The 287,585-nt window shown below is 34.8% G+C and overlaps 10 protein-coding genes across 12 annotated transcripts; 7 read left to right on the forward strand and 3 right to left on the reverse strand.

The window, feature by feature from the left end:
• The first annotated feature begins 1,335 nt into the window (after nt 1-1,335).
• LOC142974892 (uncharacterized) lies at nt 1,336-139,564 on the forward strand. The gene is made up of 6 exons (XM_076117461.1): nt 1,336-1,590; nt 42,754-43,467; nt 133,114-133,310; nt 135,336-135,567; nt 137,434-137,511; nt 137,756-139,564. The coding sequence occupies exons 2-6, from the start codon at nt 42,815-42,817 to the stop codon at nt 138,063-138,065; spliced, it is 1,470 nt and encodes a 489-aa protein (XP_075973576.1). The 5' UTR covers nt 1,336-1,590; nt 42,754-42,814; the 3' UTR covers nt 138,066-139,564.
• Nucleotides 139,565-152,448: 12,884 nt separating this feature from the next.
• Nucleotides 152,449-156,645, reverse strand: LOC142974894 (28 kDa heat- and acid-stable phosphoprotein-like). The gene is made up of 6 exons (XM_076117464.1): nt 156,468-156,645; nt 156,131-156,221; nt 155,165-155,264; nt 154,269-154,396; nt 153,742-153,927; nt 152,449-153,470 (listed from the first exon to the last, which is right to left on the reverse strand). Exons 1-6 carry the CDS (start codon nt 156,475-156,477, stop codon nt 153,467-153,469), a joined length of 519 nt encoding a protein of 172 aa, XP_075973579.1. The 5' UTR covers nt 156,478-156,645; the 3' UTR covers nt 152,449-153,466.
• A 7,634-nt stretch (nt 156,646-164,279) lies between these two features.
• On the forward strand, nt 164,280-193,588 carry LOC142974895 (uncharacterized). The gene is made up of 5 exons (XM_076117465.1): nt 164,280-164,476; nt 186,191-186,326; nt 186,527-186,702; nt 186,878-192,481; nt 192,837-193,588. The coding sequence occupies exons 2-5, from the start codon at nt 186,245-186,247 to the stop codon at nt 193,113-193,115; spliced, it is 6,141 nt and encodes a 2,046-aa protein (XP_075973580.1). The 5' UTR covers nt 164,280-164,476; nt 186,191-186,244; the 3' UTR covers nt 193,116-193,588.
• A 9-nt stretch (nt 193,589-193,597) lies between these two features.
• On the reverse strand, nt 193,598-196,131 carry LOC142974896 (uncharacterized). Of its 3 annotated transcripts, none has more exons than XM_076117467.1 (3): nt 195,993-196,131; nt 195,264-195,441; nt 193,598-195,178 (listed from the first exon to the last, which is right to left on the reverse strand). In XM_076117467.1, exons 2-3 carry the CDS (start codon nt 195,421-195,423, stop codon nt 193,698-193,700), a joined length of 1,641 nt encoding a protein of 546 aa, XP_075973582.1. In that variant the 5' UTR covers nt 195,424-195,441; nt 195,993-196,131; the 3' UTR covers nt 193,598-193,697. The 3 variants fall into 3 exon arrangements, with proteins under 3 accessions (XP_075973582.1, XP_075973581.1, XP_075973583.1); XM_076117466.1 differs by having other exon boundaries at nt 195,264-195,438; nt 195,993-196,129; XM_076117468.1 differs by lacking the exon at nt 195,993-196,131 and adding an exon at nt 195,524-195,562.
• Nucleotides 196,132-196,493: 362 nt separating this feature from the next.
• LOC142974628 (uncharacterized) lies at nt 196,494-198,914 on the forward strand. The gene is made up of 3 exons (XM_076117072.1): nt 196,494-196,632; nt 196,914-197,091; nt 197,395-198,914. The coding sequence occupies exons 2-3, from the start codon at nt 196,923-196,925 to the stop codon at nt 198,798-198,800; spliced, it is 1,575 nt and encodes a 524-aa protein (XP_075973187.1). The 5' UTR covers nt 196,494-196,632; nt 196,914-196,922; the 3' UTR covers nt 198,801-198,914.
• A 372-nt stretch (nt 198,915-199,286) lies between these two features.
• Nucleotides 199,287-200,759, forward strand: LOC142975169 (uncharacterized). Its single transcript, XM_076117903.1, has 3 exons — nt 199,287-199,551; nt 200,123-200,281; nt 200,539-200,759. The coding sequence occupies exons 1-3, from the start codon at nt 199,339-199,341 to the stop codon at nt 200,746-200,748; spliced, it is 582 nt and encodes a 193-aa protein (XP_075974018.1). The 5' UTR covers nt 199,287-199,338; the 3' UTR covers nt 200,749-200,759.
• A 465-nt stretch (nt 200,760-201,224) lies between these two features.
• Nucleotides 201,225-203,160, forward strand: LOC142974943 (uncharacterized). Its single transcript, XM_076117521.1, has 5 exons — nt 201,225-201,446; nt 201,688-201,860; nt 202,121-202,223; nt 202,427-202,614; nt 203,009-203,160. Exons 1-5 carry the CDS (start codon nt 201,381-201,383, stop codon nt 203,100-203,102), a joined length of 624 nt encoding a protein of 207 aa, XP_075973636.1. The 5' UTR covers nt 201,225-201,380; the 3' UTR covers nt 203,103-203,160.
• Nucleotides 203,161-203,536: 376 nt separating this feature from the next.
• LOC142974899 (uncharacterized) lies at nt 203,537-215,047 on the reverse strand. Its single transcript, XM_076117471.1, has 11 exons — nt 214,870-215,047; nt 213,865-214,038; nt 212,770-212,948; nt 212,045-212,236; nt 211,547-211,683; nt 210,262-210,516; nt 209,344-209,475; nt 208,699-208,800; nt 208,237-208,409; nt 207,165-207,995; nt 203,537-205,519 (listed from the first exon to the last, which is right to left on the reverse strand). Exons 2-11 carry the CDS (start codon nt 214,023-214,025, stop codon nt 205,429-205,431), a joined length of 2,253 nt encoding a protein of 750 aa, XP_075973586.1. The 5' UTR covers nt 214,026-214,038; nt 214,870-215,047; the 3' UTR covers nt 203,537-205,428.
• Nucleotides 215,048-217,237: 2,190 nt separating this feature from the next.
• LOC142974574 (alpha-(1,3)-fucosyltransferase 7-like) lies at nt 217,238-228,451 on the forward strand. Its single transcript, XM_076116990.1, has 5 exons — nt 217,238-217,952; nt 224,409-224,560; nt 226,183-226,428; nt 227,451-227,702; nt 227,905-228,451. The coding sequence occupies exons 1-5, from the start codon at nt 217,761-217,763 to the stop codon at nt 228,374-228,376; spliced, it is 1,314 nt and encodes a 437-aa protein (XP_075973105.1). The 5' UTR covers nt 217,238-217,760; the 3' UTR covers nt 228,377-228,451.
• A 42,667-nt stretch (nt 228,452-271,118) lies between these two features.
• On the forward strand, nt 271,119-281,138 carry LOC142974626 (uncharacterized). Its single transcript, XM_076117069.1, has 4 exons — nt 271,119-271,284; nt 279,097-279,171; nt 279,462-279,539; nt 280,188-281,138. Exons 2-4 carry the CDS (start codon nt 279,102-279,104, stop codon nt 280,718-280,720), a joined length of 681 nt encoding a protein of 226 aa, XP_075973184.1. The 5' UTR covers nt 271,119-271,284; nt 279,097-279,101; the 3' UTR covers nt 280,721-281,138.
• Nucleotides 281,139-287,585: the final 6,447 nt, after the last annotated feature.

Genomic DNA, 287,585 nt, shown 5'->3' on the forward strand with positions numbered 1-287,585 from the left:
CAAAATACGTCCGGGTAAGCTAAGGCTAAGTACAATACGAAATTATGTAAACAAAGACTAACGTTTGAAGTTTTCCACAGTTCGTTTACAAATTGTGAAGCTAAAATCTTACTGTACCGAGATGCAAATGTAAGAAGACACACTAACGTAACAAAACTAACTTGCGAAGTTTGGAGGATGTGTTATAAATAACTGAATCTTCCTTGTTAGTTTTGCACCTCAAACTTCTGCGTCAAATGTTACAGTGACTCACGTGTCTGGGGGTGAACCGTTTGGGGTTGTTAGCGCACGATTTTTTCATATACATTCTTACTATGGCTATTAAAAAATGATATCAAATAAATTAATTAATAAGTAGAATTCATGTTGTCCGCAATGATTTTTTAATTGTAAAATTAAAATTATAATTTTAATAATTAAAATTTTACAATTATAATTTTAATAATTAAAATTTTACAATTATAAAATCATTACGGACCACGTGTTTAGTTCAGCATGAGCTATTTAAATACGAAAAGTTTTAGTAAAAATTTAAGCGCTGGAAAAGTTTTATCTCTCCATAATACTATTATCGTTAGCGAACGACACGAGTAAAATTATATTTTCTTAGTAATAACTATATTCAATACGTGACGTGCAATGCAGATTTATTTTTGGTTTCACCCCTTCATGGTTGAAAATATATAGCGTGTGTATATTCTACCAGTAACTACTTAGGGTGGCGGCAAGCGATCCACACCCGTTATAACGATATGCGTCAAGAATTAAGTTTATAGACAAATATCTAGTTCACAGAGGACTTTCATAATAGTCTTGTTAATCTGTGGATTAACTTGTAAACACTTTAAACAAATATTATGTCGCAAATGTAGGGTCGATCCCCAATTACAAATTCCAGCAAGTGTTTAGTTTGTACACAGTTCTGTTTAGAGTTCAAATATGTGTACGTTAATAAATTCACTCTAAAAACTTTCATGCGTCAAGTGTTATTAAAAGCTCTCACATTTTTCCGACTGAATTTTACATTCGGTATCTTTCTGTGGCCGTTTTGCAAAATTTAAACATTTTAAACCCGGGCACCGTCGAAATTATTCCTGATTCGGCACAAAACAATGAAATTTGAAGGGTTGAAATCATTTAATAACGCAAATATTTTACTTAAGTCAGCCGATGCTGCGTCGGGGCGGAGTTATGCTAACGAACTGCTATTATGTTTCACCCTCGTGTCACTGTGTGAAGGTTTTGCACTCTCGACCGAGTTACGCCTGGGGTTGTTTCAGAAAATCATGTGTTGCTTTGGGGAAAAGCTGGCAGTGCGAATACGCGCGGCGGCGAGGACAGACGTGCGGACACCTCGCCCTTTGACACGCCGACTACGAACGATATTCCGATACCATTGCGCCAATGTCATACCCGTTTATCCAGCTCGCTGAACAATAACACGGGTGTGAGAAATTACAAAACAAAAATATACGTTACGTGAATCAATTGTACCTTTTATAAAACCTGTGATCAGTTCAAGTTTATGGACAATTTCTGAAGCGTTAATGGATAGTTATGATTTTCTGATATTTGGAATGACTAAAATAAGTAAGTATTCGAACATAATTATGATTCCATTTCGAGATATTTGAAAGTTCCTTTGATTTCGGTAAAAGGAAAAAAGTTTCGTGATGAGATTTGTTTGCGAATTTCTTAATTAAAGTTGTTTTGCCTAATTTGTTTCTTTTGCAAGTGTATTAAGAATAGGACTTTGTAAAAGTTCAGCTTTCATCTGTAGAAAATGAGTTTTTTGGAATAACATTTTAATTATTATAGAGGTAGGTAGTGTTTGAAATTATAATATTTATGTTTTTAACTTTGCGTAAAACATGTAACGTAAAACGTAATTTTAATTTAAAGAACATTTTTTTAATGGATTATTTACTAATCAAATTGATTATTCACGGTCATTTTAATATGAACCAGGATATTTACTATGAGTACTTACCTACTACCACCACTTTTACCTTTTAAGCAAAACATGTTATTTTGATACTGTACAGCTTTTCCAGTACAGTTTGAACGAGCGGTAAATAATACTGAAAAGGTGAAAGCTTTTTTGTGCTTTGGGGATTATCCCTAAAGAGACTTATCCTATTGATATATCATGTCGGTGGTCAAAGCGTAATGTTTATGTACCAAACAATTGAAACACGAAACAATTTTTTTAACTTCAAAGTTAAATAGAATAATGTTTTCTTAATGATATACATTTCTGCATAATAACTTTTATTTCTGATTAAAACAATATGTAATTGATAAACATGACGTGTCTTTTATATTGATTACATTTTAATGATGAAAACAATGTGGGTTAAATAAAACCAAGGTTGCCTTACTAAGTTAACAGAGTGCAACTATTTAATGCGACTCTGAAAAATCTTTATTAGAAAAATATTAAAATCAAATAATTTGTTCAATTTGAATTGTTATAAACGTAATTAACAGCAAATCAAGTAAAATAGTTCAAAATTTTATTGACAGTGATGTCATCAATTGCGTAATTATTTATCTAAAGCTCGACTAAATACTATCTCTGAAACGTAATTCGTTAAAACATTAAAATAATTCAACGAGAAAGTAAATAAAACAGCAATCCCGATATGATTTTCCAACGTTAACAAACAATGTCCAGAGATTTGGAATAATTAAACAGATTTAGTGCTCGGATTGCTTCGTTGGCCGCAGTTGACAAGGAATTTTAACTTGGAAACTGTATCACGCTGTTCACTGTTACAAATTGCTGCGACTATATTTTTAATTGTCCCCAATTAACAATCTAGGCTTCACAAGACCTTTCGAGTGAATAGTAGCAAAGTATACATTTATTATTAATTCACATTACTACCAAGTATTGACATTTATATCGTCAAAGATATCATTAATCATTTTCTGTCGCCATGGAAAGAAAAGTTAAAGGGAAAAGCTGGCAAGAACACAAGGCTAGGCAAAAACAGCTTTTTAAATATTCGGTTTCATTGTAAGCCTTTCCCCTTTCATCCATACATGCCCATGAATAAACGAGTTGATGCTCGATGAAATATTTTTTCAAGCATGGAATTTCATTTGTGGATGGTCCATTCATTATGGAATGCATGTTCGGAAAAAACAAAAGACTACGACACCTCGTGTAAAAATCAATTGAATATTTAAACGTGTTCGCTTCGACACGCCCATGAAATACCCGAAATCGTCGAGCAGTAAATAATACATGTGTGTATTGTGTGTATCGGCAGCGTCGGCGACATAGTGAGGCAGTGCGAGGTGTAACGTACGAATCCATAAACCTCAACAGGACAAGTTTGACAACGGACGGACTCGCTTCGCAATTAGAGAGGGCGAGCCCGCCCAACATTTACATTTTAATTTAAATTTCGAACCTGACGAGATTCAAGATAAATTGGGCTGCGTATTTAGCGCAATAATTCGGAACTGGGAACCGGCGCCGCCTCGCGGTCTCCAAATTAAGGAGTCGGATAATTGTTTGCGTTATAATTAATAATTGACATTAATATTGTGAACGCGCTACGGGTTAGCGTGTAAACGTCGGAATTATGTAGTACTAGCTGACCCGTGCGGCTCCGCTCGCGTGAATTTCGTACTGTTGCTTATTCGTTTGAGCAAGCGAATTGCGAAGCGCTCGATACACCTACACATAAAAATGCTAACAACTCTTTTGTCATCTAATGGTTATTTACGAAAGGGACCCGAAGGGCACACAATGTGACACAGGCTAAGGTAGGCCTGATTTCCTGTGGTTACCTACCTTCTTTTCCGCTCTCGTCTGTATCCGTACCAGTTTACAGTGTAAAATATAATACCTTATTATAGACTGACCATTGCTTACCCGTCTGGATTCAGAATATTATTATAGCTACAGACAGACCTATCTGCGCCGGAGCTCTTCACACGCGTAATAATGTATACTTGCGATGATACGTCCGAAACCGCGTAACCCGTAATTATTTTTTATATATCATCCGTTGTTTATTTTTTAAAACTTACCACATAGTCTGTTTCATAGCTATCCCATTTATTTCCAAAATGCAACCAATTAATTTGGTTATGTGTTTCGAACAACAACGCCATCTGTTAGTTGCGACGAACAACGACAACAAACGAAATTACTCGGTTTGCCATCTAGGATATCCCGACCGCACCGGACCCACGTAAGGGTCAGCGCAGACCAAGAGGAGCGCAGCGGAGAGGATTTTTTGTAACGCACTTGAAAATCAACTTTAAATTAATTAAAATAAAGTGCATAATTGCTTGAACCTGACAAAAAATGCTCGCGCGTCCTCGAGGATGCGCGGGTATCCTCGCGCATACTCGAGGACGCGCGAGCATCGTACGAAAAATTTCAATGTTGTTACTGAGTTTAAAGAGAGAGAACGTCATTTTTATTCTTCTTCAGTCAAAAGAGCAATTATAATCATGGCCCAGTCTACCATCGTTGACGAATTTTCACGAAAACTGGCCTGTTTAACGGAGAATGGTAACCTAGAAAGTTTTCCTCGCGCAGGCTCGAGCAGTCGCGAGCATGCTCGAGCATCCGCGAGCCGTAAAGAAAATGCTCGAGACCGCGCGAGGATTATTCCGGTCTGTCTGCGCTGGGCCTAAACCAACATTTTTGTGTAATATATCATACAACATTTATGTTTTAAAATCTTATAAATGTATAGCATGTTTCAAAGGTATTTTTTTTACAATAAAGCCATTAAAATAAATTAATTAAAAAAAACATGCTTTGTTGCGGACTATAACGCCATCTATTGGTTGGTGCGAACAACAGGTATCGATACGGCGGGCGCCGCGATAACTTTATGCGAATGTTGTGAAATGGATTGTAAAACCATCTATGGTCTCTATAGGGAAACGCAGGTTCAAACGATTTTTACGTATTTTTTTCAATTTTCTAAAAATCTTTGAAATTTTATGCTATAAAAAGTATCCTAGAAATTGCTCCACTACTTATTCTATGCATATACCAAATTTCAGTGCATTCTATTCGGTAGTTTTTACGTGATAGCGACACATACAGACGGAGGACAGACAGACAGACAGACAGAAAAGAAAATTATAAATTGCAGATTCGGTATCAGTATCCGTTACTAAACATCCCCCATTGGTTTTTTTTTAAATATATTCAATGTACAGAATTGACCTCTCTACAGATTTATTATAAGTATAGATTATATAGGCAAGCTGTGCTGCTGTTAAACTTATTTACGTCGGTAATTGAATAAAGCGTGCAGCGCAGATATTGTTTGTACAATTTATGTGGAAAGTATTTTGCTGTATGACGGTGAAACATTTGCACGTGAGTACACATTAAAAAACAAATACGTGGATATGAGTACAAATAATGTTGTTGCAGCTGCACTTATTAAAGGTACCTACTGGATACAACATTAGTGGTTTAATTTATGAGTATGAAAGGATAGACCGCAGCATACATAGCAAACCTAACATCATTAAGGTTGCTATTATCATTATGATAGGTAACAACGTGGTACTAGGGTGGCTTGTAATAATCATAGGGGTAGTCAATAGTGCAAATACCTATTGATTGTTAAATAAACAACACATAGTTTGTAGGACATATGCCTTGTTAAAAATAGATATTACTTATTTATATCAAAATCACTAATATTTATTTAACAATTTCATACGATACTAGCTGACCCGCGCAACTTCGCTTGCGTCACATAAGAGACAATGGGTTATAAGTCACCGTTATTGTAACATTTTTTACTGCTACTCTGCTATAATTATTTAAATCGGACCCGTAGATTCTGAGAATAGCGCATTCAAACAAACAAACTCTTCAGCTTTATAATATTAGTATACATTTTTTTAAATGAGTTTAAACGGTATTGAATAGATAAACTCCCGCTATATGTACCTCAGAAACCGGGGGTAAATTAATCTTATGAAACAAGTCTTAGAAATTGGTAGTGTCGTTTATTAACAAAATATAATAACTGGAATTGATACACAGATAACCGTAGTACTTATTGACAGTTCGCATTAATTTTCAATATCTTAAGTGCACCTTTTAATAAATTAATAAAATACATATTTTGACATCAACTTCAAAGCCTGAATTCGTAAATTAATTAAGAAATTGGAGTCTAGTATATAAATAAATTATTTATTTTGACTTTGTCGTGCCTTTGCTGTTGCGTATTGATGTTGTTATTATGATATTATGAGTAGACTTTAGCAAGTATTGCTCAAACTTAGACCCTTATAGCCGCTGTTTAAAGTTCTAAGCTATGACAGCTACTTGTAAACTTCCAAAGTCAGGATTCTTCAAGTCAGATTTATTTTCAATTATTAAGAAATCGTTTGGAAAATTATAAATAAAATGTATTAGAAAATTTGTCATCACTGTGGAAATTGGCACTGCTTTTAAAATGACGTTTTAATTTGAATGGTTTAAAATCTTAGTTCGTGCTAATTTTTAGGCATCTGACTCCTTTTTTTACATCGGAGATGTGTTAGGTTGCAAAGTAGAACGAGAGGAATAATTTCACAAATTAGGATAAAATGCCTTGTATTTATTTATACTAGAAAGGCTTATACTTAATTCTTTTGATTGTGATAGCTAATATGTAAGTATATGATATATCGAACTAGCTGACCCGCGCAACTTCGCTTGCGTCACATAAGATAGAATGGGTCAAAATTTTTCCCGTTTTTGTAACATTCTTTATTGCTACTCTGCTCCTTTTGTAGCGTGATGATATACAACTGGTCAGATTTGAAAAATTGAGGAAGGCTATATAGGCTATAGCCTTCCTCAATAAATGGACTATCTAACACTGAAAGAATTTTTCAAATCTGACCAGTAGTTCCTGAGATTAGCGCGTTCAAACAAACAAACAAACAAACTCTTCAGCTTTATAATATTAGTATAGATTATTTGACGTAGGATGCAAACTTAGCCAATATAAGCATAGTAAAAATGAACTAGTAGTGTATAAGAGTAAATAACCTTTAAGAAGTCATTTAAATGCAAAAACGTATAAGCATTGATGGGACTTTAGCATGCATGTTTAGCCGTACAGAAAATTTATTCATACGATCGTTTAACTAACTCAATTATCTATATACATATTTGTAGTGAATCAATGCCTTAAAACAACAACTGACTTAAACCCTTTAATCGTAGAATGATTGTGATTTTTTGAAAAAGAGAGAGAATTTTTATATTTAAGTCTTAACTTAGCGTGCTTTATGTTACTTTGTTGTATCAAAAAGTTTAAAAATGTGCTTGGAAAACTCAAAACGATGTATGTTTTTGTGAACCAAACACTCAATGCATCAAATTTACCCCTCTCAAACCAAATCACAATCAACTGTAAGTATAGCACCCTCTAAGGAAACTCAAGTATCTTGTATTTGGCACAAGAACCGTTTCCAAAGTAGTAGAGAAGTGCATTATTTTGTTGTTCTTTCTTCTGTCCGTCGGTATCTTGAAGGCGTCAGGGGATTTATATCTCCCAGTCACAAACAAACTAACTCTACAAATAGTATAACATTGCACTTTGAAACAATTGTTAGTAATACTGAAGAATTATTTAATTTACTTATATTAACTATGCTGCAATTACAGTGATAATACTTTTATACCGATCCGTTCAAAACATTGTGAGTAATGTGAATATCGTAGAAAATAGGTACTCAAATTAACTCATTATTTTTTATGTCTGGCATTTATGAAAGGGATCAAAGCCCGCGCTACCATCACATTAAGGCAATGAAAAGACCCACTCGATCCGTCTACGGCCCAAATAAAAGTATCACAAAATCACGAACAATCTCCGAGTGCACATCAACATCGACATTGATATACGAATGAAACATTCGATTCGTTAGTTGAAAAAGGAAAATAATGCAAAATGCCGAGGATCGGAACAGAGAATAGTTCTCATAGGCGGATAACAAAAGGAATGCAATGGGGATATCGTTTGATGGTCGTAGCGAGTTGTAGCCGCGTAGCAACGCTCCGATCACGCTCCAACTATTGTGTTTTGATTGCTTGCCAGCGGCCTTTTATTGATTAGGTCGTAGACCTCAACTACTTAAACATGAGCTACGATATTTGTACACAAAGTCATTTATTATTGACGTAGGTGGTTGCCATACTGCTATTTAATCTCAGCGCTTCTACGAATCTTGAAAACTTGTTTGTTATTACACAGGTTTGTGAAAATACCGTCAATATCTTCCAGACTTTATGTACTTCGATACCTCGTAAGTCGTAGCACATACGTAAATGGATACTTTATGTTTGTTTATTAAGAGTGGGCTGACAGCCACCACACGCCACAGAAATACTTCAGAGCCCCATTATTTTAATTAACATAATATAACTCCGAAAGATTTGAACGCTCGTATGACTTTGAAAAGTTACGAGTTGCGTCTTGGATTCGAACCCGAATTGTGAAGTTTACACACGAAATTAACGTACCGTGTTCTCCTCAACGAAGGTACAGATTTCATGAATTTAATTTCACTTACCTCTGTGAAAATATTTAAATGTTAATTGCGAATGTACCCTTTCATCTCGTTTATCCAAAGTTTGTAAGGGGATTTGTTTACAATGTCCCTAATGATGCTCAGTGCCGCGATAAAAGCGTTGTAATGACCGTTTAATTTATAATTTCCATTATCTATTATGGTATACTCATTTTAGGTTATGATAAAATTGAAGTTTTTAATTTATTTATTTGCTTATCTCTTTTCTTATGAGAAGTCTTCAACCACGCTATCATAAAATCACAGTTTCGCATTTATATTAATATTATTTATGCAAAATTGTATATGAGCATGGTTTGATTTCACGCTATAACGCCTGAAGCAATTGAATTGAACTTAATTTGAGCTACTTTAATCGATTCCACGTGGATGAAGCCGCGGGAAAAAACCAAGTTAATAATTAGGTAAATCAGTTTGGGTTAATGTAACATATCTAGAACTTTTTGGTTTATATATTTTGATTCAGCGAAATACCTATAACGACTATTTCTTATTAAGTCCTTGTTTGTTTCTATGTGGCACGAGTAGGTACATACGAAGTGTTAAGCATAAATCTAACAACAATGCTACAACGTTGGTGTTTAAATGTAACTTGTACAGTTTGTGGTACACTACTTAAATAATAATCAACCGATGGCAGCAATGTTGAATCAAGGCTTTTTTTCATCCATTTAGTTTGTTACTATCAGAATAAATATACGGAGAGGCGCAGTAGTACAGGTGGCTGCCACGCTTTTACTAGCGCTTCGGAAAGTCTTATGTTTGATTACCACGGGGAATATTTATTTGTGTGATTCATAAATAGTTCATTCGGGGCTCGACAAAGTGCCATTCTAAGTGCAGGAGTTGTGTTTTAAAAATATAATTTACTTACAAAAGTAAATCAATGCCACTTGTTCTCATGAGTGTAAGCAAAGACTAAAGAACGCCAACTTATTCAATTTTTGCATACTTTTTAACCTCTGAGTTCATTATACAGAAGTTAGAGACGAAATAAAGTAAGGTTGTAGAATTCAATATAACTTTATTAGACTTTTCTTAACGTCTAAACATTTTTTTGTAAAGCTAATAAAGTTTTACTACGCAATAAACGAAATGTACTGAATACTTTTAAACAATATAGACACTAGACAGTAAAGAATATTATTATAGTATATTACTTACGAGTACTTACGTAAAGACGATGTTGCGAAGAGACGTCAAATACAACAACGTTGGAAGTAAATAAGTTCTGTGCATATTAATACTTATTTGCTATTCCAAAACAAAAAGCCGAAAAAAGAATATTGATCGAAATTCAAAGTACCTATCACAAATCACAAAAGTTTCCCAATTTAGCTGTTATCCCTGCATTTGTTATATATTAAAACTTCGCCAAAAATGGCATTAATATACAATTATCGGTAGAAACAGAACCCTGTTCCCGCGCCCGCATAGATTCCGCCTCACTGTGATCCCTCGCTGAATATTAAGTTTGCCCATTACGCCACTCGGTAATTCGAAAGCGTTTAGACCGCTCCCCACAACGAATTTATTACTTAATATCACTTTGACCTGACGCGCCTACCACTGATTATGAATCAAATTCGAGTAAATATGTACAACATTTTATTTTTTGCTGAGTAGTTACTTTGAAGAGTGTTACTAAGCTACATCATTAACCACACCAGTAGGTAGGTGCAGATATTAGCTAGATACTGAAAATAAAACGTTAAATACGGCTTATTTTTATTTGCCGCTTGCTAAACATTCACCCAACGTTCCATGACATCAATCCCAATCCTGTAAACACAAACAAATATGGTAATGTGAATTCGATTACAAATTCAAACGCCATACCTACAGGAGCATAAAGCGAGAATATTGTATCCAAAGCTTATTGAATCCTTAGTAAATCAAAATCAAAAATCAAAATCAAATCATTTATTCATTTAGGTCAAATATTGACACTTATGATAGTCGTCACAATTACTGAATCTACCACTAGCTCGGAAAGGGGGTAGAGCCTTATGAGAAGAGCTAGCGAGAAACTCACGGCCACTCTTTTCAATCGCCAAAAGTTTTACAATGTGGTTGATACAATAATTGATCATGCGAGGAGCTGCCAACAATCAGCGATATAGACTAATAGTCAATTATTAAGGAAAATGAATATAGCAAGGTTATTAATTAGTCTCTGATCATACCGTATGTTGGGAGCACCTACTAGCATGTGATAATAAGAATATGGGCAGCAAGTGAGCACATTGGTTGTAACATTATAGAAGAAAAAAGTGACAGTTTTATGATTAAAATCAAGTTGTACGTAACATCACCTATTTGCATCATTAATTGCCCATATTTTACAATATTTAGACCTACTTCTACTGAGTTTATACAATTTATAGCAAAGTTCCCTAATTTCAAAGAATCCTAATCAAGCGAGCGACTAATCCCAAGAGCTATTGTCGTTTAGAAACTCATCAATTCTGTAATAAGCTTTCCTAACGAGATGTTCCTTAACTGCAACTTTGAATTTAGGCAGGGGTAAATCAATGATGTGCTTGGGAAGCTTGTTGAAGAAACGAATGCCGAGACCTACAAACGAATTGTGCACCTTGTGTAAACGATGATGGGGACCTACTAATTTGTGTCTGTTTCTAGTGTTATAATTGTGTCTATCGCTATTTGTTGTGAAAGTCCCTAAATTTTGTTTTATATACAACAAGTTTGCAAGGACATACTGTGATGACACCGTCAATATCCCTATCTGCCCAAAAAGCTCTCTCAAGGAGTCTCGCGCTCCTAAACTATATATTGCACGAATAGCTCTTTTTTGAAGGACAAAAATAACATCTATATCAGCAGCCTTACCCCACAGTAATATACCGTAAGACATGACGCTGTGAAAATAACTAAAGTAAACCAGTCTTGCCGCATCCACACCAGCAAACTGTCTTACTTTTCTGATTGCGTACGCGGCGGAGCTGAGTCTCCCCGAGAGATGCGCTATCTGAGTGCCCCATTGGAGCTTGCTATCCAGACTGAAACCTAAAAAAGTTGCCGAATCTACCAAATCGATAGTTTGCCTATTTACGACTATGTTAGTACCTAAATTCCTCGCGTTGGGCATAGTGAACCTAATGCACTTAGTTTTGTTAGAATTCAATAACAGATTATTACAAGTGAACCAGTTGTGGACCTGTTCTAGAATACTATTGATATCGACAAAACAGGACTTCGAACGATCTACTTTAAAAATGAGAGAAGTGTCATCTGCGAATAATATAATATCACATAAATCCTGCACCTGAAAGGGGAGATCGTTTATATATACGAGAAAAAGAAACGGACCGAGTATCGAACCCTGAGGCACGCCGAGAGAAACAGCTGAACCTGAAGACCTAACACCATTGATATCTACTCGTTGAATCCTATTACTCAAATATGACGCAAGTAAATTGAGCGCTGTATCCCTAATTCCATAGTGGTGGAGCTTCCTAAGGAGCGTATTATGTTGGACACAGTCAAATGCTTTGGAGAGATCGCAGAACACCCCAATGGCGTCCTGGGATGTCTCCCAAGCATCATAGATATGCTTGACGAGCGAAATACCTGCATCGATAGTTGACCTACCCTTTGTGAAACCATACTGTTTACCATGAAATAGCTGATTCGAGTTAAAGTGACTTTCGAGCTGCTCTAAGATGACCTTTTCGAAGATTTTGCTAACCGCAGGCAAGATGGAAATGGGCCTGAAATTGCTGGGCTCACTCTTAGATCCCTTCTTAAAGAGTGGTACTACTTTACTGTGTTTCATTAAGTCCGGAAACACACCAGCATCTACGCACCTATTAAATATTAAAGCCAAATGGGGGGCTATTTCCAAGATTATACTTTCTACTAATTTAACAGAGATGCCCCAGAGGTCAGGTGTTTTTTTGGAGTTGAGCGACCTAAAAGCCTTAACTACATCATTAGAGTTGATATGTTTGAAGAAAAAAACACTACCACACTCTTTTACGCTATTTCGAAGTAAACATTCTGCCTTGGCAGGACAGGAGTTCAAGGAGCTAGTTGTAGCTGTGGGAATATCAGCGAAGAAAGTATTGAACGTCTGAGCAACCTCTAAGTTGTTGGTGATAATCGTGTCATTAACTTTCAGTTCAAAATCATTTTCGCGCTGGATAGCACGACCTGTTTCGTTGTTAATGATATTCCATGTGGTTTTGATCGTATTGTCTGAGCTTTTAATTTTGTTGCTTAAGTGTAAGGATTTAGCAGCAACACAAGTTCTCTTAAAAACTTTTGAATAGTTCCTAACGTATTGAAGAAATTTAGGATTAAAATTGAACTGTTTCATGGAATAAAGCTCATACAGCCTAGCTCTACTTTTATAAATACCTACTGTCGCCCAATCGCAAAATTTGAGTTTCCTATTCCTATTGTTATCTAGTATGGTTTTCTCTTTGAAGATAGTTTTGAACTTGGATTCAATAATGTTGAACAACGATGTGTAAAGGTTATCCGGGTGTTCTTCGGTGTCGTCTAACTTCGTCATAGCACTAGCTATCTCACTATTAAATAATACTAAACGATCCCTAGTAATAGGCCTACAAGTAATTTTCTTTAACCTATTATCTATCCTAACAGGAAATATAACCTTCTGTCCACAATGGTCCGATGTTAATTCACTTAACATTTCCCTACCTAAGCATTCGCAGTTGCAGAATATATTGTCCAAGCATGTAGCAGAATGTGCAGTGATTCTAGTGGGCTCATTAAATAAAAAAACTAAATTAAATGATTTAAATAATGACTTAAGTCTCGTACTAGTCGAAGATTGCTCAAGTAAATTTACATTAAAATCACCACACACTACTACATACTTGTTGCTTATAGTTAAACGTTTCAATATATCCTCCATTATCGACTCAAATAAAGTAAACTCACTATTTGGTGGTCTATATATACAAACTACTATGTGTCGCTCTAGCTCGACACAGGAAACCTCAGCAGTGCGTTCTATTGACAAATTGACTATGTCCCTACGTTCTTTACATTTAATACTGTTAGCTACCATAATCAGTGAACCACCATGTCTAGCTTTGTTCCTAATATACGCACTAATAATTGTATAAAACTCATTGTTTATTATTTGTTTAGTAATACTTTCAATATTTCCACGAGCATAACGCAAGCACATATAAGTATGTAAGTGCGCATATAAACTAGTTTCTTTTTGTGTTACTGGGAAAAGTTTTTCTCTCACTTTTTTGCTCTCATTGGTGGAATTTGATGAAGTCTTTACGAGGATAAAGGAATGGAAGTAGGATAGTTTCTTTATTGCTTCCTCACATTGTTGGAAACCGAACAGATGTGCGCCTTCAAATATTTTAACGCATCGAATTTCGAGGTACAAGAAAGAAAGTATGATTTAATTATTCAGAGGCGGTTCAACACACGAGTGACATTTAGGAACACCTGTCTATTCCCTCGAGTCTGAATATACATGACGTTATTATTTAATGATGTTTCAAATGGAATGTATTCTTGAATCCATTCCGAAAGTAAACCCGACGTGTGCGGTTGAGATTTTATATGTAGCGTTTATTTTTCATGTTTTAACATTTATATTTTATTAAAAATATACTTTAATCTGTTACCTCGTTAGCGTGGCACGTGTTGGGACGCGAATCATAAAATTTCTGGCTTTCCTAGAGCTTAGTTAAACGACGAACAGGATATTCTGCGTTGTTAGTACAAAGTTCCTGAAAAGATATACATAATATTCCAAAATAGGTACAGATTTCTGTTTTTATAAATAACAAATGTTAAAAACTGTCTGTTGTATTTAAAAAGATAATTAAGCACTTAGAAAATAATAATGAAAATTAAAAAGAAAAATGTCGTTTTGTTAATATTGCGTAACTGGCAATTAGTGATTGAAGATGCTAAGAAAAGTAGGTAATTACGCTCGCATTTATTGTTTCAAAAGATTTCAACAAAAGAATTTGGAGAAACGCCACCTAACAAGCTTACTAATGATCAAGGGATACCCTTCCGAGCTGGCGAAAACTCAAAAGACAAACGAATCAGGTCGAACAAAGAAATCGCTTTTACTTCATTTTCCTTAAATATTTCCGTACATTGTGTAGAACATTACCTGTGTAAAACCGTACAAATTGTGTTAACGGTTGAAATATGAATAAAGCGTGTGATTTTACTTTTGACGCCAACAAACGCTTATTTTTCAGGGATTGAAATTGAACTGCATCGCTCGTTAGTACGACACATTTTATAGAATGATTTATTCAAACAATTTATTATTGCAGTTTTACATACCCACTACTGTTAGAATATTGTCATATAACCCAGACATTTTTCAAAAGTTAGTTCCACTGCAAATACCATTCAGCAAAATTAAAATTGCTACATTAAATCCCTATACATTCAGACGACATTAATAAATCTGTTACCTGTCTATTGACACGTAACAGAATGAATCCTCTCGTAGATCGAAATGAGTAAATATTTAATTAACCTTTGTGGTTCGCCGCTAGCCCTCACGTATGTACTAATTAACTTTGTTGTCGCAGATTGCTCGGCGAGCACTTAAGGGATTTTCTCACAATGTTCATTGTAACTTTAACAATTTGTTGACAGCATGCTTGCACATACTCGTGTTTATTGTTTACTTAGTTAGTTTACCTAAGAAAGTTGTGCGATAAAAGTGTATTGCAGTAAGTTAGAGTGTTCACACCGCACTGATCGCGGCCTCGTAATCCGCAAACGACGCCCGCGGGACTTAGAACTCCGAAAATAAATTATGTCGGATTTAATTGCAATTATGTTCAGTGACCGCAACGATGATCTGATGAAATCACAGCCTATAAAAGACTCGACGGCAACTTTTAACAAGTTCTGTTTTAATATCGTCGCAGAAAGCTTTCTTGTAATTGTTTTTTCTGCCTTGCGTCTCGTGAATTCGTGCAGAAACTGAATCGACAATTCGAATTCCAGCTTAGTGTGACACTGTAGCAGCGAGTACCGAGACACACATAAATACCGAAAGTGTTTAATTGATCGCTCCTGAAGAATAATGCTTTCAAGTACGATTAATTTGGTTGTTTAATTTTCTTAATAGTGATTTTTAAAGGGCTATCACGGACAGTGAACTTTAGCTCGTGTATTTGATAAACTGAAGATTTATTAATGAAACAGAGAGCACGTTAATCTCTGTCCAGAGCACGGATCTGCTAAATGGGCCTTGAAATTTTAGCTTCACGTTTTTTGTACGTGGAAAGAACCTGTAGAAACGGAGATAATATTTTTTTACTCGTGTAATAATACAGATTTATGGGGACTTAAAGTTTAATTTCTTTAAAAGGTCGTAAAATGTAAAAATATTTTTTTATATTAAATATCGCCCCGTTATTATTCTTGTATCATCATAATGTTTACAGGTTGTTAAAATTTGTTAGGTAAATAAATATTAAATAAGTGGTTAAAACTTCTGTAATACTGCTAGATGCAAATGAGGTTTCGTAGACAGTAACCTTGTAACACGGAGAATAATATAAGTCATATTATGTAAACTTTTGAATGCCACACTAAAGTTTGTAGGAAGCTTGCAAACTGTGTATAGTTTATACGTTTCATTTTACCATATCTGAGTGGTTCTTTGTGGTGTACACTAAGAATGTTCCACGGTGCCCATGGGGATAGCTAGGGTGGTCACACACACGTGCCTGGTGAGAGGCGACTAATGGATTATTTCAGGTAGGTACTTGTAGGGTAGCTGCCCCCTACAATCGTGGTAATCAAAGCGTTACTGCCTCTTGTGGGGGCAGTAACATTTTGATTGGCAATCATTCATTCGGGCAGTTTTAGGTTCCTGTTCTTAATGTAATCAAAAAGGACAAACAGTGTTGATTGAATTTATCTTGAGCGTGTGATTAACACAGTAATGATTGATTTTATCTTAAAGGTTTATCTGATTGGGACGAGCAAAGCTCTTCCTAAACATTGTTTCCTCCCTTTGCATCCAGCCCTATTTTCCTTGTTTTTATCATTCTAAGTATTTATTTTTAGAATTGACCTATTCTTACTTCCTTAAGTGAAAATAGCTTTGCTCATCGTATTTTCATGGCTAAAGCTGAACCGACTTAGATAAAGCTTTGTCAGAGAGAGACTTGTTTTAGGAAAAGAAATTTTTATTTTATTATTTTTTCTCTTTTCATGCGATAGATACTGAGTGATCAAAAGCCAATAAAAACAGGTACAATTTAACACACACAAATAGTGTATTCACTTTCTGCTCAAATCGAAAGCGGTAGAAGGAACCTATAGACTTTATAAAAGCTTGTACATTCTTAATATAAGGCTTACTTAAAACTCTGTAAGTAATGGTATTTTAATCGGAAGTGAACATGGTGGGCATTTGGTTCGTTTATCGCGGAACACTTGTAGGCGTGCTCGACGTCGCGCTGACGTTTCAATTATCGGCAGATGTTTCAGCTGTCTGTCATGTAACACGCTGAGCCTGTGACACTATCATAATTATTACCAAGACTACGCTTTTCCGATACAGAAGATACTGTATTGAAATTGAAAAGAATTGATGTTAAAAAGTTTTGGGTATAACATTTTTGTCCTAGTTTTGTGAGAACTGAAACGGTATAGAAATGTTTCAAATGTAGATTTCACACTGCTTACTTAAAGCTGTTTACATAAAAATCTGTATTTTTGAATCCTGAGATATGATTGTTTTTTTTCTCACAAATCGTAACAAAGTAAAACTTGTTTGATATTTAGCGTACTCTAAAGTTAAACTTTTATTATTTATTTCTAATGAGAATACGTAATAAAATTCACTCGCAGGCGTCCACATCCACCTCAGACCGTTCCTACAATTTAAGGGATACACAACAAAACCTGAATCAGATACCCAAACATGTAACGAAAGGGTCAATCCTACCTGTTTAATTCACAAACATAGTTTGCTAACAGTATCTGCGAACGTCGGTATCTGTTACGTGCGTAAATTTCGATAATGCTAAAGGGGATTACCTACTGACAAACACATAGAGCCTCTTCGGCCAAATCAACTGAGCACAATTGGTTACAATTTCCTCTACAACATAACACTGTTGTGTTATTGTCAGCAATTTAATAGATATTACTGTAAAATGTTAAACGTTCAAAGAAAGCTTATATCCAAAACACGATATTTACTATTAATTTATGTTTTGCGTAACCCATGATAGCCGATACTAAAAGTAGCATAATATCTGCGGTGTCTCTTTTGGTGAAAAATACAAAATGATGATATCCCCGAGAAATACGATACTATTTTATCAAAAGAATTATATTTCACCTGGGCAGAGAACAAATTTCAACATACATATTTACAGAACACGGTCTTAGCATTACAAAACAAGTAAACCTTGCGTACATACTCGTCAATGGATCACTACCTTTTCCTATTCCGCGTCAGCTCTAATTAATAATGGAACGTTGTACAGAGTGTAAAAGCGTGTTTAATCAAATTTGTCTGCGTCGTATGTTTGAAAGGCGAACGATTAACATCTTGAAAGCTGCGGTGACGTCGAAGACGGCTCGCATCAACATAATCTAAGTTCGCTTTGGGCGCCGTGCTATGCTTTAGTCCTTTAGTAACTAGATAGTACAAAGTACACTCACCTCTACTACACAATCTACACATACTGTGGAACGTGCTCTAAGCCAGTTTGAGCGATGAGCATGCATTTGAGAATGTTATTAAAGTCTTCTTCCATTCCGTTCGAAGGGAAAAATGTGAATGTTATTTTTGAAAAGAGCTAAACTTAACTTCTTTATTTCTTGTATGTGTGGTAAAGTATTGTGGACTTCGGTGAAAAATATCTTCAGTTCAGTTATGTATATCGATAACCTTCTCATTCATAAAGTACCTACCGATTTTAAACTAACTAAACAAACAACGAAACATTCCAATAATAGAACAACGGCTATACTTGACAAGTTATGTAATAAAACGTTCCAAAGATCCGACAACAAGACAAACAATTAATATTCCAACGCAATATCTCTTCCACAAAGGTTTAGATGTGAAAACAACAAGAGCATTTGATAAATTCGTGGCAGTCGGGCTCGCATCAGTCAAATACAAAGCCTCACCGCGATACTATCACTACAATCCCTTAGTATGTGCCGACAGTTCCATACGTTAACGTAATTTGTCTTAAGGCCCGACTGGAGGAGACTACCGCTGAGTTTTTACTACTAATTGGATTTAGAGCACACTGACCACTATTATTGGAGCGGGTTTCAATGTTGCTTGAAGTTTTAAAACGACACAGTGACAAAATGTTAATTTCGCTTTCAAAAAAAGTATTCAACAGAATATATCTGTTAGCTGGCCACGCACGTTCCGCCGAAATTACAGAGTTAAATCATGCTTATATATAAGCATATGATATAAGAGTTAAAAATACGCATATTGTCGGTCTGGACCCTACAGATTTACAAATATGTCAGTGAGAGATTTCATCATATTATCTCTATAGAAAATCTTTTGCATTTGATGTTGATTTAATAAAATTAACAGCTACTGAAAATGTGTAGTCACGATGATGGCTAAACCCTAATCTAAATCTAACGATTTGTAAAATTATAATTAGTAACGACGGGAATGACTATCAAATTGTATCATGGAAGTACTTAGGCACTTATGCTATTAAATCTTACTTCAATCAAGTTTTGGGAGACTTTAACAAAGCCAATTTTAATGGTCTATGTACAATACTACTCTACATATTATGTACAAACGCTAAAAGAAACGCTTTGTTTTAAATTACACGTTTTTGTTTAGTGTTACTCAGTCACAAGATCAAGGGCATTTTGTGTGAGTAAATAATGCGCTAACTCTAAGCAGCCACGCCGTATATCACGTTAACTACGTCATATACTTTTCTTATATCCACATGTATAGTGAGAATCAATATAGATAGAAATATCAGTTAACGCTGTATCAGTATTAACTCAACATTTATGAAACATTTAATACAATTACCTAGATAGTTTGTAATTGTTTGAGAGGTATTAAATATGTATGCAGACTAGCCTCTACGTTAACTCGCTCTTTAGCATCGTGCCTATGTACAACTGTTTAGTTAAACAGAATTAGGTCCAAACTAAATCCGTTTGACATGCAGATTTGAGCACAGACCTAAAACCGCCAAATAAACCTAATTTTGGAGGCGGGTTTAACTAAATAAGCTGCAGTGGGTCAGCCTAACCTCAGCGGTGATAATTAGCACCCCATTTCGCTTGGAACGGCGTCAAAATATTAAATTAATGTTGCTTTTCATCAGTGAGTAACCTATTTGAAGAACAGAGCATGCACTTCATTTGCAGGGGCGCGGGCGGCAGGCTTTAGTGAGTGTCTTGGGGCCGCAGTTTATTTTTCTCAGTGAATGCGCGTCGAGAGCCAGCGTTTTGTTTTCCTCGGCGTCCTTCGCTCGATTAGTCGTTTCCCTTTTATTCAGAGACACGTACGAAAACCAGATGCTATCGATGTACTTCCACTGTTTATTTACAGTTTCTATTGCTTTTGTCTCTGTTTGAATTTGTATTTGTAGTGTTTGTACTCTCGTAAAAGCTCTCAAGCACGTTCGGAGAAATGTTAGGCGTACTTTTTCTTTTTGAAATAACGTTTAATTAGTTGGGATGTGGGGATTTGTTTCTGTTACCTTAATACCTATTAAATAACCTGTATTTTCGTTTAATTAAAGCTTATTTTAGGTCGTAGGTAAATTAAAGATAAACAGAAATTATTTAAAGTAGAAATGTTGCAGTATGAATGAACGAGGGAGTCACTTAGTAGCGGAGAAGTTGGTGAAAAACATTAAGCTCATTAAGTGGTAGAGAGACGCGGGCAGTTTGCACTACGCACGAGGAGAGGGTTAACCGCGTCAAACACCAGTTGTCCGCAACTTTTATTACACAAGTTTCAGAGGATGCCGCGTTAAATACACAAAGTAATACTTTAATTAATTATATTTTGTTTCGCTTTTCCAACCGCTTCAAGTACTTTATTTGAAAGTTGAAATAAAACGCATAAAAACAGTTTAGCAACTCAATTAGTTGGTAGTATTTAAAATTATTATGTTCGGGCTATGTAGTTTGATCTTGATTTTTATTCATAATTTTTTATGTTTTGTAGCCATAACTGGTCACTGACTTTCCTAAAATTAAGATGTGGTAAATGGAAAAGGGCGCTTAATGACGCTTTTTGAAAAAGTACACAGGTGAACGCTTCAAGGATAATCTCTTGTAAGACACCCCAAGGGAAAATACCGAAAACCACAAGAAAAACAGCTACACCGAAAATTATATTTTACTTAAAAAAAAAAGTTTTGGAAAAATTTCCATGAACTTAATTTATAAAATTGCTTTATCTTCCTGAGCGTACGAAACGTTTTGTCAATAATCGTTTACGTCATTAGTGACTGTGTTTTATATTCAAAACGGTCTCCCCCGTCAAAGAAAATGGCCTGTGAAATACTGGCCGGGGGAGATCGATCGTTACACTGAATATTTTTGATATAACATTATGGACAGGACATTTATTGATGTCTTCTGAATAGGACTTTTGATGAAAAGCTACAAAAAATTTTGGATGCTTCCACGTATTATTAGTAGTATATTCGCATATTCCGAAAGCGTAATTTCAAAATTTTAGAAAACAATTAAGAAACAGTATTTCAACTCGAAATCGTACCGTTGTAATAGATTACATAAGCCGCATTATCCACTCTACTTAATTACTAACATTTTCAATGAAAACAGAATGAATGATGTGCTTAGTACCGGTACGTCTCAGTCTCTGTAGACTTACATGACAAACGATCTCGTGTTTGTCAGTCGCGGCATGTTGCAACTTTCTACTTATTATAACCGTTTTTCTACCAACAGGTTTACTGAGTCAGCGTTACTTATTATATAATTACGGTGAGTTATGCACAAAGTATACGCACTGTCTGCTCAATAGAGAACAATTAGGAATCCCTACCCTGGCCGCCCAGTTCCGCGCACCCCACACGTCGAGCGGAAAAGGGACTTTTTCTTTTTATTGTCCGTTAATTGCTCTGATTGGTGCGACGGAACGAAATAAAGCCGCATTTGAAGGGATTTGTAGGCTCGCTCGCGTTCAAACGTACCAGCCTCTAATTTAGACTTGATTGTAAAACGGCTACGAGCACTCCTGCTGTTTATATTCTCCCTTTTTATGTGGTTTTTATCTTTATTGAAATTACTGTAATCTCGATCGCAGATGTAGATAAAAGACTGCTCCGCCAAAGTTACTTCGATTTAATCGAATCCAAAATTAGGTGTTCCCTCCATTTGGGGTAAAATGTAAAGCAGGGGAACGCGGAAGGGATAAAAGCGATCCATATGTATTGCACTCGGTTTTTCTCTAATTTATCAAACGGATCATTCATCAAGTGACCGCACGGACACCGAACTAATTAACGGTATTGCGCTGCGATAGAATGAATCTTCTCACTCCGTTCAGAATTAATCGTTCAAGGAGGGGCCTGGCACGACGGTTGAGTCAAGAACAACTGCAAGAACTAATCTATTGTACGAGTAGTTAGAACTCAACACTAAGTAAGGAACAAAGCGCTGTGACAGTACTTGGGGGTTATTTCGATCTAAGGTTGTTAGTTCATTGCACTGGCTAATGGCTCAGGTGAGTGCCTGAACATACCTACACATAATTCAGTTTCCTGCTGACGTAATATTCATGTATGTACGATACGTGGGTTCTCCGGCGATGAATTTATTACTACGCTCGATACCGACCGAGTGTATCGTCTAAGAGTTATTACTTTAAGAGTTGAGTGAGCAATAAACATGATACTACCTACAAATATCTCTAGAACGAAAGCAATCGTTACGCATTAAAAGATTTATATCCATCGTGAGTCTTATCGGAAAAAATAGAATATTAGAAAGGGTGAGATATGTTACGAAGTCTGACTTTTAATAAAAAATGTCGAGAGGCAAGTAAAATATTCAACATGTAGCTATCTAAAAAAATGAAAATGTTCGCGGTTTCTTCTTATTTTTTCCACTTGTAATGAGTGACTGTCATGTTATTACATATAATTATAACAGAATACTTTTTTCCGTCGCCTGAAAGAATTTTTCTTCGTCGTTTGAAAAATGTTATTAAATATAACATTACCAAGTACTGTTCTTACACGTGTCTGATATAATTAATGTTGTTTGTTTACCTGTTTGTTTTGCGGCTGTTTCAGATAAACTTTAAACTTTGACGTTTGTAGGTAGACTGATGACTAACTTACAATAAGGTGTTCTCAAAATATAAGACGTCAATCGCGAATAATACTTTAGGTCCCACTTAGTTGAAGTAGTATGTTGATCAGTGAAATCTGAAACCTTAACTTTACAATAGATTTCGCAAAGTTTATAAGACAAATGGCCAGTTATACAGTTTATTTGTAGTGTCAGATAGTCCATCTGCCAAATAAAAAGGAAAGCAAATTTAAAAAAAAAACTGTCAAAATGTCATCTTGTAACCTATTTAGAAGTGGTCGAAACGCGCCTTAAATAAATTGTATAGTGGCCAGTATCATTGTATATTTAGTAAGTAGCACAATGTAGTTCGCGCCTCGAGCAAACACCTAGCAAGGTCTCAATGTTTGAGGGTGGAAAGCTATAAAATCGCGACACCGCACTGAATGTCTGTCACTTGGGAGACGGCAAGAATAACGACAGAACATTCTTCGTGTTTGTACTGAAACGTACAGCCGGCTCTAATGATGTCAGATGAATAAGCTTTTGTAAAACATGTGATGGTGCAAGTATTAATGTTTGGAATGTAACATAGTATGCGAATTATTGATAGTGACTTATCTTACAAATTGAAAAATCTAAAAGTATACAGTAGGTACATTTTATGAAATTTTGTGAGCAGAGTCATTGATATTATAATAGATTTTAAGATTATATTGTTGAATTTTTCTGTAGTCTAACTGTAGTCTGTCAGTATCATTATAAAGAAACAATAAGCTTCGTTAATAACGTTACTCAGTTTATTGAAAGGAATATATTTCAAGCTGGCGCTAATGGATGAATACTTAGTGACGCCTTGAGATGTAGATATCGGAAGAAACTCGATATCTTGATGCAGAGCTCGTGCCAGCGAACAATATTGTGCTGTTTATATAAAACTTTTGTAATGAAAATATTTGGATACTTTTATCTAAAATGACTTTTGTTTCAAGTTGGTTTCGGTAATTAAAAGCAGTTTAACTATTGAATTCATATTATTGTCATATAGTTTTATAGTTGGACTTTTTGTGTATAATCATTCAGATTTTCTTATAAGTGGCGCACCCTGTAGACTACATTATCTGTGGTGTGCGGTCCGACAAGGGAGTCGGATTTACGGTCGGATGCAATGAGCCGACCGACCATTCAGAGTAGCGTGGCCTCGCCTTTTTGCATGATATTAAACTGGAAAAAATAAAATAAAAAAGTTGATATAAAGGGAAACTTGGGCGTGGAATTATCATGAAAAGCGGAGGTGCTGCCTCGATGCCTAGGTAACTTCGAACGATGTTTTTTACTTGTAGTGCTTTGTGTAATTTTCGGTACATATTTTATAGAGCCGTTTAAACGCAACACTTTCATTTGGTAAGATTCCCATATCGCCAATCTATATACTAATCTATATTAATATTATAAAGCTAAAGAGTTTGTTTGTATGTTTGAACGTGCTAATCGCAGGAACTTCTGGTCCGATTTGAAAAATCCTTTCAGTGTCAGATAGCCCATTTATCGAGGAAGGCTACAGGCTATAATATATTCACACGCTACGACCAATAGGAGCAGAGTATCAGTAAAAAATGTTACAAAAACGGGGAAAAAATTCACCCATTCTCTCTTATGTGACGCAAGCAAAGTTGCGCGGGTCAGCTAGTTCACCATATAAACCTCTACCTACACCTTCACGTATAACAGGCGTGATCGCTAAAAAAATCTTAGTCGATTTTTTTGTAACTTGGCGAAAGTTTTACTTTAGAGGGACTAAAAACTTAGTTCCTCTATAAAACAAAAAGGTCGTATTTTTAAATACTTACTCTTTTTATAACTTCGTGATAAATGAATAAATTTCTTAGGAAGTCAACAACTTGTTAAAGAACTAACTCGAGTTATTAAGTTGTCACTACTCGCGGTGGAAAAAGAAAGCCTTTATACCGGCCACAAGAAATGGTTTCTATTTTGTATAATGATTACAAATAAGAAAAAAGAACTACAATGATATTAAGTTGTTAGTGACAGCTTTATGGCTGTCACTTTAAAGAGTAGGGTAGTTGTCATTTACTTAAACAGCGGGAAAAGACAAGGAAAAGCGCGGCAAGAAAACTCAGTTCTCTTACTTAATAGGAAGGTCCGTATAATGAGGCTAAAATCACATTTTATAAACATTGAACGACACAAAATTATATTTTGTTACATTACGATGATAAATGGAGATCTTCGCCTTCGAGAATTTAAAACGCATAATTATACTTAGCCTGTATAAACATTCAAATATTTTTACAGCATTTCATTACATATAATGTACAAAGAGGAGTAGGTACAGCAGTCCGTTCGTGTTCTAGAATTAATCAGTGACCGGGACGCTTCGCTATCTTTCACTCCGTCGTTGCTTCCATTATAGATTTTTTTTATACTAAAAGCTTATCGCCTCATTGGTCTCGCCTCTTTCGAACACTGCGGAGCCTCTGGCTTCGATCTTTTATGCTAAAAATGGAACTTGAATATTCTTTTTTCAAACTTTCATGACGTTACTCAGATACTCAGTTATTGAATCGTGTTTGCATTTTTTATTACTGATATAAAACAAAGCGTGTGTTAATTGTGAATAACAAGCCATAACAACGAATAAAACAACTGCGGTTACTGCAGTAGCATAAAATAAAATAGGTCATAAAATAAACAAAGGTACAGATTTTTCCATTTTTCTGTGTGGCTTTTCAATACGAGCTTAACGAGTAGAAAGTCGAAATAACGCAGGTTGTATTGAGTTTGAAATTGGTATGAAATCAAATAAAATCAATTGCGAAGTTTGAGAATTGTTATAATTTTCAGAGTATAATTTTAATGACCAATTACTGAATAAAATACGAGTAGACAGTTAAATAAATTTGCAATCAGTGTAGTTCGCTTCACTTCTCTAATTCGACGATAGTAATCGCGTCTGAGATACGAGTTGAGCCGAGTGATTTACTACAGTTGTCTCCTTAGTTAACGAGGGAAACTTTTTGCGCCTCCAACACGAGAATAAATTAGCTAAATTGTACCGTCAACTGATCCGGCTGTTAATACCCGTCTTTTAAAAGGTTTCATTTACTCACTTCATAATGGTGTGCGAAGTTATACGAGGAAGTAAAATAACATGTAATTACAGTGAAAAGTGTAACAAGATCAGATACTTGGAGCTTAATTTAACTCTCTGTATAAGTAACAAAGACCGAACTAACACTAAAGTGTCGAACGACCCCAGTAAGAAAACAGATCGCTGTGGTAATCTGATTTACCTTTCAAAAACGTTTAGGTCTTTTGTTTCCGCACTTAGTTGGATAAATCTTGTTCACATTCGACTAAAACTGAAGCAGCAGGTCAAAAGCGTAATAAAAACTTTACTATTCCGTATTGGCAATGTACGTTTGAAGTTGGTACACGGTTCAGAGAATCACAGACACGTATAATCGTTCAACTATCAAAAGCTTGTCCAGGTCAGTAACTCCAAGAATTGAAGATCTCGCCGTTCGAACTGAAATTGAGGGTAAAAGCCCCACTAGACGTCAAGATACTCGAGAACTGGTTGACCTAATGCAGAATAGATGAGACAGGGGATGCGACGTAAGAATACGTTTACCGTATACCTACGTGCTCGTATAAAACGGATCGTTTTGTGACGTTTTTTTCCTTTTTACTGTCTTTACGTGATGAATACCGAATAAACCATTGACGCTAATTGCGTTAGCGACATATGAAGAGATATTAAACAGAATATAAAGTAACATTTTGCCGAAATAAACGAATTGTATATGGGTTTTATTTGACGCATGTAGTTCATAATTAATACGCGTTGCGGATGTGTAAGCCGAAATATATTTTGTTTTTATAATATGTACGATTTGCGATGTGATTGAGTGTTGAATCAAAATGAAAGAGTATAATCAGTGTATGGAGAGACAACTATAACGAGTGGTAAACGGACGCTGAAACTTTTCTCAATAAAGACACTACAAGACAGAGTTGTGAAAGACAATCGGATCTTTACTCGATACACAAACTTGAAATACTTGACTTAACACAACAAACTTTAAACAACATTTATGTTAGTTAAAAATACTTTTAGTTGTATACGTAGCAGGCACGTTTACTTTGTATACCTCTACCAATCATTACGGATATTCAGAGGGAAGAAAAAAGCAAAATTAGTGTAGCCCAGGTAATCAGTACCCTCACTAATTGCGTTGCAAAGGTCAGACGGCAGTCCCGTGTAAATACTGGTAAACCGATTAGTCTCCAAGCCGCCTCCGAGATATGCCAAGATACCCGTGAAAGGCTACGGTAAATATACTAAATATACTGCGAGATATCGTTGCTGATATTTCCATCTTCAGTTAAATAGATAAACATACATATACAGAGTGTTTTCTTAGAAGATTTAGCTGAAATGCGTGTAATTGTTTGTTGTGTTAATTTACCTCTTGTCAATAAACAACTAAATGTTCTAAAACTAAGATAGTTTAGGTACTAGTACTAAAAGTTGTTTGTCTAAATAAGGGGTAGTAATATCACGAGTTAATTTCATAATTCTTCGTCAAAACGAAACAATTTTTTTTTCTCCAAAAACTATGTGACGAAAGTGTCATCTGTGTCATGAACGTTTTAATTCGCGTCTAGCAAATTAAATGCCATTAATCTCATAAAAGTATTCCATGAAATCTAAGTAATATGAAATATTTTCCGTATTATATTGTCCTTCAAAGATGTAACTACAATGTGTTTTATCCTTCAAAAGTGTGTCAGGCTGTCCACACTATTCTATTCGGCATAAGTTATTTCAGTAGGCAAAGACGGTCAAAGAATACTTTTACGGGTAGATAATAATTAATTCAAGAGTGAACTGCGCTAAACTTGGCACAAGTGAAGCTTGCCAATACAATTTGTAAGTCGTGTCAGGTGCTAAAAACTCCCGAGTACCGGACCGGAACGAACAAGACAGTAAATCTGGATAAATTCAATCTGACCAAGTTTTCCTTGCAAGTCTCACTAGTGCAAGAACCCGAAATTCAGTGCTTTTACTTGTATTTTCTAATTAAAATTGTAGCTAGTAGTAACTACACTAACTAGGTGTACTCGACAACTTACTAATTGGTTTATTTAGTAAGACGTTCCATCTTTATTTTAAGAATAAGAATGTACTAATTGGCAACTCGATACTTGCGTTAACAAAAGTTCGGTATCAAGTAATATTTTTAATTAGATCTTCTAGTTTCTTTTAAAATATCTAATGAAATTTTTCGTGAGATGTAATGCAAATATTATGAAATTAAAATAATAAGCTTGGTCTCATAATGCTGACTCTATTTTAAAGGTATACCAACGTCGAGCAATTTTGGTAGACACGGATTTTCTCAATTAGATTTTATAAATTAGGATTTTTTAAACCTTAAGTTTTAGTAAAAATGTATTTAATAAATGCTAACCCTGTTATATAAATTATTCGACAATTGTCATAGAAAATCTTTGCAGATCCATTTCACACAAGTAATCCCGATAACGTCTGAATATGTGTGGCCTGTTCAAAACATAAATCATACTCTGATATCATTTAAATTTTGTGACTCTCAAAATTATTTATGTCATAAAGATATCACATTTCAGATTTAATATTAAATAAATTGCTTGATTCCAAATAAACGTTGTTCTGAGCGAAAATTAAGATATAAAAGAATGAAATAATTACAGTATTTGAGTTCAATTTTACAAAACATCACCAGTATTTGTTCGTTGTTACGAGAAATGTTTAATGAAATGTAAATTAAACGTAATGCCGTGTTTTATATATTTTTACGATTCTTCCTTTCGGTCATTTTACGTCTAACGTTTTTTCTAGCTCGCGCACTTTATTGGGCGCCTTAAATTTAGCTGATAGCAATATTTTTGCTTTTATTAAACGGCAGGCGCTTTTGGTGTTCACGAGGTCACGAGAAGATTTCTTGGTTAGTATAGGTCTGTTATATTGGTACCTTATAAGAAGGAAATATGAAATTTACGTTTGTGTAGAATATTATGTAACCTAACTTTATAATTTTATGGAAATTATGCATTATATGAATATTAATAGTCAGTTATTCTACCTAAAAATAAATAAATAGAGCATCGTAGAGTATCTATGTTGATATACTTTTGCAGAATAGTGATGTTCGGTAGGATAGAAATTCGTATGTCTTTATATATAAGGGCAAACGGGGATTTTTCGTTGAAAAGGGTAATGTAAACAATCCGAGCTTACCCGGATCTTATCATTGTCCACTTTTTGTTTTCGTAAATGTCACATGATATTTTTGTAATGTAAACATTGGATTGTTTTTGTAACGTATGTACTCGTATTAGAATACATTGTTTTATTTGTTACCAGCCAGAATTAAATAAATTGTACCATTTAACTTTCACTCTTACAATAAAAGTAATTCGAATCCATAATTGTCGTCTGACTCTACACGGGCCTGTTGCGTAGGCCATAGCAATGAATGAACAATCTTTGGAAAATACTCAGTATAATACATGTATAGACATAGACAATCATTGTTTTAACGAAATCTTTATATAGTATTGCAACTTTCGACATTATGTCATTTATATTGAGAGGTTTACATTTGGATTTATTTGATAATTACTTTTTTAAGCATACTCAAGAGACGCTGATCAATTTTCAATGGATAAAGTGGCCATCAGCGGTGCTATATTACAATAAAGGTGCAAGTGGTCTCGATTCGCCCCTCTAATCGAAGCTCCCTGATAAAATAATAATTTAAAATTGAGAATTTGAAATGAAAATCTCAGATTTATTTTACATTCTTGAATAGCGTCGCCGAACGATAGCCAAAGCTTCATTCGTCACTCATTTCTTTGAAAGTCTGATAGCTACCACAAAGGCAAAGATAAAAATCGGCAGCCAGTTATCGGTTCCACGGCTTGCGATCTTTTGTACCCTCGAAAAGGATTTGTGGAGCCATCGGAGCGTATTGCACCTACAGACGGTCCTTTTAAGTTATTCGATCGGCTTATTGCTTCAGATTGCTAAGGTGTTTTGTGGCCGTTAGCTAGTATGCCTTTGTGCAATAATATATTGGGCTCGTTTGTACTCTCGGAGATTTATGAACGTAATTCGAAATGTTTCGTTAGCCAACTGAGGTGACCGAAGTCGGTAATGGACAATTTAAAGTAAAATAGTGTCATAACATACAGTAAACAAATTAAATAAAGTTTTTGTTTCTAGGTATTGGCCTTATAGAATAAATAAAGTTGGTAAAACCAAACAAGCAGCGATAAAGTTAGTAAAAGTTGTTTATTTTCGCAACCTTTTTCAATATTTAATGACTTTGTACAACGTAGGTTTAGAGAGAGGTAACAAACTAACAACAGGTAAACAGGTACTAATTTGGCAAATGTTCTGAATAATATAATGGCTTAATGAATTAAACCATTTTATTTAGTAGCAATCCGAGTAAATATCGCGCAAAGAGTACGAAGAATAACAAACAGCTAATCCGGTTAAGTTAATAAAGAAAGAAAAAATATATAAGTTTGCCATTCTACCGTTTTACTTACAGCATGAACTATTTGTTCATACGATAAACACGAGGAAAGTGCTCAGTCGATTTTACTATATTTTCAGCGGATTCCCAGTTGTTTTTGCTGCAAAAGAAAAGGTAGAGAATTAGGAGCAAAGGGGTGTGGGATGTTGGTTGTAAATCCCGAAGGGTCTACTTTAGTGAGCGTCTTTAGCTATACCTACTACTACTTACCTCATAGATGAATTTAGACGTCGATTTTGTTCGGCAGAACCGGGAATTTATTCTTCTGTAGGTATGTAAAGTATTTTTGGAACGCCTTTATTTTTTAACAAACAGTATTGTGACCGGGGTAAAGGTATTCGAATACTTATTTGTTATTTCTTGGAATTCGTTTATAAAACATTGGTTCCCAACGTGATTGCAAGAGAAAAAAAGAATGACTCATTTTATTAACCTTCATAGCGCCAAATTAGGTACATATTGCCGAATTGTGAGTATAAAGGAAAAAACTTACTTGAAGAAATGATTAATTTGTAAAAATAATCCTATTATACAATTCTTTGAAAGATTTTCTGTCTATTGAAGTATAAAGAGTTGTATCTTAGTAGTAGACTTTGTAATGCGAATTAAACTCCTTTCGCAAATAGTTTACAATATTTATTTAACACAATTATTTCCCCTTTGTTTCAACTTGTCTACGTGTTAATGATTTTATTGTGCTGTTACTATTATACAAAAGTTATTGTTCGTTAGTTATTACATTGAATTTAAGCGTAACTTTCGTGTTTGAACAATACGACGGAGTTATGTCTGAGGCTCCGCGGTAATAACAAAGTAATTTCTTGTCATGTTGTTTTCGCATACTTAGAGAACTTGAAGGAAATTATTTGTGTACATAATTACCCTTGCGTATTGTTGTCTCATCTGAGAAATGGGAACGGCGGCCGGTTTACAAAGTGAAATGAATCGTACTGAATTTTAGAAGAGGTACGATACAGTTACAAGTGTCATTGGTGAGCTACAGATTGTTCTTTGCCGACGGCTTATGATTTTATAAATAAAGTAGCTACTACTTTCAAAACCTCAAGTAGAGCTTTTGTTATTCTTTTAGAACCTGTAGCTGTTCGCCGTAATAAGAAAAACGAGTATGTCTCTGTCTAATTCTATGAATCCTTAATTAAACATATTTTCTGTGGTATCTGCTATGTCTGTCTCAAACATCACGTTTTAATTTATATTTATTTATCCCTACTACAAACAACTCTCCTTCGGGCGACAAATTTTTGCTCAAGCTTTTTCGGCGGCTGACTTTTTGAACTGTATCGGTAAAATATACTTACGTTTCCACAATTTGTTGGCACACAACGAGCTGGCAAATGAAACATAGTTTTTTCTTTGGCACAAGAGCAATCCTACTATCACTCGTAAAGTGTTGCTTCAAACATATTCTGCTGCGTCTGTTTACTCAACTCTCGACTGTAAAACTAGTTTCTACAAAACAAACAAGCTAATGTTATCTTACTAAAATATTTAATTCCTAGTTGATGTGCTTTTACGTCCGTACGGCAAATATAAAACTTATACGGCCAGAGTCAGTTGCTATGTCCTTTGGGTCTTTAGTATGTTGCTAGAGTAAGAGTTTAGTTTGTCCTTTATTTTGCAAAAGGATGTTGTAGTTTTTATGATCGTACCATTTCTATTGCCTTTCAAGGGGCTCGTTGCCAGTTAAATTCACAGGCCAATAAGCGGAGAATATTTTAAACAGCCCTTGCCACTACTAGTGCAAGCTTTAATCAGTAACCGTAAGTTGTCATTTGGCCGTGTCTGTGACGTAACTTCAAACATTGTAATTTGTCTCTTTTCACTTACAAAGTACGTCTTCCAACCGACTTCCGTGACCTTCCTAAGCAAAATCCCAGTGGGTTTGTACCAGCCACAGTAAACGTTGGACGTCAGTACCGTGGCTTACAAAGTACTAAGCAGAAACGTGCGAATTATTTACAAACGTAATATAAGTACAGCGGTGTAGCCTGCTACAAGTTGCTCTGAGTTTCGTAAGAACTAAGCGAGCGTGCGGTGTTAATAACGTACGGGGTACTTACCTACGTGTAACATGTAATTTGGCCTGTTTCATATAGATTTTCTACTACGTATTAGGTTTCCGAAGTTAAGCGGTGAAAACGGAACCCTTGAGTGGTAATTTACTTCTAATCACCGATACAACCTTTGGTATGGGTGCCAATTTAGATGTTAGGCAACTAAACTTATTATCGTTATCCATTGTAAGCTTGTGTCTTCGTTAGAAAAGGTGCAATAAAAAAAAATGTACAGTTGTTTTCTTTAGATTTTGTTGCAGCTTTACAATTTCTAATCCGCATTGTACCTGCATTCACTTTATCGTTGCTTACATCCGAGTTGAATGTTACCTGAAACGTCTTACCTAACCTTAAAGGTATTAAACCGGGTCCGATTCCGTTGTCGGCGCGTTGCGCCGGGCACACTGTGAGACCATTCAATGCGGTTCGATGTAGTATCGCCGAGCGGCTTCTGTTGCGGCGGCTGCTGTTTGTCTTTATAAATGTTGCATGATATTGTTTGCATTTGTATCGGGCGCGCGGTCGTCGACCCTGATATCCGTTTAATATGATAATCCGCATGCAAACAAGCGGCGGATTGCCCGGCTAAATTATTTATGCACCCCGGCCTGCGGCTGATGGCTTCACTTGTTGGCGACGACTCGGATTTTATTGAACCCCCGAGTTTCGGGTGGACAGGTGAGACCGTCCGTGACAAACTTTTTTCACAAGTAATCCTGGACATAAATTATTTACGAGTTCACCGAACAAACGAAAGCTTGTGTGCGAAACGCGGACACGAGTACACAGACACCGCGCCGCTACTGTCCCATGCGCTTGAATAAATTACGAATGAAAAAATGTGATTGTGTTATTTTTTGGTGTAGATTTTACCTGGCATCGCATGGGTGCTTCGAAACGACGATATTTCATCTAAGTTATTGCTGTCACTGAACTGACCCGGCTCATTCCAATTTGACAGCATTGATTACATTTTTATGTAGAGATCCGTTATTGAAGGAACTTCATTACGGATCAATCGCGGGTTGAGCGAGGTTAACTTCCTATTTAGCAATCTGAATCAAATCCTCGCTTTGTAATAGGAGGCTGTGGTACAAGGGACGCGTGGGAAGATGGTAGCCCGGCTTAGACAGATGGTAATCAATTTCGAAGTAATTGAATCTGGTCAGGCGTGCATGCATCATCCGAGATCTAGACGAGCCGAGGAGCGACCGCCCTAATGAAATAATGCTTGCTGTAATTCTATTGTATCTACGTACTTGTAGTATTTCATTTAGATACGGACGTGTACGTAATGAATTTATTGGTACTCTGGCGAGTAATCGCTACAGATTAATGTGGGGAACTGTTCAAATTGGGTCCCAACATAGTTGTTAGGTTGCTTTAGTCTTGCTTATTTGTTCTTGGCTTTCGGAAACATTTACGATAGGGTGCTATAGTAACATTTGATTTGATTACATTAATAACACAATTTAATCGTTTTATACCTAACTGTAGTCCAACTTTTTGGATGTTTGCTAGCTTATCATGTATCTCAGTCAACGTACGTTGAAATACGTAAAGCACATTTTAATTTTCAATGCAACAGCCACCAAATGATGCCATAACCTAAATAGATATTCTACAGCCACATTTCATTGACGGCCTATACAAAATTGGCACTATTAAGAAACGATTTCGTCGACAAATCGCTAGTCATCTCGCGATTACGCGTCCACTTTAGGAAGAAGTGCGTGAACGTTACGTATTAGTACGTGTCCGGTATAGTGAAGGGCACAAAGCAATAACTCATAATGAACGGAATAACAGCGAATCTAGTAATCTGCGGCTCTCTGCGGTCGCTGATAATGCCATTACTAGTGGTCTGTTACGTGTTGCGGTTGCTGTGCGTTATGTTGCTAAATGTAGCTAATTTGCGTTCAATCACGAGTTTTGATAAATTTTGATGGATGTTCCCGTTACTTTATTTGTTTGGTGGGTGGGCTTGACCTAAAATCAATAATGCATAAGGTCGATATTATACGTTCAGTAAAGACTTCGGTATATGAAACCTAGAAAAAAATGTTAACTGTTTGTTCCGTACAAAGAAATATGCCAAAATAAAGGCGCGATTTGGATTTTTTTGACTCTGACTCTGACTTTTAGTTATGTACATTTGATCAGTAGCAATTCTCTGCAGAGGGAACAGTCGAGTATTGAGAGTTTGAAATTTAAAATGTACTGCCAAAATAGTTCTTACGGAGCCCGGTAGAGGCGCTAAACAGATTTTCGTGTAAAATTTTTCGAGCTCAGATAGCCGGTTGTCGGTAGTCGATAGCAGTATCGAGCTACAGCACTCCTAGCGGTAATCAAGAAGGTTTATCGGGGAATTAATCTCATAAGATCATAAATATAAAGCAACTGTTAATCTGTGGAGACTCATGTGTCATCCTGATTACTTAGTCATTGGCATTTAATGATAACTTCAGATGTCAAGGCGTCTTCGCAATTACGAATACGAGACATTTCCATGTATTGGATTAGCCTACGGTCTTCAAACACTGTGACGTGTTTATACGGAAACAGATTGATTAACTTGTAATAAACTAAGCAAGCATTCTTCCCTCTGCTGTGTTTGTGTTTAATTTAATAAAGGTAAGCTCTTTAGCCTACGGATCTATTTGAGTAGATATATTTTTATGTGTCTCTATGAGATGTAATCTATTAAAATACTGCATAATTACTACTTTGTTTCAGTCATTTAGCCGTGATATTATAATGACAACAATCACCGACCGGTTTAAAATTCGTATATTATTATATTCTTTATATTATTATTTTATAAACAGTAAAGTGCATGCATAAATGCAACACAACAAGTCCTTTATCAAAAAAGACGATGAAAATTCATCGTAAAACATCGATATTCATAAAGTACCAAAGTATTAACCTGCACGTTAGGTCAGACAGAAAGTTCGTAGAGATTTATTGGCAGATATGTATGTTAAAACATTTCATCGGCTTGTATCAGCAAAACTTTTAACTTACTTTACGATTTCTCTCTGAAGCACTTTTCCATTTGATTTTTACTTTGGGGCTCTTTTTTATTTTATTTAGTGTTTGATAACTGTTGAATGAAGAATTTCTGAGCATTTTAACTATTTGTATGGTATTTTTAGAATTATATAATTGGTGATGATAAATTCATAAATCGAATCAATTACCATTTTGTTGCTCTTTAGTCTGTCCAGTAATTAATCGTAATAATTCACTAAAAAACGGATTCCTTTCGTTCGAAGAGTATTGGTTTTAAGAACCGAATGCTTTAAGCGCGGATTTCGGAAATATGTTGCCTTTATTGTCCATTATGTGGACCGCCCGTAGCTAACACTGCAATCGGAACTTTTCAGCTTCCATTCAGTAATAGACTCGCTTGTTTTCATTTGATTGATGACAGAGCAGAGTTGAAACAAAACAACCATCGAAATCAGAGACGTATTCGTGCACCAAAGCAAACTGCCGCAGGTAGTGCCGAAAAAATATAGGCTTGGCAAAAAATAACTTTGCTCTCTCGTTTTTCAACTGCACTGTTTTTTCAAACTAAATAATATTCAAATTTTGACCACCTATTGGTAGTACTATTTTAGAATATTCGATTTACAATCGCCTTTATGTTGAAGAGCTTATCTCTCAACCTGACGAAATCTTAGTATGAAGTTTAGCTCAAATCTTCTTATCCTTGAATATTATTAAATGTACAAGTTGCCTTGACTATTAATAAAGAAGTTTTCTTGTTCTCGCATAAAAAATATTATTCATAAACAGTGTCAGTAATAGACCGGTTGACCGATTGACCGAATCTTTGGCAAAGAAAGTCAACTCATTTGTTTTTACGATCAACAACGGGTAACATGTTCCCCTAGATACCGATGCAGTATAATTTAATCAACACCTTTCGGCTACTGAATTAATTAATATTAAGTCGGTAGAGTGTTGATAGGTACAGTAAAAAGTAATACTGTTTTGATTGAAAACCTGTAAATGACAAGAAATGATGTCATTTTGCACTGATTACTTGCTTTCCAAGTCAGTGAATTTAAATAATTCCCAAGTCTATAGAAAATTTATTAAGTTAATTTATTCAAAGAAAACTTTTAATACATTTTCGGGAACAAAGAGACGAGGTGATTGTTTCACAACCTGTCAGCGCCAATTACTTGATGTCTCGAAAAGTAGGCAATTTCGTTTGTTACATATTTCCAAGCTGAAAGCGGTGTTTCGTAAATTGTGTTAAGAGTTTAGCGTAAAGCCGTACGCGAGTCGGACAGTACGGCCCAACGTATGCTAATGAGGACGCAACGAAATGAAACAAGATTGTCAGGTTTATAAAAATAACAGGCGAATCCACTTTCATTTTTATTCCGAGTTCCGGCGCCATGCTATTGTTGTTCGCGCCACTACAAAGGGAACGCATTCTATTTTATTTCTCAAGTGCGTTTTGGAGAAAGCATTACATAAAGTCAAGTTGTTCAAGTTCCTTGGCCTCTGTCTTTATAATACTTGGATTTTCTCATAAACCTCTAAAGCCTTACGTAATTTGATGTTATAAAAATATCGAAAACAATGTAAACTCGACTGTTTTCACAGTTGCCTCTTCCTATTATTCACGAACAAGCAAAAAGGTAAAATAAATAGAATGTACTAATTTCTAAAGTTTCACGTTATATTCCAACTCTGTTGTTTCTAAGTTATTTAGTTGAGTTAATTATGATTTTGTTGTTAATTACTGTTTAATTTTCAGTTCTGTTTAAGCGTTTTATTATGCAATTTATTGCAAAACAAGTAATTTAGTCTAAGCTATTTTAGATATGTTAAATACTGATAACTCTAAATGCACAACTCATAGCTGCATTTCACAGAATAAGACTATAATAGAACAACAGGTACTACCTACCAGGGCTACTTACTAGTATTTTTAAACCACACTTACAAACTCAATAAAAGAACTTGATTGCCTTTTGTGGAGTTTAAAATTACTCGTCTTCCGACTTAGAGTGTGGTTTAACAGATGATCTATAGAGCACCGACTTTACACGTTTTTCAACGAAGATCAACAAAAATGATTAGCATCTCTTGGAAATTTTGCAAAGTAAGAGTTTGTGAAAAATTGATGGGGATTAAGTTACCGGTCCGTGGACGCTTCTGCAGTCGCCGGTTCGCTTATGAGGATGGATTACGACGCGGACGTCCGCGGGGCTCCTGATAAATTACTTCATAACGCGTTAAAGCCAACTCTTGCGTACGTCGCATCGACGCCCGCAAAATGAAAATTAATTTATCGGAAACCGTTGTATCAACATTATTTCTTCATTAATATTTAAATTAAGCAACATTTTCGATTAATGCATTGAAACATGAGTGCATAATAAATAATTATGGTCACGTACTGCTAAAGTAAGATTATTTAGCGATGAAACTAAAGTGTGAATATTTTTTGCGTCAAGCGTGACGTATAATATTGGCACAGACATAACTTTGTATAATGTCTTATTCATAGCGACGGCGACGGCGACGTCTCGAGGTATTTGTGGATTAATGTCGTCTCCAATTATAAGTGAGAGAAACTTCAAAGGCATGGGCCAAGACACCGTGGGCAATCAAGTTTGCTTACCGTCAAATGACCTTCAGAGAAAGCGTAACATTTGACCGATCACTACTTCTAAGTCGATTATTAAAATGAGACAATATCAAAGCGTTTCTATTTTGTAATACGATCTTGTACAAAATAGATCTGGGGGCACGGAAGTGCCCCCGCAAGTCGAGCAAAAAAAAAGCGGCACGGTCGTAACATCCTTTTCTCGAAGCAATTCGGGCTATTTTTGACACCCCTATAATTTCGTTGTGGATAAATCAAGAAGCCTGGATTTTCAGCAACTAATTAGTCATTGTATAAACACGGCATATTTAAAATTTCAGTCAATTTGAACCAGTGGTTTAAGAATGACAACTTGTTAAAATTTTGAATTTTGTCACTCACTGATTCACTGATTCACTGACTCACTGACTCACCGATCATCAAAAGTCTAAGGTACTTCTAGCAGACTTAGAAGCTTAAAAATTAGAATACAAATAGGGTTTAGTGTCTTAATCATGGGAAAAATTTAATATTTTCTAATTTCGGTCCAGTTTTCTAAATACACCAACTGCAACAATAACTTTGTAATCTCATATAAATGTATAAGATTACAAGGTTACATTTGCAGTTAATGAATCATTATTACTGTAGAAAATAAAATAAATAGGTGTAAATAGGTACCTACTATATGAGGCATAACGGGAGGGGGTATAGGGTTGGTAAGGGTGTTTAGCCCATGAAACTGAACAACATTCCCATAGGAAAATATGTTGAGTTATGAAAAAAAAACGTCTTTCCATACAAATTAGACTTATGTTCGCTCTACAAAAAGAAGTGAGATGCCATCAAAAACATTCTGTAAAAACCTCAAGTCTCGCCGTAAAAAGTTGTGAGATCTATATAATACCAAGTCGATTAATCTATTTAGTCTCTACTTAAAGGACCTTCTGTCTTAAGTTATTACGTATGTTATTATCATGCCAATTTAAAAAAAAACCTTTAAAACAAATAGATCGACTTGGTCATAGCAAGAAAACACAAATTCGCCATTAATATTTCAGGAGCATTAACTTCTCGTCGTGCTGTGTAGTGTGATACATACTAATAATTAAATCATGCGATGGCCAGGTCGGTCCATTTGTTTTAAAGGTATTTTTTTTAATTGGCATGATAATAACATACGTAATAACTTAAGACAGAAGGTCCTTTAAGTAGAGACTAAATAGATTAATCGACTTGGTATTATATAGATCTCACAACTTTTTACGGCGAGACTTGAGGTTTTTACAGAATGTTTTTGATGGCATAATAATTACAATTTCCGGTGAAACATCAATTTCATAACTAGATATTGGCACTCTTCAATCCGAGTTTTATAATATCGAAAGCAAAAGCTGAATTTCCAATACATATGTACAGTACGTGTAATAAACTCGATTCCAATACGAGTAAGCGCGGTATATTACATGCAATATAAGATGCGATCATGCGATTCCACACATTTTTTATTCAAATATTGGAACGGAAATACGTATTTAGCACACGATTAATCTTATGCAACCTCAATTGGAATTATGGCACTATACCTACCGTCGCACGTAACAATTATAATTACTGAGTCTAATTACTACACGTACGGCAATATGGAGCAGACAGACGTTTTAAATCTCCGTTTAATTAGTTTCATAACAATCAGATAAAGGTAAGAGCAAACGGAAGACGTTTGTAAAGTGTCAACGTTAAACCAAAGATATGATTATTGCAGTATTATAATATTATATGACATAATCATGTAAGAGTATTCGCGTGTTTTGTATTCCACAAGCTTTGTCCGTGGCGATGCTTTCTGAACAAAGTGTCGATGCCTTCAGTCTACCTATTGTTCTTAAGAAATTGTATTGTTCTTGTGATATCAAAGACACGAGCACTTTTAAGAGATTTCATTCAAATAATGTACAATCTCTCCTTTTTGGTAACATTTTTATAGCACCGATAATGATCTTTACGCGGCGTGATTTGATGAGTCTGAACGACCATAAAGAGTAGCAATGCCTTTGAACGGCTGAGTAGTTTCCGGCAGTATTTGGACAGATAAACAGACGTATTGGGAACATTATGTACCTAGTTATGAGAGTGGTGGGAGGCGCCGGCGCCGCGCGGCCTTGGAGAAAGTGTATGAGTGCGGTTTCACCTCGGATCTCGGATCTCAGCACTGAGCCCAGCTGATCTCCCTGCGATATTGCCTCACGTAACCGACGATATCTCCTTTTGAAGTTCAACCGTCGATAATTTGATGGTTAATGACGAACATCGGGTGAATTACTTTTAGATTATAGTGGAGCTACCGAAGATACCGTATTGATCGACATATATAACTTGGCAAAATTTTGCGCAGCTTTTACCTGCGACGTTCTATTGCAACACGACTACAGTTTGTGTAACTAGGTTCATCACTTACTAGAATCATAATACGATTTTGAAATAGATTCTAGAAAGAAAGCATCTAAAGAAATTGATAGCTTCATGGCTGTTAATTACCCGGTTACTTTTACAATTCAATCGATACTCATAATAGCTTATAAGGTATAGTTTTTTCTTAATCTTACAACAAATGCATCCATGTAAACTTCGGCGCTGATAAATAAATAGAAAAACAAAAAGTTGTAACTCAACAAGTTTTCTATAAGTAGTTTGATAAGCTGAATTTTCTCAGCGTACAAGCGATGGAGTATGCACTGGGCCGAGGAATGTTATATTGTCAGAATTATTGAGTTAGAGGCACGACTTTTTCCAGCTCGGATATTAAAATTTCATAAAGTTTCCCCGCTGTCTAGGGCTTATTCTTACATAAGAGCTTTGCTGCATAATATTAAGCTCGGTCGTACTAAATCTCTATTCTTCTGAAGAGTTTGTACCAAAGGATTAAAAAACAGACGTAAGCGGGAATTACTTATGTAAATGTTCTGTCCCTGCAAGATATTTTCGCATACAAAGGAGATGGACAAAGTTATGAGCAACTACGTTTTTAAATTAGGGATATATTTTCCCAACAGTGCTGTGGTATTTATAGTGTCTATATTTTTCAGTTTCTGCAAGGTGTAGTAATAGTGTTATTAGTTCTCTAGGCACTATTAACATTAACGTATATTGTTACTTTATGTACATGACACTAGCAAAGTGTTTATCAGAGTCGCAACTCAGAGCTAGTCTCTTATATCATTACCGTAAACTTTTTTGTACGAAAATATTCTGTTAAAAAATTTCTCCTGACGACATCAAAGCACAACAATAATGATGCAAGTAAGGATAAAAGTTTTGGAAAGAAATGGTAAAAGTAACAAGAAGATAAGAAGCCATGAGCATTGTAAGTGGAGCGAACAAGTTACGTAAAAGCAACGGACCGAACCAAACTTCGAACATACGTTCATACATACTTTTTACAGATTCCGAGATGAGATGGATAGCTTGCACGTAATATGTACTACAAATTAAATATACATAGAGTACGCGTTATGTATTATTATGTATGAACTAGTTAGTAGGAAGTTATTACGCCGTTTTGCATTGCGACTTCCTCTATTTACATTACTTAGTTCCATGTGCTAATATTGTAATTACTAATTTCAGGAAATTTGTAACTGCGCCAAGTGTTTTTCTTGATTTATGTGGCGCGTTCGACGCATTCTTTTGACATTAAATTATTATAATTGCCATAGGAGATAAAATGGCTAGATATCCTACTAGTTTTAGTAAATTGGTTGGAAAATTTAAGCTTTCCCTGATAATTGCGGGAGATAAGAGAAACTAGGTAGGTACGCTTTGAAAAAGAGACTAATAATTCAATAACAGCTCCAATAATATCTTTGGAATGATGACTTGTGCTACAGACCTTTTGTTTGAAGTTCCGTACAGTAGAATTAGAGAGCATGATAATACTTTCATGTATTTGCGCTGTAACGTCATGAACGACAATGTCAATCTTCAATTAGGTACTTATTGTGAGTACACAGATTCATGTATTTCGCGTTTCTCTGTACAACGTAACATCAGTAACAATGATGTCGGTGACATCACATTGTAATGGAAAATTGTTACTTATTGTAGTCCAAACCAAAATGATCATCGCACATTACTCGTGTCTGTTGACTACTGAGCCAAGTATTGTGTTGTTGAACAATAAAGCCATATTTCGACTATTGTGGTTTGCGAAAGCTAACACGCAGGTATTACTTCTATATGCGGTTTCGAAGAGACCGCTTAGACTCTGATTGAAGTCGTTATCTCCCACCAGTCGATTAGATTTGTTTGAAAATATCTTAACTCTCTATTCCTTACCTAGTTCTAGAGAGTGATCTTATATTTCAATGTCAATATATTTTTAGTTTGACTGCTTTTTGTATGAAATTTTTGAGAAATATGACGAAATTTAATTTAGGTATGAATGTTTTCTATAGTCCCTGGCTTAGCCTCTAATAGATTTCAAAGTTTTACTGAAGTAAAGGATATATAACGATTTGGCACCTAGAAAGATTTTAATGAAGTATTGTGTTGTGTCCAGATGCAAGCGGTGGCGGGTGGCGGGTGACGGCGGTGTCGCGAGAGCGGAGCGCGGTCGCGAGATGAGCGCGCTGAACGCGCTGGTGCCTCCGCTGTCCGCCGCCGAAGCGCTCTCCTCGCTGCTGTGGCAGCCGTACGAATGTCGCTCGCCGCCCCTCGCGCGCTCGCGCACGGATGGCGCGCTGGCGAGCGCGCGCGGCGAGGGGGGCGCGACGTGTGCGCCCCAGTCGCCGAACGGCGGTCGTCATGCGCGCGCGTCGTACCGCGCGATCACACCCCGCCACGAGATGCGGCTGCCCGTGCCGGCGCCCGGCCCGCTGCGCAAGTCGGACTCGGTCTCGGTGCGCGTTCCGGGCGAGCCGAGCCGACAAAACGTGTCCAGTGTGAACGTGAACATAGTGCAAGTGCAGGATGCACCGCCTGCTATTGTGCCTGGTGGTAATGTGAACAGTGCGGTGCAGACGGAGAGGGAGCGGAGTGTGGCGACTGCGGAGTGCCAGACCGAGGAGCCTGCGAGGCGGCGGCGAGTGCGCCGCGCGCGTGCGCCCCGGGTTCCAGAGCTGCTGGAGAACGTGCCGCCGCCGCCCTACAGCACGCTACCCCCGGCGCCTCCACCGCTGCCGCACCCGGTGCCGGTGCACCCTCCTCCAGCGGCGATCATACCGCCGCCGCACCCGCCAACGCACCGTTTCCCCTTCCAGCCAATCCCTCTCAGGTAAACATCTGGTACAAATCTATGTAATGAACGTTGACAATGGTCCGCTCAGAGTTGGTAAAAGTTTCAATGCTAGATGCACTAAAAGTGCTTCTGAGCAAGTGTGTACTTGTATTAGTAGCGAGCTGTACTATAAAACACAAGAATCAGATTAAGGCAAACTAAATACATAATTGACAAAATCTTGTAGTCGTTCGAGCGTATTCTTCGCGTGCGTTTCAAAGAGTCGCGCGCGTGCGTTGAAGTCTTTTGTTAAAGCTGTGACTTTTTTATGTAACTCAACTAATTACACAAGAAGTAAATGTGAATGAGTTGTAATAATGGTGAATGTCTCTCACATGGTCCGAAACTAAAGTATATGATTGTAAACTATTATTACGTAAACGTTTTGATAACTTTGTTCACGTCGTTAAAACAAATGGCTTTTTAAAAAGCATGAGCTGCATATCTTCGTTTTCGCGTTTCTATTTTTATAATCTAGACTTTATTTGGATTAAGTCGCGAACAGAAAGTTGTGATCAAAAGTGGAGCGTCGACGATGGCCTTGGAAATGAAAGCTGAGAACACTTTTCTATTCAATATGTCACGAACGATAAATTAAGGATATTGACAATTTAAGTAACATTTTGCACCACTTTTAGATACATTTACATAACTAGTTACTGCTACCGGACTTTCGTGAAAACGCACGGACAACCTTCCTTGTGTTCGAAAATAATCGAATTCTAAAGCTACGTACCTACTTATGTAAATCTTCAACATCGACATAATCAAAACATTATTCACTAGCGCCAAGGGATCTTTAATCATTGGAAATCATGACGACCTCAAATCGCATTTTATTTTCTCCAATCTCTCTCATAATCGTGGCACTTACACCCACCATCGGCTCACTTTATATTGGATAACTGCAAGATAATAAGGATGCTGCAATAGATGCCGAACGAGCTACAAGTATAATATCGTTCCCAATAACATTTAGCGTAGGCGATATCCTGAGGATACGAGTGGAAGTTACTTAATCAATCGTCTTCTTGAGCTATTGAAGTCTATTACATAAATACTTATAACAGAATATAAAAGGGGTAACTTTCTTCGCTTGTTACCTGCCTGGATCGCCTGTTTATTAAGGTTTACAATTTTTTACTTAAGTTTCTCAAAAGTTTATGGCTGATTGTGTATTGCCTAATAAATTCTACAGTCATATTTCTACTTTTCTGTCCTTTTTTTGTTTAGTGCGGTCTTCTGTTTCCAATTTTGTCAGACAATGCATTAATTACTATATCCAAAGAGGAGATTTGTTCAAGATCTCTCAAAATGTGTCTCAATTGCTACTTGTAGCAGTCCTTATCTTTATATCAAATACATAGCATAGTTCTCTATTAGTCGAGATTACTCTGTGTGATCTGCAGTGCATCTCGTAATCCCTCTTCTGGGAATTACGGTACTGAGTGGAAATCTATGGATGCAGTGATTTGATTGTTCTAATTACTCTCATCAATGGAAGCGTACTCGATTAGAGAGTAAATACGTCCTGAATACCTTACAGTAGTATAATGTATTATATATAGTAATATAAAAAAAAAACTTTAGTTTTTGGTGCAACTTTCTAAGTTCTAATAAATCAATGGCGATTTTTTTTTTATTTTCCCTATGGCAAAGGCATAGCAGATAGTCAAGGTGTTATAACGTCAATCTATCGATTCATAAGAATAGAAATTGACGTCAATCGACATAGTTGCTATAACATCTATTGTGATACATTGTTGATCTAAGTCAATCAGTGGGATCAATCGCCGACCAATTAGTGTGGTAACACTTGAAAATCTGCTAAATCTAAAAAAATGTGACTCATCTCTAATTTATTGTAGTAGCATTTTTAGTAGTTGCATATATTAATTTGTTTAAAATGTAAGCTAATCTAATTAATTATACGACACAAATACATAAATGAACATGTATACAGATAAATTGTATACATATGTATTTGTTACACATTAGAGGTGCGCAGTTGTTTTTTGTAATTGAAATTGTTTTGGTCATGCAACATTCTGTAATGGCCGCTAACTGGGGTGGCCTCGTTATGTAACAATATTTACACATACACAAGGTTACTTGAAACTGTTTTAAGGATTCTTCAACACTAAGTTTGAGGGTCTTTTATTAATATTGTTAATAGTGCAAACACTTATCATAAGTATGTATAGTTTTAAACTTTCTGATGACACGAAATGTAGTCGGCGCGTTAATAATATTAAACATTATTGCAACGAAACCATTTTACTACTGTTAGTTACGTCGTTTTTATAGCTACCTATATTTTAATTTGTTGTTGCAAAGAAAGGTAAATAAGGAGAAAAATATCTTTTATGATATAACCCTACCTACTATTTATATACCTCTATTTATATAGACATTAATTATTTAAAATGTAATTTTGACTTTGCTTTTTCCTGTACTTATCTTGTTCTCAGAATTGTAGTCCCACACTTGCACTTTAAGCACTGGTATTTCTTAGAATAATATTAATATTTAATATTATTTAAATAAACAACATTAAAATAACAATCACTCGTATACCAAAGTCCATGAACAATTCCTTTTACGTTCTAATTATAATTATTAAACAATACAATAATACAAACATATTTTTTAAGTAAGTTTTTAAAGAGGAAATGAGGTCGGATATTAAACAGATTCATTAGCATTAGGTAGACAAAATAAAGAAAAAAGAAGTCGTAGTTTGAACGCGAGTTTATTAAGTTAGAAGTGAGATAGTGTAGTGGCCGACTGAAACAGGTTTTAAGGCTGGCCACATGGTGGAAAGTGGCATAGAGGTTGAGCTCGCTGTCTTGTACCGTGTTAAACAACTATACAGCGCTGCGGATAAGTCATGTTTTTAAGCTTAAACAGCTCTGTTTCAAAATTTCTTTGGTATGACCCTGAAAATGCACATCAAAATATAAAGTTGAAGTAATTAGTAATGACTACGAAGAAAATAATGAAGTACCTAATATATTTTCAAAAAGTATTTTTTAGATAACAACATATATTCTGTGAATCCTTAAATAATTTCCGTATTTTTTTTAAACCTGTTTGTTATACTTACCTTATTTGTTGTACCTAGGTAAAAGTTCTAAAACTATACAATTCTAAAATCTAAATATAACTCAATAGTCTGTAATTTTCAGACAACGTTTTACGACTAAAGTAGGTATCACAAATTGATATTTGATGTCAGCTTACATCTAGACAGGCAACGATATATTATTTACCTGAAGATATTACATCAGACCCGGTTTATTTTTATGTTTGATCCTTTTTGTTATTGAAATGTCTTATACAGGTCTGGGATCTGAATTTCAAATCCCAGGTCGGGAGATGTAGATTAGGGATTTTCTTCAACAAAAAATGTCTTCGTAAACGACTGCTGCGAAGGCACCATTTACTTAAAAACCGTCATCAGTAAACTACTCTCTAGGGTGAAATTACGTAGATTTCTGGTCGTTACTGTAATTAAGATTGAAAATTCTTATTTTATTTTCACAAATTGCTACATTTATTTTTTATGAACTTATCTGGCGTTCGTTTGTGGTTTTCTCTGCCTATTATTTTATTTGATTTTATAAAAACATGCCCAGTAAATCATTATATGTTTGAGAAAACGTAGCGTATTGCCAAACATCTTTCTTCCACGAGTGAAACCGCAGTCGTGAAATAAAAAGTTGTGGTTAATAGAAACATTTATTACATAAATGGCAACAAGTAACATTTAGAATAACACTTAAACACTCGTTACAATCGATTAGAGAACGTCGATAAACTAATACATAGTATCGATTGCTTTCGATCAACGTTTTATCGATTGCACACTCCACCCGGCCCAGTTACGAGATACGAGTGTTCGAATAAACCGCTTAATTGTATCAAATGTATTTGGAACTCGAAACATTTGTTCGTTCGTGATAAGGAGTTAAGTAAGCGCTTTTTTACTAGAATGTTTGTACAGTTATACGTATTCGTGTAATTTGATTGAGGTTTTCGTAATCTGTTTGATACATACATACGAACACGATACATGTTATGTTACTTAGAAAAAGCTGGTTAAAGAGCCAATTAAAAATCGCCAAGCAAGAGCAATCCTGGCCACCAAGAGCATTAAAACTTTGACTCTCAGACATGACATACAGCCTGGTTCGATACTGCAGATGAATCTAGATGTTTTTTTACTTTTTATTTTCGATCCCACTTGCCATACAGCGGCAGTTTTTCAAATTTCGCGCTTCAAAGAACTCTTCTCTCCGTAAGTCGTAAATCTGGAGTGGTCGGTGTGGTGTTATTCACTATCGCTGTGTATACTTTATTGGAACCATAAATTCTGAGTATCTATTTTCAATTGATTTACGGCCTGTTATCAGAATCGTTAATGACCAAATAACAGGATTGGCCAGACTTGTAAATAGAACGATTATTTAGATTACTAGGTTCCTATGAAATCTGTTTAGGCCGATGTTTCTCAACGTTCGACGTGAAATGAGTGATCTTATTGTAAACAATTGAATATTTATCTTGCGGTGTCGAGGAAATCCTATTTTGAGACTGGCAGTCTGGCATTATTAATGTAGGTGATCAACAATCGAATATAAATGAGTTGTAATGCCTCAGTTTCTTGTGTGTACAGTTTGTGTGTGTGCGTAATTGTGTCCCACATAGTAACAAGGTCCGTGTAGGTCGGTGGCGCACACGCTTCGATGTGGGCCGATGCATCTCTTGTACTGCGTTATACTTATACATACGTACGGAGGCAGGTACTCGTATCTTCACTTACGACTTACGGTATTTATCATTGTTCTCTGTCAATCAGTTAATTATGCGACTGGTTCTTTTAAAAATAAAAGTATGTTTTCTTAACGATGTATTTACAGTTACTTTAGTTTTAATGACGTTAATGATTTGGGCTAGTTTTTTGGATCATTTGTGAAACAGGACGATTTCCGTTTCTAGATCACATAAAGTATCTCGATTGCTGCTTGCGGATTCGTGGTTTTCAAGTTATTCGATTTCCTGTTGGGTTTTCTTGACAATATTCTGTCTTACTTTAATAATACCTAGTAACCTTGACAAATAATCTGACCACTTGTTACAAACAGACCTTGGTACTAGCTTAATTTAGTTTTTCAGTCAATTTTTTAGTTATTATAATATCATTTTCTGAGACATATCTTGTTTTTTTCAAGTCACTATTCAAACCAAATATCAGTACGTTAAAAACACGACACGTTTTTATCTGATTACAGTAATTCATAGAATTATATCTCACAAGATGCACCGTTGTCAATTGTGAACATCTGTTGTTAATGAGCTGTATAACAGGAATCGTACGACGAAGTGCATTCTAATATATTTTACAGATGGTCGCTTCGATCAGGTTTATGCAGGAATTTCTGGTTTTTAATTGCATTGTAAAACGTGTAGTTGTTGAACTTTAATGTATTTTATTGCTTGGCGCTTTCGTGTGGTGTTATTGATTGTTATGAAGATCTAAAATTATTTTCGCTTTGTGGCAAAGCGACTTTAGTAAAGAAATTTTATTAAATGTTATCTTTAGCAATTTACGACAGTCAACTGTTGTTTACATCTCATTATTTTCAAGATCAATATAACAGTTACGTTCCAAGAATTCCGTAGTAAATTCTAGGAGAGTCAAATCGTCAGAATGAATGAAATTCACTTGGACGTCGACCAACGGTTCGTATTATCGGTTCAAGTACTATGTCGCAAGCGAAATTTGCTTGCATTGAGGTAGATAGTAAACAGTACTGTCCTCCAAACGTGGTTTGTCGGTCAATATCGCTAGCTTACGAAATACCGACGCGTTTACGCATTGCGAGAAATGTACCTTCGTGTGCATCCGTGATACTTCGAATATGCTTCTGACATTGAGTTTCAACGTATACCTAACTGTTCGTTACTTATAACCTTGTTGCCTATTATTAATAATTATGATAGACAGTTCATATTACTTGCCAAATACCTCTTCATCCCAGATTATTAAAATTATGGGAAACGTTGCCAAAACGTTGATTAATTACTTCGATAAAGAAACCAAGTATTTCTGGCGAGTCGTCACTCCACGTGGCTGCTATTCCTAGATTCCTCACTTCCTTGAATGTTGAGCTTACAAATAAATAGTTGCACCTCGAGCGTTTCTGGCGTTGTGCCAACATCCTAATGGCTCGGGCCTCGCGCCAAAGCCGCCAGAAAATCATCGGTATTGGAAACTAAACTTGCGCCTCCAAGTGGATTTACTTAATGTTCACATCGACCGACTAACAATAACGTTTAGAAGGTTAGCTCTTTTTGTTGTTAATGTGTAAAGCCTTTCAACTTGTTCGTTTTTCGAATTGTATTTCAATTTCTTTGATTGTATCACAATAGCGGGTGTGTTTGGTGCTCGCCGCGCGGTGTGTTTATGGCTGGAGTGAGCTCGAGATTGTGTGGCCGCTTCGTGACCGGCCCGACTCGAACGGCCAATTACGAGCCGACTTCGGACGATGCTCGGCCCAGAGGCAATCCAATTTCCGAGTGCATTGTCCGTCTGTCTACACAAATCTTATGCCATCTTTAATGTTTAGTTGCAAACTCTATAACTCACATTTCGATTTATAGGTACATCGTTTCTAAATTATAAAATAGGAAGTTTGTTTTTTGTCTCATTGACCTACAAACGTTTATTTAAAATCACTAACATTTTATACAACCGCTATATCCTTTTTAAAGAGTAGTTTTGGTCCGTTACTATGACTGGGCGCTTTAAATAAATCTTAAAGCTACATTAAATAGTGGTAATAATAGATTTCTTAGTAAACGTACCTTGGCTAAAGCAGTAATTAACATAAAATTACAACGTAAACCTCATTTGAGATACATTGATGTTTATTATGTTTCCTAGTGGTTCAATAAAACGTTATTATACCTACCCAAGGTCTATGCCGTATCATCATAAATACACATACTTTACTATTTCTCTACATTTCTTATCAAGATTAAGAACAATAAGAAAATCCGACTATGTAGGTTATAGTCACGAGCAAGGTGACTGACTGAAAAGTTACTTGACACTGGGAAATAATAACATGCTTGTATTGTAATTTTTAGATTCGTGTACATTTTGATTGATAAGCAAAGCCTTGTTCAATTTTGGGACGTCCCGAATCTATATTTTAAATGTTTACTACGTTTTTTAAAACGTTTACTTTTCGACATAGGTGAGGTCGTGATATCAATGAACGACCCACATGTCGATTAAACAAATTATTATAGCATTAATTTGTTTAATCCCTTATGAATCATTATTTAACGGTCAACCAATACGCTTAGATCTCCACTCCATATATATATAAGAGAAAACTTCGTATGAAGAGAGTAAATATATTTACAATCCACTACCAGTCGATGCAAATAATATTTCAAAAGGAATTACTACTAAAACTAGAGCACTAGGTTATTATATGTTTTACTATTATACATATAAGTATAGTATATGTACTAACATGCAGTTTGCAACAGTCGTTAGTGGAACAATCTTGCGCAACTGAATACGAGTATTGTATTGAACAAGACTGATCTGAACGTGATTGAAGTCTCATGTTTCATAGCTAGTGATATGGTATAATTATACTATCTACATACACTAGCTAATTATTATTTACTATCATATAATGTCTCTCGAGGCGTTTGTATCAACACGAAAGGAAAAAAACGAATTTTCATTTAGTTTTCATCAATAAATAGATTGTAATGATAAAGGTTCATGTGACTAAGAAGCTACGAAGATTGTTCAAGTGGTTTTCAAAAATAGCTGCTAGTTAGTTTGTGCTAGGATTATTTTAAAAGTTAAAAAGATATTTTGTTGTTTGTTTTAACGGGCTGATCTCAAGATCTTCTTTTCCAATTTGGATAAATCGATTTTTTATCTCTAATAGCTAGGATTATCCCACAAAGCCGTAGAAAATAGTTAATTACAATTACTTGTAAGCGATGTCTAAAGCTATTTGTCTTATGATAAGCTTACAGCTTCACTTTCTTTAAAATATCGATGAGAAAACTTTTACGATTATGATTTTATTTAGTCGTTCGAAGTACAGTTATGTCGGATATCCTTGGTGATTATTGAGGTTACTTTATCATTGATACTGGTAATTATAATTAATAATTAAACTTAACAAGTTTGTTCCTTTACCTCGTTATTATAACTGGTTTCTTGATGTTTGAACCAAATCCGCTATCTAATCCTGATGTTTTCAATTTATGAAAATGACAAAATATGTTGCCATAAATATCTAACTCGCAATTTCAGAATGGTCTAGTGACTTTCAAACACGCTTATTTTTAATGGTGTATAACTTAAACAGTAAAAATACTAAAAGTAATTAACATCGCATAATTAAATACTATTTAATAATGCATTGAAATAACTTGCTTTACATTTGTTTTTTTTTTATATTTGCAATACATACCTATTGTTTACAACATTTTTCAAAGTATGCTAAAACTCCTATACTTACAAATAATTTTATTTTCGTTAAAGAAAACTAACTAAACGAATTTAATATCTCCTGTAAGTAGCTCAAGCAAACCGTTTCTTAATTCAATTTCGCCAAGTGGGTGGCAGTTTAGAATCCTGTCACTCTAACGACAGATAATCTGTAATCCTATTAGGTACTCGTAAATGCGGACAGGAATCACAACGTTTGAAATTATGCTTATCTTGTTATTGAGTATATTTGTGTCATAATACTGTATTACATGCTTAAAACAAAGAACTTGTAAAGATTTTTTTAAACAATATTAATATATTATATTTTAAAGACTCTATGACAATTTCGTTGAAAATAGACAAAAAATAAACACAAGTTTAACTTTTAATTGTCGGAAAACATACATATGTATGTAGGTTCTAAGGCTGAATATCATTGTTAGTTCCCTTAAAAGTTTTTGACATTCTTCAGCAGAATTCTGCCCAAATTATTCGTGACTATTTTGCGATGTGACTCTATCAGTGTAACTTAGTCAACGCTAATTGCAAAATACGCATTACAAATACCTGTGATATACGAACTTTGCGTAATTAATAGTTGCAGATTATACGGGTCTATTGAAACAATGCTGTCACATTGAACTATGCTATAAATTTTATTACCAGCTATGTTCATCCTTGACTTAGTTCCTCGACAATCTATGATTACAAATCACTGTAGTACTGCTCTACGTATGTGGTCTAAGCGGAGACGTACTACTGATCATGATAACTCAGATTCCTGAGTCCAAAATAGTATTATTGTGATTAGGCTTTTCTAAGTTCGGTTGGAATATCCTTAGCTAAATATACTTAATATACTTTCCAGTGGTCTAGTTGCGAGCTAAGTAATTGGTTTGCCCTTAATAATCAATCAATGGGTCAATATAACAATGCTAAAATATTGTATTTCGGTATACCTCTATCTCCGTTATACGGAGATGGCGGGATGACCTGGATGCGTTCTTGGATGGATGGCCAGACGCAACAATCGACCGAGGGGACTGAAAACTCAGGGGAGAGGCCTTTGCTCAGCAGTGGGACATAGAAACAGGCTAAATAAAAAAAAATACCTCTATCTACACTGGATAATTTATCTCTCTTTCTCTCTCTCTTTCTCTCTGTCTTTCTCTCTCTTTCTCTCTCTCTGTAATATTTGGTCTCTAATGCATGTCGAATTGAGAGATGTGTCGATGAAACATCCAACACTAGATACGGACTTGATATTGTATCAAAGCGTACAACTCAATACTCGTTACTATAAGTCTACGTCATAGAGCAAGGTGAAAGTGTCAGAGTCAAATGTCTTACGACGATACCTCTAGTACCAGTCAGAGCGAGTTGAAGCTTTGTCAACTGTAATTGAATTCACAGATGGAATTTGATTTGTACTGAATGCTACGAATCTGCATACATGCTTGTGCAATTAATGTTCTGTGATAGGTGATGAGGTTTTAAGTGCAACGAATCTCGTTATTAACGTTTCATCTACAATTAACATAAAGAACAAACAATTTGGCAGTCTGTCTACTTGGTACTTCTTCAGGGCTGTATTTCTTGATAGATTTAATATTTTTTTCTGATGAAAATTAAAAAGTTAATTATTATATTAAAATTCCGTTGCCTCCTTGACGGGGATATGGATGGGAACAATAGTGTTATAGTGTATAAAAAATTGTCCCTTGTAAGAAAGGAGATATAAAATGAAACCCTGTAATAGTCATCAGTCAGTACTAATCTAGAGACATGATAAATCTTGTTATTGATATATTTCTAGTAAAAGTATTTCCAAGCAAGCCGTGGGTGGTTAGTACATTTAGTATAAAGATAGATTATATCGAAGCGTACGTCCGTTTCCTTTCATACAAAATCTAGTAAGAGGCTTAAGATCATTATCGAATCCACCACCATTCACTGGCTAGATAATTTAGCAATATTTGAGTCTAATTATGTAGGTGCCTTATAATTAACTTCTAGTATTTACTAGTTACTTACAAAGTTAGAGCGAAAATATCTACTTTGGGATAAAATACTTATGAAACATAACATAAGTACAGACTAGGGACGAATAAAAACTTTAGTATCTAACAACTATTAATTTAGATAAACGCGGCAATGGTGTAAACAAAAAGGTCCTTTGGAGCTGGCTGATTTGCAAGGAAAACCATGCTAAATGCCATAATATCGTTGTTTCAAACATTTCACGTATCAACTGACCATACAATTTAGTCATCTAATATTCAGGTCCTGACATTATCACGTAACCGGGCGCTGTTACAAATTGCCGAAGTAGGGACCAGTCCCATGTGTAAAGTGTTTATTAGTTTTGTGAATTACGTGGATGTGTTTATGGCAATGTCGTCAGCTCTGTATTGCCTGAAGCACGCACAGTACGTTTCATTGCACGACTGATACTAATTGGAACTGTTGTGTCGTTGGACTGCGCACGCGATCCCAACATTTACATGAAAATGATCGTAACACGGAACGTCGCTAATGTTTTGTAATTTAATCAGTTGTCACTACTCACTGTCTTTGTTTTAGTACCATAATATTAACAGCTTTCGGTGAAATGAAATGTTTTATTTCGTTACCATCAATCCTTATCACTGTCAATTCTGGACACAGTTTCGAATCCTCTTAATTGATTTATATAATACGACTCTCGGATTAACACGATCATGCATTATTTACCTTCATTATTTTACATTATCATTTAATTTTACACGAACGAAGAGTGATATGGTCGCAAAATCAACAAGTAAATAATATATTTAACGCTTTATTGCGTTGATTGCGATGTTGTAATTTATTTTGATCTTACAATACATTGATTAAAATATATAATTGTAGGTATCGAGCCATGTCAATTAATAACAATACAGGTTCCATTAATCCATACTAATATTATAAATGCGAAAGTAACTCTGTCTGTCTGTCTGTCTGTCTGTCTGCTACTCAATCACGTCTAAACTACTGAACCAATTTGCATGAAATTTGGTATGGAGATATTTTGATACCCGAGAAAGGACATAGGCTACTTTTAATCCCGGGAAAATGACGCATTTCCCGGGAAAATTCAGAAAAATTCAACGAAGTCGCGAAAAATCAATATTATAATGACATTGAATTAACAAAATTCCGTTGCCATGGCAACTGTTTTAATGGCGGATATGTCTTAGCGCGACTTCGTTATACTAAGAGATATAAATAATTTTGAGAATATTTTTCATGAAAAAAAAAAGCATATTTTTTATCATCACGCTACGACCAATAGGAGCAGAGTAGGTAACAGTAAAAAGTGTTACAAAAACATGGAAAATTCTGACCCATTCTCTCTTATGTGACGCAAGCGAAGTTGCGCGGGTCAGCTAGTTTCAAAATAACAGTCTACATGTTTTAATTGTAATTTGGAATTGAATCTTTCATCTGCCAAAACTGCGGTCGCGGCTGTCACTCCCGTATAGGTCTTTTAAGCCACGAACGAAGATGTTACTTTGTAACAAACATTCCTCTATCTGACGCCACCTGAATCATCTGCAATAGATGGACACAGGCCAATGATGATGGAATTGTATAATTGTTCAACCTTCTACAATTTAATCCCTTTGTTTGACATTCAACTTTCTTTCAAGATGTAACTATTAGAATTTGTCGAAAAAACTTGCTGTAGTTTTTTGTAATAAAAATACAATTCGTCAAAACAGCTTTCTACATTTTTTCACAGTCTCCGATACAGAAATACTATTTTGCTGACACGTCGAAATTATTATTAGGTAAATAGCTTTGTTCCACTTTAGAGTACATAATGACGAACAAAGCAATCGTATTGGTTACGCAACGCTTCGTCAACTGAATAGAGATAGGTAGAGCACACGTAACTTTTTTCGGTATTATTCACTCCTACAAATAGGTGTTGCACAATAATACATTTAAACACTTTCGTGTGTTATCTAAGTGCGGTGACGGACATTCATGGCGTGACACACATTTTTAAGTACATTTTTCTGTAGTAATTAGTATTATTGACCGTAAAATCACGTGTGAGTAGTTACACCTTATGATTTGTAATGTATTTACTTAATATTTTAAAAACAAGGCAGCGATTACGAACAATAGATATACTCGTACAATCTATCAATGTCCTGTCGCTGAATGACAAAAACTCGCTGTGAATCCAGTAAAATATCGAATGATGTACTAATAAAATACATACAATTCCTATATAAGAAAGCTAAACGCATTCTGTTATATAATTTTTAAAGTACACTTATTATAAGAAAACAATGATAGAGTGGCAGTCAATTAGTTTTTATGAATTTCACTTCACATTTATAACACGGGTAATTCAAATTTGACAAACAAGCAATTATATTTACTTTTTTTGTAGCACGATAACCGTTTAAAATTGCTCAAATGGTGGCATGTTACAATATCGTTACGACAGCCAATAAATATCTGTCGAGCAATTGAATTGTAATTGAGATATACGTATAATATGTATGTTGTTCTATAATTCTTTTGTTGATGTTACACGATGTAAGTTCGAGGACAGAGGTTCTTCAAATTGTTTGTGCTGTGGCTTTGCACAAAAAGTACATGATAATGCCTTGCCTTTTTTTTTTTTTTTTTTTTTTTTTTTTCGTCAGGGAAACCAATCGGGGTCGCTGTAAGTCGACCCACCGGCTAGGTCCCCGTCGCACTGGGACTGCGCAAACGGGGTATGTGGTCCGCCGTAGAGCCCACTAAAAACCTGACGAGTGTCCAACCGCTTCCGCAAAGACGTGCGCCGGGATAACCGCAATAAGCTAGTACCGCAAGACGCACGCCATGCGCGGCTCGCCCCCTGTAGGGGGGCCCTACCTTGGGTGATGCCGCCTGGGTGGATAGTGACGGCATCAAACACCATAGACGATGGACGTGACACCACCCGCCCATCACCTATCTTGGGAACCTCACCTCTCCTGTGGGCAACGGAAGTCCCAATTCCGTTACCCGGAGGTTCCACTTAAGGAGGAAGGCGGCGCAGATGCGCCACCCGCCTGCGCCCGACGCGGCGTCGGCGGTTTGGGTCCGCGAGGGGATCGAGCTCCCTGACCCGCTCCGCTTCCTCCTTGCGCTTGATCACCTCCTCACAGAAGGTGACCATGGCGCTCCACGCCTCGCCACTGTCGACCATGGCCTGGCACACGGTCGAGAGTGACAGATCGGCTCCGATGGCGTCAACAAGCGCTGCGCGCGGCACCGACCACGCCGAGCACACGGCAAGCGTGTGTTCCGCCGTGTCCTCGGCACAGCCGCAGTGATGGCACGCCATCGTCGACTCCCTGCCGATCCGGCACAGGTATCTCCCGAAGCAACCGTGCCCGGAGAGGACCTGCGCTAGCCGGAAGGTCATCGACCCGTGTCGCCTGTTGACCCACCGATCCAGGACCGGTCGGATAGCGCCGATGGTCAGAACACCGGCGCTTGGCTCTACCAACCGCTCGGACCACTGCCGGAGGATTTCGTCGCGGCACTCACGCCGTGCGAGTGCCCCCGATAGCAGTGATCCGGTCCCCGTGTCCCTCTCTGCTCTCGCCTGACGGTAACGTTCCGCCAAGGCACGAGCCTCGAGGTCCCATGGGGGAGTCCCGGCGAGGACACATGCCGCTTCAAAGCTGACGGTCACGTATCCCCGTATGGCCCTGTTCGCCATCACTCGTTGCGGTCTCTGAAGGACCGCAGTGTTCCGGCGATTCAGGGCATCCACCCAGATGGGCGCCCCGTAAAGAGCCATCGAGCGCACAACGCCGGTGTAAAGCCGGCGGCATGCACCCGAGGGCCCCCTCAGGTTCGGAAGCAATCTTCCCAGTGCCCCAGCAGCTCCAACAAGTTTGGGTGCAAGGCGAAGGAAGTGCTCCCGAAAGTTCCACCTGCTGTCGAGGACGATGCCTAAGTACCGCATCGACCTACCAACGCTGATGGGAACTCCGCCCACCACTAGCTGCGCTCCGACCGGCGGCGCCTGATAATGCCTTGCCTAGCATGTTTTCAACAACATCAATAGTCACCTGAAACTGAAGAAACGTAAACTGTCTTGCCTGACGGGAATAACAGTACGTTTATTTAAGACTCTACTCGTTACTAACTTAAGGGAGCCGTCGACTGGTCAAACAGCACATAATGACTTTAAATTCACTTGGAAAATAAGCAGTTGCTTTGTCGTACATTCTCATTTCGTTCTATTACGGTGAACGTCTGTTAATGCAAACGCGACAAAAGTTTCTTGTACGAGATATCTTTCACCGTCATTCTGTGAGGCCATTATGTAAATTATCATCGCTCGTAATGACGGTCAGTCCGCATCAGCCTCTAATGATTGTGAACTTTGAACTTTCAAGTTTTTGATGGCAAATGAGCGCGTTGTTGCATTTCACTGTATTGATTGATCGGCGTTATTGTGTTCCCGGAGTAAACACATTCGTGATGGATGATTCGGGATTTTTGTTCGGTTGTTTCGAGAGTTGAATGGTAGATGCGGCTGTCACAATTTGTATGATTATGATGAACTGTGTACATATTTCATAGCATGAAAAATGCGATTGTATTTTATTAAGCTATATATTTTATTGATAAATGTCATCATTTACTACAATACGATTTTCCTTAGCGGCACGCAATTTCTATTATACAAACTGCATGTTCAGTTTTACTTGCTACTCTTCCCCACTTTTACAAATAATAAATCTAAACTTGGAAATATATTTAGAGATTACAAAGGTGAGTAGAAAAGTTTTAAATTCAAGAGGTTAAACTGAGGAGCTTTATAGACATACAAACTCTCTACATATTAACAAGATGACTAGAACTTTACTGTGCACTGTATACTTATCCAAGAAGATTTAGCTGAACATATAAGTCCTTCCAACTTTACTCCTATATGTTATCGCTTTGAATAACTATTCTTCATAAATGTACCGAACTCGATGTTCGTAAGCCGTGATTCATAACTATGTATTACAAAACGTGTTTTAAAAACGGTCGATAATTTAGTTTCCTAATTAGGTGTTGGGTTAATCGCTTTGTGTAAACAATACCAAAAATGATAAATGACTACGTTTATAGATTCCTTTTTGAAGATATTAGTGACTCAGTAGCGACAACAGTCGACAAATTTGTTTTTTATTGTTATTGAAAATAAGTTACTTCTAAAGATGTACATAATATGTTATGAGGGCAAAGACCTTAGCCGTCTTTCAGGAATTCAGGATACATGTTAATTAGACACTGTCTCTTCTATTTGCTTTTCTATAAATATGAAATCAATTAATACTTGAATAAGGAAAATCTCTATCGACTTCTACGCGTTGCATGTATTTCAATATTAAAGCTTGTTTTACCACGTATGGCTAATTTCAGATAAACTATCTGTCAGATAAAAAAACAGCCCGAAACGTATGAAAAAGATGTTAAAACTCTATTTAATCAAAAAAAATGACTGAAATATTATATAAAAGGAGTGTGTGTGAAACCAAAGCTTAAGTTGTTTAAATTAAAGTTCTGTAAAATTATGACACGGTTGTAGTAGACCGCATTTTTGCCAAACAGATAAAATATATATGAAGATGTCTATTTTAGTTAGTGGTAGGTAGGTATGTTCAATAATTTGTTTGATCAGTTCAGTCAAACTCAGCGACAATGACACGGATCCTGACTAGCTGACATTTGGTATAACGACCTCGGTACAACTGACCCACACGCTTGCACTTTACGTTCTAACTCTCATTCATCAATCATAACATCTATGGACTAGATCATAAAGTCTATAATCCTTTGAAACTATGCCGGTGATAGACCGCACCTTGTACGGCGCACTTATCGTGTGCAATTTGTTTGTGTGACGAAATAAGCCTGTTGTTTCTGTCGTAGATGTAATGATTCCTAATGATATAGAACATAGGTCTACAGGTAATTCTAGGAACTTCTGTCCTGTAATGTTACGGCATTTGAACAAGAGCCTTTCAACGTAAACTGTATTATTATGCCATATTTATGCGGTTGATTTATTTTTCTTTTCTTTCGTTTCATTTGCTAAAATAAGTTAAATTTAATATGCGTAAGTACATACGCTTGACATATAATATAAAAAAGCGAAAATTTTCTGAAATTATTGGAATGATAACGTTGATTGATTGGAAACTTTTATTTATAACGACCGACTTATTAACTTCAGATATTAACTCCCTAACTCACAGTGTAAGTCTTCAACATAGAAGTGTAATAAAAGAAAGACACTATTACTGCTCCAAACAAAACAGCTTACACTCAATATCCATACGGGAAAATAAAAAAAACAAATGTATTACAAACAGCATAAATATCCTGGAAACAGTTCAAAGCCTGTATAAAATGAAAAGAATATCTAGGTAAACTCCGCTATACAGAGCAAATAAATCGTAAACGGGAAAATAGTGGAGAACCGTGAGCTTCATAAAGCGAGATGTATCAAAAGACATTATTCAGTATCGAATCACATCGGTTCGAGAAACGGAACGGTTTTAAAAACAGAATAAAACATGACAACTCGTCCGGGCTAGTGTTGTGACTTTGTTACGGTTATGATGTTGGCTATTTGCAGTTCCGATTTTTTTTAAAGTGAAGTTTCGTAATGGACTTGATTTATGAATGGACAATGGGAGCAGAGTAGGATATCGCTTTTAGCTACATAGTAATGGGACTATTTTTCGGTCCAAACAAAAATTGGGTGGATTCACATTTTCGCAAACTTTGTTATTTAATACTGACTCGTTACTTGAAGTACCGAGCTTAGAAAACCGCGCCACATATTCCTTCTAGCATGTGTATTCCTTTATCTACAATATGGGCTAGTAAGTACCTAGTTTTAGCCGTAATCTTTGTGATATTCTATACTTGTTGTGAGTTGTCAGAGTTAATACTCGAGAGTACTGGCTCCCTATCGATTGTTATAGGTGTTGACGGCAGGGGTCGGTTTTATGTTCTCTCCAAGACATGAAAGGGGTTTGATGTTTTGTAAATGATCACCCACCTAGAACTTGCCTTTACGCCGAGGTATCGATTCACTTTGCTGTTGAATACAAAAAAAAAATCTCTTTCTCCATTAAAAACTTGCTTTTATTAAAATAACATAAAAGTTTTAATATGAAAAAAAAGGTAACGAATTTTCCTTAATTCTCTTGAAAATCAAGGTTTCCTTGAATTTTATTCAGTCTTGTGTATTTCCTTGCTTTGCTTTTTACGGTAAAATACAAAATGACGCTCTAAATTAATATCAAAAGCCTCTTATTCAATACGCAGTAATACTGCTGGTCCTCTGGTATTATCTTTCACGCACAAGTCGTGAGATAACTTTTATAATTCGGTTGTATTGAAACCAGTTTGATGACACGTCTTTATCATTTTTTCAACAAACAATGAACAAGTGGGAGCCTCGAAGTATGATTACACATGGTACAAATCAATTAAGTCCAGGTTCCGTACCCCGTCGTTTCTATTGTTCGTTGTACGTCGAGTCTGTCATTCCAAAACGTGGGAATGTGTGTGCTATGATTACTGGCCATTGACAGCCCGTCGAGAGTCGTATGCAGCTGGTGTTACCAGATATATGTGGAATTTGTGGACATGAGACAGTTAAATATCTTTGAAACACTAAAATAGCAGTACCATTTCCATACCTCTCCTATGACTTTTATATTTTACATTTATACAATTCAATCCCAAAAAGGTTTTCAGAAATTGTAAGAAGTGATGATATCAGTTTATCACATGATATCATCACTTCTTACAATTTACAAAATACAAGAAAAAAGACAAAAAAGACACAAGCTACAAAGTTACATTGATACGTAGAATGCAAAAGTTTAAATAATCTATGACATGCCTGGTTACCCATAAACGTTACATCCAAAGCCAGAAAAAACTGTTAAGAACGAACAAATTTTCAGAGTTTAAAGGTTTCCCATCAAGTTTTAAAAAACCAAGTTGTCTCATAAAAGTATTAGCACCAGTGTCCCGTATTCGTACAATTTAAAATGGCAACACTACTCGCAGTTCCATAGCTATTCTTGTTTTGAACCCTCCGAAATATGAAATGAGCTTTGCGGTGCCCGTCATCGTTGCGATGCATTCGCAATTAATGTCCATTGTTCAATTTAATGGCGGTTTTAATTAAGCCAGTTGCGAGTTGGGAAGATTTGAATATGATTCGTATTTATTGGTAATATAATATGTAGTGAAATTGGTTATATACGAGGGAGGTGGGTGTGATCGTGGGAGATTCCCACAGATGATGTTATTGCTTGTCCAACGTATGTTTTGCTGTGTGTTTTCTCATTGATTCACACTCACGCACGGCAAGAACATCTTGTTAGACTAAATAGTGTAATTAAAAGTAGAGTTGAATGAGGCATTAAAGATTTACTGCTATACTAATAATAAACATCCTAGGAGCTTTTTTGAAAAAGATTTGATACCTTCCTAAAGTCGAAAATTACTCAATGCTGAGTGTATGATCAATATCACTATATACTTTGTCATAATACATAGATACATTTCGCTGAATTGAAATGGAAAGAACTACCAGTAGTATTTCAAAACTGTGCTGTTAGTGGTATAATTAACTCAATAACAAAGTCTCAATTGGTCCGTGTTCGTCTCTTTCAGCAGCCATGTTTACTGACCAACTAATGAAAATAATTGTCCAATTAAATATCGCTCTAAACGGCCTTGTTCGTAATTATTAATTTAATATTATTATTTTGTTTTTAAATAACACTTAATATTCCTTTTGGTTTAATTTACCTCAATCAAACTTGGACTAACGTTTGTACAATTTGGGACAATACTGTGCAATATAGGAACCTCTCTTATTGAGTTTCAAGTCGCTATGAAAATATTTCTTCATCGATAGCGCAGCAATAATATCGTTTTCTAAGAATAACATAGCTTAATTAAAACTATATTGTTTTTGTGCCGTTTTCAGAGCGCTCCGGTTTTCCTTGAGCGATTGTAATATAGTTACTAGCCTTTGCACGGGGAAGGAAAAATATTCCTTACTGTTATTTAACTTGTTTAACCGCAGATTATTTTAATTAGTTAGGTCGCCGTTATCAATATAACCTCAAAAATAAGTGTAATCCAATCATTATTTACACTTATACAAAAAAAAATACTTAATGGAGTATTTTTTTTTCTTTCAAAATAATCTAAACTATCAAATAATAAGGACTTGTATTGAGCCAAATATACCATTTATTATATTATTAAATAAATATTTTTCCTTGTACACTAATGGTTTCGTATCGTGCTGTGAACCAAAATATAATGTTTCCCCATAGATACAATAATGTGTCGTCCGTCTATAAATTATGACCGTATTTAATTGTAGGGGACCAAAATTATGGGCGATGCCCCGTTTGGATTACTCTTATTGTTTCCTAATCATTATTTTAACAATAACGGCTATTGATAAAGGGCGATAAGTTCACACCACAACGTAATAGTTATTAATTATTATTTGGAATTGAAAACAATAATAGCACCCTAGAGCGCAATTGTGTTGCCTTGATGGCAGGAAAAAGTGTGACCTGATAATAATGAGAGTTTACAGACCTTGGATTTAGCTTTACCATGGGGTATACTGGAACATACTATAAAGAACATGTATTTACTTATGCCCAATTAATGCTAGCTTAGTGTTTCCATCGTCATATATTTACGGAATGTTTAAAGAAAATATATTATCTAATACAAAAGCTAAAACTCATTTCGAAAATATATAACTTTAAATACATACTTCTGTAGTTCTACGTAAAACATAATATGTAAGTAAGACACTCCTTCATGAATTGCAAGAACTATTAAACGTAAAAATCCTTAAGTCAACACCTTTTACACGACACCGACAGGAAGTGATATAGGGTGGTCTATTCGGCCACATGGGGTCCACATTCGTGTTATGTGTGCGTGAGTTTATTTACATACTTTACTCGTTTTCTCGCTAAATGTGACAGAAAAAATGGCCGCGTTATGACGTAAGGCTGCTGTGTCATCTGTCTGGGACGTCCCTGAAGGATTACGCGAAGGGATGAATAAGGGTATACCATTCTACTTCACTATCGTAGTAGCTTATCGCTGTATATCTTACTTTCTTAGACTTGAAGTGACTTTGTCCTATAGAAACTATATCCTTGATTTCAAATTCTATATCTTACTTTTTTAGATTTGAAGTGATTTTGTCCTATAGAATCTGTAGCCTTGATTTCGAATTCGAATCATGCTTTTAAATTGAAAACGGTCGCTCAAGTTTGAAGCCCGCTTAAACGTTTGACCTAAAAATACAAATTAAAATGTATACCGATTCACGACTACTTAGAAGTCATCGATTCTTTTGTCGTATCCTAGTTCAGTTTTTATGGATGTTGGTCCCGAACGCTTGAAATTAATTAAGTTTGCGCTCAAAATTGTGGATTTTCGATGAGTTTGATTAATATTTTTTGTTGGTTTATTGCGGTTGTGCCTCCCTATTGATATTATATTGTCTTTATTGCTTAGTAAACTATAAAACTTCTTAAATTACGCGCAAACAAAAATGTATAATGGTATGCCTTTGCGACTCTAGTATTACAATATTGAAGTAAACATAATTTGGGTAATGAAAATAAATATATTTGAAATGCAACAAAACAAATTAATTATTATTAAAATCGTGTACAATGTTATCTAACAGGATGGTGAACTAATAAACCAACTGTACAAACATATTAGTAATATTACCTAAAATAATAAATTCACCCAATATTATGGGGGCAGAAAATACCGAACATTTAGTAAATCTTCGCTAAAATATGTTGAGGAAAATTCAGAAATCTGTTTTACATGTTGCAGTAGGGTTATTGTTGGTGACACGACTTTGGTCTTAATAAATAATGTCGTTGTGCCTCCCCGTCGAGGCTGAGAGCGGACAACTATATTTCAGAGGCTCTATGTTGTACTATTTGTAGCTTGTAGATGTTCAGAAACTGGTTTCTTTTTAGTACAAATATATTTCCTTACAAACTTATTTTCTCAAAATATAACGACTAATAGCCACTGTTTAATATTAGGGTGTAACAGAGCTTGAAAGAAAAAAAATAGCAATAAAATTCTTAAGAAGACCACCCTAAAAACATTTTGCAGAGGCCATAAAAACGAATAGAAAAAAGAACATACGGTTTAAAACGTATTAAAGAAATCGCTTACAGTTGTCCAAACGCAACGATGGGTCGTAAATTTTGTGTGTATCGCAAACATCCCCTATGTTCGCGTTCTATCAATGGGCTCTAATGGCACGGACTCGTCTCTTTGTTACCCGACCCCTCGACTATTTCTACTCAATGTACGAATTAAGAACATCGACAGAATTCACACCTCTATTTGATCAAAGCTATTCGTGTACGGAGCACGCAGTTTCAAAGCCTGGTTTATTAGCTAGTTTTTTTGGAAATTTCGATGTTCGATCGCAGGTTTTACGGTGCATCTACAGTGCAGTTATCTTTTATGAAGAATCGTTTCTAGGTGCGCAACATTTGATAGCAAAGAGTTATTTGTTGTTAGTGTATGTACGAGAATGTTGCGGCTTGTTGTCATACTTATTGCAAAAATAATAATGACGTTTTAGGAGCCGTTTGATTAATTTTAAAACTGAATGCAAAATAGGATATTATCCTAATAAATTATTCATTAAAAAAATAATATCACCATTATACTAAATGACATAATCCTATGTCGCATATTGAATCAGTTCTGTTGCATTAAACATTCGCGTTTTATTGTTCTTTGAAGGTTACGCTCCACTGTATTGGTTTTGCAATGAATAATTCCAATAATTAAAGATCAAGGCGAGGATGTCACGACAACATTAACATATTGATCGGGGATTAACTGTAATACAATGCTCAGAATAATTAAATTTCAGGTCTGAGGTCTAGAGTTTCCAAATAATTAATGTCTGAAATGCCAGTTGAAAGCTAATGGATTCTTGATAGCATTATCTTAATAACGTCTATAATTTTAAAATATCATACCCAAAACCATTTATAACTGGCTCAAAATACCAATTTAATAAAAATGTTACTTTATCTTTATACAACCGAAAGCATGTAATAAATATATATAGAATGAAATAAATCCGTACACAATACGAAATAGTTACAAAACATTGACACACATAGCGAATAGTTTCAAAATAAAACCAATGGAACCCAAAAAGAAAAGGCATTGTTAACGCTCGAAAAGTGTAGGAAGAAGGTCTAATGTATCAAAAAGGGACAACTTTGAGTCGCGTGCCTTTTCTTCAAATAAGGTCCAATAGGGCACTGCTATTATTCCACGTTGGGTGTGCTCAAATCTTGTTACGAGCTGAATCCGAGGGTTATCCGGAACAGGAAATAAGTTATAGTTTATTTACCCATCGAACGTAGCTCTAATCTTTGTGTAAAACAAGATTCGCTTTGTTAGAAAATACTGTATTTGTCTTCTTGACAAAAGAGCAGGGTTATAATACTAAATTAACAAATAAACGACACACTGTTGCAATATTATAGACATCCTGTCTAATTACATACATTCATTTCGAGTCCCAAAATGTTTGTGTCGTAATGCACTGAACGACCTCGCTGATAACGAAATAACTTTCGAATGCAACGTTACAATGGTAGTTACCAACTACATATAGATATCAAGAATATTTCACGGCGTTGAACATAATGAGAATTGCAACGCGATATTATATTTTTTCGCTGGATAAACAGTGTTCGGTAAACATCGCAGCCACGTGGGTCTCTCGTCGAGCGACCGGTAGAAAGTAGCTTACCTCCTGTGCCACTCTTCATTCAGCCACATTGAACAGGTTACAACTCGTTAAACACACACAAGCGCAACACCTGCAGCTTCTAAAGCAATCACACATAATGCTTTCACTCACACAACAACAATCCCGTATACGTATGCAGTTGCGGGAGCGCAGGTCAGCTTGGCATAATATCTTTTTTTCCTAACTGGTTTCTGGAGCGATAAAAGGATGACTCATGTGTATCAGGTAGACATATCCATATTAAATTAGCTTATACATATGTAACTGTGCTACTCATTAATACAGAATTCGGTTTGGCAGCAATTTTAATGGTTCTAAAGTGGAACATGATTAATGGAATAACATTTAACGCAAAACTACCCGGGGAATATTGAGCAAGCAAATGAATATGAACAAATTTAAAATTTCAATGATAACCATAATTTGACGTCCGATTCTAGGTCTAGTGGGATTCATTTTGAAATCAAATATTCGTTTATTTTTTAAACGATCCGATCAGCAAAACGCTGCTGGAGATTAAAATAGAAAGTGCATTTTATGTATTTGCGGTGTTTTGCAACCGAGATAGGCATTCAAGTATCTTTGAAGCTTTTTAACGTTTTCTAATTCATCTGTGTATAATAATAGTCTGTCTAAGGCATGACATTGTGAGCGAGCAGTGATTTATTGTATGTGCGCACGTGTGGCTTGTAGCAACATTCATCTGACAAGGGATGCTTTACCTGCTATAGAAACGGCCCCCAGCTATGAATGTTAAATGTATTGATAACCTTTATTCAACAGTACATCTATTCATGTGCCATTGGACCTTCCTATGCTTGGTTGGATCGTTCAGAAAATGAACTCTAGATTACGTCATTTGAGAAAACCATTCAAGCAGAACTCAATGAATATGGTAACTATTATTATTGAAGTAAAAGGTATCAACGTGTTAATGGAGTTTCTCTTATAATTTGTATCAAGTTCCACATTTTATTACCAACTAGATTACGCAAAGTTATTGGTTTTGAGAGAAATTGAAAATATAAATTTTACTTTATTATATTCGATTTCGTGTAACAAGTTTTATTCGATTGAACTGTAATTGAAGATAAAGCACCCTCGAACTTTGTTAAACTGTTTAAATCTCTGATTACGCCAAAGTTTAGGGTAATGTCAATAGCAGTTGGAGTTAACAAAACACTTTGAGCAACAGATTTGTATCAGTTTTGTCGATTCGCGTTGTGTCATCCTCAGTCTCAAGCAATTTATCTTATAATGGCCATCTACCTGCTATGGCCGATTTGTTGTAACAATGCATAAGCACTCTCTGATTCATAATGGACGCTTTCGGTCCCATAGTTTATTGTGTCGCTTGCTACTCACTAGACAAGTTTCAAAGATCTTTCAAGGTTAGCTCCAACAAAACATAATTCAGTTTGGATACAGATAACTACGTCTATGGAGCCTATTGATTGTAAAATTTCTATTTCACGCCACAGCGCTCGTTTATTGATCATTGAAAAGACTTTTTTCTGAGATTTCATTGGTTCGCTTCGTGCAGGTGAGCTTGTAGAGAGGTTAGACGATATCCTTGACCCTAATTTTTCAAGTTATCAGAAACCTGTTCCTCCAGGACGCTTTTCTTTCTGGTTGCAACATGTCGATACGATGGTCTCCTGTCTCCCTCGCACACGTACTTAACTTGGTCCTGAAACGAGACGAAATAATATGAGCCTACGCACGCAAGTATCGTGGGAAACCGATGGAAGCAAGGTGTCTTGTCCTTCCTTTCATTTTATGGCTTATATGATTGGCCTTTGTTCTCAAAGCGACGCTTATTTGTACGTATTTCCGAAATAATTTTACCGTGAAAATATCCCATATTTCCGTCTAAACCTTTTGATAATATGTTTTCATATCATGATATAACATGAATCACGTTATGTAAATAGTTTTTCTCGACTGATTTCGTAACAACAGCGTCGGCGAATAACTGGGAACAAGTCTATGGAACGATCACGCGCCGCTAACCATGGATACCATTCAACACCAAATGATGAATACCTATGGCCTTTGTTCGGTTATTCATCTTTTTGATAGCTAGAAAAAACTTGTTTAGAATCTGCTTTACGTTAGGCAATATTTTACTTTAAACGAAGAGTATGAACTTAGAAAACTTTACATATTTAGAATTAATATAATTATCTAAGTCTAAGGTTGAAATTGATACACAATTTTGTAACTTGTGCATCGTTAATCGAATAAATTTCTTATGGGGTCAGTTGTAAGCACACAGTATAATAAGTCCAAGGGACTGAAACGTATTAAAAAAAACAATGCTCTGTTACCAAAAACGTTTGAATGTTGAATGAAATAGTGGATAACTAGATAAATCAACTGAACAGTAACGTATCTATTAGAGTAAGATCCCAGAGCTGCCAGACCTACGTCATTTTAGCAAAGCTGAAACTTTGAGGATTGTTAGTATAAAGGGTCTGTTAAGAGGTATGCACATCCACTACCTTGAAAGCGGGGCCGTTTCTGAGGTAGCGCGGAGTGAAGGTGCGTAAAAAACGACCCAACCCACGTTATAGTAGCAAAGTTGGTTTTCAGATATGTTATTAATGATATTATGTAGAATTAAAATTGACTATTGCCAGACCGTTTCCCGGGGCCATTACTTCTGCCAGACGCCTTAAATGTTATAAAAAAATGAGGTCAACTACGTCATAGTAGCAAGGCTAAATTTTATATATGTTATTAAAGGTACAATTTTAAGACCCCCTGTATGCGGACAGACCATTCCGCAGGGCCCTTCGTCCCCTAGACGCCATTAAACTTTCCCTATGAGTGCGAGAGTAAGAGCATTATTCATACGCATAAATGAAAAACAATGAATTAAAAAAATAAAAATTGAAAAATTATTGAATACTAACTGACCCGCGCATCTTTGCTTGCGTCACTTAAGAGAAATAGGTCAAAATGTTACATAAACGGGTTATGTAACATTTTTCACTGGTACTCTGCTCCTATTGGTCGTAGCGTGATGATATATAGCTTATAGCTTTTCTCAATAAATAGGCTATCCAACAGTAAAATATTTTTTTATTCGCACCAGTAGTTCCTGAGATTAGCGCGTTCACACAAACAAACAAACTTCTCAGCTTTATAAAATTAGTATAGATTAAAAGTACTTGGAATGTTTAGGAAGATAAGTAACATTATTTTGGGAATTATTTTAAAAATAGATATGGTTTACATTATTCACAAAAATTATGAAAAAAAAATTGTAGTCATTCATCATCATCATCATTATCTGAGCTCTTACTTCCCTCATCAAATTGAATATTTAAATCATCTCCACCATCGTCTTCATTGTTACTTGAATTCTCTGTAAAAAAAAATGTAGGTAATGATGTTGAAAACAGTTACAAGTAGGTATATTGAAATAATTTATAGTTAAAATAAAATACCTAATTCGTTTTCAAGTGATTCGCTTACGGAACTTGGCAATTAGTCACCATCAAACCACTTAAAATGATAATGGTTATCCTTTAGAACCCACCCTTTATTTGCTGGGCTTAAAATGCTAGGACGCTTTATATGAGCATTACTCCAGACACCCGCAATATAATTTGCTCGTCGAAATTGTTGAAGCAATTCAGATTTACAAGGAGGTAAATTACTTGCGTCGAATTTTTTAACATTTTGCCGGTGGAATTTCTCATTCACCTCGCCGACTGTATACGTGTTAATGAAAAGTTGTAGCCGTGCAGCATCTACATCAATTCAGCTCAGACCATTTAAAATTTTAAAGAAATCGCCAGAATATCAAGAAGCTTTTGTTCAATTCGGAGAAGTTGAATTATCTATTGATAAAGCGAAGGAACAAAATATATTTGATGTAATTCAAAAATTTATCTGCGAGTTATATAATGTTCCCGGATTAATTGATGTAGATGCTGCACGGCTACAACTTTTCATTAACACGTATACAGTCGGCGAGGTGAATGAGAAATTCCACCGGCAAAATGTTAAAAAATTCGACGCAAGTAATTTACCTCCTTGTAAATCTGAATTGCTTCAACAATTTCGACGAGCAAATTATATTGCGGGTGTCTGGAGTAATGCTCATATAAAGCGTCCTAGCATTTTAAGCCCAGCAAATAAAGGGTGGGTTCTAAAGGATAACCATTATCATTTTAAGTGGTTTGATGGTGACTAATTGCCAAGTTCCGTAAGCGAATCACTTGAAAACGAATTAGGTATTTTATTTTAACTATAAATTATTTCAATATACCTACTTGTAACTGTTTTCAACATCATTACCTACATTTTTTTTTACAGAGAATTCAAGTAACAATGAAGACGATGGTGGAGATGATTTAAATATTCAATTTGATGAGGGAAGTAAGAGCTCAGATAATGATGATGATGATGAATGACTACAATTTTTTTTTCATAATTTTTGTGAATAATGTAAACCATATCTATTTTTAAAATAATTCCCAAAATAATGTTACTTATCTTCCTAAACATTCCAAGTACTTTTAATCTATACTAATTTTATAAAGCTGAGAAGTTTGTTTGTTTGTGTGAACGCGCTAATCTCAGGAACTACTGGTGCGAATAAAAAAATATTTTACTGTTGGATAGCCTATTTATTGAGAAAAGCTATAAGCTATATATCATCACGCTACGACCAATAGGAGCAGAGTACCAGTGAAAAATGTTACATAACCCGTTTATGTAACATTTTGACCTATTTCTCTTAAGTGACGCAAGCAAAGATGCGCGGGTCAGTTAGTATTCAATAATTTTTCAATTTTTATTTTTTTAATTCATTGTTTTTCATTTATGCGTATGAATAATGCTCTTACTCTCGCACTCATAGGGAAAGTTTAATGGCGTCTAGGGGACGAAGGGCCCTGCGGAATGGTCTGTCCGCATACAGGGGGTCTTAAAATTGTACCTTTAATAACATATATAAAATTTAGCCTTGCTACTATGACGTAGTTGACCTCATTTTTTTATAACATTTAAGGCGTCTGGCAGAAGTAATGGCCCCGGGAAACGGTCTGGCAATAGTCAATTTTAATTCTACATAATATCATTAATAACATATCTGAAAACCAACTTTGCTACTATAACGTGGGTTGGGTCGTTTTTTACGCACCTTCACTCCGCGCTACCTCAGAAACGGCCCCGCTTTCAAGGTAGTGGATGTGCATACCTCTTAACAGACCCTTTATACTAACAATCCTCAAAATTTCAGCTTTGCTAAAATGACGTAGGTCTGGCAGCTCTGGGATCTTGGTCCATATAGTCGTAGTAAATGCCACGCTCACGTAAACAATTGAATCAGAGCGTGCATACATTGAGGAGTAAGATGCTAAGTGCGCCGGCGCAGACTGCACCGCTCGTCTTAACTAAACCGGTACGGAGAGGTCGATGCTCGGCCGCCAGATGGCGTACCTTTGGACCACACCGATGCACACGCTGGATACCTGACTCACAATGTACTGTTAATTGGAGTTTCCTTATCAGCACTAATTGCACGAATTATATCACTTTACTTACATTTTTGTTTAATAGGCGATTATAGTAACGGAGATCTTATTTAGTTCCTTAAGAGAGCTTGTATCTAGTTAAGCCTCGTTTGAAGATCCGCTTGTAGAATATCAAGACCCATAATAGTGAGAACGATTTTCATGGCATATCGATAAGTGACGGACAGTCTAACCAATAGATAAAGTGACAGCGAATGAACGAAAACAACTGTTAATCTAATATCTATTCTACATGATAAGCTAATGGATACTTATTCTGAAGTAAAACCGAGGCTTAAACTAGTCAGTTATACAATTCTAGCTACAGAGCTAAGAAAAACGGTTTCTTCGAACGACTGTTCGCTTTCGTCGATCTATCAACTGATTAATAGTCGGTGACCACCAAACAGTCCGCGGCTTGCATCGTACAGTCAATGATCTCCTTGTTTTTCCCCACTGCACTAACCTACTTCTACATAAAACTACTCAGTTTGTATTGAGAAACATTTTATTTGCCTAATAAATCTTTCATCGCGTGACGACGGACCCGTGCTCATATTTTCTCGAAATAAATTTCATTGTTAGGGTTTTCAAAGTTTTCTATCGCGTTTAGATGCAGTGCAAATAGCGGCAAAACGTACCGAGATGCTCCCGTTCTATCGTGAGAAATATTAAAAGAATGTCAAGACTTCAGCCGAGCGAAAAGCGAGAGCATTCAATGTCTAGAAAATAAAAAACAGATGAACGAACCCCCAAATTTTCATAATTTGTCTGCTCGTTATAAGTTCGTGAAACGAACTACTGTTTTTTTGCAGTACCCCAGATATTTTAAACTGGTACTTAAAGAGGTCGGTAGGAAGGTGAACGTGATTTGAATAAATCTAGAAAACCTTGTTTAATTATAAGCCTTATTTATTTTTCTTCATAAAACAGATTTCGCAATTTTACTAGATATACGAAACTTCGATCTACATTATTCGTTAAGTAAAGCGATGGTTGTAAAAACCATTATCTATTGGGTATGTGCAGATGCACTCATAAATATCAAGTTAAAACAGAACAGCGCGCAATTTAAAAATGTATCTGCAACTCGCGTGAGAATTTGTAGGTTATTTCAACACTCGGTGTAGTAGTATTAATGGCTTGTAGAACAAATTTTTGTATGCCGACTATGTTTATAGCTGTTTATTTATTTGTTTCAGGTAAAAATACAACCAACAATCAGCTATATACCTACGCAGTTATAACACCAGGTGGTGAGGCTAAAACATCACAAAAGAATTTACCTTATACTCTGCCAAGTTATCTGAACCACGCGTATGTATTACAAATATGTCACACGCCAGTAATTACTGTTCACAGGTGCTATTAATTCTGATAATGCAGTCTTTGAAGTGAATTAATTACGAGTATATGATTATCAATCAGTTGTAGTACGCAGCTGGTGCGTGTGTTGCAAGAGTTTATTTTCATTTTCTACCCGAGTACGGGCAAGGCTAAAGTGTGATAACGGCTGGCGGGCTAGGGCAAAAGGTACATTGTCGAGCAATATTTTTAATTTACTGCATAAAACGACAGTCACATTATACATTATTCCTGAAGTAAAGACAGGCTGAATACATTTTTTGCCAAAAGGCCGACTTCCATACCGCAATTAATTAAAAAATGCAAAATTTTCGCATAACGGCATTATTATTTAACGTTTTTATCGGTGAGTTCATAACAATGGTTGTTGTCGTTAGCATAGATTTTCTCCGGCGGCGTGTCGAAGGCCGGTAAAAGGTCGTAATGTGGCGCACTGACTTAGTTTACTCCACAAAGGCCTTCGGCTTTGCTTTCGCGAGCTTTTATAGAATCGAACGGTCAATCATTTATTCACTCTCGAATAAATTTACTACAAGCTATTTTGTGACGAAATACTATTATCATGACTTTACGAAGCCAATTTAACGAGCCGTATGATATTTGTGAAACACATTGAGATCAAAGTATTACTTTACCGTTTTGATCATTGTACTATTAAAATATCAGTTCAGTTATTTTACAGTTCTGAAAACGAGTTTTTTATTTTTTATATTCTGTGTAAGTTCCTAAGTTATCATGAAAAATATATTCAACAAAAACTAGATTGTATAAAAGTGAAAAATATTCTGTAAAACGTTAGTGTCAGATAGAACTTGGAGTTCATGGAAAAAAGTAAGGCAACCGAGAAACCTTTTTTACGTAAAACAACAGAGTTGAGCTGAAAAGTTGAAAATTCGTTGTTCTTTGGAAAAGTATTTCTCTTCGGATTTTACTGCGCTCCTAACTGTTATTTTCGTTCTTTAAAACAACCGATGCGATGTCTGTCTTGTCCTGTTTCCTAATTTTAGAAATGTACTTTTATTTCGTTTTCTTCAGTAGTCTTTGGATATGCGACTAAATAAACGTTGTCAGTTGAAATCTCAATTTTCTGTAAAGTTAGCTAGTGAACTTTAAAAAATAGCAATTGGGCAGACGGAATGTCGCAGAATTTGGCCTTCGTTTACTAATCGAACAATCGTCTATCACGATTGATTAAATGTTCAGTTGTCTATTTGCAAACTAAATCAGTTTATTATGTACAAGGAAGACGGTAAAGACTTTTTTCGTAACAAAACTGTTACAGTAGATTACTATTGTTGCGTGTTCAACTGTCGTTTATCAATTACTGTGATTTGCTTAAACTGTGATGCAATATTACCTGAATGAGGGAGTCATTATATTATTGTCGTACAGTTTGTACGTTACTTGCGTTGAGCAATGTTATTCATGCGCTTGACATCTGACCTTTGCCTTTCGAAAAACCTACAACTGTCACTCGCTGTTCTAAAATGGAATGACGATCAAAACAGCTGAATGCTGCTTCAGAGCGCGGAAAACATTAAATGACGGTCACCTTCCAAAACGAAAATACTCCATTATTTTTAGTACCACATAAAGCTTCTCTGTGTACTTCTGCAATACTCTTAATATTTTCCCCAACAACAGCGACAGTTGTAAGGTATTAAATATTCGCAGCAGCGTCACCTTTTGTTCATACGTAGAGGATATTACCTTTCGAGGTAGAACGCAGTATTGCAGAGTACATTGTTTTTCATTTTGCAAAACAAAGGTAGATTGGTGCGCATTCTTACGTAAGACGAAACGCTGCGTTTGCAATGGCAGCGATTACAACAAGAAGAAAGCATAAAGCGGTTGAGATGTGCCAGACAAGCGCAGTCACGTACTGGCTGACGGTTTATTCCACTTTCCAGTCTTCACCGAATGAATAATAAACGACAAAATATATTTCTCGTCAGCGAATGCTACGTTTTGCTGACTGTTACTTCACGAAGCGCAAATCGCTCGGAAATGCAAGCACATTTGTGTTCGCATCTGCAACCATCGACACACTTTTGCGTTATTATCAGACTGCGACTGGGATTTTATCTAACTTCAGATCTTGTTATCGTTTGTGCGCAACTATGTGGAAATCGAAAACCAATCAACGGAAGTAGTTAATCACAATATTGCCGCGTTGTATCCTATTGATTATGAGTAAAATGGACCATTGTTAAAGTTGATCGCATACTCTGTAAAGTGAGGAATATCATTAACTTTTACACAACATTTACAAATATTATGTTCGTTAAGAACACTTTCATATTATCTATCCCTTAGCCATTCTAGAAAAGTCAAATCCGATACTAAACGCTTATTGCTATCATTTCCATTTACCTTTAAAAATTAGTCTGGACTGATAAACCATTTATATTGGCTGAATAACACGATATCCGCTCAAGAACCATCCACGAACCACAATTCAAATCGCTACTTAATTTGTCAATTTAAGACAGTTAAACTTTTTTTCCTGTTTATAAGCGATCGGTTCCTTAGAACGGCACAAAAAGCTTCCAACATGTTCGTCATTAAAGCAATACAGACCCACGTTAAGGATTTGAAATGGGTGCCCTGCGGGAGGCGGGCCCAATTACTATCTACCTGCGAGCCCCTACATATATGTACATCCTCCGAATAAGATACTATTAGTGACGTACAATAGTGAACAGATTTAATATTATTTGTTATCATTAGCTCAATATTACCGAGACGATATTTCGTTACCAAGCCGGTTTTTCTATTACTTCCGAAAATATACGGATGTTTCGCTATACGATTGCTAATAGAAAAGAAATTGTTTGGTATGTGACATTTACGTAGATTGTGTATTGTTAGACGTACTGTATTTACTCAGGTATATTTATATCAACTGGAGAAATGAAATCGCTCAAGGCTGCTGATAATAAAGCTATAATAACGATGTAGGATGTAACGGTATGATTGTGCCCCTACATCCGACTTTAGCTCATAGATTTGAAAGCAACGTAAATGTAGAATGTACAATTAGAGTCTTTGTCTTCTATACCCTTGTCTTTGCCGTAGCATAATCATATTCCTTCAGGGTAATCCCTAGTCTGTAGCACTGCACAATATTACGGTATAATTGTCTGAGTACGTGTACTTCATAATACTATTTAATACTATAATCTGTGTTCCCCAACTCCGTGTAAAATGCTAAATATTCTTATCTATACAAGGAGCGTCTTATAAATAACATCGACAAAGACTTTGAATATTTCACGCGCCAACGTGAACGTTGAAGGCACACGAAGCGTTTGCGTGAAGGCGTCAGTAAATCCCGGGGGATCCAATTTACCCCGTCGACTTGTAAACGCTACGCCTACCGCGCTAAGCTTGCACGCCACACGTTTATACCCCTAAAATTTCACTCAACTTTGTGTTCGATAAAGAAAAAGTTAAGAAAGATTTAATGCGAAACAGCAAGTATTTCTCCTATCACAGCAATATGTTGATCCGATTTCGACTTTTATTTTGTTAAATCTTCTACACGTGATACAATTTCCCCATCTCTAGATCCATGTTTTGATGTTTATTTTTCTTCGATTGTCTGATATTGTGTACGAACCATTCTTTGAATAGTTGAACTTATGTAAACGTGGAAACATGGGTACAAAATTGCCAGCTGTTTAAATAACATCGGAAGCGACCTTCATTGTTGCCAGTGCATCAAATTACCCTGTGTGATTGAAATCTGAGCGTATACGTTTCTGTTGAGTAACCGACAATTTTTTTGAACGATCGTTGTATAGATATCTATTTATTGTGCTTGTATAAACGCGCTATTGCCTATAAAAATTACGGCCGGGTTTTTTCGCCGGCATCTGGCGAAGTTTGAGGCTCGTAGAATTAATCTGTCTCCTTGATCTATAAACGTACGTTCTCGTACGTAGTGCGCACAAAGGCGAAACGTCGATCGCTGTATTTGATCTGGGTCATCACGGATTTGCTATAAAGCTTTTCGGTTGCCTTCATTAAACCAATTATGTTCAAAAATCTTTGAAATAATGAATAGTAAATTAGATTCATATAAAGCAACGTTTCATATCGAACTACTTATGTCAACAAAGTAGTGAAACAAGCTTTCTACTATTTACAATCCATTACGGTCATATTACCAAAGTTATGTTTTAATGTGCCAGTTAAAATATATCGTCATCGGTCTTCCGATACTAAAATAATATTGACAATTCTATTCAATCAGAAGCCATAATGTTTCCGGTGTTGTTTAATGTCTAGTCTATTACAATACAAACAGTAATGGCGATGTTATTATGGTTATTTTACTATTAAATTACCGACTACTTTTATTAGTAATACATACAAAAGCTGTACTATAGCGTGATTCAGTGATTCTCTACCACTATCGATTATCAACAACCGGCTAACTATAGACGATTTTTTTATGAAAATCTGAACATCGCCTCTAGCGGCTGCCGTAGGAACAAATTTTTCAGAACATGTAATATTAAATGTCCAATTCTTGATATTCGACGGTACCGTCTATAGAGAAACATTCTACTGAAAGCACTGCAGGAATAATTTGATTAGCCATAAAACATGTAAGTAAAAAACCTTTTAGTGTTGACATGGTTTTTACGGCGTTTTAATTACTTCGATGGCCCAAAAAGAAGAAATAAAGTTGTCTTCATAAACGGCAGCCATAAATATAATTTACGTCCTACATTAATATATTTCATGTTTTGTAGTTTTAAGTTTATTTTGAATGTGAAAGTTATTCTGATTTTGCGAATCTATTGGCAGATGATGTATGACAATTTTCGGTTTCGGCCAAAATATTTTTTTTTCGTCCCTGCTTTCAGAAAAGTTGGGGTAATAAAAGACGTTAAAAATTATAGCCTCACTGAAAGTGTTATCCTTATAACAGTCATTGAACATAATTAAGATTAACGAGATGTCAGATTATTCGTCTTGAATAGAGTTAAAGAATTATCCAATTTAACGACATTTTCTGCGAAATTTGACGCTCTTTTTTTTCTTTAATTATATTGTTATTTTAGAGGTAACATTTATTTTTAAATTTATAGTATAATCTTTTATTTACATGTGTACCATAAACTTTTCTCTACAACTTTTAAGCCATTACTTATATTGTCTATTAAAATTACCCTCATACACAGGTATGAGGATATACATAGTATATTGCAGAATATCTATACGCGGTTCATAGTACAAGAATCGAGAATGTTGTGTAAATGAAATTTTCGTGAATCGTTTTGTTATTATTTGTGTGTTTCAATCATATAATGGTTTACAACGTGCTAACTCTAATATTTCAGCACTGTTGCTTTATCGTCGGAAGCCACGCGAGTATTGTTAGCTTGCACTCGGATTAAATAACACTATACTGGTGTATATAGGATGGTGTTAACTGTTGACTTTACGCGTTATACAGAGTGATTGTTTAACTAATCTATTTATAATACTGCACTAAAACGGGAGCTATGTTTATCATCGTTTCGGCTTATCCAAACACGCTTCTAGTAATTGTGCGAAGATAAACTAATTTAGTACAGCTAATAATGTGGGTGTGAAATATTAGTGTGTTACTGTTAGTGCCTGCTGTTTAGTCTCAGATACGAATAGTTCGTACATGATGTAAGCGATTTATCAAAGGCATTTGAATTAGTAGCGGGCATCCTTGTACACTGTAGCGACTATAACCACAGCGACCGATTCGTGTTTTGGGAGACCTTATTGAACCATACTCCTCTAGGTCTTGTATACAATTTACGCAATAATCAAACTTCTCTTAAACCTAGAGCTGTTTCCAAGTAGGACCTCAAGGACCTGTATTCGTATTACGTATCTCAGTTGACAACTAGTGTACGTCAAATTGATAGTCCCCATTCAGTACATTGCTGCTTTGATGTATAGCGATAATCACTATAATTTAGTGGAGAAAACAATGTACAGCATAGTGGCTTTCACATAGTTGTCAACTGAGATACGTGATAGCCCCCCCTTCTGGCGCCACACACGAGTCTATTCATCTGAATTTAACAGAAGTGCTAGCCGGAATAACTGCTTTTGATGCTAATAGCAATAAATGATACCGAGAATATAAACGTTCAAATTCTCATTTACTGTATACGTATGTTGAACATAAGCTTTGATTCCTGTAAAACGGAATCTATACTAATATTATAAAGCTGAAGAGTTTGTTTGATTGTTTGTTTGAACGCGCTAATCTCGGGAACTACTTGTCCGATTTGAAAAAATGTTTTAGTGTTACATAGACCATTTATCGAGGAAGGCTATAGGCTATATATCATCACGCTATGACTTATATGAGTAGATTACCAGTAAAAAATGTTACAAAAACGGGGAAAATTTTGACCCGTTCTCTCCGTGACGCAACCGAAGTTGCGCGAGTCAGCTAGTCCTTTATAAAATACAAGTTTTCAAGTGTTAACTCTGCAGTCTAAAGATAATTGTAGAATTAAATTGCTATCATATAAGTTTGATGGTCATGTAAAACTATTCGTTGTCTCATAAATCATGCGTTTATTTCTTAATAAAAGTAGCAAATTAGTATATTAACTTCTTCAGTTTATGGCTTCATTTGAAAAACTGAGATCGCAAATAATTATTATAACACAGTAAATTTATTATATTTGATAGCACTTTTTACAGCCCCTAAAAAGTGATATAATGACAAGTCTTAATAAATATTACTGACAAAGAACACGAATAACTTCTTGGAACAGTCGAAGGAAGATGGATAAATTTACTATAGCTTGATATTATTTTAGACGTAGCTAAGACCGAATTAACGGCACATCTGATCTCAGTCCACGGTTCATATAACAAATTAACGTAACTTACCCATTTCGGGCAACTAACAGTACATCAATTTCGTTAATCGAACGATCCTCGCACAACGCCCAGGTTCCTACGTATTAAACTTCATAATGTCTATACCTAAATCCGTATAACAATAAAATAGCGGAGTGAAAGGCAAACCACTACCCACGAAGTGAGCGACTCGGATCACGACTTATGCTAAAAGAATTTGAACTTTATCATCTTAAATATAAAGTGCTATTTGACAGGAGAGTAGTTTTTTGTGTTCTGGAAAATGGCATTGCTGTGTTCACAATGCTATATACTCGGTCGGTTAGTCTTTTGTTTAACAGTAGGATCCTGCTTGGTATTATTTATTGCAATGCGTTGCTACGTATAACTTAACGTATTATGAAATGAGGTCACAAATACGCTGAACATGTAATTGTACTAACAGTCCATTTATGAGGCTTCCCCGCTGAGGCTTTGGTTTTTAACGTAATTAATAAATGTAAGCGTCATACAAGTTTAATTAACTGAGGTTCTAATTTACAACTACGCTAAGAGCTTTTCGCTTTGATGTGTAACGGAACTTATTTAATTATTCACTTACTATTTGAGTAAAACGTTCCTACTTATTTGATAAAGACAGGTTACTTTTGTATCAGAAACAATCACAGATAAATGACAAAATAAAACCAACTTTTACAACCTTTATCGGTAAAACTTAGGTACTTGAACAGTCTAGATAAATTATACAATTTAAATGTAAATCATTTAATACCAAAAGTGAGGGCTGGATGTAAATTAAGTGTTGCACAATCTTGAAATAGAACCTAGGTTATACCTAGTGTGCTGCTCATAATACGGCAGAAAAAACTATTTATCAACGTGAAAACATTTAGTACTTAGTCAATTCTGACTGATCTTCGGACTATTAATAGGCAAACATAAAAACGGTTCACGGGATAAAACAAATATTTCATGCGTGTTATGGGTAATTTTAGTTCCAGTATAAATCTTCACCATCATTATGCATGTTCGCAAAGCACGCATGGTGAGAGTGGTGAAATTCGACATCAATGTTAGAATGTCACCAGATGCACATCGTTAGGCAACGAATGATTACCAGCAAACAGTAAATGATGTTTTTGCATATTCGAAAAACCCACTGACCTAGCTCCCACTTTTGTCTATGAAATACATTCAAAGAAACGTAACATAGTTTACTATTACGGAGGTTCACAGAGGTCATTAAATACAGTCAAGAATGCGGCAGAGCTGACAAATATTTTTATGAATACAAAACTCACAAAGCTCTTTAGCTTTGAACTTTGAATATTAATAGGAATGCAGCATTCGAACGCGTTGAAGGATATTCTTTGATTTTAAATTGGAACTAATTTCCTTAACAAGTCCAATAATTTTTAATTTAATTATAGTAGAACGATAAATGTTTTTAGTGAAGCTACTTAATTTTAGTACGCTGATTTAAAAGCGATAAAAGTTTTAACGACCTTGCACTGCTCAATTAAAAATATAGAACAATAACTACAGAACATCAAATATTGCTGCTACACCATTAAAATTGTAATAGAAACGTATTTCAAAAAAATATTATTTGTACTTGATAGTTTAAAAGCGTTAACGTTTCCAGTTCATCTCGTTGGTAAATAAATCAGTTATGCCTCGGTAGACGAGTCAAAAATTAGACAGTTGGATGAACACCATACACAAGATTTGATATTACTTTGCCTTAAAAATTGAATCGAATTTAAAAATAACACACAGTCGGTCTCTACGTTAATAAATTCACATTTGGAAATGCCAACAGTAGTATCTTTTATAGTACAAAAATACTTACTTTTATGGTAAAAGGTACGAAGACTACGTAAAAAGTTTCTATCAACGTGACTACGTTGTTTATTGTAGCAAAACAACTTTCTATTTAATTAAACAAATCTCGGACTGCTGAACTGTATCTAATAAAATAATAATATAATCCATGTTTTGGTGATGTAATCCCAATTTGTTCAATCCAAAATGCTATTATTGAATTTTGTTATTGGAAAGCACGTGGCATGTGAGGTACGCACCTGATTGTTGTTTACGGCAAAAAGCGTGAAATCGAACCTTATTAAAAGGGTGAATTAAAACACGAATAAAACGTGAGCCCGAATAACTGTCTCAATATAACGTCGTGACTGAATGAACTCGAATGTGGGTGTTACTTTTTTGTTGAACGAGAGAACCGCGGAAGTTACAATTTCAAATTGCAAAACTTCCACGCGAAAACGATCTACATACGCGTTTATCTGTGTAAATAAAATATTGTTTAAATTTTACAACATTGTTCGGCTTCCGGCATTGTAAATTTAAGTTTGTGCAATATGAATACTCACTGTCCGGGAAATGTTAACACTTCACACGTAGCGAATTTTTCCCGCAGCCTACACGCTCTAGTAACTTTCACACTGACCGCCCCAAATTCTTGGTTGGAGCGTTTGAAATGATTTGTTAGCTCCAGGCCGATCCACACAATACGCCATTCTTTTATAACTCGGTCCGTAAGTCACAAAAGTATTTCTCAACGAGCATTGCAGTGGGGGAAGTTTTAGCTGAAAATACGAGCCAAGTTTTCTCCTTTACCTTCAATGGCAAAAAATCCGTGCCTGTCCCGGCGGCCGCGCACCCAGACACGATAAAATTTACATGTTTCGCTTTCAGCCTTTATTTTATTTTAAAGGGTGAAATAAGACGGCATTACGCAAAGAGAATATTCAATTAGAGACTGCTTTAAGATTTATGCAATAGGAAGGCGAAGCCATTCGAACTTATTTTCTCACTGCTTTTTTGGTATTTCGTTTTCTCTTTTTTATCTAGATTTTATTTATGGGTCACTTTCCAAGGCGCTGACTTATTTAAGAAAAGTGTACTTACATTTTAATAATGTTTTTGCATTTGCATTAAAACCTGTCCTGTGCCACCTTGGCACTTTCTATATTACTCCTTGTAGGTGGTGCCAACCATATTACTTACAATTTAATTTATTAGCGCTTGTACGTTATGAGAGGTATAATTTATGGTTAGAACTGGCCATTCGTGTTTGAAGTGTGCTCTGGTGAAGCTATTAAATATTTTACCGACAGTTAGACAACGCGGGTGGCTCGAGAGCCTCTTCAATATTTTATAAGCGGTAATGATCCTAAATTGATTTCAGTTTTTATTGCATCGCCTTTGAACACTCTAATATATTGATAGAAAACCTAACAAGAAGTGAAGACTCGAGTGTGCTTAATAGCTACGTACTTGCATGATTACAGATGGAGGACGTGATTGAAAGACAGATTGGATAAATAAGTGAATATTTCAATAAGATATTCGTTACATAAACTTATGGACGCAAAAATATTAAAGCTTGATGAAACGAGGTCAGAGCGATCGCGTTCTCACGTTTTAATATTCAGAATAATATTATTGAGAAAATATAATGAGATGTGCCTTCAGTGCCGTCAATTGTAAACATAGGTAATCGAATTTCCATCAATTTAATAAGAACTCCCAGCGACCTGAATATAAAATGATAGATGACGAGAAATGATGTTTATTTCGGTATATTTTATTAGAAGCAGATGTGTCTGCCTCAGCAACTGTTCAAATAAGTGAGTTTTATTGAGATCCTTTGATGTCTCGTGAAAGCAATTTTCTCGTGTTTATGTTCTAAATAAAGACGCGTTTTTGTGTAGCTTTAAGATAGATTAGATGATCATGTAAGTTATTATGTCTCTTGCGTTATATTATTAACACATGCACGTCAGGGGAAAAGCTAAACATTTTTGTTGGAAGAATGTTGATTGAGGTATACTTTCCAACTCACCTAAGAATAAACCACTCTATCACTTCCTGCCCAAGGGAGGAGAGGAATGTATCAATAAACTCTTATACACACAGTATTTCCATGACTTATTTAGTGGTTGGTTACAAATCTGCAAAGATAACACTGTCGAGATTGTTGACGATCGGAGGATCCAAAAAGGAATGAGTCATAAATAAAATCCACGTTAAAAACTTAATTATTCAGTAAATATTTAAAGCATTGTAACAGCCTTGTTGATGGAGCTTTTATTCCAGCATAATATTGTACAAAATATTTTAAAGGATTACGCGGATTCGAGTGATTTTTCATCTCTGAGTGTATTAAAGGCACATTTATACGACAGTTAGAAGAGATCTATCTTTATGACATCTAAAGAGCTAGACAGTATTCGTGTAAATCGTCGACTTGATCCCGTAGTATAAATATTATGTGACGTCTTATAAACAAGACGAAGCTCGGCACACCGCCGCGCAAACAAATTATCACCGTCATCGCTTCCCAAACTTCCAAACGATTATTTGTCTAAGCACCAAGTTTGTTTTCGAATTATTGAAATTAGACTGACAGCTATGACAGCGGCACATTTCATACGCGAATCCCGAGTTTTGTTTTATCATTTGAAAATTTTCGCGTTTTTGTGAATTTGATTGGCGTGTGCGGCCGCGTTATGTAAATTTGATTAAGTACGTACTCGTATGTAAGTGCGGGTATATTTGATATCTACTGCTATTTAAAAGTACCGAAGCAGTAATTTCCGCAACAATAAAATTCCATTGTTTAATATTCATAAAAATATTAACTTCCATATTATTATGTAACGGAAATTTAAATTTTTGATAAAACGAAAACATAATAGTTTGGAGTAAAAAGCTGTAAAATATAATATCTGTTTTAAAATTCAGCGTATCGCTATATAAGAAAATAGATATAATAAGAATATGTGAATTCACAGTACCTATCTTTAAAATATTGTGTTTCCGTATTCTCAATACATAATGAATGGGGAAATTTATATTGCTTGACACAATTGGGTCGCTAACGGAATTCATTAAGATGTAATGAAAAATTACATTCTGCCCGCTTAATGAAATAAGCAGCCGATCGTCATTTTTAATCAAGATGGCTGAAATTTTTGTAACTCAATATTATTTTCTATAGAAATATATTTATTTTTTATTCAAGCGTTTTAGGTTTGACGTCATATTTATTTACTGTTGACACTTGTTAATGTTATTTTTAAGATAAAAAACGTTAATTAATGAACTTTTACCTTTTGCCGGCGTAATTGAAATATAGTGTCGTTATCTACAGCTAGTGTTGAAAGCGGTACTCTATTAATGCACTTTTTATTATCATGAAATATCGTCATAAAACATAGAGCTGTTAATGCAAGCTATCATAAAACAATACCGAGAACTGTCTGTTCGGAGTGCGCTAAAACGTCTCAACTAAGAACAATATTGGGAAACGTTGGCTTCGAGACACGAGGTGACGCCTCGCACATGTGGTTTTAATGGGGTGCACTCTAATGCAGAGATGCTCTATTTCTCCTCTATACGACACCATTGCCTTAAGTATCTTGGGAATCTCGGAACGTTCAACGTCTTATAATACTAAAGAATTATGAATGGCGCAGATGATATTTAAATTGTCATAATTATGCGGTACCGTCTCACTGAATTTGATAAAATATTCTCATCCGACTTGTGACACTCTTGAATGAAATATTTCTGTTTAAACCACCTGACGTCGTTTGAAAAACATTGTGACATCGATTAGTACGTAACGTAAAGCGGAAAAATAAAGAGTCCCGAAACTAATCTAGTCCCACGACCTGCCCCGAGTGGTGGCTACGTATTTTAATCAGACATTCCTAAATGGATTTTTTCATTAAGTGCCGGCGCTGGGGAAATTGTACCTTTTAATTTTTTTACAGCGAGCCGAGATTCATCGAAACAACTGTATACCTGTTTAAGAATGCGCGGAATGTTTTACCTTGTAGGTATTGTAACTGGTGATGCATTTAAACAAGGGTACTGCGATATTGCTACGTTTGTAATTAGAAGCGTTTTCTTTATTACGTCTGCGGTCTGCACGACGGCTTTAACGATGCGACGTTTGTTAAACTAAGATGTCTGTTTGTGTTATCGTTTTGCAGATTAGGTTTACTACTTGATCTTATTTATTTTGACCATTGACTGTGTTTACATATCATAAGATGAATATTGTATAACATCATCACTTGGGGATCACATAAATACAAACGTTACTATATATCGAATACACAAGCAAGCGTCAGGTGAAAACGAACTCGGCGAATTCAAACTAATCCAAGATATTGAGAAGTTTTCCCCAAATAAGGTACTGAACCGGGTAGTCACCGGCTTATCTGTGCTCACGCTCCATTGCGTTTATTGCACAGCAGCGCTAAACGTTTATAATAGGAACAAGCTCAACAATTCAAATACTGTTCGCTATTGTTTCTATCGGAGCCAGTTTCGATAATTCGCAGCTTGTAATAACTGTATTGATTGTTCGACAACGTTATATAGGATTAGTTCTACGTCATTTTGTTCTATTTCTGTTCCGCTTTGTTAAAGTCCGATTATGTCATGTCCGTTTTCTTCCCACGTCGAGTGTTACGTAATTATTTGCTGTAGAGAATTTATTATTTAAGCCGATGACGGAAACAGTTTAAATGGATTTTAAATTGTCAGCCATTTTCAGTACTTCGAGCGTTTTCAATCGTACGGCTTTCGCTTGAAAGTTAATCATGCGAAATGTGAGTGTTTCATTTATCAGGTGTATTACTGAATATGTTCGTGTATTAATAAAAGTTTCTGGGAACATATTTTTAATAGGTTTTATTCAAAAAGCAAAACTATAGATCAAAATACTTCAATAAATAAAGTTAAATGAGTTTTTAAATTAATCCGTCACCAATCTAATAATCACAAAATAACTCGATTTTGTGTACATTTACACTTAGCTTTAAACTTTCATCTAAACACGTAAATAAACCGAGCGTACTAGAAAATTGGATTAGATTAGAGCAGAAGTGTAAATGGGATTTAATTTGTTGGCGCCTTAAAGGAAGTCTCTCTAAGTAGGGTTGCCACTGTTAACTAATTTTAATTCTGGAATGAGTCGACTAACGTCCGGATATTTTTAGTAGACGCCGTTTGGACGCGTCTAAAAAAAATAAACTCTAAGGTACTCTTCTCTTAATTTATGAACACCCAGCTTTATCGGCCACTAAATTATGTTGCTCTTAGATTAATTCGTATTTTTCTATTCCTGTGCGGCTTACACATTTGATTTGTCATGTCGTTAATGTAAAGTTGAAACTATGGGGCGTTCCTTATTGTTTTGGATAGACATTTTTGTTCTATTTATAAGTATTTTATTTGGATTTCGTTGAAAGTATTTCCTGCCTTGTTAGAATGAACGGTTTCACTTACGATGAATTCCTTGATGTTGCGTTGTTCGTTAGTTTTTTTCACCGAGTCTAATGTTTATGCAAAAGCATTCTGTATGAGATCTTTATCACTATCCATTGTTTACTAAGTACCTAACTACGTTTATATTTACACTGTAACTATCAAATAGCGGTTCTGTTGCATTGTTCTAGTGCTTTTTATTTAAATTCATATGTTGTCTGATACTCTTAAATGGCAGGTCAATTGTATACTGAATGTAACAATAGATTTACCTAATTAGTTAAATTAATTACAAGTGATTTTGATATGGCTGTTGAGAAATTGACATACAAATTTCCATATTTGACACAATTTGTATTTAAGTGATCTATATATTAATGATTTAAGTTATATCTAAATAAATGCAAGTAAAACTGCGGGACACAACTATCGTAATGAAAACATCATAATGACTTTTCCGTGTCAATATTTCAAAATCAAAATCAAATCATTTATTCATTTAGGTCAAATATTGACACTATGATAGTCGTTACAATTACTGAATCTACCACTAGCTCGGAAAGGGGGTAGAGCCTTATGAGAAGAGCTAGCGAGAAACTCACGGCCACTCTTTTCAATTGCCAAAAAGTTTTACAATGTGGTTGATACAATAATTGATCATGCGAGGAGCTGCCAACAATCAGCGATATAGACTAAACGTCAATTAAGTTAAATGAACATAGCTAGGTTATTTATTAGTCTCTGATCATACCGTATGTTGGGAGCACCTACTAGCATGTGATAATAAGAATATGGGCAGCAAGTGAGCACACTGGTTGTGAACATTATAAAAGAAAAAAGTGACAGTTTTATGAATAACATCAAATTGTACGTAACATCACCTATTTGCATCATTAATTGCCCATATTTTACAATATTTAGACCTACTGCTACTGAGTTTATACAATTTATAGCAAAGTTCCCTAATTTCAAAGAATCCTAATCAAGCGAGCGACTAATCCCAAGAGCTATTGTCGTTTAGATACTCATCAATTCTGTAATAAGCTTTCCTAACGAGATGTTCCTTAACAGCAACTTTGAATTTTGGCAGGGGTAAATCCATGATGTGCTTTGGAAGCTTGTTGAAGAATACGATATAATAATATAATTATATAATATAATTTCAATACGCTTACAACATATTACCATACACAAACAACTTCCCATTTTAAAACAATATCACACAATTAGCATGAAACATAACGTTTATGTAAACAGCGCATAGAATATGAAACAAATTATTTCAAACACTTGAATATTCAATGAAATGAGCAGAACGCTTGTGTAGACCTGTCATTTAGCTGTTCAATTAAGCCAACTTTAAGAGCAGTTGGAACTTTATTGTTCGTTCACTTGCCATTTATCACACACTCGTCAAGCGAAAGTTTTTCTACCAATGGGAATAAAAACATTTAGATGACAGTTTTTTAACTGTTTTTGTTCGAGACTCGAGGATTATTACGCGGCTGAATAGACATTTGTTCCGGACGCGGTAACGGCCTTTTTTGTTCGTGAAATAGAGTAATAAAATTATGGAAAAAATATGATTTAAAGATACATTTGGCCTGAAAACGTTAATGAGTTCTCGTATTAATGCTGCTTCATTTTAACAAGGTTTATTATGAATGTGGATGCGTGTGAGGTGAAATAGATAAGATGCCTGCCTCGCCACTGTGAATGTGCTCTTGTACCTTATTGTACCTACATTTTTATAAAATAAAATTAATCAGTACTATAGTTGCGCTCTCGGCGTAAAAGAATATGTGGGTGATTATTGAACGTGCCTAAACTTATGTAAATACTAAAGATAATTCGTATAACAAGAATTGACTATGATATTGCTGTCGTCGGTAGACACAAGTAAATTGCCTCGACAAGGATCGAAACAACTTCAATATTAGTTACGTAGTATTTATTATTCCTAAGTCGAGCACTGAAGCTTGAACAAACTTTTCATACTGTTAAATTGCTTTCGCCGCGGTCCAACTAAAGCTATTAAGTTATTAAGTAAGCAGATATATAAATGCGTGCAATTTACGTACAAGTCTCAACTAACGTATACGTACATTTATCAAGCTTTATTAGTTTTGTAAAGTTATTTGGGAGTTAATTAAATTGTGAAGTTTTGCGAATGTGGCTGTAATTTAAATGTGTAGTTTGTATAGGCTTGTTCTACGCAACATTGGGGTAGATTATACAATACGAAGACAAGATGCTGAAGATTTATTTTTTTAATCTCGTATCGGCTGCGAAACACTTAAACTCTCGTTGATTATTGAAAACGATAAGACTGCGTTATCCACCTAAGAGTAAGTGAGAGATCCACGTTCGATAGTAAAATTATTTCCAAAAATATTACATTTATTTTCGTACCACTAAAATTATCTTATTATTCAGCTGTCTCTACCATCATACCCCTTTAAGAGATTACAGAACACATTCATTTATATTAGTCCTCTTAGTATACGTAGAAATATCTCGTCGGGACAAAATATAGTATGTGGAACATAAATTTTCCTACGAGAATATATTCTGACATCTGTTGCTCCATTGACGCGATGAGTAGCAATATACCTCCGTGGAATAACAAATGGCGACTTTTTCATTTACATATAAGTGATGAGTAAGCTCTGTATACCAGCTACGGCTTATCACGACGTATGAACGATATTTACTGTTAATTCATCACACTTGTGGGTGTACCCAGACTTGCAAAATAGCATTGGAATGTGAAAATGTCTTCGAAGTATGATATACCACGGAATTCCGATATTGACTAAGTACAATTCACTTATCTATCTTGATGTTAAGATATTTTAGTTATAATCATATTAGTTACTAATAATACACGATTTTTGCTTGACATTTCGGCACAATTTTGCAGTCTTAAACTAGCTTATAAAAGTTAACTTGTCCACGTACAAAATGAGTTAACAAGCTTGTTTTAAAAGATGTACTCATAAAACTTTAACAATCTGTTCAATTTTCTTAATAAATCAATATACAAAGTAATCTCTGCAGAAAAATGATAAAGTAGGTACTTTAGCGATGTATTCAGATTGTACTGTTCTATTTCTGTCTAATTAGAACAAATAAAACCCATGAACATGATACCGGTAATTACGAAACATCCTTGGTATCTTGTTTCCTTGCTAGGTATAATCAATAACAATAATAAGAGGTTACACGTGTCTTCGTTTGATCTCAATGAAACGACGGAATTCAAGCAGTTGACTTCACTCAGTGTAAAAAACATCCCTGAATGCAATTTAGTTGTTGATGGAACGACATTGTACGACCTTCAACGTTTATACGCTGTTTTTACTTGTTCACTAAAAAAGCAACATCAAACTAATTTCCTGTGGTGTAAACGGACGTTTAAAAAAGCTGTTACTAGTTGTCGAATATCTTTTTTCTTTCTGAACGTTTGAGATGACATCACATCAGTAATTCCTTGAAGAAAGTTATTCTAAAGATGGTCAGTTGACTTATTCTGTAAGTCTTAAGATCTTAAAAAAACACTAACAAATAAATATCTCTCTACATACAAAAAACGTTAAAACTCCTTAATAAAAATGTAGCTAAAACGTACAACGTGAGAGTTCACCGATAAGTACTCTAGTTTTAAAAATCTTACTTGCAATTACAACGTTATGCTTCACAACATTAAGTTCAAATTCATCTTGACTTTATCTATGAGGTCAACGTGTTGTATAAAATCGCGCCTGGATAACTCACGTATCACAAAGAAAACCGATGTCCATATTTTGCATAGGCATTGAGCCAACACTTTCTCTCGCACCTGTCATGTACCTGACTCGAAATTTTACATACAGTATCGAGATACAGACATTTTCATTTTAACTCAGGGTTCACCTCCACAAGATTGGACGACGATGTATCGCACCAATATCATAAATTCTTGTGAAATAAATTGGATCGTATACATGAATTTTATATATTCCATGATCGTCTCACGATAAATATGAAATTCCAGACTGACTTTGTAGAGATTGATCACCATCATATTTATTTACGTAATACTGACCGCTTCTAAACAAACTGCTTCTATACAAGCGCCAGAAGGTGCTTTTACGCAAATAACATAGTAAAGTAAAAGTACGTAAAATCCTCTTAATTTTGTAAACCAGTCGGAGTAAAATTAAGTAGAGCATTAAAATTAATAAATTCTCAACATGTTTCAGTAATAACTCGTACATCGTTTAAAAACCGTAAATAAAAAAAGTAGCGAAGCGGAAAATTATTAGTCAATTTATTAAACGAGCCTCTGAGACTTGCATACATACTGGCAGTTAGCACTTCGTTAAGGATACAAAGTAATTAACTGTGAAGTCGTGTTCTTACATAAGTCCGGAGTCCGCAGTTGCTCAGGGAACTTGAGAGAAATTTATAGCACTTATTCTTTTACGGCTACAGTAAAAAAAAACTATTTAATTATGGAGAAACAATTTTCTTAGCGGGTTAACTGAAAGTCGCGAGAGTATTTTAGGAGTTTCGACTTAACGGGGTCAGTTTATATTGTAATTCGGCGCTGTTTCATTAATTATTAATTCCAGTTCAATGAACTTCAGTACTACGACCCGAGAAAGTACGTCAGTTTTCGTTAGAAATTAGGATTATACGGTACAACAACAAACAGAAGATCTAGAATATTCTAGAAGGTACAGGTTGGGTTCTGTTATGAAAATTGTTAGGTAATCAAAACGGAGATCCGGTGTCCACTGGCTAGCTCTCTAGCCGTCCAAAGTTGGCTCCAAGCCTAACACGCCGTGGCTGACTTATTAATATTTACACCGCAATTGCAACCTCACCTCTCCCAACCTCTAAACTTGTTAAACTGCCATTGCAATTTCAATTTCAGCCCAAACTGGGATCTTGCTGTTAATTTAACGTAATATTTTTCCCTTGGGATTTTCGTCCTGAAATTCTGTGTTCGTAGGATTTTTTGGTAGCCATAAGATGTATAAAAAATAAATGAGAGAAGAAATCTTTGGCCTTGTGATTTTATGTAAAAGGCACCTGAATCGTCATGCATGAATAATGAAAGTTACGAGTGACCATCGCGTAATATTAGAAAAGTTTTGTAGGTATTTTTTCTGTGATTCCTCTCAATACGTATATTTAAAGAAATATTTACTTTGTAAAATGACTTTTATATTTTTGATTCGATCTCTTTATGAATTTATCTTTATCATCTCAATAAATTAATAGCTACCTAATCGGAAAGAGTGGAATTGATTGCGGAAAATCTTTCCAAACCTTATCCTGTGATTTGCCTATTTCTAATATTCGAAGCTGAAACAATTTATTGTCTTAAATAGCCAGTTGTTAAATCAAGGCGACTTACGGTTTCACATAAAGCCGTTCCATATGAGCGAAGGATCTATTTCTCACTAGAAGTAGCCAAACGTAACGCACAACGCAACAAAGCAATAATAGGGTCACTTGTCCATACAAAGTATAGTGTTTGTCTTTAAAAGGTAACAGTAATGAGTGAACAAGATTCGTGATCGGCTGCTCAGTGAGTCCGTAGTAGGTATATGTGTCAGGGCAACGCGGAGGCTATCGGCTAGTCAGGCACTTCTGGTATCAATATGTATTTGTTTAAATCGGAATAAAGTTTAAAAGCAAAAATGATAAAAACTGTGCTCTATAACTAAGGAATAAATTGAAAACTATCGCGTTTGTACTCAGTCTTTTCTTTGGGTGAGAGGTATTGGAAAATTAGCTGTTTAGCTGTACACCTCGTTATGAATACTGGACCGAATCAATCAATTTATTTAATATTAGCTATAATTGCGACAATAAAACACTATCTAAAGAGATTTATTTCGACATAATGTGTTCTTCTTGTTTGCAAATATGAACAAATTCCTATTTATAAAATAAATTTGTAAGGCCCGTATAGGGGTTCTAAAATGTAAAGTTTGGTTATCAACGTAATTCATTAAACTACGATACACGATATAGCTGTAATATCGGTATTACACGTAAACCCTTTGAGGAAATTATTGTATGGTGTTATGGCGTGTTATTTATTATGACAAGGGGATTAATACACAGTCATTAACCCGTACGTCGTAGGTAGGGTAGTCTAAACATAATCAGATCATGTGCATCCGACTGGTATAATCCTTTACTCACATCTTTCGACACGTACGTGTGGGACCGTCGAGGCTCATTTGTCATACTCATAAAAATATCAATAAATACGAATAATTAAAAGAGTAATTTAATAAACGTATGGGAAGTCTATATTGATGAAATGGTATGATCAATCTACTAAGCTACCAGTGAGAAAAAGATGGTGACCATTTCAGAGTTGACTTGACGATTTGAGTTGTTTTTTTTTATATTTTTCTATAGACACTGCCAGGCTTCTTAACATCGAGTTACATATAATAAGTATACCTAATTTCCTTGTCTATTAAGTACATCGTTACTTTTTAAGTCAATAAAGTTCAAAAGTAATTTTATGTTGAAGTTAACTTTGGAGTAGGTAGACAGAATTTTACAAAAGATAATCTAACACGAGTAGAATAATCAATAATAAAATTAGCCAATTAAATATTACTTCTATCAATAGCAATTAAGTATAAACGGTTACGCACACTTGGTACCTTTTTACCTTGAGTTCTTGGTTGCAATCGATACTATTTCTATAAATAAAATCCATCAATGACAAGAGGGCGCGCCTTATTCGCTCGAAAGCACAGCCCGTAAACAGTAAAACACACATACATACATATTTTATGTATATAGTTTTCAGGCTTTTATTGGACATTTTAGTAGTCAGTAGTTACATTTTTAATATTACTGCAACGATTTTTTATGCGAATGATCATAACTTTAAAACTTTTGGTCCATTGCAACCAGCGGCTTAGCCACGACAATTTCCTATTTTACACTTTTTAGAAAATTAAAATGGTTTTGACATTAACTCGAATCCAACTTGATTGAATTAGAATACTGCTGACGGGATTAAGCCAGCTGGCCGAAGCGAAAAATATGCATTGAGCACAGAAGCGCGATTCTGTACGAGTGTATCTAGTATGTCGAGTACCGATAACCAGCTAGCTATCGAAAAAAAATGTATGAAAATCTGATCAGCGCCTCAAGCGTGAGTCTTAGGAACTAATCTGTCAGTACAACTTAACTGTCAAACTCTCGTAACTCGATGGTACCAAATGTAGAGAAGCTCGCTACTACTGTACTGTTAATCGTCGCTTAACATAAAATAATGCGCCATTTAATTTTATCAAAAACAGCATACACAGTTGGAACTGTTTCATTTTCGCATAAGTTCGTTAGCATGATTCATCTTTAGCATTTAGTTTCCCACGCCACATGCACCCGACTAAAACCGAGTGAAAAACTAGTTTACACCGTAATTGCATCGCAAGTATCATACTTACCTGCGTCCCTTTTACTCAACTGAGTGCGAAAAGGGGGTTAATGTTTTTCTAAATGATGTATTTGAAATGTATCTGAGTGTAATTTTACGTGTATATTTCACTCACGCTCGTAAAATATTTGTTGACGTATTCTTTTTTTTAAATGTAATTTTTCTTTTATGCGGCTGCAAAACGTTTTAAAGTTACTTGCCAGTGTTTGATTATTTTTATAATTTTCTCTATCCTCAATACTACCTTAACAAATAGAAACTAAAATGGCATAATGTCACTACATGAGTCGATTGATTATAAAGAAAATATTTTTAGGTTTTTCATACGAACAATATTTGTGTGATTTCTACAGAAATAGAATAGAAACCACTCTGAACTTGGACTCTGACCACCACGATGTTCAATTACGCTTACCTAATCATTCCAGTTTTATTCTCCATCGATTAGAAAACATTTGATAACCGTTTCAAGCGAAACCAAGTCGACACGACACCGTACAAATTGTGCACCTGCAGCTCTATTCGTTTGCCAATATTTACTCAAGTAGTTTTCAAAACTACTTTCTGCCGCTGATTTGAAGTTGTAGGCGTAAATAATTGTACATCGCGTGTGTTGGTAACAAAGTCAAGGTGAGGAGCGGTACTGTTCGCCATCGCCTTCCTCATGCGACGACCAGTTCGACTGGTTGGGAACTCATTGTTTCAATAATTGCTAGCTCTCACACCATTGTTCTACAACTAAATTATAGCTTAGAATGCACATGTTGGACATATTTCGTAATAATAACTTTATAGAAAGCTAAAGATTTTATTGATTCGATCGGGATGTTGGATAATCGTTTCAATATCCGATAAGCTTTATTTGCGCAGTAATGACTTATGAAACTGACGCCTTTTACAGTTACCTCTACGGTTTTGTATTTCATTAGTATTCAAACCAATGGACTAATAAATATCCCAAGAAAATTCTAACGGCAAGTACCTAAAATGTTTCCGAGAACTACAATCGTAAACTTGATAATTTATTTGTAAGAACAAATTAATTTAACATTAAACGGAGAAATTATAATGAAACCCTGTCTTTTTAAGATACAGATTAATATTAAACATCAAAAGTGTTTGTTTCTGATACAAATGAAGAATTTAATCAATTAGTAGGCCAAGAGGTCAAAATATAAATATTTTAAAGCTAACCTCGTAATAAAAGCTTTATTTTCATCAAAATTTAATTATTTCTATATTTTTACGACTTCATTTTGAAAACTGGTTTATTTATACGGCTCCTATTTATTAAAAAATAACTGCTATTCTCCTTAATACTCTATTCTTTCACGGTTTTCAAGATATTATCCTTTTTGCATCAAAAATATCTCGGGGAAAAAATAAAAAAAATCACTTGGTGATTGTCAAAGAAAATTAATATAAAAAGAATATATATGTATATATGACGTTTCCTCTCGTTTTACTGGAAATAAATCTTTAAAACATAACGACAGTGAAAAAAATACTTCTTTTCATCTATCGCCATTTTATTCGTTTATTTGGAGTATTGTTAAAACTTTCCTTTCCGGTGTATCTCTAAATATACAAGTTTTGACTAAGAGTTATTAAACAGGATATGTGTGAATGTATGTGTGTGAGAGAGAGATGGAGAGAGTGTGTGTTTTGGCCTCGAGCCAATCACTTCCACTATCCAGGATGCACAAGTTTAGAAATGGATATTTTGTTACTAAATCATGTTAATGTCCCGAAGAATGAATTGTGAGTTTTTATTTCGTGTCGCTGTTATTATAATAAGTTATTAGGGTTTCGTTTATGGTAACAGATAAATAATTCTAAAAAAGTTTTACATGTAATCGGAGCCGTCAGTCAAAAGATCTTTATGTCGTCTGACAGTAGAGAAATGTTCTCGAAATCTCGGGATAGTTTTGAGATTGGCTTGGATTTATACTAATCTGTAAGGTACACCCTCACCCACACACATAAATAGACTTAGGTCACAAGTTTAATGAACTTCAAGACTACACCGCTACTGCTCTTAAAGCCTATTTTTTCGTCATCATTAATCAAAGCCTTATCATCATTAAAATCTTAATTTTCTAAATAACAAAGCTTTTAAATTATTACTCAAATGACAAAGTTCTGTGTAGCGAAAAATCGGCTCTTAGAAAAAATAAGAAAATAGTTCAAGCAAAAATTTTTGGGACTGGTGAATTAATATTTGATCCAAAGCCTTGAATTTGATAAAAAAGCAAAAGTTGAAAGTAGATAGAAAAGTAGTAGCATTGATGACCTAGTACCATTTGACCGGTTTCTATTTACGTCAAATTTATTGCTAAATTCAGGCTTAATAATAAATATCCTTTCCATAACATATGCGTAATCTAGCTATTTGAGCTGGAATATGAGCAATGCCTATAGAACAAAAAATATAATGAAGGGAAAAAAGCTCGATCTACGTTTTAATTTCAAGTATATTTTGGTTTGTTATGGTATAATAAAAACACAGTTAACGTTACGTGAAGCCAATGTAATGTAATATACTGGTACCAGGATGTTATTCATAATTACAATTGTAAAATAATTACTGTACTCGTCTTTCGATAAGCAAAAAAATGTGCTACGTTGTATTTTTGCATATTTATGCAAATAATATCCTGGTGTACGTTATGTCATTTGCAATAACAACACAAACGGCGAACAAGTTCAGTGTTTTAATGTCAGTTTAGTTTTTATAAGGCTTCGCTCATATCAAAATATTGACGTAGTATAGTTTTCGTGATAAAAACGATAGAATTGTTTGCACCAAAATTACGAAATAGGTTTTTTTTCCGGTCCGAAGTCATTCCACATTTTGCATTTATCGTCCAACAATATGGTGACCATCACTTAAAGATAAGATATTCCGGCATTTGTAAATAAACAGTAATTTTTCTACAAAATGGTCCTATACCAATATTTACGGGTATCTTTTGCCATATTTTTTACAAAGAAACCATTTTATGTTATTACAAGTTAGCGTACATAAACAACCGAGGTTGGGATGATAACTTATTCTTAATTGTTTTGGCAGACGCTGTAAAAATAAAAGTTATGATACGTTATGAGGACAAAACTGTCTGCATTTTGTAGTATTTATTATTCATGAAATAACGAAATTTTTTACAGTTTTAACCTCATATTCATCCCGGAAATTTACTTCAAAGCAATAGGGAAAAATTTGCAAATATAGTTTTGACTCGTTGTACCTACCTAGTATGTTTAACCGGGGAAATTAATCAGTCAATCAGAAATTAAATGTAGCAATATTTGTCGACAATAAAATTAAATCGTAAAACATACGACTAGACTAGGATTACCTTTTGAAGAACTATAATAGGTATTGTGTATACTAAGAACGTAAAATATTTTCATGCATCATTTCTTCCAAAATTAAATTTCAATAATTAAACATTGTGTATCAATTATAAAAAAAAAACAAAACAAACCTTAAACCGCAGTAATTGGAAAAGATAATGAAGTGCGTTATTAAGCGTTTTGTTTCAAACAAAGGGAAAATGGAACAAAAATGTGCGAATGGTTAATGCAGGCGGAAGGAGTCGAACGTCACGGAACATGAGACAATGGCCACAGAATACAACACAGCAAAATGGATTCACCGCGATGCCGCGAATGCGAAACGCGACCCAGTTTTGGTATAACCTATTCTGTTGTTACTTTAGAGAGCTGATTTATAGAATCCAATGCATACATGTGAATGGATTTCACTGGGATTTGTTGGGATATTGGCACTGGGTTTGGTGATATTTCAGACTTAGATAACGAAATGAGATGTATTCTATTGTTAGTTCACAGTATGACTGATTTGGTTAAGGTTTTCAAAACAATACATTACTACGTTCTACGAATAAGTTTCAAGTTCCCCTTATCTTTATGTATATCGATTTTACATTTTTACATTATATTATTAGCTTCCATATCTCTTAAGATTGTATTTCTCGTCATGTTTATCTTCCTAAGAGCATCACAAAACTCCTATACTTAATCTTGACCTAAAGAGCGCACTCAAATGTCTCCATCGCAATAAATATAAAACAGTAAATCTGTGTCAATCTAAAAGAAAATTCACAAAGCGGATATTTCAAGACGTCAAAAAGACAAGTATCTGGGCTGACCCAGAGGTACTCGACGTCACAAACTTGACTTTCAACCTTCTTAATTATGATTGTGAATATAAAATCTGTTTGTCTGTTGCTCATTTCTTTTCAAAATGACGTCGAGATGCCATCGACACAAGTATTTTGGGCCAAAACATCCGTTTTTGAATAGGCTTTAATGAAAACAAAAATGTAAAACAATAGGGTGAATGAAATAAAATGAAAAGGAATGTTAGAGAGGGATTTAGAATAACCTTAAAACTGCAACTTTGTCATGTTATTGTCAATTTTGTATTTAGTACATGATACGAAGACCATTATCGTGTAAACATATCGCATACATAATTGTATCAACATTTATATTTCTTAGTGCAATACCCGAACGAATCCGTGTTCAAAAGCACAGTCGTTTTATAGTTGTAGGTTCAGTTCGTAACAACGATTTCGTGTAAACTCGTTTATGTAATTGCAGAGTACCGTTCTTCGTAAACGCACTTGACCCGGATGAATCCGTCTTGCACCGAACGAGATCAAACATTATGATACATTTTGTTTATATTCTCTTTATTGTGCGTTTACAAAGTACGCTGTTAGATTTTTTATTGAACGTTATTATCGTTATTAGAAAGATGAAAGCAACGCTTTGTACAGTAGCCCCGCGATAAATATTGAGTGATGGATTGAGCTCAATGATGTTGTTTATATGTATTTATTTTGCGTTCACTGTATAATTTTAATCTGTAATGTATTGCTTACCAAATAGTGCTAGTAGACTCGTGTTTGAATGATTATAGTAGATATTTCCACTCCTATTTGAAAAGGATATCATGAGATAAGTACATGAGTTTGGTATTTTTCTGCTGGTAATAATTTAATACGTAATTTTGAGATAAATTCAGATACATTATGTAGCAGACTTAGGTATAAACTTTTGAACAACAAACAAAGAGAAACCCAATCTCGAATAGAAAGTTCCGAAGAGTAATATTTTACTAATCTCTTTAATACACGAACCAAATATCGGAAACAAACTTTGGTTACAGTTTAGAATGCCATGGCAAGCAAATTGTAGATTAAAGGTTATAATTTTAAGTTGACCTACTTTTCTGAATATCCATTAAAGGTAAGTAATCCATCCATTACCGGTTCCAGTCAGTATTTGAACTATAAATATTGACCTAAAACAGTCGATCAACTGCAAATGCAAATAGCCTGTTTCACCCAGTTAACTCTTAAATGAAAGCCAGCAGTAATACGATTTTTACTTATTCTCTTTTCATTCCGAAAACTTCCTTAGTCTAGTTTATTCATAAAGTTTTGTTAAGAACTTCTACAGAACCTTTTTCGAATAAACTTTCTTAGCATACTTTAATATTTACATCGTAGTTTTAGCTTTTATCTAATCTTATTCGAGTTGAAAAGCTTTTTCCTTTCATCCCAAACACCCCGTATTAGTATTTGCAAGTTTCTTTGATACGTCTCTCACCCTATGCAAATTATACTTTCTAGTTCCCTCGTTAAAATTTGCTGTTCAAAGACCTTGTTTGTCCTATGATGCTTAGAGTATCGATTATTGCGGATTACAAAGGCTATAAATCAAAGGCAGGTATCAATCAGAGTGGACAATTATTCAAATGCCTCGTTTGCAGTGCTCGCACGTTCGACGGGCGACGCGTGGTGAATAAAGCTGTCATGTCGAGCGAATACATGACAATCACATGATAGCAAGGTTATTGGCAAAAGCTGAAAAACAATGTTCGGTTTTAAAATGTTCGATAAGCTGTTGAAAGCGTGCAAAGACTTTTTGTTAGCGGAACGCGAACGAGTTACGTGATCTCTGAATTTATATTTTCAGCGGGTAGATTTCAGTTTTCTCGCTGGGAATTTAAAAGTGAATTTTTTAAAGGGTTTAGTTTGTTGCGCTTACAAATAAATTACGAGTACGCGGGCTATAGACATTTAATTAGAAGCATGTGGCACATTTTGTGAACAAAATAATAAAAACAAGCCTTCACGTGGTTGAATTGACGTTCAGTAAATTGTTTTAGAATATGAAAAGCTTTGAAACGTCACATTGATTTTACAACAGCACGACTCTATAACGAACAATGAATCCGAAAGTTCATTATGGAACTCTAAAACCATAATATTTTACACCATGATGCCTAACAAAAGATAAAAGAGCGGAACAAAAGGTTCCATAGATGTTACATCAATTTATACTGTGTTGGAGTAAAACACATGTTTAGTTTTTGCGAAACTTGACAGGCGCGTCTAATCGTCACGAACCTTTATTTTTGTACAACACGACAGTAACTAATTAGTTTTGTTACTTCGGTCGGCTTTAACAATGATGGAATGCAATGATTCTAAAAAAACATTGTTTCGTGTACGCAAAACAGTTCGTGCTATAATTGACAGCTTATATAATTGTTTCGTTAGCCATCGTTTGGCTTGATTGCTTGTTTGTCTGTTTCATAATACTTTCCGTTTAGGATTTACTTAATTTCCGATAAAAAAGTAACCCTAACATTCATTTGCCTACAGCTAAGTTAATCTTTTTAAAACACAAAATAAATCCATTCTTTTTATAATTCGATTTAATTTTTTCTTTAGGCGTAATATTTTACTACAGATAAATTTTTTGTCATCTGAAAGATTGACACAATGTTTTAACATTTGATTTTCCTCTTACATCTCACATCTCCTTTTACATATTACGTTCCACAGAGTGGTATTATTGAAACATCACGACACTGGAGAACAAACTCGTCTCGATTGTGGTCTAATTAAATATTATACTTCGGAACAAGGCGAGCGCCTCTGTTGGAATTATAAGTCCAATAAAAGTGTGATTGCAACCGGCTGTCCTCCGGCTGTATTTATGATCATAGTTTAAATAGAAGGTATTTTACGACATATTATTTACTGTTCGTTTATAGAAACAAAAACAGCTTTTACTAGTTCAATCCAATAGCCTTAACTGCTTCAATCTTTTAAGAAAGTCGACATTATCGTTCTGTTTATCATTCAGCCAATTTAATTTCAATCAGTAGTCAATACATTAGTCGTAAAAGCGTAACAGAAAAACAGACAGTGTATTTCAAATATTTTAATCCTAAGATCTATCACGATTATTTAGATCAACCTCGCACGCAAGTTGATCTATAGTCACTAATAGCTAAGAAAACATCTAGTCATGGGAGAAACGATATAAACACAGAGAGATTTACTATAATACTTTAGTATAATAGTAGAACAGAGACTCGATTTTCTGCCACTATCGGTGAAAAATAAAAATTTGTATGAAAATCTGATTTCGTACTATTTTAGCACTCCATTTTAAATGCCAAACTCAAAATGATTCGTAGTACCTACCGATTGTAGATCGCGTTATGGAGTTAGTTATTGTTCTTAAGCTATACATAACAAACAATGTCTATCTCTTTTCACATCAAATCTCACCCGTATCCAGTGAACAGCAAAAATAATTCATAGCTATTAAGTTCAGTGAATGATCACTAATAGCTAACTACGATAATGGCGTTACGTCACACACCTACTTAGTTACGTTGAGTGGTTGCGAACATAATTATACTTACTGATCTTTGTTACTCATAGTTTTAGATAGATGAACCTTTAGAAGCGAAAAAGATATATTTAAAGGAAAGTTTTATAATTAATTAATTTTCTCGGCAAGATCATTATCTTATATTTAACGGGTATCAACTCGGTCATGTATTTATTCTTAGTTGCTTCATCTCGACGCATCAATCGCAAGCTGGATCATGAGTAATCATAACCTGCACGGCTTTGCTAAATAATAGCCTATAAGAATAAAAACATTAAAGCACTTAGGGGACCATGTAGGAGTTATCTTAAAGTTTTTTTTGAAAACATAGTTTTTACATTGTTGAGACAATCATGCTCTTAGGACTTATAATATTAGTTCCTACAGATTTCATAATTCAGACATATCTATGTATGTCCAAAGAATCAGAATAATACGTGCCCTCTACAACAAAACATCATTTCATTATCAAAACACCTGAGACACATTCACAATTCACACGTTACATTCTACGATACGTTACTCAAAATCGTAAAACGTATGTTTATAAACATAAAGCGTTCATTTTAGAGTTCATATTTCTAAAGTCAATAAAATGTCGTGTCATCGTCAAACTCCAGTTGAAGTTAACGATTGAAAAGCCTATTCTCTTTACGATAGCCATTAAACATTGTATTAACAACATTTTTATATTTGTTTCAGGTAATACGCGTGCGTTTTTTATCGTCTAATCATGTGAACAAGGTGTTATGTAATATAAAGATTACAATGCAAGGTAAGTATTTACGTAGTGTTTATGTTGAACGTTTAGTTGGTTCACCTTTTGTTTTTGTTTGTGTTATTCGTTAAAACATGATTACTAGAGTTGATTTAGCTATATTTATTGCTCTTGTCAGTAAGAATTCACTTTCTCTCCAATCAATAAGGGCGATGATTATATAATAATATGTCAATTAATGTAAATCGGGTTTGTTTATGAGACATGGGTTTACATCATCCCCTTAATTCATTGCTAAACTCTATTCAGGTGTTTGGTGAGAGTCCAAGAAGTCTTTAAAAATAGGAATCTTAGCAATTTTATAATACCATCAGGTAGGTAGGCAGGACCGAGGAACGCCACTTGGTACAATCCTTACAAATTTCCCTTGCCTCATTCAAATCCAATATGTCAACCTCTCGATAAGTAAACTATCTTAGATCTATTCCATACAGAAGATAGTTTATCGTAAACAGGAGTTAATAAAGCAAGTAGCTACATATTATGTTTGATGTATCTAGGGATGTATGTGTTTCGTAACTTTGTACCTCATCGCATCAAGTTAACGGCTAGTCGGAATTGATCGTTAGCTGTGTCAAGGGACTGGCTGGTACGTTTAATTCCTATCGGCTGCCGCTGTAACCTCAGATTCAATATCCTAGCTATTTCATTTCGGATCTATTACTTGTAGGTACTGATTATTCTACTATTGCGATGTATAATATTGCTATAAAGGTCGTGAAACGTTCTTGTAATAGTGATGTAGAATGATCGGTACTATATTGTTTGTTATCGTGGCCAGTATCGATTAGGACTTTATCATCGTATATGAATTGTTAGATCATTCTACTAAAACATGCCTCGGAGGACGCATTTTAACGTATAATTACTTTTTTCTAACTTTTTTTGCTCTTTATATAAACTAAAGACTAACACTGCAAGGAAATTATAATTTCTTCTAATTGTCCGTTTACAATTACTTAATTACCTTCATTCACATAATTGTTTGTGACCCAGACAAGGATAATCTAGTCCAAACGTCTGGAATCTGCCAAGCAACATAATACATTAACATTTCTGTGGATATTTGCGTCATTTATCATTGATATTATAATAATCCAAGACTAACTCTATAGTTTAATTAATTATAAGACATTTTCAGAGAGAACATTTTCAGTAAATGTCCATAACTTAGATGTATTATCATATTCAGTGCGAGGAATAAGTCATAATAACCCGAATTTGAATTCTTCATTAATTTTAGGACATTTCTATGAGATCATTTTTAATAATAGCCCAGAATTTATCTGATCTAACAAAAGGAGCAATAACGGTAAAAATAAACTGCAATAAATAAATATCGATTAAATAATATTACATAATCGACACGAAAAAATCGATTAACTATCCTTGCCCTGCATTATTAAATTGTAATGCAGAGTACATCACTGGCTAAATAAGGAAGTGTGAGGACAATCGATTGTAATAGGTTAAGGTCGAATCGAATTGCAGTATTGTTATGTTATCGATACGAGCGTGTCCCGTTGGTGTAATGATCGCGCTGCTTATGGCTTGCATGTCGTGATATGAATCCGATCGAACGTGGAATAAATTTAAATTGAATAGGAATGTGTGATTGGTGTAACAAGATTTAATTTTCGTGAATGATTAGCTCGATTCTCTACTACTGTTGACAACCGGCTAGCTATCGATACATTTGGTTTGACAATCTGATCAGCGCCTCTAGCGGGCTTCGTAAGAACTATTTTGGGCAGTACATTTAAATGTCAAGCTCTCGATACTTGAGAGTTGCGTTTAGAGACAATTCTTTTGTTCATTTTATTAGACGGATATGATTGTTGTTTTGATAGGTCATGTAAAAAAAATTTCAACTGAACGAAATTATTTCTAGAGTGTAGTTATGTATCGACGAAAAATCGGCGTTTATAATTTAAAACTTTTTGTATTTAAGCATAGACTACTGTATGTATACAATACTTTTGTGTGAACACAGAAGGAAGAACCTTTTCAGATAACAATGTAAATAGTTAATGATACTAGTTATTATCACGTGTACTGTATCCGGTATTATTATGATTTAATCTCAAACCTGCGTGCAACAAACGCAGTAATAATTGCCAACTTTACAAGAAAAACATGGCAACAAAGTTGGATTATTTTATTTGATTTCAATAACGGTGAAAGCAACATTAAATTAGCAATTTCAATATTAATAGCATCACAATCAAAACTAATTTCAATTTCAACAATTTTATACAAAACATATTACAGAGTGAATCAAAAACAAAACACGTAAAACCAATGCGGTACCATATTAATTTAAACGTTGGCCAAATATTAGTCGAGCGGAGGTCGGCCTTTACCTATGACCGGTCGAATTAATAAAATTATAAGGGTTTAAGTTTACATAGGTCCGGTGTAAGCTAAAAAGTATAAATTGAGAAATTTATACATATAAATTATGTAGATACGTGGTGTAAGGTAGATAAGCACGGGAGATTTTCCTAGAAGGACGGTTTACATGGAATTTATCGATATCCTTCAAAGAGGTTTAATGCGTTATTCTCGTAACCGTATGTGCGGCGTTACGACAAAATATCTGAATGTTGAAGATGCGAAAGGGTTCCTCAGGGATCTATGAGTGACGGTGTTGTCTTTCTATTTTCAAGGGATAAGGACATGATACCCTCTATATATATTTTGACTGTATACGAACGCACGCCTACGGTGCTACGAACGATATTTAATTTCGTAGCAAAAGTTTCTGTTTTTCTTTTCATCCTCATCGTAGCACACATTGTCTTTAGATCCCATAAGTTAATCACCTCATGTCGTTTGCAAACCTAGAATCAAAGTCATTCAAGCTGCTCAAAGACTTGCCTGAATCCAATGACCGCTCTGAATAACCGATGGCTCTACACAATTGACTTCATATTTGCGGTTCGACATTCATAACAACGTTAGCTGAGACATCTCGGTCATAGTTTACGCCAAGTCCAACGCCCGAATAATTCTAACCGAATCTTAGTTTGCTTGTATTCCCTGAGGTGAGACATTGAGCCCGATCGACAGTTAGCTTCACAAATTCGAATATCTAGTCCAGTAAATGTCAATTCCTGGTGCATTTATTGAAAACTGTATTAACATTGTTCTCGTCGATATAATTGTGGTTATTGAAAGCCTAAAATTGGCATCGTTGTACCGGGAATTACATTGTTGGGTCGTGGTCCAATGAGTTTGATGTCACTACTGCTATTAATCATGAAATTGCGAGTACTGGAGCGCGATAACAAACTCTTGATACTAAATTTTGAAGCTATCGTAACTGATATAGCGGTGTTTTTAAGTAATATAATTAGTGTTCATTTAATTAATAGAGATCTACACACCAATCTTTCGTATTCGATTGAAGAATAATGTGTAGCAAAAAATAGTTTCCGAATTTCTCGCTAGATCAATTCTTGACGCATATGAAGTGAATTTAATTACCTACGTTTTTTATTATAAATTAAATCGCTACTTACGTGATATGATAGTAACAAATTACTTCGCCTACTATCAAATAGGAATCCAATTGTGGGTGTCAGTTATAAAACTTCTGAATAATCCTTCCGCGATACACGAGCGTGATATTGTCTTTAAATAATAAACAATGTTCAGTATTTGTTGTAGTAGTTGATGCTATCATATAAATCGTGTGTCAACTGAAGGTAGCATGTTTAATTAAGGTTCTTGTGGGCGATGATCAATTAGTTTTCTTTTGTATCTTGTATAAAATGATGCCTGTTTCCATGAAAGAACTAAGTAGAGATTAGAAAATTCTGTTGTTGCGTAACCCGATATTGTTATTAATACTCAAAAAATAATAAATAAGGTATACCTATTAATTCCTTAGTGATTGGAAATATTAATAACGGTCGATATGAAGTGCGTTTTCATAATTCGATTTTAATTTTGAAGGGTTTTGTAATGAAAATATAATACTTGCGTAATTCCTAAATTGTAATGTGTGCCATTCAGGTCTTTCCGGTACTGTTAAAAAACACCACTTATCAGTCTAAACGGATACATCACTCAACCTTTCGACTTGTAAATAACACAATACAATTGCTCAATTGATTCCTACCATTTGTAATCCACTTCAATAACTATTTGTTTGTGTAACGCAAACTTGAATTACGTCGACACCTTTTCAATCGGCTGCATCGCATCAAATACATTAAAGTTTTCATCTGTGGCGAACGGATCGGATCATAAAGCTTCCGTATAGCCTCAAATACGTTCGTTCCGTTATGTAACTACTGATGTAAGAAGTAAATAGGTAATCTTTTACTCTTTTATAGATTATCGTCAAAGACATACAATCTTTTTTAATATATTACGTAGGTATATTACACTTCATATTATAAAACGCAGTACCTCGTCTATGTAATCAACATTCAAAGACTGGATAAACTGAACTTTCATTCAAATACTGCAGACAGCAATTCGTGATACCGTCTTTAGTGTGTAATATGTTGAAATATTACAATATCCTACCATGGTATTACATGGCTGCGAGTTGAGGTAGACCAATGTTTACTGGGTGCTGTGGTCATCATTTTACCCTCGCCTTCTAAGACTGAATAGGTTGTAATATAAACAGGCATGTCTGTTGATTACTATCGACCTTACAATTTTTTTTCTTTCACTTGACGTGACCATTAATCTTTTAATACGCGTGAGACCTTCACAAATTAAGGATTTCACAAAGCATAGCGTCATGCAAATTATATTCCTTTATCTCTTTATTCGTTTGTGGAAATACGGTCTATACAGCTTTGTGTACGCCGCTCGTATGGATAATAATTACCATTTTATTTATACAATTGTAAATGGAAATGAGTATTTCAATATTCATGCTTTCTATGCATTTTGATGGCACAAAGTACGGAAATATGCGTGCGTATAAACTTGGCCTTTTATTCAAATTCTATTTTGTAATAGAAGCCGACGAATATAAATGTAAATTGAAATTCGTAGAACTGTGTGCTTTGAAGATATAAGCAGTGAGATTGAGACACCTGCGACTTGAGTAATTGTTTAAAGTGTGTATAACCCGCCATCAATAAGTAGATATATTATATATAGAGGCGCCCATAGCCAGTTGCGCTCACCGGTCGGTAAACGATCGGTGGGTTAAGCAACCATTGGCGCGGTCACTCCATAGATGGGTGACCGCATTGTGGTATTTGAACTGGGCGTCTCCGTGCTTCGGAGGGCACGTTAAAAGTCGGTCCCGGTTGTTATCTTCTACGATAACAGTCGTTAAGCCATGTCAAAGGCCTTTGGGCGGCTTGAACAACTTTGACACTAGGTTGACCACTAACCATACGATAATAATAATAAAGTAGATATACAACTCGATAAGTAAATATAAATGACTAGGTATTGGAGTTAAAGCAGTCAATCACATAAGCAACATAGTCAGTACCTAAGTTATAGTGTAAAGCTGTTTTTACTCGGGCATATGTAGTTATCAACAAGCAGAAACTGCTTTGCAAATTAAACCATCAGGCATCAATCATAGAATACTCATATTCTGAATGTAATATAATACATATTTAAGTATATTTTACGTAACCACTGAATGCACTTACATACATTCGTTGTATAACGTGCACTTTACAATCACCTTCTAATTGCTAAACTATATTGCAATACATTAACCACGATGTAGATGCGACGTAATTAAATGTACACATTGTGACCTGTCTGTATCGTGTGTGTTAATCCCACATTACCGTTAATCACAACACGCGTTTCATTGCCTACGATAATTAAGGACACTTAGCCAAGTCATGTTGTCAACGAATTTGTCAATGGGACATTACCCGCTCAAAGAGCGACGCAACGGCCCAACACGGATTCACGCTCACGACCACACTGATTGCGAATTCGCGTCATTTGCACCGACCAAAGCTAAAGCGACTCATTATCCCACTCATGTCCCAGCCATGATACTAGCGAACGTCCAAATGTCACGTTGACACACAACTCCAATTACTACAGAAACGTCAATCGCTCGTTTATTGACTCATTCGGTTATCTAGCTACGAATTCAGTTTAATTTATACGTATCAGCGTAATGTTTTAGTAGTAACAAAGGCTGGTCTAGGTCTCTATGTCGAAGTGTGGCAACTCTAGGACGGAGTGGTGGAGCACGCGCACGCCAGTTCAGTCACGAGCGTGTCGCAACCATCACGTTCCTATAGTTTTTGCAATAGCGCGTGGTAAACCACGTTCGGAAATAGCCAGCCTTTGTTCCTCTGTTAGGAAACACTGATGAGCTCTAGTCACCCATCGGTACACCTCTTACAATCGTAATCATTTATTTATACAAGCGTAGCGAATATTTCCGCGATACCGATAAAGAACGGTTTATTGCAGCGTGTTAAGGAATTCCCTTTCACCCGAATTTTATGGACTCGTTTTATTTCTCCGTACAGGGTGCATTTACGACGTCATGCGCTAACATATAAATTTTATGAGATTTTGGACTCAGTTTTAATGGACTCGGGTTGGCAAGTGACGGTCAGTTTCATGTGGCGAATAAAATGTTGGTTTTAGATGTATATCGGTAGATTCGAACGTGTAAATGTATTCGAGCAAGGTTAATTACCAACGGTTCGTGAATTTGCTCGGTCTGGGTCAAAGTTAATGTGTGCACATACATCCGATAATAGGCAGGTACATTATACTGATTAACGGCTATTATTGACGCCATTATATGGCCTCTAGAACAATAGGACGTAATAACTGAACAATGTAAGTCAAGATACGTTATTATCTCACATTTATGTACAATTCTAACACAATTGAAAGGCTTTCGTATTACCGTGTAATGGAATGTTGAGTTTAGAATTAGAGGATGTGACGTGACTTAAAATATTACACCTACATCAAAGCCTGAACGTTTGGACTAACGTATGTATAATACACCCACTCTATGCTATTTATATCTTTAGTACGAAGGGCCGAACCTATTATTATCACAGATGAGAATGTTAATATAGAGAAGGTGAACACGAAGGTCTTGACATTGTCACGGAGAAAATTCCTGCCATTTATTTAAAATATCGGCCCGCTCTTATAATGAGTGCTATAGAACTCATTTAGCCAAATGTCAAACTTTCGAGACGTATCGTAATGTTGTATCGAAAGTTCGTGATTACTTTTTTTGTAACAACCTGAGCATCAAACTATTACAATTACAACAGGCTAGATTTCGTCAAATAGGTTATAAACATGCAGTTAAACTTACTTTCATAATAAGTTATCATATTTTATTTATCTCTATAGTTATCTATGTTAAGTTTCCTGTATTACTACAGTTTAATATTCCGCGCATTGCCAATGTGACCTTAGTGTAAACTTCATAATTAACATGTACGAAATGTAAATAAAAAATGAAATATTACCTCAACAGTAGTGATGGAGCAATAAAGCACGCGACACATAATTGCTCTATTTAAATAACTGTAGTGCCAATAAAAGTTAACTATTTTGTCATTATGCAAGTTTGACATACCCGTGGAAATAAAAGCCCTTTTTTATTCACTTTTAATGTGGTACTTTACTTTGTATTCTTCTTCCCGTGTGATAGGCGTCTAATAAGCTTGTCATCGCAATATGGACAACTAAAAAGTTTTGTTAGAAAACTCTTCGGGGAATAATGCATTATAATTTTCCATTTAGGAATTAATTCTAGGATGTCTTGATTAAAGTACGACTTCTACGAGTGCAGTTGCAAGAATAGCTTCAGAAGTTATACGACGGACAAAAGACTTAATAATTTAATTAATATTTACGCTGCAAACACGTATGAGTCAGAAATAATATGTAGTGTTCGTCCTCGTTTTGTTCTCAGTTGCTCTGATTTAGTTATTGTCTCATACTCAGAGGCAAATGCTTTAGTTACCTAATTCAAAAATGGTTCAGCGTCCTACGTAAGATATGTTAAATAGCTCATACAGATACTAATCAGAGGAAAACAGTTAGAAAAAAGGCTCAACACGTATGTTATCAAGGTCGCTTCGTTCTCACGGCAGTAGGTTTGAACACTTTGAACCAAGACTCTGACAGACCATACACCATGGGAAATTAAACTACGCAGCTCAGCGATTCACACGATTGTCGTTTGTTCTAGGATATTGTTGCTATCCTGATTGAAAAGGTACACGGTGACCTTTGGGAATTAAATTCTTTGAAATCTGAATTAGACTTGTTTAAGTTCAAATACGCTATTTATTAATCAAGTTTGTGCTTTAAAATGTGATACAGTTTTTGTAAAATCGTTCACCCGTAGTTCTAGGCTTTATCTACCACTCCGTGACTTAACGCTGGACGTAATTTAACATTACGAACGTGCTCTCTCAAATGTCCACTTTATGACTCTCACTAAAAGAATGTAAGTTCGAAGTTAAATTAAGTGTGAAATAGACATATACTGATCGTCCTAAATTGCTTTTTCACAGCAACAAAGAGCCATCAAAAATTTTATTAGCTTTTGAATTACGTAGGCGAGCATTGCGGATGAATACATTCGTAACTCATTTTTTTCCCAAAAGAATCATTGCTGTGTAACGCAATAAAGGTACGGTACTTAGTTTTACCTCGCTTATTGCCTTTTTTTGTAGGGACAAAAACCGATGACAAAATCCGCGTCACAAAAAGTTGTGGGAAAAAATATCAAGATCACTGCCAATGGCGGGCGTGGAATCTGTGGCCACGACGAAGGTCGCTAGTTAGTCATGTCACCTGTGCTATTGTTTTTAACAAAAACTAGAATAGTACATGACATTGCGTCTAGCAGAGCGACGGCCGGTTCATTGAAGAGCAAACTTCGAATGTTTTCAGGGATCCAGCCCCACTTGATTAAATTAAGAGACGAATTTAGTGCTGACGTACTGATGAGCATACATCTATTAGCACGATCAAATTTATTATATGTAAAAGGTGTGTGTAGGTGTAGACTGCAGAAGCGTGTTCAAATTGTTAACAAAACGTTGTTTGCAATCCTTATCTTTGTGCAGTTCACAAATATCACGGTTAGTGAACTCGAGTCGAGAGGAAAACAGATAAATCTCAAAAGTTAGAAGTCGTGATCCCAAATTAATTATCAAGTTTAAACAGTCATCATTCGTATAAATTCACCAGACGCTTACAGAATATCTCAAAGTTATGATAACATTCAACCCTAAAAGCTATGTAATAGTAGATCGTTATAAGTATACCAAAGAAAGCCTTCGCAAAAATATATTTCATCCTTTGCAATAAAACCTTTTGGGGTGGTAACTCAAACTTGGGACTATTTACCAAAAGTTGTAACTAATACTGGCCATTCATCAATGTAATAGTGAATTTGAGTCTCCGTATCTACCGTGACGCCGGGGATGCCCATAAATCGACTATTGAACAATGTGTTAGTTACAGAGTTATGTGGACAATAGCATATCGGTGTCAAGATCGTTAGCCCCGGCCCCTTTTGTCTTCTTTTGAGGGCCGAATATCAGACACGTGGCGACGAAGACATTGCCAGTAAAATATTACTATAGGACAATGCGAATTTCAGACGACAGGAAGTTTTAAATGTGGAAAAAGCTAATTGAGTTGATACTTTTTGTTATGACACGTAACAAAGAGATAAAATTATGAATGTGTCAGACAGGTGACGTTTGAAAAATGTTTTGTAAAATATATTTTCTTTTATATTTAGAATTCAATGTCAGCGCGGTTCATATTTACAGCAGATGTGCTATTTAAAACTGTAACTAATACTGTCGATTGTGAAGCAAAGGTGTTCTTTTAGTGTAATTTGTGATTCGATCCGCTTCATATACCCACTAAGTTGACATCTGTCATACTTTGTTGGCTGTTTGGAGGACAATAGATAATGCTTAGTTTTGTTTTTTGCTGTGCATTGTTTGTTACTTCAACGTCCAATGTAAAAACGTCTAAGTGAATTATCATATGAAGGTCGTATGATATGAAAACCTTCATTATACCGCTGTAGTTTCATTGTAGTTTGTGCAATACCTAAGAAACACAAAGGTTTTTACAAATTGTTAACCATAATTGGCATAAATGGTATGTGTTAAGATAGTATTATTACAGTTAATTATAAGACGTTGTTTATGTACAAGAATTGATTGATCAGAAATATGCTCGAACATGACCTACGTCAATGCAGTGGCGCTATACCGCCATGTAAAGAAACCGCAAGTTCAAAAGCGCATACTTCTGTAAGAATTATAATGAAATACCTAAAGTTTATGTTACAATACGTAGCTAAATATCAAGGGCTCTTATAGTTAGTATACTTCTCAAATAGTAGCCCGTAGTAGTAACATGCCCGCTAAATGGCAAAGGCTTCTTAATGGTGAATTGAGGGTGTATTTTAGACACCTCTGCCTAAACCTTCGGGTATAACAGGCGCGATATTGTGTATGTATGTGAATAACAATAAGCATTAAATTGCGAACGGCCAGTTAGACAAAAAACAAATAACAATCCTGACAGATTGTACACTGCACAGTCATTTGTTACACAATTTATTTATCAACCAGTATTTCGTAAAACTTTTAGACTTCGTTTTATTAAAATTTTCAGTAGTTGAAAAGTTGTAACAATATTTTATGGTACTCGTAGTGGCTGCGGCGCGGTATTAAATATTCACCACTAAAATTGTGTCCGAATTTTGAATATAGAATATTTATTGATTGAACAGTCTGTATTGAAATCAGTAACAGCGTCGGAAAATCTGTTGTACTAAAATGTTTTTTTTTAACTAGCTCTCTGGCTGTTTTCTACTTACTTGATATTACTTATAAATAGACGAAACCACTCACGCTTAAACTTCAATTCGTTTCTTTCAAGTTTACTCGCAATCTACTAAAAAGGCTGGCAAGCTTATCGACATCCTTTCAAAGTTACACATCATACATTCTTCAAATATAGCTTATATACGCTGTAAATAAAAAAAGAGGCACACTTACTAGAAGAAAAATAATCTTTGATAGAAATCACAGTCTATGACATAATTGATAATACATTTTCAGTTTTTCAAAGTCAGTACCGATTCATTCATAATTCAATGACTTTTCCCTTTCTAAACCATTATCGTACTTATTGTTGGTGAAGAAAATGTGCATGAAATCTAATATTGCCTTAATTGGGAAGGGGAGGATCGGAAAAGCGATATCCTTTATCCATTTTACAGTGAGGGATGTTTTATGTTTATAATAATAGGAACATTTCAGGAAGTAATATAGAGCGCAACAAAGTTTGTAGATTTTGTTGTTTGTCGGATGTATGCCTTCAGTAAGCTTTCAACTATTAGAGAGTTAACAAACTTGATCAAGATAATCGAGTAGAGTGGGTACAGCGACTTACTATAAGATTGAGTTGATATTTGCCCCTCCTTGCCTTTCAAAAGCTTTGTCAATATAGATGTGTAATGATATGAGGGTGTCATTATTACGTCATTATAATTTCATATTCATATTGTACCCTTCAAAACAAAACAAACCCATTTCCTATAAAGTATAAGTCCGTAATTATTTTATAAATGTTTCGACATATAATGTGGGGAAGTTGGGCGACATCCGCGTGGCCAGGTGGCGGGAAGTGGTGGCCCCGTTAGTGCTGTACCTACGTACTATAGTGCTATAGTGCTGTGCCACACCGGCCCTCGGGCAAATCGACTATTGCGACGGATGGATGCACACGATACTAACATGTCTGCGGTCTCATGTCGATATTGGTTTAGCTTATCAGATTTCGCGTTATATTAAATTAGTTTCTAGTTAAAGCAATTTTAAATTGAAAGCTTTACATACATGTTGCGGTACGATTAGATGAATCTGATATAATCCGCGGTTAAACATGCTTTCAGCGTTAAATTATTTCGCGGAAATCATAATATACTAACGGTAGGCGATTACAGGAATCGACGTTTTGAATTATACCATACCGGCAGTGCCACATGTAAAAGGCGGGTTCCTAATAACCAATGTAATTTGACATTAGACACAATTTATGCCTGAGTGGTTCATAGAGATACTCTTAGACTCTACTTCTTCGAGATAGATTACTATCAAACTCAAAATCATGCTTGTACAAAAACATATTTCGGGCACAATAAGACGGTGTAAATTGTATTTTTTTAAGGTTAATTAAGGTTTACTGAAAGCAGAACCTACCTAGATGAATTAAAGCTTCATTACGTACTAATAACTGTTGGTAAAACTTTTATACTAATCTTTGTGTGTTATTTACGAAAGAAGAAAGTGATTTTTATTGGCATCTCACGATCAACTTTTGAAGTATCTCTCGTCGTAAATAGGAAATAATTTTATTTGTGTTTTTATTGTGTTTGTTCAATGGTATTTCTTTGCCAAATTCTTGTACTAAGAGTCATTAACTACTAATAACGTAAACATCATCTTCTAAATACTTATTTAGGTTACGATTGTACTACTATGTACATTATTTGTTTACCATAGCTGGCTAGCAAGCTTTGCTTAGTTTTGAATTTAATAACCGTGTGTGAGTTATCTCATATTTATTAATTTACTAGGTATTTATTTATTTCTCTCATAACACTTAAAGGAACTTTATCATCTGACATAAATAAATCTAGGTTTAAAGTAAGAATGCACATTGCACGTGCCGCAGAAGTAGGACATTGCACATTTTAATTCAAATTCTGTTTACAAATGCACACACATTCGGAGAGCGTTCCTTATCGTCAACATATTTCACCAGTACAAAGATTTACGTCATTAATCTCTGGCTCTCTTACTTTAATGTTTTAAATCTAACACGCTGGTTTCCTAATGGAGCTCTAGATGTGTCTCGCCTCGTTACAGACGGGTAATGGTTGCCACGTTTATATGAGTTTTGTTTTAACCACAACAAAACAACTCCGGCCACGTAATGTTCTATTTAATGACTAAGTGTTTATGAACATTTATAATTTTATTATTATCCATACCGCTGAAGTTCAAAGGGTTATTGTTTATGTTTGTTCGGGGAAATTATGAACAATTGTTGATACGGCATAATTTTGTATTTGCCAACTGATTTAAAGTTATTTAGGTCGAACTGTCTAACATTTCCGTTTTGTTATCAAGTAAGCCACATTTACAATAGATGCAAATAGATAAACTGGTTTGGCAAAAGAAAAAGCTTTGGCATTTCTTAAGCCAAACAAACGCATCGATACAATGCTATCGCCAAATAAACAAGATGGACACAGGAACAAACTGACACATAGAACATATAAACCAACAACAAACGCGATAACCTACATTACTTCCGCCTTTTATGGAGAAAAACTAACATAAGATTTTTCAATTTGGCAAAGGAGGTAACCTCTAGAGGATTGTGGGGTTTTAGCTTGAGGTATAACGGCATCGGTAGGTATAATCCGCGGGATTACCGACTCGAAACCCGTCTAGTGCCGATACCGCGGTGGCGAAGCGTCAATACCTATCTTGGATGATTAATAGCATACCGATAATCCCTCGGGCTACCGGCAACGTTTTACCCGACTCTACTCCGTGTTTTCCTCATTGCCGTAAGACCACAAACATGAACAATAACCACCTACACACCAAACCAGGTCATCTCAGACGACCGTATTAATTTCAATTCAATAGCCAATTTATATTCACTTTCTTTTAGCTAGAATAACAAATTAATTCATTTGTAAATTTTATTATCCTATCATTTAACTCGCTCTCTGAATTTCTTGTACAAAACAAAGATAGAATAAAATACTTGGGATGCGATAAGTTTGTTGATTGTTCCCCCTTTGTTCTAATTCCGTCGATCGGCTGTCGGCACCTATACAGAGTAATCTCGAGTGCCGCACCAATTAGTCTCTTGTCAGCGCCTCTTTGCATCATTCACAGTATTCATTCCGCTGACGTCACTATTCATCTCCGTATAAAACTGGAACTTATCCTCGTTACCCATTGTTAATGGAGCGGTCGTAAAGCCTTCGCACCTGTCTACCTATAAACAATATAAACTGGCAAACTTGTGAACACTCCTAATTACGTTTAACTTCCATTATGCATCAAGTAACTAAGAAGCGAGGCGATGAATTTAATAAGTCGCAAACAAATTCCTAGTCGTAATTAAATTGATGAAGTGCGTGACGAAAGTATCAAATTCATAATTTGGAAGGGAAATTTTTCATCACCCTGAAGCGGTATGGTAAATTGAATTGAGAGCCACGAATATCCGGACGGGCCGAAAATGTCGCCTTCCCCCGGCTCACTTTAAATAGATAGAATATTCAGGGACACTGTTTACAGTAGTATAAATTCAGTGAGCAAAAATGAGGGTGATGTAACATGAAATGAATTCCAATGAAATTGATCTCTACGAAATAGAGGATTTCTTGTTGATGGGATTTTATTTTGTGAATTTGAGTAGCTTGTTTTTTCTATTATCAAAAATATATTTACGTAGCCTCTTGACTATAAACTTAAGGTAAAACGTAAGTAAGTTAAAGCTGGTGTTGTTACCTTCGTTTCCCGTCAGCTTAATGCATCAACTATCTAACTTTCTTAATCTAGTAACATGAGTGCATGACGCATAAGATCCTGTAAGTGTAGTTCCCTTGCCAAGTTTTCTTACGCTCCATAGAATGTAAGTATCTTGCTCACGTTTTTAGAACTTTCATGTCATAAATGTCGGCTGCATCCAGCATCTCAATCAAACGCGTCTGAGTGCTTGGAATTTGGAAATGTTTCCCCTCGTCCAGTGTTTAGGAACTCGGCAGACAGACAACTTCACTAAATGGGAAACGGTTGCTCGAAAGTATCGAAAAAGTAAAAAATCATTTTACCTTCAGAGCAAATAAATGGTTAGTGAGCTCTCTATAAAGTAAAATATACTTAATGAAGCTCAAATGATTTCTGCATACATTTTCGGCAATTCTATCTAGCAAAGCATAAGTAGATAGAAGGTTATTCTATGTTTATATTCTAAGCATTTTTGAAAACAATGAATTCCAAATGCAGTGGCTTTAAAAGATAGTTAAACCAGTAGTTGACGACAAAAAAGTGAGTGATGTGCGTTAGCCGTTAGAATGTTAGATCGTTGACAGACGAGGGTCGTCAATTTGCCGACGTTTATACCAACTGCAGCATCCACCGATACGTAATTTACTTACTTTTAACTACCTATAAAGACCGTTCTTTATTTTTTTTCCTTATTCGAATCGGCGAAGCTATTTACTTGATTAGTCGCTTCAATATCGATTTCGTGTTCCAACGTTTTCCGTAACTTTGTTTTTCTCGTCACGGATGAAAAGTATATTAAGATAAACATTAAAAGTTGCAGTAACGTTACGAGAATTATACCATACTTTTACGTTCAAGTTTATCTCATTACCAACTTTTGGCAACATAAACAGACAATAAATATTCTGTTTACGAGACCACACTTACATTCTGTGGAAAAAAATAAATCTGTTGGACGCATCTGGTTGTGTTCATTCAACAGCTGTGTTATGCTAGTACAAAAAGCAGCCACAGCCCGGACCAACCCTAAAGAATCGCAATAGAGGGCGACCCTTGGGTTCGATTTGAAAGGCACCGTAGGTAGGGGCCTTTTTTCGTTGTCATCTACGCCCACAAAGACAGCTAATATAAAGGATTCTACCTGAGCCACTCGAACACACGATACGGTTCTCTATGTATTTACTATTAGAGAAACGTATACTTTGTGAGCGTACCCGAGTTGTGCGCATTGTGTCTGCGTTTGTACCTCGCTCTTAGTAGGTACCTTTGAGGTTTTGTAGACTTTACAAATGCTAAGCAGATATGCAAAAAAGAACTCGTTTGTAAGAAGAAATGTTTATGAATAGAAGTAGGATTTCGTAAATTAAGATAAACCTAATTTGCATAATGCCCAAAGTTAACATTTTCATTATAGATTCAATCGAGAATTTATTTTATCTCATGACAAAAAGTACAACTCAAGTGCTTTGTAAAGGCAAATCTTTATCTTCCAAATTCGGTAACCGAACGATTTGTTTGTGGTCCCCCATCAAGTCTGAAAAATACGCAACGAGAACAGGTACGCCAGATAAGGAGAGATAAACTCCCAAATCCACGATCCATGTTTGTAAAATATATCCCCAGTGATTCCAGTATGGCGAATTGAGCAGAAAACAAATATTCGTATCAATAGCATATATTCCCTGTAAGAAATTCAAATGCTTTTGAGCGTGTTTCCTATGGAAATTGGCACGAATGAATAAAGAGCCCGTCGAATACTTTGTACCGATACTTGAGTGAACAAGGGTTTTATCGAGTTCATGTTTACAGTCGAAATTTTCAATTAGCATAAACATTTTATTTACAGGTAATTTTGTCGCTTAATACCAATTTGGATATCGGCCAATCAAATCTGACAGTGATGATAACCGCATTACACTAGCCGACTATTGGTTTGTGGGTATCCCTTGCATCATAGAGCGTAGTCGCTTGTTGGTAATTAGATTAGCTTTTCTATCAAGTTCCATTATATTGAGGAGCAACATAAAAAATATCAACAAAGAACGGATCCCCTTAACCCTTTTCTTACAAACTTCTTTATTATTATTTGTCTCAAATTTCTTATTCTCGCAGGAAAACGGTGAGCCGGACGAGCTTTCTTCCCAACTTAGCCCCGTAGTATTTCAGTTTAAGAGGTAAACAACGTATGTAAACATCCGTTGACTAATTGTGCCCGAACTTCACGAGTCGGCGAGACGAAACAGATGTGCTACGAAGATCCATACATTATGTTTACAAGATATTTTACTCAACTTAGTTGCCGTACGGGCGGGATGCTAGATTGCTATGTCGCAAAAGTTAGCTAGTGAAATATCTTGTGGAAAATTGTATTGTTTTGTTTTATTCCTTTACAGTTATGTTGTGGACTGGTATATAATACTCGTATTTGTATCACAAAAGCGTATTCAAGGATTCTAAAGTTTTATTACTTGGATCGAGACATCTTTTATGTAGACGAGGATCGAAATAAATACTTACTTAGGTATAAAGAAGCAAACTACGTTGGTTTATCACTTAAGTAATAAAAGTTAATATAAACAAATCATGAAAACGGTCTATCGACTAAATTTCTAAAGCTTACATGTCCGGAAAATTAAATACATCACGGGAAATATTACGTTATTACGGCCGATACTTTATCACAACAATAAACATTGGGAAAAAGAGCTCTAAATTGTGAATTTTGACACATGTCACCCCAACATACATCCACTCATGGTTTGGGTGGATTTGGGCAAATAGGCATACGCCCGGCGCGTGATTTAGCCTGGCTTTGTATTTTTATTTAGCTCCGACCCGACGTGAAAGCAAAAAACATCGCAATATTCGCAATATAAATCTTTTGTTATTAATTCATCACACTTCAACTTGTTTTATTTTTCGAACTGTGCCAGTTGCACTCACTGATTGGTAAACGGGGGAGAAGTCAACCCGCGGCGCTATTTATTTATTTGGTCGCTATGGAATATTAAAATAACGACTCCAAGAAATCTGAATCCAATATTATGAATCTCTTAATATCGCTAGTGGTTACGTACATGGCCACTAGTTACCGGTACAATGTTATTGTCATACAGTACGACCACTCGGTTGTAAACGCTTGCAGGATAGACGGCAATATCCACCTGTATTATACTCAGATCCCTGCCAATCCACCAGCCCGACGTGCCAACTTACACGTTATCCCACTTAGACAAACTCTACTGGTATACCAACTCTATTATAACCACAATACATGTTTGCATACGCGTAATATGATATTACGTATTGACCGCAACCTAGGAAAGTTAGTACTATCTGTATTGCAGCGGCCGTGAACATAGTTCAACGACCCCAAAGGGAGTAAATACCTCCAAGATGGAGACGTCACGAATATAATCTTGTAGTAGTGACATTACAAAACGTTCGTGCAATACCCGTCATCGCGTACCTAAGCTATCATTTTTCACATCCTAATCCGAAGACAGGACTCGTCAAAGGGAGCGCTTATCGCGGGCCCCAATTTATTTCAACGGGATTTGCACGTAACATTGTCATAGATGTTGTCATTCCATCGCGTTGGCGACCATATTTTCTACGTATTATGTGGTAAATGTCGACGTAAAAATAAAGCCTACGAATTTTATCAAAGCTTATGATGAAAGAAGAAAACGTATCAAAACATTCTATCAAGAAAAAATATTTGCGGTACCATTAACTTTGTTGAAAGTGTTCTTAGAAGAAAAGCCTATTCACCGAAAACCTACGGCACTAATGAAATGATGTAAATATTTTCCGTTCAATAATGTTTGAAGTCTCCCCTCCCCTTGAGCTAATTAATGAACAAACACTTCATTTACAGGCTACCAACTTTCAGCATTCGCAGAATTCAAGGGAGCTTTTATGAAATGTTAAATACCTTTTAGATTTGTATATTCAGTACATCTCTAAAAGATTTTTACTTAACTTTTCCGATTTCAATAAGAAATAAATATACGATTATAGCTATAAATAGAATAGTAAGTAAATTATTTATTTATTTATGTATGTCTATTGCCGTTCACTTGAGCTAAGTCATAAACTGTAAAGTAAACGGTGTATTGTGCGTTTTATCTATTTAACGTTAGCTTTAAATCTTAAAGTTGATATGTTTTCTTTACACAATATCAGCTAACTGGGATGTGTTAATACACAATATCGGTAGGACTACATTCTACAACCCATGGTATATAAAATTAGAAGAGCAAAGTTTACAACATATACAAGTACTAGCTGACCCGCGCAACTTCGTTTGCGTCACATAAGAGAATGGGTCAAAATGTTCCCCGTTTTTGTAACATTTTTTATTGCTACTCTGCTCCTATTGGTCGTACCGTGATGATATATAGCCTATAGCCTTTCTCGATAAATGGTCTATCTAACACATGAAATAATTTTTCAAATCGGACCAGCAGTTCCTGAAATTAGCGCGTTCATAAAAAACAAACAAACAATCAAACAAACTCTTCAGCTTTATGATATTAGTATAGATTTATAGCTTGCGTCATCACTACACAATTCAAAGCATGGTAAACCGCACAAAACATAAACAGTAGCAAATCGAGCATCCATTGTATTGCCTCAAGCAATGTCGGAAATCGCTTCAACAATTAAGGCGCTTTTACATGACATACTCGTAATCGGTGGGACAGACAAATGACTCGTTGCTAATAGTGCGAACACGCGTGTGAACCACTCTGATCCGTCCAAGTCGTGATCTTACTGTATAACACTTCCTCTTCCTTGTAACTTGTTGGTATATATTACCGCGGAATTGGAACAAAAAGTTCCCGTAGAGGATTATGTAAGGTTGACCGTGCGAATTGTGGACTATTTTACCTTAGTTGAAGGCTCTATACTTTCATGTTCCATAGGGTAACGTGTATTGTCGGCGTAAAAAGGTGCGTATGACGTTGTTACTTTTGAAAAGCGGGCTTGAATTGTGTTTCTTTTTCCTTTGAACGATATAGGCCACGCACGTATTCATAAAACGCGGAAAAAACCGGCTTTATAAAGGTACAGCTGTACTTAGAACGTAATTCATCATACTAATACCGTTTTTTTAAGTTAATAATAAATTGTATTGTCCGTAATAACTATAATTATTTTCAATAGAAGCATCATAAATTATACTCAAATATCTAATAAAATTATAGTCTCTATGACATTCAGTTAAATTGATTGAGTGGGTAGTATTTTTCCCTCCTAATTTGGAGCTGTCACAACAAGGCCATATACCAAGGCTAATACAATAGGTTGGTACCTATTTAAATATAATTTGATAATCGTATCACGTAACGTATATTAATCTATTTATTCATAATTACAATGCATAGCGCTCTTCAGCCATTACAGTTTACAACTTACTAAATTAATATCCCCATTTTAATTAGTGAGTAATAAAAGCGCGATCATTTCCTATAAAATTATGGAGCACTTTATGGTATTAAAATATTAAGCACTTTTCTCATTAATATTGGCTTTAATGGAACGAAAGTCTCATAAACGCAAAGCCGGGCTTTATTCCAAACGATTTTAGATAGGTATTTTACGTTGTGTTTTCACTCCGTAAGCCGGTTTTTAAATAAACATTCATTGGATCTGCAACACTGCATAACAGTCGATAGCGTATTGTTAGTTTTTACTGTTAGGTTTTTTTATTTATTTTAGCGTTCATTGCGTTTTGTTCATGACTTGAAAACGTATTGAATGAAATCTATTGATATTGTTGTGAATTTGTCTCGTATTTTTATATTAGAAAAATCGTAGCAGAGAAGTCTTTGTAAGATATTCATTGCGTACATGTTAGAATGTACGATAGATGTGTAAATGATCATGTTGGTGAGAAGGCGAGCCTACCCCACGGTACTCGACGGTGCTAGGTTTGCACAAAGGGACCATTCTACGTAATTCTATTCAATATCATCGGCGATGCGATGCACGAATCCCGAACACGTGTAATCGGTAAATCGATGCCTATTTTTTTGTTGTCGTTACATTTCCTCTGAGCGAGTGAAGTGAAATAAATGAAATGTTACACTTCTTGATAGATTTTTCTTTGTATGAGAGATGTTAACGAATTCTTTTTTTGGAGGAATCAAAGGCTGTATATAACACCAGTCGATGTTTACCAGATCCCTATATTATTGCTAGAATAGCCAAACATTTGGAAGGTAATAGCCTGCGAATAAGCCTTAGGGTTGAAACGCAGCCATTCATACGTGTCCACCGAACGGATATATCCATAACCTGCCAATTCCCGTCTCGCTTCATCAAATGACCCGCTTATAGGCAGTTTCTCTCACAGATTGGTAAATCAATCACTGATGCAGAAACTCTGTAGATGAGAGTCCGCTTAGTGTGGTATTTGAGCAGAGCATCTTTGTGCTCAGTAAAGCGTAGATACCTGATTTGGTCAAAGGCTTTCGAGCTGTCTGAGCGGCTGAAATATAACGTTCAACAACACTAATCGGTCTGATAAAAAACAGTATCAGTATCAAAAAATATAACTACGAACCTAAAAAAACTATATTTGATTTGTATGTTTGCACAGTCCTTTATTGCGAAAGTTCATTTTCTAAAAGTTGACCAATTGGATTTTTCTTAAAATCATGATTAATTTATTTATTGTACTAATCAATATAAGTACCTACTTAAATCCTGACAATCATATCTCTAAAGCTGCAAGATTATTCTTCCATATTCCTTTCACGAAAATGCAGAATGTCAGGTAAAGTTTAGCAAACTATCTAACATCGACAGCTGAAAATCCAAACTACATTCCGGTAAGTGCAATCGTTTACTCGCATCAGTGCTTTGAGCAGATAGTGTTGCAATATGTAGGCGAGTGAAATGTCAAATCGCTAGGGGCGTTGGGCCGCGATATGTTTGAGCTGTGCAGTACTGTGCACTCTCTGTGTGGTATTGCTGGGTATTGCACGGTCGGTGGAGCCGCGCCCACTGGCTGCCACAGGATATGGGGGAAACCGACACACGACAGACGTCGCGATACGATACCGTCCGGCTTGTACTTACGGCTTGTAGCGATGTGTTATGACAACGGTATGAGTGTTTAAGTTAAAATGAGGATAGTGTAGCTTCAAGTCACGATTTATTTCTTATAATAACTTTATGTGAGTTAGGTGCCGTGAATCGTTGTAGATCACAATATTGCCCTTACAAGTGCCCCTGAAAAATAACCAGTTTTTTTAAATCTCTTCCTATATGCAATACATGAAATGGATACGTAGATAATTTGGCATTAGTAGGTACATACCTACGCAACGTCGACATTGTCCTATGGGTATTCACATAAAGTAGGGACTGCCAAACGATCCCATAACTTCTTTTCTTTCCTCCCCATCTGATTTTTATCCCCAATTATTTTTTGTCGAACACAAAAATAGCACCATATACAACGCTGTATATCATAGATGATTAGTCTCCATACGTAGTAAGTTTGATGGAGCGTGTCTCTGCCACGGGAGGGCTACGGTTGTTTGTTCACAAAATTGCCATTTTTATGGCACGCGCGACGATCATATTCTGCCATTACTTGCTCCATGTCCGCGTCACTTCGCACCGCAAACACTGCGTTATTTACATTGTAGAGTATATTCCCAGATTCGGCGGTTTATTTGCACGAATACGCACTTAATGTTCTAACACGCTTTGTCGCGGTTGTAGCTTTAATATTGTATGTGTTGACTGCGTTACTTAGCATGATCAATTCATTTGTTTTAGGCTTATTATGAAATTTGTTGTAGATGTATTTTGTTTTGTACCGGTAGCCTTTTTCAATATTTGCATATTCTGCATCCATTATACACTAGTCCCAAAAATTAAGGGATATAAAAAAACATCCAAATTTTTGGGTGATTTTCAACAAGCTGTATATCTGAGGAAAATGGTTGTACAGAAAAAATAAAAAAAGCAAATTGTAGCTCCAAGTGTCTAGTTTTCAGATATGACCATGAAATTTTTTTGTCATGGCCAGGTCTGGAGAAATCCTACGAAAACTACCGAAAAAAAAAATTCCAAATTTTTTCCCGTCTAAAAAAAGGTCCACGGGCTTCAAAAAAATTTTTTTGATTGTTTCGTTCAAAAGCTCTTTTAGAAAATTTAATCTTCTTTAATTTGCTGTATTCAAAAAGCCTGTACGACGATTTTCCGCGGAGTTATCGTCAATCAAAGCAAAAAAGTTCTTTTTGACTTTGATATTCAATAGCTCCGGAAATAATGATCGTACAGGAAATCAAAGGAAGGTTTTGAAAACTGCACAATATTCTCTATAAGAAAATGTAAACATCTTTGAGAAAAAAAAAATTTTTTGAATTGAAAACTCGGACTGAAAAAAGGACAAAAATTTGCAAAATTAAGGATATTTGGATAACTTGGTATAACTTTGGATAAAATGGATGAACGAAGGATATCGTCGGTAATTTTTCAACCTCAAAGTGTCCCCTAAAATCCCTCAAAAATTCAAAGCGCTGCGATGTTTTTTTCATTGTGCCCCGAAGCTTCAAATTCTTTGTTTTTGCAAAATCACCATTGTAAGCAATTTCGTGATTGTTATTCATTTTTTTAATAAAAAAAAAAAATTCTCTCTAAAATCTTTATTTTTTTGATTAAAAAGATTGTCTCACCACAATCGACGCCCAAGCATGTCCCAAACATGCTCAATTGGGTTCAAATCAGGACTCATAGCTGGATGATTAAGCGTTGTTACGTTGTTTGCGCGGAGAAAAAATCGCGTGCGAACTGCAATGTGAGGATGAGGATGAGCATAGGCACGCGATTTGCTTTTTAATCGAAAAAATAAAGATTTTAGAGAGAATTTTTTTTTTAATCTAATCAATTCAAAATTGCTCATAATGGTGATTTTTGCAAAAACAAAGAATTTGAAGCTTCGGGGCACAATGAAAAAAACATCGCAGCGCTTTGAATTTTTGAGGGATTCTAGGGGACACTTTGAGGTTGAAAAATTACCGACGATATCCTTCGTTCATCCATTTTATCCAAAGTTATACCAAGTTATCCAAATATCCTTAATTTTGCGAATTTTTGTCCTTTTTTCAGTCCGAGTTTTCAATTAAAAAAAAAAATTTTTTCTTAAAGATGTTTACATTTTCTTATAGAGAATATTGTGCAGTTTTCAAAACCCTCCTTTGATTTCCTGTATAATCATTATTTCCGGAGTTATTGAATATCAAAGTCAAAAAGAACTTTTTTGCTTTGATTGACGTTAACTCCGCGGCAAATCGTCGTACAGGCTTTTTGAATACGGCAAATTAAAGAGGATTAAATTTTGTAAAAGAGCATTTGAACGAAACAATAAAAAAAATTTTTTTGAAGCCCGTAGACCTTTTTTTAGACGGGAAAAAATTGGAAATTTTTTTTTCGGTAGTTTTCATAGGATTTCTCCAGACCTGGCCATGACAAAAAAATTTCATGGTCATATCTGAAAACTAGACACTTGGAGCTACAATTTGCTTTTTTTATTTTTTCTGTACAACTATTTACCTCAGAGTTACAGCTTGTTGAAAATCACCCAAAAATTTTGATGTTTTTTTATATCCTTTAATTTTTGGGACTAGTTTAATCCATATTTTGTATACTTCTGTATCGGAGAATTACAACATTTACTCATAAATGTATTGTTAGTATTGTGAAAAAGACTATTAGTATATTATAAGTTAAATTAAATAGTAACATAGTAATATCGTAACTTTTCTTAACAAATAAATATTTTACGCTGCTTCCATTACAAACACTAATTGGCAATCATCAGTTTAAGCAATTCGTTTTACTTAACGAGTGTACGCCAAAATTATCTCTAGTAGTCGAATAAAAAGTTTTAGCATCAATCATTTTAACCACTCACAATCAAGAAATCTCTTCAAAATCCGCGTTCGTTACGCGTCAACGGCGAATCTTTGTTCATCATAATTGCTCTTCGTGACGACCCATAGCCGTGTAATACGGAGAGGCTATTAAACTGTCAATGGCAGAGGGTCATAATCTGGAGTACGCACCGCAATATGGGCAACATAAATCAGCTAATTAACCCTCTAGCCCTTATTAACGACATAAATTTCGCGCTCCGAAGCACACCACTCGAGACGCGATGCGGGTTAATATGCCCATAACGCACTCAACGCGACGTCTGCCTGCGGAATTATGGCTCTAAGTGCTAGCGGTCTAATGTGGCTTAAGTACAAGACAATGTTAATCTCCGTTGTCCTTACTACCGTACTTGACAACCAAGAAGACGTGAGATAATGTGCATAAACAGTCAAGTTACATCTCTGTATTAAGGGTTCTGCGGCAATAATTTAACACCAAGAGAGTCATAATCTTCAAAAGCGGTGAAAACATAGTTTTCCCCTGGTTATAAAAAAGGAATGGAATGACTGAACATCCTCAGGCAATAAAAAATATGTATAATGGCACGAGCGATATAGGGGTGTAAAATGATAAAACTATGTACATAATTATAACGGCGCGCAGGCTCGCGTGGCAAGGGCCATTACTAAGGACATAAACTAGTGAGTCATCTCGTGCCCGCTTATCGGACCGATCGGCCGCGCACATGGCGTCATTCCATGCACTTTATTGTATTGCTACCTATCTCATCTCGCACGCGAACTTTTTCATTTCATACCATTGCAGAGATGTTATCGAGCGGATAAACTGCTCCGATAGTAAAATGAGTCTGGAATATACTGTTATTTATTATAATATAATACGTCTGAGTGCTACAATAAAAAGCTTCGATAAAATGCGACGTCTTATCCACTGAAGAAGAAATGGAAAACGTGTTTTTCATCGAACTTAGCAGCGAGGTCGGCGATGACTAGTCAAATTAAAAACAGAAGAGCCGAGCGAGCAACGAAATGAATGTTATTGTACCAATAGTAATTTATCAAAATGTCCGTACCGCCCGAGAACTATCGTACGGCGCACCGCGCTCGCTTTATACCAAATTTAACCAATGAGACCGCTCCAACCTTATTGCTTTTACACTTGAGATACAGATCTATTAGGACCACTGCACTGGAAAAGATAAAATGTTTTGCCTTTGACAGCTCGGCTTTCCATTCTTAAGTAAGCCAAATCACGCCGACTGAATACTAATGTCGGCTTTTGGAGGGCTTCTGTTGACCTCGATTGTTTTTATTGAATAAAAATTAATGCCTATTTGACTACTCTTGCATCAAATCCGTCCACTCAATGGTAAAAGTATTGAATGGGTTACAGAGCTGGATCGTGAAGCGTGACTGAGATAAAAGTGAAGTATCTGTATGTGCGTTGAGCTATTGGCTATTACCATTATAAGAACCCTCTTCCTTTAGGGGTCAGGCGACGCGGGGTCGACAAACTCGTGTGCATTGAGCCGTGATCGCGTTCAATGATGATCGTTAAAGCACGTATACACAAAAGATGGATTTAAAGTTCTGATGCAAACTCGACATAGAGACACGAACGTGCATTTGAACTTGATTACCATAATTATGCTTAATAGCAGCTTAGAGTGGAGAGCGCGGATGTAGGGGAAGTGTCTGAATTAATTCCCGCCACGTGTGCAAGAAAATAAAAAGCATGGAGTGTTAAAAATGTCAGAAAACATAAAAAGTCCATTAGGTTATAAAGAGCGTGTATGTTCAGGCTAGGCTAATTGGCGAGGAGCCCGCATTAAGCCTACTCGGGTGCAATTTACATAGCTAACTGACCAGCCCGCCAGATTACGTGAATGGCACGGGTATGTTAGAATGAAAAAATGTGTAGAGCAAATTGACTTAATTCGGATAAATATAAAAAAAATAACTTTATAGTGTGATCTCATAACTAATGCAAAAATGGGAACTGATGCAAAGAAATATTGAAATCATAAATCATCAATTAATTTTTATATCAACTTACAGATGAAATAATGAAGAAAGAACTCTGACAAAGATAAAAAATATATATATCTCTAGTAACGATTTATTGATTTTATTTATTCAAATCTATTCTTCCAAAAAGGGCAATTCCGGACATCAGTGCATAACAACACATACGTAATCACATTAAGCGAAATAAGCAGAATCATCACTGGCCTAATGTGGTTTGTAAGCCTGATATCACTTGGGAACAAGCGTTGCCGTGTTACCGACATGCATAATGCAAAGCGAGCCACTTACTGCGTTCATGACAACCCTGCACTATTTACTAGTGATGTTACCAGATGTGATAGCAAAACCGTGGTTTCGGATTAGGTTTGATTCGAACATTCATTAAATATTTTGTTTCTGGATTGCAATTGTGCTATTTGCATGTTGACAGTTGTAAAGTGACAAGCAAAAAAATTTTCTATTAAGGTTTAGTTAGTGATAGCTTTTACTGTCTTAAATTATTTTTATTGCCGTAACAAATGGACGTCAGTTACCTACTAAATTAGATACAATTTTCGACATTTGTAGTAAGTAGGAACATTACTGTTTATAGAAAATAATTCAAAGTGAAACTGAAAGTGAAGTGAAACTAAAAACAAAAATAGTTAATGTTAACGCAGTTTAATCCCCATGTAAATATATGCACCAGAATTATTGTATAGTTTATGATTCAATTTACATAAATAAAATGCATTGAATTCACTCGAATTTGACCTTTGTCTTTTGATACAGGATGTCGTTAAGACTAGGGTCATTCGAAACATATACAATACCGCTTAACAGAAATAAAATTTACATTTAAAACCTATCGCTTTTATAACTAAGAGCTTTCTTTTAATTGAATTCTAAGAAAGGTCGATGAATATCTTCCTTTAAAATTTAAATACTGGTATTGATTGTTATTAAAGCTATGAAGTGCGACTGATCCTCTTTCGTACTTGTATTCTTTTGATATTAGTACCTTCTGTACATCACTACACGCGCAATGCGAGCAGTGTCAACACTATACCGCTGCGTTAACAAGAAGATAAAGGCTTGCAAGCGGTGAATGAGCAGTAATAGGGTTATTTAGAAGCGTTGCAACACGACCTATCCAGCCAGTAACACTTGCCTATGTAGGTTATACATGGATTGTCCACAAGCTGCCTAGATTTCTGAAAGCGCAACTAAATACTTGCATTCTTTCTTAATTCGTTATTTTTAAGAGATGTTGTGTGACTGTTCATAATGGATTAACTGGCTCAATGTTGTGAATAAGATATTCCTATGGCAAATCTTAGACAAGATAATGTGCTAGTAAAATATCATATTATGGAATAATTAAATGCCGAAATAGATTAGATAAATTTTTAAACCTTTATGAAAATCTCTTCAATAGCTCTTTATAAGTACTTATTAAAAGGTCCATTAAAGGTTAATAATAGATAGAATACGGAAGTAAAGTTCTTAAATTAAAGACAAATTTACTTTTCCCCGGTCCTATTATACCGAGCTGCTAATGAAATTTGATAACCATAATACCTGGAAAGTTATTCGAGGTTATTCTTAAAAAGACGTTAATTTCGGACCAATCCCGGCTTTAATATACACGCACAATAAAGTCTCCCTTTTTAGCTTTCATTAGTAGTTTCGTCTTGATTTTAATTTAAGATGGTGGCCCCATAAAACGGGAAATGTATTTTCTCAGCAAATGTTTTCAAAGTTTTATTCGAACGTTACTTTAATGGCATAGTTAAAATTTATAATTTTAGAAAGATTACGGCGAACCTTTCAGTGTTTCCATTACGAAAAACCAAGTTTCCTCGTAATTAATTTTTATGGCGACCGCCATGCGTGAAAAACACTTTTTTATAAGAATTATGCCGCGGTTGCCCTGATTTTGTAACTTTTTGCGGAAATAAACGAAAGTTCATAAAAAAGGGTCCGAATATGCAAGCCGCCATTTAATGTGAGTTTTTACACTGTATGAAATATAAATGAGGACTTATATTATAAAAAGTTTGTTCGCTCCGACACGGATCACTTTGTGTTTTGAAGTTTGCTGCGGATTTCACTCGTCACTAGTACCTGTTTGAAATAAGGCACAAAAGCACTAAAAACGCGTGGCGTAAGAGTTTTTAAAACGTTCTACAATACCGGCCTAGGTATTGTATTAATCTCAATACATCGTGACGTAATATTTATCTTTCCAGATTAGCAACGGTTTTTGACAAATTAATTGTGGTTGCACTGCGGTTATCGGTTATCAGTTAATTAATAACCGTTTTAACGCTTATTAGAGCACATTGCCAATAAAATTACAATACTTACTAACCTTTGTGAAAATTCATTAGCTGTTTAATTTTCAACCTAAATTTAAATTTACCCTAGGCAAAATAATTATTTTAAACACATATTTCTGATAAACATTTCTTTGGTGAGAAAATGTAGTCGTAGCTGACCTCTTAAGTCAATGGTCGATTCGAGGTTTATTCAACAGCTACCTAATCACATTACTTTCTAATAAGGTTTAGTAAAATAAATAATGTAGTAAGTGTCGATGTGTTTAACAGCATGTCTAATATGTAACCTTTTCTCCTCAGATCGGGTAGAGGCGCGGCGTATGCCTGTTCGGAGGGAGACGGCAACGCACCCAAGTCGTGCTGCGGCCGGCCCCCTCTCAGGCTATGCGTCTTGTTCCTGGGCGTCGTCGGAGCCTGCCTCGTCGCCGCCGGCGCCGTCCTCGGGGCCCTAAGGCCGCACCCCAGGGCTCCACTCACATTACTCCTACTCATGATAGGTAAGATAAACCTTATCATGTTTAATTAATACTCCAGCATCAAAAATCAACATTTTCATTCAATAATTTGATTTTAAACACGATTTTGAGCAGTTAAGGCGTCTATTCTACATTAAGTAAATATTATACCTCAGTGCGTTAATGAGATAAATGTTAATAACCATGTCGATAACATCTCACAGCCTCATGTTACACGGGGTGCGCGTTCATATTACGAAGATTATAAGACCCGGCTGTCGATTAATTTATCGCTGTAACTGCTCATTAGAACGAAGCCCTTATAATCAGTCTTTGATCGCTTAACAGTTCGCAACTCATTTCATGCTCAAGCGTTTTTTTCATAGCTGATTAAAATTATCCGGTCCGATGAGCGAACCGACCAAACGAAAGTAGGCGAGATTCATCCGTTCGCCTGCAGATGTGCATAAAATTTAATGTCCACGTTCTAATATTCATAAATTCGACCGAAACGACCGACGTAACAGGCGACCGTAATTAACCGTGAAACAATCTGCGGTGGCTCATTTGTTATTCGCTATGCATATGACAATAACAAGTCTGGCCGAAATCTCATTACATCATTCACATAGCCCCCGCCCCTCGAGTTTTCAATTAAACTTCAAATGAGTTTTAGAGTGGAATTAATTGGATTTTCATTAGCGTTAGGGACAAATGATATTGTTACAGGCAAGCGATCTATTGTTGTGCCGACGAGCCAATTTGTACGCGTCACTCACCGCCAAACTTCACGCATCCGCATTTTGCCATAAGGCGCTTATCGACCAGCGTACAGTAATTATACATCGCGCTGGAGCTTACTGAATTATTGGAAAATCAATTATCTCTCATATTTCAACTGTAAAAACTGTTTCATGTTCAGTTCTTGTAGTGTGGTTCACTCTGCACTAGTTCTGTTTGTTTTCTTGTAATAAAATGATGCTACCATCATGTAGAGCCGGGAGCTGCGCGCCGGATTACACCGGAACATATTGTTCGTGATCACGAGCACGAAAGTAATTAACAACAGTTGCTAAATGCGCCAGTTGTTGTTATTATCTGTGGTAAATTTTAGTTATAAATATCCATTGTCATGTTACGTTTGACTGACAGTGCTGACATCTGGCCGATTACCAAACTAAAATTGAAATAGTTACTTGGAAATACGGTCGAAGGCAACACATTGTATTAATGATTTACCTCTATGTACTGATATGTAATAGCTATGCTTTAAATCTTGATTTTGAGTCAAATGTGCTAACTCAAAATGTAAGTTGAATGTTAATTTTGTGTGATTGATGAACCTTTCAACAATGTCCTTAGTATTTAATTACATAGTAAAACAGTTAATCAAAATGTTAAAATAAAATAAAACTTTCGTTGTCTTTCTAGACTTACCTTTAAATGCAACTCAAGATCTTATTAGGTACGTAGCAAATGTAGCAATGCTATACGACAAACATTTATAAGATAAACATGGCGCATTCCCACATTTAAGTACACATTATCATACATTATAGTACTATCAGATTATGTCAAGGGCTTAAAACAATTGCGACAATTGTTTGTTACCAGGAAACTTAAAACGGTAATAAATCATATTTATAAAAATTAGTCATAAATTGAATTCTTTGATATTTTAATTTTTTATTACTGGCCTAAAATAAGCACGAATTTTTCACTATTTCACAAAAATAATTAAGAAAATATGATACTTTCGTAAGCCCATATTTTCAACACATTAATTAAACGAAATGATCAAATATGCCTTCCTGAATACATCAATATTATTTTGGGGCAATGATGGTCGCATATTTTAACAAAATACACTTAATTGCTATTTTTTTTTATTTCGGTGATCCAAGCTGTGTGGCCATGTCACTTCATTCTTATTTTCTAGTAGATTCTATCCTAACAAAATTAAAGGTTTTTTAAGCGATTGGCATTATTATTCAAGTCAGCTGCATACTATTGATTTGCGTGCACCAAGAGGCAGATCCATAATAATAATTGTTTATTTAATTACAGGTATAGGAGTAGTCTTGGTGACAGCAGCAGGTCTGGCTTGGCGACTGGGAGCCCGTGATGCACCCTGTGCTCTCTTAGGGCTGCGTCGAGCGTCATGCCGGCGGCTCGTACCGCGGCTACCACCTTCGTACGCACGACCACACCACCCGTACGCAGCAATGCTCTACCCTGAGTTCCATTACAGGCCGCCACCGCCAACTTATCAGGCATCCATGCAAGAATATAGACTCAGGTTTGTACACAAACTTTGATTAACACTTAAATTATTATTGTTCCTATAATAGGTATGCTAGTATTCTGACTTTTACTGTACCTTAATATTTCTTTATTTATTTACTGAAATTAAGTTAAACCAAGGTTAAGGTAAGGTTTGTATAAAGACTAAGTTCAACTCGGTAGTGCAATAGAGATTCGAATTTTCGACATGGAGACTCTTGCTTTTGAGATCAACTGTCGTCCAGAATGGCGTCCATTAAACCCGAAAAAATATTAAGATCGCGCATCTTCTTTAAATGAAATAAACATCATAGGTACTTTATAGTATTTTCAGATAATATACTTTTTCATAGTGGAAAAACGACATCTAGTATTCTATGGACTAATCATATTTGCGTATTATTGAAGCAGCACTTTTGAGTTGTATCCAACACGAGGCCTTTAATTTGTCGATCGATATTTAATAAATAATATTGTAATTACCTAACCCGTGTTATTGGCAGGCTTGATTTGAGCACGATGTCACGTAAATGTTATTTTGTTGGATATTAGTTTTGATTCAGTCGCATATTGCGAGGTTTAATTAGGCGCATGTGATGTGATTTTAAATGACCGAATTACAAACGTACTTGTGAACCGAATAGGCGATAGTGGGAATTGTATTGTTAATGTTTTTATTGTAAATATATATAGATTTGACCTATTATTGTTCTACTGCTAAGTTACTTCTTCCGGAATAAGGCTAGACTTTGAGTCTAACAAACCATCCAAATGCAGGCTGAGAACTTTACATCGTTTTAAGTTTTTGTTCATACATCTCACTTAATTTCGATCCTCTAATCACGCTTCATTCCATGTATTTACTTTATAAGCAGATACTAAAGAATTTTGTTTAAAATCTTCTCGTCATTTCTTTTATTTCATTCAAATTCATGTCATATTAAGCCCACCGGTTACTATACATCTGACCTAAAACAAATAAAAATCGACTCGTCCATATTTGATTTCAAATCAATAGTACATTTTTTACAAGAGACCTTTGTTCAAACAATTCTAAACCCTTTCGATCTCATGAATATTTTCGTATGAAAACTAAAAACGTTTATTGTTTCACTTCTCAATGTTCTCATGTTTTCAAAACATTACTGTGTATCTAGTAATTTCAACTTTTAAAGCAAACTAACTAAAATCAAGTGATTTTAATTTAAACATAAAATGTTGGTGTTATTGGTGAATATGAAATTAGTAGTAGGTTGAACAAACGAAAACTTTTACTAATCAAAAGTTGAAAACGAAAATAACTGTGACGTCATTACAATTTCGCCTTACATAATAATACACAATGGAACATTAAGTTCTAATGAAAACAAGAAAACAAATCACAAGATTGTAATCTAGAGCCGTTTCCATACTTTCTCACGAAATAATACCATTTATAGCGTCATGTCTGTTTGAAGAACATTATTCTTAGGTTACGTAAAGAATTTAAATACAGTTTGTGTCTAACGGCTTCGTCTGAATGTGGAACTATCCTAATTTATTTTCCCATTACTTATCCAAATACGACTTCTTATGATTTTCCCTTTTTAAATGAGATTGCTGTTATTTCTATCTGGCGAAATTGCCTATTTTGCATGTGGTCGTGAATTACTATTCTAGGATATAATAATATACAAATTACTATTACTTTTTAATGTCATGTTTGTATTAGAAATACTTCGATAGTTAGATATGACTTGCCTTATAGTTTTTAAAGCTTACACTTTTCCAGTATGGACTCATACCTTAATCCTTTGTTATTATGTAGTAGGCCAATAATGAGTCATATCTATATTATCTATGTATTTTAACGATATCTAATCATTATTATGTTTGTCCTCAGGTTACTTCTGTTAGACAGAAGTGCGCCCGCGGTGTCGCCGCCCCCGACTTACAGATCAAACTCAGCCAGTCTAGTCAGGTACAAACTCAATATATCTGTGCCTTGGCCTTTCTGCCGTATCTATACGATGTTACATATAAATAAAACAGTGGTATAAACCATACTAATTGTATTAATATAAATATCTGAATTTGACTGTATTAATATTGCTTAAAATATGTTATTTCTTTCTATTTATTAAAAGTATATTCATTCTCATGTTTTAAAGATTGCTGGTTATTGTATAAAATCATAAACTAATACGATTTCTTGTGTCCAACAGAGGATCAACAGGCGCCGCGTGGTGTGGCACCGAATACAGCGGGCCGCCATCTTACCGCGCGCCCCGAGTCGACCCTCCCGTCACCGTCACGGACAACCTGCCCACCATCACACCCATAGACCTCAAGTACGTCGACAACACCATCGAGACTCTCCCCAAACCAGACCAGGAGAAGGACCCCGACGAACATCTCGTCACTATCGTCCACACAGACTCACAACCTGTCATAGTAACCGTATCAGGATCACCAGCTCTCAACGACACACACACCCAACCGCCCTCAGAAATCGACATACTAGCGCACTTATAACGCAGTAAGCATGTAGCACAATATACAAAGTTCTAGAGGTAAACCTATTGGGATTCGACGCGAGAGCTTCACCCCTGATTGGTAGTTTGTATGCAGCGCTCCAGAGTCCTGTGATTGTGGCACGATGCAAGTAGATCAAACGATGTACTGTTGTACAGATGAGTAAGCGAAAAGTGATTTAATATAGAACGTGAATATGTTAATTATTACGTAAATAATTAGCGCAGTGGACTATATAGTGATTATTCGAGTGGCATGATAATTTTGTTTTGAATGGCTGCGAAAATGAATTTTACTAGTCTAGGTAAATAGACTGTACCAACTGAGTATTCTGAACTCCATCTAAAATGTATAAGTTTTATTGTACTATAAAATACATTTTCGAGACATTTGAATGCGCATTGAAAACAAAATTGTACATTTACGTTGTGTATAACTGTTTAAAAATGTAATGGTTTGAAGTACCTTATTTTATTATTATAAGTATTGTGTAAATATTTAAAAGCACTGACGTATGTTTCGTTTGAATAGTGTTATTATATTTAACAAAATATGTGCCGTGTATATACAATTGATACAAATTATATTATAATTAAATGAATACATAAGTAGTTGATGCAACGATCGATTCATAAACCAAATCCTTCACCGTGATGTACAACTAATGAACTTGTTATTCATGTAGTGCCAATGGTTGTTTAATAGTTTTGTAAATACATTTATAAATCAGTTATTCTTTTAAATTAAACGCTAACACTAACATATTTAACAGGAGAATAGATTTTAGATCTTTTCTGAAGTCTCGAATACCATGATTCTTATCGTGGTTTTTTACTAGGGTCATCGTACACATACATCTGCCAAACCTTGTTTTCGAAAAGCTACACAAAATGATAAAAAGTTATGTGTTGTGTATGCTCTAAAGCATCTCTGTGTATTACAAGTTACTTTCTCTGCAAAATTCGTTGCTTTCCCGGCTTTCAAAGAGTCCTTTACAAATATTTATTGGTAACATTCTCAATCTAATTTACATTTATTTCTCGCTTATTAAATTATTTGCGACTTGAAAACGGACTCAGTCCCAAACACCGCTGTCTGTAAAAGCAATAGCTACCATGGACTTGAATTAAATGAACAAAAGGTGAAAGTTACGTCACTCTTGCAAAATAATGTGTTGATGCCTCGTTTACACGCGACACGAACTCGACTACTCTACATCTCATATTACCGCAAGTTAATATACAACATGTAGACTATCAACTATTTAATATTAATTGAATAATTTAACAGTAAACGAAGCATGAGCTCTTAATCGCGTACTAATTTCACACATAGTTTGACATAGCAGAACTGTTTTAAATAGTAAACCACATTAGCAGTGATGAGATAGTACTGTGTAAAATACTATTAGTTTAAGATATTGTAACGATAATGTAATAAACATATTGTAAATAACGTTATTTGTATTATAAGAAATAAAGATCTTTAGTGAAACCAAACTGTTGTTTATCTAAATTTTTAACACCCTTTTTTAGCACTTTCACGAAATCGACATCAACAAAGGCGACCATAAAGTAAGATATTATGGATTTTAATAAACTTTTCAAGAACTATATTTTTACTGAACAGCAGTTCTATTCGTTTCCTATCATCCCAGTTACTTGAGTAATAGACTACAAATTGATAGAATATTATTTACCTAGTATGGTAGGTAAAACTGACCGTGTATTCAATAAATAACGCCAATAAAACTCTAAATGGCTAGAGGTTTCCTACTAGAGTGTGTGGGCCGAGGAGGTCAGAAGCCAGGCAGCATTTGTACCATTGATGCAATGATATGCAATCGTATCTAGTTAAATTATTACACTATTCTAATGTAAACCTATGGATATTCCAATGAGATGAAATAATTCAACAATTGTTCTATGTAAGTATTTGTCATTTTGCATGGATTAAAATGTCAACTACGTTCCAGTGCAACCTAAGCTACGCTGAAACGTCACGTAAGCAAAAATACCTAGCTATAAGTACTAAGCCCCCTTACGCACTAGCGGTTAACCGCGGGAGCGGCTAGCCGCGCGGTTACAGTTAAATATGCAACTGCCTGACAAAATTGTTGGCGGTTATGTTGCGGTTCACAGGCGGTTGTATATTAAACTATAACCGCGCGGCTAGCCGCTCCCGCGGTTAACCACTAGTGCGTAAGGGGGCTTAGTGCAATAGAAGGTTTCAACGTTTCATTCATTCAGTATTTTAAAACGCTGTTTACACAATTTTTTATCTTTTCTAAATGGAGTTCAGAGTATAAATGTCGACACTTAAACGACTAAGCTACTTTAAAGTATTTCTAAATACGTCAGGCGAAAAAGTATAACAATCAACATTCCCGATATGGTGAGATTATCTTAGCACGATGATGTAAGAAGAATTTTTGTTCACTTGAGAGAGAGCTTTCAAATTCCATACGGCCTCGCCGTGGGCACATCTCAGCATTATAATATCATACATATACGTTATGTTAATGTGTATTTATTTGGCGACAGTGTGCGAATGTGTATGGAAATTGTCTAGATCTGACATTTGCATAATCGGATTTTGAGGATTTCTCGTTGATAACGTTTTGGTGTTTGTAGCTTTGTAGGTGGATGGAGACCACTTTCACTTCATATTATATTTAGTTTACGAAACCGAGTCACTCTGACGGAAGTGTTTATGCAAAAAATTTGCAACTCTATTGTTTATATTTATTTAGGAATAAGCAGAATACAAGCAGAAAATTTGAATTTAAATAAAACACTGAAATAACCTTTTGTAAGCTCGGAACTTTGGTTAATTCTCAGAAACATGGCGTGACCCTCGATACTCCTTACCCATGAACTCGTAAATATGTAATAATTAATGTTTGCTCTTTTACTTCTCTGTTTTATCTTTTTAAACTCTAACATCGTTCTATAAAAACAAAGTTCAAATTAATACCTACGCGGATTTTGAAAAATGCAACTAGGCTCCTGTCGAAAAGACATAGTCTCTACAAAAATGTATGTCTACACTAATCGGCTATCAGAGCAAAATGTTATTCAAATATACGCAAGACACAATGCAGTATAAATCATACACAGCTTTCATCCGAAAACATAACTTTGATTCAGTCAAAACGCAATAGGAAATAGCGCAAATTGATCCGTAATGAAACTAGTCGAACAATTCGTACAAATTCGTCCCATTGCGAATGTAAATCGAAGCACAGCCAGCGGATTCCGGAACAATAGTACTCTGTAATTATATTGTAAAGCAATTTTGTCGCGACGCCCCACGACGCTGGGAAAATGAAAATCGGTCCGGTATTAATAAAAACCTCGCCCGTAATGGTCGACAACGCGAGTGTTATAAAGCAAAAAATTATGAACGTATTAAAATTTTTAATATAATCTGCTACGCGATGATACATACGGAATTTAATATTGCTCATAGTCGAATAAATGGTACGGACGATACTTTTAATGTTCGCTAGTGATACAGAAAATATGCAATGAAAATGTAGATTGAGATATAAGAGTAATATCTCAATGAAATTAAAGCGTTACTACTGTAGCTCAGAGCTCAATTCAGTAAACAGCTATAACAACGCGTCAAAAGGTAAAAATTAATTTGGAGTGTAATTTTTGAGTAGGTACTTTAGTAGTTACCTTCATTTAAAACTTAACTTTAACATTGTTTAGCTGACAGTCGTAGTTTCACAAAAAAATAGTCAGCTTCGTTTCTACCTACTGTAAAATCAACTCTCGGTTAACAAAGCCTTGAGGGACGTGTATTTTGAAGCCATTGTTGAAAAGCGCTGTAGCATTCTGAAACATGCAATATTTTATTACGTATTCCAATTAGCATTTTACCTGAAATCGTAAAATCTACAGAGCTAGACTTTCGGAAATCCCCGGCGAGAGTTGCGTGACCGCGGTCCGTCAAAATAAACCAGCAAATAGCGATATAAGTTTACAGTTGGATGGCATAGAGAAAGTATTGAAGCGATTATTTACGCAGAGAACCTCTGTCACACCGCAAAACGTTATGTATCGGGACATGCGGGCAAAAGATCCGATTACCAGATACGAGTGATCGATTGGCGTTCTTTGCAGCGAAGCCGCGCAATAAATTTAGATTTTGGTTAGTTATACGCGGTTAGCGGAAACTAAAATATCGATGATTCCAATGATTTACGCTGGGATGACTTGATTCGCACGCAAGCGAGGTGGAAATTGCGATACTTTGCGGCAAAGGAAAAGTTTACCTGCTTTTCATAGTTAAAATTGTCCGTGTAATAAAGTTTATTGTAGGCAAAACTATTTAATAAAATGTCAGCAGTTCCTACTTTCGTTGGCGGAGTATGATATAGGTACCAAAACTAAAAATTGCAATAACTCGAATACCTACAACGCTATGCTGATTCGAAATTTAATTTCAATAAATTCTTCGTCTACATATCGCATTGAATACCGTACTTACATAAACTAGAGTATGCAAGCACCGCAATTTCGTAACATTAGTAGTAAAATTCTAGATATTGTGAATGCAACGGTCGGTCCCGCGGGCGTACCTGAGCCGCATCCTCGTGGAACCATGGAATATTCGCAACTTATGCATATCCAATACTATCCCCTAGCCACAATCTCGCCACACTAACTTCTAATGCTTTTTGAATACTTTACCGTTTCATTTCACTTGTGGATATGTAGCGATTAAGCTTTGAAACTATTTTTGTTGGAAATATTCAGTGTAGGTAGTATGTGGATAAAGTTTAGTTTGAAAATTTTGTTTCGTAGAATGTGGCCGTCCGTGGTTGCTTGGAAAAACAGTTTTCATGGAAAACTGTGTAGGTATCATTTTTGCTTTGCGTTGTTGCTTTTAATCGGTAGTCTGGTTGTTTTGATATTAGTTTTAAACGCTCTGAACTGAAACTGGAAAGAAAAAGTTCAGTTTGTTCGAGATAAACTAACATTTCTTACATGGACTATTTGCATGTTTTCGCTTTAACAATACCAATGATTCAGTGTAACTAAGTTTTATTTTAGAAATCTCAGCATTTTATATTCTTTTACATTTAAAAAAAAACGTATCGGTACTTGGAAATCGCTTGATACATTCTGAAACAACGGTAAGTCCTAAATCGTATCCGATAAATTGAAAACGGGATAAATACATTATTGGGACAGAATCAAACAATAGTACCTACGTGTGTAATCTTGTTCTTTTCTTCGGAGTCCTAATACGAAGGATTACGAGCATAAGTACTTGTAGATAAAGTCGCTAATAATACTAAGCCTTGATTAGTTACAGCTTAGCTTAGACGAGGATTTGAAAGGAAGAATAAAGCACTCGATACTTGTATACAAATAAGGGCTGGTCCACGATTTATAGATAAGTATTGAGTAATCTATCTAATAGAAAAGTATAATAATATCAGTAAATTCCACTTGATAAGCACATTCTGGAGTAGTGAAATCAGACGGTATATTATAAAGAACTTTTTATTTTTACCTGGTGTGTGTACCTACTATACTGGCGTGTATACTTGAAATAGGTACGTACCTACAATAATATTATAATTTCAATCTGCGGCCTAGAAATACTTTATAACCGCTCCAACTGCAGCTTTAATCAATTATACAGTCTCCTTGCAAAAATATTATATTAACGCCGGGTCAAGTGGTACCAAAACTGACCAATCTATACTAATATTATAAAGCTGAAGAGTTTGTTTGTTATTTGAACGCGCTAATCTCAGGAACTACGGGTCCGATTTGAAAAATTATTTCAGTGTTAGATACCCCATATATCGAGGAAGGCTATAGGCTTTATAACATCACGCTACGGTCATTAGGAGCGGAGTAGCAACGAAAAATGTTACAAAAACGGGGAAAATTTTGACCCATTCTCTTAAGTGACGCAAGCGAAGTTGCGCGGTTCAGCTAGTTCTCTATAAAATATTTGGCAACTTTTTTACCCTTGATTAAATAATAATGTAATCAACAAGCGACTACACTCAAGATTTAAAAAATAATTTCATCTCTTGTACTCTGTCTACTTTCTTAATAAATATCAAATATGTAGAACTCATTTCTAAAAAATTGTAGCGAAATTTTGCTAGATTGGCAGATAACGGACGAGAAAAAGGCCAGACATATATGTATGTACCTATATCTTTTACTTGTATGTAATGTGTGTATGGGAAAATAAGTGCTTCTAACACAATGCTCTTCAAGAAAGTTTATATAACACACATGAATGTATCCGTTCTGAAGACATTATAAGAGTTTTTATTATCCTCAGACATATTAGGTGGCTAAAGCCTACTCATATTTGAAAAGCGGCGATTAAGCATCCAACGAATAAATCGCTATTCAATAGAATCGATAAGAGATGCCGAGAAATGATTTATTGACTCGTCGGCTCCTCGCTCGTCGGCCTCGCTAATGGTGGCTGAATAAGCGCTCGCCACTGACTTGTTTTTTCTTCTTTTCCATAGACGTTGATAAATAAAAGAAAATTATGCAATCACGAGAGCAGCAAAAGCAGGAAATTGGGTGTATTGTCGGGAAATACGATAAGTGGTCACTTTTGCGACGGTCGTTTTTGAACAACGACGTCAAGCCTCTTATTACCTACGTGATTACGAGGTTTGTTTACAAATACCTATGTAAATGTAGGCAGCGTAGAAAATACGTAGTTATTTTTTTCTTTTATGATAATACGACGTAAATATTTGCTCTCATAAGATGTTATTCTAGTAAAAAGCGAGAGACATACATCTTAGATCGTAAAGACACTCGTGAATCTACTTAGACACATGGAGATGTATAACATTAACATATTCTGATATTGTTGCCAAAAATACCTTCGTTGGGAAAATACCTAAGTACTTTTATGTAGACAATGATACTGAGCACAATTTTGATGTTATTTTAGTTGAAAGATTAGTTATATAAGTATGTACTTACAATCAATATACCCACTTATTATTTTCGAGGTTTATCTGTGAGTAATTTGGTCGAGAACTGATGACCATTATATTTCAAAGGTTATTCAGCATTAATTTTGGCTATAACTTATCTGCTAAACTCTCTCAAGATCAAATGTGATTTACGTTAGGCACTCGAGTATAATATTATATTCTATTTGAAATCTTTTCGAAATAGTTTTTTCCAATTCCACGTATCACGTCAACCGTTTATTTATAACTTAGATAAAAGCTGAAATTATTTTCAGCTGTAGTATTAAATGTCTTTATTCTGAGTGTAAGTAGTCATCAAATTATAACTTAAATAAGTTTAAGCTCTACAAGTATAAATCTAGTCAGGTTTATGGATTTTTTTAATGAAATCTGTATATTAATTGAAATCTATTATGGATATTTTTAACTTTAAATTGGTTTAAATGGAAAACTTTTCACCTGTTTGGTCTGATTAAAAGCTGGGAAGCATTTGCAAGTTTGTAAAATAGAACTAAAGAAATCAAACAGCTTATTTTTATTGGGTGATCGCATTATCTTTTTACTTATAAGTTTGAATGCTCCCAAACGTTTATTTTAGTTTCAGTCCTTTTTTTAACGCGTTTAATACAAACACCATTTGAAACGTTTATTTAAAAAGAATTGTTAAAATAACAATTCTTTTAATAAACGTTTTAGTTCGCCATTTATTTAACGAACACTATTCTTTTAAACTTGCCCAGCTCGCTTTCAAAAGTATTAAACGCAACTTGAATTAAAATTGTCAACCAAACAAACGTAAAATGACATAACGCCAAAGTATCCATTTCTATTACGAGTACTAGGACTCCATATCAAAGGAGAGTTCCGCAACTTTTCCCATTTGCATAAGTGACTTAACCTTCATTCATTTTATATTCAAACCTGGCAGATTTGCCTGCGAATGTTCAACCCACTCAGAAATATTATGTCTGCTGCCCCAACTATATGCGAACTCGCCGATTCTCATCAGTAAGTACCAGGGCTAAAGCAATTGTACGATTCTATTTGAGTACCCATTTTCAAAATATCTGTATTTATATCAAACAATTTTGAGAAACCCCTGCCAAGCTTAACTTTTCTAAAACCACTTTAAGCCATTTACGTCTCATGATAATAATAAGTACTCTTATTCCAATCTTTTGATGTAAATATTTTCATAACTTTGAAGATAGAAGAAGACTAAGGTCAGCAACCGACTGTACCCATACTTTTTTTTAAACTGTAATCTCTAAAGAAAACTAAGTTTCAACGTCCAAATACATCTGTAGAATTCTTAAACGGGAAATGCAACTGTTTATTTCAACAAAACTTTATAGAAATTAATTAAAGTATTCCATATTTTTAAACAGTATACTTGGTACGAGTATAAACAACGAGAGGAAGTTCGACTCGAGCTCAATTAGTTGGCGTACAGTCGAGAAAGGAACAAATAAAGTTCTGTGTACACTCAGTTACGGGTTGATCTCGCTTCAGACAGTTAAACTGACATCAACTGAATTTGTGTATTCAGTACATAGCTCCCAGCTATTTAGGTGATCGATAATCTCCTTCGGTAATTGTTTGCTGCCGGATTGTTTTATATCTTTAGCAAGTTTTCCGAGAATATGAAATCAGATTAATAATATGTGAATGAGTTGTAATATTGTGAATAAGTAACTTAATAAAGCTAGACCTTTAAATGTTTTATTGGTTCTTTATACGATACTTGCATTTATTCGAAAAATAAAATATTTTTAATCCGTCCCTAGAAATTAATTTTGACAAAAAGTTTTATTCATTCCTACGAAATGATCCATAAAGTGAAATGTATCTATAGTCGAATCGCATAACGAGTGGACAACGTGGAGGTCAATTCAGATGAAAACTAAAATACCTACATCTAAACTAAAATCACACATAAGTTTTCACCTCTCAATGTCAATCGCTGCAGTCAAAACTCAGACGAAAAGTCAGTTGAAAGTGATATTGACCGATCCTTTCAGTGCGAAATACTTTTGACGATTTATACCACTTAAAAACAGATCATTCTAAACAGTTCTGACCGCAAATACTTAACTTACATAAAAAATGGCTTGGAAAATAAACCCATCCAGGTAAATTAGGGGATCCACATATGAGATCATAGATCCGGCCCCTCGAATTACTCGCAAGAGTCTTCACCGGGCTCCGGAAGGTGCGTGAAATATAAATCAGCTAGTTGTGATTTACGTGAAACCTCCCAGAAAGTTTTAATTCTGTTTCGCCCGAGCTCTCGGCCATTTAATTTATCTATTATTTATTGCACGGCGGGAAACTTAGACACTTTGTTTATTAGCTATTCAATTAGATCTCGTGATACTTTTATCCTTGAAGTGTTATTTTGTCGGGAATCGTTGTTATTGTTGACTGGCTAGTGGCTAGATGAAGTATTATGTTTAATATTTCATAGAGTTGATATTGTTAGAAACGTGATTAAATTGCGAAACACCTAGGTACGTAAATATATACCTATATAGTACGTGAAATGTTATAGACTTTAAAAAAATAATAATAACGTTTTAAATAATAATTTTATTGTAGAAGAGTTACAATGTTACTCTATGCTATAACCCTCCAACAACAAGACTCTTACCGCCACTAGTGGATAGCGAAAAAATATTTTGAGTCCATAAATCCAGACTGTAAGCCTCATTGGTAATGCATTTCCATTTGCAATGCAGATTTTTTTGTTTTGCTGCAAACGTTTTCAGTGCTTTACTGTACTAGTACTATGACAGTGCCGCTTTTGCAACCATACCAACTTTCTATGGAATGAGGGTGATTCTTTTACAAATACATTCTGTACAGAATATTCGTGTGCAACTAAGTTTGGAATTGGAAACATTGGAATTCAGACTGTTACGGAATGGTCCTCTGGTGGAACACAAAACATAAACTAATTCCAACAGTTCTAGCGCTAGCGACAGTCCGAGTTCTTAATCAATACTAGAACGTACACTGGTTCAAATTAATTATCTGGATTTAATTACATAAATAGTGCATTGTATACGGATCTAGTTAATGCAGTTGTCAGTACATTACGTACGTTACATTGTAGTAACCATAACTAATGTGATTGACTACGATATAATGTGTCCGATTATAGTGAAACAAATGAAGCAGTTTTATAGGTAAATAGTTTTAATGAAGGCTTTGAAATCGATTCTAATTACTATCAAGTTTTAACTATCGTAACACGAACAAAGATGCCTGAAAGTTTCAGTGAAAACACCGCACGTTCAGCCCGTATGGGGGTGTGTGTTAAATTAGCATAGTTTGACGGCGGACCACCAGAGACCGGTAATGAGAATTTACAGCTTACGGGTGCCCGAATGCATTCTGAATTTAGATATTCGGCCACGTACACGTAATATTTTAGTCAAAGAACCTACTAATATGAACAAGTTGATCGTAAACCCTTTTTATATTAATGTGTTTTCTCTCTTGCGACTGTCTAGACAGAGTTTGTTTTCCAAAGAAATATATATTATGTCGAGTTTTTGTGCTTCGGTATGATTGGTTGCTTTCATCGTTATTTATTGGTCTATATATTTGTTACGGGACAGTTATTCGATGTAATTTTTAGGTAACATTGTGGAAATTGTACACAGTTATGTAAATTTAGTACCTACCTTGTTACAATATCGTCACAGTGTGTTTCTACTGTGAATCTATTCCTGAATCCCTAATACAAGAGAGAGAGTTGTTAGAAGTCTATTGGAAGGGTTACCAAGATTGATGTTATTCTAGTACTGGACAAATATTATTTAGTATGCAAATGAGGGTAAAAAGGTATTAATACGTCCACTTTACACAGCTTTTAAATATTTAAAGTGTAAAATATGACATTGTTAAACTAGGGCCGCATAGATGGCAGTACAATACCTAACAATTTTTCGCAATAAGTAAAAAACTTGTAACATTAAATAGCCCGAGGTTATCCTATACATCATAGATATAACCGAGAAAATAAGTAAAATCTAGGGACCCTAGGATCTTGGACTAATAAATGTCTACTCGTCAGCAGAACTATTCGAAAATAGGCCCACCAAATTCCTATTTCTTAATAACTCACACTTTTTTACCACAATATTGCTGAACAAGAAGGAATAACAAAGCCCTGGCAATGCACTATCTAAATCTGTTCAAATACAAGGCATGCGCACGATAAGTAAATTGCATTGTTAGGCCGTGCCGTCCGGCGATACGGCCAAAAACTACAGGCTTCCTTTCCTTTTATTGTTAGCTCACCACATGGGACTTTTAACCATTAGTTTTCATTCCACTGATACCGCCACGAATGCTGAAATGCATTTTCATGGCGTCATTTTTCCCTGCCTAAAATCCATAGGTAACACTATTGTTCGGTTTGACGTCGAATGTTTTTGATATTTTGTGTGTTTTTTTTTACTATTGCTTTGGCACACCTTGTTTTAGGTAGGTTTGCAGCCCTTCGTGACTAAATATTTCGTTTTAGTCGTATCATCAGCAACATAATGCCAATATGTAGCCATTCCACCAAAGACATAAATTGGTCATCTTTTAAAAAAAATAATGAATAGAGTAGACTAGACTACTAGACTAAATTCTAGTATAAATTATTTTCATCTGTTTTTATGCAAAATAATTCATTAAGCTACTTCTATATGCCTTAGAAAATGTGATTACTTTAGTCTTATCCACACAAGCAGTAGCACACAAAGGAAAGTAGATTACGTTACCCTTCAGTTTTACTACTGCCTCAGTCATAAACGTGCTAGCACTAAACCCTTACTGAAGAAGCGATAGGTGCGCTAAATTGGTAATAGATCTCATCTACATAGCATTGCTCAGCAGAAGCCGATGTGCCGATATTATCTACGTTTTACATTCGAGTTTACCCCCATCAACCTACGTCCATCCCTATCTACGCTCCCCTACGCTTATCGGTTGGCAATTTGACTGCACCCTTGTGTTACAAAAATTGAGCGGCCGATATCTTACGGCCACGTTTGGGTTTACACTTTGTAATGGAGTACTCCCGTAAATTCGATCCCTGAGTGTTCCATTTGGGAGGGAAGGCGTGATAGATAGGTATTAGGGGTATGCTTTAGATACTGCGGTTTGGAGTATTGCACGGATAACTGATTTGAATACGCTCGTGTTTGGGGGAGATGTTGTGTTATAGGGAGATAATTGTTTTATTGGGCACATTAGAATTGTAGGTATATGTTACCGATAATATTGAATTTCACTGACACTAGTATTTATACCAAGATTTATTAAAGTCGTTTAAGTTCAGTTCGGTTACGTAGAGTCGTTAAACTATCTTTGTATCGTATACGTTAATGCTTTCCGCATAAGTAGGCGAAAACAAAGAGCCCGACTCATGTTGTAAAAGACAACTGAAGGAAATGAACGGCTTGCAATGCTGCTACATAAAAAGAGAAGTTTAGGTAAGGGTAAGTAACTTGTAGGTACATTGATTAAATACTTCAAGTTATTGTACCTTCTAATTAAGCTCATTATTAGTTTTTCATTAAGTTTAATGATGAAAACAGATTAAAGAATATATTTTCTAAGTAAAATATGTTGTCAAAGTAGGTATGGAAAGTTTCGTCTGTAACAGACGTCCTCGTGAAACGACTTCATTAAAAGTAGGAAAGTCGAAAACTTGAAAATAAAAGTCTTTCGTAAGTAGGTAAGTACTAAATAGTCGTATCTACTTATATCTATGCCTTTTTTACAGACATTAGTACCTAAGTCTGTGTGGGGACATAAAATTTTGTGAATCTTTATTAGACAAAAAGGTAGGTACAGATGACAATAATTACCTAAATTAAAATAAGTATCATACATTTAGGTAGTCAGTAGGTCAGTATGCCTAAGTATGATAAGTCAGTATCTACTTATCTATAAAATATGTATAGGTACCTAGGTAACGTAGGGTTGAAAAAGAATGTCAGAAAATGCGATATTTTGCTCACATTTTTGTAGTTTTTACCAACATGTGTTTTAGCATGAAAATATTGTGTCATAAAGAGTTTTATGTATGCGCATATTAAATAAATGACGTTATATCCGAGTCACACGAACTAAGGATGTCGACAGTGGCGCAAAATTTATGTAGTTAATATAAGCGGTTAGAACAGACGCGTGCCTTGTTGTTACCTTGTACCTAAGTACCTACATAATTGTATGAAATGGTTGCGGAATTGCCTTGTCTTGTTTATTTTATTTGCTTTTCAAACTATCTGAAAAAAAATAGGTATTTATTTAGATAAAAGGAACAGCAGGTGACTATTCGGTTCAAGGTGTTCAAATAAAAAGTCCGATTGTTATTTTGAAATAAAGATTTCACTACAATTCAAAGTTTTAACTGAAAACCGGATAGGTTTCTCAAGTTACGTAACGTTGTGTGAAAGTGATATTTTTCTTATACAATGCACTTTTTACAATTAAAATACCTAGCGCCTTACTGAATTCTTAGCAATTTGCGTGTCAGTATTTTTGCGAGGATCATTATGAAAACAATGACTTTTTTATTTTAGCGTGTGTAAAATATTTTTTACATTAATGCTTAGTTAAATTATTAAGTACGTCTAGCCAGGCAATGGTGGTTATGGGAAATTGTTAACAAAAAATATAAAAATGGCTCTGCTTGCTTACCTAATAAGCATTTGTACGATACGAAAGTCGTTTAGTTAATGTTCATACTTACTCAATCCGATAGTTAGTGAATAAAATGTTTCTCATAAACAACAAGAGACGAAAAAACAAAAGGATAAAGAGTAAAAATACGGCAACATGATAAGTGTATCCAGTGGAAGCGAGGTTGAGTTAATATGCGCATATATCTAGGAGTATCGCATCACCACATTACCCTCCCGAGGGATAATGATGCGTAAAAGAAAATCATACCTAATATTTTTAAACTTGTCTGATGCTTTGCGAGTGGGGTGAAATTCAGCATTTATGAGGCAGTACAAAATAAGATTGTTTTGGGATTAGTAGGTACTAGAAATAGTTTAAATTAAAAACGAGATGACTTATCCACAGATTTGCTGTTCTTCAACGACGATCTAGTATTCTAATGAGCAAAATAATACCTACACATAATAATCGATCGATCTCTCTTCATACACAGGAATACTTTGCATGAAACAGTGGCACATATTGTAAAAGTTTGGCACATAGGTATTAAAAACTTTTACCCTGAGAAATCTTTCAACTGGACAAGTCGCGGGCTAGCATATTATAATCATATTATATACCATATGTAATGCAATTCAAATAAACGACGCCTGACGGTAGTATTTTTATAGGTATGTATGGCCATTTCATTAAAAAAAAAGACGGAAGAAGAATCATTTTCAATTTTTATTATATAGATACACATTTGCTTTATAAAAATTGTCTAGTGAGACTATCTAACAATTAGTCCTAAGCAAATTCATACATTTGGTGTTACTATATGAAGTCTTCATTCAGATATTATTTTATTTAACACCTCTTGAACTCTCATTTCACTGTTAGAAACAAAAACTTCATACAACAACCAACATTCCGGTGGAATTAAAAATATAACTATGTAGACATACCCTTCGTTATTACATATTTTATAAATTATACACTTATTTCAATTTACATTTTATTCATTATTTAGATTGACGATATTTCATTGAGAAATCATTCCAAAATCAGTTACATTTGTAATGAAAAATATATTTGATAATCCAATGGGAATATGATACGAATTGTAGACATAATTATTATGTAGTTATGGCATATACATATGTTGAAACTCTTCAATGTCTACATATCCACAAAACTAGTAAAATGTGATTATGTTATTCTATTCCTATATGGAATATGTTGTCAGTTAGAACTCTCAATTTGGCTTCAATACCATAATTTTAAAGTATGTAGACATTCAAAAGTGACTTAATCAAATTGATGCTGCTCACATTATGTAAAATATAACATTTAATTTACCTAAATATATAAAAACAACAAGACGAGTGTACATTGACTACACTTTCTTACATGTGTACTGTGCACACATCGAATTTTGCATTGCAACCCCAAATTTATGACCAAATATTGTTGACCAGTGATCGTTTGAAAGTGCAAACATCATTCGACTGGCTTGTCAACTGAAAACAGTAATTTTTACACATTTAGAGGTAAGTCACAGCTAGGAAAGCTTCACAAAATCAAAGATGTAGAAATATATTATGCATCATGAAAGAACAATTCCGTATGCAAAAAATTGTATAGGATAAAAGATCACAATATTCAAATAGGAGTGTGATTCGGAAAGCCACCTAGCCTGAGATAATGAGCATGCGAACAGCAAAACGGCACGTCGACAGCTCGTCTACCTGTAAACAACAAATGATAACAATTAATACATAGTCGTAATACACCGTTTCGCTAGAAATTACGTCCTTTATTATTTTAGACTCAGTTTATGTCCATATACAGTTTCTATTTTGATATTTATGTAGATTTTAGATAACTAAAAGGTTATTGTACATTTTTAAGCCACAAAAACAATCGTCTTCGACACTAAAATCCGATTAGTGCAAAAGCCAATTATTTATTAACAACATTAGGCAAGGTTTGGTAATAGCCAAGTACAAATTTATTTACCTTTTCTTAGGTACATCATCCTTGGCCTTTTTCTCAGCCTCTCTGCGCTTAGCGGCCTCTTCTCGTTGTTGGCGGATGATGGCAAGTCGCGCGAGGTCAGCTCGGGCTTGCTCCGTTTTGCCTTCCGCATGGAGTTTTTGATACGCCGCGGCCGCACGCTGCCTTTCTATCTCTTCTCTTTCGCGCCTGGAACGTTTTAATATGGATATTTAGAATTTGTGGCTGATTTATTGTAGATTAACGTACAAAAACACAATTTTATTATATTTAGTTTCTTCACTTAGTTCTATGTAACAAGTAGCTTAATATAACAATAAATTGACGATTCGATATTGTTGACAACTAGGAAGCCATGTTTAATCTTTAAAAAATAAAATTGTTGGGAAAACCTGATTCATAAAATTAAAGATTGTCATCAATAATAATATGTAAGATAACATGTACATATTTTAGGTGGATTCCTATATACATACTTTACACTGGCTACATAATTATATGATTAAGCATGTGAAACAATTGATAATTACCTTGACAACTGGGGCTTTTCACCTTCGCCTAAATTATCCAAGTTGTTTAGTTTCTTATTCTTCTTAACTACACGGTTTGGATTTTCTACTTCAATTAGACCGGAGACACCCTTCGCTTTTGTTGGTTTCTGAAAATCAAGAAGTAAACTTACTAAAATACATTATCATTGATTTAAATCATTTAAAGTTATGATCAATAGGGGCTTAACACAACAATTGTTGTACAAGTCGAAAAAACTATTAAAGTTTAAAGTTTAAAATTATCAAAATCATTGTCATGAACAATATAAAAGCTTTTTATAATATTAAAAAACGAAGCTGGTTCACTATAGTTTTATAGTTATTACAAACAAAATGGTCATCCTTATCATAATCATTTGGTTTTAAGTAGGAATTTGTGCTACTAAATTCAACATGAAGAAGCCTTCGCATAATCTTTAATGCTACATAGAGGTACATCGGAGGTTAACAGGTGATATTAAATTTAACAGTATTATGAGACTTAAGTCCCCAATCCACACTCATTGTGGACACAAGGCATAACCCCTCCCTCATTACAGGAGGAGACCCTTGCTCAGTAGTGGAACATTAATGGGTTAAACTTATTATTTATGTTTACATTTATTTTTCTCGGTTTCCCAGGTTTACTGACGGCACAGGCCTAAGCCAAGTGTTTGTCAGTGTGATTAAATATAAATTGTGTGTGATCTGTCGCTGTGTGAGTGTTAAGTGTTGTATGTACCTGCGTGTTGTCTGATTCGACTTGTAAGAATTTGTGGACGAGCCTGCATGTGTTTAGTATGACAGCTTTTTGCATTAGTTGATATGTGTTTTGGGGAAGTTCTAGTGTGTTGTGTGAATGTTTGAAACTAAAACTATTCTTATATGAGACTTACATCATCATCAGAGTCACTGTCTTCACTGCTACCAGACCCTGACTTCTCTTCTTCAGATTCTGACTCACTTGACTCCTCTTGGCCATGCTCTTTCCTCCATCTGCGGGTTTGAGTAACAAAGGTTATGAATAAAATTGGCTTATGGCAATTGACATTCTGATTAACACGATGACATCAGAAAGAATTTAAGTGTAGTTTACATTAAGTATCACTTAAGTTTCAATATGTATTGAACACAAGTATACTTCAATGCCTATGATAGGCGTAACTACTATGTTTGAAGTGTCTACTTGAAACTAAAAGCAAGCATCTTTTCTTGGAATGAGAGAGGGGCTAGACTTTGTCATATCAGACATATCCTCTGTGTCTGGGTGTTAAGCATTTGTATACCATTGAGAACTATTTTAACAATTTTTTAGTGTGCCAGGTTTCATTGCTGTGTTCCATCACAGTTAAAACAAGTGTTAGTAATAAAAATTCTAAGATTCAAATATAAACATAACATCATCATTTGATAAAAGGTAGAGATTCCAATATTATATAGAATTGTGGGCCATCTCTAATTCAGTTCATCTTTGTCGAGCAATAGGATACTGCAGACTTTCTTACTGTTTCCATAGTCTTCATTCAACACAAAGGACCATAAATCAGTGATGACTTAAACATTCAATTTCAGAATAACAACCATTCATAACAATGACAGTTGTGTTTGTTTTGTATTATTTGTACTGTGATAAGAATATTGGGAACAAATTGATACGCTTATGAATAAGGATCACCTATTTTGGATCAAGAATAATCTATAATAATGACTTAAAACAACAAATTCAAACATCACAAATCAAAACTAAGGCGTAATGCGTATGGTAATTAGTTTCTTTGTCCTATGAACCGACAACTATACGGTTTAGCGTCAAAAGTCACTAATTTAATCAGAATTTGATTACTAATTGATGATTCACTCACTTCTGTTTCAATTCCTCTTGTTTTCGCTGCTCCTCTAGCTCTTCAGGGCTAGTGAACTTGCGATTTCTACCCTTGTGGTTCGTGAACTTTCCTGAAATGTAAAACAAACATTTCTTGGAGAAAAGGTTACACTAAAAAAACAATCAATAACATACAATTTGTTTGATGTCCTCCGCACTCTTACTACTAAATTGTTATTCGTGCAGCATTATAAATTCTACCTAGGATATATTATCCCTAATCCAGTAAGAATTATGTATGAATTTATCACGAAAGCACATTCTCATAACATTGGACGACATTGAGAAAAAACATAACACGTAAACGATTTACTTACCGCGTGGCATGTTGGTTGAAATGTATTAGGTAAGTTATAATATGATGAGAGAGTGTTAATTTATCGACAGATATAGGATATATTGGAGAAAATTATCAGGCAAAATACTATAAATTGGATAAATTTAGCGTTGACGTCTCGTCGGAACCGGAATTCGAAATCGAAACGTAGCATAGATATTGTACACACGATGTTGCCAGGATAGTTTTAATATTAAAAAGAAAACAGAAGAATACAAAATTGTTTATGGTATGTATTTTACAATGCTTTACTTATTGAAAAGTTTGATGTTGTTAGGTACAAATTAAATCAGATTTTGTTATGTTATTGTCATATTCCGCTATACATCACGTTTTTTAAAATAAAAACAATTTAGATATGAACTTTATAATGATTGCCAGAATTTTATTTCGTATCATGCGTTAATGATTTATTTATTGATTTTTTATATTTTTATGCAATAGAAATACTTATCTTTAGTATTCTAATATTGTGTGAAAACATTTACAACACGGTGATTTACCGATTATACAAATAAAGTGTATAATAATAATTGCTTTCATATTATTACCTATCATATAAAACCATTTCTAAGCTCAAATTTTATTCCCAAAGGTTTCATTAAAAATGCGTTTGTAAATTGTTGTCTTGTATAATACAATCCAATAAAATTAAATACAATATTTTTATTATTTGTATTAGCTAAAGTTCTATAAAACTATAATAGATGGCGCCAATACCATAATTTAAACTGAAAAATGAAGACATTTTTCGAACCTTGATATCAGTGTCTATTATTTTGCTGATAATGGAATGAGACGAAGTTGTTAATTAATGCAACACGTATAGGTCTGTCATCTTTTATATTTTAAAAACAAGTACTAAATACCTAGTTAAAAAAAAACTTAGTTCTAGGTAAGTACGTAGCTAAGTAAATTTCACAGTTATTAAGTAAGTATATTCTGAAGTAGAGTTTAAGATAAACTTTATAACATACAGGTCACACAGCATGATCGGAATAATTTTACAATCAACGTTAAAACTTGTCATTGTGCACCTATGTTTTTCTTTCGAATAACATTGGTCTACCGTTATAAGTACTTTTTCCACAGCTGACTCGTGCAGAATCGTGTACAATTACAAAAATCTTCGCTCATAAAATTTGGAACACCATTTTATGGCATAAAATCGTGAAACATCGCGTAAGCAGTTATAGGACACTTTGACATGGCTTTTTAGGCTGTAGCCGTATTTGAGCGCGCAATATTTGTACCTGTTATAAGAGCTTAGAATACCTAGGACTATGAGCTAAGCTTCATACCTACCCAGTAATTACCTACTTGTTTTGCATTGGAGTAGAATCTACATCAATAGTACCTAGTCCCATGTAAAATATGCACTTAATATATAACAGTAATTAAATGAGAGAAATACAGACTTTATAGTCTCCTCACGTAACTTTAGATTTGACTCTAGTCTAGCCCACCCTAGCTGTGCTAACTTATAAGCACTATCGCGCGTAACTCGTTAATTATTTAGTACTTCATTAAAACACATTATTTATTATTGGTCCGGATTATGTAGTAAAAATCTCAGTCAATCGACTTAAACACATCCAATTAAGTTGAATGAACACAATGTTCGGAATACTCTAAATATGATTACACCTATGTGACCACACCCTAAACAAGAAGCGAGGTTATTGCCCCCGAAAAGTGATTTACGCGCCAAAACCTTATCAAGTTGATTAATGTTTTCCGTTTGCCGATAAGGGCGTTAAAACTGCAACCATAAACATTTTAATATGGGTCAAGTGCTTGAAACAAATAACGTACAATGCAGATTTATTTTTTGTAAGTAGATGTAGGTAAGTGCCATAACGGGTGAGAATATTTATTTGCTGAGAAAGTCGTAAGTTGTTATGAACGTGACATAAAGATAAATTGTTATTTTGTGCTAACTATGCTTTGAGTACAGCATCGACACTTCGTGTTGTTTGCAACTTCGACCCCTTTTAATGTAATTTAAAATAAGTTATGACTTATATTGACTATTTTCTTTAAACAGTTCGATCAGAGGTAATGTAGATTTTTATCAGAAAAAAATACAGGTTTAGAATTGGTTTTCTACTTTCAATACAAAACACGCTTATTAGTATTTAACCACGTTCGTTTCTAGTATTTAAAATCCCATAAAAAAAATAAAAAAAACTTGCGATGGCCAAGTAAAAGCCTTATCAAAACTAAAGTCACTCAATAAATATAAATAAATATTAAATATTATTGGACAACTCACACACGGTCATTTGATTCCAAACTAAGCAGAGCTTGTACTATGGTAACCAAATAACTGATAAACATACTTATATTATTATACTTCTAAATATATACTTATATAGATAAATTGACAACCAGGCTCAGAACAAATACTCGTGCTCATCACACAAAGATTTGTCCCGGGTAGGATTCGAACCCACCACACGCGGCGCTACGGTTGTTGCGGCGAGGTGACCGCTTAAACCACTGCGCCAAACGTGCAGTTAAAAAAATAAAATAAAATTTAATGATAGAGACTTATAGTGCACACGTAGGTACCTAAGTACCTGTTAATAAGTGTTAATGTTTTCATATGCGTGCAATCTAAGCTTACCTTTTTGTCGCAGGAAACAGTTGAAGACATAGAACTGCCATAGCTAAATAAAAACAGTCTTATATTTTCTCTCACTCCGCAAATAATTATTTATTGGTCGTTTATCGACTATTAACCGATCGATAAATAATCTTTAATCATAGGTTTAAGACAAACAAGGAACTGTTATGTTATCTTGTAATGTAGGTTACATTATTGGTAAAAGTAACTGTTCACTAACTTTTTAATTTGCAGTCGTCATAGCCGGAGAACACGACTAATATTTGCCTACAACCTGAAAGATGCTGATGTCGTCTAACTAGGTATATACTTGGCAATATGGAATTTACACACAATGTAATGCTGAAGAAGAAAAATTTAAAACGTGCATATTTTACTGTATTTTGCTAAGGTATTGGGGTAAACTAAAATTTAGCGCGGTGTCCAAAGGAGCGGTAGCGTAAGCTAGAGAAGGCCTTTTTTCAACAGTGGATAGAAGTTAGTTAAGTAGGTATATTTGGGAATGACTAATGAATATACAAAATAATAGGTGAAAAATTATTGCAATAGTATTATATTGTTTAGGCGACTGAGGAACCATATAAGAAATAATTAATATTTAAATCTTCTGTTACCCTTGTACCTACTTATTTGCCGTCGCAAAATAATAATGATTGTTTATTTTATGAAATTCTGACGGACGTGTACAAAAAAATAGAGTTCAAAGATTTACGAACTTGTTTTAAAGAGAGACCTGTCTCTGCATGTTGTAATAGGCACTTCTTTATTAAACGCTTGGTACATACCATATAATTTAGTATTCCTGTTATAGAATCCAAACGAACGAAACATTCACCTCGTTTCTAGAGGTTATTGGCAAGTCAAGGCTGATCAGTAGTTTACTATGTAAAGCGTAACCCGACACCGAAACCTAATGTTTTTGACGAATTGTTTCTCTTCTGACTCATACAGTGAAGATGTGAAATAAACAATGCTCACCTTTGAAACACTAACACGATTTATTACACGAACAACTTCCGCTCGCGGCTCCGTCCGCGTGAAAAAATATTCTTTAATACTAATAAATTTTTATTGACAATTTATTCATACCTACGGTAATTTTGTTGAACTACCTATTCATTGTTGAACTATACTACGATTAAATGGATCGTGCGTTGCCAAAAGCATTTTTTACTTTACCATTTTCCATGAGTATTATAAATATCTTCCATCCGCCTTTAGGTACTTCGCATCGAAAGATTAGATTGTGATTTTCCTATAGGATTACATAGTTACCCGTAAACGCTAACCGTAATAGTTCAAAGGAAATCATTGAATACAAATGCCACAATTACCTTATTACCGACGTACAACAACTACCTGTTCTTTTTTCATTCAATGTTCTACAACAAAGGAGCATCACCTTTTAAAACTGCACTTCAAACATTATGCAATAATTACAGGCTTTAAAATTGTATGTTTTCGTTGTACACCATTACTCGTTAACTGCCGGACCGGGAACGTTACATTTTATAGTCACCACTCTCCTTATTCGAGTGATTTTTTGGTCACATTATTCCGTGAAAATAACAGGAAAATGTACTTTTTAACTCGATAATTATTTGATATTTTTTTTATAATTAAATCAACGAAAGCATAACATCCAGTTAGCGTACTTAAAGGAGTAAACAGCGGATATTCGTCTTTAAAATTGAATATTAGGCTTTCAACCTGTGTTTTCATTCAACTGAGTGATTTATTTTAATGTTTTGTTACCTCCTCGGAAATGAAAAATTAAATTGTATCTTTCCTGATTAATTTTATATTAAATCATGCGCTGGTATCCACGGTAAGAATTATTTTACGGGACAAGAATATGTTTGACCCACTTTTTACCAACACGAGTTATCGGTGACACAGATAACATTTTTATTTTCATAGATTCTCTGCACATTATTTGTCAAACTCGTAATAAAACAAAGAGAATATTCTCCTGGACGATACTAAGGAATTGTTTAGGATATAAAAATAACTTTAAATAACTTCAAAAGTGTAAGAAAAGTATTGACTTTAAACAAATTCCAGAGGTAGGTACTTAATAGGTTGTTAGGGTTCAAGTATTTGCAATTATGCGGTGAACGCATTCGTCATCCTCAGGTAGTTTAGGTGGACATTTTAAAAAGAATTGGGACGTTTAGGTGACACAAACGGCGTGAAAAATTGATTATAATGTACAAATATTGAATATTTGATTTCAATATTTGCTTGAGAAATGTCGTTCGGAACCCTTTAAAACTTCTGCGAATAACGATAACACGTTCAGATAACATTAATAACAATGTTATGAAAAATTACAGCCAATTATGTACATGAAAATTATGCATTTAATAATGTCGGTGTTGTTATTTTTGTCGACGAAATGCAGATTATACGGCATAACGGTGTTTTAAATTCATCTTTTTAATTCGTGTCGCGGGGGGTATGGAGTATATAAACATTAGGACGCAGAACTTAAGTGTTTTTAATCTTTAAACTTGACAGGTCGTGCCTCTGAGGTTGCCTTGCGTGGCGATAGCCTCCATATCGGCTAATATTGAGATCGCCTTCAATCTATAGATACTACTAATATAAAGCAAAACAGTTGATTAATTTGTTTGTGTGAACGCGCTAATCTCAGAAAATGCTGGTTCGAAATGAAAAAAAAAAATTGAAAAGTCCATGTATTGCGGAAGGCTAAGGCTTTTTAACATTACGACTTTACTGCTAACTAAGTAATAGCCCTAGTAGGAGTACTAGAGAAACAATAAAAAACAACACAGGAACACTAAAGTTCTGGCAAGCGAAGACGCGGGCGCCCAATTTCTTTGAATAAATCGATATAATTAAGGTCTAATTTGTCACATTGATTAATACTGATCTTAATTAAATAACGGTTATATTTACCGCCTGTTTTATTTTTAGTTTTAATTGAGCTGTTTTTTATCTAGCTATTTAAGTGATTTATGTTGGCTTCTAAAAATAAACTGGAAGACATTTGTAGCGAGAATAAATAGTGGATAGTGTGTTGAGATGAGTTATGGGTGCGAGTTGCAGATGCAGTGCTGACTAGTTTTGTTATGATTACTTTGCAAGCAGTTACAAACATTGTAGCACAGGTACTTATCCTATAACTGACAATTTATTTTAGGTCATTTTTTACACTGCAGGAGTCGTAAGATAGTTGAAAATATGATGATAAGCTTGGATTCGGAATATATAAATATTAAATAATAAATATTAAATAATAAATATTAAATAATAAATATTAAATAATTAAATAATAAATTAATAATTAAATAATAATAAATATTAAAACAGATGAAAAATGGGAATCATTTTATTTTCTCTTATCCCTTGTTCCCCAAGTCCGAGGCAACACACCAATGACGTTTAGAAGTTATGTGTGTATTAGAAATAATTATCACTTCACTAGCGGTGAAGGGAAACATCGTGAGGAAACCTTGCATGCCTAAAATTTGATAATACATTTATTGAGGGTATGCAAAGTCCCCAACCCGTACTTGGCCAGCGTGGTGGACTCAAGACCTAACTCCTCCCCCTCGTTTGGGAGGAGACCCTTGCCCTGCAGTGATACATTATAGGGTAAAAAAAAATCACCGGATAAATAGTTAAAGCCTAGGTTTCTAATTGATTTTATTCATGAACATAATTGCTATTTACCTATTTTGTTTTAAGAAATCATGATTCCTCAATCATTTGTCTGAATAATAATTACAAATTACTGCTGCGTGCCGGGTAGTCGTGCTAAACAATGATGACGTCATGAGATGACGATGGGAAAATAGGAAAATATTTAGTCTAAGCCTATAAATAAATGTACGATTTAAGTTATACAATTCAAAAATAAATACAAATCAAACATACATAGAAACTTCCTTCTTTTTATAAGTCGGTAAAAAGTCATATCAAAGCGAAAAGCGTGAAAATAGGAAACATAAAACGCCTTTGGGGTAAATTTATAACTTAAGTTAGTAAAATTTTAATAGTTCACATAACAGTAAACTTTAACTTAACACAACGAGAAAAAAATAGTAATTTCTTTAGCTTTTTGCAAGAACCGGGCTTTAAACAATAAATTAATAATGCAAAAAGGATCATAAATCATATCTTCACATCGCGCGAGGAATGTACTACGAGTTTTATACTTAGAGCAAAATGATAGATGACAGTCTGGTGACAAAACCAGATAAAAATAAAGATTATTCCTTTTCTTTAATCTTTATTACAAACCCATATTTGTATTAAAGTATTAGGTGCCTAGCAGTGGGACGAAATTGGGTCAGAATAAAAATTATAAAGGGCTAGTTAATGCTATGCCAATTATGGGCTACTTTTCGGAAATAAAATTGTCAGATAACTTATCTCATAGATAGCATACAAGAAATATTGTTAAGTTAACCAGGACTTATCTGAACGTGGTAATAAAATTAGCGTTATACAGCGTTTTTGTAATTGAACTGGAAAGAGAAAAGAGAATTGAACTGGAATTTGTAGTTCCGATATGTATGCAAATAATCAGGTTCAATTGAAGGGAACATGTTATTTAAGATAGTGTTCTTAGATTAGATGTATTTCAACATGTTTTACCTACGCTAAGTTAGCGCAAAATTTATGGAAATAATATTTTGTTCCCCTTGCTCCGGGATGTTATAAACGAGCCACAGTAAAATTAAAGCGTAATTTTTAAAATGCTTTAACTAGTGTGTATGGGCTTTAATTTTTTCTGTTATTTTTACTATTTGATTCTTAAGCCATAATGATGCCTGAAATATTTATAATAAAACTCCGTAAACCATTCGAGCGTATAAATTTAAGAATAAATTTCGATTACCATCCTTGAGAAGTAAATAATGACTCAAAAGGGAGCACGAGGCCCTGTGACAAGGCGGAACACCAAAAAAATCAATTAACCTTACCAACATGTCAACTATCCATCCAAATCGACGTATCTATATTATCCTCATTACAATAGACACAGCGTGACTCGACATAGAATTCAAATCGCTATTTAATCGCGTGCGGTAATCGTAGTAAAAAAACAAACATTGAGCCCCCACGATACATCGATGTGAGGCTGGCAAGTCTATCATATGTTAGCGCCCATACGGGTATAAGAGGCTTGGGAGCACCGGCGCGTCTCCACAGCCTCAGAGACCTTGCCCGCCACGCAAGGACGACACCAGCCCCTAACAACACTGACCATTTCCACACGTACACGAACGCGGGAAGCTCACTTCCAACGATCCAAGTTTTAATTATTCGCACCGAATAAGACTGAACGTTTTTGTGTTGTGATATATTTGTGCTGAAGGACTTTATTGGTGAGTACCTGTGATTTAAAATTTTATAATTTATATTAAGTGCTAGGTCTTTTTTGAGTACTTAGGCACATAGCGTAATCTAATTCTTTTAAAATTTGTATTTTTAATATATTTTTATATTTTGTGTATATTAGTATATAGTTTAACTTAATCAAAATATATTTTATAACTATTAAACTAGTTTTTATTCAGGTTAAACTACGACTAATTATAAAATTAAATATAATTAGCACAAAAATATAAAAGGAAATACAGTTAAAAAAAGTTATTTTAAATTAAATAAAGTAATAATTTACGCATTTATTACTGGGTGAATGAATTGCCCGCGCTCGTTGAAATCTAAATTAGGGACGGATTTCAATCATCAATCATACATTCATATATTTCAGAGATAACTCAATTGAATCAAACATTTGTATTGAATGATGTTTATCGCGCTTTAAGAAGGCGATTGTTATCGAAGTTTATAGATTTTATTTACTCATGCTTGCCCTATAGAGGAATTTATTACATTGCGACTTAATTGTAAGATAACTGATAAATGTAGTAAGATACGCGGAGTAATAAATACCGACAGTGCCAGTAATATTTAGTTCATTTTAATATACTGTGGCATAAAATGTAATATTAAATGTTACTAAAAAAAGTTAAATATATCTTATTTCGAAATATTAAATAGAGTTTTATATTTAAGGTAGAAATTCGAAAAAGTAATTTCGGCATTTAAGTCATCTTATACACTTACAAAAACTCTACCAAAATAAATTCTTTTTATACTAATTATTGCTTAAGAACTCTACGTTTAATGGATTTTAACATAATTTATGTTTAGAAGTAAAAAGTCGTAGGTGCATCAAAAATAGATGCGATTTGTGTGAAAAATCGCCGTTGTTACATTATGCATGCATGCGGTCGTGACGAAGGGTTTTGTAGAGACTTATCGCATGCAGTCGGAAACACTCAAAACATGATCTGTAGACATTGTCGTATCCTGCAACGGGATTTTTGAATCAATTTTATGAGATATTTGCATTTTAGGTCAATGAAAATCAATTAAAGTATCGGTTGACAAATCTTTTTAATGGGCTTGTAAAAAACTACAGCCAAGCGGCATGTTTAATGGAAATAAGCGTTTTACAATTTCATAAGTCTGGAATTTCTAACAATATACCTAAGAAATAAAGATTATAGATCTACTTAAGGTCAATGGACATTCCTTGTTCAGAAATAATTTAAGGCGCAGAATAATAGTTGGGAACGCTATCTTTATTAGTACAAACTACACTGAAAGAAAAAAAAAATAGTCTACAAAAGAATCCGAAAGTGTTATAAAAACTTTTATAAATATTATCGCAATACCACCAGTAAAATTGTCTATAGACCCTGTTATAAGCCATTGTTAGTACAACAATAAAAAATCAAGCAAACTACCCTTTGTCTTATAAATCGTACATTTTTATCCAAGAGAAAAATCTAGTGTGTAAAAAGCAACATTGTTAGCAGTGTATGGCTGTAGGAAGATTTGCCGATACCGGCAACAGCACGGTTCATGCTAATACGATCGATAATGACCGCTGCCTCACTGCTAGGTAAGGCTTTTGACAGACAGCTTTACTATCCAATAAATATGTTATTGTATAATATGTAGACTTAGTATGTTGTCTATAGGGAGGAGATTTGCGTTTGTTTTAAAGAAAATATTTTAGTATTTATACCATTATTTCAATCAGATTGATAACATCAAAATTGGACGCAGTAGATACAGTCTCTAGCGATGCGTTTATAAAAAGTTACCTTAAAAAGTAAGTATTCAAAAATAAAATGATTTTACGAAATAACAAAAGTGAGTAACGATCTAATCCACGGGTACACGTTTTGATTGATTGAAAAGTCTATTTCTAGATCATCTATAGTCAAAAATGTGCTGTAACCGTCGTGTGAAATTATAGTTTTACTACTATTTCTATGATCCTGTTAAGTCTGATACAATCCTAAGTAAACTATTTGTAATGGATGCCATTACTACTATTTTATTTCAATTTGTTATCTATCCTTGTGAATCATGTGCACGCGCGAGAATTTTCTTGATGACGTAGAGACAAATTGCCTAGATATATTTGTTATCGAAACAATACTTAACGATTCAATATGATTTAAATAACTTTACTACCCTTCGTCCCTGCTACAGAGCTCTTATTTAGGTATGGGCTTATCGTAAACTAGATGAGCAACTCTATTTGTCTATGCAAGATGTTTGGGTGCTTTCTTTTCTTTCACATGTTAGAGAGGCAAAGATGGCAATTGTATTCCTCAACTCAGGGTTGCAACCAAACTATGATTGTCAGTATGAAGAATTCTGAATATTATCCTGTCTTACATTGTAGTTTTGGTGTAGATTGTTGTTGATATTAAACCATCAGGAATAATGCCACAGAATAAATAATAATAAACGAAAGGCGCCACTAGCACAGCATACTTTATAGGTACCCAACACCCACTCTGACAAACCTCTAGTAGTAAATTCTTTATACAAAATAGCATTAAGAATTGCTGAACTATTTATGATAACGAGCGATGTTTCAAAAGACTTGTATGCAAAGAAGATACGCTACGCAGTGAATCATGTATATAGTTATTTTAAATTTACTTTTTGTGTGAGATAATGATCGTATCGCGTAATAATCATTTTGGTTTTTACTTTTAGAATCACTTGCATACACTACCTGCTCATTACAGCCTTTATTTAATAATTTTCAATGAGCAATGTGTGTTTCTGTGTGGAATTCGGATAGATGTAATTACGTAATTTTGTTTGTGAATATTATAAGATTATTATAGTTGAGTTACTTAAATGTAAGCTCACAGAAAAACCTTGCAGATAAAACTATATTGGTACCTATACTTTTCACAATAAGTATAATATTGTAATGGCTTAAATTTTTTTGACTAGACCATAGATTCTAGTAGTTAGTAATATTTTTATTGCCTGAATCAATATTTTAGCTTGTTTTTAATAATAATTTAAAATAATTGTATAAGTAGCGCACCAACTGTATATAAAAAGTTCATAAGATGGTACTGCGAATAAAGATCGAATTAACTAGTATTAACTTTACTAATCTAAAATCATTGGCAATATTAATTAGCATTAAATAACCAACAGGTCGAATAAAAAATTCGCTGCATAATTTCTGTAGTATATCCCTTTAAATCGTTCCTATATCTCCCATTATAATTTGTAGTGCGCCCTGTGATCGTATGTCAATTACATTGGCATGTGATAGCGCTTGAGCTCATTGGTATACTCGTCACTCTTATGACAGAATCGATGAGCTTTCGATACACTTCTAACTAAGAACATACGATGCTTATTTTGATAAAGGTACTAAGTACAGAGTGTCCATTCATAATATACTCGTAAACCTTATACCAAAGATCGTTTTAAGCTCGTAAGTAATTGGTTTTATGCAATTGTATTAATTTACTAGTAAACGTATGTTTGGCAGTTGTCTGGTTACCATAGTACAAGTTCTACTTAGTAGGAAATTATAATAATAATAAATTTTTATATCTTTTCGACACCTCTTGTCCACGGTTTTGATCAAACAAATTCGGATATAATATTTGTGATACCAAGCCCTCTATCGGAGTATTACAGACAAGTATCTTAAAATAAGTTTACTCAAACAAAAGCGTAAAAATCCCCAAGTTGAAAATAAGACAAAAAAAAGCTATCTTCCAATCCTTTCATATCGTTCTCATTGGCTATTATGCCAACTGTATTTAACAAAATGCTAACGAGTTGACTGCTCTTTATGCATAACCCTAAGTATCATGTAAATGCGAGATAGTCCGTACTAAACTGTCAAATAGATATTCTATTTGTGATAGTACAAACAAGATTATCTTGTAGGTCCTTTAGTTTTGTTCTTTCTGTAGAGCGGGACTTGTTGCCTCATTTACTAAAAATAGCCTGGATATAGTCGCAAGAAAATGAAATATTGGCGGGGAATTTTGTATGGCGAGTGTGTTGAGCTCAACCTCGATAATAGTTTACTTGAAGTCAGAGTTTAAGCATAAAGAAATGCTATATTTATTTGATCTCGAATAATTTTGTTTGGAAGTTGCTGCTAATAAATTTTAGGATAAGTGGAAAGTATAGAATATAAGAAACGCTCATATTATTGCACTATTACTGAACGACGATCGATAATAACGTGAAAAAAGTCCATAGATTGACAGTAAGTTTACATACTCTCGTGATTAAAGTATGCAACTATAATTCATATTTAAACCGGTACCAAAGTTGTCATAAAAACGATTTGTTGTTTAATAAAAATTGACAAATTACGTATTCAAAGTATCAAATTTGATCAAGATCATTTCGGTGATTAATTGTATGGGGTCAAAATATCAAGTATCAAAAATGATTGGTCGCGTCGCTTATCGGCCTACAAATATTTCTTGCATTATAATGTCCTTTGAGGTTTTATTTTAGAACAGGTGCGTAGAGAATTGCGTAAACAAGTTTTGCAGTGTACTTTTTGTTATACCTGATAGCCACAATGTTTTAGTTAAGTACGGTGAACAGAAATACTGGCCGCTCCCTATTGTCTCATTGTTGAATCTTTTTCTTTCGTATTTTATTGATTACGATCGCAACTTTAATTGTTTTTATAATTACTGGAGGGTGATCCATGGGGATACCTCAATAGGTCAGAAATGGTTTAATTCTAAAGGTGTCTGTTGTGCAATAAGTAAGTAAGTTCATATAATGTTTGTAAAATTGCTACAGCTGCCGATGTGCTGATTATTATAATCCAATTACACTTGGTCACCAATAAATATCATAATAGAATCAGGTTTGGGTTACACTTTGTGTACGATTATACCCGCGCTTGTCTAAGCACCAGGGTCTAAGGGCTAGTGACACAGTTCATATTTAAGTGACAGATAACCTATCTGCTGAATAATGTGACAGCTATTAAAATTCCATCTAACAATCTATTTAATAGATATTTAGAAAAGATGAAACCGTGCCATAATCTTTTTGTTTATGAAAAATATCACGGAACTTTTGGATATTTTTTCGTGTAACTAAATAGTTTCCATTGCTGATGGTATCTGTTACAATAAAAGCGGTATATAATAGGACATCGTCAATACAAACCAGTTCGATTGCTAGTTGCATTGAACCTGAGGCTCGGGATGAGCAACACGTTACCTTCGTTATGTGTATTGTTTATTTTCATATTGTTGCAATATGGTATAAGAATAGCAAAGTACTTGTTGCGGTTATTAAAATAGTAACCCTTCTTTATTTATAGTAAAGTATAAAAACATTCTGTTTGAAATGGTTATTTTAAGAGAGAAGGGACCTTTGGCCTGCAGAAAGGTAGTAACAGATTAGAAAATAGAAGTCAGTTACATTTTAAGTTTATATTCAGTGGTTAAATAAACTACTTATGGGACAAACTGAGACATACATACATTAGATCCAATGTGCGATGTTTCAGAGCCTAGATTTTATACCATCAAATCAATTAGGTAAACACTTTACAGTTTCAATAGCATCGCAACTGTACTTATTTTATTTGATTTATTTATATAAACCTGTGTTTGCAGTACTTACGGCACACTGTAAAATTGTTTTGTTACTATTTTTTTTTTCATTTTTGTATCATTGATACTCCGTTCAACCTGAGACTCATTAATACAAATTATTTTATTAAAATATATAATATAGTTATTTTGCGTACTTATTAATTCAATATTACATTGCGTACATGAATCGTGACACTGTATCATGATGCCTGAAAACACTTTCTCATCTAATTAAAGTGAGCCTAAAGTCTTCTGTGAATACACTTGTACCGCGAGTGCGTGGGCGACCACTTTGCATATCTCTCAGTACTGTCTGTATGAAGTAGCTAGGAATTTATTAAACCCTAGATACGAATCTTGTTACGATTGTTTATGATAAAGTTACAAGTTTCTATTATTATCCATAAAAAAATCTGTGCATATAAAAGTATACAAACAACATATTCTAGACGTTAACGCACTTTGAAAAATACGTTGACTTCTACAATGTGTGTTGAGTAAATTTGGTTTAGATATATTATTTTTTCCTCTTTATTCATAGATGTTAAATTTTGATATAAAGAGAGAAATCATAGTTGCACCGAAGAAAGCATTTGTTTCTTAAGTTCCTAACATTTATTACTCTAGTAACTGTAGTATGAATGGAGTGAGCTTATCTGATGAACATAACTACGGCTTTAACCTACTCACTATAGCTCGTCTAAATCCAATCGATATTTTTTGCTTCATATGCAAAACAGTCTTTGATGCGATGATCTAAATTCTAAGTAGTTGTACTGAGTAACTATCCATTGAGCTTGCCATTTGGGTGTGTCACAAGAAATATTTCTAATAAGTATCATTTTGTACTGGTTGCTGTTTTTTTTTTCAATTTCCCTGTGTATCTCGATCTTTCTTAGTCAGGGAGTTAATGTCTTTCAAGTCTTAGTATGCCTTCTCCCAGACAAATGATAAAACATAGCAAAGAACAAAAAAGAGTAACTCATTCAACTATAAATTAATTGAGTACTATTTACATTACAGTGTTATGCAAAGAGTAAAAGACGATTACAAAACACCACAAGTCGAATTAGGCCGTTGATTGTTCTCATCAGATTCTTATCACGGATCCGAGAATTAAAAGTGTTTTCGTATCAGTAGTGTGTCTACTCTGCATAATCAGCTGTTACAATGTGACAGGCGGTATTCGGCCGATTTGGCAACAAAGCCAAGTAGGTTCGCATCCCAAGTTCAATGCCAAGAATCCGCTGATCTCGTGTACAACTTAATACTAATACCTACAATCCGACTAGTATTCGGAACGCATAGTGCGGTTATTTCTATGTAGGTGAAACATTTGGCATTAGTACATTTTGTGATGTTGTTTCTTGCATAGTAAAGCACAATATTAAAGGCATTTGTGGTTGCAGCAGCCGTAAACGGCTTGGCAATAGAGCACAGGATATAATCTAAAATTACGGTTAAAAAACAAAAGATACAAAAATAAATGCGGTTCGACCGCATGTCTGCTTTCGATTTTCGAGTCGAGAATCTCCTTAATAGTGTGCATTGTGTGAAAATCTTCAGCCACAACTTGCAGCTAAATTATGTGCCTGGATGCAATAAGTTAAGAATAATGAGGTGCCGAGAGTGCTTTAGTAGAATATAGACGAGAAAATTACTGTAACTTTGGTTTTCTCGTCATTGACATAGTATTTTGGGAGGCGTTAAAAAGTCTGCTATATCATGAGGAAACTATTTAAAGGAGTTTTATTTTCGTTAGTTTAGTATTTTTTAAGAATACGTGATATACATGTTAAAAAATACAGCAGTCACACGCTTGAAGTGCAAAAAGGTTACCAATAATAATTAAACCATTGAAACGGTACAGGGTAGTTAACGGACGGTGAATGTCAAAGGCGTGGTCGTGAGTTCATACTTTGTACAACTTCTGCGTCATCGAGATACTATCCGTATTGCGGTCTTTAACAATGCTACATGATGATTTGCCAAAAGGAAGTGCTGTGATTTGACTTTATTTGAACTTGAATGAGGTACGAGCAGGATTAGAATGTCAATCGTTTGTTGACAGTATTGAAGTACACTGTTCATGTTTGACGCGTAATGAAGATGTTTACAAATGTACTTGTCTCTTTAAGTGCTTTTAAATATAATTGAACTTCTAAAATCTGTTAATGTAACGCGGATAGAAATCCTACTATGAGTCATTGATATGTAAAATTTTACGTTTTATCTATTTGAAGAAGTAACATATAGACAAGATGCGATGATATTTTCATTTTAATATTTTTATTGGATAAAAAATATTTTAACATCAAAATGAAATGTCAGAAGAGATTCAGGACTGTTTAAAAGCAGTACTATCTGTATATAAACACAATATTCCTACCGTATATTCAGCTTTCGTTAAATTAAAGTATATCCCTGGGTGTCGGTTAATTTCAGTAATTTTACGCTAGAGAAATCTCTCCTATTTTATGTGTACTTATTAACTTTACGAAAAACGGCTTTACTTACTTACAACGGTTTTATTTACTACCATCTTCGTAAGGAAATAGATGTTTATTTTTAAAAAACGCTAGTTGTAGTAATAAAATCCAAGGCATTTTTAAAACAGTGTGAAGTTACAAAGATGAAGTAGGTACATTATATTTTTAAATTAGATCATTAATATGAACGTACAAAAACAACGGAATTCGGTCAGTTAATAGAACATCTTGCTTATTAATATAAAAAACACATACGCGACTGATGTAAGGAATATTACGAACTGTAAAAAACAGTTAATTTCTTACAAATGATTTTAATCTACGTATTATGAAGGTTATTATTAGGAGCGGTCGATAGCTTCTTATTTGTTTTGAGTTTAAATAGTACTTAATACTGTGTAATCACTACACATGATCAAATAAAGTCCCCCCGCCGCGTCTGTCTGTCTGTTCGCGATACGCTCAAACTCACCGGACTTTTATACGGTTTTCACCTATAGATACGGCGATTTCCGAGAAAGGTTTAAGTACTAGTTATCTCAGGTGAAGCCTGGGTATGCTGCTAGTTTCTTACATGTAAATAATACGCAGGGTACTAGTTCTTCAGCCGCCGATTTTACTGTACAATAGAGATATAAAATTACAGGAATTGATCAACAGCAAATAATCATATTGTACAATGTAGAGTCCTTCTTTTACGATCAAAAAAAGTTCAGACAGAGCCTTTGTTACCATGACACGGTCATTGAACCGGCACATTATAATCCCCAGATATAATTACGCTAAGATTACTATCAACATGTACTAAATGAGGATGTTTTGTTTCTCGAGAGCAGAGCGAACAACGGCCAACAAAAAACAAATGTTTTTTGTACAACACCAAATTAAGCTACGTATTAACAATAACGCTTTGTTTCATAATTGTTGCCGCCGGATTTTACGCGTATGGTGTTAGATAATAGTTTTATTACGGTCAAAACGGTACAGCGTGAAATATGTCTCAGGGTTAACTTATGATGTCATATGCCGTGATTGGATAGATTTTAATTATTACATTTTTGTAGTGATTATTTGTAGCTTTTGTTGTCATTATTGTTAATCGACGTTAAAGGCTACTTGTATAGCCAAGAATAGGAGGAAAAAATTCAGAAAATGTTTTCCCGCGGAAACGTTTGTTAAAAGCTGGCTACGGTCTAAAGAAGCCGAGAGTGTACAATTTTTAAGCCTTATTTCAAAGTACTTAGACTTAAAGACTTCGGTTGAAATCAATTCGACAGCCGTAGAATTATTTGATGACAGGCAGTGCCTGAGTTGTAAATCCCCGTATCCAACTGCTGTATAAAAAAAATTCAAACCCTTATTAACTTAAGAGCTAAGCGGATCATGCGTTGATGACACCTGGTTTAAAAAAATGATTTTATTATTGATGAAACGTTTCCTTATCTAACACTGGCAGTCTAGTAGAACATCGTTAAATCCTTAATAAGAGAAACAATCGTTTTAGAAACTAGACACTGTTTAAACTTAGTTTTATCTAATAGACCGTAAAACGTAGAGGTCAATGCCTCACTAAAAATATTATTATGAAAATATTCGCACCGTTTCATCAAAATTATACTATAAAATAAATATAAGGCATTGATTAGTCCTAATGATAGACAACGGGTCATTATTCACTGTGTATAAAACATTTTACGATCAAAGGTGGCTAATAGGATGTACCGTTTATGATCCGTGACACACATATTGATAGCAAATAAAAAAAGTGACTTTTACGAGACGTGTTAATTTGATTGTTATAGGTTATGTCAAGTCGATAGATAAATATTGATTTTATAGATTTATAGACATTTTGTATGTAGTGTATATGTGTATGTATTATATAGTACGTAGGTATTCTGTAGTGCGATTCTCTGCAGTAAGTACTATCGAGTATCAAGAGTTTGACGTTTAAAATGTAATGCAAAAACAGTTCATACTTCGAGGTGCTGATCGGGCTTGAAAAAAGTTTCTCGATGATATTGTCTGAAGAGTTGGTACCGAAGTCCCTACGTAATCATGCTTTGTACCTATTCATACATTATTTCTGGAACATTTTTAGTAGTAGTGTAGTAAATCTAAGAGTAGGATATTGCTCAAATATAGGCAAAATTTTACACTTAAGTCACTGAACATGATGAATGTATGACGTCACACCTCCATGGGTGAATGCCTTTACACCGCATTTTTGAAAGACATAAAACAAATCAAGTTGCAATTAGCTATCATAAACTTTATAGTCTAATATTAAAAATTGAATATCAAAATATAATAAATAATACAACTTCGGATGTTTAGGTGCGTTCTCTTAGTTTTTTAATAAGATTCAGTTAACGCGTTAAGTTAGTGCGAAATTACATTTTTATGGACGAGTAATTATAAAACTTTTTAGGATAAAATAATAGATTCATATAAATGAGTTACTGTAGGCTACTAGTAGGTACGGGACGGTATTATTTAATATTTTTTAATGGTTACATTGACCCATGGTTTGGAAAATACATACTCTACATTTCAGTGGTCCAAGAGCAACGTATTATACATTGACAACAATCGACAACATATTATTATGTATTCATCCCTTAAAATTATCACTCAATTATCGATCCTGATTAATTTTCCAATCATTTTGTTTTAGTTACCATTTTGGCCGGTTAACTGGTGTACAAAGTAGTTATTAAAAACCTTTAAACTGACGGAAAATACGGGTGGCGTAATTGGGGTGTCCAGTATTATAATATTTGGTTGATATCAACAGGTGGCTCCTACAATAATTATCTAAACCCAAACATTCAATTGCGGTGGGAAGCTACCGCTAACGATAATTATGCCCTAAAGCACATTGCACAAATTGCGCAATTAAAAGATATTGAATTAGAAGATGTTACCTATAATTAATGGGCACGGTATTTTCATCCTTCATGACGCATTTTCAAAGCGGATGTAGTGTATCTTAAATTGTTAGAGAATTATATTTAGGGGTACATATACCAAAACTTCTAATAAAATGTTTTTTCACCTGTCACCTATTAATATGCTTGCTTGCTTGGTATTCACCTGATTTTCAAGCATCCTTCATGCTCCTCTTGTATCTATTGATAATAATGAATGTCTTTTCCAGCGAAAGGAAGTTCGCAATGATGAGGGGGAGAAATTGAATCCGATTGATTATAATGTGATGTACGTAAAAATGTTTGTTGAAACGAGTCTATGGTCATCTGGATGTTATAAATATCTTAATTCGTCTTGACCTTACAACTTCGCACTTGTTCTACTTGCATTGCCATTGGACTACAGTCTATATAATTAACACAAAACAATAAGAAAGTGAATAGATCGCAGAAGATACCGTTGCACAACAAATCTGTAGAATCGCCGGATGACCGATACAATCAGATGGTTGAGGTCCGTAACGCAAGTTGCTAAACTAAACGATTTTGTTGGATTGATTTATTGTTCACTCCTGTATTGTTTCGAAGAACTTATAGTGTAATTACTGCAAGGGTATTTAGATACCCTATAGCTGTATTAATACAACTAGGTGTATCCACACATCAATCTATTCTACGCAGATTATTCTGTTTTCCGCAGTCTGTTACCATGATTGAATACATGACCCTTGTAAAACTAAAAAAATGAATATGCTAGTACTTTATCACTTTGTTGAAAAGTATATTTAAGCATAATGTGAAATACGCATGAAAACATGTTTTTATAATCACTACTTTTAGACATAGTTAGTATAAGTTAGTGAATATGATAAAACATTATTCATATTTTCAAAACAATCGTATGTACCTTTAATATCATAAATAAATATACTTCTGTGTTTTTGAAAATAAGGATAACAACATAAACCTAATGAATTAATTGACAATGTATCATCAATATCTTCTTAATTCATTTATGGTGGTGTAAATTACTTCTCAAAGTCGTGACTTTTGGTGGTTGTTGACTTTTTGTTTACATGACAGCCATTCATTCCATTGTGGGAAATGGGGAATATTATCTAATTAAAAGTATTTTTTACCTGCTCCTGCCTGGCACTAAGATTACCTAGGTATCGCTATGTATAAGCCAAAACGCGGCGTTTGCAAAGGCCTGTGTCCCGTAGTCCTTCGACATCGATATAGGCTTATTATGATGATTATAGGCATATATTCAGAAGAGTAGCTTTTTTACCCGCGACTATAGAGTAATATTAGCGATTTTTGGCTACAAGCAACGGAAGCGCGTTTAATAAAAGAAAACTTGCTTATATTAATAGCATAATAGCAGCTGGAATTGATTAAAACAATTTCGATAATCGACTGAACCGGAATCAGAATAAAAACAGTATAACTATAAACTGTATGTATAACTATTACAGTAGTTACGAATCTTCATAATTGCCGACAGGAATCTCTCATAATGACGCTGTGAAGTCATCGTAATGATCGCTGCCATGAAAATCGTGATTCCGAAGGAAAATTTACTTGTTCGTATTCATGTTATCCTGGTAGCATCCGAGTCAAGGCTGTTCGTAAAACTGAACTTTGGACATAAGTTGAACTTAGGTTTTCTTTATGTTTGTTTAAACCGCTTTGGTCAAATTATTTCTTATGACTTCGAATCACATCGGCTCATTACAGAAAGATCTGTTGAAAATCGGTCCATTTGTTTAGGAGACACATTACCACATACATTCATACGCTTTATTTTTATATTTAATTTTTTTGTTATATTTTTATTATATTTGTTTATTCATAAAAATTATCATTTTTATAACCTCCCTGCAGGATTCACCTTAACTGTTTACTGTACAAGTTGCCTACGGACATTAATAGCTGTTAAATTGTTGACAAGTGTGATTTATTGTTTTATTTCCATTTCATAATAACAACCGCTTAATTTTACTATGTTAATATAAAAAAAGCTTTGTCTAACATAAACCTAAGACATTGTTCTCATAACAGGAAGCCCACCAAGCATAAAATTCTCATTAGTGGTCTTTGAAATAATTGTTTTTACTTGATCCATATAGTACTGTAAAAACAGTACAGTACTAAGATTTCGTAATACAATCATCACTTATTATGTATATAATTATTCATATAGTAACTAATTGATGTACATAATAACTATGTTGTAATATACTTGAATATGTATTAGTTAGTCATAGTGGTCTAGAAAACTTTTAATTAAACAAAATTATGTTATTTGTGGTGTATGACGGTGCATCAGGTTTTAATAGGTTGCACGTGTTTCTGCAATACAGATACATATGAATTACAGTTTAATACGTTATTCTCAAGGTATGCATTGATTTTACACGTAATTTGAATACGATGTAAATAAAACGTAAAGATTATATGCATGCACGGCTGAAGATACTTGCATTTTTAAGTGAACCCATGCGATAAAATGTAAGTCAGTGTATACGATTTGTAAGCCAGTGGCAGTGGGGTTATCAGAAAGCCAGCTGGTATCTATAGTGACTCTATCGTCCGGAATTTCAAAAAGTTACGCCGCTGGCGCTAGTCTTAAGGCAGAATTCATTTAAAACGACTGTAAATAAAATAAATAAATAAGTATTATTGGACAACTATTTCACGGTCATTTGATTCCAAACTAAGCAACGCTTGCAAATAACTCATAAACATACTTATATACTTCTAAATACATACATTAACAACCAGGCTCAGAACAGATACTTGTACTCGTGCTCATCACACAAATATCAATGTGCGTCTACCTAATTTCTGACTAGCAATCATTTTGTTGTTCATTCATAAATTCGGTTACGTCGCTCGATCACACTAATCGTGTGTATCTTAGGAAGCAATCCAATAAAAAATAGGAAGGAGAATTACAATAGTTACGTGCTTGATCTGAGCTATTAATCGCACATAATTACTATTATAGACAGCCCGTGTCGCAAATGAATGTTGATTTTCCCACACAAATGGCTTACATCCGGTGGAACTAAACCCGTCGGTTTGTTACAACTGTTTTAATTAAGGGTCTCTCCACATTATTCCATGTGAAATCGGCTTATACGAAATGCGTATACCAAAAAACGAGAACTAGTTGCAAGAAGCTGTTTTGCCGTCGCAGGCTGTTGTCATGTAGTGATGCGACTGAACAATTTCGTTAACACCTTTATGCCGCCGTGTCGGCGTAAAGCTAAAGCCGTTTTGACCGGCGGGGCATAAGCCGATTTTGCGGTGAAAAATTCGGGAACACCCAGAGACACTGTTTATTTTCTTTAAGCCTAATATTAGCCTTGATCGCATACCTTCTGACTTTGTAACCCGAATTCTTTTAGAGATTAATCAATACCCTTCTCGGTTAAATTGTTGACATTGGTTCTGGATACAGGTAGCTGGTTTATTTCTATATGCAATTGATATGTGTACATAATTGGTATGTAGTCATTCACTAGAATATGTAACAGTCAGTCACATTGCGAGAAAAAAAGTGATGTAATGTCATCTTTTAATAATGCCGTGTGACTTTATTGAAATATTTATAGATGATATATACTTATGTATCTCCACTTATATTATATATGTACAGGTAAAGGAGAATATCGCGGGAAACCCCTACAAACTTAGAGTTTAACCCTTTAAGAAAATGCGAAATTTCAATGGCGGTCTTTTTCATAGTAGTCGTTTCTCCCCTTTTATTTTTACGACCCTTGCTTAAGAAATACTCTATTTTATATATTAAGCTCCTGATTTTTTATGCATTTGTTTTGTCTACCGTGACTCAAAAGTAGAGAAACATAACTAAGTAGGTATTTTCTTGTTTATCACTTTATTCTTAGTTTTTGCAAAGCATTTGCTACTGTGTGCTTGCTGCTTAAGCCGACAGATCAAATCAGCATCGCTACAAAGTACCTAGCTAGTTATCACGTCAATCACAGTAATATAGTTACAAGCTTGCAAAAAAATATCACATCATCTTAGACAACAATTAACCATTGAGAACGGAGGAACTATGATTGTGTACGTTCATTCATAGTTACGATACATCGAGCTAAGACTCTATTAGACGTTTTTATAGTTTACAATGCAAAAGAACAAACTAGATATAGAATAGTTGAATGTCTTGTAGATATAGGTTTAGTTGTCGTAATTTAAACCTATATTTGATAGTAACTCTATTTGCCTCTTACTTTTGATAGCTAAGCCCCGGTTACATTACTTCTGGATAGATGTCAGATAGTTTATAACATCGAATTTTGACAGCCGTTTTCATACATTAGCTGTCACTTCATGTAGCGATACATAGTATAACTGGTACCTACTTATTAATTATTCAAAATCTGGGAACTCTTAACCTCTGTATCGATACTATCGATCATGATGAAATGAGCAACTTAAAAAATGTAGACAGCAAGAAGAAAAAGTCTTCTCAAACCGTTTTGCTACTAGTTCAAATTATAACACGATTACCTACTTTACCCTAAGAAAAAGACCACTGTGTTGGGCAAGATAATCGTAATTACTACATACAAGTTAACTCAAGTAATGGTTTGAAACAGTACTCGGTACTTATCAATAATTTAAATGAATGGTAGCTTGGATAATGAGCGGTTTGCGTTCGAAGCGTGCGTAGAGCGCCCGCGCATCGTAGCCTTGGCCGTGAACTGCGTATGAGTTGCTGAACCAGCCTAGCCTAACGTATGCAATATGTATTTATTGCAAGCGTAGTAATTGGTTATTATTCGGAACTGGAATCGTAATAAATAAATTAATCGAATTGTATAATCTGTTTCTTTTGAGCGAATTGTTTCTTTTTTTCTGATCTGTGTTTACAATTACAGTCATTTTTTTACTGTAATAGTCATTAGCCTCCTATGTTCTTGATGAGAATAACTATCTTCTTTTGCTAGTGTAGATCTGGCTTAATGTCAAAATATCTCTAAAAAGCTCTTATTTATCATTATACTCCTTAAGATGCAAAATAAAACTTAAATTACCAATTAAACTTGAAACGCGGTCAACCATTTTAAAACCTGCATGAGTCAAACACTTATTCCTCGTAAGCGTTTAGTTCACATTACTTTTTTACTCAATAAAACCGAAAGCGATACAAAATAAAGCACTCCAACTTGCAGTTTATTGACTACATTGAAAGTATGTCGTATACGGCCGACACAACTAGTACTAGTTCAAGTTCACGGTCGCTACGTAATCTTAACGTGCGTTTAAGCACCGTAAATAACTTGCAAAACCAATTATATGGACATCTGCACTTGTTCTTATTTGTTTCTTGAATAACTGCGGATTTATTGCGTATACTGGTATGGAAGAAAAACTTAAAAGCATTTGTAGCGTAGAATGGAAGAGACAAAAAAGTACGTTTCGTGCTCAAAGGATAATGATTGCTTCTCTTATTTGGCAGAAAACTTAAAAATTATGGCTGAAATGCATTATTAACAAATACTGGATTCTTTTTTGATCGTTCGTTTTTATTAATATTACGAAAAAATTGTAATGACATGCTCGCGTTCAGCTCAATTCAAAGTTTTTATGGGCATTTCATTGAATAAATGAGTAAGAAAAATGTTTATAGTTGTTTACTCATCGCAATCATAAAACCTAGCTTCGCACGAAAAACAGAGATGTTCATCATAACAAAGGACGATTAGGAAATTGTAAAACCATAATTCTATACACGGATATACCCCGTAGGAAGCCATAAGGTTCATTCAAAGAAACATTTCAAACTTTGACCTTAAATTCGTTAAGCTACTTGATATTAATTAAACAGTCAATCCTAATTCGATACGCCATTGTAATTTACACGTTTGCAGTAATGATGATGACTTGTAGGAATACACCATAGATATTAAGGAAATAATTGAGGGAAATAATAAAGGAAGTGTTGGTTCACGATCCCTTTTTGCTGAGGCGCTAACCGCATCGTTCATTTACTATAGTTGAACAGCTCAGTACATAAAGAGCCTAGTATGTAAGGTTCGCGGAGGTATATTACACTGAATATAGAATTTAGAACATCAGTGACCGAGGTTGGCTTATAAAGCTGATCGTGGCCTGTCTGTTACGCCTACTTTGTTTTTAAACAACACTGAGTTCATAACTATAATCTGAGTAAAATGTGCACGCCAAGGCTCTCTACTACGTTGTCGGACTATAGTAAAGTTTTGGAATTACAACTACGCACTATTCGTTTAATTACTCCAATAAAAACAAAATATTAATATCCATAACTGTATGGTTTTCGAAATTTATGTTTTTCCGCGACGTGCAAGTTCATCGATGATTATTTATTTATTTAATTGATTTTGTACATCAGTAATTGTAGTGAGGAGTAGTTAAATATGTTTTTTTTGTCAGCTTCCGCATTCTTAATTTTGTATCTTGATGGTAGACCATAATTGTAGATACTTCAAGCATACCATCTGCCTTTATACCATACAAAAATGGTGACTAAATCCAAACATACCCATTAATTATCAAAAAATGGTTCTGTGTTTTTAAAAATCCCGTAATTGTAGAGCAAACGAATACATAATAATATGCAACGTCGATAAAGATTCTCACCATTATGCTTGACAATTTATTCCTAGACGTTAAATTATCGGGGCTCAATCGAGTAGCAACCGCAAGAATGCTGTCCAGGCCACCACAACTGCTGGAAAGGGAATCTTTGAGAAACCTGTTTCATAAATGCATTATACCTCCCTTCAATACTTGGATAATAAACTACCCGCACCGGTTAGCGACTCTATGCAGCTTGCCGTCGAAAGTAAAAGTTTATTAACGCAATTGCAAGCGCGAGATTAGGTCAGTAGGGAACAAACAGGATAGTACAGCCACAGAGTAGAAAATTCTCTGGCTTTTCTATTACACGTGTGGTGCTTAGATTTTTGAGTTCAGTTTTTACTGACTCATAATTGCTGTATTATGGAATGCGTAACCAACAATTTACTTCGTAAGATTAACCCATTTGTCCAAATTTAATAACCACCAGTGCGCACTTAAATAAAAGTCAATTGTAGGTTCTGGTGTCAATTTACTTTTTCTTGCCCACGAGTTCAAGTCCGTTTTGCATAACACACGTCATCTGGCTCCCGTATAATGACAGTGTACTCTGATATAAAAATAAACTAGCTTCGGTTTATTTAGCCTTATTGCCCACTTCTCTCCAGTTGTAATTATTGTGCCAACGAACTACGAGGATCAATTTGTTTCTATGAAGGCTGGCTGGTTGTTCACTTGTGACCTTTATAAAAATGCCCGAGGAATCGTTGGAAATTCTTTGCGGTGAGCCACGGCAAGCGCTATCTTTTCGCTCCTTTTTATACGATGCTTGATAAAAAGTGATCTAGTAGCATTGCTGAGATTTACAACTATTAATATTTCGTTTAATAGTAGGTTGTTGTTTGTAATTGCTTGTCATGTCAAAATCAGGTTTTGACTGAAGGCAACGTGTTATCTGACTTCAAACGGAGTTCTTTAACCGCCGTGTACTTTGGCTTATTATTTAATATTCGACATTCTTTGCTATAATTTCTTTTAAAATGTACTTCTTGCATCCAACTTTATTTATATTCTTACTTCATCCTGTAATAAAAGCCCTTGAACCGTAATGGTCTCCATCTACTTGACCGGGCTTGCAAAGAAAAAAATAAGTAATTGATTGCTTGCAATTATAGGCTACATAAAATGCTGATTTACACGAAGGTCCAGACTAACGACATTTTTACCTATCTGGATACTCACTGCGTCTGGTATTAATAATCCAGAAATGCGTATTTTAGGTTCTAGTGTCATACAATACAGTATTTATCAGGCATTTTGTCGAGTTTTGAACTTAACTATAAAATAATATCATTGAACATCTCACACGGTCAATAAGACCTTACTGTACTGATCTTTTTCATAGATTTACATTATTTACGGAAAGAAATGAGACCCTATAATATACACCAATTTCAATCTCTCTGCGCCATAGCAAAAGAGCTATCCTAAACATAATGTCTCTGATATAAATATCGGGTCGAGCGAACTATTTTTATGTAATTTTTTTTAATGGCAACAATCTCACATCCATATACAAGGGATCAATAAACGTAGAAACGTGTGGGTGTGTTTCGTTTACCTCAAACTCCTTCGTGTGGAAGACAATAGTTATAATAAGGTGAAGTTAATAAGTACTGGAGTCTTTACAATAAGTATTAAATAACTTTTTATCCGACATACACATGTTAGCACATTATCTGATCACAGACTTGCATGATAGTCTGTTACACGCGAGGTTATTGCTGTTATGTAATTTCGTGATCATTTTAGTTTGATCTAGAGGTGGTGGGCTATGGAACGTATTTCTAGTAACTATGAGATTTACTGTCTGTACAACGCGGTCGGTAGTGTAGGCGACTGTGTGACAATGAAAGTTACAGTATTGCTAAATTTTTAGTTTTTAAAAGAAACTTTATAGTCATACCTCGTGTCTTTTAGGCGTTATAATTTCATAACTTTAGTTTTTTTTATGCTGCAACTCCGCGGCACATCAGTGCCAGGAGGAATGTAGACTTTATTGAGTAAAACAATGAAAGAAAATATAAAGTTTTTGACAGACCTACAAATTCATTAAATAGTGACGTTGGTTTATTCGCGTAGTTTCTCAACCCTTCATTTGCGAAATGCCCCTACATACACAAACCACTTTACTACTGTACAAACCCTTTTAAATCATATAAAGTAACATTTAAAGTTGTATAAATGCAGTAATGAATTTTGCTCTACGGCAGCTCTATGGCAGGTAAACGCACCCCGTATCCAATTCAAATTCAACATTTAATACTTTTTATTATGACCATAAATGTTTCAAGTTATGAATCACATAGAATTATACCTATTTTTACCCATACACAGCATAATATTCTTCCATTTTCACGTAATTTCATATGCAGATATTCGTTATATTGTGGGTATTATTAGTTTTTAAACCAAAAGGTTTTCTGTCACTAAGAAAATGTATCCATTATTTGGTACACTTGATACTCTGTTGCAAGTAAGTTGTTAGTCAAAAGAAATCTGTTACTTGAGCTCTCTTGTTTCTGTGTCTACAATCAGCTAGCTATCGAGAAATTTTGTATAAAAAGTCTGATCACCGCCTCTGGCGGGACCCGTAGGAAATATTTATGATGTACATTTTAAACGTCAAACTCTCGATACTCAATAGTACCTACTGACTGTAGAGAATCGCGTTACTGCTCGCTCTAGCGTAGACTCACCTTAACAAAACAATAATGTTTCCCATGGATCGATCCAGACATTGTTTGGTAGCACGTACTATATGAACCCGCAAATACTTATCCGTAATCGTTTCCGGACATTATCGCCTTTATCGTTCTTAGAAGTTGCTGGATGTTAAGATTACTTAGAGTTTCTCGATTAGTTTAAAGTGAGGAAATAAGAGTAAAAGATAAATATGTAACCGAATAGATGAAACTAATTTTAAGCTTACTTACTAAAGAATAGGAACCATTAAGTTTTAAATATACATTTTTGGAATATAAAAATACTAGTCTAGAAAGTCAACTCATCAGTCAGTTCATCAATTATACAAACTTTTGTTGAATAACACTAGACATATGTATGTACGTTAAGGACAATGAAATTATCGGAATAGTTATTACAGTTCTTATTCCGATCATTTCAAATTAAAGGAATTTACACCTGTCAATTCCATCAGGGAAAATTGTCGTGATTGTAAAAAAAATATTTCTCACAAACACCTTTGTTTAATTGATACCTAATGATTTTATACGTGTTCAATCATTTTCCATACCAAGATGATTAATTGAATTGCGTGCTGATAAAAGTAATTAATATTATGACTACTACTTGCGTTGAAAATTGCTAAGGTATTGGTAATTCATCTCTTATGAGAAACCCGATATATCACAACACTGACTACACCTTTATCTGTCCGATCAGCTGACTTAATATGCATATGAACATTCTGAACAATGTTATTAAATATAAATTTTGAAATATTACCTAATTATGCACAATACTAAAAATATAGGTAAGAAAACAATGTGAGAACAAACCAAATTGAGTTGATATTTGGCGAAAACGTACTTTAAATTCCCGGAAAGATTTTTTATACATTTCATATCTATTAGCCTGGAACGGACATATGTAAATATTACATAGAAACACTAATAGAAATATTTAAAAAATATATTTTTGCAATTTTGACAAGCTTGTTATACCATAAAATCTATTAATCGAATCCTAAGCTAGATTTTTTGTAATATGAAGAATGGAATACACTGCAAAGAAACCTATTATAATCTATACTAATATTATAAAGCTAAAGAGTTTGTTTGTTTGAACGCGCTAATCTCAAGAACTACGAGTCCGATTTGAAAAATTCTTTCAGTGTTAGATAACCTATTTATCGAGGAAGGTTATAGGTTCAAAGAAACGGGAAAAAAATTTCACTCATTCTCTCTTATGTGTCGCAAGCGAAGTTGCGCGGGTCAGCTATTATTCATATTTACCGTACTTTGGGCTGCAATATCTAAAATTATCTTATTTTTCTTCTGTTACAGGAGGGGCAATAAAAATGGTCTTCATGTTATAACCGTCATCATTCTACAAGCATCATGGGCATTATGATTAGAAGATTTTATATACCTTTTATATTCATTATTCTAATTATTGAAGCGACGGTTAGTGAGTCCAATGGTACGTATAAAGTTGATAGCTGCGAAATAGGCAATTATTTCTTATTTACTTAAGTTCTTTGTATTATTTTATTCCTAACTCACTATACGCCCTAAAGAGCTTGCTAAAGAGTATGAATATTCCTAATTTTTGATTTTGATTAAGCGCAGTACATCGTATTATATATTTTATTTACACAAATGATTAATATGTATTTTCAGAAACCTCTTCAAGCGTACGTCACGGTAGAGGCGCAGGTAGAATAGTAAAACTTTACTCGGGGACGAGGCCTGAACCTATAGTATGTACTGGCGAAGGTTTTCAGAAAGATCCTCATAACTGCGGCGTCTTTTACCGCTGTATGCAGTCTGGAAACGGGAAATACACTGTATTTAGGGTAAGTTAGGAGAAAAACCTAAGCTTTATAATAAGGTACTGAATCTTTTGTAATAAATGACATGACGGTGAATTTAATACGTAATTTGAATGATCTATTTTAAAAGTATTTACTCCGTATTAAAAAAAATTGATCCCAGACCATAGTTTGATCCCATTACGCTTTTGCTTTACAGTTTCAATGTGGACCTGGAACTGTGTATGATCCTGAAACCGAGGTGTGCAATCATCCTCGAAGCACGAAGCGATCAGAATGTGGAGGGTATTCTGCGCCAATAGCAGATGCTTCTAATTTTAATGAAGTTGAGAATCTGCCTGAGATACCTTCTCCGATAATCGTCAATAAACCAGTACTTGCAACTCTAAGCACTCCAAAAACATCTACATTAACGACTGCGAGGACACCAGCACCGTTCTATTCAACACACACTACCAAACGAGATGTTACATCGGCAGCAACAAGTCCTTATCCATGGGGTTCAACAATCACTAACGTTTATATAGATAATCACTTTTCAGCGTATCCTTCAAATCCTACTGCAGCCACATCTAGACCATTCACGACTTCACCTTATGGAGTTTTTACACCAAGTACGTCTAATATACCGCCTTCTAACTCAAGGGATAATATCTGTACTTCCGACGGGTTCATGGGCGATACTAGAAACTGTCGTAAATTCTACAGATGTGTCGCTAATCAAAGTGGAGGATATATAAGATACGAATTTTCGTGTACTGAAACTACCGTATGGGATGACGATAACCAAATATGTAATCATGCTTGGGCAGTAAAGAGAGGCCGTTGCAGCCGCAGAGGTGATGACATTGATACATTAAGTTCGTATGAAAATGGTCATGATACGAACCCGAATACTGAACGTAATAAACCGAATTTAACAGTTCAACAACAACTGCAAATAAGTTATGGGTCGAAAGTAAGTCAAACACAGGTACAAATAAGTAATGGACCAGTGGTACAAAATCAAACGCAGATTCACTACGGTGATAGAATCAACAACAATAATAATAGAGTAAGCAAGCAAAATCAGACTCAAATAAGCCACAGCTCAGCTGTCAGTCAATCGCAGACACAGATTAATTCCGGTAATAAGGCAGTTCAAACGCAAGTACAAATCGATCATTCTAAAGATTCTAGTCAGTCTCAAGTGCAGATCAGTAATACATCTACTAGAAGGGCGTCCACTTCTACAACTCCGGCTACTAATGGAGGAACTAATACGCAAAACAGTAATCAGTGTAAACAAGAAGGCTTTATGGGAGATAGTAATGACTGTCAAAAGTTTTACAGATGTGTAGGCAATGAACAAGGGGGTTACCAAAGATTTGAATTCAAATGCGCTGATGGAACAGCTTGGGATCAGAGTGCTCAGGGCTGTAATCACGCGTGGGCGGTAAAAGGATGTGGTTCACAAGGATCTAATCAAGGCACTACGCATAATGTTGCATCAAGCACTACTAAAACTACTCAAAGCTATCATACAACTACTATGGGCTATCATCCCGTTCCTGATGATAAAGAAGATTATGATGATAATGGTTATGGGCAGCAAAATCCAGCACAAGCGTCTTCATCCACTACAATGTCGTCGTCGTCTCCCATTACGACCCCTACGACCAAAACTACATCAGCGATAACGACAACCACGATAAAATCAACTACAGTTAACAACTCAAAAGGTAAAGAATGTACTTCAAGTGGATTTATGGCTGACGAAAACGACTGCAAAATATTCTACAGATGCGTTGAAAACAGCAGCGGAGGCTACACTAAGCATGAATTTAAATGTGGGGAAGGAACTGTTTGGGATCCAAAACACGAGACATGTAATCACGCCTGGGCTGTGGAAGAATGTGGTTCAAAGGCTTCAGGCGAATCCACTACACATGCTGTTGCAACAAGCTATACTACCACTACGCAAAAGTCTACTCAAGGCTATCAGACGACTACTGTAGGTTATCACCCAGGTCCCGATCTGAATAATAACGAGGATTACGAAGATAATGGTTATGGTCAACAAAAACCTCCGCAAGAACCAGTTCCATCCTCTACGTCAACTACAACTGTAACAAGTACTATAAACGATTCAAAGAGTGGCGAATGCAAGTCTAGTGGATTTATGGCAGATGAGAACGATTGCAAAATATTTTACAGGTGTGTTGAAAACAGTAGCGGAGGTTACACGAAATATGAATTTAAATGCGGTGAAGGAACTGTTTGGGATCCAAAATATGAAACATGTAATCACGCATGGGCTGTTGAAAAATGTGGCAAAGATGCGTCTTCAACAACGGACAAAGTTACAACATCTTCTTCTGTCAATACACAAACTACAAAGGTTTCCCATCCAACTACTGAAATGCTTCCAACTCAAGCGGATGACGTCGATGACGATCCAGGATATGGACCACCAAATAATGATAGACCAATTACAACTACAACAAAACGTCCATCTACCACGACCAGTTACATTTGTCCATCTAGTGGATTTGTGGGAGACGAACATGATTGTAGAAAATTTTATCGATGTGAGGATAACGGTAATGGAGGATTTACCTCTCATGAATTTACTTGTGGTCCTGGAACTGCTTGGGATCCTAGAATCAATACCTGCAATCATGAATCGGAAGTTCCTGAATGTCATGGGATGACTCCTAAGCCTACCACTTCTACTACTCAAGGTGTAGGCGGCTCAAGTAGCACCACTGAAAGTATAAAAGATGTCACTACTATGCAACCTCAACGACCTACAACGAGTGCTACAGAATCCGCACCCAGTGATTCGCACAAATGCACGCAAAGCGGCTTTATGGGTAATCCACAGAACTGTAAAAAATTCTATAGATGTGTCGATAACGGCGATGGATCCTATACAAAATATGAATTCACTTGTGCCGAAGGGTCTGTCTGGGATCAAAGCATCGAAGCTTGCAATCATGAATGGGCGGTAGAAGGCTGTGGTGGCACTAGTGAAACTAATGGCAGCTCTGAAACCACCCCACAGTACAAACCACCTTTGGATGACGACGTTGATGATGGTTATGGAGGCGTAGATTCTAGTAGTACCCCGCATACGACACATTCTACAACAAAGAGGCCTGATCAACCAACGAGTAGCAGCACTTGTAAAAGTAGTGGTTTCTTTGGTGACGAAAATAACTGCAAAAAATTCTATCGGTGTGTTGATGATGGAAAAGGTGGCTTTACTCGTTATGAATTCGACTGTGGAGAGGGAACTGTCTGGGATCAAAGTATTGAGGCATGTAATCATGCTTGGGCAGTGGAAGGTTGTGGTAATGCTGGCAGTAGTACGACGCAAATAACGAGTGAAAGTACTACCTCCATGGTTGTATCCCAAGATCCAGGCTATCCAAGTACAACAGAAGATAGTTCTCATCTAAATAACAATGACAATCAAACAAGTGTAACTTGTTCGAAAGAAGGTTTTATAGGAGATCCAAATAATTGCAGAGTATTTTCTAGATGTGTTGACGATGGCAAAGGTGGTTTTGTAAAGTACGAATTTAAATGTGGAGAGGGTACATTTTGGAGTCAAGAAATATTATCATGTGATCACGTTACTTCTGATAATGAGTGTGGACAGAAAGGAAGTACTTCCACATCTGAACCTGTACACGACGAGATTCATACTGAATCAACAACTACATTCAAAGATGAAAATAATATGACTACAAAACCACCAACATCTTCTGATGTATGTACGGCTGATGGCTTTTATGGAGATAAAAATGACTGTAAAAAGTTTTACAGGTGCGTTGATAATGGAAAGGGAGGATATACCAAGTATGACTTTACTTGTGGCGATGGAACTGCTTGGGATCAAGAAATACAAACATGCAATCACAAGTCAGACCAAAACTGCCAAACCACGAGTGACCAGCCGCAACAAGGCGATAGTAGTACATCTAGTACAACAACCACAGAGACTAGCACAGAAAAACACGAATCGAGTACTGACAAACAGCCAACTAGCGAAAGCAATGAAAGTGAGGTTTGTTCGTCGGAAGGTTTTCATGGAAATAAACAAGACTGTACAAAATTCTACAGATGTGTCGATGATGGAAAAGGCGGCTATACAAGATATGATTTTACTTGTAGCGAAGGTACAGCTTGGGACTCTGATATTCAGTCTTGCAATCATATAGACCAAGTACCATCGTGCCAGAGACCAATTATGAATGACGAGAATCCTCAAACAACAACTCAACAATCAACAGCTGCTTCTGAATCTAGCTCTAGTTCCAGTTCTAGTTCTCAAAGTCCTCAAAGTAGTGACACGTGTGAAAGTGAAGGATATTTTGGAAACACTCAAGATTGTAAAAAGTTTTATAGATGTGTTGACAATGGAAATGGAGGCTACACCAAATATGATTTCGATTGTGCTGAAGGTACCATTTGGGATCAAGATTTAACTACATGCAATCATCCTGGAGACGTCGCAAACCCATCTTGTAAAGATAACCAAAGTGGTGGAACAACAGAGAGTGGTACCAGCGGCAGTTCTTCACAAACTACATCAGGAGGTAGCACGCAAAGTTCGACAGAGTCTCAACAAGAAGGAGGCTCTAAAGAGCCTGCGAATAGCGATGTGAATTGTACTCAAGCTGGATATTATCCCAATCCAAATGACTGTAAGAAGTTTTACAGATGCGTTGATTGGGACGGAGACGGCACGAAATTTTCAGTTTTTCATTTTGAATGCGGCGAAGGCACAATTTGGGATCCAGCTGTAGAAACTTGTAATCATGAAGATTCAGTATATCCACCGCGCAATTGCAGCGGCTCTCAATCACAGGCCGGAGGTCAAACAAGTACGACTGAAAGTTCTACGACTACACAAGAAACAACTGATTCAACAACTCAATCAACTACGGAATCAACGACTCAATCTACAACCGAATCTACAACTCAGTCTACAACCGAATCAACTACTCAATCAACCACAGAGTCGACGACTCAGTCTACAACTGAATCTACTACTCAATCAACTACAGACTCAACCACACAGTCAACTACTGAATCTACAACCGAATCGACTACACAATCAACTACTGAATCGACTACACAATCAACTACTGAATCGACTACACAATCAACTACTGAATCGACGACTCAGTCTACGACAGAATCCACGACTCAGTCTACGACTGAATCCACAACCCAATCCACTACTGATTCAACGACTCAATCGACTACCGAGTCGACAACTAGCGAAACTACAGAACATTCTACTACTACGGACTCTACAACAACAACAGAGAAAACAGAAGAAAGTACTACTGAAAAGTCGGAACAAAGCACTACGGAAAAATCTGATGAAACTACAACTGAAAGTCATAAAGAAAATGTCACTGAGCAACCAGCTACCACGGAACCAGAGCCGACTACCACAGAAGGATCGGCAACAGAGCAATCAACAACTGAGAGCGAAACAGATTCCACTACTGAAGAAAGTTCAGGACCCCAAGAATGCCCCGAAACTGCCGAGGGCGAATACTTATACGTATGTCCATCGTCGTTCAGAAGACATCCAAAGTATTGCAACTTATTCTACCAGTGTGATGAAGATGAAGAAACTCACGAAATAAAGACTGCAGTATTTACTTGCCCTAATAATACGATATATGACGAAACCCAGACAAAGTGTGTTGAGGAGAGCAAAGCCAATAAGAAATGTGAGGGAGAAATATCACAAAAACGCAGACTGAAACGAGGAAGTATGATACAGAAATATTATCCAGTAAGTATAGTTTTATTTCACGTGAATAATTTACTGTGATGATAACTTAGTTTAGCTTTGCTTTCTTATCAAAATAGCTAGCTCTTGCCTGCGACTCCGTCCGTGTGGATTAAAAGTATGGTTCATTACTCGCAAACCTAGTTCCCATACCCGTGGGATATTTCTGTTCGAAAATTTAACCGATTTCCTTCAGTGGATGATAAATGACCGCATGACTAAGAGACAGACAAATAGACACACTTTTTTCGCGTTAGGAATATTAGTAGAGATTTAGTTACTTCTAGAGTTAATTTATCGTGTGTACCTACTTTGTTTTTTAAACATTTTGATAACATGGAATTCTTTTTACTTTCAGCTTGAAGTTTCTACAGACAGTTACGACTGCCCAAGAGAAGGATACTACACTTTCGAGAAGGGTACTGAATGTTCACCTGGATTTTTGAAGTGTCTTACAGATAAATATGACGAGTTACAAGGAATTGTGTATCAATGTCCAAAGGGCTATGTTTATTGGAATGTGAGTAGACGATGCGAACCTAAGGATCGTGTGAGCGATTGCAAACAATCACCCATCAATGACTGGAGCAACAGATGGCAGATTCCAATTGAAATAGACAACGTGGCCTGGTTGTGAACCAATTATATTACCAATAGATGATCTAAGTTGTAGCATTTTGTCTTGTGATAGCATACTGCGCATTCGTGCAATATGATAATAATATTAAGTGTAACGCAAAGTTGCGTAGCTTTCGTAAGTAATGTCGTAATATTATTAAGGTATATTTGTAGGGACGATAATCCTAACATTTATGAATGTATTTCTGTGTTTAAACTGAATCATTTCACTTACAAATAGTTCTAATGGAATTTAGTTGACTCATGACAAATAAATAGAACACGATTGGTGTATTATTCTTTTTGGTCGTGATAAATGTATTTAATTACAAATTAATGAATTATCTAGTCTGACACGTTTGCGACAATACTTGCTGCCATAATGTTAAGATAAAACTTGTGAACAAAATATTGTAAATATTAACGAAATCAATATTTTGATCACGACTTTAGTGTTAAGTTTATGTGTAAGGAATGAAATAAATTATTTGCAAATGAATTTGTATTACTTATTTTATTAAGAAAAATCCAAAACAAGCATTTTAAATAAAATAATTTAATATAAATAATCCTAAAATAACAATAATTAACTTTAATGTAGTTATAATAAAATTAATTCAATGCCCATACATGAAGATAAAAGTCCTTTACAAAAAATTGTCAATTCTGCGATTATAAAATCTGTAATAGTTTCTTCTTCACTATGATGAATTACATTACTGTATATTGTACCTAAAAATGCATGACATGGTGTATCAGTTGCAATAATATTCCCTTTTACATCGATAGTCAGTTTATTCGCCTCTAACTTATTTTCCGTTTCGGTAATTTCTGGAGTAATAGTGGCACTATTTGTTTCAGACTTATTATAAATTGCTGCTGCAGATATAATAACTGGTTTATAAATATTTTTAGTTTCGTTTTCTATTCTTTCCAAAGTATTTTTGGACGAGGAGCTTTCTTCGGAATTAGATACAATGACGTTTTTGTGGGTGCTACTTGTGACTGTCTCATTTGCAGGCTTGGGTGTAATATCGGCTTTATTGTGGAATAGATATTCTAAGAACAATGGTAGTAAACTCATTTTTGTAGTTTCATGAGACATTTCGGAAGAATTTGTCAATTCGCTGCTATTGAGACCATTATTATGTTCATCAGCGTGTTTTACACTATTAACTTTGTGATGACTCGTCTTGGGTTTGTCTAAATATTCTTTGTTTGATGCGGAGGCATTCCTATGATGTAAACTTTCAGTAACCTTACGTTCATTTCTGACGTGAATCCTGTTCTCGGCCTCTGACAGTGTTTGAAGCGAAAAAGCGTTTGCAGATACATCTTCACTTTCCAAAGCTTCAATAATATCACGAATGTTGTTTAGTTTTCTAGACTTCTTGGATTTCGCCTTTAATTTGTTCTTTAATTTTGAATCACTAATAACTTTGTCAGTATGTGCGTACTTGTTCAAAATCTTCTGAAGTTTTTCAATATACAAGTTATGTTGATATCCCGGCGTTATAATATCAGGGTTTATGGCAATACCTCCTTTGTCCCAGATAGAAACAGTACGTGCTAAGAACTCAATCAGTTGATGGGGCAAAGTCCTCCAGTATTTTTTTAGTGGAGAGTTATCCATGTATGTAGAAAGAGTCACATGTTCTATATAAACGTTTGGACTCTGAGTTTCCTTCTTCAAAGCACTGATATCCTTGTTCATAAGCATGTTCAAAGCCAATTCGTTGTTTTCCTCCGCACTCAGCCAGCCCATATTAGTGTCATTATTAACCACGATAAAGTTAAATTTAAAATCTGAGAATGTATACGCTACAGGTTCAATGTAAGGTAAGTATTGATTTAAATCAATTTCTTCATGTTTGCTAACAAATACATGCATATAAACTTCAGGTAGAGATGCACTTTTTAATGAAAGCTTTTCGTTTTCTTTTATGTATACAGCTCTTGCAGGTTTTAGGTCAGCGGGAGAGACCATGGAGAATGCGAATAGGCTGTTATAAATGATAAACGTAGTTAAACTGATCATTCCGATTCCTATCCACCAATATGTAAGAAAAGACGACCAGTGCTCTGAAAATATAATACAAACATATTGCTATTAGTTTTGTTGGTGACAACATTGCTAATATAATGAACTAGGAAAGGGTTGTAATACCTGGCCAACGAGTAAAGATAGCGGCTGCTCCTTTGAGGTTGTTTCTCCGCTCTTTGTAATTCATCGGTCGAACTCGCCGATAGTACCGAGGACTGTATATTTCTTCTTCCGACGCTTCTTCACATAGTAACGGGTGTTGCTCTCGACAATACTCACTCATCACTCCCCATCGATTCTACTATTAACAAAAATAAAATATAAATACAATTACAACACCCTGCTGTGATACAAATTCAAAATTGAAACTTTTAAAATCTTACGAAATTTCAATCATGTCATGTCACTTGTAATTTAATGGCAGTACTGAATCTTTGAATCGGAAGAGGCTACACTTGTGCATATAGAAACTTTTTTAAATCAGCTCGTATTTGCTATCGTAGGAAGCACCTATCGAATTAAGTAAAGTAACTACCTTCTACTGTAATCATCTGATAGGTATCAAATGTATAATATTAGGTAGGAATACTTGACTTTTACAAACATACAAACGACTAATACATAGAACCGTAGGTAATCATTGCATCTAAATCACACAAACAGTATTTTCTATCATGATAGAATTGAACCAATTATATGACTGAAACCCCAATGCTTTGTGGCGGCGCATGGCATGGCCACCTAAAGCGCTTATCACTGCTATTCATAGAAAAAAAAAAACATAATAATATCTCTAGTCAAGAGATAATTGTCTGAAAAGAAAATCAAGGCAACCTTTTACTAAACACTTACCGTCATTTGTATTTATTCGTAGTTTATACACTTGATTTAATCACAACTATTTTATACAACAATTATTACGACCTTACACAGTAATTGTATGACTGAATATAGAAATACGCACGTAAGTTCCTATCACAATGTGTGCCCGGCACGTTTATATTTTTCCGCTGTAATTTTGTTGATTCAACATCTGATTTGTCTCACGTACAGCTGCTATCGTTGTTGCTAAATTTTGCACATATTGCAGATTTTATATACGTAGCACATTATTACCTAATAATGACTTCAAATATAATATTAAAATGGCGTTTATTTGTTTAAACAGATTTCATAGATAATTATTGTACACCCATTAAATAGTTATCGTAGTTCATTGATTAATGATGCCTGCCCTATTCAATTTATTCATCACTGTCTATTTATTTGTTGGAGCTACTAATATTATAATAAAACCTGCTTGGTATGATACAATTAAAATGAAGTAGCTTTATCAAATTAAAAATATTAAAATGATGTCATTTATTTTGAAATTGGAATGGCTACAAAATTAATAGCAAATGTCGTACTCCCGTTCCCAATTTTTCACATTGGCTGAATATTGAAAGTTTTAAGTAACAAAAAATACTTTGTGTTTTATATTCGGAGTAAGGTGAGGAATATATTTTGTCACAATCTATTATTACTACTTACTGTTTTTTAAGTATACGACTGGTTTATCGATAAATGAATGACAGTAACTTAGAAGTTTTCGGATTTACTATGTTGCAATTGTAACAATACACTTGGGCAAAGGTATATTTTAGTTGATAAATAAGTTAATATTAAATCCCGAAATCTCTACATTTAGACACTACGTTTAATTTTATACTTCATTATTTCATGTTGATGATTTTTACGTTGTCAATAATGACGTATAATAAATATTTTCAGTGAGGTATAATGGTGGAGCGTGCTCCACAGACCAAACGAGACGAGCAGTATCCATTGCTAAAGGTGGACGGTGGAGGAGGTGATGGCGGCGCGCACGTTCAACCCGCGCCGACCCTGGTCACGCCAGGCTGGGGCGTTACCTGCGCACCTAAACAATCTTGGCTAGTTCGCTGGCCTGGTGAGTCTCATTAGCAACAAAATTCAATTTGCTTGTTTTATTTATATTATCGTATGGTTAGTCAACCCAGTGTCAGACTCGAGGCGCTCGAAAGGCCTTTGATAGGGCTTAAAAACTATTATCGTAGTAGACAACAATCGGGACCGATTTACGTGCCCTCCAAAGCACGGAGACGCTCAGATCAAATACCACCAAACGGTCACCCATCAATAGAATAAGAGTACAACTGGTTATTGGCTATTAGCCCATGAAACCTAAATACAAAGGACCTTGGTGATCTTATTGTTGATTTATTTGTTTCAGAGTACATTTCAACCTGTTGGATGACCATAATCTTGCTTGGGATCTCTTTCTTGGTGTTTTATGCATTAGGAATGGAAGCGTACCGAAGACAGCCAGTTTTACTCATAAAGTGCAACGGTTCCAAGCCAGCAAGTGATGTTTTTTTTCACCAAATTTTACCAAGAGGAAGCCCTGCACCAATAATGCTCTATTCCGAATACCTTTCAAATATGGCTTATCAATATCCCTTGCTGCATTTCCACGTGTACTTTTTAATCGACGACTCCGTACAAAATGCTTATAGAGTCTCGCGGCACCCACGATTCATCAATTCCTTGATCCCAATGCCTTTGGCTAATACCTATCCTTTGTACAAACTGGATGAAAACAGCAGACGTGACCTCGCTGAGTTTCAGAGAAAGTTTCATAACGTTAACGTAACGATTATGCCTCTCAGCAAGTATATGGCGATGACTCCTTTGAAGTATAAGTGGAGAAACATACCACTTAACTACCTAACGTTTTATGCAAGAGTTTTCTCAGTTTGGCAATATGGAGGCGTCGGTATGGAATTATGTACTTTCAATAACTACTACAATAATCGGCAACATATTGATCGAAGAATATCTGCTATACTAAAGCAACATAACGATGGAATTAAAATCGAAGACTACACAAATGCATTAAATAAGATTGACCGTGAAGAAGAGAGCGAACTATTCTCGATATTCTATGGATTAATCCATTCAATATTCAATGAAACTCGAACGTTTTTCTCGAACAGTTTCACAATGCCTCAAGTGATCCCTGAAAATGAACCAACCACTAAGAATGAACCATTGATTCGCTTACATAGAAATAAACGGGAAGTACCGACAGTTGGCGATAAAGAAAATGACAAAAGCTCTATTTTCGTCGACATTTTAAATTCAACAAATGCTACTGACCTAAAGAAGAATGAATATTTGGTAGGTGATACTGAAGTCAATGTAAACGTAACAAATGCTATGCCACCGGTAAACTTATCTTTTGTCAGTGAACCGACTACAGAAACAAACAACAAATCCGAAATCCGGCCGGAACCGTTGAACAAAACTAATCAACACCTTGTTCTGTTTTACGATTTTTCACTGTTTTCGGATGGCGCTGCACCTGCATTTGGCATGCCAGAAGCTTTCATGCGCTCTGACGTGAATCAAGTGGAGGGCAAATTGAAATATGGAAATACCGCCTCATCTCTCCTGTCGTTGGATTCCGAAGGAATATTTGTTGCAGCGTCGTCAAGGTTACACCCTTTCTTAGGTCATTTGATTTCTGCTGGCTGCCAACGTATGCATCCTAAGTTTGCTATCCAAGATACAATTCTCACTCAATGTTCAGGAACTTTTAAGGAGGATACTTACTGCAACAATATTTATTTACTGTAGTTTTAATGTTTCTTGTCACGTAAATGTTTCTTACTATTCTATTGCTTGTATTTTCATTATTTTACTCCCTGTAGAAACATGTACGGCATTTGATAAATTTAGTATTAAAGTGTTATAATATTATTATTGTTCATTAATTTCTTTACAATCTTAAGTAATGATTGGTATGGCTAGGTAGAAAAAAAAGGGGTGCCTTCAAATTCAATTACCAAGCGCCGCTTGATCATGGCGCCGTTTTCTATTCAATCGCCAATATTTTCTTTGTACATAGTCTTACCTTTCACATTGGAAAGTCCTCCCTCGTCTAGTAAACCTTATTGAACTTTGTCCAAAGGAAAAGACTATACCATATCCATCATATCATGTGTAAACTATGCTTAATGTTGACCTCAAATGTGTAATGTACACATTCCTAAATTTATTAAAAATGCACTATCCTTGACAATGTCACGTGAACTTTCAATATGACGTCATTGGTTAGACATTTTAATCGCCGCCGCGCCGCGTATTATGTCTAGGAACATGAAATTATAAATGGATGTGTAAACATAATAATATTATTACCTATCATAATGATAAATCTAATTCATCACATTTTGTCAACAAATTCGGTAGAAAAATGAAGTTACCGTTCAACATAGTGTTGACTCCTTTGATGAAGCCGCATCTCGGACGCACCAGACTATTTTGTCAACATCCAGCATTCGCAATGAGTATTTATTACACGTACTTGTATGGAATACTTGGTTTTGTAAGATTTTAACCGCCACATTTTCCTAAAATAGTTTCACCAATCATACCAAAACCAACGTTATTTACTATTACCTACTGTAGACTTTTTTTGTTTAGAGAAACACCTAATGTAGCATTGTCAGATGGCTAGAAGCTTCTGAGCCTCTTTGGCCAGATAAACTTGATATGGTCTTATTTCAATTTTCATTATCTATACTTCTATACTAATATTATAAAGCTGAAGAATTTGTTTGTTTGTTTGAACGCGCTAATCTCAGGAACTACTGGTCTGATTTGAAAAATTCTTTCAGTGTTAGATAGTCCATTTATCGAGGAAGGTTATAGGCTATATATCATCACGCTACTAGCAATAGGAGCAGAGTACCAGTCAAAAATGTTACAAAAACGGGGAAAATTTTTAACGCTTATGTAATGCAAGCGAAGTTGCGCGGGTCAGCTAGTTTACAATAAAAAGCTTGTACCAAATCATAATTTCGAATTTGCGATCGTTAAAAATCTGAAACACGTAGGTACTATTTATTACCCAATCTCTTAGTGTGCTTTGTAATATTGTTATTAATTAATTTCAGTTGCTAAGTGCAAACCATTTGAGAAAACATTTGGGCGAAACACCACCGGACACATTGAATGCAGAACCCGGCAACTTTATGATTGTCCATGATTTGAAGATTATCGCCACCTCAATGGGACTGGTGCAATACGCTTGTTTAGTTGTTGGGTGTCTGACAGTAAGTTATCATTTTAGTTTCACTACTTATTTATTTTGTTTTAGTTCTTCTTCTAGACTCTTTTTGTTTATTTTGTACCTACCTATTAAGCCTAAAAAACCTTTTATTTGGTTTTCATATAGTTATTAGGATTTATACCTATCGATCTTAAACTAATAAATTATATTCTTCAAGCCAGATAGAGGAAGATATAGGTAATGTAGTCCTTTTGGTTCTAGATTTATATGCTCGTATTTTGATACCTAATCTTTTTCCAGGAGAATCCATCTTTGTTCCTTCCTCATCTATTTGGCCAGTTAATACTTGTCGTCGTAAAAGTGCTGAATGCTCTTCTCGTATTAGCGTCTGTAAATCTCAAAGCACTCGGTAAACTCACATACAAAGTTCCTGCGATTATGCTGATGACGTTCAACTGGTTTCAAGAATTTTGTGTCTTTCGACAACATCTTTGTATTTGTGATCTGTGATTTTTGGAAAATAAATTATTGTGTTCAGAATGTGTTTTATTTTTTAAAACAGCTTTTAGTACTTAAGAAAATTACATCAGGTGGCAATATAATATAAGAGATTGATTTAACGTTGGCAATGCAGTATTAGATTTATCCGAAGTTTATTTTGTTACAAATTCGTTTTACGCTTACAAGATTTTCAGTCCGTAAAAGCGAAAAGAGTGCATGTAGGCAGAGGACTAGGTACTCCTACAATTCAGAATTTGTCATGCACTGAGAAGCATGTTAACTACGAGTATGTATAATTTGCAAAGCTGCAGTTTGTAGAACGTTATTTGTAGTACCTAAATTCTAACACCTATAACATTGATTGAACTATAATAATACTATGGTAGAGTATGAAGGTTATAATTTAGACACTAAAAAAAGGTGCTGGCCACAAGCGATTTCATGATTTAGATGTTTTGACATTGACGTAAATGGCACATAACGTTGACACCATAATCTCAACATGCGCTACATTATGTAATTACGTTTAGCAAAATATTTTACATGAAAATTCATGTGATTTACTCATGAAATGCATATTTTAGTAATTTCCGTCACTCAATAGTTACCATGAAGGTTTTTATAGATTGAAGGGGACCAGCATGGAAACTGAAAGCAATAATATTCTAAATCTGCTACGGCGCAAACATAATAATCACGCGAACACTGTAAGTATGTTCTACAAACTTTATTTATTCGAGGTAAAAAGCTTGCATTTTGCCTTGAGTAGATTATTTCTGACATCTGCCAAAATATGCATTTGGTTTTGATAAGACCGTGCCAGAAACCCCGCCGTAAAAGAATGCATCATGCACTTTTTATCAGCCCATTTCTGTGTTCCCTCCCAAAACAAGTCCTCCCCTATACTTGGATCTGAAACTGCTTATAACGAACGTGATTGCTCTTCAGCTACCCAACATAGAAGAAAACAGCGAGGGGTTCAAAATAAAGTTGCGAGCATTGCTGGTGGCGCTGCTGGGGGTGTCGATGTCGGCGTGTGCGTTTGCTTCACAGCCGGTTGAACTCGAATTGGACGATGACGACGTCGCGCAGAAACTGAGCAACGTCAGCTTTGCCAGACGGTACGTATAAAATATACATTTCTATAATCTAGGCCCTAGGCACCGTTAATGTTTGGGTCTGAAAGTCAGCAGCAAAAAACAAAGAGAGGAGTGCGGATGACGGTAATGTAAAACAGCGACGGTGTTCTTTAGTTACGTCACCTATTTATCTTCACCATCGTGTTTTTAATAGCAAGTTCAAGTGGTTTTTATATTCCAAATACATTGTAAGTTTAGCTTAGCTGAGTGCAGTGTTTATGAACTATGTTTTTTTGTTCCAGCATAACAAAGCCAACGATTCGTCTAGTGATGGGATATGGTAAACTTAGTGCGTTCGTCACAGCAGCCACCTCACTGCTGTTATTGGTAGCTGTTATGTCCAAGGTACCTTATTTCACTTTCTTGTATCCAACTAACAGATTGGCTATGAGCTTCTTTATTTACAAGTACGTTGTACGTAAGTATTCAATGAACGATTGAATCAGAACATCTTAGTTCGACTTTTTGCAAACACAGATGGGTCGAGACTGGCGAAAGTTAATTACTGAGCACCAGGATACTAAAGTCATTTATATATTTTCGTTTAGCAATCTTGGTGGCGTCGTGGTGCCCGTTGGTTGGCGGCTCCGGCGCTGTTAGTGGCTGCTCTCGAGGCAGCTTCAGATGCTAGTGATGCTATGCTGGCTGCTGCATTGCGTGGGACCGCAGAGCCAGCACGTGTCGCCGCGCAAACTGCCGCCGCTGCGCTCCTTGTCACCGTTGAGATATTAGTCTGGTATGCTTCTTACATTCATATATGATACAGACTTAGCTTGGCATCTCCTATAATTCGTGATTCGACCACACACCATTATGGTGTGATGCATTTTCGAATTGCTCTGCTGCATTTGGAGTCGGTTCTTGAGTTGGGCCAAATGCATCTGTTCCTGGCCTAGCCTAGTTTGGGAACTATTGATAATCTCATGTAACTTTGTATATTTTCTGGAAATGAACTTTTCATCTTTATCTTATTCTGGGTGTCTGTCTATTTCACATCATGAAAGAATCGAACTAAGCGTGTACCTACGCGAAGCTCAGTAGTTTCATACACTCGGTCCAAGCCAGGAAGGTCCTAGGTTTAAGTAACTTGGCCTCTACATTACTCATAGTTATATCTTTGTATCTCACAGGTACTTTATAGCCAAATTTTTCGAGTACAACCCACCGCCTACACCGGAGCAAAGAGAAAAGGAAAGTTTAATCAGAGCTCTGCCGATGCAATAAATTATTTGTATGAATTTTACCGCACCTCAACACTTTTATATAAAACGATTTATTTATGCGTTGGCGTTCTTATTTACCCATGTACCTGCAAGATTTTTCAGATTTTTTTATTACTAGCTGACCCGCGCAACTTCGCTTGCGTCACATCATGTTTTTGTAACATTTTTTATTGCTACTCTGCTCCTATTTGGTCGTAGCGTGATGATATATAGCCTATAGCCTTCCTCGATAAATGGACTATCTAACACTGAAAGAATTTTTCAAATCGGACCAGCAGTTCCTGAGATTAGCGCGTTCAAACAAACAAACAAACTCTTCAGCTTTATAATATTAGTAAGTATAGATATTTAGTGGAGTATCAATAGCCGGTACCTATCTGATGTCGGTACCTCAGTACGTATGGTATATACGCCACAGAAATAAAAAAACATACATCACCTTTATACATAACTTTATTTAAAACAATAGCTAAGATACATGGTTTCATAAGTAACTTAGAAACTAAAGTTGTTGACCAAATTATTTTATCACTAGGTTTTTCAAACTTACTCATGAATAATAATGTATTTTTTTTATATTTGATCTACTTCATCTACATTTCTTTTCTCCGTTTCGTACATTTTTTATTATATCAGTGCAAAGATCTCACAGGGTTAGAAGTTAAATAGTGTTTTCAACGAAAAACTAGTTTTCGATTGGATTCCAGATTTATTCTACCTTCGTTTCAAAATATTGGTTTATAGTGAGCATGACAGACTTACCTAACAAAAGCGTAACTACTGTTGATTTAATTAGCACGGTTCAAATATTACATTTTCAGATATTGCAGAGCTTTAAGATTGCATTGCTTGCACTAATCAGGAACATTTTTGTCTAAATCTATAGGCCACATAATTTCATGACTTTGACATCGTTTCGATATTTGGAATAAAAAATATATCCATGCTATACATATTTTAAATTTCCAGCCTAAAGTAACAGTTAAAGTAACCACGCATTTTTTACCCCTAACTGTCCCACTGCTGGGCAAGGGTCTTCTCCATACACATAGATAAATAAATTTATAAATATAATTAACTCTAAAAACCAATTCAGCCTCGTGCAGTCTATACTGTGAAATAGATTAATAAATCAGATTCTTTTTCTGCTCTTAATGTAATCGCAAAATTTCACTACATTTTTTTTTTACCCTATACTGTCCCATTGTTGGGCAACGGTCTCCCCCAAACTTCTCCAATTTCACTACATAATAATAATATTATGGCGCACGTGTTTTGTTATAAACATAAAAATATTGCACAATTTAGAATCTTAAATATTATAAACAATAATAAAACATAGGCATTGAAATTATAATATCATATTGGAATTACAATTACTAATTGAATCGATTTGTAGTAGATTTACTCTCAATCTTAATTCTCATACAAGCTAGATGTCATCTTAGCATCCCATAACCATCTAAAAATCGTTTAACTCACTAGGAATGAAATAACCCAGGTTTCTGAGTACTTTTGACGGTAGTTTATCTATTCAATTGCGTTTTTTTGTATGAGTTTAAACGCTATTGAATAGATAAACTACCGCTAAATGTACCTCAGAAATCGAGGGGTAAGAAGTTAATATTATAATGAACATATTTGGAAGGAAACACATTTTTTTGGCTTTTTTTCTAGAATAGCTAAATAATTTATACATTTCTTAAAGAAATAACAATAACTTCGCGAAAGCTAGTAACTGAGTTCACTCGATGTAATCCCGAGAGAGATTTTTTCAAGGCACAGATTCTTTAAATATTAACAAGCAATTTCTGTATCACAGTGCAAAATCGTATCACATATTTCGCTCACCTAGATCAAAACTGTAACAACTTAAATAAAACTATGTATGTTATTTTTAACATCAGTCCATAAACGCAACAGTGACATTTTTTACAACTTTTCTAAAATCAAATTGAGTGAAAGGAGGGTAGTTTGCAAGGATGGTTACGAAGTAGTGTTCTGTCGTCTCTGCATGCCTTTATTAGTGTAAAAGTGATTTTAATTGTGTATGTATCAAATTGAAATTTGTCGATTTCCATAGTAAAAATGCCGTTAACGTTATTTTAGCCTCATGAAAAAAATACCTTTTTTGACTTGTGTAAGTTTAGATCTAGGAATGCGAAATCTAACATTTCAAACATATACGCCAAAGCCTAAAAGGACAAAAATACATCTATGATAAAATAAGTAATATTATAACATCTCTATAGCAGTTTGTAGGCACATAATTTGTTACAAAGTTTACTATATAAGGATTCAAAATAGTATATAGTGTATAACTATAATTAATTTGGACTCCTTTTTGTGATATGTTTCGTTTTCTCTAGAAGAGCTTGACAATTTCCGATGAGTTTCGCAAACTTGATTGGGCTATATCTATGTGGGACAAAATAAATGATTATTAGACGGTACTTGAATGACATAATCACCTTATAATAGCAAAGGTATTTAAGTAAACCTCAATGGCGACCTAACCTGGGGCGGAAAGAGAGGCCTGTCCTAGGCAATCCAAAAGTCCAGAGAAAAAAAAATCAAAAAAGAGATAAATTTTACTCCACACTTTAGTCTTTTGGAGGCCCTCAGAATTTATGTAATAAAACTTCGTTATAATAGTTTTTTGCTCGGAAAATAGGCCAAATCGTTAGGGTTTGGCCTAATTTACGTTTTCCGCTCACTGGGATCCCAATCTTATAAGCTGTATTCCTTCGCCGCTAAGGTCGAATACAGAGATATCCCACAACAGTAGTTATTATGAGTACTCTTGAGACACCATGGATTGCAAACCTCAACACACAATCGAGGGGATCGGAAAATTGACCTGCACGATGCTATTAGTAGTCAAAATCCATGCCATTTCATAACATGTAAGGTTAAGTCATTTTTATAGCACACATTTATATGAACACAACGAAACAGTATTAAATTTGAATTAATTTCATTTCAATAACAATCAGTAAATCAGATAAATTACTTTTTATATCTATGAAATTTTAAGTAACGTAAAGCGCTTGCAAGTGAAGCTTACTTTCTGTGCGTACGCTCAAGCTCATGCATTGCACGTCAGAGATGTACACACAAGCGTATTAGGTCGTGTATGTACCGTACGAACACGTACGTATACGCAACATTATATCTTTCACTTTTACTCATCAGATTGTGCCCGATATTAAGTGCTATAGTATTACTATACAGCTCAGTATAATACGTCATATCGTTTTTACATCTTTAGCAAATACTAGTACGTTTTAGCGTAGCCTCTACGATTCTTACGTACTATATACGAAGTGAATACTTGTGCTATAAACGTGTGCTATTTTTTATAGTGTTGTGTGAAAGTACCGTGCAACAGCCATTATTTTAGTACCTATATTATATTTATTTTAGTTATTACCAAGAAGAAAACGGGTAACAGGTATTATGAGTTGGAACAGATACCCAATCAAATGTTTGCATACCCACAAAATAGTTTGGTTAGTAATAAAACCAGACGGATTATCGGAAGTTACTAAAGCTCTGTGCACATTTAGAATGGTGTAAATATATTAGTATAATATGTTGAACGAGAGTTGATAAATACAATGCATAATAATATTAACATTATACCTACAATAGAGACACATTCATAATACGAACAGTTTCACTGTGAGAATATACATTGTTTAATATAAAATATTGACCTTAGAAATATACATTTATTCTTATCAACTCTCGTCGATGTTAGTGAACAATTGGTTACTCTAGCAAATACAGTAATGTTATTTGTATACCCATTGTAAGACAACTAGAAAAACTTGTGTAGATTACTAGTATACTGTGGCCTAAAAATATATAATGTGTAGCGCGATGCTTTTCTACCGGCACCATCGAGTATCGAGAGTTTGACTTTTAAAATATACTGCAAATCTAATTCATGCAATGCCCACTAGAGGCGCTAATTAGATTTTTATACAGAATTTCTCGATAGCTGGATGGTTTTCGACAGTGACAGAGAATCGCGCTACTGGAAGATTATTAAGCATACCTAACACCGCTGCAGGTTTCGCAAATCATCAGCTTCTTGTTCGGATACTCTACGCGCCTTTGGTCCATCTGTTCGTCAATCCACCCAAGCAAGCGTCCTTTCAGCATCAGTATAGTTTCTTGCCGTACAACTCCTTCTTGAAAGAACTCCTTCAATACAACTATAATACTGTTGTCATCCGAACACACTTCGCCTAGAGGCCTTTGGTGCTTCATAAAGTTGAACACAAACTTTACGATTTGTACTATTAAATCCTCATCAGGGCTCAAAAGCCTCAGCCTAGCAATGTCCTCGGGAATGAGAGTTGACAGTACATTGAACGATACAGTCATCAAATTAACGTACAGATCTTGACTCAAGTTCTCAAGCATGAGTGCTATGTTCTCCGCTCCGGAGGCACTCACTCTTACTAGCAAGGAGCCTATTCTTAAAATCTCTCCCGGATGAATGCCAACAAGCATTGTATTGTTTTCTTCTTCACGATCAGCGAATGTTGTTACTGCAGTCGTAGACGGCGTGATTTTTGTAGGTACATTCTTAACTGAGAGGTCAGCTGGCCCCAATTTACTGAACAACTGCGCTCGCCCATCCTTTCCTAGATTATACAAGTGTGATGGATCAAACTTGTGTTGTGCGTTGATATTCACTTTGCCGTCGGAAGTCATAGAAATCCTCAGTTTGTGCTGGTTGATGTCCTTGTTGACTCTGAGTGCGTCCGCAAAGAATTGATCTTTGTCGATGATGTTCTTGATGCCTCGGATTACTTCTGTGTTACCTTGTACCGCCCCTTGTATTCTTCTTGATTCGGCGCTCATTTTGTCGAATATTTTTCTGGAAGAGAATTCAGTAAGCGAATGTAATTAGTTACCTATTTCAATTACATTGTACAGCGCGCAATGAGCCGTAAAGGGAAACTGCGTTAATTATTGAAGGTAATATTGTAATACACTAATGGAAAATTGCTTTTGCTAAGAAAATAGTTCTCCTGAACCACGAATCTTGCCTATTTTGAATTTATTTCGTTCACCATTTATTTATCAAAAGTAATCGAAGAAAAGTATATTGTAAATACCTGTGTCGATTGCTCCTAAGCGTAGAACGATATTCATTGAGAGTCTTAGCCTGTGCGTCTTCGATAATACTCTGTGCAGTTTTGTTCGACACCACGGCGTGGCAGAAGAACAACGTCGCAGCAGTGAACTGGAACAATTCTAGCTTCGTAGGTGCCTCTCCGTGATTGCGATACTGGAAGCAAAATTTAAGATGTGACTAAGTATTTTATTTCAGTTTATGAGCAATAGACTGGTTTACTTATTCCATACTCTTATTATCGGTAAAACCAGAGATCATTTGGACCAACAAAAGAGTTTCTAGCAGAAAAGTCCAAAGTTCGTATAGCCCTAAAAAAAACCTGATACCTCAATCATGGGAATCGAACCGAGACTTGATGATCAGCAGTCGCATACACCCGACCGGTGTATAATCCATAACCAGGTAATCATAATATAATTATTTCAAATAATCATTAACTTACCTTTACTATGATATGGAACAGACTGTTGACGACGCCTGCACCGCCAGTCAATAGATTAGCATGGCGAAGTACTTCCACGGATACTGTGAGCGCTTGTCCTGTCTGTAAACAAAACGAAGGAAATATTTTATCATAATAATTTTCCAAATAAAATAGTAACAAAATAATTTGTCATAAATTAAAAATTTAAAAACGCCCCATTTTTTTAATACTCATTTATAGATTGGCTAGTTATTTTAAGCCGTTCTTATATGCACACCGCCAACTTTCTCATCATACAAAGCTATTTGAGACCCAATTCGAATAAATTTGCTCTCCTCCCTTCACTTTCACCTCCTACAACTTTTTAACGGCTCAACCGATTTTTATCAAACATGTCTAAGAACACTCGCATATAAGTAACCTTTAATAACACAAAAAAAAACTAAATTGAAATCACTCAATCCGTTCGGGAGTTATGTTAGACATACACACAGACACGTCAAACTTATAACACCCCTCTTTTTGCGTCGGGGGTTAAAAAAAAGTGCACGAATCGATATGCGTATACGTATACTTGTTGCCCGTTGTTGCATAGACTCATTTTACGTATCGTTCCGAGACTCGATCAAAGTCATACCTTCTATGACTAAACACTAGACATACCTTAGTTAAGTTAGTGCCAGCAGCGGCAGACTTTGATAACAATTGGCTAGCCGCGCCCGCAGCCAGACCTACGCTTGATGCGGCGATATTCAACCAACTGCCTCGGGCTTCTGCGTCCGTTGGACTTAAAGTCTGAAATATTATCAATTATTATTTCACAATGTAATTTGGCAGTTAGTTTTATTGTAAGGAGTCAACTCAAGTTGTTTTGCGTGCATTACAGACACTTTTCAGTTGCACCTAGGGAATGCAATCCCGACTCGAGATCGTCAACTCGAGATCCCTCGCGATCAGAAATATCAATCCCGCGGGATCCCGAGATTTTCGGGATCCCGTCTAGTTAGTAAAAATAATACAATTCGAACGGCTTGTTAAATGTAATATTTGTGTGATAGTGTGGTGAATGCAATAAATTATTATTTGAAAGAAAATAAAAGCCTTTATTTTTCAATATTACTAACAACGCAAAATAATTAACAGGTGTAATAACATGAACATAATCAAAAAGGTAGGTGTAGCTCCAGGAGATCAAAATAAAAAGTAATTTGAAAGTAGCCTCTTAAAATACAAAGTGTATCAATAGTACGAGCTTCTAATCGGCATCTTAAGTCTATTGCAATGTAGCCAGCTGCTGAAAATGCCCTCTCCGACAATCCCGAACGGGATCTCGTCATATTATGCTTCGGGATTGATCCCGAAAAAATACACGGGATCTCGCGAGATCGGGATCCCGCGAGATCGGGATTGCATTCACTAGTTGCACCACTCCGGATTATAATCAGTGAGAGCCTTCTTCCGATTAATATTTTAATCAAATATGTTTTTCAAATAACATAAAATTTACATCTTCAAACTACGTTTTCATAACAACTGCATCAAAAAATCAAGTAACTTACTAAAATATTAACAAACTCTTACCTGTTCATGAACTTTTCTGTCATGAAGATGCAAAGAAGACCTGACGAGGCCATAAACTCCAGTAGCCACAGTCGCAGCCGCGGCGCCGACCAGCACGACCGGCGCGACCGGCGTGAAAGCCGCCACGCCGATGACGCCGATAGCGCCGATTGACGCCACCGTACTCGCTGTATCTACAGAACTTAACACCCGCGCTTTGATTCCTAACGCTGGTGTTGGAGCCACAGTTAACTTTACAGCGAAGGCTTCGTCGCCCTGGAATTAGTTCGATCATCAAATTCAAGTTATCCTATATTTTATTCCCTTTTTACAAGTATTTAAATCATAATACAGATATTGCTAACAGGTATTAAACGCGATGGGAATTTCAAGGTTGACGATACCATTATTTGCTGATCGTAATTTTTTGTATTAGCTTCCCATGGGAATGCGTCATTTTCCCGGGGTAAAAAGTAGCCTATGTCCTTTCTCGGGTATCAAAATATCTCTATACCAAATTAAGAGACAGACAGACATACAGAGTTACTTTCGCATTTACAATATTAAGTATAGATTATGTGTACTAAGTAGTTTTTTAAAGATAAATCATTTATTTATGTCCAAGTTTAGAATGTTTTTCAAACAATGATAGCCAATAGCCACACTAACTAGCCTTATAACTAACATTACCTGTATTGTGGTATCAATAGTATTAAATCGCGATAGTTTAAAAACTTTGTTTATATCATTATAGCATTTTTAATTAAGCATTGTTTAGGAAAAGCTGAAAAGTGAAAAACGAGCAAGTGTGAAGAAACAAAATTGATACAGATTCAGTTACATTTTTTTCACATTGAACGTAATTTATATTTTTATTTAGCATATACATCTCTATGAAGTTATCTACTGGCATAACAATTGCGCTGTGTATCATGGGAATAAATCTTGGTACATACATAATAACATATTCATTTTTAATTAGTAGACGACTTAACCACTTTCTGATTCACACATGACGTCACTATTACAATAATCATACATTTTATTTATAAACTAGCTGACCCGCGCAACTTCACTTGCGTCGCATAATAAGAGAGAATTGGTCGAAATGTTCCCCGTTTTGTAACATTTTTTACTGCTACTCTGCTCCTATTGGTCGTAGCGTGATGGTATATAGCCAATAGCCTTCCTTGATAAATAGGCTATCTAACACCAAAAGAATTTTTCAAATTGGACCAGTAGTTCCTGAGATTAGCGCGTTCAAACAAAGTATTATAAATTACTACAGAATATTATAAATACATACCTCGAGAATCGTCCCCGTATATTCCCCATTTTCAGGTACAGTGATGACACATTTTGGAAGCGTGTTGTCTGTTATGAATGAATTCCAATCTTGATACACACGTGCATTCTCGTCTACGTAAACGCGACAGGACTTAGCTGGAATAAAAATTGTATGAATAAATACTACGCATAAATAGATGTTTCTATATCAAAAAACGATTCTTTCTTTAGCAGATTGCTATTATTTTGTTTAACATACTAAAAACCAGCCGCGGCGTCGCTCGGGTGACGTTATGTTCACTTAACGAGTTGTACTCTAATACCTCTTTCAAGAGCTATTTAATGATAAAACTCGTTTAGCAGATTTGTGTTTTTCGCAAATAGACAGACAGACGCAGCGACGTGACTCTATTTTATGGAGTGTAGGGAATGTTTAGTTAGGAATTTATTTGTCCTATGAACTGTTAGTCAAAACAAAACTAGTATTATTCTCTTAATGTCATTTTGAAAAACTTACCACCAACTGTAGTAGGAATACATTTCCTTATTCTAAAAACAGCAGTGCACCATATATCACCATCAGTTCGCTCATGAAGATCCAGCCAGTAATTTGAAGGTTGAATTTGATATATTTTCAATGGCTTTGGTCGAGCACACACTACCAATAGTATTGACATAACAATGTCTTCATCATTGTGGGAATATTTACCTGTAAATATTAAACAAAATCTATTGAAAATTTTATTATCAACGAAGATAGAAGATCAGGTTAATATAACACTAGGCTGGGTAGTATGTAGGGTATAAGTATCATTCATCAAAGTCCATTATAATTAAGGGATTTGAAATTTTGACGAAATGTAGATTGCAATTTGGACTGAGTGAACTTTAGCATTCAGCTCCAATGCTCTTAGTCATAGCATTATGTTATGTACCCTATAACCTTCCTCAATAAATAGACAACAACACAATTAGACAAGTAGGTAAGTAGAGCCACTAGAACGAATAGTTCCTGAGATTAGCGTGTTTCAAAAGATTTAACTCTTCAACTTTATATTAACAGTAAAGATTAGGAAAGAAAGTAAAAAGCTTAAATAAAGATTGCTCTATTGCAATAAAAACTTATCAGTGGACTGTAGTGATAATGATATGATAGATTTCATTTGTGTGACTAATGCCTCTTATCTTATTAATTAGGGCCAATATATGCTACTGATTAGTTAAAATGCAAGTAATACTTACTTTGTTCACAAATCTTCTCATAAACTTTCATTACTTGCTCCTTTTGCCTGGAATTATAGCCTTCCAAGTGTGCATTTTCATTGTCTCTTGTTTCAGTCAGTTGCCCTTCTATACTTGGACCCCCAAATAACGCAAATGCAATATTTTGTAGGAGATAATTTCTGTTACTCTTTTCGTATCTGCAAAAATATAATAATATATGAAAATTTATTGATGATGTCTTCCATTAAAGAAAGTTTTGACTTTCTTCTGATATAAAAGCTCTCAGCATCTCAGGAATATTTTAAGATAATGTTTTACACTAAACAAACTTGGAAACAAGACAAAGTCTTAACTTGCACCTTTGTGAGCAACAAGAAATGGATGCTGTAAAATAAATACTAAACTAAATGCTAAAGAAGTATGAGATATTTCAATTTTTCCTTTGATTTACTGACTCAGATAACAGTTAAACAGAAAATTACTATTTACAGTAAGTGCCATCAATATGCAAAAACAAATTAAAGTGAATGTAACACATTAGTAACCTTATAGCTAGCACATTAGAGTACAGTTTCACACTTGGTCGTAGTAATAACATTTCTAAAATTAGCAGCATACTTCATACTTTGCAAGTGTTTGATAAACATTGTTCTAATACTCAAATCTTTCCACAAAGTACTTGTAGAGATGATATAATTTATGTCATATGAAACAGGCTATGTAAATTTACATTTAATTTAATAGGAAGGAAAATAACTATACTTCAACAACATAATAGGGAGCCCTGTGTGCAAGGTTGCCTACTTTATTTAGGAAACAAACAGAATTATTTGTATTAATTATGATCTAGTTAAATTGTGCGTGCTTGGGTTCTCTACAAAGTTGTCTTAAACTAGTTTCTTCACAAGTTATATTTGAATTTTAGTATGTCAAGCAAGTACTGATTGCTGATATTTCTTTTGCACACAACTAGCACTTATATTCATTGTCTATTTTATAAAAGATTATTTATTAGTAAATATTAAAGAATAATTAAAAATATTTATCAAACCTATAACAATAAAAGCCAGATATAATTAAATAGGGATATAATAACATAAAATCTGTACTTACTTTACCCAATCAGCGTCACCTAAATTTTCAAAATATTCCTGTTGTATTTGTACGGGTGACATTTTAATAGGCAAGTTAACAACATCCTCATTGACAATGTCCATGTTATGTGTGTTTTCTATTTCCATGCTTTTTTCATTCATTTGACAGGCATCTACCATTTTGAACTGTAAACTAAATTCAATAATTGGTAAATATATAATGCAAACGGGATGATAAAGGCAAGACTGCTTTAAAGAATGCTGTATATGACACTAAATACAATGAGATGAAATGGGTAGACATCTTTGTTTGCACAAGTATCACAGTATTAGCATGAATTTAGTGAACGTTTTGTATCAATTCATAAAATTCAAAACCACTTATGAATGAATTAAGACAAAAAAATTAAGTTAATCTAAGCTAACTAAATGTATTATTATACATTTAAGATATATTATTGGCTATAAATTGATTACTTAATTTAAAAAGACAATAAATACTACTCTAGGAAGGTAAAGTTTGCAAGGAAACCTATGCCCAGATTTGTAACAATGAATATGTTTGTAAGCAAAGTATAACCTTATAATATGTTAATGTAATTCAATAACATGCTACTGCATATGATGCCGTTGCATAACAATTATGACTAATTACAAACGGCCAGTGCCTAAGACAATGAATAAAAAAGTAATAACTGTTTTATTCCTAAAAATAAGTTTTTAAACGAACTTACAACATTAGTTTTATTATTACTAAGCACTAATACTATTTTCATATAAAATAAGTATGCGAAACATTATTGGCTTGGCATGTTTACTTTTCGTGTCGGTAAGCATGGTCTACTTTTACAAATTACGTATAAAATAAAATGCGTCTAGGTTGACGCAATAGATTATCTGATTGCATTTCTATAATTAGATAAATTCAACTGCAAATGATTGCTCTTATCGGATAATCTTCTTAAGTTTTACAGCAATATTGTAAGAAATATTTGTAACATGCGAGAACGAAATGAGTACATACCTGAACTGGCAGAAGCACAATGAATACACAGTCTCACACGTTTATAAACAGCCACAAAAGAATGAAAACTACAAGACTACGGTAAAGTCCTGACCAAAGATTCGTTTGATCAATCGTGCATGTCGTGATCAGCGGGGAAAATTTGTAGATTCTTGTTTTGTTGTGACCATAAACTAAATAAATAGTGACACTAGTGACATTTAGTTGACGCATGACATGTTGACATTTGGCTGACATAACATTTCGTTTAGTTATCAGTATTGTTGAACAATTATGTGCATATAGTTTGGGCTACTTTATTTAAGTATCTATATTTAAATGTGTCTAATATTTAATAATTTATTGGCTATCTAGAAAATTATGATAAGTCAGTCATAGGCACAAACGTTACTATAAGTACCAGAACTTTTCACAGAAACCTCTTCTTTTGTTAAAAAGTTATATGCAAATGTCAAGAAAATTATTAAGTTATATTTATATTCTATTAATTAATTTTAATTATTAAAGTTTGAGAAATAAGTTACGACGAAGAAGTCAAAGTCAAGGTCAAATATTCTTTATTTCATAAACTTTAACAAGTATTTGAAATCGACAAAATATTTCTCGTGAGAAGAAACGGCAAGAAACTCACGGCTTGCTCTTTTTAAATGTCAGTTAATTCAATGTCAAGAAAGTATCAATATACATAATGTATTTATTTATTTATCTATATATCTATTCATTATGGTAGGTACTTACCACTGTGTTTAATAATTAAATATGTATGTCTGCGTACCTACTTATTTATCACGCAATAATTTACATATTTATAAGCAAAAGAACCAAATGGTGCATTACCACATTTAAATTATATTTTTCTTATTAAAATTTGATTGATAAAGTCGCCTGTGATGTCGAATATAATTATAGACAATTAACCCACATAATGTTATGGCCTTTAACAATACTTACCTAGTCCTTTGTAATATCTTAGACCTTTATCAAACTTTCCTCGGTCCTGATTTGTAGTACAGACACAGTAGCAGTTTTTGTATTTATACCTTGTGTTACAATAAGCCCACGACCATAATCCATGCGTCGCATTTGTCTTAGCAAAAGGTCTAATTTCAAAAACTTAAGAAAGACGATTGGAGTGGTTTTATTCGCCACCAGCGGTTGCAGGTCAAATATTTAGGTACTCTAACTCAGTTCCAGTCACTTATTCAACTACGCAGAAAACAACAAAACAATGTAAGTGTTTGAAAATAGGATTTAATCGGAATTAAAAGTCCTTAATCCTCACGAAGCTAGCGTGTAAATCCTGCCAGACTAAAATAAAAAGAAATAAGTAAGTAACTTATCCTAACAATACTATGGATGGTAATTATAATGACCAAAGCAGTTGAACAGATTTATTTATAGAACAGTATCATGATGGTATGTGAAAATGGAATAAAATATCTTATCCGAAAAAGGACTTATACAAATTAAAAAGAGAGAATATGTTGGGTAGAGCATAATTTTATCTACCTATGATATCTACATAAACACCTATATCCGATTTATATTATATTATACAAAATTATGGTAGCAGTTACTATTGCTGTAATGACTTAGTAATAATAGTTTTTAAAATATTTATACCTATCTTTTCCCCGAAAGATTGTTATCTGAAATATGCTTTGTCATTATCCATAAAAGGGTTTTAAAAATTCGCAATCGACATGTACGATAAAATTAACAATAAAGATTAGCCTGAATCAACTAATCAATCATTTTTATTTAAAAAATCCCACTAATTAGGTAATAGTTATGTGAAACGCATTTTTTATACTAGCTAAACCGTGTGGTTTTATTTGCGTATTATTAAAAAAAAAACTAGGAAGAAAAATACCTAGTCTAAAACTTTTACTGTCTTCAAGCTTAATTTGATTATATTATTGTTAGATTGGTATTAAGAAAGAAGATACGTAAAACAACTCTTAAATTAATGTGTCCAGCGGCTTACGAAAGTCTATTTTATGTTTTCCGGAAGCTACTTGCGACCTATAGATTTACTTAGTCACTATTAGGCGACAAGCATTTAATTACTTTCTGTAAATCTAAGTACTCAAAACGTTTTTTACAGTGATGGAATTGTTAAGGTTCTGGGATGCCTGATTGCCCATTCCAACATAAATAAAAATAGAAAGCCGAATATTTTTAACCTCATTTCACTATCATAGTTGTTTTTTTGTAAACTATAGGGTGTCCTCGAATTTTAATGATGTTTTTTAATGATTTCAGTGCTATTGTCCATACGATATCAACTGCAAGTTTACATTTTGGTAACAATGAGCGATATTATCAGTGTACGATATTTTGTATCAACTGTACCGAGCGTCGCGTCAGTATTGTTCATATCCATATTACCTTTGACTACACGAGTGTACTCAAAGCCAATATGTTTAACGCACTTGTGAGGATAAAACGTATTTACGTGCTAAATACTACCTTTGTGTAATCCGATACGCTTATTTGTTTTAACGGTCGTCATTAAAACTAAAACGATTCAATCAAATTAAATCGAAGAAAATTCTCACGAATTATGAAAATAGTGTTCTGTGCTAATCGAATATTAGTGTGTTGTGAACTGTTGACGTTCAAAAGGAGGTAGGAGTTATACGGGTTTATTAATTGTGTTAATTAACATAGATAAGTTTAATTTTTAAATGTGAGTTAGAAAACAATTAATGGAATACTTAATTACTTATTCGTAGTTGATTGCCGATATTGTTTTATTCAGTGAATTCAAGTGTATTTCTCTACTGAATGTTCCTAGTAGAGCTAAGGAGAAATGATAATGTGATAATATGAAGACAATTGTGATAAGAGATACTACCAAAGAGTGAAGAAAAGAAGTCAAATTCATCATGCATAATATAGTTGCGGTGATGAACATGCGTTATACAAAAGTGTTGCTCTGTCTTTTGTTTATTTTCGTTATTTTCACATTATTTAGCTATCACAACACAGACTATCACGACGATGTTCTTATAGCATTGAAATTTAATGACGTAAGGCTTCATGAAGCAATTGTCAACAAGTTCTACAGTGCACGTAAGGTGAGACATTTTTAATCATCGCGGTTTTTAAAAAAATATGAGAATGCTTCAGTTATGTTGAAAATCGTGTGTCAAAGCAAACAGGAAATGCAGTTCATTATCAATTTGCAAAGCACACATTGCCTATGATTATGTTATGTTAGATTTGCCCTATTATATTAATATGATACATACAATTATTTTATTGAAAAATGATGGATATCCATTGAATGCTCGTAGAGTTTTGGTAATCATTTTTGATTCTATCTGAAGTACAGAAGAAGAAAGAGAAAGAAGTATTTGAAAGAAATTTGTATTATTTGTATACCTACCACAATTTTTTTAGCTATGGGGAAACTTGTAAATAATATTGAAACAGTTCACATAAGTCGATAATTTTATTGCTCATGTTGTAACCAGATCGATTTCAATGAAAAATATAACTCCAACATAATGTTTTAATTAAAGGAAACTACTCTACAAGCGATATGAGAATTAAACGATTTGTTGAATCATTGACTTCTAATGTTGAATAGGAAAGTTGATATAGAATTGCGTTGTTAATACGACTTTACGTAAAATATTTTAATATTAAGTAAAATAATATAATATTAAGTAGTATATTTTTATAGTTCGACACTTATGTAGAGAACCTTAATTTAAGTTGCGCGTGCGGCGTAGGCATACAAAATTTATAATTCCGAGCATCTTTCATCCGTACATTTTTGTAGTAAAAAAAATTGCCACTTAGGTATAATGAAAAATAGATGTTGGCCGATTCTCACACCTACTCAATAGGTATGCTCACAAAATTTCATGAGAATCGGTCGTTTCGAAGGAGGTAACTAACATTGTGACATGGAAATTTTACGTATAAGATTATAAGTACTTAAATCCAGTACACACTAAAGATAAATCGAGAATTTCAAGGTTCTCTTCTGAGTATTCGGACTCTACTTATATTTTTGGTCAGTCATTGTTGATACGCAATCTATAATTAAACATTTCAATTAACGTCCTAATTGTTCTTAGATATATTTAGATATTTTATCACCTTCAATAAACTGACTTTATCTTTTATTTATCGTTTTATTAAAGACTTATTTCATAATTTTCGTGTGAAAAGTAAGTTAAGCGCAAGTGACGTCTTAGGGCTCTTTCAATTTAGACGTTTCGTGTCGTACGGCTGCCGCACGTTAACCGTGCCGCTGGTTATAGCCCGCCGCCGTACCGCTGCGGTACGTTAGCCGTCCGACACCAAACGCCTAAATTGAAAGCGTATCTGACTGCCGTGCGTTTGTATGTTAGTGTTGTTTTAAATTCATGTGTCAGCAGTGTAGCCATGGACTCTGACGAAGAAACATTACTGTTAGTGCTCCTGTTAAAAAATATCAAACAGAAACAAAAACGCCGCGCCCGTAAAAGAACACTACCGATGTTTTCATTAACATGTAATTTTGGTGATTTCCATATTCTTTATCCTAGGTTAAAACAAGACCCAAGCAAATTTTTTAATTACTTAAGAATGTCAAGAGAATGTTTCTACGAATTACTCAATAATTCAATTTCATTTATAAATTCTTCCACGTCTATATCATCCATTTTAAGCAAATAATAAACATGAAAATTCAATGAAATTAGCTGTCACGTTTAGTCACCGCACTATTCAACAGCGAAATGAACACGTGGAGCTTGCGACGTTGCCGTCCTGTCGTCGTGCGTTCTCGGTACCGACACCGTACTGTTGCCGCACCATGCGATTTGTATGAAAACAAATGACCGTCCGTGCACCGTACGACAAACGCACCGTTTCGGCACTGCTGCGGTCCGACACGATACGGCTAAATTGAAAGAGCCCTAACGAACGATATAAATAGATATCTGTACCTCGATTCTCTACCACTATCGACTACCGACAACCGGCTAGCTATCGACATTTGACATTTAGAATGTACTGCCAAAAGGTTTCCTACGACACCCGCCAGAGGCGCTGATCAGATTTTCATACAAAATTTCTCGATGACAGGTCGGTTGTCGAGAGAATCGAGGCACTGAAATATGCCTACGTAGGTTTGCCACTGCTGAGCAAAAGCCTAGCGTAGGTAATGCGAATGAAGTGGTTTCTGAGCTTTTTTTCCTCTTTACATTTTATCATCGACTGAGTTTTTGCGTAAAACAGTGGCAATAATCATGTAGGAAAAAATACGGAGACGCAATCAGGATTCTTGGTCTGGGCTTAAATTTAAAAATATTTGCTTTGCCTGCTATTAAGTATTATTTTAAAAGCAGGAAGTTTGGACATTATAACAAGCGCAAAACTTTTTAAATTCGGAATATTCTATGCAATAAATTAGTCGATAAACGATGATATAAGTAGTTACTTACAATTACTATCGATAAACAGGCATTGAACACATTGAATAGAATAAAGTAACTATAATTTATATGATGAATTCTCAATAGTTCTTGGTAAAAGATGATCTCACAGCAGCTAAGGTAAGCTGGCTTCAATAACAGTCACGATTAAAACATAGATGGATATCCTTAAGAACTCAAGTTAATAATATATAATATTTACGTTAATATGATGTACTCATGTTCTTTAAAGTCATTCTTCATTCTACCAATGTTCACATAATGAAATTTAAACTTAATCCAATACTATCCCACTACTACTGGGAAAAGTAAGGTTCCTAACACGCTTGCCAAGTGCGGGTCATGAACTTTGCATTCCTTTAAAAACTGTGCTAAATATTCCTAAGATATGCAAAGGTGCCTTTAGGGTTAGAAAAAGTGATTATTATTTCAAAAAATTTATCGACCACTTGCGTGGGAGACGCATGCTTAGTCCAGTTTAGTTATCACTGCTCTTTTACACATATAATAATAGATAACAATAATATTATACATGCGAAAGTTTGAGATCGCACAGATGTTTAATCAATATACTTTAAAATACAAACTATCTGTCAACATATTGAAATAGGCGGCCCTTGCACACTGGACAAACTGAAAAGTCGTTTTGTTCGAGTATAATTCGCAAACGGTCAATTTGAAGGCATCCGTAAAATCAACCAATCAAACTTTTTAATTGCTGATCGATACTGACTTACAAATTAAATTACAAATATGTGCACTCGCATATCTGCATACATATTTTTTACTGTTGCTCGATTCTCTACTACTATCGACTACCGACAATCGGCCTGTCATCACGAAATTTTTTATGAAAATCTAATCAGCGCCTCTGACGAGCTTCGTAGGAACTATTTTGGCAGTACATTCTAGATGTCAAACTTTCGATACTCGACAGTATCGGCTGTATAGAATCGCGCTACTGATCATTGACGCGTTCATGCATGGTTGCGCTCACCGGTCGGTAAACTATCAGTGGGCTAAGCAACCTTAGCGTGAACATTCAATAGATTGGTGACCGCACTAAAAAAATTAAGCTGAGCAGTCCGTCGAGGGGCATGTAAAATATCGATCGCAGTTGTTGTTATTTAAGTCAACAGTCGCTGGGTCACGTCAACAGCCTTCGGGCGGCTTGAATGAATTTGACAGAAGCTTGAACACTAACCATACGACGTATCTATGAACTGATTATATATTATTTAACCGACAAAAAACTAAACGGCTATGTAGGAAGTCACAGATATGCCGGGATGCTATCGGTCAGTACTGTGGGAACACATACGCCGATAATATAATTATAGACGCAAATATACAGGGTGAAATTTAATGACACAGTTTAACTTTTCAATATTTTAAGATAGAATTTTTTTTACGGGTAATATTTCGGGTAGGAATGTAAAGATGTGGTGAAAGTAATACAAGTCTGAATATAAATGCTCCACGTATCACCCTGTACGGCCTGTTTGTACTAATTAGACAGCCAGAGCAAGGGTGGTATGGCACTTGAAAGCCGTACAGACCAAGTGCAGTTCATACAACACAGGCTAGACATTCAGCTTTGACGAACGCTCTTCATATTGGGTCAGCTGTTACAGGCTTCCAAATAGCTGTGAGTTACGTTTTAAGTTTGAAATACACGTTGGCCTCATGGACCTGTGCGTGGCCAGTCTATTTGCCTAGTCTGCCTCGGTCAACGTGTAATTCCGACTTTACATACTCACAGTCCCACAATTTTATTTTGTAAAGAGATGCGAGCTAATTGTTTTTCTTTCGTATCTGCGACGCGGACGTTAGGAAGTAAACAAACTTTGTTTACATCAAGTTACAGGCACCGTGAAATCGGCTTGCAAACAGTTTACAGCTCAATTACATTTTCAACTACGTTCTTGTCTACATATGTGAATGTTACAGTACTCAACTCAACTCGTCAAAGAGATTAGATTTATCTGGTAGTTCCTGTATAATATCTAATCTGTACTTTCAAGGTTTCTCTTCTCGATTTTAACCATAGATACTCAAAAATTTCCGCAATCCAAAAAAAAATCTCTATAATAAATCCTACATACTTATATTATTTTATGCGAAAGTTTGTGATGACAGATTTATGTTAGTTCGTAACTCTTTCACGAAAAACTACTGCACAGGTTTTGATGAAGTTAGATGCTCAGATAGTTTATAACCTTACTACTACAAAATATAGTTTTTACTGCTGGAAACCTTTTCAGGCGGAGGAAGTTGCGATTGGAAACTAGAGGCAAATAATTGTCTTCATTTTATTGTTGAAATTCTCGCCACTTGATTCTCATCTTCACATAAAACAACTCTCCGATGTCAACGGAAAACATTCAGCAAATATCAAAACATACACACATTTTTTCTGCTCCATTCGTAATTACAAAAGTTACAGGGTTTACTTGATACTTAATTTATAACGTTACATTAAGTGCACATTGTATAAACGATAGCAATGTTTATGTGTAGTACAGTGTTATGATAAATAATAATGTAGATAAAAGCTACATTTTAAATTACATATTTATAATATTAACAATAAATTATATAACAGAAAAATTCAGTCTCATCGTAGTGTCAATGTATTTTGCGATCGGTTCCGATCGATTATCGGTAAATACCCGCTAATTGGTTTTACTAATCTTAGGCTGAGATATCGAAATTCTTGTTATGAGTTTCTTTTACTGATTAGATTATTGAGAAATAACAACCAGTAGTTTTGTTCCCACCTGTGATTTTGAAGTCGAAAGGGTTTGTTTAGTACAATACGAGATACCATAGATTGGCAAAGATGTACCTTTATTTATTGGGTAGGTTAATACGATAGGTTGTATATGTAAAATTTACTTCCTAAATATCACTGTTAAGAGTGACCGACTAGAGCGTGTGTTTGTGTATTGTACATATAGAGAAAAATTCCGCATAGTCCAGCCAATAAAACTGGCCGCTGTAGACAAATATAATATTTACTACTACAGTTACTGCACCTTTGAAAATGCATAATAAATAACGTTACATTAGGTTAGGTTTCGAAAATTTTAAATATCTACTTAGTACTTATCACTTTTCTCGCCGGCTGTACCGTTTACAGTCAACTAAGACAACTGTTATCGCCTTTTAGCTTAGTTGCGGTTTTATTTTTAAAACTTGTTGTTATTGTAATTATCTAAGTACGAAGGCCGAGATGCTAGAGATCTGTTTAAAAAAACATAATGTAGTATTTTTTTAATTATTCGTATTAACATGGTCTATTGTGTTTCAGTTATTTGAATAATTATTTAAAATATTATAACAAGCGAGAAGGTCATTGTTGTGTAAAGCAACCTTTGTCATTGTCAGATCACGGATAAGAAAATTGTTCAGTACTGCGATTTTCTACCACTATCGGCTATCGACAACCGGCTAGCTATCGATAAACTTTGTGTATAAACTGAACACCACTCCTAGCGGATTCCGTAGAAACTACTTTTTAAGTAGTTACAATGACATCTGAAATGTAAAACTCTCGTTATTTGATAGTTACCACTGTAGAGAATCGCGGTATAGTACTAAAGTATTTGAGCCAAGGTCACGTTGTTCGCTCTATGGGATACAAAAACCTTGAGATAAATATTCCTTAACACTTAAGCATACGCTATTGGACAATAATTATACCACGACATGTATCATTGACATGTCGAGCGAAGCTGGACGATTTACATATCAGACCATATCGCTTGACTTAGGACCTTCGTATACAAAATAACGCAGTTCTTCGGTACCCAAATGTCGAGCGACGATCAATCGGCAACGTCGCAATACTTCTCCCGCTGTTCCCGGCAACACGTGTCGCAGGACATTTTGTCACCGACTGTATACTTTTACGGATGTAATAAAGCGTTACCCTCTTATTCATAAACACACTATAAACCTATTTTAGTTAAAAAGCTACTATAATATGTTTTCTCTTTTTCATTTCGCTTAGGAATGAGAGAAACCAAACACTTTATAAGCCTTTCATAACTTCAACTGAATAAGAGAGTTAATGTATATTTATTTTAATACTTTCAGGGCTTGAAGACATCAAACTTAGGCACGTGGCTGTTCAAAGATGAAGACCTGTCTGGTCTTCTTAGTCAAGAGAATAGAACATACGTCATACTCGTATGGAAGTACTGGAACTGGCTGAAGAAAAGACACGTTAATCATTACGGGTCTTCAGAGTAAGAGAAAAATACATATTACTATACTAGCATATTCGTGCACTTATGCTGTTAGTAGTTAAAGAAGTAACTAATAAACAAAAAAAAAATCTTTTTTTATATTGTTCTTGCATAGAGCTTGACCACCTTGACCAGTTATTTTTAATGCATTGATTACCCTGCCATTACGACATCGACTATCGACAAGTTTTGTATGAAAATTTGACAGCGTTCTAGCAAGTGCCATAGGTTCTATTTAAGAGATACATTTTAAATAAAAATTATCATTACTCGATAGCTTTTCTTACGAACATCCTTGAGTAAATTTCCAAAAAAAAGGATTTATTGATTTATCAGCTATTTTTCTATAACGTTAGAATAAACGTTACTAACGTTATAGTAAGAGCAGTGATAGCCGAGTGGTATAAGTTGACACCTCCCACGCAAGTGGTTGCAGGTTCGAACCCGAGGCAACACACCAATGACTTTTCGAAGTTATATGTGTATTAGAAATAATTATCACTTGCTCCAACGGTGAAGGAAAACATCGTGAGGAAACCTTGCATGCCCAAAATTTGTTTAATACATTTATTGAGGGCATGCAAAGTCCCCAACCCGCACTTGGCCAGCGTGGTGGACTCAAGGCCTAACCCCTCCCTCATTACGGGAGGAGACCCTTGCCCAGCAGTGGGACATTAATGGGTTAAATTTATTAACGTTATAGAAAACGTTACGTTACGTTACGTGAATGACTTGGTATGCCAATCCACGGTGTGTGTGAGGCTAGTATAACTGCTCTATTATTTGTATTTGTAATCAGTCAGTACTCTATATCCTATGCAGTAACTATCTGCAATAATAATGAGCAATGCTGACAGTGTATTGATAAGGGCTCTCGTTTCCAGCTTGTAATGCTTGTTTCTATAAATTAAATACTAATATTATTACGAGAATAATGGCCTACCCTGTACGTGTAACGGATAGCATAAGACATTTTTACAGTATTTTCTGATAACTTGGTTATAACTTTATCCAACTGTTATTCATAAGCTGTAAATCTGAACCGGAGTCATGTATTTTAGAATTTGCTGTTAGAATTAATCGCAGTATTTTAAATTACACACGCCTAATATAAATCTTAAGAACACATTTCATCTCTTTGTGTGATTTCTAAATAGTTCCTGCGTAACGAATGTTTGGATATATTGATTCAAGTGTTTTAAACAATACTGTTGTTCCGAGTCAATATTTTCCTTCTGTTTTGTCCTATCATAGATTTAGTTACACAAGAATAATCGCTTCGCATTCTAGTTTTATAAGAACATTTTAGATATTGTGGTAATATCTACAACTAACCTCTGACCGTAATTTAACCGCAATATATATTTAAAGTAATCTCGCCAGCATCTTAACAAGAGAAGTGCTAACTAGTACGTACTTCAAGTTAGAGATTTGTTTATTTTTTAAATTCAAATGTACTTGTTTCGTATTTTGGAAAAATTGTGTATCGTTTCCTTCAGTATTTTTTATGCTTAACCTAGTTCCATGGCCCAATGCAAGGCCCTTCCTCTAGATTTCCAGCCCCATCGATGTTGTTTAGACGTTTGATATTATTATACATTGTTCGCTATTATTATTTCCAGAGCCGATCCCTTGGAAGGTTGCAGTGTGTCAAACTGTATCTTCACTGGAGAAGACGAGAAGATTGAGACAGCTGACGCCGTGGTTGTTCATTTGCAGCACGGCGATATACCTCAAGTAGAGAATAGGAATCCAGCACAAAAGTGGATATTTTTGAATGATGAAGCGCCGAAGAATGCATTTTCATTAAGTAGAGGACGACGATTGGGAGATCTTGCTAATGTGTTCAATTGGTCTATGACTTACAGGTAATTTTTACTTTAATTGGATATTTCTTTCCTGTGGTGGTTGAGGCGCCCATAGCGAGTTGCGCTCATGGATCGGTAAACGATCTGTGGGTTAAGCAATCCTTGTCGCGATCATCCGATAGATGGGTGACCGCATAGTGGTATTTGAACTGGGCGTCTCCGTGCTTCGGAGGGCACGTAAAATGTTGGTCCCGGTTGTTGTCAATTAAGATAACAGTCGTTAACCCACGTCACAGGCCTTCGGGCGGCTTGAACACACTAGGTTGACCACTAACCATACGATAAGAAGAAGATTGGTGGTTCGGTCCTTGCTATACTGTCTCTCTCTTTAGCTCTATTTTCAACTTCGTCTTTCGAAACTACCCTTTAACCTTGCCATAACACGTATTTTCGTGTGATCTTATTGCACTAACAATTCCTCCTCCAGTATCTTGTTAGTGCCGTAATTGGGTAGTGGAGTATTAACTGGTAATTATTGTTATTGTAAATTTACTAGAAACATACTTTTAGTTGATTCTGACAGCTGTTCCTGTAGTTTCAACTAAATTAATTAGTAGGTACCTATTTGATTGGTATCAACACGTAACATGTTAATCTATGTTGTTTTTTCTCGTTAATCAAGCAATGTCAACGATTAATATGACTTCTTTTTCCTCAATCGTTATAACGGTATATCAAAATGCAGGGACTAAGATTTCCGGTTATATAATACATAACTTTAATCATAGGAATATTTTTACGTTCATCTATGGGTATATATAAAAATGAATTGCTGTTCATTAGTCTCACTAAAACTCGAGAACGGCTGGTTCGATATGGCTAATTTTGGTCTTGAATTATTTGTGTAAGTCCAGAGAAGATGTAAAAGGTAAATAAAAATGAAAATGCTCGGAATTAAATCAAAACAAGAGAGCGTGAGCGGAGCTGCGCGGGTCAGCTAGTATAAAATAAATATCTGTAAATAACATTTTTATCGTTAATTCCAGGGTTTTTTGATAACCGCCTTCCTGTTTTTTTTCTAGAACTGACGCCGATATACCAGTACCATATGGGCGAACGGTCCCACTGCATAAACCTATACAAGGAAATTTATACCACGTAGATTTGACTGAAATTATTCCAAACTGGAAGAAGAAGAAACGTGATGTCCTCGCCGCTATACTTATTTCAAACTGTTCAGTTAAATATAGAATTAATTTTATAAAAGAACTTCAGAAACATATGGCCGTTGATGTTTATGGATCATGTTCAAATAATGCTACTATCAAGAACAGGTAAGATTATAAATTTCCTTGATTTATGTACCATTGTATGTCACTGTATGTACGTGTTTAGTTCACGAGTCATCTATTGTTATATTTTTTATTCTACGCAATATATAATAATTACAATTAATTTAGTTTATTTTTATTCCATTAGGTTTGTGAGTGTTTTGTTCCTGCACAAGCGTATAACTTAATTATTTCTTGTTTTCAGATGTCCAGGACATTTCAGAGCTGATTGCGATCCAATGTCCGAATATTTGTTCTATTTGGTATTAGAAAACTCTAGTTGCCGTGAATACCTTACAGAGAAAATTTGGTATCACGCGTATAGTAAAGGAGCCATACCCATTATTATGGGCCCTTCAATGGCCGATTGTGAGTTGTTATTACCACCACACTCCTATATTTATGTTCCTATGACAACTACCGATGCACAAGTAAAAGAGCTAGCTAAACAAATAATAGAAATAACTCAAAATGGGTTTCTAATGCGAAACTTTCATAATTGGAGGAATCATTTTGAAGCAAGCAATGAGCACGGGTACTTTGGCACTAGGTCGAAGCATTTGTGCCGTATATGTGAAGCGATGAATTATAACGGCATGGAACGGAAGATTTACCAGGAGAGTGATCTTGCGAGGTTTCTTGATTCGAATGTATTATGCAATGTACCTGATCCATGAAATATTAATTACTGATATTGATAAAACTATCAATCAAGATAGTCTTATTGTTGTAAATAAATTATTTCCTAACTACACCGTTTCGTTGTACCGTCCATTTTTAATTTTAATTGTGTAAGTAAACAAAGAAAAGTTTAAGTCGGTAAAAGGCAAACGGATATTTCTTTGGCCCAACATTTAGCTGAGTCCGCAAATCATTTCGGAGAGTTTTGAAAGTTCCCTCCGGGGATCTTCCATGAGAAATATAAATCCACTGTTCATTGAGTAATAAATTTCATCGCATTGTTATTCAGGGAGAGACTGGTCCCTTTGAATTATGATACAAGTTTGTTTTTATTACTTGTATTGTTGAAGGTGTAAAAAACTCGGGCAGCGTAACTCGGGGTCGAGTTCTAAGAAAAAGTATACACAGCCACTTCTGAAGGTTTTGAATAAAAAAATCAAGTTTTTTAATTATAAAATAAACACACAGAAAACAAGATTTATATTTGAAACACGAAATTCTATAGCAAGCAACGTGCTAGGTTGATGACGCCTGTCAATAATTAAAAAGAAAATTCGGTTTCTTTGCTATTATTAAATTAACTTCACATATTGCGGTGTGCTATTTTACTGCTATAGCTTCTAATCACCAAATGGCACTAACACATAAGTTTTATAAAATGAACCATAACAAAGCACTAGAAATCAAAGTCGACTGTTCCACGCTTTTATCAATTAAGCTTTAAGCTTGTGCCGACAAATATTACTGTAGAGCAACACTAACAAAGTAGTTTGGCTAATCCTCTGAGGAAACGACAGCCATGTTAAGCCGTTGAGAAAACTTCTCCTTGTATTACGAAGCTGAGGCACAACATTAATTGTTTTAAGAAATACACGCGGGCTCATAAATGGCTTAGAGAGGGTTTAACATTAAATCCCGGTTCAGGCTAAGATTTTAATCCTTAAGCTAATACAAATGAATGTAAATAACATTAGTTCTAACAGGTCAGATTGAAGCTAATTTAAAAAAATATAAAGTCAGATGGCCGACGTTAAAAGAAGCTAGTCTGCAATATCTCTGTGAATTCTGTGCTCACGTTCATGGTTAAGCCATCGTTTATCACTGACCTAATTAAATACTTACGAAGTATTGTGTTAAACTCACACATTTTAAATAAAACAATACATAACGAATAACGTGGAAAACATTTCAACAATTTAATTATCCTTTTAACCCCTGGGATATTTTTATAATGGTGGATTTGGACGTCGTATCGTATTAAAGTTAAAACATAAAAGAGGGACTGTCTGGATGGGCTAGGCAAGCGCATACCGTCGTTAAATGTTATTACAGGGATTTACATTCAGATTTAATTTCTGTATGCCGGTTTCCGCAATATGCTAATATTGTTCCCTTGTAAATTATTTTATTTTTACGATACATCTATGCAAATTGTTCGGTCGCGATAAGCGCTGTTAAGCTTCCGAAGTCCGACTGCTTGCAATGACTTCAAATTATGGTTTGCTTTCGTTTTAAACGCTATGTTGGTTTACTATGCCATTGTGCTGACATAAAGTCACTTGGAATTACGAAAATATGCAGTAAATGTATCTGCATTATTATACATACACGTAATTGATTAATATGTACCCCGAAGCTAGTTTAATTTTAGTTAGTTTGCTAACTCAAATTATTATTTAATTAAACTCTTTTCCTGAATTATTAATAATAGTTTTAGTAGTTAGTGAAATAAATACCGTATCATAATCTCATAATATTATTAATTCAATTAACATCTGCTGTTTGCTCGTTATATTTTAGTTTATAATGAGAGTAGAATATAATTATCTTGAAGCCTTGCGTATCGATGATTACTAGACGCTGCATTACCGACTACTATTGAGATAGTGTCGATATTGGTTTGAATGTTCTTAGTGGTAAAATCTGTGGGTTAAGCAAACCTTGACGAGGTCATTCCATAGATGGGTGACCGCATAGTGGTATTTGAACAGGGCGTCTCCGTGCTTCGGAGGGCACGTAAAAAATCGGTCCCGGTTGTTGTCAATTAAGATAACAGTCGTTAAGCCATGTCAAAGGCCTTTGGGCAGCTTAAACAACTTTGACACTAGGTTGACCACTAACCATACGATAAGGAGATAAGAAGAAGTGGTAAGTAATTATAGGAGATTCATATTATATTTCGTTAAGGTACACCATTTTATTTAATGTTGTATTCAGTATCCAGTTTATAAATCCTGTAAAGAACATCAATTTTCAATTAGACAAATAAAATTACACGAGATAAATACTTACTTATCCTCATAAAAATCTAAATTCATTCACCGTGAAACGGGTTAAGTATCCATCCGTGCGTGTATTGTCCAGGCTTTAGTACGCCCTGGACATCGCCACTTTCGGAGGTCATAAGTACCCTAATAAAGATAGCAATGACATGATTTTACTGCTTACAACCGGATAGGATAGCCGTGTAATGTATTTTCATTCAAATGGTGCTCCTCCTTGCAACATAAACGTGCCGATCCCTCTTTATTGACCTCCGGGCTCATCTTGTTAGTAGACCACTTAAAACATAATGGATTTTCTTTCACACGGGCTTGCATCACGCCTATTTATTTCGATCCTCAACACGAACATTCACGATCAATTTCTCGCTAAATGGGCATTAAAGCACCGTTCGCGCAAACTTTTGGCTAAGTTACGAGCCATGCGTATTCGTTGAAGCGATTTACAAAATTGCTCTTACATCCAACTTCTTGCGGGATACCTGCTCCAACTTCACTTGTTATGCTCAAGAATAATGCACGATATTTGGAGAAGTCCATAACTTTTAAACGATCGAGAAAAACTTGTTTGTTCAACTGCCTAACGGTTCATTTTTCAGCCTAGAACTTTGGAAATCAAATAATTGCAGCAACAAATTAACAACAAAAAAATTCAGCGTCTTTAGATTTTCTTTCTTTTTTTGACATGAGGTTAGTGAATACCAATTACTTGTAAACAAAAAGGCATGACAGTGTAGTTGTATAATATTACGTATATCTATAGTGGCTTACATTTCGTACCTAACTTTGAATTTGTTTAGCGAGTAGCAAATTTAGTTCCTGTACTCGAATGTAATCACGTTGTAAAACCCACTCGGTATAACTTTATAGAGCAAACATCAAATATTACTGAGCGTGACATAAAGAAAGGTAAATATACGCTCCGGCAATATAAATTCAATACTTTATTGCCATTTTTCGAGTTGTGGCAATTTGTGGCCTAGCTGGTTTACTTTACGGTTCCGCAATAAAAAGTGGTTGTAACATACTTATAGTTTCCGAAACAGAGGCACGTATAACCAGCTAGTGTAGAGCTGCGAGTGCTAGAACAACTACTGCAGATACTGGTTGACTGAGATGGATGCCGAGGGTCATCTAATATTGGATGCGTGCAAGACTGAATTACACCCACAACGTGGAGGGCAAATGATTAGGTGCGTACTCTTATCTTGCGTGTTGTACTGAAAAGAACCATCTTATTTTCTACTTCATTCTTGTAGGTAATATAATAATAAATGGAATTGAACTGCTTGAGCTGCTTTTATGTTAGACACAACAAAATAAAGCCTAGGTAAATCAGATTTTCTTACAGTTTTGTTTGTATGACCTTTTTTTTCCTCAACTGCAATTGTACAATGTCCTGTTGACCTATACGTTCAAAGAGATGTTTTGTGGCAACATTCAATAAATTAGGCTCATGGCCACCAGATGGCACCACGAGACAATTTCTCGAGTTCACTCTTGTTTTTCGATAGGCGATCAACCTTCTCCATGATAATATATTGCTGACCCGATCCCCTTACCGTTTTCAGCTTTTTAATCCTGTGATTTATGTTAGGAACGAAAAACGATTTTTGAATACAATGAAATTCATTTTGGACGATAAATTTTTAGGCTGGTAGGCAATAATAGTCTAGTTTCACAGTATTCAAGTAAAGAGTTTTGTATCGAGTATCGGATTTATGTTTTGAGCTAGTCTTTGTTCGGATTTGGAGATTTAGGACTTTCCTTTCTTTAGTTAGCGGTTAATCCTTTGTCAAAGTTATTTAAGCTACTTTTAGGTCTTTGGCTCGACTTGTGATGGTATTGTAATGTTTATGTGAATTCATGTATACAGTCAATAAATACGGAAGGTCGGAAAATACTTTTGTTATTTGGAAAATGTTATCTATAATATCAAACAATATTTAGGTATATCTATTTTCTGCAATATTTGAATACAAAATTCTTACAAAATGAAATGATAATTAAATCCCGATCCGAAAGTTAGAATGTGCTCTAAAACGTGTTCAAAGCCCTCATTGCTCTAGTGAATGCATAAACCGCGTGTTTAAACTGCCCGCATTTGCGTGTTTTTTTTCTATGAAACTAGCAATGGAAATGGTTAAAAGAACTCGTGAACCGTTTGATTTATTTTTGTTTTATTCTTAGTTAAATGCTTTAGAACCTAAAAAATGCTTCATTTCAAACTATTTACGGAAAATAAGTTACGCATTATTAGATTTGTTTATCTCCGGGTGCATGAAATGTTTCCGAGTAAAAAAATTATAGTATAGTATATAATATATTATAAAAATATTATATATGTTACTGTAAAAGCCCGAACTGTGGTAAATCCTAAGATTTTCCGGTAAAACCTAAGATTTACCAACTCTCAATGGTAAAAGTCCGAAGAAGCCAGAGTTCAAAAACTATGTAACGATATATAAAAAAATCCTCCTTCATAACTATGTTTATAACTATTTCACGGTATAATTACATACTGTGACATAGCTTTAAAGAAGGAGTTTTGGGCAAAGCGACATGGGTAGGTTAGGTTAGAAGGCTAAGGTGGGAGCGAGCGAAGCGAAGCTCCCACCTTAGCCTTCGTGGTTATTTTTTTTTAACCACCCAGAAGGAGGAGCCCCGCGAAGCGGGGCTCCGGCGACATTTCGATATCATCAAGTGAATATAGGTAAAAGTTCGAAATAAAAGAATTGTTCGGACTTTTACCATTACGAGTTGGTAAATCTTAGGTTATACCGGAAAATCTTAGGATTTACCACCGTTCGGGCTTTTACAGTAACATATATATAGTATAATTGCTATTTCAAGTCACAAACTATTTGTGCAATATTATATAAAAATATATTAAGTAAGATAAAAATATAGTGCATAAACATTCGATGAGATGGACAATACATTATATTTATAGAATACGGCAGTACGCAAACAAATGTACACAAACAATATTGCTACCATATCAATGGCAGCAATATTTAATTAGCGTCTCAGATTAAGATTCACTGGAGCCCCAACATCTTTTAAATCTGTAAGTCTTGTTTTATTTTACACTTTCATTTATTTAAATAAACAAAGTATCCAATACCCATCTAATCTACTTGGAAATACTTAGCTACTTAAAACACCCATATAGGCAAAGGAGTAACCAAAAGGAATGGTAAACAAAAGCTTTTTGTTGGGTGCAAATAATCTGCTTAGTGGGTAGTGAACATCGAGGTGTTAGTTCGCATCTGAGAGTTCCCATCTAAGCAAAACCATGTTCTTGTATCACAATACAAACATGCCACTTTGTCTACGGATTAAAACGACCAGTTTAACCGCATTTCTCGTTTGTGTTGTTATGGAATCTTCTAAAATAAATCTTATGTTGTTATTATGAAATCGACGTAAATCATTGATAGACCTTTAGCAGGGTTCCTCGAGAACATCACTGACTTAACCGTAGCTCGATTCTCTACTACTATCGACTACCAACAACCGGCCTGTCATCGAGAAATTTTGTACTAACTTTGGGGATGCAATAGTATTCACTTATTCAAAGACCCTGGACTAGTGGGTCTGCCTTATGAACTTTACAAGACGATGCAGGTAATTTTATAATGAAAAAAAAATGAAAAGCAAAAACATTCTTAATAACTTGACGAATATTAAATGCTCAGTGCTTGACTTTCGCAATAAATCCCATGTCTAATTAACGTAGAAAATACACCATGTCGTTACAAATTAAATTATATTAAAATCCAATAAATTTTCATAGCACGCACAGGGCTCTAATGAAAAGTTACATATAATGGCTAACAACTCCACCGTGTAGTCAATTATGCAAATTGTTTTAAGCCATTTTACGGTTACGGGCAAGCTTGTTTAGGTTTCATGCTAATTTGCCACTATAATCTCTGAGTGCTAAATCCTGTCGTGTGTGGAGGGTAGCCTAGATAGCGTTGTTCCTACATATCTGCAATGCAAATTGTCCCGCATCAGAATTCCACGCATACGCCTCAGGCCCTGTGACTGACTAACAACATTTAGAAATAAAAAACTGTCAAACGTAGACGCAGTGGTACGTGCTCTGTTCTATTTCAGAGCTCTGATTAATACCAAAACAATTGGGTTGCTCTCTTATTTACTCAATAAGGAAATAGTGTTTAAAATAACAATACGTTACTCGCAAACGTTTACATTTCATACACATAGCTCCTCCTCTAGTGACGCAAAAAGTACTCTTCTTTCTTCCTAGTCATAAAAATATTCAGATAAAATTGTAGCGTTGCTTCCATTATAGGACATACCTAATTTTACCCGAAGGATTTCGTTAAACGCGCTAATGAAAAAAGAAACAAATGTCAATACAGCCGAGAGCTAAAACAATTTCGCTGAATATTTTCAGCTTCCGTGTTTTAAGCCGCTTTCACTGAAAATTAATATTTAAGTAAGTTGAAAAAATAATAGGTACATATTCCTTTTTCTATTCGCATCGGTTGAACAATAAACTCCGGCATTATTTCCTGGAAAATCTGTTTGAGAACTTTTATATAATTAAAACTCTGGATTTGCGAACTCCACCGCTGCAAGAGCGAATAATTCATAAGAAGGTTAATTAAATTGGTTCTTCCGCAGCGGTCGGGAGTACGTTATAAAATTGAATTACGACCATTAATCTAATCGCACACGTTGCCTCTCAATCCAATATGGTGGAGAGTATACCGCCATATTTTGTTAATACGCGAGCAATTTTCATTATTTTATCGTTTTGGTTTCGTGGTGGTTGAGTTTGAAATTTTGATTGACGCCTGTAGGTGGGAAGGGAAAGAGGTTTTCTTAATTATGAAAGCCGATGTCAGCCCAGAATCAGCGCTTCGATTCTTTAGAATAAAGACGTAAGAAATTAAGTCAGAAGAACAAAGAACACCTGATAACGTATTTAGTCGTAAAAATATTATTTAAACAAGATTTTAATTGTACGAATAAGCAGACATTGCTATTGCGAAAAAGTATCTCAAAAACCTGGAGATACAAAATATAATAAGTAAAAGACATAAAAGAAATATTATCAGACGCACCTGTAGACATTAATAATCTCCACTACAATTATTTTTCTTTCTCCACACTCCAATAGGTATTGGAATGGTACAAATAATATTGTTTCTTTACACAATGAGAGAATTTTTCTCTATTCGCCGAGCGAGGACAGTTTGCTTTAATGAAAAATTTCTTGTCACGTTAGACTACTCAATGTCTTCTAGCAGGCACTTTAATGGGGATTCTTCTCATTTTAAACTGCATTGTAAAGGGCGAGCTACGAACAATGTGTCTTTTATGGAAGGTTTCGTTTTACGAGCTTTTTAACGTAAAATTAAGCGGTTACATTATAACTGTTGTCGAAGCGGCTGATATGTATCTGATAATATAATCAAATAGGCAAAGGGTATTGTAGTGAGTCCTACCAGTCAAGAACGAGAGCAGAGAGACCCGTTCACCATTTACTGCACCTATTAAGAGTCATCAAAAAATCGCAAAATACCAACTGGTCATAATAACAGATTTAAAGCGCCTTTGCAAATATGATGAGCAACTCTTTTTCACAGGCTACTAAAAGGCATCCGACGTCACTAATCTCCTTAGTTGCACTAAGACTATTATTCCGCTATGGACTTTATAATTGAGTATACTTTGGGCCACCGCGAATATTAAGTTCCGTCGGAGTCAAGTCTCGCTAGGTATTCATTTTAATTAAATTTCTACATTGAGGGCGACCGGATTATCTCGAATCCTGCTTTAGGCCAACACGACGAATAATAAGACAAGTGTTTTTATAGCCGTCTCTTTGATTACACATTTTGCATAATTACGTATTATGTTGAGCGGTTTGTTTTGGTTTTGTTTTTAATAAAACAATTGACGCTTTTATTGCAGGCGTAATTTACACTTGTTAAACATGTGTGCTTCGGTTTTATTTTTAAATGTGATTTTCAATGTGCATAACAGTGAACTGTCTCTATTATTCTAGCAAGTGTAGTTATATCTGTGGCAGGAATTAAATTCGTTTTACTTAAGTAGTTTTAGCAAAGAACAGCCTTATATAAAAGCAACCAGAAAAAAGCCTCAGCATTAAAATAGCCCTAAAATTATGATGGTTCGTAATGGTCTCACATATTGGTAGCCTTGTGATTTGCATTTTTACTTTATTATTATATTATTATGTTTCTATTACATTTTCAGAATTATTATAGTTTTGATCCATGCAAAAAGAAAAGAATATTGAGTATTTCTAAGCCCCTCGTTATTCGAGAAAAATGCATACACATAGCCCAATACGAGAATCACAGCAACCAAGCATTCACAGCATCGCGTTATGCTAAATAGCACATAAATCGTCCATAACACACATACAGCGTCACCGACATCGCCAGATCTATCACATGAATGATTGTGGATAATGTATGTAACTATGTACCATCCCTTATGTCACAGCTGCGATCAATCGCACTGCGTCTGAAGGTAATACCCACTTAATTGAAACCTAGCGATATAACCACGTCATTCATTATGTCCGGCTCTAATCGAAATATAATATTAGCTATAAACTAAGGTACACTACTAGTACCGTATAATAAACCTTTTATAACGGTAAATAATAGTACTTACAATAGGGGTTTCCGAAAGAAATGACAAGTAAACAATAAGCTCTTATAGTTACCCCAATATCTTTGAATTCGCATAAATTCAATGAGGTAAATTGATAAAATCCACCCCAATGGTTCAATCTTGAGAGTCCAATAATAAATTTGAGCCAATTTCCTTGAGTGCTTCGTTATACAAATTGTCAATAGCCACTCGTTAAACCGGGGAAGTACCCACAAACAAAGGAGTTATCATCGGAATTTATGAGCTATAAAATTGGCACGGACCACCTTTATAGGCGAAAATATGAAAATATTGAAGTTAGCACAGAATAAATTATACTAAATTGCCCCAGTTTGGATTGTGGTCAACCCTTTAGGATCGGAGTCGTGGAGATTAGGGGCGTCTCCGCGAGCATTGCGGTCATCTATCAATGGATATAGCCAACCGACAATGAGACGTTTAAAGTAATTGGAACGCTAACAAATATGTATTGGTGTTGATATTATCCCGTATTAGCCTTCGTGTTAATGAGTTTTCTTCTCCACGATGAGTTCGAGAACAACAGGAAATTGCATATCCAGACAAACAAAGTTATGAGCTTGTAAACAGAAAAGTAATTTACCTAGTCTTGTATTATCTAGTTGTAAACATTTGTACAACAACACTAAACTTATTAAAATAGAACATTTTTGGGAAAAGTGCCCAATCTCTGTAAACAAAAATATAAATAAGAGCCGTTGACATAAAACAATACGATACAAATCTTTTCATATCTTAAAGCAACACAAATCAAGACGTTATCTTTTAAAACGCAATAATACTTAAAGTATGTATGTCGTTTAGTCGCAAGAAAGCCTTCGTTTTATCGCAGCATTTCCCTTTGCTTTGAAAACGCGGTGTGATTTACGATAGGCTCTGTAATGATCTTGTTAACAAGTTGCTATAAAGTTATATTATAATAACAGCCTTGTTGGAAATTCGTTTTGAATTTCACGTTTAATTTCAGGCTCTATTCGTGTACTGAATTGTGCTGTTGTATCATTTGAATGTAAGTGTTGATGAGTTTCTTTGTAATTAATATTTTGTCAGCTGGATTCTATTGTCACTGTAAGTTGATATGATTGAGGCAGTACAAAGCCTAAAGCAATCTACGCAATAAAAACATTGAAAATTCCTTGCCTAATCAATTAGGAAAGGAAATTTTAGTTATTGCAGTAATCTTTGGATTTAAGTACATTTCAATATAATTGCATTGGTTAGTGGAAAATAATTTCTCTCCAGTGAATTTTTCTCTAATAGCGTAAAGTTTTCAACTTAGCGAACAAAGAAATAACTCGATGGATTTGTTCCGTGCAGGATTAAGTCTGCAATGTTTTGAAAAATACGACTCACTTTAGTATAAAGAGTAAAATAATTCAAACAGCGCGATATGTTTTGCCACAAATAAGGTTATAGTCTATATAAAAAAAATCGAGATTACTATTCTAACGAAATATTTCACACATAAAATATAAAAAAAGGTAAGTTTATTAAAGTCACTATACATCTCTCATATATTATTATCTTCTTTATAATTAAAAACAAGTCATCGAAATTTATGTACGCGCATAACTTTCGAACAACTAATCTAGATTGGATAAAAAAAATATTTTTCTAATATTGTAACTGTTTGGGACAAGGTTCTGTATGGGATTGATGGGATCAAAATTCCCACCGAAAAAAAATCGACGGGTTAAAATTGTTTTATACCCAGACGAAGTGAGGCCAGTCCGCTAGTTTAAAATAATTTCTATAGTAAGCGATAAAACAGAAACGACGAATACTCTTCTCTATAATAAATGTAGCATTATTAGATATTTTATAGCGGCACCGATAGAGATGTCAGCTGTCAGGTCAAAAGTGGGTATTCGGGGCATCAAATCAAACATTCACCGCGACCCTTTACCGTCGATGTTTAGAAGTGCCTTTGCTTTCAGGGTGATTTATTACTCCAATATTATGGTAAAGTTTTGTTTGTTTGTCCCCACCGACCTCCATAAAACATCAAGGTTTGGAGGCACTCTATGTTTGTTTAATAATAAGAATTCATTTTTAGAGTCGATGTGACTTGAGTACAAGTAACTGTGAACTTATGTAAGATAGAAGCTATGATTAGCTAGGATTTTTCTTTTCAACGACTCTGTACTGAAGTTTAGTAGTTCTGTAAACTTAGATCTACGTGAGCGTGTGTTCTGCAATATATGGCACTCATCGAAACGATGCGATGAATATGAATAAGTTCAACTTTTTCCAATTTTGTACAATATTTGTGATTGATCAAATAAACTATGTGACGACAAAATAAGTTATGATTCACTTTCTTACAAAGAGTTATGCAAATTTTCTAAAGATCTTGTTACGGATTAACAAAAGGTTTGTTTTAGTTATCATCGATCCCTTCCATTCAATACGTTTTTATAAAGCCATTGTTCGGTAAAAATCAGATTAAAATATAATGAAATCCTTCGGCTTCCGATGACGATTTGATTTTCAATCTGCTGAATGCTCCCTTTGGGGAATCGGTGGACCGATTCAAATGAACGCAAGATTATTACTTTCTTCAATGATTTAGATAATTGAGGAGATCGTTTGAATCCACAAAGTGAGGCGGTGAATACAAATTGAGAGACTAGTTAAAAGTTTTCTTTGCCTTTTCCAGTTTATTTCAACAAACTAGTAGTTTAATTGAATATTTAAACGAGATGCTTCGCGGAAAGCGTAAAATGCACTCTTGGTGTGGCGTGAAATAGGAAAACTTGCATATTTATTAATAAACTTGTTCTTTACTAGGCATAAATGCATAGTAATGCGCCTAATAGGAATTTATTTGTGATGCAAATGAACTCTGTATAACATTTTAACCTCAAAATAATGTTGATAAAAATAACAATACGATGTTCTTTGAAGAAAACACTAGAGGAATGGTCTAATATGTATTAATTTGTGTTTAGACAAAATTTGGTATAAATTGTCTAGATTCAGAATTAAACAAGATTCCCATTAATTTAATGTGATTGCAGCATCCTTGGAGGACAATGATTGGCATTTCAATTTGGTGCAAGTTGCAGATATCGGACAAGTTCGTATTAGACATTACGACACGTAAACGACATCTCGCCGACTATCATCTATGACAATAATTCTTTTAAAAAGTAGTAGAATAGGAAACATCTTGTTATACTAACAATGACTATGTCGAATGGGCTAGGAAACGTAGCATTTTTGGTGTAAGAGGGACATACCACAACCGACTCTCTACGTTATGCTTCAAAACGCCTATAGCCCAAAGGTTCAAGTGGGCGCATCTAGCGAATGCATCTAATTTTACTACTTACTTGGTCACGCTAGATGGACGGCGACAACAGGGAGAGATATGGCAAGGTGAGCGGACTGTGTACCTAGATGAATGACCAGACGCAATGAAAATGGGGACTGACAGCGAAGGAAAAAGGCATCGGGTTAATTAAATAAATGTTCCTGTCGAATCCGTATCGTGTAGTATAATGTGAAAATACCTAACTGGCTAGGGGAATGCGTCAATTCACTCCAGCCGAAGACCGAACCCATTCGTTTATGTCCCGTCGACCAAACGATGTTGTTTCTTTTTGTTCTACTAAATTACAATCTAGACCCAGACTGTTTCGGTGAAAATGAAATCTTCGTAAACAAGAGCGAATAGAACAAAGCTGTTGTTACTTTTATCGTGTAATTAAGTGTGCTGCGATGTTTTTCGTCTGAAACACAAGTAAACAAGCTATCAATTCTTATTGTATTACGGGTTACTTTAGTATAGAAAGATATGAGATTATCGGAGACTGGGGTTTAAATACAGGTGATTTTATAATTGGTTTCATGGTTTGAACTGAGGATACTTATTTAAAAATATATCAGAGCGTACTATCGTGGAAAAGGTATTTTGTATGCAGATTTAATGTTAATGTTGGACGTTATGATTGAACAACCGATTTACAGTGTACCACCAAACATTAAACGCCGTCTTTCATTTTATTGTATTGTAATAAAAGTTACTATGACTATCATTTACACGCATCTTTTACTCGACTTTACACAAATGGCGTATAACAAACAAATTGTAAATTAACCGCAAGTCCTTGTACTTAGAACACAAGATGCCGCAATCATAAATTCTCGATAATATTTTGCCTGCCTATACAAACAATTATAAGCACGAGCTTCACCGCAGACTTATTGCAAACATTTATTTCACCCAAAAAGCGGGGCACGTAAATTACTTCAGTATCTTTCGAAGCAAAAACATAATTAATGTTGTGTTGTTTGTAATCAGTGAGTTAAGTAGACAACGCCAGATGCTGTTATTATTACACCCCACTACGCATTTTATCCTACGTATAAATGAAATCATCAGTCTTACACACGTTACATTATCTCGTTGGAGGAATATGCTATTATTTTTGTGTGCCACTTGAAGTAGCGAAATTATTGCTGCAATAACGTTGCTTATTTTATTTAATAGGCTTTATTTGTTTAGTCAGCTTAGAAGAATTTCTACACCTCACTTTATTTTACTGTGGAGCTGGAGTGCAGAATGCGTGAACTAAAAAGCAACTAAATATTTAATTCTTGGAATTTATCTTGCTCGGTGGAGCTGTGATCGATCGACCTAGTAGGTAGCTAGGTAGATATGTAGAATGATAAGATGGTTGAAAATAAATAATTTCAGTAAGTCGTTAAAGGATTGTTTTTAGTAACTCTAAATACTAGACAACATCGGTTATTGTTATTTCGACGTATCTGTCTCTAGCTAAAGATAAGATACTGAAACCAGGCATAAAAAGGTAGATTTTGTTTCCACTGAATTCGACTCAATTTTTTCTACATCTCTAATTTATTAATATTCTGGAATATTATATACTGCAGTAGAAACGTTCAACGATAAATCAGCATCTTCCATACTCCTGCAAACTTACTACTTACATACGTATGGTTTTATGCGGCCTACCGCATTTCGGATAGATGGACGGCTGGTTTCTCCCTAACAAATGTATAAAACCGCAGCAATCGTAAGCACTATCGTACGGATACCGCGTACCGACCAAAATATATTCTGATCACAAACATCTTCTCTACCAGGATCATTTATAACGAGGAAGTAATTTATTTCCTATCGTTAGAGTATTATTTTTCTTCTTTTTTAATGGCTATCAGTACGTCAAAGTCTTGGTTCTACGTACGATTCCTACACATCCTTTAAAAATTAAAGACGCACCAAGGATCTATCGTTTACTTTTATGCGCTCATAGAAAAGTGTTACTCGTATGACTTTATTTACGAATGTGAACTTCTTTTTTCCTTAGCGTTTGTTTCGTTTAGCCACAGGAACCGCTTCCCTAACTTTCCATTTAACTTAAATATCTTTGTGTTTCATAATAGAAGTAAAAACCAACAGTTATAAACTACCACCATAAGCTTACTCTCTCTTCCGGCTATTGGTCTCATATGCTGGTGGGGTAAGCCTTTCTTCTACTCTTCCAGATCACACTATCCTTGACGTCGTCTTCCTTTACTATTATTATTAATACCAATATAAACCTGCGTACACAAAACATTCTATCATAACTATACTACAAAAGAAATACCTGCTATATTCATAGAGTTGTAGATAAATACCTCCCAACAAATAACCGAACATTAGCCCGTCCCTTTCAGCTCCAACAGCACTATTGTACTCTTGCCCTTTTTGCTGAATTGAGTGCTACAACTAGCTGAGATAATAAGCGGTGCCTGGCAGTAATAGCAATGATTAACTTGCACAGTACACTGGAAAACTCAGTCTGTTCTCGCATTTAAGTAGAATACTGTCTGATTTGTTGTTTTATTCCTTCGCTTTTAAGACTATTACTTTATCTGTAGTATAAAGTTGCAAATGAAATATCGGGTTATAAAATTGAATGGCGGGAGTTGCACTTACTAGTTTTATATAGTTTTATACAGTTTATGAAGACGAACATATTATTATGTCCACGGTGGTTCAATATTTAGTGTCATTTTGGACTGGATAGTAGTTTGATATCTGCAGTAATGTCAAATAAGTTAGAATGCTACGAATTTCGTACTTTCGTCAGTAAGTTTATAAAAGGGTTAAATAAAAAAATAGGATTCTCTTGCAACCGGTTTATTTAGTAGGTATATAAAGAAGAAACCTAAGTTGATCTCACCAAACCTTTTCTTTGGACTAAAAATCCTAAGAAGATGTCATTAATCAGCCACAGATTATGTTTCCTGACATGACGTCGGTTTAAATTTATTTATTCCCTGTACTTAATTGCGGTCTTCAGTTTCGGGTTCTTTCGTGCAAAAACCTTTCTGTTTTGATAATTAATGGATTCAGCGCTCGTTAGGAGAGCTAAGTACCGTTTTTGAACAGCTGTTTCAGTTTTTAGCAACAAATGCGTCGTTTTCGTTGCGCTGATTCAGACCGGTGTACGATAGTGGAGTTGTATTGCTTTAAAGTTCTTTGTGACCGACAAAAATGTGAAAGGAAATGAACTTCTTGGTATAAAAAAGATGCTTTTCAGGTACTTTCGTAAAACTGGATAGCGGATTTGTATCTGCAGACAAAAAAATTGTTGATAGGATTATTCTTATCTTATTTACTCGATAAAATAGTCCCTCATTATAATATGAGTACTTATGTGATAAATCATCATTATCAAAATTAGAAAAGAAAATTATTTTAGTTAACCACAAACTTTTGAAAAACAAAATCTGTATAGTAACGCATGCATATAAAAGTGATTATTCAAGTTAAAATATTCTTAACAATCTTCTAGTTATCTCTGCCTTTGTACTTCGCGTTAGAATATGGAAATCGGACTAGTTCACTTGTTTCAATAAGGCTGTCACAGCCAATATGTTGCCGACTGACACCACTGACATGGCGAACAGACAAGACATTATTGCACAGGAAATATTGAAGATTTTATTGTAAATCTAGACAAGCACGGTTATACGGATATAGTTTTACTGGCGCACAATTATATTAATAGATGTTTTTTTTTATATAAGTGTGTGTTCTCAATTATGTTATGAGATTGAGACTATAGTTTCTTATCGGATTAGAAATTGTAGAGAACTTCCAGTAGAAATAGATTAAGCATAGAAAAACAAGAGGAAACGGAGGTCACTATTTAAAAGAAAGATACATAGATACCTATTACATTCCTTTTCATCAGGGAAAAAATAGGTGTTAGCACTTTCAAACAAAATATACCTCTAAATACGACCACGTAACTATTTGCATTTTTGGAAGAAGAGATAATTGATTTTCATTGACATAAAATACTCGTATAAAAATACTCTTCTTCTTAAAACTTTTTTTATCTCTTTGTTAAAATTGCAAAATATAAAGGGGCAATTATATACTTCTTGAATAAAAAACTTTAATCCACAATATGCATCGTATTTTCTTTATAATACAGTTAGCGGAAGAGACACTAATGACTAATCTCTATGCAGAGAGGCTTTCGCTGTAATACCCGGGTAATACTAAGCTAAGATACTAGGGGTATTAATTAAGACTTATTAAGAAACTAAGAGGGATTTAATTTATTTTCTTGCTTTTGTTTTGTCAGTCAGTAAGAACAAAAGACGGGACTAATTAGATTATATTAAATACTAGAAAATTTCAAATATAAGCTGAAATAAACTGAAATACTGATTGTTTACCTTACATTCAATTAGGTTTCGTAAACGGTTTCTTCAATTCCCTGGCTAATTTGCGAGTGGGAGACTATCAAAATCGATAGAACCACCATTAATGAATGTAACACATATTATGATTAGCATATATCGGCAGCTTTAGAAAATGAATATAAATAATCATAATGCAGCCGCAGTGGTCAATATCGGCAAAGCATGTATCATCGCGTGTAAAACAGTACAAATTTCCAAAAAGGCACATCTCATATACAAAGACAAATATGTAACACCCTTTTTATATTAAAAGTTTTTTAATATTTCATGATTTTTACACAGCAACAATACAAACAATAATAATTAAAACTAAACATTAAATTAATACATTAAATAATAATTTTATATGTACAAACGAAAAAAAAATAATAATAAAGGAATTAAACATAAATAAAATTAAAATGGGACATCATAAAATATCTCCGCATCGCATCCTTTTTAAATTGAATATTCGATATTATAATTGATTTGCCATTCTCTTTCGTCGAGAGAAATAGACCAAAATTGCTTACGCGAATGACACTGCAGGCTCAACTCGTGTATAAATAAAACTTTTGTGCAGTTTTATATTCTATCTGCGGGTTTGATATCCGCTAAACTATGCGTGTATCACTGTTGTTGACTGTGGAAATATCAAATATGTATTCTTTGGTGAGCTATATAGTCGCGAGATATAGGTATCAGTATCTTTTCTTTATTTAAGGAACTAATTGCCTCGATTGGTTTGATAGCCGGGTAGTGTATACGATCTCGGGGTATCGGGGGCTTATTACGGGGTCTCGGCTCGGATTCACCATGCAAGACGTCTCTATAACACCTTCACACACCTCCGCCTAGTGCCAGCACTGCCAGCAGGACTGCACAAAAGGTATAATGACTAAAAGAACAAAAAGACCAAAAAGAAAATATTGATCACACTACTGATAGTTTGTTACAACGGCCATTGTAGTACACCTTCAATTTATGCTCACAAGATCCACATACTTACCGAAGACACTTTGTCATACTTTAAGATTTGGTACCTAACTTTAGCTCACTGAAAACTTGTCTGACAGGAAAATCCAATAAACCTTAGTGACTTACTGAGAATTGAACGCAGTACCTCACAATTGGAATGCATGTAATCTTCAATATTGAGTCAGAGCACTACGTTTGTTATTTAATTAAAATTGTGGACATCAAACAACTTTCCGACGATTCTAAGAGTTCCTTTATGTGTAAGATTGCTCTATCTTTATTTCAATCCTCGGATTGGATCTCAGATATTGCAGTAGTTTAGAGGGATAAGCACCTCTATAACTCACTTGGGTAGAATCCTTTTACTAAAAAAACCGGGAGACAAAACCTTCCAAAGTGATCTTTTTCTACAGATGTGGCTACAACTTTACTAATTCATGACATAATAAATTGCTAATGTTTCGCAAACTTGTCGGGTGTGTTTCCACCCTAACTAAATATGGCCGGCCTCGAAGCTTTTTTGTATCGTTATTTAATGTTATCGAGTAGAAAATAATTTCTGACCTTGTTAGCCGTGTCAATATTTGGTTGGGGCAAAAGAAACAGTAATTATTTTTGTTGTAAAGAACGTTACAATGATAATGTTTAATATTTTTGTTTTAGAATACAAAATAAACTTTTATGTTATTAGAGGAAGTTTTCATAAATATCATAAACATATGTTATCTCCATGCGGTATTTATCCTCAAGAGTTATATTTATACACTACAATTTCTGGCAATGTTTTGATTGATTACAACAACAAATTTTCGTTTAACGTATTTTTATTTAAGAAACTTAATTATACATAGTACAAAAAAGACGCATATCATTTTTTTACGTATATCGGTATCAGAAAAATAATTTGTTTGCAATGCTTTTAATCTCTAAATCCTTCACTATATTAAACGGATCAGTATATTATTACATCATGATCATTTTAAAACTGGAAATACTACAGTACTTTACGGAAGCACAAAACATCAAATTGTGTATGTTAAAAAAGTTGTTGCAAGCACAAATTGATCTCGACGTGCACCTTTTATAATAACGAAGAAAAGTGTTCTGTTCGTAACATGAGTTTAAATATAACTTTAAACTACATTGTACTGCTAAATGTGACGTTAACATAATTTGTAGAAAGTTTTCTAATAAGATTCTTCGTGTCTTACAGCTCACTGTTCACGCTGGTATTTCTTTCTTTATGGTTCTACAAAGAAAATTCTGATGCAAAAATTGTTTTTTTTTGGTTTCTTTGTTGGTAACGAGTAGTGTAGAGTCAACTACAAGAGTCGCTGAAAAAGTATTTTTAGTACAAAATTTTTTTGTTGATTGTCATTTTAATATGTTCTGCAGTTTTTTCTATGTTTTGAATCAGTTTTGATATGAACCAATTGCACTGCTTAAAGTATGGAATACCCACGCTCATTTTTAATTAAAATAAGTTTGATGTTCTTGCAATCAATGTTTTTTTTTTAACCTATACTGTCCAATTTTTGGGCAAAGGTCTCCCCCAAACTTCTCCAACGGTCTCTATCGTTAGCTATTTCCTGCCACTCTTCCAGATAAGTGTCTAAATCGTCACGCCAACGTTTCCTCGGCCTGCCTCGACGTCGTCGCCAATCAATTGAAAACGTGATATATAATCCACATAAAACTTAAGAAAAGCTATAACCTCCCAAAGTAAACAACGATTAAACTTGTGGACAGGGGTAAACTTACGCTGTCATTAGGTAGTGTTCCTTTGGGAAGTGCGGCGCTTTGGCTGCGGGTATCGTTTACAATGCTTCATTATTATGTCATGCGAAACATGTCGGTACACCTGGACCCGAGAGAATTCCCCGGTCGCCTTATTTAGCCCGATACCCCGCGGGCGATCACGCAACCACAACCATGTCTCTCGTGAACAGAATTTTGCACCTTATAAATCATCACTTTCTGACGTAGTACACGATACTACAGTTATTTATTGTGGGTATCTACTATTGGGGAGTGATACTCAGTCTGATTTACGGAGCCAACTTTAATGCACTTTTTCGTAATAATTAACTGTCTTTTTTCTATAAGGAATTGATAAAATAGAGCTACTTTACTATTACAGTACGAATAGAAAGAATTATGCATTAGAATTTGATAGCTTCAAAAAAGTGATTTCTTACACGTTTTTGAATGGGAAACACAAATCTCCTGAAAGAGTTAAAAAATGCGCAATTTTCTGTCATACTTTTTACACTGAAACACATATCTATACTAATATAATAAAGCTGAAGAGTTTGTTTGTTTGTTTGATTGTTTGATTGTTTGTTTGTTTGAACGCGCTAATCTCAGAAACTACTGGTTCGATTTGAAAAATTCTTTCAGTGTTAGATAGACCATTTATCGAGGAAGGCTTTAGGCTATATAACATCACGCTACGGCCATTAGGAGCGGAGTAGCAACGAAAAATTTTACAAAACGGGGATTTTTTTTTCCATTCTTTCTTTTGTGACGCAAGCGAAGTTGCGCGGGTCAGCTAGTTATATATAAAATCATACTTATTTTCGAATAAAACGTTCAGTTTATTTTACGTATTAAAGCGTTTTTCAAGAAAAAGTACGCTTTTAAAAGCCTACGCAATATATGTATCCAACTGTCTAAGTCCTAACATAGCCTTCACAGTTTCCAGACGCCTAGAGATAAAATAACAACTGTATACACACTACACCAGAGAATTTGGTTTGTAAAATCAGCCCCAGTATTCACTACAGTGCAATCCTGTATATCATTCTTGCATCTATGCATGAAATTCCCGGAACTATAGTCCGGTTTGTATGTAGTCTTGTCTTGAGCACTCGCAAGCGTATGTCAAGTGTAAACTACTAGCAGATGGAGTGTAAAGCATCCAGTACAATGACTATTGATAGCTGACGTATGTGCTTCGGTGGGTTTGTGGGCTTATGTACCTTTGAGAGTTGCAGTACATAGAATTGCTTTCACGTTAATTATGTAATTGAGACCGAGTATTTTTCTTTTGTTACTAGCCATTACATATTTCACATGTAGTATATTTACGACCACATCTTAATAGAGAATTTATATCGAATAATAAAATGTACATAAAAGTATGAATTTATAAATTTCAAAACTATAAGAATTTATTTCGTGAAATTCAAATAAAACATTCGTGTCAGCGTTTTATTACAAAGAAAATAATAAAAGTATTTGCTAGACTAGATAGCAACATCAAACTTTATTGTCTTTCGGGAAATCCCGAGTTATGACTGTATAATTTTCGCTTGGAACACTCAATTACGCTTGCAATCGACGTGGGGGTTGAAGTCTGAAATGCTATCAATACAAAGTCGTACAACTAGTCCAATCAAGTTACGTCACTATAATAAGTTCTGTGTTCATTCGATTTAAGATTTAGTTCGTACATTTCTGTTAGTTTGACAACTTTGATCCAAATAACTATAGATTTTTTTCAGATCGGATCATTTCATGGTTTGCCTGTTAGTCATTACATAGGATAAAGTATTGTAAGTTACTACAGATTCTTCAAACTCTAAATTATCAACATAATTAACACAATAATATGGGAGCTTTGATCTACTCCTGGGAAAATCCCCGGTGAAAGGTTTGCTAAATACACTACTGATTTAACAATTCCATTGGGAAACCGCAGACCTGATTTTGTAAAACATTACACCACACTCAGTCAGCAGTCAGATTTAGATAATCCTAAACTTTTTTGACACAGGCTGTGGGCAAATGGGCCATTATCCGCTGCGAAAAACGTCAAAAGCAAGACAAACAAGGACTGGTAACGATGTCGCAAAATTTTATACACCCTGTATACACCCGAGTTGCGTGTATAATATCACCGTTTCTTTTGTATTTTATCTGTCGATTTACACCAATTTGTGTTATCTGCACACCGTTTTATGTTTTTATTATTATCTTTATGTTCTGTGGTTGTACGATGTGCTTAATACAGATTCTAATTTACATTAAGCTTATACTTACAGCGGCGATAGTAAAATTAGACCCTCATATATCCAGAGTAACGTTTTATTGTGTCCGCTACGAACTCTTTAAAACTTGTAACTATTTAATTCACATCATCAATGTTATAAGATAGTTACAAATTTTTGTTTCGTCTGATGACAAAATTTTCTTTGAACTGCCTACACGACTATTTTATATTACAGTCAAAACTCAGTTGCTTGTCCCATTTTCAAATCACCCACGCAACACAGCTGCGTAAAGCGTCTCATATCAAAACTTTCAGTTATATGGTTAGAGAAGCCGCAGAAATGAGGAGTGCGTTGGAGTGACTCCGAAATTACTTGAGACTTTCTTAACGCATTAAGAAGACGAGCCTTCACGAAAACTATCTCGGCTGGCACCATCTGTCTCACTATCGTCCCCGCAAACGATCCAAGTTTGTTTCGACTTTCGCCAACGTTCACTCGTTATTTTCCAGTAATAGTTGTTGAACTCCTTCATATTTTACAGCCCTTTAGAAAGTTGCGAAGGTATGTTTGTGTAACACTATTGACTTTAATGGGAAAAGCTGTATTATTTCGGATCAAAGTATCCGTAGGCGTATTACGTATCTCTGTGGACAACTAGTGTACGTCAAATAGATGTTGACTTTTCAGTTCATTGCTGCTTTGATGTGACGTGCTAACACTATAGTCTAAGGATAAAACAATGCAAAGCATAGTGGCTTTCAAATAGTTGGCAACTGAGATACGTGATAACTCCCCTGATTTATTTTTGACTGCTAGCTCACATGAAAAGACTTTTAATTCTAAGAATCTACACTTAATCGTAGTAGTATCTCTTTAATTACGTAAAGAACCATTTACCAGTTCACTAAGCTATCGCATAGATTTCAGCTAATTTATTATTCCAACTTAGGCTAAGAGCGTAACATAAAATGTTCCCGTTAAATTAATGAAAATTGCAAAAATAAATGTTCACGAAAATTTTTAAGACGGAAATTGTTAGGGGCTACCTTTCAAGGGCGAGGCATTTTTTCACGTCAATGATCCGGCTAATTGATAGGCCTTCCTGTTTCACAGTTATGTACCTACCAATAGCTATAATCTTTGAATTATGTTACGCTCCCGTCTTTTGGAACAATACAACGAATTGAAACGAGATTTTCCACTGAAATAATTATGATTGAGTTAATGGGCTGATGATTTTTTTTCGTAACCTTTTTGTACTCTTTGGGACTCTTCTTTGCTTTTATTAAGGGCAAGGTTGAAATGAGTAGTAAAAGGAAACACGTGCATCGATCTTTTATTCCAGACAATTACAAAAACAGTTAAATGGTGTTATTTAATTACTTAATAATAGATATGGGTTACTAAGTACGAAGTGAACATCCTTGAAGTTGCAACACAGAATTCATATTAATATATTTTTGGGCTATGATATATTTAGATAATTCGCGATCATAATTGGTATAAGCAAACAGAATATATAATAAAACCAAAGCACTTGACTCACGTCCCGGATTTTGTTACTATTCAATAAAATGATTAGATTGTAGGACCCTCGAATAAATCCTTGTACTGTTCCGATTACAGAGAGCACTCGAGTTCAGAGCTCGCAATAATTATCGGAGTAGATAATCGATAAATGGTGCTTGACTTTGAAATAAAATATAAAGGGTTGTTTACGCTACGATCGTCAGGAATCGACCCGAATCCGAGATTGTAGGGTACGATTGACTTATTTAACACAATAGTGGTTTATTCTGATCAAGCTTAGCCTACCCACTGGACCATTTTCTCTATTCAAGCTTATAAATTTTGAAATGTACATAAAATATTATTTGTTATTCCAAAATGTAATTCTATTCAATCTAATTTGAGTTTAATAAAGTTCAAACGTTTATAATACACTAACCCACTCACTTAGAGACAGAATTTGTTATTTTTATAGTTGCTAAGCTAATGGAGTAAAAACTTCAAAATATCGAGTGCAGTATTAAGAGCTTTACAATATTGACCTAGAATCCATTTTGAGACTCATTTTACTGTGATGTTTGAGCCTCTTAAGCTCAGCCTAGGCTCAACCTTTGACGACCTCGGTCTCTTGTAACATAACTGTAATACGCATCGATGAGTTGAATTATAATTGATGTCTTAAAACTAAAACCCAGGCACGAAAAGCAGTCAGTGTTGGTTCGGGACTCTTAAAGACGTAAGAACAAGAGGTAAAGAGTACAATTAGGCCTGAACAATCTATTTATGGTTCACATAAAATTAAATATTAGTTCTGAATGGAAATGGAAGCCACAGCATTTAGCTCCTGAGTGGTGATAAATTATTTGGTGCAATACGGATGTTGCAAATGACGCTTTAAAATAAGGCATAATAAATGAATCAATTTACAAGAAACTTTCTTCTGAGGTTGACAAAGGGGTTTGAATGTTCGCTGCCCTGAATAGGTTATTTGGCGCTAATCACCTAACTTTTAATTAATGACATCGTTTAGTGAATAAAAGTGAAACGAACTACAGTCATCATTCTGAAGGAAACGCCCTCAATTTGTATTGTGCGCGCCCTCGCGTTCTGTCCGCTATAAGCTTTATAAGACACTCATAATTTATAAGATTTCAAAGAATGCTTATTTAAATATAGAATTCAAAAGGTTTTAATGTTTTGCTGAGCTTTGTCTGCCTATTGTAATAAACTCATAATAAATATTGGGTGTATATGAATTTGTAGTTCGAATATATGCCAAGTACTTTTTATAGATTTATAATTCCTGATTTTATAAATGGGAAATTCGCTACGGATGAATGTTTGCATTCTATTTTCTCAGACCAAAACAATACAAAATGAAACAGACATAGTCATAGTAAACATAGTCTATTATTTACCGTGGAAAATCTTTATACGTGGACCTCATAGCAACCTAACAATTCTACACCTGTTGGAATCTAACAAGTCTAACAGCCTTTATTTATTCACTCCCACACTTTCCTGTGAAACGAATAGTCTTGATATTCCGCAATCACCTAAATAACAGCCGCGTATAGAGTATCTTCGTAGAAATTCCATTTCTACGAATTTCGGTATGTGTTACAACACTAGTCTCAAATAAAGTGACTGGAAGTCCAATTTGATAGTCCAAAAAAGTTATTGCTGCTTTAATATACCGTATTTATTACCAAACCAGTCTGCTTCATTTTATTCCGGTACTTCTTATAAAAAATCATAATAAGGAGATTTTGGAAATATTTTGTATTTGCAGTTTGCGATACCTACAGCTGTCAGAATAAGCAACTTAATAATACAATTTTTGTCAGCTGAGTACCTACACAAAATCCTCCTGCAGGTAACTGCTAGGGTGCCCACAATCAAGGCCTATTGTCAGAAATTAACTATCGACCTTTATAACGACCTCCACTTTTCACTTAAACCGTATCCATGAATTCAAATTATAGCAAAATGACTCCATTACAAACTAACGAGTGTAATCACGAGATAACGTATTAAACTTATATCATATGTGGTTTTAACTTGCTCGTTAAGCAGTAGTTCGGAGTACTGAGGGAAGTAATGAATGATACGACAACGTTTAGCTACGGTACCTACGTGTAATTTGGTTACCATCGTCATAGCGACGTGTATGTGAGGTATAAGGTGAGCTAAATATCTTGCAGAGAGAAATGTAACTTTATTTTGTGCTTTTGATTCATCCAAAATATTATAGATCAATACTACGGAGGAGCTCGTGGCTTAGTTTACAACAGCCGCACGGATCGATCTCTGAGGTTAAGCTACGCTTGCCGAGGTTGTTCTGTGGATGGGTGACCATCTTATACATATCGAGTTCCTCCGTGTTTCGGAAGGCACGTTAAATTGTGGGTCCCGGCTGTCATTTTCGAAGATCTTTGACAGTCGTTAACAGTAGTCAGAAGCTTGAAAGTCTGACAACCAGTCTTACCGAAGGGTATCGTGTTAATACCCAAGTAATTGGGTTGTGGAGGTCAGATAGGCAGTCGCTCCATGTAAAACACTGGTATCCAGCTGCATCCGGTGAGACTGGAAGCCGACTCCAACATAGTTTGGAACAAAGGCTAAGCGAATATATATATACTACGATTGACAGTGTACAGTTTCAGAATTAAACGTAGGAATAAATGTCAATGAAAGCAAAGACAGTTTATTTCCAAACTCAAATCAAAACGACAAAAATAAAATGTTCCGGGAATTAAACTAAGCTTCGCAAATATTGGACGTTTCACGCATTCATTCCCGGTATTGCTATCAATGAACTCGAACAAAACGTTTACAAGAAAAAACTAAAACCAATAAACATCAACAAAAATGGAAAACAATAAGTGGCTCCACGATTGCCCAGGATAATTGAATTTCGTTCGAAATGGTCTGATGTTTCTCGTTAGCCCCTGTCGCGTCGAATCATTTCAACGGAACCACAAACCGAATGTCAATCTATATTCAAACTTCGTTTTCACACCAAAAATACAAAGCGGATTTCTGTTGTACCCATTCGAACGGACCCTTTTTAAAAAACGACACGAGTATGCAATTACCAATAGGTGTGGCTTCAGCGATGTTACCGATATACTCGCGCCACTACACCAGGCGCTCTAACCTTACTATTTTTGAACGAACCGGTCGGCGTGTGAACCAAATTTTAATTTTGTGAAACTAAACCTAACTGGATACTGACATACAAAAGCTTTTAACAACTAAAAATGTAGTTTGGTCTATTTGTTTGATTGCCGTTTAGTCAAATCAGAAATGAAACGAGTTTGGTACAGAATAGAATTTGTCCGCATTGTTTGAGATATTTTAGATATTGTACGTTTGAGATAAATAACATCTTGAAGTATGAAAATGGTCTGTACATTTGCAGATTGGCAGCAAATACCAAAGAAGTTATCGAGATAGCAACGCAATTCTCACTTGGATGAAACAATTTGAACAACAAATACCGTCGCAATTGATTACAATCGCACCAATTTCAGCAGCAGACGATAACATGTTGTTGCTTGTAAACAAAGCGATAAACAAGCAAAATAACGCTTCGGAAACTACTCCGGTCTTATCCTCAAAGGGATGAACATCTGGTTTGGAGCAAATTTAATATTACACGTTACTTAAGCCTGGGGCATGAGACTCCCGGGAGGCAAACGAAAAATATCGCGTCCCGATCGCAGGTCTAACGCGCATAATTTGTTTCACGAAGTATAAGGTAGTTTTGCCAAATTCTTTACTGCTAAAAAAGTTGATATTTAGCATCTAATCTGTGGCTGATCCAACGTTTGCTTAGTTTGAAAGGTTTCTTTTTTCAATATGCAAAAAGCATTGCTAGCGTTTTACAACTTCATAGTAGTCACAGACTACACTTTTTCTCTCTAAAACTTAAAAAAGTACAAGTTGCTAAGTATATTAAAGATTTAACGGGGGAACACTCCACTCTTCTACTTTCTGACTATTTTCATTAAACTTTTCCAACCAGATTAATGCATAGACGTGTATTTTATTTTTTGGCATAATTTTAACGACTACGGAGAGATTTTCGTACAAAAAGTATTAAAGAGTTTACCACTTTACTTTGGTAGTAGGTATTAACAAGCTTTAGCTTGCGACCATGCCACCTACGCCATAACGTCAATAATTCCAAGATGAAATGCGTGTTGGCATTAACTGAATATAATTTTTCAACTCACACACGGTCATTTAGTTTCGGACTAAGAAGAGCTTGTACGATGGTAGCTTCCTTAAGATTATTAAGTCGAAATTCAAGTTGTTACCAATGCACCTAATTCGAGTTGCTAAGCTAGATAACAACTTGAATTCCAAAATCTAAAGTAGTTCGTTGCGGGGCGGGAATAGAATCACAATTCACAAAGGCCCTAAAGATTTTTTTTATAGGTATACGTATTACTACCTAAGGATTTTAAAGTATCAAACCTCCTTTAAGCATAGATACATTTCCGAGAGGATTTTAGGAGATGTAATTAATAGTAGAAATCATTCAGCTATGGCTTATCCCCAAATAGTAATTTCTAGACAACGTAGTCGACATAGCAGACATCCAATTAGAATTTGGCAATGATTAGGTTGTTAGCAGCTAGTTAGTTAGGAAAGCGGAAATCAGATCGCAGTCGCTACGAGCAAATATGGATTAGAAATCAGTCGGTCTAGCCAAACTACCTTAATGGTTGTAGATTAAGTATACATTACTTAATAACTTTTATATGACTAATAGCTGACCCGGCAAACGTTGTTCTGCCATAAAAATAAAAAAAAGGCAGTCAAGCCGTTTCGGAGGAGTACGGTAACGAAAACTGTGACGCGAAAATTTTATGCAATATTAGATTAAGTCCACATTTACAACGAGGCACGTAGTCTTTCAATAGGGTAGCTGACTATCAGTATTAGCTATTCTTTATAGAAAGTCCAAAACATATTTTGGTATAGCATACGACACAATGACGTCACTATGTTGTATTTTTGTTGAGATGATGAGAGCTCATATAATGTTTTTTTAGGCTTAATTTAATTTAAATTTAACCAATCTAAACGAATAAAACACATAGCATGAGCAATATGAGAAAACGAAAAATAAGTAATAAAAAAATAAACATCTCGAAACTTAATAATAAACGTTATTTGTGTTTGTCTATTTGTCAAATATCTATCAAATAATTTTATAAAATTCTTATTTCTATCTCCATAATTATTTTTGTGAGTAAATGAAAAAAATGTATGAATATGCAAACACAATTCATATTAATTTCACAAAAAAAAAAAATACTAACAAAGTTAGTTACAACGTATAAGATGCAATTAGTACAACTATTGTTAAGAAAATATTCAAGAACTTTGAAGAAGTCTTCGTCACATAGCTTAAAATATTATGAGTGACAAAATTTTTCTTCAATTGAAGACTTTTAATGTATTTGGATATTTTTTTGTACAAGTTGCTACAGTTTCAAAGTTAATTGCTTTGAGTAATTTTTTTCAGTGTACCTACTGTGTATTCGACATGTCATTTTATACATTTACATTATTTATAAAAATACTCCTAAACTTTTCCTATTTGAAGTTAGGATAATAACATTAGCTTCAAATCTAACAACTGTAAGCATTGGAAAATATATGGCACAATTCTATTCTCCGTCGGAGTCTCAACAATTCAATACTTCGACAAACTACTTTTAAACCCTACAGTCTATCAATCTAGCAGTCACTTTGTACCACTGCCTGTTTGAATTGATCTCAGTCTACGTCATCATTTCGATCGAGACTCGTGAACGCCTCGTTAATTGTACGTACCTAGGCGATCGTAATTATGTTATCTCACTATTCTGACTGTCGCGTTTTAAAGCTCTGCCGAAAATCTTTGTGAGATTTAAATTGGGTCAGGCCGCTCTCTCACTCTATTGAATGGTCGTTTCACTTTGAAAAATCAATGTATCTGATTTTGTAGAGAAATAAATAAAACTATTTAGACGGTTCCAGAATATTATTGATTTCAAAATACCTATGTAACATAAATATTTAAGACCATAGCCGCTTATAACATTCGTTGGACCCGCAAATATATGATGCCAACAGAATCTACAATGTTCATAAACATTTGAACTTTGCAATTTGTAAAATTCAAGAGCGCTAAGTGCAGAGAAAGTTCTAGAGTTGTTTTGTGGTTTGTTCAAAATTACCTAAAGCGGTAGAGCATAGTATTTCATCAACATTTCAGCGGAACATATTGCGGAGTTTTATTTTTAAAATTGCAACAAAACATCGCGTAAGAAATGGTGTTCTGATGGATTACAAACATCTGTAGCGGCAAACGAGGTTTGCAGAGATAAGGTGGAACCATCACTCACTTTTTTTTGCCTTTGTTCGCATCCTCATTCTATTATATTTCGCAGATAAGCGGATGGATGCGGATATTTTACGTTGATTTGTTTTTTTTACGTTCTGTTTTTTTAATAATTTGATTGATTCTGTTTTCGTGTAACGGAAAAAGGTTTCGTTGTAATCATTCTGGATAACTGTTTTCGCTTTAATAATAAAGTGGTTTTATATTTGTGAATAAAATTGTAGTTAAATCCTTTGTACACAAATTCTTGAAATAAATATCACCAAAAGTAAAATCTGTTTTTAGTGATGTTATTTAAATTTATAATACGTAATTCTCGCTAACATTCCGGAACATTTCCCGCTAGTAGAACTTTAAATATTCTATATGAATCAAATGAACCTTCAAACATGTAATAAAATATCAATTATAAGTTTAAAACTATCACTTAGGGATTACATACAGTGTTCATTACATAGTACAAGTAAGGGCTAAGTAGTTTGGCCACGTTTGGCTTCGCGAACACGTAACGAGCATTAGTCACTCAACAATTAGCCAGGTTGTGAAGCCACTAAACGTAATTGATATCCAACTCACTCTACTCAGTTGACTGACGTTGTTTGTTGTATTAATGAAGACTGCGGTACTTTGATAATACCTATAGCTTTAGATTACGACTACGAATACATGATTTATTAGTTTCAAAAATATTGGGGCGCTTAAAACCCGGTATTGCTTACCTGTCGGTAAATGGTCTGTGGATTAAGCAACCATTGACTCGGTCATTCCATTGATGGGAAGCTTGAACTGAGCGTGTTCACACTTCGGAGGCTACGTAACAAATAGCCCCTGTTGTTGTCAGTTAAAATTGCAGTTAAGTTATGTCAAGTAAGGCTTTTCAGGCGGCTTAAGTAACTTTGACACGAGGTTGACCACTAACCATATCATAAGATAAAAAGGTGTAGTGAATTCCCATTTGTATTTTTCTCTCGTTGCGGTAGATCCATCCATCTATCATTATTAGAATAATATAAACTGTGTGCAATTGTGTATTTGGTTTCCTAGCCCCTGGCCGTTTCGACAGTCTATTAATTATTTATAAAATAATTAGCACTTTAACCGTAGCCCGGAAACAAAAGATCAAACACGTCAGACATAATAGAATCATAAGCTATTCTTAGTAATTATATGAACAGTTATCCTGTTCATATTCAAGTCTTCTTTACACGTGTATAATGAAATATTCAGCCGGATCATTGTTCCTTAAAGGGTAATTTTATTTAGCCAACTTGGGAACTGTAAGGGACCTTTTAGACGTCGCAGAAGATGTAATGTTATTACATTACCGAATAGACACCCACTTTTATCCGCACAAATGAAATTGTACGACTGGATATCTATAAAGGCCTTGTTCCCGGAATAGTGATATTTCGGTCTTTGTGACATTCTCTATTGATACGATATTCATCATGACGATTATGATCGTTATGGATGTAATCATTGTTATTTTGCGGAAGAATAACGTCAATTTTATCAGATTGGGATTAATGAAAATTTTTGGATGATTTGCTTTTCAATGTTTTAGCTAATTAAAAATTGTGATCCACAGCAGTATTTTAATCAAAGAAGTCAAGTTATTTTTTTAAAGAAGTCATTTTTAACATGGGCTGCAGCTTGAAAGCTATAAGTTCTTGTAAGCAATCCCCATTAACGTAGTATTTTTTTATTTAAATTTAATTGGCGTGTCATTATCATAAATCATTTCAAACTTGCAGTCAGAAGTATAACAATATCGTAACTTGTTGTAAATGTACGGCACTGTGGAGACTACCCAAAGGCTTCATATGTCAAGTACACAAGTTTATTCGTGTAGTCGTGTACTATCACTTAATTAATTGGTAAACTTGTATAAGTTACTCGGTCTGTTTGAATTGGGAATTATGCGGTCGGTCGTCAGCCACTATTTAGTTTGTATAACATAATCGTCAAGCCTCTAAGCTGCTAAGGGATTCTCTACAATCGTGTTGACTGTCTTAGCAACCGTTTGTTTGGAACAGGGAATTTGCTAAGCTGAGGTAATACTGGATTACGAAATTGTAGTGGGTAATCATGTGCGATGAAATTATTATCACTTGGTTGAACTGCTTAAGACGTGTTTTAGGGACTTGCGTCACTAATTTCGTGTCGACAGTGGTGTGTTTAATTGGTTAAAGAAGCATGTAAATTAATTTCTTATTGTGATATAGTGATATAGTCATTCAATAATTAATAGGCTTTTATATGAGTATTACATATTACATTTATTGTTCTGTCCCACTGATGGGCAAGGGTCTCCTCCTAAACGGGGGATGAATAAGGTTCACAACACTGGCCAAGTGCGGTATCTTTTTTGCATGCCCATAAGAAATTATTACACTAAAATATAAAAACAATTAAAAACGTCACAGCCAAAATTTATTTCATTATGAATAATGTAATGCGATGTTATAACTTACAGTTAAGAATTCGCAAGGTCTCCGTCGTCATTCACGGCTATCGTGGCCCTTCTTATCTTATTTAGGACCATAATATAATTGACAGCTGCTACGTTGTCCTTACAAAGCATGGCGTGAAAACGTCTTTGTTCCAGAAAATACACAACACTGTTCATTGTAAGTTAATTAGTGTCGAAACAGACTTTTATCCTCCGGGTGACGTAAGATTAGCATAAGTAAATTCGATACTTTCGGGTCGAAATCCTTTTGGGACTCGTTCTAATTCAGATCGCGTCAGAATATTTACAGAATCGTGTTACATTTTTATCCTTTTAGAATTGCAGACGCCCATTTGAATAATTGGCAAATAGAACCCCGTTTTATTCCATTCGATCCCATGGAAAGTGTAAAACACTTATTCGAATTGATTCGAGAACCGAGTTTCAATAAGTTGGAAGAGAGTTTTCGAACAGTCGTTTCTTAACGGCCGATTTAGCGATGCCTTTATTGCAAGCCTAATGAATTGTACTTGTTTTAAAGTTTCTTGTATCACGGCCTGATATCGGATTCAGATTGGAACGAGGGCGGCCCTAATGACGCCGTGGCAAGGAACCGCTCCGACTTTTTCATTTCGACTTCGGTTTTAATTAAAAACCAGCACGTTCATTGGAACTGAGCAGACAAACGGTAAAGTTAGACTGTACTATTACTGCTTTTATGGCTTAGCAACGAAGTACTTGTGGTCACGGTTTGTGGGGAACTTACTTTTGAATGGTTCGGCCATAATACCCGAGCATTACTACTTTTTATTGGAGCGATAGTTTTTAATACTCTTGTAAGTTGAAATGCTATTATACTTCGAGTTTCATCTGGCGTTTTATAAATTACGGAACTTGGCCTTCCGTGTTTGGTTTCGTAAAACGTTATTTTTATGTTTGTATGATAAGGTTTCTGATAAAGTTGAAGGTTACGATGTCGACGGGAAGAATTGTTTCTTTGTAAACAAAAAGGTTTCCTCGTTGAATGTAGGTTAAGATAATCTTACAAAATGTTTACAAGTTTTATTCAGAAAGAATATGCAAGTTTTCAAATTATTGTTGTTTCTGTAATAAAAATAAGATGTAAAATTAATTCCAATGTAACTGGGAGTAGTTAAGTATGTAACAAAATACTGAAGGTATTTTCTCACCTCATGTCTAATACTAATTGGTTTCGAAATCACGTTGAACAAGATTGGGTCGAGCACAAGTTTTTTAACGAAACGACTGCTATCAAACCCCGCAAACTATCGGCTCGTAAACTCGACTTCTAATCGAAACCCAATGGCTCGACACGCCTAGTAGTTTATTACCCTTCAATTTCAGGGTCAGTGACATTATAAGGAAATTCACGTATTAATCATAAATAATGTGAACATGAGGACGATGCGCAACGCTACCTGTCACAGTCGGCGTAAACTACAGCCCCGGCGGGGATATATCGAGAGCCGGGCATTCGCCATGAATGACAATCGAATAAATATCCCTAAGTTATGGCCACTACTTGGTTATTTATTATTTTTAGTCATGCTGGAGGAAGTATTCCTCCATTTATTATGTTTTATTTATTTTGGAAGGTTTCCTGATCCTCTGTTAAGAGTTAAGCGGTTTCGGATAAAAGTTTGTAATAAAATTATCGTAAAAAATATTTTTTTCCTGTTTTTTAACGGTAATTCAGAAAAGTCAAACAAAGTTTGGCAAGATGTGTGTACAAAAAATCACAACTTTCTGACATGTGAGTTAAGTTTATTGCCATTTTCCCATGGAGGGTAAGGTAAAATGAACCAGCCAACTTTCGGCTTTAAATGTATTAAATTACTTGCCTCGGACTGGATGTGATGGAGACAGAAATCTGGTGTATCAGTATTCAGTATATAAACCATCATAGTGATTTTCTCAGTTTACCTTGAGTGTAGGTAAAATTCGTGAGACATCAAACAAGACATTCTTTACTAACATACATTTTTCATAAGTTCCAAGAAAATCAAGGAGGATAAGGTCATGATACTGTCGCTATAAAAACATATTGACATCTCACTCACACATACGACCGCGTCCTTTTCACCAACCTCGCTGTTATGATCCAACACGGATGCATATTATAGTCTGGTTTTAAAAATGAAGCGACAAAGACTTCCCTAAGTTATGAACTTTCCATTCTTTCCTTAAGTAAATAAAGCTTCCAAGAGCAGTTCATCAAAATTTTTAAATGCCACATAATAAACCCAGAATTTATGAGTGAGTTGATGAGGGTGGTTACAAATGGACACTTTTATTACCCCGTCAGACCCTTTTAAAGGTGAACATGGTGGAAATAAAGAATTATTACCATCAGGTTACGGGTTGTACGCGTAATTGTGTTTTATGCAAAATGTAAATAACTTAAAATTAGTAAACGGTTTAATTACCCTGGAATGATGAACACAGATTATATCAGCAATGTTTTTCGAAATAGGCCGGTGAGTAGTACTCGTAACCGGTGGTAATAATTCTTTATTTCCACCATGTTCACTTTTAAAAGGGTCTGATGTATCACAAGTTTGTGGGAATCATAGCTAGTGGTGATCTTTGTGAATGAGACGTAATTGTGAGTATGTATGAAATAAGTGTCTCTACATTTGTGTCTTTACATGTTAAAAAATTTAAATCAGTGAAGGTCAAACGCTGATTTTCTTGCTGGTTTTAATGGTAGTGTGCGACTGCCGATCATAAGTCTCGTGTTCGTTTTCCCAAAAGATCTAAGTGTCAAAAAAGGATGTAGGTGTATGACTAGTATTATGATAAAACATCACTTCAAAACTTACGGTCTAGTTGAGTACCCAACATAGGTACATAGAACATACATACATAATATCCCAACTAGCACACAAGCTGCTTATACAGTCGTTATACAGCCTGATAGTTGCATAAGAGTCATTCAAATGCTGTACAATTCTCTATAAGTTGTATACTAGCTATTTAAAAAACCCTTTAACAGCTAGGCGGGACAGTAGCCGTTTAGTAGGAAACTAATGACTTATAGTGATATATGAGCATGTAATTGCATCGCTAGACAGCCTAGGGAAGTATAACTGAGTTAATGGAATCTTCTATAACACCGTTAACTGTATAAGGGGACTTTAGGAGATAAAGGAGTTTAAACGGAGTTATGCGTTGCGCTTATAGCGCTCAAGAGCGTAAATAAGCTTTTTGTAATGCCTTAGGTTCTATAACAGATTTTTTTAGGGCTAGTGTATTACTCATCTATAAAAGAGTTGCGTAGGTCTTTAATAGCGCCTTGAGCGTTATATCAGATATTTATATGGCTTCTGTACGGCAAATAGATGTATAAGGTATCATTCGAAACATTTTTACAGCCATGGGGATTACAGAATTATGTTAAGCACCTAAAGCGCTATAACCGAGTAATATACCTTTATACTAAAGCTTAAAATTATTATCATAATATATTTACATAGGTGCAGTGGTGGTTCAGTCTGTCAACTGTTTTTAAAGAATAAATAAAATAAATAAAATAAATAAAATAAATAAACAAAGTAAAATAAATAAAATAAATAAAATAAATAAAATAAATAAAATAAATAAAATAAATAAAATAAATAAAATAAATAAAATAAATAAAATAAATAAAATAAATAAAATAAATAAAATAAATAAAATAAATAAAATAAATAAAATAAATAAAATAAATAAAATAAATAAAATAAATAAAATAAATAAAATAAATAAAATAAATAAAATAAATAAAATAAATAAAATAAATAAAATAAATAAAATAAATAAAATAAATAAAATAAATAAAATAAATAAAATAAATAAAATAAATAAAATAAATAAAATAAATAAAATAAATAAAATAAATAAAATAAATAAAATAAATAAAATAAATAAAATAAATAAAATAAATAAAATAAAAAAAAAAGATTTTCAAACTATTTTAATATTCAACGACTGACCCCTAAAAGTACGAGTAAAATGCTGGTGTGCGACCAAAACAATTATATTGAAGCACTCCTATGCCACAACTGCAGAACCTTGAGGTCTACAACAGCAAACACTAGAGCCTTTGTACAGCTTAAGCCGCTAGAGCAGATGTAACCAACTCTGAGAGGTGCTTGATCGAGACGCCATTACAGCATTTGGTAAACATATTTTTTGAGGTTATTACGATCTTTTGAAGATCATATAAATCTATAGCCTGGTAACGTTAACATAATTAAAATATTTTTTTATTACCTATAACCCTAATTAAACCATCTGTAACCCTCAAAGTCTTATTTATGTTCAAAATACAATTTCCAAATCCACATATCTATATAATTTTTGCATTTAAAACTGAATATTTTGAGGGCGCATGAAAATATTGACGATAATATACATATATATTGACAGCAAACTGGAACTCGCACTTTCATATCACGTACACAAAGAAATAAAAGCGATAGACTACTTGTTATTTTCATAATCCAATCCGTAAAAATAAAATGTCTCCTCATTTGTCACTGATGATTCATTTTAATACAATATATTTAGTTTACACCATAATAGACCGACCATATTACTAATTTAGAGCGTTAGCATTTATAACCGTTACACAGTAGCGCTAAAATAAGGTAAAGGTGGTATAATCGCGCTGCAAGAGCTTTTTCGAACGCTCGTGGCGCTAACCACCTCTGTACAACAGCTGGTAAGCGCCATGAAGCTGCGAAAAAGCTGTTGTAGCGCGATTATACCACCTTCATCTTATTTTAGCGCTCCTGTATTACTACTATACTACGTACTATTATAATTATTATTTACGACCACTGTAGATCCAATGTCGAGCTATAAGCTGGACAGTATGGGCCTATTTGACGCTACAAGAGATCTGTAGCCGCTTAAAGAACCACTATACTTCTCACTAAGGAGCCTAAGGCGTTATAAAAATCCTTTAACCGGCCATTGTGCAGCTTGTTATAGCGCTTGTGTGCTAGTTGGGATTCCATATAATATAATTTCTGAACAATTAAAATACTTTCATGTCCTGAAGAAGTAATTGTAGAACTTACTTAAGTCCAATTTAAAATCTCATTAACATCGCATGGTCTGCCTACATGCAGTTGGCCTAGATGAATATGGATTAACCCTTTCCGCTCGTTAGTAAGATAGTTGAACAGTAAGCTGTGTCTATTGTATAGTTTTATTTATTGTGCGTGCGTGATACAATAATAAGAATATATGGTCTAATAATCTAACGATTATAAAGGTATTATAAATACCAAGTTTTGGGTGTTCCGATGGATGTTTGTGACAAAATCACGCCAAAACTACGGAACGGGTCAAAATCAAATCATTTATTCATTTAGGTTAAATAGTGACACTTATGACTGTCGTTACAATTACTGAATCTACCGTTTAGAATACTCTACAGTTTTTTCCAGGAGTATTTTTGCGCTGACGAACTCACGGACAGAAACTACATGAGAAATTGATATGAAACATTACATTTTAGATTAGATCTGGAATATAGTCAATATCTGTGACGTAATAATAATATATTTATATCTGCCTGACAGCATCGAGCGAAAAAATCGCCTGCTGTGAAAAGGGCCTAATAGGTAAAAACATTTTGATTAGTAAAACGATTCTTTAAAATAAGGACTAGAAATATAATATTTTCTGTATGAAGGAAAACATTAAAAATCTTCATAGCAACGCTCGCGAGAAGTAATTACATTACAAATTGAAATTCAAAACTCGACGTTAACGCCTTATAAGTGCCGTCGTAATTTCATAGCGATCTTCGTATTCTCAATAATATAATTTACTTCTCATATTAAAATGTTCTACTTTTATTCTATTCAATTTTAAAATAGATACAGTATTTCCTCAGAAATATGAAGTTCTAGAAGTCTTGTTAATTAATTCTCGTTGACATAGATTTCGATTTCTTATACGCTAAACTTTGTAGTTTTTAGTTTCAAATATGATTTTAGAATACTAAATCGCCGATTTAATTAAATAAGGAGATATAAAATACAAATAAACTTATGAAGTATTTCGTAATATTGTGATTTTATAATCGCGTAGGTTGAATCACAGCGTAGGTTTACAAACACGACGATACTAATCTTCTGAATCTATTTGGATACAACTAGTAGTTCTCTAGATTTTTCTTAATAGAAAGGACGATATTATATTATATTTGTGTTTAGAAATAAGTTTTTTCTAATTAATTATTTGCCTAAGATACACGTGTAAATACAGCTAAACATGGAATAATTCTGCCTGCTTACTGGTCGGTTAAATATTGCAAGGCTATGTATGAAAATTATTTCGTTACTCGCACTACGTTGCAGTGAATGGCGGGTTGCAGCGATTACGCCAGTCATCATTTGAGTGTCTTGTGTACCTTTAACTTACTCATACTTAACCTTCGGTAATACGAGCAAATACACATTCTGCTTAATCACAAAAGCCGGTCAATCACATAGTTTTTTTTTTATTCGGTGTACCGTAATTTAACTTTAAAATAACACCACAATACAATTCGTGCGTCTAAGTTGAATTAAAACCCATTAAAAACTTTATTTTTAAATATAGCTCTATTATTTTCAAATGTCTGCTACTTTCAATGACTACACTCAAAACATTTATAACAATATTATAACTGTCTGGAACTGTTTATTGTTAATATTTTAGTCCCATCACGAATTCTACAAGGGTTGTTTTGACTTACAATTGAATTTGAAGAAGGTTGTAACTGTTTTATTATTAGGGGCAGGTACTCCATAACTGAATATTCTAAGCGTGTTGAAAAGTATTATATTTGTTGTTCATTACTTCCAATTTAATTAGACGAGTGAATATTGCCTTATTTAGGTTATTATGATTCAAAAACGTCAGTTGTTGTACTCGTAATTGATAGACACGACAAGATATGTATATACATAGATGAGAATGAGAATGAAGTAAAAGAAGTTTGTAAGGATTGTAGCAAGTGGAGTTCTTTGGTAGAGGCCAAAATCACATCTTCCCATGGGGACTACCCCCATGGGAAGATGTGATTTCTGCCTAAGAGGGCGTGATTGTACGTATATGTACATTTTATTAAACTTATATCTATTAAGTCTTATTGTGTTCGCATGCGGACGTCACATCTTGAACAGTGTTTCAGTAAACCCGCTGCGCTGTTTCTTTGCTTATATCGACATGACTTGCATGTGACTGTTTGAAAAACAATATGTTTGTCTAAGGTAATAGAATCTTAGACGGAGAATTTTCAAACTGAATTATCCCAATAACGTAGAAGTAATCGGTTCATATTTTCCACTTGGCTTGTGGTGATAATATGGTCTGTTAGCAGTCAGAACCAAAAATAACTGCTAGCCGTTGGCTGTGCAACGTAAGTACTCGTAAGTTCCTTGTTCAAATATATTTTAACGTTGAAATCGTATTATCACTAGAAAAGTACGCTTTTCTACAGCTAAGTTATCGAATAACCTTCGAAAAATTCTATTGTAACAGATTGTTTCGTTATGAAATAATTATTACTTTGCCAAGTAATTTTAAGGCACTTGTCCCACCAACAGCGAGTAAACGATTAACTATCGACTATTTTCTCGCTCAAGAAACGTACAAAAGATATAACATATCGTCGGCGGTGGGACAAGTGTCTAAATGTCAAATATTTTGATACGGGGGCGATTTGTTGGCGCCAATTGTAAAGAGTGAGTATAAATATCTCTACGTAATTAAATTCAAACGTGTTATTAATAGAAATTCGATTTTAAGGAGGATATTCTAAAGATCTTAGTAAAAATAGAACACGGATAAGGATCTTTATACTTACTTTATGCAAACAGAATTTATTTCAATGGGGATGAAGCGGCTTAATACTATGATGTAAATGTGTTTCCTTATTGTATCACTTTTCATCCTATTTTTCTTTGATAAGTAATTAGATATTATTCAAAAGGATCCTCAAAGCTTATAGGTGTACTTTTGCTAACTTTATTTGTGTCAAAACTGTGCTAAAGAAATATATACGGGAAGGTTGTTGATTGTAACTCTCACACAAAAACTGCGAAATGGATATTGATGAGATTTAGTATACATATAGTTTATAATCTATTAAATAGTAAGTACCTTCATGATTGAATTTAATCCTGGAATAGACCCAAACAGTCATAGGAAAATAAATCTAGTTCTTCATAAACAACGAGGGAATGGCAAGAGCATCGGTAAAAAGTTACAATCATTTCATCATACATTAGTCATAATTTAGAGACAATCGTCGTATATCCATTGAATATTTTGTATAAGTACTAAAAGCAGTAAACAAAACACTTCAGCATCTATAATTCCACTAAGTATAATGTAAAATTGTAAATGTTAATTTTCTATTGTCATAAACATCACAGCGAACTATTCAATCAGTTAAATGGCCTATTATTTGCTTTGAAACAGCGTCCGTTAATAAAAGCAATTTTCTCAAATCATTTAACTCCATTGTATTTCGATAGGCGTATACTGTGCTGATTAACTTTTGTTCCATCACAATGGGACTGTTAAGGTAAGCGTACACTTTTCACATTCTAAACAGTGAGTAATGTAATTAGTAATAAAACTAAAGACCCAACTATGTCAATAATAATTTCGTTAAGATTATCAAACATATACCCGAGTCCGTTTGTGACACCTACTATATTATATCACGGCGTTCCAATTACCTATACGCTTATGTTGTGCTTAAATCCCATGCCACACGACACACGTCTAAAACTTTTCGACACGCGACAGTCTATACGAGCCTTTACCGCACCAAATTCAATCAATGTGTGGCCGCCGACATACGAGTGTCCCTTCACCGTCGTAACCTAACCATTTACGTCAAGGTTGGCGAAAAAGAATCACCATTAAGTTAATTGGCGAAAGGTCTGCCTTATCAGTTTTCCGCACGAGCAACTGATTAACGATTTACGAAAATAGCTTTAGCTACGGTCTATCAGACAATATTTTCCGTTATCCGGTGACAAAATTTCCGTATTCACGGAAACGGCGTCGATGCCGGTACTTCATCTAATTTGATAAATGTGTTTTTGTTCATAATGGTGGTTCGTTATGTGATTTATACTACCCATAATGGATAAATGTTTTTATACCATATTTTTGCTTGTTATTCCATTTTCTTATTCAAAGTATTACTTGGGATTATATTTTTTATCATTGAATTTGTAATTGTCTTTACCTTTATGAGTAAAGTATGACGCAATGGTTATTTCACCAGTACATAACCTCACCTTGTCTATTACACTGACACGCCAAAACCAAGCACTTTTGCTAGCAAGAGATGTTACAAGAAAAATATTAATTATTCAGTATCTGATTCTATAAGAACTTGTGGCTTTGCATAGCCCTTTAAAATATTACCATACTATTAATTCCGACTAACAGCTATCCTCAGCTATAAATATACAAGTATTAAAGTCCTCGCAGAAAGTTGTAGTAAATTTTAGCAAAAGTTTCGGACTAGAAATCAGGCGGCGGCATTCCAGCTTTAAAGCTGCGATGCATAAGGCCAGAGGAAACTAATGCACTGTAATCCCATTAAACTAGCCGACGTACATTAGTTACAGTGAGAGCGTCGCTTTTATACTCCAAGAAGATTCGAGCAAACCAATCATATAAAATTGCTTTAGCAAACCTCTCAGGATTTCTAACAAGCACTATTATAAAGCAACACTCGTACTGCACGTCAGTTATTCAAAGCCTCCTCCAAATGTAAGGACACAACACGAAAAAAATGTTTCCTTGTACGCATGTCGGTCTTCAATCACTACAAAAAGGCCCAGAACATAAGCCTGCGAGTACGACCTTCAGTGAAAAGAGCCACAAAAATAACGTAAAAGACAAAGCTTGGCTTATATAGAATTTGAGGAGGGTCCTATAATGGACATTTTTGTAAACGAAAACCGCTTTAATGATTTCGTTCAGCACAATCCAACCGAGCCAATAAAATGCCAGATGAACGATAAAATAACAGATTAACTAAGAAGTGTATTGTTTCTTTTTTAATTCTTTTTCGGATTGAATTCCATTTCGGCGGTCGAGATAAATACACAAATCTTTTGAAACATTTTACAACCAAATATAAGATATGATTCAGTTAAAATGCATAGCAGCAAAGTTTATTACGTACACGTAACGGTTGAATAAACCATGACACAAAAGCACGAATATGAAGAGTGTTATAAATATCTTTATGAAGTATCCACCCCCAGCGAGCTCCAACCGGTGAAGTTGAACTTAATTAACCGTCTGAATAGAATTTGATTAACAAGAAAAACTGTAACCAAAACAACCAATGCGATTCAAATTCAAAAGGCAACGTGTCTGATTGAAAAGCCTACCTTACAGACATGCAATACAAGTTTAAGTACAGTGTCGAGGGAGTGATGGGGTGGTAGGAAGAGCGGCCCTCACCTTACTGAGAAGCTGTTTCATACACCGACTAAGTTTGGTGTAAATGCATGCATTGCTGTATTGATAAAGTTCTATACTAACGTCTGTGCTTGCCAACGATCAATGTAACGCGAACAAAAGAGAATCTTGGTGGGGAGAATGTGAAGCCTATGGTAAAAAGAGTCGGCTAGCAAGCGCGTCGTCAGTCGAGTTCAGGCCTTGAGCGACGGAGCACGTGTTTCCATTGCTTCTACTACATTCGTAACGGGGTAGAACAAAGTTTTGTGACTGCAAATTAAAGTTCGGTTGATTCTGAGTTCGCAATCAAACTGAGAAGAGTTTGTTTGAAATTCGCATTTGGAAGTGCGTGTTTATTTAAACAAAGGTTTGTAAGCATTTTGAATTTGCATATGTTTTAGGGTTTTAGGAAGTAATGTTTGTTTGGTACAGAAGTTGTTTAAAAGCTTTAATTTTGCAAATGTTTTGCGTTGACTTTGCTTTGGTAAGCTGTTATTCAAACAAAAGTATTTTAGATTATTGTTTTGCTTGTTTTTTATTTGAGCTAATTATTTTTTGTTTTAGAGAGATTAAATAAATGCTACAGCCACAGTCAATACTAAAATTGAGCTAGCTAGTGAAAAGCTTGTTCAAGCAAATCGTACAAATCTCCTAGGGTCTATTAAAACTAGATTACTATACTAGACTGCTATAGAAACATACTAAAGGGTGCGTGTAAAAACCCAATCAATATAAACGATTTAAAATATGTTTCGTGGAAAACATTTCATTTTCAGTACGCATGTTTTCCCTCGTTAACCGTCACGAAATTGGCCTTTGGAAATATTTATAATTTCAATAAATCGTTATAGATATTACTGGCTGATAACAATGTAATTTGCCTCTAAACTCCGCTTTGATTGATACTAATAAGAATGAAATATCGTTGGATTTATACTTGGTAATTTGTTTCCGAAGGTTATATTTAATTTGAAATGTTGTACTGTTCGATATTTTAGACGCTTCCCATATCTTGTTCCTCGCATAAAGGATAGCTAGAGGTGTGCTTTGACGATATAATGGGCACGTTACCTAATTCCGAGCTGTTACTAAGATAGCTACAGTAAAATAATGTGATTCTGATGATACCGAATGCAGTAATTATGTTTTCCTGGCTCTAATAATTACAATTTTTTTTTTCATAAGCATTTCGTTATTTTACATAGAGTTCAACGTAGTGTATGCTAATGTTTTGAGTTTGAGTTTGATATTTACTGACATGTGAAAGAAGACTTTCTTATCAGTGAAACGGTAAAATGAAAATTAATGTTCTCCAAAATTGACTTGTAAATTATTGTATTGAGTTTAGACGATTTTGTATTAGTGATGTAGATGTGTATTTTTACTCTGAACTATGTATATTATATTTGATTTCTATTAAATGTAATAATCATAAACGTCAAACTGGGAAAATAGATCTATAGTTAAACCGTGATTTAAATCTCAATTATACTATCATCGAATGTCAGTATGAATACAACCGATCTTCAGTGATCTCGGGATCATACCCGGCTTGGACCAAAATAATGTACCTGAGATTTTCTATCAAGAAAGTTAAATTGCCTAAAAGCCTTGTTAAGCATATTGGTAATAGTTCACGCTTCTTGCGGTGACCAGTCATGCCAGTTATCCGTTTACTCTTAGATTTGACAACCGTGTACCCGTGTATTGCACTAATCTTACAAAGGGCTCTTGCGGATTTATTTATAATAAAACTTGCAATTGTGATGGAATATATTATTATTCTATTCGTGATGACAAATGATAATTTCTTTATCTAAGTTGATATGATTCATTAACTGTTAAGATTGAAAACAGAATTATCGTGAAGAAAATCTTTAAATCTCTCAAACTCGTTTAATTTTATATCGAACAAAGTATACGAAGACGCAAATAGCCTTAAAAATAATCTACACGGAAGACTTAAAATGAAATACGTATTTGATATGCAAAGTAAATCGCGTATAAGCGTGTATTCGTCGTAGCGGTCGTAGCGGCGTAGCACCTGGCGTCTAGACGTCTACGCTGCTACGCCGTGAGGATTTAGACGCGCTTCAGCGGAACAGTAATGAGCACCTTTATATTTTATTTCTAACTTTTTAGGAAAAGATTCTCCTCGTTTTAAAATAAAGTTTAAAAGATATATTTTAAAATGTAGATGCTGTAGTTACTGACATATTTATTTTTAACACTTTAGAATAAAAAATAAAAGTAGAGCAAAGTATGTTATTTATGTTAGCGAATTGTTTTCGTGATGTCCTTGTAGTTAGAGTAGATTAATATAATTAGTCTAATTTGGTGGAATTCAATCCGCTTCCTGTAAACTGTCTCCTTGTAAAAGGTCGTGTGGCGTATTAGCTAAGGTACGTTGCCGTGACATATTTTGTTCTGGCGTCGATTCCTAAGTATAATTATAGTTTTAAAGATATGTGAATATTTGTCTTGAGTTTCACGTATAAGTCATTTTAGGAGGATGCAAGCAACGTACGTACCATTCACGTCTTTTGTAGTAATTATTTAGTCTCTGTCGAAATAAGATACAAAATCATACTGACTTTGTGACGAAAAAATAATTGTTCAAGAAAATATTCCTTTTTAAACATTTAGGATACAAAACACACGTATTAAAGCAAATCGCAATCAAAAGAATAACATCTTCCTAATACTTCTTTATTTAGGTACTCCGCCTATTCAGAAAAACAGACGTAATACTACTTACCGTCATAAAAGGTTTTTTATTGTGCCATCATTCGCTGTCTAAATCTACCTAAATATAGGCCTTTCTTTTGTTCCACGGGTTTCCTCGGCCTCTATTCACACTGGCCATGTATGAATTGATGAAAAGATCTTATTATGACGGCTTAATTAGGTTGAGAGTCTTGGGTTGACCCTGTATTCTAGCTATGAAAGGAATCCGCCCGGTCTCTTTCTGCATAATCATATCGTATTATCGCTAATGCATTTGAGGAATGTTTAATGCGGTTGCGGAATATAAAGCGAAAAATATTGTGAAATGAGGCCATTTATATTTGAAGTTTATCTGTTTATTAATACCTAGAAGCAATTCTTGCGGAGGACACATGAAAACAGAAACAGAAATTGAAAAACGATTTGTTTTTTAATTTGTAGGTACTTTTTATGTCGGAAGTAGACACAAGTGTGACTAAATAAACATCAATGTTTGTTAAACTGATTATAATAGTTCAACTAAGCTATATTAGAACAAAACTTTATGAAATACATCATCCGGAACTTAATATGTATGTAAACAAAGTACCTTACAGACATTATATTCTAAAATATTATCATGCGATTCAAAAGAATCCCTCATAATGTTCAATTAAGAGGCAGACATCGCGTAAAAAAACTAAATATGCAAATAATTAAGGTGGCAGGTGGAGATAATAACACTGTATATTATAAAAGGCCGTATTTTAATAAGAGTTGAGAGACGAAAAAACCTTCGAACAAATTAAAAAGTCGCCACATCGTTGAAGTTTTGCGTCTGACGCGAGAGAATTTCATAAATTTCATTTTAACCCGATGTCGGGGACAAACCAAAAGAAAAATGACTTTTGCAAAATTTTCTTTCGAGCTTTGAAAGTTAGAATAATGATAGTTATTGTTTAAATTGTTACGCCGCGCCGGCTCGCTGAAGGAATACCGGGATTGTCGTGTTTTTAACTCTGTTCAAAAATAATGATTTAGATACTGGTTGCGAAGAATAATGGTTTAGTTTTGTAAGTTGAAAGTAAGTACAAAGCTGCCATTGACATCTTGAAAAAGTTAACAACTGGTATAAAATTGTGGTAGCTAAAATATTTAATGACTGTTTTGTTTATATTACATAACTTTTACAAAAACGAGAATGTAATGTGATTCTAAATACTTGTAAAAATTTATGAAAAATAAGGCTTTCTAAACGTTTTAGCCAGACATTGAGTCTTGTTATAATTAGTTCGTAAATAATTTGCTAGTAAAAAAGGTAAAAAGTTGATATTTTGTGTAAATCTTATTAAAAGTTTTAATAAATATAGTAAATTGTTAACGATAAACTTAAATACTTATTGTGTAGGAGTATTTAGCAAATGAAATTTCTTGTTTTGTTAAGGAACTTTTGTATAAGTAGATATTGAAATATTTTTGAACTTCCAGGGGTAAAATATGATGACACACACACTGGTTATATCACTTCTTATATCGATTATAATAAAAAGATGTAGTTGACCCGTGTGGTTCCGCTCATATATTTTTAAATCCTAGCTCGTTTTATGCTATCACTTCAACAGTACACATAGGCCTGTTACGTCTTCTAGGTAACATATAAAGTATTGTGTTAGTTGCTACTTTATATGCTTTGTGTCCGTGTTTTAGGAGAAGGATTTGAGTCTCACGGCCGACTTTGATCGACCTACCGCGAGTTTGTTAACATAACTTCTAATCAATCGTCGTTTAAAACGTTGGTTAAGTAACGACTTTAAAACAGAGCTTTAAATGGTTTGAGATTGACACTGAGTGTATATTAATAATATGTTCGTAGTCACTCATAATAAATTGGTACAATATTGATAAACATAAGTTATTCGGTTACCGACAGCCGATAATGTATTTGCGGTTTCATAACCACAGTAACATAATATATTCCATTTCGAATTGGCAATATTTACTTTAACTACGTTTACGAACTTCAGAGGTATTTTATCGGGGTTTATTTTTGGCGATTGGTGTAGGATTAGGATCGCGAAAATAATGTTATGTTTTATTCTAACCTTAACGCAAATTTTAATGTCGCTAGAGCCATAGATGTGTAAATCAAAAAATCTGAATAGAACAGTTGATCAGATTTTAGTAATAAATTTAATGCTCCTCGATTTTCATTTACCTTTATATTTCTAAACCAAATTCATTAGATGTAAACTTTTATATATCTTGCCTACTCTTTCTGGCTGTTTTCCGCTACTAAACAAAGGTCTTCCCTCCTGTTTTTCAAACCGCACTATGGGAAAGTTCTGATTAGCCATCTCTTTAAAAGTCCCCCGCGTCTACAATTATCAGGGACTTAAAAACTGTTTACATGATTAAATTAAGGGAAAACTAAATTGTAACATAGAGAACCCTGTAAGGATTTTCTTCAAAAATACATTATAATAGAATGCCTAGCCGTGGACTCAAGGCCTAACCCCTCTCTCATTGCTTGGAGGTGGTCCTTGCCCAGCAGTGAGAAATTACTGGGTTAAATTTATTTATTCCATATAAGAAAGCTTCAAACCTAAAACGTGTTATGTAGAAGTGAACGTGTTACGTAATTATGTAATAATATGCAAATGCAACTAAATTATTCAGTAACAACAAATGTATTGCCACTATGGTTTACGATTCAAGCTCTGTGATTAAGCTGCTGTTAAGTTATAGGATCAACATTATGAGATTGATGAAATCATTAATTAATTAAACTAATTTATATAACATTTATACATATATAATAGCATGTATGTAGATGTATGTACCTGTATGCATAGATATATTGAAAAATATTCCTATTGAATCCAGTAATCGAACTCGAGACACTACCGAATGCGACGTAATTTTTTTTAAATCATAGCTTTAGGATAGAATATGGACGAATAAGATCAATAAAGTTCAAAAACCTTAAGGTTTATCAGCTGTTTTAAAAATTGAATGAATTGAAATTTTGTAAAATGAAATTTCTAATTGTTTAATTGAACAAAAAATAACTCGGAGTTAAGTGGTTTACTCAACAGCAATTTTATTTAAAGTAACTTACTAAGTCTCTTGTTTTTACTTGTTTGTAAAAGTTAGTAAGCTCCTTGTAGTATAACTTTGAAAGTATTATTCAATTACCAATTGAAAAGACAGAAGTATTTGTGAAAATTACCAATTGATGATCCTCTACACGTTACGAAACCTCAAGTTTTGAATTATTTCACTTATTGGCACTTATTCTTTCGGTGCTGTCTATAGTGCATCCAACAAATCCCAGGTCAGGAAAAGACAAACTGATCTTTTCTTAATTATATTAAAATACATTTCAACAGTAGCCGGAAGGTCCTAGTAAAAGAGCAATAGACTCACCCCCTATTACATCTCTACAGGTCTAACATTGCTAATGATAAAACGTGGGTGTATTTCATATACCATTGCCTATGCATTTGGGTATAACATACATAAATACTTACACGATATCGAAAAAATCACTTCAAAGGTTGTTACATACATTCTGAGTAGCCTATCGTCTTTTTTGAAGTCGGTCATCGAAAGATAAACAAGAAAATACCAAACAAAATATAATTTCCTGAATACCTCAACTACTTATAACTTTTTGCATACCTTACAAGCATTCCGCCGAAAACGTGAGCATACTTTGGCTAATATTTTTTAAACGAACCCCGGTATGCTTTGGAGCGAAGCTTTGGGAACTTTACAAATAACGTACAGGAAGTTGCACAAGGTTTTCGTACGTAGTTCCTGTAATTGTACATAAATATTTGGCATACGGTACAGCCAAGTATGGGCGACACATTACAATTTTGTTTCAATTTAGAATTCGTTGAACATTTATGGAATTGTCTTTTGTTTATTTTTTGGCTTTCGCACAGTATGTTATACATGTGCGATTTTACTTGTTTGTTTGTATTTGGGAATTCGTTATGTTGTCTGATTTACTCGTATGATGAATTATTGAGATGGCATTATAAGATATTTCGAATACGCAATAAAAATTCCCAGTAACATATCACTATAGGTATGTTGATGAATGTGTAGTGTATGTAGTTTGTTATTTATTTATTGCACTGTTCGTCGCTATTGCAAAATAACCGTTGGACGTAGATAGTTGAAATTAACAACCGGTCGTAATTGCATATCTTTATAATTACAGTGTTAGGCTTCTGAAGATAGAAATAACATTATTTTGCCTAGTGGTATTTTTGGTTTGTTATTGTCTTAGTCCGATGGATGAGGGCGGCCCAGGACCGGTCCTATTGGCGCTCGATGGGGGAGGCCTTTGTCCAGCAGTGGACGATTCCCGGCTGAGATGATGATGATGATGATGATGATGATTGTCTTAATAGCAAACCAAGTCCAGTCGTTCGGTGTACCATACATGTTAAACAAAACAATAATATAATTGTATAAACGAAAAGGGATAGATATAAAAGTATGTTCTCTTCACGTTAGCACAAATGTTTGAAATTATTAAACGTGTCCGTCCCCATATTGCAAAAATAGTAGTCCGTTTTCAGTGTTCAGTTTAAATTGGAGCCCTACATTTTTACCAATATATTGGGCGTCAGCCCATTCATTACTCGTGAATTGTTCAATATCAAAAAAGCCCGAATAAATTTGAAAACGAAGCCATTTAAATATGGTTTACGTGCGTGTTCATAGTAATAGAAAATTATTAATTGAATAAAGGCATGCGGCTGACCGTTATAACAAAATATGATCCGATATCGTTTGCTATTCAATGTGTTTCTTGGAAATAACCAGTTATAACCAGAATAATATTATAATAACATTGTTGTTCAAAGTTCAGAAAGTTTCTCAGTTTGTAGACCTTTGACTTACTTTTAAAACAATAGTATTGATGAAAGCCTATTTAATTGTAAGAATATTAATTCAAAATTGTATTTAATTTTGCTTTATTGTTTTAAGACTACTCCGGCGTAAAGATTTCGACTTTACGTTCATGAAAACTCTAAAAACAGATTCAAAATACAACGAGATATCGAAGTAATTCCTTATTCGTGGATATACTCATATTGTTTATTTTATACATACGTAGTAGGTAAAGTGATAACGGCCTACTCCCAAAAACATCACGGACATAGACATGATGACCAAAGACACACATAAAAGAAGTTTGTACACAATAAAAAATTATATCAAGTTATAGTCACAGTATATATGTATATGCAACAATGTTTGAGAAACATTTACTACTAGGCTCTGAATGTTATGTATTAAATTCGTAAAGCCTCAAAGCTTAGAGGTACTAAATGTGTAGAAGCAAAATGGTGAACTGTATTCGCCGTAAGCGTCTTTGGCGTGCGGCCGTCTTTTCTCAACATAAACTCTTCAAGACTGTATTTTCTATTCAGTATTTTCTATCTTGTTACAGGTGAAATGAGAAGACTAATGCACAAGCTTGTGATGGACTATTTAAGTCTTATTATTATCTTTATTGTATGCATTGGTAAGTTTCTTCAACAATTTATAATTTATTTTTATTATACCTGTATTCACGTTCGATACGACGTAGTGTTACAATATCCAAAATATAAGAAAAGTAACTTTGCTACAATACAAATAACATTTGAAAAAAGGCAAAACGAGAAATATATCACTGCTGCCGGGCAAAACATCAATCGAAATTTCTACCTACACAATGAAAATGAAATCATTCCTATCCAACCTTTGAGAGGTTTCTATTCATGCCGAAATTACTATCTGAGTAGAAATATACTTTTAATTTATTTCCCACAGATCAAGGTGATGGCCATTGGAAGGAAAGAGAGAGGGAAAACCTTAGACATGATATTGAGCTGTACAAAAAAATGGCAGGTAAGATTTATTGGTGCGGGTAACTGGTATCTGCCGTGTCGATCGCGCCCATAGTTCCCTATTCTGTATTTTTTATCACGATAAAACGTAGCCTAAGAACGAAGCCACACGAGAATAGTGCGAGTTTATAGTCAAAACATTTTTGGGATCGCTTCGATCAGCTTTTATGTCTTACAAAGATACAAAAGTAACAAATAACTTTGACTTTAGTATGAGAAAGCGTTATAATATTGGCAACCGAACCGCCACTGGAGTGTTGAACTATTTCAGTGGGCTTATTTTTAGTTAGAATGGACTGGATGGGAATAAATGATCGTAGAGCAAAATAAACTTCTAGCTGGTTTAATTTTACACGGAATTATTTAAACACGATTTTCTCTTTATTCCATTTTTTATCTGTCTTACATATTTTATTCTGCTATTTATAGGCTGTTTATTATAAAAATACAGTACTCATTTATTTACAGCAAATATATTATATTTTACTTGTATTTTTGTAAAGTAATTGTATGAGTTTCACAATGGTAAAGCTACTCTAAAATAAAACTGCTCATAAAGAACGTTATGAAATTCCTTTTAAAGGTTCTCCCCTTTTCCTAACAATCGCTAGCAAAAAGTGTGTCTGACATATTTCAATTTCCTTTGCAGAAAAAATTGAGCGCGAGATAGAAAGCTTTTACGATGAATATCCAGACGAACGATACAAGCCGGATAATGTTGATAGAATACACTACAAACATCTAACAAATATACTGAATCGTAAAAAGGAAACGGGTAAAGATGATCCTAGTGATAAAAAAGAAAATAAGTTTTTATACCGCCAGTCAAACAATATGACTAATGATTTACCATCGAAACACGGAACCAATGATGAAGGCTTTGTCAAAGTAACCTTTAAAAATACCCAACCCGATAAATCTGATACATTTAATTCATCATGGCCGAAATTCGAGGACATTCTTTTAGCGATGGGTAAAAAATATGACTGGAAAAACGATAGATGGATAAAAGTAAAAGGAAAATTAAAGGAATCCAGCATCAAAGAGAAAATAAATTCCAAAGGAGGAGATAATAATAGTATCGAATTTCACGAAAAACACAAATTCAGCTATAGGATTGTAAAACTTAATAAAAGTAAAAGTAGAAGAAACGTCGTGGTCGCGGTGTCAGCTGTGAGATAGTGCGTAATGAAAACGGTAAAATAAACCAATGAACTGTAAAGGGACATATTTTTTGTAGATAAAAACGGGACCAACAAGGATGGCGCCGGCGTTCGATCGTTTTATGAAGACAACTAGATTATAGTGTTGCGTCACTGTGAAAACCGCGATTAATGACTGCAGCTGAATACAATTTTATTGTGCTAATAAAGGCGCTTCATTCTTTATGCCTACGCCCGAGAAATGTATAGATTATGCCTATAGAACTCTTCAAAGTACGCATGTAATTAACTTTCCAATTGTTGTCTGTTATCGCATAAGTAGTGCTCTCAATAGTTTTATTTTTATCGCCACTAAAACGCTAGGTTCGTATCTTTGAAGTGGTAAAGTTAACAAGTCTCTGAAATCTCAGTATATAACAAAATGTTGAAATAAACTTCTCCGCTAAATCTGTGTTTTATTATTATCCCTCACGAGTAAAAAGACTTATATTTTTTTTCACGAAAATTAATATTCTGTTCGACGTTTGAGTTCATAAAAAGATGCCTTATGAGGCCTCAGGCATATGTTAAAATCTTTGTAAAGAAGTGAAAAGAGAATACGAAAGTATATAGTGACATAATGTATTTCCGAACGCCCGCAACATGTCTCTGTAGAATTTTATTCAGATCCATCGCTCAGACAGATCTGAGTGAATCTATTATTTTGTCTTTAGAAATATGGCAGCGATATCGTGGGAAGGTTGAGGTGAAGCTTTCAGTCATTTTTCATACCGCAGTGCCTGTTGGCAACACTATGAGCGAGTTCCCAGATAATTTGTCTGGAACATATTGTGTTTTCCCACGTCGACATATTATGCATACGAGTTATGACGGCTATTTGTTACAAGGAAAGAAACTTCAGGTAAAGAAAAGACTTTATTTTTTTCTTAGGAATTCTAACTTGGAATTTAATTCCTTCTTAGAGTAAGTATGCGAGAGAGCAAGCTGGTTGTTGTCATGTAAATTCAACCTCAGTAGTGGTTGTAACGTTACACTGTTTATTCACTTTAATCTTTATTTACATAATAAATCTTCAATTTAAATTTTATATAAGGTGGGTGCGACAAAACGTTATGTCTCCACCGGCGTGCCATTTCGCAAAGTGTGCTTAAAGATGATAAATTATCATTATACCTAACTGACATCATGATCGATTGAGTCGTTAAGCTTACGTTGACGATGTTTTGTTTGAATTTTGACTACGAAAGCAGATTTTATTCCTTAAATTTTAATAGCTAACGAGTTACAAAGAACTGGGGAAATATTATTACATTTAAATTCAAAAAACGTGCACGAAATGGCAACAAACGGATTAAAATTAATTAAGGCCCTCACGACACTCACAATGCAATTTTGAATGAGAATAAATTTCAATTCTTTTTGTTACTCGTCCTTGAGTTAAAACTGGACAAACCATTTTTAATTAATTCAATAACAAAGAAATGTCGTTTCTTTGTTTGCTTTCACTAGAAATCTTATCTATGATTTTTCATCTTCATTTTTTGTGTGACCTAAAAATATTTGCTTATCTCTTAGGACGTTACACAATGTTTCCATACAATTCTCCTCTAAATGAATTTTACGCTGAAAGGATTTTTCTCCTGTTGCTACACAATGTTTGGGAAAAACAGCTGAAATACAGTAACGAAACCACTAACGAGAGACAAGGCTGTTTTATTAAAACTATAAAAGATATTGTCACGTCTCGTTGAAATTAGGTCTTGGTTATTCAATAAAGTTGGCAATTATTACAATCATAGTTAGCACGAAATTATCTACATATCTCCTGCTACATAAAAAAAAAACAATATGTACAAACATTTCATTTATCTTGCTTACTAATGTTTCTATATGGAATCTTCATTAAAGTACCTATATGGAACAACATACTATACAGAAAGCTAATATCCATTTTTTCATTGCCATCGTCAGGAGGTTGAAATGATTACATGTTGCTTGTGACACCCCTGTATTTAAGCTTCCATTGTCCATTTTGAGGGAGTAATAACAGTGTATGTGTCAGCTCTACAAGAACCGAAGAATGGTTTAAATCGAGTATGAAATTCAACTGTTTTATTTTTATACTTCCTGATTTCCATTTTTGTTTCGAATATACATACATTCCTTCTGAGATTACCTTACTATGCAATGTAGCTATTACTCAATTTTGTTGTCCGTTTAGGGTTTCTATTGTGCAATATTTTGTAATTTTTTTGACAAATTGAATCAAAAGGTGACGTTAAATTTTATTGTGCAAACTTATCGCGTAGCATTATTATAAAGTTAGCTATCCGAAATTATTATATAAATATTCTATTTCAGTTTTGTGAAACAACGTATTTCTTAAGCCTCTTCAATGATTTGTAATTATTTCTGGTGGGCAAACATCCCGGTACTTAGACGGCTCTTTGCGAAAGGTCGGAGGGTCCTTCGCTTCGTCGGTGAGGCTGATCTCTCAACAAACTCAGTGGCACCTTCAGTAAACAGCTCTATTTGCGTTCCCTCGTCCACGCGACCTGTACAAACACCAATATTCTTATCACCAAGTTGTTACACTCGTAAGAAACGCAAGATTCAACTGCGTTGTGTACATTTGGGGTGCGATGCCGTAATTACTTGGTGTCGAATGGCTTATTTTTGTAACTGAATGTTGAATAACTTTTTTATCAAAGTAATTCATACTCAAAGAAAAGTGTTGTTTCCTTGAAGGAAGACTCGGGGTTATAGTAACGAGCAAATGTTAATGTCCTGCGATACATGTCACCTGCAACGTCGTGCGACGCCGTCTGACTTAGTTCTAAATGCTATGCTTCGCTCATCGGTATGACTATCAGCCGCTTGATGTTGCGGGCTTTACTTGAGATGTAGTAGAACGATGCTCACCTATTTAGGTAAAGTAAAATAAAAAAAAACATAAGTATTGTCATTTGCCAAAAAACATTCTTTTTATTTCACTTTAATGGTTTTCAGCATTCAAAATGTGCTGTAGTATCTAATGAATCAAAGTTGTCAAGAGCCGCTACCAAAACCTATTAACCAAAGTTTGGTAATACACATCAATAACTCCTCAACTAATCGTCATTCGAGTGTGACAATTATCGGAATATCCTTCGTTAATCCTATAATCTATTTGTGGAAACCCGTACTCAGTAATTGACAATTAACGATTGTTTTAATGGGTTGATTAATTGGGGGTCTCAAAGTCGACAGTTGGATCGCACCATGATTACTGAACGTTGAAAATTGCCTAAATGGAGGCAAGTTTTATCTGAAAATTGTTCTCGTAATAGTAAGTACATAACGTCGTTTTAGTTTTAACCATAGCGACGATTGTAGGATAATCACAGGTACCTAGCAGGATTCCATGCCCCATGTGATAATAGACGAGTATTTTGCCTCACTAAGTTCATTTTCAAAAGACTGACTACCAAGAATAGCCTGGATTTGGCTGAATTTGTATCTTACGTATAAGATACATTTTGGTACAAGCATACTCTATTTTACGTTTAAAAAACTTTCAATAGACTCTGGGTCTAAATTTTTTTAAATGTGTGCAAAAAAATGAATTCACACTGTCACTCGTTTCCTTTTCGGTGTGTTTCAGGCAGCTGTTTTAGGCATACCATAAATAAATATAATAACAATGTATTCGGCTAGTGATCACTGGATATAATGGAATGTAACATCTGTCCTTGTTTTTATACTAACATCAAAAGTAACTGAACCAAACACGATCCCACAAAAACATAAGCTCAAGACATTCCGTTTATTACATCAATAACAGGAAAACAAAATAAAATGGAAAACATAAACCGAGTCACATACAGATCAATTTTTCATAGACATTTATTTTTTACGGGCCGCTCCTGAACTAGCAATTTATCAAGCCCATGTGTTGCGGGGTGTACAGCAAAAAAAATCACAGATTAGGTCTTCACGAAAAAAAAACAAAGATGAACGTGATCTCGACCGAATACGTGACTCGAATGATATAAAGCAAAAATGTGAGTTTTATGATTTTTATAAGAGAATTTGCTCTACTTTTTCCACTTCCGAATGGTGCTATACTTTTGTGTTTTTAATTTTGTACCCGATACTTGCTCCTTGACAATTTCGCACGAGCGTGCAATACAAGTTTGTTCGATTTTCCACACAATTTATGTCGTACGATGTTATTTGAGATTGTTTGCTGAGAGAAAAAGTTTTGCGGAAATATTAGTTTTATTGCTTACTCTATGTTTAAAGGAGAACAACGTTGTTATTAAAGTGCTATCGTTTGAAGAATTGTTTAAATAGTTAAATGGATTGAATGCGCTCGTTTTAATTTTCTTTAAATTCGAAAGGTTGTTTTTTATAATGCGTCTAATGAAAAGTTTTCTGATTATTTAACGTCAGGTAATCATGTTCTGATGATCATCGTAAATGCGAAACCTCAGAGAATCCAGAACTGCATTTGATACAATTACCTTCTCGTGGGAGTCTCCCTGTCAAACAATCAGACAGTCACTTATTGAATGAATAATAAATAGACACCTAGAGTCCTAGATTATAGATTAGGTGAGCCTTCGTCGATCGTATCTAGGAATAGCTATTTCAAACCCTACTCGAGGCCTACAACATTAACTTCCCTCACAAAAAATGTCCAAGGATGTCTAAAAAAGGATCGACCTGAAACTATTTCGATACTATCGGCACTTTCATCTCCCGCTGTATCGCCCGTTTACGTGTCATCCTATATCTCGTGGAGCCCACTTTTGTTTTTGTACATTCGTTTCAATTTATGTTTACACGATTCCAATCTCGCAGCACCCACAGATTGGATGGCGCGGATAGATAAGAGAGAATACGTCAAATATATTTTTGTAGCAGCCGAAATAGTTGAAATGTTTGCGGGAGTGTTTTGTCAAAGGTAAATAATTGCTTAGTGTATTGTGGTTTGCGGAAAAATAGGAGCATTTTTTCCCTCTGTTGCTATTCTACGAGTTTGGAAGAGTAGGTATGTTATTGCTCAAATCTTTGAAGCGTCCCACTGCATCGTTTTGTGAGGGAGTGAAGAGTGAAATAAAAGATATCCTTCTTTTATATCATGTACAGTTCAATCTCATTCAACTTTGTTTTTTGATTGGATACTATTACATTGAGATATAATACGAGTATAGCTACTTATAAAGTTACGACGCCAGCGTTGGTCGCAAGCGAACATTTCAGATCTAATTAGAACTCCCTTAATTTCGCCAGCGCATGATTTCTGAGAAATTTCTGCCAATTTAATACCTCCATACCAATATTGTAAACGAATAATAAAGTTGTTTCCTTTTGGAATCGTATTTTAATTAATTTTAGCAGAATGATAAAGATCTATTCATTAGAAATGTTTAGTAAAACGTATATTAATTTCCGTCAAATAATTGGCATTCAGAAAACGATATGTAATAACAGGGTAATATAAGTAACTGCTTTTGTTATTCGTGTGATACTGTGATACGTGCAATAAAATTCTGCATTTTTGAATAGTTGCAGAGGGATTGGTAAAGTATATGTTAGTTAACAGAGACATAATATTTGTATTAAAATCGGGAACTTAACGAAAAACAAAAAACAAATATTTTTTATGTAGAAAAATACGAATTACAAATGTTTTCCAATATTGACGTGACGCGCCAGTTTGTCAGGTCCCGATTTACGTTGTTGTAGATTAGAAGCCTAATGTGTTTCCCCACGCGTACAAGTATCGTTTACATACACCGGGCCGCATGAACGATGGCTAAACATTTACCTGCAATAACATATTTGCCAGAGAAATATTAGGAAAAGCTTTTACCTGAAGTGAAAACGAGGAAATATACTTACCGTGTGTATTGACGTCCATACTAATGAATGTGTGCCAAAATGCCTGGCAATAACGTCCTTTATTCCTTGAATATTATAATTCGGGAAAAAATATATGGAGGCCGGTTCCCATGTTCGTGTATTAATTAATGTGTGGTATGTAATAAGTGTAGGTATGTTGTCATAATTATGGTGGTAGCAGCGAAGACGGCAGCGTATATGGAATGTCTTATTTTCTTCAGGAAGATACCAAAACTACCTTAATTTTGGCTGAACATTTTTGGCACATTTTATTCATATTCTGTAGCTCGATTTTCTACCACAACCGGCAACCTATCAACTGACAAGCGCCTCTATCGGGAGCCGTAAGAACTATTTTTGCAGTACAATTTGAATGTCAATCGCTTGGTACTCGATAGTGCCGACTGTAAATAATCGCGCTACTGCATTTCACTCCAGATATTTTATGTACTAGGTATACGATAAAATAACATTAACGTATTAATATTGTGTTTATATACCCAGGTAAGTGTACCTAGAGTTGTAATACATGCGTTACTATTGCGTATTCTGTATGCTTTCAATCTAAATTAGCCTTGAATACAATTCACTCAAAGGCTACCATGCTGCATTGAAACCAAGCTTTGGATGTCAATTACTATGACGACATAATACAGGGTAGTAGTTGATACGTTACTATTCAGGAACAGATAATAGGCCACCTTGGTGCCTACTACACTAACAAGCCGCAATCAAAGGCATAGTTTAAGAAGAAAATAAGAAAACTGTTTAGTTTCACAAGATTCTGTTCTTATAGATCTCGATTTACGCATTGACCGCTATTCAATATGGTGAAACGTAGAGAAATTCTATGATTGAGTAAAGTTTGTTTACTTAAGTTCATTACAAAAAACAAGTAAACGTTGTAGTAGGTTAGAGTAGTATAATTTTTCCATCATCATGGTCAAAACTATTTCTGATGCCCAAATCAATTCGAGGCGGCTCATGAAAAGCTG

Source organism: Anticarsia gemmatalis, chromosome 8 (genome assembly GCF_050436995.1).
Source record: "Anticarsia gemmatalis isolate Benzon Research Colony breed Stoneville strain chromosome 8, ilAntGemm2 primary, whole genome shotgun sequence".
NCBI classification, from domain to species: Eukaryota; Metazoa; Arthropoda; class Insecta; order Lepidoptera; family Erebidae; genus Anticarsia; species Anticarsia gemmatalis.

What these genes read in the sequence shown, in the direction of transcription:
- LOC142974899 (XM_076117471.1), bottom strand. Translation starts at nt 214,025, where the DNA reads ATGGTAGATGCCTGTCAAATGAATGAAAAAAGCATGGAAATAGAAAAC. An exon ending in TGAGAAGATTTGTGAACAAA is followed by an intron (nt 212,237 to 212,769) that starts GTAAGTATTACT and finishes TAATATTTACAG; the next exon opens with GTAAATATTCCCACAATGAT. An exon ending in CTGGCACTAACTTAACTAAG is followed by an intron (nt 208,801 to 209,343) that starts GTATGTCTAGTG and finishes TTTTGTTTACAG; the next exon opens with ACAGGACAAGCGCTCACAGT.
- LOC142974894 (XM_076117464.1), bottom strand. An exon ending in CAAGAGGAATTGAAACAGAA is followed by an intron (nt 155,265 to 156,130) that starts GTGAGTGAATCA and finishes TCAAACCCGCAG; the next exon opens with ATGGAGGAAAGAGCATGGCC. An exon ending in GAAAAGCCCCAGTTGTCAAG is followed by an intron (nt 153,928 to 154,268) that starts GTAATTATCAAT and finishes AAAACGTTCCAG; the next exon opens with GCGCGAAAGAGAAGAGATAG.
- LOC142974895 (XM_076117465.1), top strand. Translation starts at nt 186,245, where the DNA reads ATGGGCATTATGATTAGAAGATTTTATATACCTTTTATATTCATTATT. An exon ending in GACGGTTAGTGAGTCCAATG is followed by an intron (nt 186,327 to 186,526) that starts GTACGTATAAAG and finishes ATGTATTTTCAG; the next exon opens with AAACCTCTTCAAGCGTACGT. An exon ending in TGATACAGAAATATTATCCA is followed by an intron (nt 192,482 to 192,836) that starts GTAAGTATAGTT and finishes TTTTACTTTCAG; the next exon opens with CTTGAAGTTTCTACAGACAG.
- LOC142974896 (XM_076117466.1), bottom strand. An exon ending in TATCTTTACTCGTTGGCCAG is followed by an intron (nt 195,179 to 195,263) that starts GTATTACAACCC and finishes TTATATTTTCAG; the next exon opens with AGCACTGGTCGTCTTTTCTT.
- LOC142974628 (XM_076117072.1), top strand. Translation starts at nt 196,923, where the DNA reads ATGGTGGAGCGTGCTCCACAGACCAAACGAGACGAGCAGTATCCATTG. An exon ending in TTGGCTAGTTCGCTGGCCTG is followed by an intron (nt 197,092 to 197,394) that starts GTGAGTCTCATT and finishes TATTTGTTTCAG; the next exon opens with AGTACATTTCAACCTGTTGG.
- LOC142974943 (XM_076117521.1), top strand. Translation starts at nt 201,381, where the DNA reads ATGGAAACTGAAAGCAATAATATTCTAAATCTGCTACGGCGCAAACAT. An exon ending in ATAATAATCACGCGAACACT is followed by an intron (nt 201,447 to 201,687) that starts GTAAGTATGTTC and finishes ATTGCTCTTCAG; the next exon opens with CTACCCAACATAGAAGAAAA. An exon ending in ACCGTTGAGATATTAGTCTG is followed by an intron (nt 202,615 to 203,008) that starts GTATGCTTCTTA and finishes TGTATCTCACAG; the next exon opens with GTACTTTATAGCCAAATTTT.
- LOC142974626 (XM_076117069.1), top strand. Translation starts at nt 279,102, where the DNA reads ATGAGAAGACTAATGCACAAGCTTGTGATGGACTATTTAAGTCTTATT. An exon ending in TATCTTTATTGTATGCATTG is followed by an intron (nt 279,172 to 279,461) that starts GTAAGTTTCTTC and finishes TATTTCCCACAG; the next exon opens with ATCAAGGTGATGGCCATTGG. An exon ending in GCTGTACAAAAAAATGGCAG is followed by an intron (nt 279,540 to 280,187) that starts GTAAGATTTATT and finishes TTTCCTTTGCAG; the next exon opens with AAAAAATTGAGCGCGAGATA.
- LOC142974574 (XM_076116990.1), top strand. Translation starts at nt 217,761, where the DNA reads ATGCATAATATAGTTGCGGTGATGAACATGCGTTATACAAAAGTGTTG. An exon ending in AGTTCTACAGTGCACGTAAG is followed by an intron (nt 217,953 to 224,408) that starts GTGAGACATTTT and finishes TAATACTTTCAG; the next exon opens with GGCTTGAAGACATCAAACTT. An exon ending in AATCATTACGGGTCTTCAGA is followed by an intron (nt 224,561 to 226,182) that starts GTAAGAGAAAAA and finishes TATTATTTCCAG; the next exon opens with AGCCGATCCCTTGGAAGGTT.
- LOC142974892 (XM_076117461.1), top strand. Translation starts at nt 42,815, where the DNA reads ATGAGCGCGCTGAACGCGCTGGTGCCTCCGCTGTCCGCCGCCGAAGCG. An exon ending in TTCCAGCCAATCCCTCTCAG is followed by an intron (nt 43,468 to 133,113) that starts GTAAACATCTGG and finishes TTTTCTCCTCAG; the next exon opens with ATCGGGTAGAGGCGCGGCGT. An exon ending in ATGCAAGAATATAGACTCAG is followed by an intron (nt 135,568 to 137,433) that starts GTTTGTACACAA and finishes GTTTGTCCTCAG; the next exon opens with GTTACTTCTGTTAGACAGAA.
- LOC142975169 (XM_076117903.1), top strand. Translation starts at nt 199,339, where the DNA reads ATGTGTAAACATAATAATATTATTACCTATCATAATGATAAATCTAAT. An exon ending in TGTATGGAATACTTGGTTTT is followed by an intron (nt 199,552 to 200,122) that starts GTAAGATTTTAA and finishes AATTAATTTCAG; the next exon opens with TTGCTAAGTGCAAACCATTT. An exon ending in TAGTTGTTGGGTGTCTGACA is followed by an intron (nt 200,282 to 200,538) that starts GTAAGTTATCAT and finishes ATCTTTTTCCAG; the next exon opens with GAGAATCCATCTTTGTTCCT.